A 251,598-nucleotide genomic window follows, 5' to 3' on the forward strand; every position below is an offset into this window, starting at 1 on the left:
TACTCTCATGGAAACAAGATTTGACCTCTCCTAATTTCCTGGTGCCAGAGGAACAGGTAGGGGCCTGTCCCAAGGCTGAGTGGCCTCAAAGATGGGTTCTCAGACAGCTTAGTGCTCCAGTTGTCCTTGAGCCATTGAATCATTTCACCCACTTTTTTTTCTTATTTTGAGACAGAGTCTCGCTCTGTCACCCCAGCTAAAGTGCCATGGCGTCATCATAACTCAACCTCAAACTCCTGGGCTCAGGCGATCCTCCTGCTTCAGCCTCCCAGAGTGCTAGGATTACAGGGGTGAGTCACTGCACCTGGCCTCACCCACCAATTTTATGGGAGAGACCTGGGGGCCTTTTCTCCAGCTAACCAGACAGGCAGTTAGATTCAGCCGTGGAGCCATCTCAGAACAGGCATCCCAGGAACTGGCCACTGGGCAAGGCGTGGGACTTGTTAAGGGTCATAAAATGTCCCTGTGATTGAAGCAGCCTTCCTCCCACACAGAGAAAGCCTACTGCCCTGCGCTCACCTTTGACTATCAGACAGGGCTCTGGGGACACCTGAGGAGCTGCCAGGAGGAGGTGCCTGCGGGTGCCTTGTGGAGGAGGATGTTTTTGGCGTCCCTGTTTCACAAACCTGGCTTGGAGCACCCCAGTGGAGAACTAGGCAGCTCTTGCATGTCCCTGCCTAGAAACTCTGGCTTCTTGCCTGGGGCCCAGAAGCTCGCCCGTCTGGGCATGTCCCGGCTCCCTGCCAGGGCCCGGCTGGCCTTCCAACTCAGGTTCCCCAGAGCGCCTGACCCTGTGAGTCACTGGCCTATTCACAGGGACCCCTCCCAGACCACTTGCATTGTAGCTTGATGGAAGCCAGGTCATTGCAAGTCACTGAACTGGGGACTGAGATGCAAACTCAGAAGGAAGGGGTTGGGCTTGGGCTGCGGGGTTCCTGCCCCCACTCTCTACTTAATCCCAGCAGCTCAGGAAGGCAGTGCCAGCAGACGCTCCTCCCAGGAATGGGCAAAAGTAAGGGGAAACTGTCCTCTGCCACTCCACACCCTCCCCAACATTTGTCTTTGAGGAGTAAACACGTAAAAGTGATCCCAGGGCCTTTGGGGTGGGAGTTAAGGCAAGAGCTGGATTGTCCAGGGTGCAAGTACCCTGTGGTGGAATCACACCCCCTGCCCATTAGTCCCCCATGTTCACTGAGCACCCAGTGCATTGGGGACATAGAGACAGACACACCAGCCCCTGCCCCGTCCTCCAGGAGCTTACAGTCTAGCCAACTGGGCCCTAAGCGGTGGGAAGACAGCACAGCCTTGCTGGGGCCTCACCCTGTTGTCTTAACATTGGATTTTCAATCATGCCCAGAGCTTCCCCCACACCTTGCCACCCAACCAGGGCCAAGGTCATCATGGGCACAGTCTAATTTAGTGATCATTCTCTCCCCCCATCAGTTCTGTCTTCTTACCCCTAGAGCCCTGGTCCCTAGCACTGGTCGGTCTGGGAACTGGGGGGAGCATGCCCATCCTTCTGGCAAATGCACAGCAAACCCCTGTGAAATGATGGGAGTGTGCCGGTGTCACAGGTGCTCCCACTTTCTCTTGGGCACCCCCCCACTGGGATCGGCAGCCCCCTCCCTGAGTCCTCACAGGCCCTCTGGGCTTCTGAGGAGAAGAAAGAAAAGTCCTAAGAACAAGTTCTTTCCAGTTACCAGTCCCGAGCAGTAGCAGGGAGTAGTTAGCAAGAGAAAATGAGGAAAGGTGTTTCCTGTTCCTTAACCTGCTGCCACTCCTGAATCCCTGCTGTTCTGTGGCATGGCCCCTGCTCACCCCACCTTGGCACTGTCTCTGTGCTGGAGTCAGACACTCAAAAGCCACAAAAGTCCTTGAGGCCACAGGGGAGCCTCATTCTTGCTCCACCTCTTCCTCACACTGCAAGACCACCCGGCCTGGTGTTAAGTCAATGCTTACAGAAAAAGATCCTGGCCGGTATGGTGGCTCACAAAATCCTAGCACTCTTGGAGGCTGAGGCGGGCGGATCACTCAAGGTCATGAGTTCAAAACCATCCTGAACAAGAGCGAGACCTTGTCTCTACTATAAATAGAAAGAAATTAATTGGCCAACTAAAAATATATAGAAAAAAAATTAGCTGGGCATGGTGGCACGTGCCTGTAGTCCCAGCTACTTGGGAGGCTGAGGCAGAAGGATTGCTGGAGCCCAGGAGTTTGAGGTTGCTGTGAGCTAGGCTGACGACAGGGCACTCTAGCCCGGGCAACAGAGTGAGACTCTGTCTCAAAACAAACAAACAAAAAAACCCTAGAAACAGAGCCCTTCCCAAGACCACCTGACGAAGCCCTCACACCCAGCAGCACAGCCCCCAGGATGTACTCTGCTCCAGTAATTGGAGACCTTGGGCAGGAGAGCCTGCGCCAGTGGTGGTGTTGGCTCCCAAGCCCGCATGTCCCTTTTCCCGTGCTCTGCAGAGCCTTGGGAGTGAACAAAGCCCCTCCCGCAGTTGCTGCTTTGTGCCCAGCGGTTCCCAAGCCAAGCCGGACAGGAGGTAGGCCCAAGCAGGGCTGGGAAGGCAGTGACCAGTTGGAGCAGATGGCTGCAGCTGGCCCAGGTGAGCTTCTGGTTCAGGCTTTGGTCTGGTGCCAGCGCTGGGGCAGGTGTGTGGGTGCCCAGGCGGCTATGGTTGGCGCAGTTCCATACCATCTCCACCAGCGTGCAGGGGCTGCTTCTCCTCCTGCAGACACTTGCCCCTTCTCCTCTGGCCAGACATCCCCTTTGGGGGTGAGGCGGGGCCGCTTCCCTATTTCCTGGAGCTGAGCCCCTGAAGCCGCCGGTCTGCCACCCTAGTCACAAACATCCGGGAGGCTGTGGGTCCTGGGCTGGTCCCTCGTGGTGGGAATGACAGCCCCCACCAAGAGCTTCAGCCTGCCCAGCGCTCCAGGTCCCTCGCAGTCAGCAGGGTCCGTCGACCGGCCAGGGGGCTACCACGGCCGCCAGAGACCCGGGCCGCAGAGAGGCGCAGGCGGTGAGGACGCGGGTGGGGGCGTGGGCGGCCGGGCGGGCGAGGGCGGGCCCCCGGAGTCCCCTGCGCGCCGGCAGTCGGGGGTGGTGCCCGCCGCTCTCCGTCGCAGGTGCTCCAGCAGGCGCACAGTCACGGCGGGCTCCAGGACGCGGCAGGCGGGCAGCACGCAGGCCAGGCTCGCCACGCAGGCGCTGTAGCCGTCGCGGTAGCTGTCGGAGGGCGCTGCGGGCGAAGAGAGGAGTGAGGCGCGGGGCGGGGTGCGGAGTGCGGGATGCCGGGCGCGGGCAGGGCGGGGCGGGCTCACTTACTGGGCGCTGCCGCGGGGCGGGAAGACGCAGGGAGCTCCTGCAGGAAGCGCACGGTCATTTCCAGGATGTCCGCCTTCTCCAGCTTCGAGTAGCGGGAGTTCTGCGCCCAGCCACGAGGGACAGGGACAGAGGCCGACAAACAAGACAGGTCTCTGGCAGGCTGCCCTAAGCACTGCGCTGGCGGGGAGCTGGGTGCCCCGCGAGCCGTTGCCTGCGGTGGGGCGGATCCTCCACCCCCGCCCCGGGCCCCGCTCCCGCCACAGCGCGCGCCCCACGGCTTCTTCAGAGCACGCTGCCCGCCGCCCCGCCGGCCGCCCGGGACCCTCCACACCCCGCCTGGGTCGCCAAGCTGGGATCCAGCGCCCAGGCACTCACCTCCCTGCCCAGCAGCGGCAGGATGAGCCCCTTGAGCTGGCTGAGGCTCTCGTTGATGCGCGCACGTCGGCGCTTCTCCAGAAGCGGCTTCAGGGTCTGCGGGACGCCGGGTGCACAGGCAGTGTTAGGCCGCGCGGTCCTGGCCTGCCCTGCCCGCCTCATCCCCTAGTCCCCGCTCCTACCTTGCGCAGCTCCGCAGCGTCCCCAGCCCGGCGAGGCAGCCCCATGCTGGGTGGGAGCGCGGCGGCACCTGCGGGCCTGCGCAGTGGGCGTCCGAGGCCGGGAGGAAGGTCGCTGGGCGGCCGGAGCCGGTGTCAGACGAGTGCGCGCCGCGCCCGAAGTCGGGCTTTAAATGAGCGGCGTCACCCGCCCCGCCCGGCGGAGCCGGACGGCCCGCCGGTCCCACCTCCCGCCTTTGTTCCTGCGCAGGGTGTAGCCGGCAGGGGCGACGGCGGCGCCCCAGGGAATCCCGCTGCAGACCTTCGCGTCCCATCTGTGGCGGGGTGGCGGCCCGAGCGCTCCCAGAGCACCTACGGGGGGTGGTGAGGGCGCCACCGGGACCATACCGCTGCCTGACCCCGACGGCGGGAGGAGCGGGCGGGGCCCGGCCTTGCCTGACACAGACTGCGGTCCCTCTTCTCCAACGCCGCCCTTCGTTCAGTCTCCGCGTTCGGGCTCAGCGCCTCCTCGCAGCGCCGCCCTCGGCCCAGGCAGGGGACCCAGCAGGACTGCCAAGGCCTGCGCCCCTGGGAGCTCCCACGAGGCTTAATAGGGGGAGGGACTCGCACCACCCGCTGCTCTGTCGCCTGAGGGGCTGAGCTGGAGCGCGAACCCAGGCCAGGAGAGAGGTCGCGACCTGCTCCACCCTTCACTGCTCGGGAAGTGGCCGAGCCCTGGCTGTAAGGACTCCAGGGAACCCTGCGGCGTCTCGTCAAGTTAGGGATCACCTGGTTGCCCCACGCTCGGTTGTGGATGGGGAAACTGAGCCCCAGAGAAGCTGTGGCAACCCGAGAAAGCCTTCAGAGCTCATTTTCATTTGAGCTGGCTCTGGGCTCCGGGTCCTCTCGCGCAGGACAGTCAGATCACGTGGCGGGCGGGCGGGCGGTCCCGGGTGCGAGCTCCCCAGCGGCCCGCCGGGGCCGCCTCGGTGCCGCCTCCGTGCCGCGTGGCCGTTGCTGCTGCAAACTGGCTGGCGTCCCCCGCCCATCTGCTCCGGGCTCCCCTCCCCTGACCGGCTGGCGGGGCAACGGCCACTCCCGCAGACCACACCGCGATCTGCCGGGCAGACCATGGGACGGGGGACTGGCGGGACCCGCAGAGCCAGGCCAGGAGGAGGCCCGGTGAGGCGGAGCCAAGGCAGGCTCTGTCCAGGGTGCTGGATGGACACCCCCAGCCCCACCACCCGACGCCCAAACCCCACCTTCGTGCCTCCCTGCCCCCACCAGCTCCAAGTCACCCTCCTGCAGTACTCCCCCAGCAAGCCCAGGGAACACCAGCCACCTACCAGCAAGGGAGCCAGAAGCTGCCTGGGCCAGGGGCGCTCGGGCCACCCATACCTGACTGTGCATTTGAAAGACTACCGATCTTATATTGAGCACTTGCTGTGTGCCAAGCTCCAGGCCAAGTGCTTTTTGGCCCTCACCTCCATTAACACTCATAGCAGTCCTAATAAATGAGAATAAATCATTCAACACATTTGGCCCAGCAGAGCTTGGGGGTACCCAAGCCCCTGCCCCACTCCCATGGTTGAATCCAGCGTGCCTATGGACCAGCCTCCTCCATGTTAATTGTTCTTTTTTTTTTTTTTTTTTTGAGACAGAGTCTTGATTTGTTGCCCAGGCTGGAGTGAGTGCCATGGCATCAGCCTAACTCAGCAACTTCAAACTCCTGGGCTCAAGCAATCCTGCTGCCTTAGCCTCCTGAGTAGCTGGGACTACAGGCATGCGCCACCATGCCCGGCTAATTTTTTCTATATATATTAGTTGGCCAATTAATTTCTTTCTATTTATGGTAGAAACGGGGGTCTCCATCTTGCTCAGGCTAGTTTTGAACACCTGACCTCAAGCAATCCTCCAGCCTCAGCCTCCCAGAGTGCTAGCATTACAGGCCTGAGCCATCCTGCCTGGCCTTAATTGTTCTTAAGAGCTCAATAAAAGGACTTTGTGGATCCTCCCCCACCCCTCAGGCCACATAGACTGGCTCACTCAGTTCTGTGCCTGCAAGCTCACCCTGCACCATCTGCATCCTTGGGGAGAGACTCTGACACTAGCTCCTGCAGGGAAGGGGCTGGAGGAGGAGGTTCCTCCTAGAACACCCCCCTCCAGGCCTGTGGACTACCATGGGAAGACTGAATGGCAGAAAAGCAAACTCCCTTTTCCATGCCACTTACCCTCAATTTTAAAAGTCTCTTCCTCTGCTCTCCCATTGCTGTAAAGGGCTTTAACCAAGTAACCCACAGTGGCCCCCAACTGAAGATTCTGGGGTTTTGCTGGTTACTTGGAAAAAGAAATTGTCAAGAATCAGGGGAATTTAGGTAAGATAGCTGGGTGGGTGAGTGTTAGGTGTAGGCTTTTGGGTAGCTGGGGCCACCAAGGGTACAGTGGGGACACACTCCACCCCCAGTCCCAGCCTTGGGAAGTGCATTGGCCCTTGGGTGGGGCAGAAGTGTGGGGTGGGCTGGGGTGAACCCAGCAGAGGGGTGAAAGGAGGCCTCCTGGGGAGGGAACCCCTAAGCTGACATCTGGAAGGTGGGAGACTGGAAGGGGGATTCTGGGCAGAGGGAACCTCAAGGGCAGAGGGGGAAAAAGCACAGGAGGGAAAACAAACAAACAAACACTCCCCATGCCTCAGCTTCCCCAGCTGTAAAACGGGAGTAATAGTTGTATCTCTCTCATAGCATCCTTGTGGGGATTAAATACCCAGGTGAAGCTTGGCACGTGTCTGCTAAGTGGTAGGTTCCATAAACACGTTGCTGCTGGCCTGGCTCTCCAGGGCTGCCAGGAAGGACCCAGTGGGCCTGGTGGACGTGGGTGAGCCCACAGAGGACACAAAGGCCTGGCAGGAAGGACCTGGCCTGAAGCCTGAGTTTGAGTCATGTTCTGAAAGGACATGACTTTCAGAGGCTGGTCAGCAGGGTGGGTGTTCACACCTGGCTTTCATGGAGATGCCCCTGGCGGCAGTGGCAGGGGCTCAGGGGCACCTGCCTTGCCCACTGGGAGAGCAGCTGTGCATCACCTGGCCCTACCCCCCAAAATGACACACCCATGTGATAGATGAGTGTGCTCAGGGCCAATGGAGCCACCTTGGGGATGGGGGACATGAACAGCGGGGAGTTTTTAGTAACGGAGGAGGTACAGGGCAGGGGAGCCCAAGACGATCCATTTTAGCTCCTCCTCCAGGCGGTACCCCTGCCACTTGCCGGCCTCGGGGTGCATCCGCCTCTGAGTAGGCAGGAGGAGGGCAGCTCCAGCGAGCAGCAAGCATTGCTCTGGCCACATGAGGCTACCAGAAACAGACTCCTCCCTCCCCTTATGCAAACCGCGGCGCAGTGGGTCCCACATCCCAGCGGCCGCAGGTCCTGCCGAGAGCAAGGCCGATCTGGCCGGCTTGGAGGTCGTTGGAATCCCACCCGGCCACGCAGGACACGGCGGCTCGGGTTACCCGGCCCCTGCGAGCGCCGGAGGCCCAGGCCAGGCAGGGCGCCATCAGGTGGCAGCCCCGGGAACGGCATCCGAGGCCGCCCCGGAGCCCAGCGCCGGGGCTCCGGGTTCCTGGAACCGGCTCCATTCTACAGCGCTTCCCGCGCGGGCTGTGCGGGGCCCGGGCCAGGACCGCATTCAGCGAAACATTCAGCGCCGGGCGGGCCGGGGGCGGCTCCAGTGGGGCGGGGCCGTGGGAAAGGAAGGACACAGGCTGCTTCAAGGTCGCGCTTTATGCCGATGCGCGCTTTATGCCGATGCGCTTCCGCCGCTACGCAGCCCCCAGCTCTGGGAGTTCTTCTCAGGTCCAGCCCGCCTCGTCGCCTCCGGCTCCCACGACTGGTCTGGGCTGCGCCCGCAGGGTGGTTTGGCCACGTGCGCTCGCCCCGGCGCCCTGGGGCGCTTTCCTGCGGCCTTGCCTGGTCGTGACGACCTCTCTCTGGATGTTGGCTCTGGGCGTCTCCCTACAGGCCCCCTCCTCGCACCCCTGCTGTCTCTCCTACCCGCTTGGCAGCCTCAGACCCTCAAGCCAGTGGTCGACTCCCCCCACCAGGCAGCGGCGCTGGAGTCTGGGTCGGACTCCCTGGCACCCAGGCCCACAGTTCTGAGCGCGCCAGGAGTTCCTGTCCTCTCCTCCTTCCCGCCTTCCCTCCGTCCCTCCCCTAGGCTCAGAGGGCCGTGCTGGGGTCTGCAGGGACCTGCAGGGCTGAGGGCCTGGCACCCTTCGCACTCTCCCCGCCTTGGACCCAGAGCTCCTCAGGGCCTTGATGTTCCTGGAACTCCTCTCTCGCCGCTCGAAACGCAGCCCCGGTCGCCTCTATTAGGCCTTCCCTGACCGCCCTCCATCCCCGATAAATCGTGCCCTAGCACCCCATTTTCCTGTTCTGATGACACCTGTCACCCTCTGGAACGGCGGCAACTGTTTGCTGGCTTGTGTCCCCAGCGCCTGTAACAGCATAGAGGGGACACTCAGGTGAGTGAACTTGTGCCTGGACGGCTCTTGAATTCTAACCCAGTTTTGTCGCACTCTGGAGTCTCAGTTTTTACGTGAGGCAAATTAGGAGAGAAGCTCCTGAGCACACCTGCCCCTGTCGCCCGAGTGTCCCCGCGGCAAGGCGGGGACAGGCGGTGGACTCGCCCGAGGGGGCGGGGCAGGGGCGGGCCCCAGGCTTAAGCCGGTGCCGGTGGGTGCCCGCCCCAGACCGCGGCGGAGCGCAGGGCAGCGCGGAGCAGAGGCTGGGCCGGCAGCTGCTCTGCCTCCCCCGACCGCCGCGCCGCGGGCTTCTCTGGCCCCCGACGACATGCGCGTGGCGTCCCGGGGAACACGCTGAGCGCGGGGTCGCGGCGCCGCGGGCGGCACCATGGCCCTAGAGCAGGCGCTGCAGGCGGCGCGGCAGGGCGAGCTGGACGTGCTGAGGTCCCTTCACGCTGCCGGCCTACTGGGGCCCTCGCTGCGCGACCCACTGGACGCGCTGCCGGTGCACCACGCAGCCCGCGCCGGCAAGCTGCACTGTCTGCGCTTCCTGGTGGAGGAGGCGGCCCTGCCCGCAACGGCCCGCGCGCGCAACGGTGCCACGCCGGCCCACGACGCCGCCGCCACTGGCCACCTCGCCTGCCTGCAGTGGCTGCTCTTGCAGGGCGGCTGCAGAGTGCAGGTGAGTCCGCGATGGCCAGGCGCCCTGAGGCATCCTCCTCGGTGGCCCAGAGGGTGGGTGGGGTTGGGTGTCTCCTGGCCCAGCGGAGCCCTGCACGGAGTTCCTTCCAGACGGCTTTGGGTGGGGTGGGCTCCCTGGATTGAGAGTACCTGGGCAGATGTCTTGGCATGGCCCTTGCTTCTCCCCGGAAAAGCTCCTGGGTGGTGGGGGGCCAGGAGGGAGCTGTGCTCCAGCTCCGCTGGCATTGACTGGGAGAGGCCGAGCTCTGATCCACAGAGTCCTGGAGAGTGGGCAGGGCGGGAAGGGCCTGGGCAGTGGGAATTAGAGGTCCATGTCCTGCAGGATCAGGTCTGGAGGGAGGCTGGGCAAAATCCCACAGCCTACCCAGGCTGAGCTACAAGTGTCCCTAGGCCAGAGTGGGGGAGGGGTGGTGGCCCATGGCAAGTGGGGCTCTCTCCAGGACCTAAGCTGGCCCTGGGACATCAGCACCTTCACAGCTCCCAGCTCTAAGTCCCTCTGAGTCTTCCTGTCCTCGGACCCCACCTGGTCACTCTGAGAGGAGTCCAGGCTGGTGGGAAGGTGCCCAGATGACAATCAGAGAGTTCCAAGCAGGAGGAACAAGAAGTGCAAAGCCCCAAGGCATGCACATTCTTGTGCTGTGGGAGGAACAGCTAGGAGGAAGCATGTTCAGGGTGGCCACCAGGGCCAGGCTCTGGGGTCTCGTAGGCTGAGGTTGGGGATTTGGAAGATATTCGGGTGTGGGGGCAGCCAACAGAGGAGGAACCAGAGCTGATTTTCCGCTTGGAAAGACCACGGGGTTCATTGGAGCTGGAAGGGGAGGAGATAAGAGCAGCTCTAAGCTGGCTTGGGTGCCTGGAAGATGGCCAGCCCCAGCCCCCTCTGCCCTCAGAGGGCAGGCTCCTTCCCACCCTTCCTGGGAGATGGCCCACCTTATCGCTCAGTGGGCTCTGTTATCAGGGGTTCCGGGCCACGTGGCCCATGCCCACTCTTTTGGGAGGTGGCATGCCTCCTTGATCTGGTGTCTAAGCCTGGCCAGAAGCCTCCCACTCCTCCCCGATCCCAGTGTCCAGCCTTGGCCGGAAGCCTCCCACTCCTCCCCGATCCCAGTGTCCAGCCTTGGCCGGAAACCTCCCTTGCCACTGCAGAGGAGCTATAGGAAGCAGGTGGCCTTGGGCTCAGCTTATCAAGTCTCCTGTCCTCCTGCCCCAGCAGGCTTGGGTGCTGGGGGCGGAAGTGGGGGGGGATGACCTGGATCCCTGGGCCTGCCCTGCCCAGAAAGATAAGCAGCTTTAGGGTGCGGTCTGCAGCACGTGAGGCTCCTCAGGGCTACACAGCTGCTGGTGTCTCAGGATCAGGCTGTAGCCTCCCTAGCCTGTGGCCTCCCCTTACTGCCTCTGCCACCTAGAGGCCCAGAGCCATCCGGACCCCCTGGCTTCTCAGACCCACAGTCCCCAAGGCTGGTGGGAAAGGAGGCCTTTCTCAAGAGCTGGGGCTTGGGACACACTTCACCATGGTCCTCCTCTGGTCACCTCTAGCCAGGCCATCCCCTGGGCTCAGGGTGTGGACTGAACCAGTCCCTGGGCCTTCCAGCACACACGAGGCCCTCAGCATCCCTCGGCCTCCTGTGGGCGGTTTACTCTCTGCTCCATCCTCCTTCCTGCCTTAGCCAGCTGCCAGTCTGCCTGCCCCTCCCTCCCCAGCAGCGTCCCTGGGTCCCTCGGTGCCCTCCTGTCCTTGCACTTCTCATGGGAGCTGCGGAGGCTCTCTTCCCACCGGGACTCGCCTTCCTCAAGCCCAGGGTCTCTCGCCAGTTTCTGCTGCCTCAGCCACCCCTGTCCCCACAGTGCTCTCTCTGGGCGAGGAGGGGCAGAGAGGCTTTGCTTCCCAGGTCCCTCATCCTGCAGCCCCAACCCTGCCCCTCGTCCCTGCCCCGCTCCCTGACCACCTCTTCATCGTCCCACATGCTTGGCGAGAGGTTGTTCTGTTCTAGAACCGGCATCTACTCTGCCCATTGCACCAGCCTCTGGGTCCAGACATCTGGCTTCTCGGTGATTCTCCTCCCCACGCAGGTCCCAGGAGCAGCCCCACCAGCCCCTCCCCACAGACACACAGCCTGGTGTGCCCAGATGGCACGTTCAGCAGTTCTGGGCCCAGACCTCTGGCCCCACCTACTCTGGATGCTGGAGAGGTCTTGCCCACACCGCTCCCGGGGGCTGCCATTCGCCCACACCCACCACCACTGGCTGGCCGCCCCGGCCCTGCCCGCCAGTACCCAGAAACTTCCTCCTCCGCAGGGGCAAGAACACAGGCTGTTCCTGCGGACGGGACAGTTTTCTACACTAAGGTTGGGTTGTTGGAGGGGCACCAAGGTGGAGGCCTCTGTTCCCACATGATACCTGGGAAAGGTAGAGAGGGAGGCGGAAAGGGTCCTACACAGGGGCCCCCACAATCCCGATGCTGGCCTGGTGTAGCACCTCCTGGCCCTGCTCAGCCCAGCGACTCTCCCTCGCTCATTCAGGTTCCCTGAGCCCCTGGGCCTGGAGCCAGGCTCCTGCCATGACGACATGGGTGCCTACTGTGCGCTGCGCTTCGAGGCCGTGGCCTGCAGGCCTCTGCAAGCCCAGCACGGTGCTGCTCCTTATGGACTCTTGTTCAAAGCGGGCCAATTAGCTGCCCGAGGACAGACGCAGGATCCAAACTCCAGGATCAGCTTGACTGCAAAACACATTGCTGAGCGAGGCCTGGCCACCCCCTTAGGGGAGGGCAGAGAGGACAGAACTGCCCCGGGGCGAGGTGGGGGCAGGGAGGAGGTGGCCCTGGGAGGGGTCTGAGCCAGAGGCAGGGGCAGGTCCTGCTTGCAGACTTTAACTGGCTCTCCTCCCACAGGACAAAGACAATTCTGGTGCCACAGTCCTGCATCTGGCTGCCCGCTTCGGCCACCCTGAGGTGGTGAACTGGCTGCTGCGTCATGGCGGTGGGGACCCCACCGTGGCCACAGACATGGGTGCCCTACCTGTCCACTATGCTGCCGCCAAAGGAGACTTCCCCTCCCTGAGGCTTCTCGCCGGACACTACCCTGAGTAAGAACACCCCTCCTAAGCGGGCCTGGCGGGGACGGGCCAGGGCTCTGGGGGTGCTTGGGGCCTCTCCCACATGCGGGGGGTGGGGGGAGGCTAGGGGGGCATCCCTCCAGGGACCATCGAGATGGCCAGAGGGCCAGGCCAGGGAGGCAGCTCCTACCCAAGCTGAAACTTCTCCACTCCTGGCAACCCCCTCAGGGCTGGCCAGAGCCACTTGCCCCAGAGCCCTGCACGCAGGCGCTCCCCGAATCCTCTGGGTCGGGGTCACCTGCTCCCCTCTGGGTGCTTGCTCCCCAGCAGCCTGCAGCAGGTGGCTGTCTCTAGCTCTGGCCTGTGCTCATTTGCAAAAATATTCTAAATGGGGTAGGGGTAGGGGCGAGGGGATGGCACCTCCTAGACCCTAGTCAGGAGTGTGAGAGAGCAGCCGCATCAGTCACCGGGCAGGTAAAGAGGGAACCAGGTCTTAGATGCGCCTGGGGGAGGCAGGGTCCCAGAGGAAAGTGGGATGCTAGTGGCCACGGGGGCCTGAGCGGGGTGACCTTTGTCAATCAGAGTGGGAGCCTGGGACATAAATCTCAGGAGGGGAGCAGCCACGAGGGGGTGGGGTCTGGCCTGTCTTCACTGCTGGCCCATTCCTGAGAGCACCTGCAGGGCCACCGGCCACCAGGGAGCAGGCTGGAGGCCAGTCTGCCCACATGGCCATGTGGCAAGGTAGCTGCAGCTGTAGCTTCTTGGGCCCAGGCATGCTGGCGTGGATGTAGGATGCCCCTAAGACCTGCCAGGCCGGGCTCCAGTTGTCTTCTCAGCCCAGGACAGGCAGGCAGAGCCTGGTTCCATCCTTGCTAAGAAGGGGCTCACTGGGGCCAGCAGAAGACCCAGCAGGTCTCCCCCGGGTGCTCTACTCGGCCAGCCCTGCCAGGGCCACTTGGCCACTTTGGTGTGAATTCTCTGCTTCTGGACAAGCTGGAGTTTGGGCTATGTCAAAGCCAGTGGGACTTAGAGTAGGAGGGCCCTAGAGACCTTTGAGTGTAGATAGGTCTTCACCTGGCACCGTCAGCACCTGTGGGAGGCTTTGTCCCTGACCCAAGTGGCCTCTCCAGGTGGGAACCCCATGGCAGTGATGCTGATGCCTCTGCTCCCCACCCCGTCACTTCTAGCAGAGGACACTTAGACGGGACAGAAAGGTCCTGAGAGGGGAGGGTGCCCCAGAAGGCCAGGCTGACGGCAGGCTGATGACGCTGACCCAACAGTGTCAACTAGAAGGCCCTAAGCCAGCCCCCTGTAAGTGCTGAGGGGGACGCCAGCCCCGGACGGAGCCCTCCTCATCCACAAGCTGGGGCCTTAACGAGCTGTGATCCCTCCTTGGGCTGGAATCCCAGGCCCTAGGAAGACTGGCTGTGCCATGGAACCTCCTCATGGGCTCCGGGCCCGGGGACACTGACCCCCTCCCAGACTATGCCAGGTGCAGGGCGTGATTGGGTCCTGGTGCCGACCTGGTGTCCAGATGGCCTGGACTGATGAGCCACCAGCACCCCGGGGGTCACCATGAATCTCAGAGAGGTAGACATAGGCCTTGGGCTCCGTTCCCTGTGGTGGCCTGTGACTTGGCTGATAAGGAAGCGCCTTTGTGTGGCTGCCAGGCCAGGCTCCAGCAGGAGGGGTGGCCCGTACTTGGGGGTGGGGGTGGGGGTGCCCACTCAGCCTCCTTCCTTGGAGGTGGAGACTTCGGCTCCCCAAGGCTTTGGACACTGGGGCTGGGAGCCAGGCAGGCCAGAGCCCTGGGCTGCTCTCGGCCACAGGGCCCACCAGAGGACCCAGGTGGCCCATCTCCTGAGACTCTGGCTATGCTCACAGCCTCCTGGCCTGCTGTGAATCTTGTGAATTATTCACAAGGCTCTGCGCTCTCCCTGGGGGTAGGTGAGCTGCCGGGGAGGAAGGGCTCCCTACCATACCTACAGGTGGGGAAACTCGATCTCACCCAGGGAGGCTGTGGGCGGCCATGGGCCGTGCAAGTGACAAGCTTCAGAGGAGCCAGAAGGCTGGACAGCCTCAGGAGAGGGCCCAGCTGGCACCAGGGCTACACCTTGGGGTGTCAGAAAGGGCTTGAGATTGTAGGAACACCCTGCACCCACCCCTCTTCTCTATCCTGGTTCACTGGGCCAAAACTTCCCAGAAGCAGAGGGCTTGCCACAGTGACCTCAGGGGCTGCTTCCCTAGTGGGGACCCTCTTTCTGAGCCACCCTGGAGAAGGTTGGGAGGCACGGGGGCTGGCAGGGGCTGGGCTGGGCCGACCCAGGTTGGGGTCTGCGGAAGCTGCAGTTGGGAGGGCTGGCCTTCCTGGGCGGAGCTCTGCTGGCTGGTGGAGGGAACCAGGTGTCCAGATGCCCGGCTAGGGCAGACTGAGACGGGCTGAGGAGCAGGTAGCCTTCAAAGCCCCTGGTCACCCTCCATCAGGGTCTTGGTGCCCAGGAGCCACCTCCTGCTCACTCTGCCTCCCACCGTGTCTGCTCTGGCTGCCCTGGGGGCCTGCGAGGCTGGGGGAGCCCAGGCACATCAGGGACCTTGAGGTCTGAGTGTCCAGGCAGGAGAGTCAGAGGTTCCCCTTGGGTTCCTGGCCCCTGCCAGTCTTACCAAGTGGGAAAACCAGTTGGCCCAAAGATTTCTATCAATTCTAGCTCCCTGTAGCTGCCTCCTTCCCTCAGCCCCTGACCAGACTGGGCGGACTTAGATAGGAAAGCGCCTGGACCAGGAGTCAGGATCAACCCAGAACAGCTCCTACTTGCTGAGAGCCCACCAGGGGCCTGGCACCACCGGATTCATCTGAGCTGCACAACCACCTCGGGCAATAGCTCTATAATCAGCCCATTTTACAGACTGAGTCATTCAACCGATGTTTATTGAGCATCTGCTATGTGCCAGGCACTATTCTAAGTGCTGGGGATATATTGGTGAACCGAATGCCCCTGCCTTGCAGAGCTGACAGGTACAGAAATGGCGTTTCAGAGAGGCTGATTGACCAGCTGTGGTCACTACTGGTTTGTGGACTTGGGCAAACTGCACCCTTTCTCTGGGTCTGTCTTATACTCCTGGTCCGGACCTAATCTCTCATGGCCTTTCAGGTTCACCGGAGACCTCTCCTTTTTCCTTCTTTAGCACAAAGCCTCATGGAGCCTGGCTGCTCCTACAGCCCAGCCTAGTCGGAGGGGTTCAGGCAGCCCCCACCTGGGGCAAAAGGGGACTTCTTGGGGAGCCCCAGCAGCTCATCCGTTAGGGAGCCCCAGTGCCCACAGCTCAGCTCTCTCCTTTAGAAGGCTGAGGGTCTGCCTGGGCCTGGGGCTGCCTGCTGGGCACCTGTTGCTGCCATAGGCAGGGGCTCATTCCGTCTCAATTACCACCCCCAGGTCTCCCCTTGGTGTTGGTCAGGTCGCCTGGGCAGCAGGGCCTGGGGGCGGAGCCTGTGCCAGCGCATCCTGCTTGAAAGGCAGCAGGGGTCCTTATCCCCTGACCCAGAAGGCAGCTCTGAGAAAAGAGGGGCCTGGTGGAGGTGGGGGAAGCCCCTCTCAGTGGGAGAGGGGCCACCCCCACCATCTTATGTCTCTACCAGCAGCTCCTGGTCCCGGCTCTCACCTAACTAGGGCTAGTGCACCCTTCCCCCGCTGGTCCCCCTGCCTGAACCCCAGCCTTTACTCATCCAGCTGTGCCCATGGCCTTTGAAAATGCAAGTCAGACCACTTGCCAGTCCAGGAGCACCACCGGCCACTTCCTTACCTAGTCCAGGGCTCTCCCTCCTGGCTCGGTCCCACCCCGCCTCCAGCCGCTCCCCTCCCCCCACTGCTCACTCCACTCCTCTGCACTCCTCCTGCAGGCCAGTGCCCTCTGCCCTTGCACAGGCCGTTCCCGCTGCTGGAACTCTTCCCAGAGAGCCCATGGTGGCCCGTCCCCTCCTTCAGATCTTTGCTCAGATCCCGTCTTCTCAGCAAGGCCAGCCCCAGCCCGTTTCCAGTTTAAGGTGCCCCCACGCCACACTCATCCTCCGCCCGCCCCATCCCCGTTGCCCTTACCATGGCCTGGCATCCTGTGCTCATCCTCTCTGCTTTCTTCTCGCCTGTCTCCCCCACTGGTCAGGCCAGGGGCTTTGTCTTCCCCGCTCAGTACACCCAGGGCCTGACTCCTAGTAAACATCTGTTGAATGAACGAGGAGTCTGGAATCGCCCGGTCTCCTCTGGCTCTGCCTACAGCTCAGTGCATGTGACTTCAGACACACTCCCTTTCTGGGTCCCCTGAGCCCATCTGGCAAATGGACCTAACCTGCCCTTCCAGGCCAAGGCCATGTGTCAGGAGGCATCACCTACTCTTAGCCTGCTGTCCCTTCTCATGCACACATTTATTCATGCCACAAACCTCCCAGCCCGTCAGCACTGGGGACATAGCGTGCCCAACTCAGATACACATTCTTCTATTCATGTGTGTGCAGGTTCGCTGCCTGGCAGCCCAGCAAAGCGAGCTATTTTTTTTTTAATTTAAAAAAATTTTTTGAGACAGAGTCTCACTTTGTCGCCCAGGTTAGAGTACCATGGCATTAGCCTAGCTCACAGCAACCTCGAACTCCTGGGCTCAAGCAATCCTTCTGCCTCAGCCTCGCAAGTAGCTGTGACTACAGGCATGCACCACCATGCCCAGCTATTTTTTCTATATATATATATTTTTTTACTTGGCCAATTAATTTCTTTCTATTTTTGGTAGAGATGGGGTCTCACTCTTGCTCAGGCTGGTTTCAAACTCCTGACCTTGAGCGATCCACCCACCTTGGCCTCCCAGAGTGCTAGGATTACAGGCGTGAGCCACTACGCCTGGCCCAGAGCGAGCTTTGAAAGGGCAGGGGCTCTGCCTGGTGCAGCCTTGCAGCATGTGTCCATTGAAGTAATGACACAAAAGAACAAGGTAATTCAGGCATGACAAGTGCTGTATAGTGAAACAGCACGGTTTGCTAGGAAGAGATGTGGGTGTTCTTTAAGTTGAAGGGTCAGGAAAGGCAGGGCTCTTTGAGGAAGTGAGAACTAAGACCCTAATGAGAACAGGGCCAGCCATGCAGCCCTGCTATGACAGAATTGGTGGCAGGCTGGCAGGTGCAGATGCCTGAGTAGGGTCAAGTGTGGCTTAATCATGGACCAGAAGGAAGGCCTGGAAGGTTGGGAGAGTTGCAGGTGAGGGTAGACTTCTGGAAATATTACAGGTTTGCTGATGGACTGGAGTGTAAGCTGACTGTTCTAGAACCTTCCTTAAATCAGGGCCGCATTTCTTCCCTGGGCCCTAGGGAAAGGCCTGGTTTGGGCCTTGGTTTTAACATAAGCCAGGAGGCATGGTTGAGAACACCAAGAACACCAAGAGCCATAGAGCCGTGGAAGGCTCCAGGCCTTTCTGTCCAGAGCAGTCCTAGCCACAGCTAGATCTGATCTGCGGGGGTATCTGCCCCTTTCTGACCTCCCTTGGGGCAGAAATTACTGGCAGTGGGGAGGGCGGCTGGAAATATGGTCCGTCAACCTGAGTCTGATTCCGTGGGCAGATCACTCCTTGTTCCTTGTGGCAACGTTAACACTAACCTGGCACAAGTCCTGGGCAGAGATTTCCCACAAACCCTTACATACATTTCATGTTTCTTTTGTGTAATTAGAGGTGACTGGATTAATAGTTACAGTTCGTCTGTATCATCTTTTTCCCAAGAGAGAAAACAAATCATGATTTACATGATCATCACCGGGGAGCCTATGCCCCATAATGAGGGTTGGGTCAAGGGTCTTCAAAGGCTCAAGGAGGGTGGTCTATTGTCCTTTACGGAGACGGGGATGGGGGAAGCGAGGGAGGAAAATGAAGAGATCAGCTTTGGCAGGGAATACTCGGGAGGCCTGTTCCATGTGCATATGGAAGAGTGGTCGGACGTGGGGGCTGGACAGAGAGTCCAGGCTCAGGCTGGAGAGATGAGCAGCCCTAGGGAAATAGTTCGCTGTGGACCCCAGGAAGTAGATGACCTCACAGGGACAGAATCCCATAGAAAGGAGAAGGAGGCCTTCTCCTGGGGCACATCGACATTGGGTGGTGGGTGGAGGCCAAGCGCCCAGCAAGGGAAGCTGAGAGGGCCTGGCCACTGCTGGAGGTGGAGGTCACGTGTACGTGTCCAGGACGTCACCGGAGCAGGCATCTAGGAGAAGGGCGTGGGTACCTGCCGGGGGTGGTCAGGTCAGATGAGGATGGAGGAAACTGCTGGGCTTGGAACGAATGTGCAAGTGATGTCCTGGACACAGCGGGGGCAGGAGGGATAGCGGATCAGGATGGGGCAGCAGTTCAGGGAAGCCCAGGCCTCCCGTCCCTGGGAAGACACGTTCACCGGGCCAAAGCTTGCTCTTCCGTTCACTCATGAGAGGCCGCAGAGAGGCCAATGGACAACAGTAATGCCCATTTGCCATATAAGGAAACTGAGGCTCAGGAAGGTAAAGAACTTGCTGGCGCCCGCCCAGTGAGTTACAGAGTGAGGGTGGTGTGTAGAGGCTGGGGCAAGGGCAGGAGGAGCTTGGTCTAGGAACATTTTCCTGTGGCTGTTGCTATGGTCCAGGCTGGAATTTGGTGGGCTAGAGCGAGCAGGGGTCTGGAGGTCAGAGGTCTCGCCTGAGACCCCTCCTCTGTCCTCTAGCAGTGTGCTCACACAGCAGAAATGATCCCTGGCTGGATCCATGCTTGGGGAGCCTGGACATCCCCAGACAGCAGTGGACCTCCCGGTGGCTGGTCCTCCCAGGCCCAAGAAAGTGGGACCTGAAAGTATGAGGGCTCCCACACCCAGGGGCATGCCGGGCACCAGGTCCATGCTCAGGGCTCTGCAAGCATGGCTCAGGTCCTCCCTACCAGCCCAGCATGGTGGTCACTATCCCCACTTCATAGATGGGCTTGGGAATGCACAGAGGCAAGGAGTCAGACTGGTGCACGGGTTGGGGGCGTGGGATTCACCTCATCATCCTCCTTATATCAGAACTGGGGCTGCTCCCTGCCCGTGCTCCAGCTTGCTGGCGGAGCCTGCTCCTGAGTCCCCAACAGTGAGGGCTTCAGGGAAAGGCAGTGGCCCGTGCGTGCAGTGGGAGGGGCGAGGCAGATGGACAGGCAGCCAACGGCAGGAGGGGCGTGGGTACAGCACAGCTGGAGTCAGAAGCAGGTTTTGTGTCAGATAGACCTAGGATCAAACCATGCCTCTCTCGTGGAGTGGTCTCAGCCCTCTCTGCCTCAGTTTCCCCATCTGTATGAGGAGCACAATGCTAACAACTGCCCTGTAGGTCATTACAAGAACTAGATGAGGGAATGTGTATATTATGTGTGTATAATGTGTGTATTATGTATTGTGCAAGCCACAGTGCTTGGGACAGAGTAATCATTCCATAAATGACAGCTGCTATCCACTATTATTAGTTATTATTATTCCTACTTCTATTAATTCATCTCTCCAGTGATGGGAATTTTATCTTGTTCCTTATGTTCATCGACATTTTCGTGATTTTCCCCGGTGAGTGTGAGGGTGCCCATCTTTCTTCTTGTCTCCAGGCCGGACCCCCTCCCACCCTGCCCACCAGCGTATCTGCCCTGTGTCCTGGGGTTGTGAGTGCAGAGGCTGAAATGCTGGTAACAATGGTGACATTTATTGAGTGCCTGCTGGGGCCAGGGGCTCTGGCAGGAGGCTGTGGGCACCACTGTCCCCTGCTGCTCAGACATCCTCAGGCTGGCTGGGCACCCTTGGCTCCTAGATCCCTGCCAAACAGGGGGTGCTGGGAGGGCAGAGCTGACCGCAGGTCTGGCCCCCCAGGTTGGGTACACTGCTTTGGGGCCCTGCAGGGAGAACCTGGTGGGCCCCCTGCAGCCTCCGATCTCCAGGACCCCAGCACTGGCTGTGCCTTGGTTACGGGGTGAATAATTCAGGCCGCTGAGTGTCGGTCATGAAATATTAAACAGCCTGTTCCTGACGCACCAGCATGTGAGTGCGTGTGGGGGCGACGCTGGCACTGGGGTGTGGAGGCCGGTGGCCGCCAGCCAGCATATTTCAAAGGAGAGGTGTGGGGCTGGTCTTCGGCCTCCCTCCTGCTGTGTCAGCGGGGACCCTGCTGCTCTAGACAGGGCAGGGAGAAGAAGGACAGCCAGCATGGCCTGCTCCCCCACACTCTGGAAGGGCCAGGCGGAGCATCAGCCCAGCAGATGGCAGCCCTGTGTCTGGGGCAGGGTTGCAGGGAGGAAGGAGAGATCAGGGGGCTCAAGGATCAGGGAAGTGGACAGAGAACCAGGGTTTTAGGGACAGGGAGACATCAGCTGGGAGGGGCCCAGTGTGTGTGTGTAGGGGGGGAGGGCACATGGGGTGGGGTCTGGGAGGAGGGCTAGATGGGGTTGGGGAGAAAGGCTTCACATCCAGGTCCAGGGTGGTCAAATGGCAGATGGTCGGGGTGGCTTGGTGCACGTGTGGATGGGCAGACAGGTGGCCATTGGTGAGTGAGTGCGTGACGGGGGCTGGAGCATGTGATTGATATGGTGGGTGGATAGGTGGGGGAGGATGTGAAGTCCGGAATTGCATGCTTCAGGGCCACAGAGGGCTGATCAGAGCAGCCCCCCCACACACACACACCTGGAGCTTCTCCTGGGTCTGGGGAAGGTTGTGGCTCCACCTAGTGTCCGGCTGAGGCAACTGCACCCTGAGCTGTCCACACCTGGCCCCACGGTCGCCAGGCCAGCCTCCCTGTTCCCCAGCTGCGTCCCCTCTGGGCTAGAGGAACAAGGAGGAAGGGCAGTGACAGCCAAAAGCTAGGTCCTAGAAGCCCTTGGGGCACACTCCATCTCTTCACTCCCTGCATCCTACTGCCGGCCAGGCCCTGCTTCACACAGACAGCTGTGTCTTCAGCTGCCACTTACCAGCTGTGTGACTTCTGGCAAGACAGGGCTTGAGCCTCCGCTGGCCCTCTGCAAGATGGGAATGACAATAGGACTTAAGAAGAACCTGCTTGCTGGCACCATAGCCCAGAGCTGGCACGCTGGAAGTGCTTGGTGTATGGTGGACAACCGCAGGTTGCCAGATTGATGAGGACACCACCAACAGCAAACCCCAGCATGTCCAGTTAGCTTTGAACTTCAGATAAACACATAGTGTTTTAGTACAAGTATGTGCCATGCAACATTTGGCATATACTAAAACATTTGTTGTTTATCTGAAATGCAGATTTAACTGGACATCCTGTATTTCATCTGGCAACCCTCCCACCCTGCCCTCTGGGAACCCAGTCTTCTGGGGGTGGCAAAGGCTCAAATCATTTATGGTCCATCAAGCATGACCGGCCTCTGTGGAGAGGGCCTGGGCCCACGGAGGCGGGCAGGTGGGGGGGAATTAGTGCAGGCCCCATGGAGGAGGAATCCTACTGGGTCTTAAAGAGGGAGGTGGATGGAAGAGCAGAGGGAGGGAGGGAGGACCCCGCCAGAAGCATAGAGGTGAGACAAGCACGTTTGGGGGCTCCCGGTGACGGCGACTGAGCGTGGCTGAGAAGGCAGGGAGAGGCCAGGTCACCTCGTCCTTGCAGACCTCGGTGAAAAGGCGGACTGTCTCCTGAGGGCAGGGAAGTGCTCGGGCGTGCATCACAGACAGGAGGTTCAGTCCAACCCACTCTTCCAGCTCCAGGGGGCGAGGGGCGTGAGGAGGCTCCAGCGGGGCTTGGGCGCGGAGAGCCCACGGTGGGTGCTGTGCCGCCTCTCCGCAGGGGAGTGAATGCCCAAACCAAGAACGGTGCCACGCCCCTGTACCTGGCGTGCCAAGAGGGGCACCTGGAGGTGACGCAGTACCTGGTGCAGGAGTGCGGCGCGGACCCGCACGCGCGCGCCCACGACGGCATGACCCCGCTGCACGCCGCGGCGCAAATGGGCCACAGCTCGGTCATCGTGTGGCTGGTGAGCTCGGGGCCCGGGCGGGGCGGGGCCCTGCGGGGGCGGGGCTGGCGCGGGACGGGGGTGGGGCCAGGAGGGGCCCGGCGCCCAGCCCCGCCCCTCTTTCCCCGCCCCCTCCCGCCAGGTGAGCTGCACCGACGTGAGCCTGTCGGAGCAGGACAAAGACGGCGCCACGGCTATGCACTTCGCGGCGAGCCGCGGCCACACCAAAGTGCTCAGCTGGCTCCTGCTGCACGGCGGCGAGATCTCCGCAGACCTGTGGGGCGGGACCCCGCTGCACGACGCCGCGGAGAACGGGGAGCTGGAGGTCAGGCAGGGCCGGGAGGGGCGCGCGCGGGCGCCCTCTGTGGCCTCCACGCTCTCGGCACCGCCCTGCCCGCGCGCGTCGCGGTCCTCACTGCGTGCCCCCACAGTGCTGCCAGATCCTGGTAGTCAACGGCGCGGAGCTGGACGTCCGCGACCGCGACGGGTACACGGCCGCCGACCTGTCGGACTTCAACGGCCACAGCCACTGCACCCGCTACCTGCGCACCGTGGAGAACCTGGTACGGCCCGCGCTGCCCCCTCCACGTTCTCTTCTCGCGCCCTCCCCCGGCCGTAGGTGTTGTCACCTCTTTTACCGAGGAGGAGGCTGAGGTTCAGGGACGCGAAGCCCCTTGCCCGGGGTCCTTGCCCACTACCCCACACGACCTCTCTGCCCAGAGCCACTGCCCACTGAGGCCAAAAGTTCAAGAGAAGGAGGAGGGAAGGCCAGGGTCACTCTAAAAGTGAGGGCTGGTGCCACTGGGAGCAGCCAGATACATGTACCCACCCACGTGCATTAGCTCAACAGTCACCTTCTGATGGATGGAGGGTGTCCCATTCCACAGATGGGTAAACTGAGGCTCTGAGACACCAAGGTCACACAGCCAGTAAGTGGTAGAGCCAGGTTCTCCTCAGGATGGCCCGGCCATCTCTCCTGTCCACTGCACTGTATGTTTGCCCACTTCATAGCTACTTCATCACTGGAAACTTGTTTTAAAATTATTTTAAAATCGGCCGGGCGCTGTGGCTCACGCCTGTAATCCTAGCTCTTGGGAGGCCGAGGCGGGCGGATTGCTCAAGGTCAGGAGTTCAAAACCAGCCTGAGCAAGAGCGAGACCCCGTCTCTACTATAAATAGAAAGAAATTAATTGGCCAACTGATATATATATAAAAAATTAGCCGGGCATGGTGGTGCATGCCTGTAGTCCCAGCTACCCGGGAGGCTGAGGCAGAAGGATCACTTGAGCCCAGGAGTTTGAGGTTGCTGTGAGCTAGGCTGACGCCACGGCACTCACTCTAGCCTGGGCAACAAAGCGAGACTCTGTCTCAAAAAAAAAAGTTATTTTAAAATTATTTTATTATGGTTAGATGGGCATGAAGTGGGTGGGGTCAGGTGTGGGCGTCTCCAAGTGCAGGGCTCGGCCCCATCTGGTACAATGCCTGCTTTGGGGCAGTGGGGAGGACAGAGGGTGGGCCTCACTGGTGCCTTCAGAAGCACACTGACCAGCTTCAGGGGACAGCCTGGCCATGAGAGGGACTGCGAAATTAGGCCTGGAGGAGAGAAGGCAGATGGCCCCTCCCCTGAGCACTGCCCTGTCTGCCAGCACATGGGATGCCCCTGGTTCTGGGGACTGCAGAACACAGCAAGGCCCAGGGGGCAGAGACTGCAAGTGGACCCAAGGATGAACTTCCCCCAAGAAAGGCCTCCCAAACAGAGTGGGTGGCCCAGTAGGTAGCAAGCACCCTGTCTCTGGGGTATACAAGCAGAAGTGGACACGGGAAGGGCATTTCTGTATCAAAGGTGGGCTCCTTCCAGCTGAGAGTCTGTGACTCTGCTGTGGGGCTGTGTGTGTGTTTTTGAGCGGGTGTCACCATCACCCAGAACCCTCCTGGAAGCCTCCCTGGCTGCAGCTGATGGCAGTCATACAACAAGCACCAAGCATTGAATTCTGTCTCTGGCAGGTACCCTGCTGAGTGCCTTACAGGTATAATCTCAGTTAATCTTCACAGTAAATTGATAAAAAATAGTTGACATTTACTGGGGACCATGCCTTGGCACTTCACTAATTTTTAAAATATTTTTTGCAACCCAGTGGGGCACGTAGTACTGTTATCCCCATTTGCAGATAAGGAAACTCAGGCACAGAAAGGGGAGGTAACTTGCCCAAGGTCACATAGCTGGTGGGTGGAGAGGGGAACGGTGAAGCCACTGTCCCAGGCTGCAGAGCCTGTGTTCCAACCTCTGTTAACTGCTACCCACGGGGTCAGGGGTGGATGCGCTCAGTGCCCACTACTGTCAGCCAAGAAAAAGCACCTTCAGGCTGTTCCCCAGGCCATCCCCTATGGCTCCGCCTTGACTCATGGGGTAGGTAGCAGGGCCTGCCCCCCTGAACTGGGTGGGGTGTGGGAGACCTGGTCCCCCTACCCAGGCGGGCCCAGCTGCAGCAGTGACAGATCCAAGCCACAGAAGATGCTGGCCCAGAAAAGGCAAACACTCCCGCAGAGCCCCTAATTACAGGGCCAATGAGCGTGGCTGCTGAGCCGTTACCTGGTGCCAGGCCTGCCTCTCTCTCCCAGGGGGCCTGTGACACTTCTTAGGCAGGGAGGGGGCACAGGGCAGGAAGGAGCAGGCCTGGGCAGGAAGCAGTGCAGCAAGCGGGCTTGCCGGCAGCAGGACAGCATGGGCAACGTAAGCAGGGCCCCCACCCCAGCCTGCTGCCATGCGGGCAGGGGACAGGCCTGCGGTCAGAGGCATGAGCAGGGATGGGGCAGGCGGGTGTGGGGATGGCAGGTTTGGCAGCCTGAGCTCAGGCTGCCCATCCCAGCTCCTCTGGGCCACCCAGGCCCCACCCTTTCTCAAAGGGCCCCATCCGGACACAGGCCAGGCCAGAGCCAGGAGCTGTCCCGGGGTGGGCAAGGAGAGACAGGGGTGGGCAGCCAGGTGATGGAGGAAGGGCCTGGGCTGTACCCCTCCCCACAGAGCCGCTGGAGCCCAGGCCCTCTGCCCACTGACAGGAGGGAGAAGGCTGGTCCCCTGGCACTTCTCCCCTGGGGTACAGCCCAGGGCACCTTCCCGCTGTCGGTCCCTCCACCCTCCTGAGCAGGGAGGAGCTGGGGAGGGAGTTTGCCAGGTGGCATGATCCCCTGGTCATGCCACCCTGGAGGTTAGGCTTGAATCTCAGTCTGGGAAGAGTCTGAGAGACCCTCTAGTGACGGTGAGAGGAGGCCAGAGAGGGAAGCAGCTTGACCGAGGTCCCCCAGCGAGGGCATGCCTGAGCGGGACCCTGGCCTAGAGAGCAGCTGGTCTTGGGGTGGGCTCGCCTCACGGCCTCCCTGCCTTCAGAGCGTGGAGCACCGCGTGCTGTCCCGGGACCCATCTGCGGAGCTGGAGGCAAAGCAGCCCGACTCGGGCATGTCCTCGCCCAACACCACCATGTCTGTCCAGCCACCGAACTTTGACCTCAGCTCGCCCACCAGCACCCTCTCCAACTACGACTCCTGCTCATCCAGCCACTCGAGCATCAAGGGCCAGCGCCCTCCACGTGGTGAGTGGGCCGGGCTGGGAAGGGGGAGGAAGGAGAGACTGCACCCCGACCACTGGGCCCCTGAGCCTGGAGGCCACCGTCATCGCCTGCTGTCTTAAACACTGGGAGGAGATACTCCTTGCGGTGAGAGACGGGTGTGTGCCCATCACAAACATACATGCATGTCTACACATACTCCCCTCCCACTAAATCCACATGCACCCTGTGCACAATTCATTGTTCTCAGTTATCCACACTCAAAAGTGCACACATGTACAAGTGTACACACAATATACAGACATGAATGCACATAAACGTGTATACAGAGCCATGCAGATATATGCACACACCTACTTACCTGACACACAGGCACATGCTGTTCCATTTCCATCAACAGAAATGCACGCACACACCATGTCCACAGACCAATGCACACGCGTTCATAAATACAAAGAAGCATGTGCACAAATGTGCACATGCTCAAACTTACACAAAAGCACGGGCGCTCAGGCAGAAGCCAAGTGTGCATGTACACAGTGACCACGCCCTGAGCATGAGTGTCTACCCACCTGCAATGCCTGCTTCATTCCACCAGGTGGTGGCCTGCAGAGCTTTCAGGGGTGCCTTGCAAAAATTGGGTGTGGCCATCCATGCTCCTGCCACCTGCTCTGCCCGATCTACCTTCCCCTCTACCCACTCCCCTCCAGGTGACTCTGCCCTCTGGACACACCTGGAGCCCAAAGCTCCCTGTGCTTCCTCTCTAAACCGGAGTGCCTGCCCTTCCCTCAGAAGTGCATGGCTCGGGAAGGGCAGGCCCATGGGAAATGGCTGGCACAGCCAGAGCCACAGTGGGCTTGCCAAGTAGGGCCCTTGAGCCTGCCTTGTCCCTTGGCAAGTAGCTTCCAGGTGGTGGAGAGTCGGTCCTGGGGGACAGCCTCTCTGCAAACTCCCACACCTGTCCTTCCCTCCCACCTCCCCAGGGCTTCCTGGCACAAGAGCTGCAGACATACAGAGCTACATGGACATGCTGAACCCCGAGCTGGGCCTGCCTCGGGGCAAGATGGGGAAACCTATACCGCCACCACCACCCCCCAGCTTCCCTCCGCCGCCACCACCACCTCCAGGCACCCAACTGCCCCCGCCCCCTCCTGGCTACCCAGCTCCCAAGCCCCCGGTGGGGCTACATGCAGCTGACATCTATATGCAGACCAAGAACAAACTCCGCCATGTGGACACCGAGGCCCCCAAGAAGGAGGTAGTGAGCTCTCAGCCCCTGCCTGCCTACCAGCAGTGGGACTGGGCTGACGGGGACAGGGCAGGGTGGGGTCCTAGGGTCCATGGCATGTTCAAGAGTTGAAGCTCTTGGCCAGTCCCATGGGGGCTTGGGGCTGGGTGCTGGGACTGGGAGGTGGGTAAGACAAAGCCACTGCCCTCAGCAGGGAGCTGGGGGTGAAGGGACATATACCCACACAGCTATGCCCTGCCAGAAGCTGGGTCTGTGCCACTTTTGCAGGATTGTCACCGAGTTGACAGAGGATGCATGTTGATTGCCCCTCCACAGACATGCACACACCCACACAGCCCTGGGCTCAGGTGGAGAGTGGCACCCCAGGGAGGTGTCTTCCAAGTGGGAGGTGTTGGTGGCATGGCTGTGGAAGTGAGGGCCAGGGGGCAGGTAGGGGAAGGGTGAAAGAGCACCAGCAGGACTTGGCACCCGCTGACAATGGGGCTGGGGGAGGTGGCGCTGAGGCTGGCTCCCATTTATGGGTTGAGCCCTGGGGGAAGCAGGCTTTGAGAAGTGGATGAGGCCAGTGTGGGCATGAATGTGAGGCACCTGGGGACATCCAGGGCCTGCAGGCTCCTGGCTGAGGCTCCGGAGCAGGGGAGAGTAGAAGTCTGGTCTGGGCAACCTTGGGAGTCCTGGGGAGAGAGGCCCCTAGCATACTGGCCAAAGGAACAGAGCAAGGCTGTCCTGAGAGGTGAGGGGACAGCCTAAGGCTACAGGTGGCCTGGTGTAGGGGTGGCAGTCCCCTAGGGTCCTAATGGAGCCGGGGACCTTGCCTTTCTCTCTCAACCCCAAGGCAAGACACCCCAGTGCCAAGCTGAGTAACCAGCCGGCACAAGTGACTCAGGTCTTAAGGCCACTGGGCAGGGGAAGCTTTGGGAGGGACACTGAGCCTCCACAGAGACTCCAACTGACACCCCCTTTATGCCATCTCCGACCAAGCTCTCACAGCGGCTTCCCCTTTCATCCCTGGGAGGCGGCCGGGGCTGGAGCAAGCAGGGCTGCAGGGGGCCTGGGATAGCCGACGTTCCCAGGCTAGCCTGTGGGTCCCGCCCAAAGCCGCAGGACAGGTGGCCGGGCCAGCGCCCCCTCTCCACCCTTGAGCCCAAGCGCTAGGACTGCGCGATCCCCGCGCCCCTCCCCAGTGTGTGCGTGCCAATCCGCAGGCGCCCGGCGGATCCACAAAGAGCCTTTTGTGTGCCCGCTGGGCCCCCAGCGCGGGTGCCTGACCGGGCAGAAGCAGGGTCGCCGCGTCCGAGCCTCCGGGGCTGCAGGGGGCGCCGAGGGGGCGGGCTGGCCCAGAAAACAAATCCTGCGGTGTCGCGTTTCCTGCAACGTGAGCCTGCTTAGGCGGGGCGCGGAGGGTCCGAGGCCACCGCGGGGACGCGCGGACTGGAGGCTGGGGCACCGGCCAGCCCCCACCGGTCACTGGCCTTTGGCCCGGCCGCCTCACGTCCCTCTCCCCGCGCCGGGCCCAGCAGGGGGCAGCCTCGACGGGGCGGGACGCTGCGCTGTCACCCGACCCCGACTGGCCGCCCCTGAAACTCGAGGCTTGGGTGCGGGTGTTGGTGTCGCTTTCGCGGATGGCGATGGTTTCCAGATGCGGGAGGGGAAGGGCAGGGGCGCGACCCGGAACCGGGGGGCCAAAGATGAGAGGCTCCACTGCCCATTGTAGGCTCTCGTCTGGTTTCCGGCGGTGCGTACAGGGATGAAGGTCGCGGTGCGCAGCACCTAGTTTAGGGACAGGAGCAGGGGGCGGAGCCACATCTGGCGGGTGGGGCAGGCGCGGCGCAGTGGCCAGGTGTGGCATCCCCGACTGCTGGAAGATTTCGGCCTGGGATTGGCGGGCCCCAGGTGATGTCAGGCCGACTGAGCCCATAGGCCCGCCACGCGCGGGCGGGCGCGGGCCGGGCTGTAACCTGAGAGGAAGGATCAGGTAACGCAGGTGTCGGGTCTGTGCCGCCCCCGCCAGCAGGTGCACAGCGGGGGCCATCCGCACAGTCGCAGGTAGGAGCAGCCCTGGGCCTGGAGGCTAGGGGCTCTGGGCAAGTGGGAGTCTAATTGAGCACGAGCTCTTGAGGGGGCTTCCTCTGGGCCCCCGCGAGACAGGACTCGGCGGAACCTTGGGGACGCGCGGTTGGTCTGGCAGCTGGGAGCCGGGTGCAGCCGAGGCCCTGGCTCTGGCTAAGCTGGGAGGTTCCCCTTCTCCGGCTCCCCCTGGCGTCTGGTCTGGGCCACCCCGCCCCTGGGCCCGCCCCTTCTGGCCTCAGTGGGGGCCCCTGTGCCCCTTGGCCCACGCCCAGAACCCCTCCCTGTAGCCGAGTCTGCCCTTCCACCGAGGCCCCACGACCCTCGTCACGCCTCTGAGAACAGGGGGGACGGCTGTTCGATGCGGCCGGCTGCACCCCTAGACGGCCACTGGCCGCGAACCCTGGGGAGGTGAAGAGTTGGGGGGGAGGTCGTGGGGGCATTAGGGGCGAGTGCCCGAAGCCCAGCGGCCACTGTCTTCCCGCAGCCAAGCTCCTGCGACGGCCACAACGGGCTGCGGAGGCAGGACTCCGGCCGCAAGCCCCGCGCCTTCAGCAAGCAGCCCAGCACGGGGGACTACTACCGCCAGCTGGGCCGCTGCCCCGCGGAGCCGCCGGCCGCTCGCCCGGGCATGGCGCACAGCGAGGAGGTGCGTGCCCGCCAGCCCGCACTCGCCGGCCGCCCGAGACCCGGCCCTGCCGCCCGCTGCTCACTCGCTGGTCCCTCCGCTCCCCCGCAGGCGGCGCTGCTCCCCGGGAACCACGTGCATAACGGCTGCGCCGCGGACCCCAAGGCGTCCAGGGAGCTGCCGCCGCCGCCCCCGCCGCCGCCGCCGCCCCTGCCAGAGGCCCTGAGCTCGCCGCCGCCTGCCCCGCCTCTGCCCTTTGAGGGCGCTGGCTCTGGCTGCGGACAGCGTCGCTCCTCGTCGTCCACCGGCAGTGAGTAGTGCGGCATGCGGGGTGGGGGGCGGCGCTAGGCCTGAAAGAGGAGGGCAATCTAGACACCGCCCCTTCCCCAGCTGTGACTGCCCTGGCCCTTCCTCCTTTCCCATTTGTCCTTCCTGCCAGCCCCTGCCCCACTGAGTACTTGACCCTAAGGGAAGTCTCTGGGTGGCTTCATTCCTGCCAGAGTGGGACTGGGCTGTGTAACCTGCGGCAAGTCCCCAACTGTCTCTGGGCCTGCCTGCCACTGGCTAGGGAAGGCCCCCAGCTCTGCGCTGGTGCTCTGATGAGCTGGAGGGAAGCTCTAGCAATAGAACTAGCTTCAAGGAGGCAGGGCTGCTGGCCAACCTTCTTCCTGCCTCTGGTCTATCCTGAGACCCTCTTCCTTCCCCCAACTCTTTATCTGGTCACTCCAAGCAGTACAGACCTGAGCCCTTTTCAGGCATGTCAGGGACTCCTCCTAGCCAGATCCTGACAGGAGCCTGGCCCTGGGGACCCGTCTTGGTTTCCCCTCCCTCCTCCTGGTGACTTCCCTAAGCATCCTTTTTAAATAGCTAAACTGGTGACCAGGATTCTTGTGCCTTTCTGTAAAATGGGGCAATGTGCCCTCTGCCAGGCCTCCTGGAAGGCCCAGGAGGTGGTGTCTGGGTGCCGGTGCTCCCAGCCCGGTGGTGGTGCCTTCTTCAGCCAGACACTCAGTGCAAAGACCATGCTTAGTGGCACCACCCACAGCCTTATCTCCCTGACTAGGTCCCCTGGGGTCCCTGTGGTAGCATGTCCACTAACAGCTGAGCCTTCAGAAAGCCCCCACCCCATCCCCAGCCCTGAGGTCAGCTTCTTCCCTCTGCAGCCTGCACGGGGCTGAAGCTAGGAACGGAAGAACAGTAGGCTTCCCCAGACACCTGCTCCCAGCAGAGCCTGGGCTGGGTGCCCTATCCCAACCCAGTGCCAAGATGGAGGCCCTTGCAAGGGGGGCGAGGACCAGTGGTATCCCTGCCCATCCCTCAGGGCCACCAGCCAAACGGGGAACTGGACGGATCACCCTTGTGGGGCCCCAGAGCAGCCTGAGCCAGGGCCAGATGGGCAGGAAAGCACCTCCTCTCCTCTCCCCTTCCTGCCCTCCCTGGCTCTCTCTCACTGTCCCCTACTGTCCCAGTCTCATCCCGGCCCCCTCTCCCTCCTAACTTCACTGACTTCTCTCCTCTCGGTCCCTAGAAGTGAGAGTCCTGAGGCACAGGAAGAGTGAGTAGCTGCTGCTCCTGGCTGAGGCTGAGGCGTGGGGTGGGGGAGACGGCAGGAGAAGTGAGGCAGCCGGGCTGGGACTCAGGAAAGGGCAGGGTCAGGGGCTGGCAGGCGAGGAACCTTGATGCCACGGGGGGCCTTGCACCCCACTACCCTCGTATGCCCAACACACCCATATATATGCCCAAGCATCCTGCACCTGGCTCCGGTTTTGACTAAAATCAGTGAGCCGGCCACACCGCTTTTCCCTCCCTGTCATTGCCCTCTGGAGTCCCCAGCCTGGGAATCCAAGAGCTGTTGGCCCATTTTGTTTCTCCCTCCCAGACCTGGCCCTTTTCTCGGGGCTCAGAAGTCATCCCTCCCCAAATCCCCATTCACCTCTGCCAGCCAAGTCAGAAAATGCAAAGTCTGTGCCGGGCATTTGCATATTATCCACCTGTCCTTCCTGGGTGCCCCCCCCATAGCCTAAGTAAGGGCTCTGCTTTCCTGGGTCCCCCCAGAGCTGAGCCGTGCTTTGCCATAAATGTGCTCTGGATTGCAACCTGTGTGTCTGCTCGTGCATCTGTCCGTCACTGTGTGGGGAGGGGCGGCCAGCTGGGCACTGGCACTCCAGGGTCCTGACTCAGTATGGCCATAGAGGCCACAATTGACTCAGTCCAAGGGTCACTGGGCTTTACTGATGCAGGGAGGGGGCCAAAGGGAGACTCCACCCCGGCAGGGCTGAGCCAGGGAACCTGGGACAAAGGTCGGGTGGCTGGCCCCAGGTAGTGTAGTGTTTTGGAGCTGGACAGGCAGTGGCTGGGTGGAGACATATGCTGGAGTCCCCAGGGCCGGCCCAAGAGCCACCATGAACTCCCAGGGACCTCCAGGCAGAGGCCCTACACCCTGTGAGTAGGGCTTGGAGGATGGTGGGGCTGCCATGCTGCGGGGGCCCTGAAAGCTGCCCAGAGGACCAGGATCTGGAGAGCTGCCCTCTGGGCCCAAGGGAAGGACCCAGCCGGTCCTGGCTTGGGGGAGGGCTGCAGAGGGGGTTGTGGGGGGCGGCGGGCACGTGTCCCCCCCACAGGCTAGCGCCTCCTCTCCTGCCTCCGCTTAGGCACCAAGTCTTTCAACATGATGTCACCGACGGGCGACAACTCAGAGCTACTGGCTGAGATTAAGGCGGGCAAGAGCCTGAAGCCGACGCCGCAGAGCAAGGGGCTGACCACAGTGTTCTCAGGCAGCGGGCAGCCGGCCTCCCAGGTAGGCGGGCCCGACAGGAGCCCCCGCCCTGGCTCCCTGCGCCCGAGGCCGTCGGGCGCTCAGCCCCGCCGCTTCTCCCCGCAGCCCGACTCGCCGCTGCCGGTGTCGCCTGAGCCATCACGGGCCCGGAGCCCCACCCCGCCGGCCGCGGGGCTCCAGCCGCTGCTCAATGGCAGCTTGGCGCCGGCGCCGCCGGCCACCCCAGCGCCGGGCGTGCAGCTGGACGTGGAGGCGCTCATCCCCACGCACGACGAGCAGGGCCGGCCCATCCCCGAGTGGAAGCGCCAGGTGATGGTGCGCAAGCTGCAGCTGAAGATGCAGGAGGAGGAGGAGCAGCGGCGGAAGGTGGGTGGGGCGGGGCTTCTCCGCGGGCCGGGGTCTGCGCCTGCAGCCCATCCCCCACACCGCCCCGCCTGCCCCAGCCCTTGCACTCCCGCGGCTCCCACGTCCTTTGGGTAAAGCAGGGTTTCAGGATCCTGTCCTCCTGGGGCCAGCAGCCTGTCCTTTGAAGTGAGGTGGCAATGTTTATCAAACTCCAGTGTGCCTTCAAATCACCCAGGATCTTGTTAAAATGCTTCTTCTGATTCAGGCGGTGTGGGTGGGGCTGTGCTTCTGCATTTCTAACACGCTCCTGGGTGAGGCCAGTGATGGCGCCGGTCTAGGGACCACTGAGTGGCAAAAGGGCTTTGGTCCCCGTTGGTCTGACCTGGGCCCTGTCCCTGCACTGCCCTTTCCCGCTGATCATACTCAGCCTCACACAGCCTCAGTTTCCTCAGCTGTAAGATGAATTGATCATCACTAGCTGGCAGGACGGTTTCTGTTCGTTTGTCAAATGTTCCCGAGTGCCCCATACACTGTAGCCTCTGGGGATTCGCGGTGAATGTATCCGGGCCTGTTCCCAAGGTAGCTGCAGGGTGTGCATATGTGTCCAGCAAATTAGGAGACCAAACACGACAATGTGAGTGAGTGAGCAACTGGGGAGACAAATAATTGAGATATTATGAGCCGGCCGGCTGTGGTGGGGAGTGCAGGGGACTGGGACAGCACAGCCCTAAACTGGCCACCTCATTTGGGCTGGGAACAGGGTTGGGGAAGAGGAAGTGATGTCTAAGGAGAGACTTGGAGGATGACCAACAAGTGGCCAGGAAAAGAGCTGGGTGAAGAGCCAGAGCCAGCAGGCAGGATGGGGTGGTCTGGACACCATAGTGGCTGTGGCTTTGTGACTGTACCGCAGGGTGCTGAGCTGGAGAGGGCAATGGGAGTCAGGTTACCAAGGCCTGGCCAGCTGCCTGGAAGACAGTGGACTTTCTCCTGGAGCAGTGGGGAGGGGGGCGGTTAAGCAGCAGGATGGCTTCATCACGGTTGTGTGTGGGGAATGGGTTGTCCGGGGTCAAGGTGAATCGCAGAGGCCTGTATGGAGGTGAGGGCTGCCCCGGGGTGGAAGAGCTGGGCACTAGAGTGCTGGCCAGAGGTGGAGAAAAGTGAGAAATAAATGAGAATGTAAGTGCCTGGCAAGTCCTGCTCTGTGTGTTGTATTATCTGCCCAGTAGGATGAGGGCAAGGGCTGAGAGTCCCAGGGGAAGGTGACCCTTGAGCCTCCTTAAGAGCCAAGCGGCCTCTCATTCAGCACATAAAACACTGGCGACAGGACAGGGAGGGCTGGGGCCACAGGGGAGCTTCAGAAGGGGTCAGCAGTCTGGGGGCAGAAGCCTCACAATTGCAGGCCTTGGCTGGGGTGGGGAGGGCTACCGTGCCTCTCAGCTTCAATGCCTTTTGCATGTTCCTTGGGTGGTGTAATGAGCGACCAGGCCAGGCGTGGAGACCCCATCTGCCGGCCTGTCCTCCCTGCCTCGGCAGCAACGCCCAGCGACCGGCTATGCCCCTCGCCAGCGACCAGAGTGGACACTGCGCAAAGCCCGGAGCAGCGGCCCGGGCCGAAGCCAAGCCTCGCCCCAGCCTGTCCTTGCAAACGCAGCCCCGCGAAGCCATTACACCACCTGGGACATGCAAAAGGTCCCCCGGCGCCACTGCGGGAGCTGGGCCAGAGGGAGACGCGCCTCCCTCCCCTCTCTTGTCTTCCCCGCCTTAGCTGACGGCCGCCAGCTCGTGCTGCTACCCCCGCGATGGCTGGAGGTACTCCCGCGAGCACGACGCCATCCTCGGGCCCTTCGGCGAGCTCATGACCGAGTCCGACATCCTCCGCATCGAGCAGCAAATTGAGAACCTGCAGGTGTTGCACAAGGCGCAGAAGCTGGAGGCGCGCCTAGAGCAGCTGGAGCTGGAGCTGGAGCAGCTGCTGCCCATCTCGGCCGCCCTGTCGGCGCCGCGCTTCACCGTCGACCCGCGCCGCATGCACGGCCGCGCCGCCAGCCTGCCCGCCTGGTGCAGCAAGATCTCCACGCTGCTCAAAAGCATGGCCACGCTGCTGGCCGCACTGGGCGGCCGGCCCGCCCACCTAGGCGAACTGCTGGCCGCCGACACGGGCCAGCCGCTGGCGCCGCTGCCAGATGCGCCCTTTGGCCCAGGGCCACTGTGTCTGGGCCGCTCGCACTCGCTCAGCTGGTGCCGCGAGGCCGTCGCGCGCGAGATCCTCGAGTGCGGCGTGTCCGTGCGACACCTCCGCGCCACCTACGAGCTGCGCGCCCAGGGCTCAGCGCCAGCGCACGCCCAGCGCCGCAAGCTGTCGCAGCCCGCCTGCGCCCCAGGTCGCGAGCCCATCCTCGAGGAGGACTACGTGGCGGCTGGCACCGGCGAGCCCAAGGCCGCCAGGGAGCCCGCGGGCGCCCTGGGCGCGCCCGAGGCGCGGGCCCGCCAGGCGGCGCTGCCCGAGCCCGAGCAGCTGGCGCACCGGCCGCCGCTCTCCACCGAGCTGAGCGGCGTACAGGACTACCTCGACATGCGCAAGGAGCGCATCGTCTACCTCTTTCTGGAGCACTGGCGCAAGTGGACCTTTCGCGGCCCCGGGCGCTTAGCCCAGGCGCGCCTGCGCAGACTGCTGCCCCGCGTGGTGGCCGCCGGCTCGGGCCCCGAGCCTGAGGCCGCAGACTCCACCCAGCAGCCGGCGGGCGAGAGCACGGCCCAAGGCCCAGATGCGCGGCTGCGGCACCTGCTGAAGCAGCGGCAGGTGGTGGGCAAGCTCCTGGGCCACTGGCGGAGCCTGCTGCGGCAGGTGCCAGCGCGCCACCCGCGGGGCCCAGGCCTGTCGCACGGCCTGTACTGGCCCGAGCACTTCCTGCCGCCCCTGGACGGCGGCGCGCCCCCGCGCTACGACAGCCTCACACTGGACCTCTTCATGCTTGGCTACTTCCAGCTGCTGGAGATGGGCCTGAGCCGGGAGGAGCGCAAGTTCCGCCACCTGCTTTGCTACGAGATGTTCGACCGGCTGGGCAGCCACCCGTGGGAGCTCATCCGCCTCTTCCACCGCGTCGTGCTCGAGGAGGTGGAGGCGGGGCGGCGCAGCTGGGGCGACGGATTCGAGGACCTCAGGCGCCAGTTCTTCGGAGACAGCCCAGAGGCTGAGCCAGCCCGCGAAGAACAGGGCAGGAAGGAAGAGGAGGAGAAAGGAGAGGAGGAGAAAGAAGAGGAGGAAAAAGGAGAGGAGGAGGAGAAAGGAGAGAAGGAGCTGGCCGACGACGTTCAGATGGAGGACCGGCCAGAGGACGAGCCCAAGGCTCCGGCCCCTGCACCGCAGCCTCCGCCCGCCGCACCTCCCCCGACCTCGGACCCTGCAGGTTCCGAAGCCCCTGCTGTTGAAGACCCCTTGGAGCTAGTGTCTGAGATGGGCGAATTCAGCGACGAGGACATCTGCCGCTACATCGATCGCAGCTTCTCCTTCTGGAAGGAGAAGGAGGCAGAGCTGTTTGACATATGAGCAGCGGAATTCGGAATGTACTCTCAACGTCTTAACCTGGGCCTGGATGCCTGCCTGGTGCCTTTTAGAGGCCAGAAGCGCACGGGAAGACCCGGGATGGTGGCCTTGAAAAGCCCAAGATGCCCAGGACCAGGCTGTGTCAGCCTTTGGGGTCCCATCAGAGCAGGTTATGGGGCATTGGCCAGGAGAGGCAGGGCATGGCACAGAGCAAACCAGCTGTCCCCCTCTGGCCTTGCTGGGCTGTGTGTGGAGCCAGGCAGAAGACACCCCTTTGAGTGGCGGACAATGAGTCCACCTTGGAGCAGTATGGTGTGGTCTCACTCGCTCTCTCCTCTCTGTTTTCTACTGGAGTTCACAGCTACCTCCTTGGCTGAGGTCAAGGGAGCCACGTGTGCAGTGCTCTGTGTGATGTGTACAGACCCTTTCTCCCCTGTAATTACTTTCAAGAAATAAATATCTTTGCCGTAAGCTGCCTGCATTGGACACCCTCCCCCTTGTCATTGCAACCCCACAATTGTAGAGCTGGTGACCACTCCATTGGTGAGAGGACAAGCATGGGCCAGAAGGTCTTTCACATACAGGGGAGCCAGAGGCAGCCTGAGACTCCCTGAGCCTACAGAGTGTGTGGGGACCCATGTCTGCCTCTCCCCAGAGGTTACAGACCTGGGGCCACCTGTCCACCCAGCCTTGTGGGGAATCAGGCTCAGGGTCTCTGGGGCTGAACTACTTCATTCTCTGCTCCCGTCCTGCACTGGGCTCTGATCTCTCTGGTGCCTCTTCCGGGACACAGGGGCTGGGTTCTTGGGAGGCAGGAGGACCCCTCTGAGGGGGCTATGACCAGACACTTATTGACTTGTCCCATAGAAGGGCATCAAAAGAGTCTTATCCTGTGACTACACCTGCCTCCCATTGTCCCTGATTCCTCCAGGTCCTCCCGGGTTAGGGGTCTGGCCCCATACCTCCCAGACCCTGCTGACCCTGAAGCTTTGTGCTTGTGTTTCAGGAGGAGGAGGAGGAGGCCCGGCTGGCCAGCATGCCTGCCTGGAGGCGGGACCGTCTGAGGAAGAAGCTGGAAGAGGAGAGGTGAGCTGGGGGTCAGGCAGAGGCTAGCCTGGCAGGGTGTCTTGATCATGCCCTTCAAATGGAGGGACCAACTAACACTGTCTTTTTTTCTTTCCAGGGAGCAGAAGCGGTAAGTTGGGGGCCTGCCACCCCTACCCCCACCCAGTTGCAGGGGCTTATCTCTTCCTCCAGCCCTATCCTGAGCAAATCCTGTCTCTCAGCCCTTGTAGCACAACCTCTCTGCTCCCGATAATGCCACCAGACCCCTGTCCCCCAATAACTTACTCCCTGTTTCCCAAACTCTTGCTCTTACATTGTGATAAACTTGCTTCGAAATTACCCAGTCCCTATCTTCTATTAACCTAGCTTTTCTGCTGCACAGTTAACCCAACCCCAGTATCAATAACCTTGTCTGTTTAGTTTAAAACTTAGTTTCTGTCCCCATTAATCTAGCCCAGTGATGTCCAATAGAAATATAATGCAAGCCGCATGTATAATTTAAAATTTTCTAGTAGACACATTGAAAAAAATAGATATAGGTGAACTTAATTTTAGTAATATTGTATTTAACCCAATATATCAAAAATATTATTTCAACATGAAATTTATAGGCTGGATGAAGTGGCTCATGCCTATAATCCTAGCACAGTTTGGGAGGCTGAAGCAGGGGGTGGCTTGAGGCCAGGAGTTTGAAACCAGCCTGGGTAACATAATGAGACTCCATCTCTACAAAACTTTTTTTTTTTTTTTTTTTTTTTTTTTGAGACAGAGTCTCACTTTGTTGCCCAGGCTAGAGTGAGTGCCGTGGCGTCAGCCTAGCTCACAGCAACCTCAAACTCCTGGGCTCGAGTGATCCTTCTGCCTCAGCCTCCCGAGTAGCTGGGACTACAGGCATGCGCCACCATGCCCGGCTAATTTTTTATATATATATCAGTTGGCCAATTAATTTCTTTCTATTTATAGTAGAGACGGGGTCTCGCTCAGGCTGGTTTTGAACTCCTGACCTTGAGCAATCCGCCCGCCTCGGCCTCCCAAGAGCTAGGATTACAGGCGTGAGCCACAGCGCCCGGCCTCTACAAAACTTTAAACAAACAAACACACACACAAAAAAACCCTAGTGTGAGCCTGTAGTTCCAGCTACTCAGGAGGCCGAGGCAGGAGGATCACTTGAGCCCAGGAGTTTGAGGTTGCAGTGATCTATGCTCGTGCCACTGCACTCTATCTAGCCTGGGAAACAGTGAAACCCTATCTCAAAAGGAAAAAAAAATTATTGAGATGTGTGTATTTTACACCTGCAGTACATCCCAGTTTGTACCAGCCATGTCTCGAATGCTTAACAGCCACATATGCTTGGCTGCTACCCTGTCAACAAAGCAGATCTACCCCTATGTTCTAATTAACCTGCCTCTAATTCCCCAGCAGCCCTGTCCCCTAATTATATGGTCCCACTACTCCCCAACAGTCCAAGCCCAGCCTCAAATAATTCAGACTGACAGCTCCCCAGTAACTTGAGTCCTGGCCCCAACAATCTTGCCCCTGCACTCTGTAACACCCTCCTCACACAGTGACCAGGCACCTCCGTTTCCAGGAACACCTCCAGCCCCCAATAACCCAACCTCAGCTTCCCACTTGCCCAGTTCCGGTGTGTGCCAATAACCCCAGTCCGCCCCCAGGAAAGCCCCTCTGCCCTTGGTAACCCAGCCCCTGCCTTCAACCCACTGCTGGCCACCAGTGATCCGGCAGGCTGCGGTCCTGGTGCCGGGGTCCCCTTTCTGCCAGCCCCAGTGTCTGCCTCCAGGCTTCACTGGGTTCTGCCCCCGCCCGTCTCCAGGCAAGAGGAGGAGCGGCAGAAGCAGGAGGAGTTGCAGCGGGAGAAAGAGCAGTCGGAGAAGCTGCGGACACTGGGCTACGATGAGAGCAAGCTGGCGCCCTGGCAGCGACAGGTCATCTTGAAGAAGGGGGACATCGCTAAGTACTAGACGTCACGGCCTCCTTTCCGCAGCCTCGCGAGTTCGGAGGGGGGGGGACCCACCACACCCCTGTCCCTGCCTGGGCACAAGGGCTGGGAACCGCACTACTGTCCCCTCCCGTGCTGGAACCCCTCCCTGACCCCCAGCACCCTGGCCCCCGCATTCCCAGCCCTCGACGCTGGAGCGCGCCCGCCGCCGCCGCAGTAAAAGTGCCCAAGCTGCTGACGCAAAGAAAAAAAAAAAAAAGCTGCTTATTTGCATGCCGACTTAACACGGATTTGCATGTTGGTTGAATGTCAAAGTGTACAGAGCTCTCCCCAGCCCCGTGGGTGGTACTTTGTTTCCCAGCGAGGCGTGCGCTCAGCTGCAGCCCCTCCCCCGCTCCCCGGAACCCGCGTGGCGGGCGCATCCTGGGCGGAGGCAGGCCCCGAGCTCGGGGACGGGGTTTTCCTCCCTCCCTGACCCAGATCTGCGCTCAGCCCCAGCCCGGGCCGCATTTCTCATCCCCGCCGACGTTTTCCTCTCAGTCATTTGTTTACCAGAAACGATGAAGACGGCCCGTCGGGACGGAGTTGCCGCCCCCGGGGCCCCGCGTCTGTCCCCGCCTCCCTCCAGTTAGGTCTGCGCGCGGTCCCCAGCCGGGCCCCTGGCTCCGGACCCTTCCACGGCCCCGGTGGAGGACGAGGGGCCGAGCCTGCGTCTCCAACTGCTGCCCCCGTCGCGCCCCGCCGCTCGCACCCCCATTAAAGCTCTCTCGGCCGCCGGGCTCACGCTCACTTTCACTCGCCGTCGCGCGACTCCGGGCACCTGGGCCACGGCGACGCGGGAGGGCCTGGGCGCTGCGGCCACGCTGGGGGACGAGACCCTCGAGGCCCCTGGAAAAGCCTGGGCCGGTGACCGCCCCCAGCCCCTCAGAACGACAAGCACAGCTTTTCTTGATGGATTTAATGCGCAGGGCTCAGCCACGCTCCGGCCGAGCGGCGGCGGAGCAACCTCTTCGCCGCGGCGCACGGTCCGCCGGAACCGGAGTTCTGGGGTGAGCGCGGCGCGGCCGCTGGCGCTGCTACGCAGGGCCGGGCCCGGGGCTTAATAAGTGACATAAAATGTCTACACGCGTAAGTAACCGTACTTAGGGCTTCTGCAAGGGCCACCAGAGCGCGGAGGTGGCGCGTGGCCTCCCGCCTCACGGGCAGCGCTGCAGGCGGCTGCGCAGGTCCTCGGCGCAGCCGTCCAGTCCCATGCGCTCCAGGGCCGCGTAGACGGCGCCCAGGCCGGCGGGCTGCTGCTGGCGCCAGCGCTTGAGCATCTCGTACTGCTGGTCGCGGAAGCGGCCGACCTCCACCTCCACGGCCTCGATCTCCGCCTCGCGCAGCCCCAGCGTGCGCACGAACTCCTTCCAGCGCCGCGCGGGGACCGCGTCCATCACGTCGTAGAGCTGCGGGCCCGGCTGGAGCGCGGCGGCCGCCGAGCCTGCAGGGGGCGCTGGCGCCGGAGGAGGGCCTGGGGGCGGGGCCAGAGAGAGCCAATGGGGAGCGCGGCCCGCGGCCAGGAGGCGGGGCCAGGGGCGCGCAGGGCCCCCTGGCAGGAGGCCTGCTGGGCTGGGCAGGGAGGCTGGGCAGCTAGGGAGCAGAAAGCGGGCAAGGGGGGAAAGCACAACTTCCCACCTCAGACCTAGGAGAATGCGGTCAAAGCCTCAGGCCACTGAGGTCACTTACCAAGAGCTCTGCTGGGCAGCTGGCCCCAGGGCCATGGCACCTGTGGACAGGGCGCCTCCTGGGTCTGGAGGGAGCCAGGGGCCCGGCTCTTCTCTACCAACTGGACAGTGCAGACCTCGCCGTTGTCGGGGAGCACCAGAAGGGTGTGGGCACTGTCTGAGGGGGAGAGGTGGGTGGCCTGGAAGCCAAGAGAGGGTCAGGTCAACCCTGCCTGCATAATAAGGCCCCTTTGCTGCAGTCCCTGACTAGGAATGGACAGTCCCTGGCTCAGTTGGCAGATGCCCCCCAACGCCACCTCCCCCATCGTCCCTGCTCTCTCACTGTGACCCAGCAGAAGAGCTCTTGCCTCTGCCTAGAAAAGCCTGCCCCTCCTGCCCTCCTCTTGTCCCCCCAATCCCACAGGGGCACCCATCCCATTGAACTGTTAGCCCCTGTGTACTCATCTGAACCCCAGCCGCCTGAGAGCCCCTTGAGGGCAGGCACTGTGCTGGTCTCAGCCACCGATACCTCAGCATTGTCTATTATGTCTAACCCGTGCTGGCCACCGTGCCAAGCCCTGGGGATCACAAGTTATAAAGCCCAACCTCCCGGCTCCAGAGGCAGCCCAGACACTGGTCACCCTCTTCCCAGCACATTTTGAGATTCTTACCGGTGGGGTCAGAGCCTCTGTCCCAGCTTCATCTGCTGTCAAAGACAAAGAGGGTCTGGTCAGCAACCAAGCAAGCTGCCTGGATCTGGGTGCTGGTCCAGCTCCTCTGGGGTTCCTCTGTACCCCGTACTCCTTGCCTCAGTTTCACCTTTCCTATAAGGGTTTAGTGTGCTCTGAGCTACTCATCCTGACCCCAGGCCCCTGGCACAGTGTGTGTGTATATGTATGTATGTAGATGTGTGTATGTGTGTGTGTGTGTACTTACCAGGAACCATGGGGTTGTGAGACTGGCAATGATGGTATGTGTAGGTCAGGGTGGCCCCAATCAGAAGTGGGACCACCAGGCCAGCCAGGAGCACCTGGACCCAGAACACTGAAAGAGCAGTAGTGGGTATCAGGTGGTTGCCACCACTCACCTCCCCTTGGGCCATCCCAGCTCTCCCACCTGCATTCCCAGCACACAACCTACTCTGCTTCCAGCCACACACAGCAGCACAGGGCTCAGGACAACTCCCGAGGGTGCTCCTGCAAGGGAGGGGAGATGGGCTGAAGCAGTACAAAGGAAAGGAGGGTGGGGCTACCCAGGACTGCCTGACACCTCCATCCTTGGAAGCCCTTCCCTCCCCATACCTCTCTCCTCACTCTACCCAGGAATGTTCCTGAAGTACTACTGAAATGTCAATGTGTACCCCAAAACAATAACCACCACCATTATGCGCTGACCTTCTTCTACACTAGATTAAGAATCACTAGAGGCTGGGTGCAGTGGCTCACGCCTGTAATCCTAGCACTCTGGAAGGCCAAGACGGGTGGATTGCTCAAGGTCAGGAGTTTGAAACCAGCCTGAGCAAGAGTGCGACCCCATCTCCACTAAAAATAGAAATAAATTAATTGGTCAACTAAAAATATATAGAAAAAATTAGCCGGGCATGGTGGCGCATGCCTGTAGTCCCAGCTACTCAGGAGGCTGAGGCAGAAGGATTGCTCGAGCCCAGGAGTTTGAGGTTGCTGCGAGCTAGGCTGATGCCACGGCACTCTAGCCCAGGCAACAGAGTGAGACTCTGTCTCAACAACAACAACAACAAAAAGAATCACTAGAATGTTGACTCCAAAAGGATAGGGATTTTTGCCTACTTGGTTCCCTGTTGTATCCACACTTCCTAGGAACAGTGTGTGGAAGACGGCAGAGCTCAAAAAAGGCTTGAACGGATAAACGAATAAAGTGCCTTCCCCCGTATCCTTGCCCTGAGAAGCCCTAATAGCATCCCCATGTTTAGAGGGGGAAACCACATGGCAGAGAGGTTCCCGCTCTGAACTTGCCCAGTGCAATCCAATTCCTGATGGTAATTCTGGCAGAAAGTGAAGATATGCCCCCTTATTTCTCTGGCATAAGGTGAACCTAGATTTCTTTTGACTGTCCAAAGTTTGCCTGAAACAGGGCCCAACAGGGCCAAGCTCCCTCCTCCCTGTCCCCTCCTTCTATCCCTGAACCAGCAGTACCTGTCCCTGAGGCCCCCACCCTGCTCCCAGCCTCCCTTCCCTCTGGCCCAGGACAGCCAGGAAGTTACGTGGGGCAGGGCACGCAGCCATCACCATGCTCATAGAAGCCAGGCAAGCAGGTCCCACAGTCAGCGTCTCTGCTAGAACCTGCAGTCCAAGAGAGGGGTCAGCACGGAGCAGGGCAGGCAGAGGGGTTTGGGAGGAGATAGCCCAGGATGGGGGTACTCACAGGACAGCAGTGTGTGGCGGTGCAGGGTCCCACAGTCTAGGCACTGGCGGCAGTGGAAGGGTGAACTGCTGCTACATTGACTGACCTTGCACTCGACAAACCAGCCTGGCTGACAGCCACAGTGGGTGTCCGTCACTGCTGAGCAGTTCTCCAGGGCCACCTGGGAGGCTGGCGGGCGAGGGAGATGGGGGTGCAGAGGTGGTCAGGGCCAGAGACCCCACAGAGGCAGGGACAAACCCCCAGAGAATGGAGACAGGGATAGGCCAGAGTGACAGGCAAGGAAACCCCCAAAGAGACACTGAGACCACCACCAGGAAGGAAGAGGACCAGGGTGTCCTGCAGCAGGATCTGGGTCCAGTGTTCAGTGGAGGGTGGGCACAGGGTCCTCATACCTGAAGTTTGGGCCCAAGCCAGCAACTTCCTTCAGAAAGACCTTGGTCAGGGCTTGTCCTTAGGAGCCCCCCCCCCAAGCACTGGGCAGCCCCTCACCCTGCTCATCACAGGCCTGGCAGCGGGTACAGTAAGTCATATAGTGGTTGTCTCTGGCCAAGAAGGTGCCCTGGGGGCACGGATGGCAGGTGGAGGTGCCACAGGGCTTTGTGCAGGGGGCCTTCAGGTAGTGCCCTGTGGAACCCAATAGGGGTCAGATGGTCAAAGGGGGCTGTCCAGCACCACCCAACCTGCTCCCCAACCTCTCCCTCCCTATCTCTGGCTCCTGCTTCACTCCCAGCCCAGCCCAGCCTGCCTACCACCTCTCCCCAGTGCTGCCTATTCCACCTGCCCCCATGCCCCTCCCGGCCCTGCACCCACTTACCTGCTGGACAGCCCCTGCAACAAAACGCACCAGTCCTCTTCTGGAAATCACTGGCACAATCACACCTGGGGCTCGGAGTGCTGCCCTGGGCCTGGGCACCCAGCAGCACCAGGAAGAGCACCTGGGGGAAGGTGCTGCTTGGTGGCTGCCCTTTGGGGACCTCTCCCTGCCTGGGCTCCTCCATTTCAGAGGCCCCAGCATTTGCCAGCATGAGTGGGGGGTAAGACTGACTTCCTTCCCCCTGTGCACAGACCAGGGGGAGCAGGGGAGGAGGCTCCTGCCAACTTCCACCAGCAGGAATCCCGCAGCACCCCTCCCCCACGCGTGCTTTCTGCGAGGCGGGGACAGAGCCTTCCCGCCAGGCCCCCAGACCCCTTTGGCCCCTGGGAGGGGTTTCCTCTCAGCGGAAGGGCCCCACCCAGGCGGAGCCTCTAACTAGGTCGGAAGGGGCCGCCTGCTCAGCCCCCAGCGGGGCCAGGCAAGGAGCCTCGCCCAGAGCCCTTCCTTGCCTATGCCCTCAGAGCCGGCAGAGGGCTCGAAGCTATCCCCCGCCTCCCGCGTCCCCACTCACCACAGCTGCCACAGCCTGCCTACCACAGCCCCCCGGCCGCGGCTCCATGGCCTTTTGGGGCACTGGGCCCTGGGACAGGCGTGGGGGGCGACCGTGCCCCAGGGCCTTCCCAGCTCCACGCGCTCTGCCCAGCCCCAGCCACAAGGCCGGCCCCGCCCCATCGAGGAAAGCCCGCCTGGGAGACAGGGCGGAGCTCCATGGACGCTGCCCCAGCCCACAGAGTCCCCCAGCCTGCATGCCCGCCCTGTGCACCTTAGCTCATCTGGCGCTGGTGGCCAGGCCCCAGGGGCGACGGGAAGTGCCAGGCGGGAACTGCCCCACTACCTGCTGCCACTGAGAAAGGTGCACAGGAGAGCTGCATCCCTGTCCCCAGGCCTGAGTCTAGCCCCACCCCTGAGAACCAGGTGGGGCAAGCGACTTCCCCTCTCTGGGCCTCAGCACCCCCAGCCATGGTGGGGCAAGGGGGTGTTGTTGGACCTAAATTACCTGAAGGGAACCAGATGGGAGACCCACCGTCCCCAGGGTAGGACTGAGCCCTGGGTTTGAGGGAGCACCCCACGAAAAGATCTAGTGGCAGAGCTCATAGCTGAGGCAGGGAGAGGGTCCTGGGGTGTTGGTCTGGTCACATCCCTACCCCTGCCAATTCACAGCTGCCTCCTAAGTGTGTTCCATTGGCACCCCACTGCAGATGGAGGGGCACAGGGGCACAGGAAAGCACCCAACCTGAGCTCTAGCTGAGCCCCAGTGCACCTGAGCCAGGAAGGGGGTAGCCTCCAAAAGCAAAGGACTCTTTCCAGTGGAGTATGTACAAGTCTTTATAAAAGAATCAAAAGCTCAATAAATATGCAAATTACACAGAGCCCAGCCCAAACCTGGGGTGGCCAGTGGGACTTATGGAGGGTGGGGAGAGGGCAGGAGCATGGCCCACCGAAGGCCAGATGAGGGTACGGTGGAAAGGGCAGCCTGGGAGCCCAGCCCAGAGGAGCTGGTGACTTCAGGGAGCAGGGCACAAGGGACTGCCTGGGCAGGTGTGTGGGGGCTCCTATAGCCTGGGCTGGGGGCTCTAGCAGGCCCTCCTTCACTCCATCCAGTCTGGCAAAGTGCAAATCGGTCCCAGGTGGTGCAGAGGTCCTGCTCAGGCTCCGGCTCGTGCACACAGGAGGCGGCAGCTGAAGCAGGCGCTGGCACCCCCAGGAGGCATACTGTCTGCTGTTCTTGGGTCAATGGCACTCTTGGGGGCCTCCCTCTGCTCAGACCTCTCTGCAGGGTGGGGAGAGACAGTCCTTTGGCTGACGGGCTCACAGGGTGGCTCTGGCACCCTCTCCTCTACTGTGACCCTCAGGCCCCTTCGCTGCTGCCGGCCGTAGATGCCAGCACCCAGACACTGGGGCAGGGTTTGGCTCCCCCTGTGATCACCACCCCCAAATACCCACCCTCCTAGTCATAACTGAGCCCCCAGTGCCAGCACACTGAGCCACCTGCCCTCTATCCCAGGCCAGGCCACTCACGAGGCAGTGAGCGTGGAGTTAAGCAGCAGGGTGGTCCTGATTCGGTAGAGCTGGGCCAGTGTCAGCTTCCTGTGCTGAGCAGAGACCCCTGTGGGGGGCTCCGGCTGGACACTGGGACAGCTCCCTGAGGGCAGCTCTCTGCACCTCCTGGCGGGACCCGCAGGCTCCTCGGCCAAGCAGCTGGCCCTGTTCTCAGGCTCTACTGGCTTGGGGCCGCTGCCAGGGCTAGATGCCCCCCTGCAATCCCAGCTGGGCCCAGCTTCCCGAGAGCAGCCCTGAGTCCTAGTGCCTGGGGCTAGAGCGGCCAGGCAGAGCTCTGACAGGCTGCGGCTGGGGGCTGGGGGTGCCGCATGGGTTCCAGCCCCTGACAGCAGCTGGAGGAGGCTGGCCTCAGATTTGGACTTGAGCAGGTGGGGCAGGCAGGGCAGTAACTGGACAGGGGTGCGGCGGCGGAGGCGGGGCGATGGCGGTGGGGAAGGGGCTCGTGGTAACTCGGGGAGCCGGGGCACTGGCTCCGCCACAGGGGCTGGGGCTGCAAAGTCTTGCAGGGAGGTCGGGGAGAGGGTGCCATAGGCAGAGTCCATGGAGCAGGAGCAGCCATCCACCAGGCCCAGAGGCAGCAGCTCTCCCGTGGGCGTGACGGATGAGGCAGTGGTGCTGAGAGAGGTCTCATCTGACTGGGAGCTGAAGGGGCCGCCATCAAACTCGGGAGAAGACAACACCTCCACAGGCTCCACCACTACCATGGCCAGGGTCTCCGTGGAGCCTTCCGAGGCACTGTGGGTCCGGGAAGAGAGTCAGCCCGGCTAAAGGAAACCAGACGGCCTGGGGCAGCCCATGCTGGGCAATGCACAGAGGTCTGCAGCCTCTGCCTCCAGGAGCTCGAGGCCTAGAGATGGCAGCCTGGGGCACATGTGCCAGACCTTCTGACCCCTGTGGCCACAACAGGCATCAGTAACAGATCACAGCACTCTTCCCTGATGAGACTGCATGCACTCTAACAATCCTCAGCTTGGTGCTCCAGACAGCTACCACTAACAGATCAGAACTGGCAAGCAATTCAAAAGCTCTTTGCCCTGCCCACCTGGACTCTGGTGGAAGAGAGAGACCCCCGATACACACACACATCTGGGTTTACAAGATGAGACCATTCAGAGGAAGGGGAGGTGGCTGGGCCTTGCGGTAAGGAGTCCTGGGCTGGAATGCTTGCCCCGCTGTGGCCTGCTGGGTGGTCTTAAGCAAACATACCAGAGCTGGGAGTCGGGACTGTTGCTGCTTCTGCGCAGGATGGTGGGGGAGCTGGCACCCGAAGTGCTACTCTCCTCGCCTTCCTCCTCCTCCTCCTCTTCTTCCTCCTGTTCATCCTCCTCCTCTACCAGGCTCTGCAGGTGCTGCTGGCTGCTTGGGTGTTCCTGCGCGCGCAGCTGCTGGAGCTGGTTCTGCACGCAGGGGTCGGGGGTGCATGGGGGCAGAATGAGCTGTGATCAGTGGCCCCCGCGGTCCACGCTCCTCTCACCCTCCACGCTCCTCTGCTCTCACCTGAGCATTGTAAATGGCATCTACCCAGCCACGGCACAAGGCCTGGCCGCTGGCCTGGAACGTGTAGGCCGCCACAGCACTGTGAAACTCATTCAGGTAGATGAGGAGGAAGGAGCCTGGGTAGGGAAGGCCCAAGGCAGTGTCAGCCACGAGGACAGTCCCTGTCCATCACAGCCCCCGCCCAGGAGCAGGGGCCAGGGCTCCTCACCAGGGTCCCGCAGCTCCCGGCACACGATCTTGTCTACCAGCAGTGGTGGCCTGATGACTTTGGTCCTCTCGGCCTTCTTCACTGCCTTGGTCACCAAGAGCAGGTCCGTGAAGAGGAAGCAGTACACGTCCATCTGGGGTGGAGCAGGAGAGCTGTCAGGCCCCACAGCCCCCCAGGAGCACTCACTCCCCTGTCCCCTAGTGAACCTTCAAGTAAAATTAAAATGAAGGGGAAGATGGTTCTTTTTCATGGAGATATATATATATATATGTATGATTTATTTCAGTAGAAGTTTAGATTAAAAAGAAAAGGGAGGCTGTTTTAAAATCACAGTTTGCAGGTTCTTGGCTCCCCAGTGCTTGCAGGGTTAACAGCACAGCAGCCAGGCATGGGGGCTCCTGGCCCACTTATGGAATGAGCCCCTCCCTCCCACCCGGAACCCCTCAGTGGGCAGGACGGCCCCTCCCAGGGCTATGACTCTGCTGCTGCAGGTTGTAAAGAGTCAAGTGCAGGCAAGTAATCATCCCTCACTACGGCCACAAAGTCACTGGCTCTGAGTCACCACCCAGCTGGCTGAGAACCACTGACGGGGTTCCAAGTTCCAAGAGGCAAGAGGGGGCGAGGGCTCAGCCCTGGGGCCAGGGCAGCCCTGGCGCCACCTTGCTGTCCTTCCCCTCCTTCATCCTCAGGCTCCCCTCCAGCAGCAGCTGTCGGGTCTCCTCCAGGGGGGCGCCGGAGATGGGCACTGTCAGGTCCAGGTGCAGAAATTCCTTCAGGAGCTGGGGGTGGAGGGGAGAGGGTGGAGGCACAGGGGAGGTCAGGGCCTGACTCCCCATCTCGGCTGGCAGTCCTTGAGTGAGACTCCCTGTCTGCCCTTCCCCACAGGCACACGCGCCCACCTTGTCCACCTCGTCGTTGCTGCCCTCCACCACCTCGTAGGCGTCGATGCGGCTTGCCACGGCGGCCAGGCGCTGCCGCTCCTGTCGCTGCCGCATGCATGTGTTCACGTGGTGGATGAAGCGCTCCACCGAGTCGATCTAGGTAGGGGCAGGCGAAGGGGGCTTCAGACCCGGGTCGCGGAGGAACAGAGGGCTGCGGAGGGCCACGCCCACCATGCCGGTTACCATGGTAACGACGGCCTCCTTGGTGCGTGGTTCATCCGTCTTCCTCAGCACCGACTTGAGCAGCAGCGGGTACTTGGTGAGCCGCTGATGGGGCTTGGCCAGCATGTCGCTCAGTTTCAGCCGCTGGCACTGCGGCTGCTTCTCGGCCCACTGTGGAGAGGAGGTGGGGCGGGGCTCGGGACATGCCACGCCCCCGACCACGCCCTCGCGGCCACGCCCACCGCGGCCCATGCCCCCGAGGTGCAGGTGGTCCCGCGCCCCTGCCCACAGGCCGGCCGCCCTCACCGTGACATAGGCCCGGAAGAGGTCGTTGTCGCGCAGCAGCCCGCGCATGTACTCCATGCAGCCCTCCTCCTCCATGCAGTATCGGACGTAGGGCTTGAACAGCGAACCGAACTGGCCCGGGGCAGAGCACGGGTCACCGCGCCTGGCGAACCGGCCCCCGCCAGGCGCTTCCCAAGCGCCTCCTTACAGCGCTCAGGCGACCACGGGGGGCGGGGGGGCAGCTCACTATCCCTGTTTCCAGATGAGGCACCTGAGCCTCAGCGAAAGTGACCACCCGGACCACCCGCCGCCAGGTAGCATGAGCAGATGGCCAGGTTCAAACTCGGGCAACCGCCTCGCAACTGCTCGCCTTTGGCCGCTAGGGGACATGCAGTTTCACTGGCCAGGGACAGGCTGGGGAGGATGGGCAGATGGGGTCGGGCCGCTGAGCCTTCTCGCGCCCCAGCCCTGCCTCGGTGTCCCTGCCTGAGCCCGGCCCCGCCCGTACCGTCTTGAAGCCTTTCAGGAAGTCGCCGGGCTGCAGGAGCGCCCGCGTGCGCCTCGCCTTCTCCAACACCGGCGCCATCACGCTGCCCCACAGCCCGCGGTGCAGCCGCACGATCTCCGGGATGTTGCTGAACAGGCGCTCGGCCTCCACCTGCTCGGGCGGGAGGTGAGCTCGGCCTGGCCCCGCCCCCAAACAACTAGCCCCGCCCCACGCAAGGCCCCGCCCCAGGCCCCGAGGCCCCAGCCCCGCCTCCGTCGCCCTGGGCCCAGGCGCACCTCGCACAGCAGCCCCGACTCCTGCAGGTTCAGAAGGCAGCACAGGAACAGCTGTGGGGGCAGGGGAAAGCTGCAGGTGAGGGTCGTCCCAGCCCAGAAGCCCCACCCAGACTCGGGCTCCCCTTCACCCCTTCCTTCTCCTGGGAGGCCCTGAAACTCCAGGGACAAAGAAGGGTACCCTTTGGCCTTCACACCTGGGAGCTCCAGAGCCCCAGGAGAGGCCCAGCCCCAGAGCCCACCTGAGGTTCACCCTGCCTGGCCCCACCCAGACGGAAGCTCTGGGGAGACTGGCCTTGCAGCCACACCTGGAGTTCTCTCCTCTACCTCTGCCCTGGCTCAGCCTCTGCGGTTCCCTCGGAGGGGGCTTCCTCCTTCAGGGAAGCCTTCCTTGAACCTCCAAGCCCAGGACAGGGCCCCCACCCCCACCCCAGTGGAAATCCCTACAGTGCCTGCCCACTCTGCCCTGTCTAGGGTGTGGGCTGCTGGGCACCTGGCACATGGCAGGTGTTCAGAAATAGCCGTTAAGTGAATGAGTGAAAGAATGAGGCCTCGCTGTGCTAATTCAGCTGAACTTGGCAAAGCCTGAAGCCCCCTCCCAGGTGCCTGTGGGAACCACCTCCTCCCCAGGGCGCAGCCCTTGTCTGACTTTCTGGCCCCCTTCCTTGCCAGGCACCTGCCCCTTCTGCATAGGCCCAGACTCAGCCGAGGGGCCGCCCAGAGAGAGGCCACTCACATTGGTGATCACCCGCAGTTTCCTGATGTATGAGGCCTCCGTGTGCAGCAGCTCCCACACCGCCTCCTGCTGGTGGCACTGCCGCCGGGTCAGCTTCTAGAGGGAGGACAGGGATGGTCATCCAGGAGCACCGGGCATCTCCGGATGGCCAGGGGACGGTGAGCAACCCAGGCTGCAACTTCCTTGTTTTCCCAATGGGGACACAGAGGTCCTAAGAGGAGCAGGGTCACCCTCACCATCACATGAATTATTACAGTCAAGATACCCATGTTCTGAGCCCTCCTCTGCCACTAAAACAGCCAAGCAGCTCATCATTTCCATCTAGACTCAGTTTCCCCAAAGTGGGCTAATGAAAACAGTAGCCTCTTGGGGCTGTCCCACTGGGGCCTCTCAAGGGCTGTCCCCCTTTTGCGTCAAGGGAGGGGAAGGGCTGTGGGCAGCACTCACCTCGTGCCCATTGATGAGCTCCCGCCAGCTGTCCTCCAGCCTCAGGCAGGCGCTGTCCTCGTCCTCATCCTCATCGTCCTCCTCCTCCTCCCAGGAGTCGTGGTCAAAGCGCAGCCTCCGGGGCAGCCTGGGCAGCCCGAAGAGGCCGTAGGTGTGCAGCTTGCTCTCCAGCTGCTCCATCTTGTCTACCTCCTGGAAGGAGACTCGTGGTCAGGGGTCGGGGTTAGGGGTCAGGGCCAGCCAGCTGCCCTGCCCTGGGGTGGGGCCCACGGGCCACATACCCGGCTGAAGGTGCTGGTGCTGGGGCCCGAGCTGAAGAAGCCACTGAAGCGACTGGCCGCCCGGTTCTTCCAGCTGTCGCCACCCCCACTGCTGGCGCCGCCACTGCTGTTGCTGCTGGGCAGAGAGCAGCTGGAGAGCATCGGGGGCTCCTGCCCCGGGACGCTGGCCTCCCCCAGGAATTCCGACATGTTCTTGCGGCGGCGGCCGGGGGCCTGGCCAAGGAGGGGTGGTCAAGGCCAGCCCCCCCATCCCGGCCCAAGGCCCCACCCCCACGTGTGTTTCTAGGACCTCGGGCCTAGCCTGGGTCTTTGCATCCCTGCCCTGCGCTGCCACCTCCCCAAGACCGAAACATGCTTCGGGGGTAGGAGGTCCAGACGGATATACCTGGACTGTCATCCCCCAGTCACAGCATGACCCAGGTGAGAGAAACACAGTTACACACGCTCGGATGCACTCACAAACCCAGCCCAAAGGGGCCCCACGACACACACACACACACACACACACACAGTCTCACTCCCGCCACAAATGCCCTCACACACTCACACACACGCGCACACAGACTCTGACTCCCTGGTCGTTAGAAGACTCCGTGACAAGACCCATCACCTTGGAGTATGGTGTGATCCAGGGAGACAGGGTCCCCTATTGTCACAGCCAGCCCCATTTTCCCAAAGGGGCAATTAAAGCCCCACAGAGGCAGTGAGGGATCCAGGGGGACATTCTCCCTGAGGGGGGCCCCTCCCCACCGACAGCCCTGGCACAGCCCCTCCTCCTCACCAAGATGTCCAGGTTCTCCCAGCGGCTCTGGGGGTCCACACGCTCCAGAACGGGGGGCCCGGGCCCAGCCGGCCGCAGGATGGGCAGACTCAGGGACTTGGAGTCCTTCACTCCCTGCTCCACCTTGCCCTCGTCCCCTGGCTTGGCTGGGGCGGCATGTGGGGGCAAAAAGAGGTCCTCAGTGCCAGGTCTGGTGGAGGAGGGGGCCCCAGTCCTCTCTCCCTTAAGGATCCAAACCAAGGCTGGGCCACCCTCCCCTCGCAGCCCTACCCTGCCAGCACCTGGCACCAGCAGCCAGCAGGGACACCTGTATGGTAATGAGTCTGCTCAGGGCCACGGCCAATGGGAACCTGAGCTCTGGGAGGCCCTGCCAGGCCCCAGCCACCTGCCTAGCCAGTCGGCCTGTGGAGCCTGCTGCTCACCTTTGACCCGCAGGTAGTGTCCTCCGAACCTGTAGGCCTCAAAGGTGAGGGACAGGGGCGTGTTGGACTGGTCCAGGTAGATATCCACTTTGCCCAGCGCGATGCCCTTCCTTTCAAATACCGGCAGCAGCACCTCCCTGCCCCCAGGACAGGAGGGCTGTGAGTTAGAGGGGCAGTCACATGAGCCCCCACGCCGCCCACAGCCCCAGCTCCCCACCTTCCCAATGGAAAAGGGAGGCCCGCACAGGATCACACACCGAGGCACAGACACCTGGCCACAGAGATTCTCACGGGGGCTTGTCTGCACACCTGGCAGACCCGCCACAACCTGCCCACGCCCAGGCCCAGGCCCTGCACACTTGAGTAGAAAGCAGAGGGGCACAGACCCGGTCACGTGCCCTCGTGCTGGTGTGCACAGGCATGTGTACGGGTCTGCCCACAGGTGGGACTCGCTCACTCACAGACCACCACACAGACATACACGGTCACACCTGCAGAGACCCGGAGCCTCGGACATGGGAGGCCACACCTGCCCCCAGCCCCACCAAGCCCTACCCCAGCGATTTCTTCTTCATGGCGGGTACAATCTCCGTCTCGATGTCCACGTTCAGGTCAAATTTCAGGGTGAAGCACTCCTTGCTTGGGTCCTGAGAGGACACAGGCTCTTAGCCTCGCCACTGCCACTCCTCACTGCCCCCACCCTACAGTCCAGGATGGGAACCCCAGCAGGGAAGTGAATGCCAGCGATCTCCCAGCCCTCCTCCATCCTGGGAGGCCCCCCAGCACCCCTCCCACCTAAGGAGCTCCTGGAGCATCCCCCACCTGGGCAAAGGTGGGCAGCGCCAGGCTGCGGCGCAGGGTGGCAAGGGAGGGACCTGACTGCAGAGCCCACCCCTCTTCCTGGAGTTCAGAGCAGGGAGGCCCAGGCTCAGGGGAAGCAAAGGGCCTGGGCCGGGGGCTATCTGGGAGGCCCTATCCACCGGCCTGGCCCGGGGCTCCTCACATCTGTGTATCTCCTCCTTGCTTTCTTCTTGGAGAGTCTCAGCCCTGAGCTCTTCCGGTCCCTGAAGGCAAAGATTGGAGTGTGGGTGGGCCCTCACCAGCATGGGATGCCAGTGGGGACCTCTGCTGCCCCCCCCCGCCTCACCCCAGGGGACAGGTAACTCAGGTGCATGTGCCGGGCCCACGCGGGGTTGTGTGCCCTCTGGTGGCCAATACAGGAGTCACACCCAATGGCACAGGCTGGCCCGGGAATCAGGGCAGCCACAGGAGTGGGGAGGGGTCTGCCCGTCAGCCCTTCTTGGGTAAAGCGCCTAAGCATCGGGTCTCTCACAATCTCCAATCTGGGACTCAACCTTGGGACCGCTCCAGGGTATCTGCTCAGCCCGCCTACCCCTCACCTACCCTTTGCTATCCGCAGAGCTTTCCTCCTCCTCCTCCAAGTCCACTGCAGGGCTGGTGCGCGGAGGACATGACCGGGTGGACACGTTCCGGGCCAGGACAGAGCCTTTGGAGGAAGTGGGTGAGGGTTGTGCCTGCTCCCTCCCTGGCCCCTCCACAGGGTAGGGGTAACACAGTCTGTTACCCTGGAACCCCCCACAGGGTCGCTAAGGCCCTTCAGTTGTGTGAGGACATTGTTATCTATCGCCCCTGCAGACCCCAAAGGGCACAAGGGCCCTGGAAAGACACCCCAGGGGATGCCCTACCCTCAATACAAACCCACCTGTGGCCTCAGTTTACCCTTCCTTAAGATAAAGATGACGAAGTCTGGCCTCCAGGATTGTTGTGGGAAAGGGACCAAAGCCCATGGGCTCCCCTTTCTCTTTCAGGTCTCCCCTCCCCCACTGCCACGACCACACCTGGAGTCCCAGGGGGCCCTGGCAGAAGGGGAGAGTCCTTTTGTCCCTTTGATCAGCTGGGAAGGAGGTCAGGGGCCTGGGTTAGGGTTGGGCCTGTGAGCTGGGCAGTGGGCCTTGACCCCAGCCCTTCTCAGCAGGAGGGTTTCTTGTTTCCTGCTACAAGTTCATTCTGACCACACACTGCCTCTGCTAGGACAACAGCTTGGCTTGGGGGACTTGCCCAGAAGTCCCCTGTCCTGGGGCCACACAGAACTGGAAGGGGCAGGGACAGCTGCAGAAGGTGAGAACCAGGGAGAACACAGCGCCAGGCAGAGACAGGCCTGTCTCGAGAGGACCTCAGTCCCCTGATTTTCTCTCTTGCTAAAAAACTTGTAGAACAAAAGGAGCTGTGACATATTTGGGCTTCATTATTTATAGTGGACTCTTGTCCTTCTCACAGTTCCAACAGTTACCAAAACACTGTCCCCTCAGACACGGGGCTTGGCTGCTGCAGGGAATCTGGGGGCTGGGCTGGGGCCCCCCTCCTGCGCTCACCTTGTGGGGGCAGGTCAAAGCGGACATGGCCGTCATAATGCATGGTGCTGTGGAACTTGCTGTCACAGGCCTCGCAGAGGTTGAGGGGCCCCCGGCGGTGCAGCTGCTGGCAGTCGGCGTGGTGGCATACCTGGGAGGAAGGACGGGCGGTGGGTCGGGCTGGGCCTCACGGGGCCAGGGGCAGGTGCACCCGGTATCAGACCTCTGCAGTGCACAGGTGGGGGCCCCAGCTGCTCTCATGGGCCAACCAGCCAACCAGCCGTTCTGCACAGGTGCCTCGTGCTCGCTGGTGCACCTGGCAAACGCTGCCCAAGCCCCGTTCCCAGGGATGCAGAGAAAAGCACGGCCCCGCCCTTGAGAAGACACCAAGGGAATAACTACAAGGCTGGTGCCGCCCCAAATAATGAAGCTCGGCTGCTCTCAGGGCTGGAGCCAGGAGGCCCTGAGCTCCAGCAAGCCCCTCCACACCTCCCGGCCCAGGCCCTCTGCCTCACCCCATGGCCTGCCCAGGCCCTGGACAGCTGGCCCCACCTGGGTTCCTAAAGACACCGCGTGAAGGAGTTATGGAGGAGTCAGACAAAGGTGTTGTTGGTGTTGTCAGTGCCCGTGGGCCACTGCTTGGTGACTTGAGCCTGGATTTACTATACCAGCCGTCTACTCTCCCCCTGTCCTCACAGGTGAGTGTTCCATATCTTCTCTGCCCTCCAACGGCCACCCCAACTCACTCCCCGCTGACTACGTTGCTTCTTGCTTTTCCAGGGGAACAGAAGGCATCAGGAGGTCCTTGAGCTCCCACCACCTGCCCAGGACGTGGAATGAATCTCCTTGCTCCGATCCGGGGCCAGTCCTTCCTCCCAGACCTGCCCCGCAGACCGGGGTGCAGGGACGAAGCTTGGTATTCTCAGCATTCTCCCTGCACCACCAAGCCTCCCTCCCTCCGCGGGGTCATCCCCACACGTGCTCATTTCTCCATCCTGTAAAAACAGCGTCTTGGCCCCAGTTCAGGCTCCAGCAACTGCTGCATTTCTCCTTCCCTTTGCAGCCAACCTCTGTGAAGCAGGTATCCTTCCTCACGGCTTCCTAGTGCTCTCCGCCCAGCCTATTTTATTTTTCCCAATTTTTGTTTTAAAAAATACTCCAAACCTACAGGAAGTTATAAGAATAGCAAAATTGGCCAGGGACAGTGGCTCACACCTGCAATCCTACCACTTTTGGAGGCCAGGGTGGGAGGATCAATTGAGGCCAGGAATTCGAGATCAGCCCAGGCAATATAGCAAGACCCCATCTCTACAAAAAATTTAAAATTAGCTGGACATGGTGGTACGTGCCTATAGTCCCAGCTACTCGGGAAGCTGAGGCAGGAGGATTGCTTGAGCCTAGGAGTTTGAGGTTGCAGTGAGCTAAGAGGAAGCCACTGCACTCTAGCCCAGGAGACAGCAAGACTCTGTCTTACAAAAAAAAAAAAAAAAAAAGTCACGATGACATCCACACACCCTTCTGGACCCGAGATCCCAGTTGTTAATATTTAACGCAGTTGCTTTCTCTCTCATTCTCTTTTCTCTGGTGGAGAAATCATGCCATCACCAAAGAACAAGGATGTTTTCCAACAAAACCTCATACAACCATCGCACTTGGGAAACTGAACTTGGACATATGGTCCACCTACAGTCTATGTTCACATTCTCCCAACTTAATGTCCCCTATACATATGTTTCCCCATATAGGATCCAATCAATGTTCACACGTGATTTGTTTCTGTTTATGCCTTTAAAAGTGAATTCCCCCCTTTTATTTTTGGTCTTCTACGACACTGACACTTTTGACGCATCCAAGCCAGTTGTCTGTCACAAAGCCACTCAGCATGGACGTGTCTGGTGGTCCTCAGAGAGTTTCAGACGGAGCATTTGGGCAGGGACACCACAGAGCTGACCAAGATGTGTCAGTGCACCCAAGATGCAGGATCATGTGGGGATCTCGCTGTAACTTGCAAAAATTCCTCTTTCTCCTTGTAATTATTAAGGAATCTGTGCGGTGACACTTCGAGATGTCTTGTTCTCTAGTAATCCTACACTCTAGCGCTTTAGCAAATCGTGATGATTTCTGCCTAAATCAAAGACTCATCCGACGACTGCAAGGGGGACTCCTGTGTTCCCTCTCAGCCCCTCAGCATCGCCCCACACTCACTCATCTGCGGTCACCAGAGCCCTCCACGTGGCCAAGTCCGCTGGCCGTTCCCACAGGACTCCGCATTTGACACCAGCAGCCTCTGTGAAACAGCCTCCTCTGTGGTCCCAGGACCCCAAGCCCTCCTGACCCTCTGGCCTCTGTGTCCCCTCCGCTGCTCCTTGTTCATCTCCCCGTCCCTGCACCTTTTCTCATTTTTTCTACATCTACTCTCCAAGGCTCATCTCGTCCCATGACCTGAAACACGGTCTCCATGCAGAGGGCTCCCAAAGTTAAATCTCCAGTCGGGACCTCTCCCAGGACCCCAGACCAAACTTCTCCACTCTCTGCTTGGATTCTTTTTTTTTTTTTTTTTTTTGAGACAGGGGTCTTGCTATGTTGCCCAGGCTAGCCTCGAACTCCTGGCCTCAAGTAATCCTCCTGCCTCAGACTCCCTAGCAGCTAGGACTACAGGCAATTACCACCATACCTGGCTTTCTCTGCTTGGATTCTAACAAGCATCTGAACTCCGGAGCAGAATTCTCCCTGCGGCTCCCTGCACCTCAACTCAATTAACAGCAGTTCCTTCTAGTGCTAGGTGTCAGGGGTTGAACTGTGTCCCCTCACACGGTACATTAGGTTCGAACCCCAGTACCTCAGAATGTGACCTCATTTGGAAACAGGGTGACTGCAGATGTAACTGGTTAAGATTTGGTCACAGTGGAGCATGCAATCACAGGCTATGGAGTAATCATATGACAAGTGTCCTTATTTTTTTATTATTATTTTTTGAGACAGAGTCTCACTTTGTTGCCCAGGCTAGAGTGAGTGCCGTAGCGTCAGCCTAGCTCACAGCAACCTCAATCTCCTGGACTCAAGCAATCCTCCTGCCTCAGCCTCCCGAGTAGCTGGGACTACAGGCATGTGCCACCATGTCCGGCTAATTTTTTTCTATATCTATTAGTTGGCCAATTAATTTATTTCTATTTATAGTAGAGACGGGGTCTCGCTCTTGCTCAGGCTGGTTTCAAACTCCTGACCTCGAGCAATCCTCCCGCCTTGACCTCCCAGAGTGCTAGAATTATAGGCGTGAACCACTGCACCCGGCCGACAAGTGTCCTTATAAGAGGAGGAGAAGGAGCACAGAGACAGGACACACAGGGAGAAGGCCACGTAACAACGAAGGCAGAAATCAGAGTGAGGCACCTACAAGCCAAGGAACATCAGGGGCCAGCAGAAGTTGGAAGGGACAAGGACAGACCCTCCCTGAGAGCCTTCGGAGGAAGCAAGGCCCTGCGGACACCCAATTCCAGACTTCTGGGCTCAGGAACTGGGAGAGAATGGATTTCTCTTATTCTAAAGCCAGTTGGTGTTAATATGTTATAACAACTCCCGGAAACCAACACATTAGACTAGAAACTTGGGGGCCACCGTAACTCTTTCTGTTACACCCCCACCCAGTCAGTCCAGAGATTGCACTGGCTCCACCTTCAGCATCTGTAGCCCTGGCTCAGCCTCCGCCATCCGGACACCACTGCCCTCGACAGCCACGCCACCCTGAACGTGCCAGATCCCATCTGGTCTCGGAAGCTAAGCAGGGTCGGGTCGGGTTAGTACTTGGATGGGAAGACATCACTGCCCTGGCCACCTCTCAGCTGGGTGACGGTGGCCTCAAAACTGGCCTCACCCTCCCCATCTGTTCTCCATGGGCAGCCAGAGTGGACCCTGTTCAAACAGGAGTCACACCATATCTGCCCAAGACTCTCCATGGCTCCCATGTCACTCTGAGTGAAAGCCCAAAGGGTTCCGATTAGGGTTATAGCTAGGGTCACCACACTTGGTCACCTCCCACGCTGCTCACTCTGCCCCACCCTGGCCATTCTTGGACATGTCCCTTCAGGGGAGCTCCCCCTCGACCTGCCCCTGGCTTCAGATAGGAAAATGCCCGGCTCCCCGCCTGCCCTCCCCTCCTGCAGACCTTGACTCCAAGTCACCTTCTCGTCATTCCAGGTCTCTCCCTTTCTCTCCCTAGCACTTCCCGCCATCCGATGGGCCTCGTGTTCCATGTTGTTGCCCCCATGTGCCCCCTCTCCCACCTTCCTGCCTGCCAGGCAGTAGAGAACCTGGTCAGCCCCACAAGGTCAGCGCCCCATCTCCAGGCCCAGCTGCTCAATAGATACTGGATTAATTTATTAATGAAAGCAGTGGACAAGCACTGAAGAGTATTTGGCTGGCAAAAGAGCAATCAGAGATTTCTAAGCTGACAGTCAGAGTGAAGATGGCGTGGAAGAGAAGGTGATCGGAGGCAGGAGGGCAGAGGAGGCTGGGAGAAGTCTGAGCTCCATTCGTAATGTGGCAGCCCGTGGCCCGTGGCTGCACTGAGGGCGTTACATGCGTCTCTATCCTCTCCTCTCATCCCATAAGGTAGAGGCTATCATTGTCCCTATTTTACACAAGAGGAAAGTGAGGCTCAGATTAAGTAACTTGTCTAAGGTCACACAGCCAGCAGAGTCAGGCCTTGAAGCCAGTGTGTGTGGCTCAAGATCGCAGATTTTAAACCGCATTCACACCCTCTCTTGGGTGTCTCCGAAGGGAGAGATGGGTGGGGAGGCTGGCCTCGAGCCAGCTGGGGATATGGAGCCGGCAGGAAATCAGCCAGGGGCTGACGCTTGCTGTGTCAGCTCCTATGAGCCTCCACTCCTCCATGGGGCAGGGAAGGGAACAGGGCACAGCAGTGGCATCCGTGGTGGCACACTCGGTAGGCCCGCTGGCTAAGGGGGGCTGACTTGTGAGGAGCCGGGCCGAGGGCAGGCAGCTGTGGACATCAGGACCCAGATGGCCGAGGGCAGCCCGAGTGCCAGGCGCCCCCACCTCCACTCCCTGGGGAGTGGTCATCAGTACTGCTGTCTGGGGCTGAGGCAGGGGAAGGGCGCCCTCAACCACTGCCGCTGTTTCTGGTTTCCGTCTGCACCTCATCTGCTACAGTACGGAGACCACAGTGCTATCCTCAGTCCCCCTGAGCCCCTCCCTAGTGTCCCCAGGGAACTGCTGAGAAGGGCCTGGCTTTGCAGATTCTGGGATTCTAAGATTCAAGTGTCTCCTTTTAAGAATGAATATAAGGAGAGTCCATGCCCACTCAGGCCCTCTTCCCCGGAGCCCCCAGTCTGCCGTCTGGACAGCACCCTCACACCCTGCATCCAGCCACCTAGGCCCGCGCTCCTCCTCCAACCCCTTCCTGGGCACTTGAGATCTCCCTGACAGCTTCTCTGAGCCGGTGCCACATAGGGCTCATGGTGGGTAGGCGGTCCTGAGGAGGATCTATGGGACCCTTCCAGTCCAAGTCCATGAGTCTGTGCCACAATCTTGTTTTTAGTTTTTTATTTTTTTGAGACAGAGTCTCGCTCTGTTGCCAGGGCTAGAGTGCCGTGGTGTCAGCCTAGCTCACAGCAACCTCAAACTCCTGAGCTCAAGCGATCCTCCTGCCTCAGCCTCCCGAGTAGCTGGGACTACAGGCATGCACCACCATGCCAGGCTAATTTTTTCTATATACTTTTAGTTGTGCGGCTAATTTGTTTCTATTTTTAGTAGAGACCCGGTCTCACTCTTGCTCAGGCTGGTCTCGAACTCCTGACCTCGAGTGATCCTCCAGCCTCAGCCTCCCAGAGTGCTAGGGTTACAGGCGTGAGCCACCGCGCCCGGCCCACACAATCTTCTTTTTAAACCAACCTAATACACAGACAGTAGAGTGTACACGCAGATCCACCGGTCATGGCAGACTCAGCAGTCAACACGCGTATGGAGCACCTGTCAGGTGCCCCACCCTGCGGTGGCCCCGGCTCCCCGAAAGACCCTGGAGCTCAATTTCCCAGCACCGTGAGGGGCTTTGGTGCGCACCACACCACGGCTGCTGTTGCTGCTGCTACTGAGCCTACCTGCTGCCACCCTCTCAGCAGCTCCCAGGGTCAGGGCCACCAGGGCACCCGGGTCAGGTCTAGGATCGGCACCGGCTGCTGCCAGACTTAACTGAGCAGGCCGGGTTGAGGATGCAGTTCCTGAAACTCTCAGGGAGAAGCATAAGCCTGAGAGAGAGGCTGGGGGACGGGGCAGAGCCCCCTCGTGCAGGTTCTATTCCCCCATCCCCCTCACACCTCTCACCCCTAAACCACAGGCTCTCCCAGGGATCTCCCCAACACTAGAGCAGGGTGGCCCCTTCTCAGCCCCATGTGCCCCCTCTCCCACCTTCCTGCCTGCCAGCCACGTCGCCCTTCTGAGGGCAGCAGCTGCCAGTGGGGGAGGGGCAGCATGGTCCAGGGGGAAAGTTCCCAGGACTCAATCCGAGGGAGGGCAGAGCCCCCCTGATGGGGACAGCCAGGTCACACTGCACCTTCAAAAACAGCAGCTTTACAGATAACAGACGCGGGAGGCCCTTTGGGGGACACAATAAAGGCCACCCTCACGTGGATGGGGGTACCGAAGCCAGTCGTGTTCACACAGGGCTGAGGCGAGACGCAGGAGAAACAGAGGCCAGTGTGGTAGGAGTGTGGGCAGGGCCCTGGGCTGAGGAAGGAAAGGGGGAGGGGTGTTCCAGCGCAGAGTTGGAACCCACAGGTGCGTCCGGAGGCAGCCCCAGACACAAAAGGCCAGGGGTTGGCGGGGACATCTGGCCCGCTGGGTCACCAGGGTTGGGGGGCACACCTCGGGGTCCCAGGTCCCCGTCCTCCAGTGTGCAGCCCAGGTAGGGGGCTCGGCCACCCTGGGCCCCATCCCCCCGCCCCCGCCGCCCCGGGGGACTGCGCCCAGGGACCGAGGGGCCCACAGTTACGCGCACCCCGCCCCAGCCTCCCCGCGCAGGGCCCGGCCCGCGCCCCCACCCCGTACCTGGCCTTCCCCGTCGCGGGCGCGACCCCCTGCCCAGGAAGGCTCGGGGTCCCGGGAGGGCAGCCCCAGGCCCGGCCTGGAGGCCGCTCGGCGCCCGGAGACGCCGGGGCCCGTCCCCATGGCGGCCGGAGGAAGCGGCGGTCTGCGCCGCCCGCCGGACAAAGCGCGGAGCCCCGCTTCCTGCCATTGTGCGGCCGCGCCCGCCCCCGGCCGAGCGCGCGGGGACCCCGGAGGGCCGGGCCGGGGACAGCCCCCCCGCAGGCACGCGGCCGCCCCGCCCGCCCGCCCGGGGGCGCCCACCCCGCCCTGCCCCCACGCAAACGCCCCGGGACCCTCCTCCCTCCCGGGGACCCCGCCTCGAAGCCTCAGACCCTTCTCTCTCCCCCGAGCCGGGAGGCGGGACGGGGACACCCCTCTCCGCCCGGACCCCCGCCGCCGCACCCCAGCCCCGCGCCCCGCAAAACAGCCCGCAGACCCCGCTCCACTGCCCAGGCAGTGGGGCAGCCGGAGCCAGGGCGCCCGGCGGGCCGCGGGGGGTGCAGGGGCGGCAGGAGGCTGATCGGGCCGGAGAGGGGCCGTCTCTCGGCAGCCCCCGGGCGGGGTGAGGCGGGGGGGCAGGAAAAGCCGGCCCCCACTCGGCTTCCCGCGTCCCTGCGGCTGCCGGCGGGGTCGCCACCGCCAGGGGGCGCCGGGCACAGCCCGCGAGGCCGTCACGCTGACGCTCGGTCCCGGGAGGGGAGGGCAGGCACTGCTCTCTCCACCCATCGTGTGGGGCGTGAAGTGACATAAGAGACATAAAAGTCCACAGGCAGGACTGAAACCCAGACCTGCGACTCCAGGGATCTGGAGTGGCTTCCTTTGGACACTCCTGGGTGCCCACGGGGGTGGGGGGCCATACTGTCTGCCATCAGCCCACGCACCCCTGGACGGCTCCTCCTGTGTCTGGCTCCAGGCCACAGACGGTGCAGAGTGGGGCAGGGGCGAGGGTCTGTGAGATGGCGTCGAGGGGCAGCAGTCTATCAGGGGCTGGGAGGCTTCAGGGGCTGCCTCTGCTCCCAAAGCCCAAGTCATCCACGGTCCACACCACAGGCAGACTTTTGAAAAGTAAACCTTCCCATCTTGATTAGAATAAAGTCCCACCACAGCCTGGCTCCCACGTCACCTCCTAGCTGGTCCTGCACGGTGGTCCCCCTGCTGGCCTTCCTCCTGTCCCTGCAACCCACCAAGCTCAGGGCCTCCGCCTCTGGGCTCTCTCTGTCCGGAATTCCGTGCACCCTGGATCTCCAAAGAGCTGGCGCGGGCCTCAACTTAAATGTCACCTCCCTATGGTGGCCTTTACCCTCCTCTCAAAAGAAATGGCCACTCACACTCCCACTCTCAATCCCTCTAGGTTAAATTACTTCCTCCTAAGCATTTATCACTACCTGCAATTATTTCTTTGTTCACTTGTTTAGTATCGTTCTTCCCTACTAGGATGTCCTCTCTGGAGGCCAGGGCCCTTGGCTGTCCTCAGCACTTAGAATGGTGCCGGCACACAGTAGGTGTGCTCACTGTAGACTACATCAATGAATGGCTGCCCGAGGGCAGAGGAAGGGTCTTCAGGCTCCCGGAGAACTTGGGGGCAGGGAATCTCCGAGGCAGGAAGGGAGACCCCAGTGGAGTCCTTCCTTGCCCTCAGTGGTCAACAGAGCCCTCTGCGCTGCTGGACCAAAGGTTCTCTTCCTCCTCCTGGCACCCATGACCTTGGGCCTGCTGGTCCCAGGCAGGTGAGTTTCCACCTCAAATCCTGGTTGTCTGGCCTGGGACCCCTGCCCCTGCTGCTGCTCCACAGACACAAGCTACTTCCACTAAGCACTCCCAAGTGCCACACCTGTCCCAGGGGTTTTGGGCAGCAAATCCCATTTGCTCTCCTCAAAGACTCTAAGAAGAAGATACTGCTACTGTACCCATTTAACAGAGGAAGGAACTAAGGCCTGCAGAGGTTAAGTGACTTGCCCCAGAGTCACCCGCTGGTAAGTGGGGAAATGGAGGCCTGTGCTTTGGACCACTACTCCTGTGCCTCAGGCACAAGGCGGGGGCTGGGACATGGAGACCAACTAAGTGTTTGGCAGCAGGCCCTTGAGGACCACCTTGGGCACAGGGTAGATTCTGAAGCCAGCTTGGAGGGACCCCACTGACATGGGGTAACCAGGTAGCATCAAGTAGAGACCACTGGGGCTGGGCCAGGGCATCCCTGAGTTTTGCTGCTGCTTGGGGGCCAGGGCCCTGCTGCCCCAGGCAAGAGTACAGAGTGGGGAGAGGAGCCCCCAGCCCCTGCACCAGGGTAGGAGGGAGCCTGAGCCAGCTTCTGGATTCCCACCCCATCTCTACAGCAGGGAGCTGAACTAGCTCAGGAGCAGGCCCAAGAGGTCCTGGGCCCTGACTCCCTGGGGAGGAGACCCCTCCCCGGCCCAGCCCCAGCTCCAGGCTTGTGAGTCAGGGCTGGCTTGTTGAAACTGATACCCAGAAACCAGATGCAGAGGCTGATGAATAATGGAGTCTCCAAGGCAGGGACCCCCCCACTCTCCTTCAGCACCACTTCCCCAGCCCCAGAAAAGCAGAAGCCATCCCAGGGATCCCATGGGCATCCCTGTCTCACAATGGCTTGGGACCCCAGCCTGGTCTGGATGGGAGAGGGACTTCCCTGTCAAGGAGAAGACACAAGTCTGGGGCCAGCTCCATGCTCTGCCCACAGTAGACTAGCCTGGAACCAAGAGTTGGGGCTCTTTGGCTGAAGGTCCCGTGCCAGGTGTTCTCCAGCGAGGCTAAGCTGCCCTGGGAGCCTGCTGGCCCCAAGGCACCACCTGCCACCTTGGAAACCCAGGGGTGGAGGCTGCATGCGTGGGCAGGCGGGCTGGGGCAGGGCGGCTCTGCCAGGCTCTCTCTTCACTCCACCCGGCCTGCCTGGCTCCTCCCTTCCCCTAGGCCTGGGCCTCACCCCTCTTCCACTGGTCTCGTCCAAGGCCCACCTGAAGTCAGAGTCTGTCCTAAGGCCCTGCTCTGTGCTGGGCAGATGGAAGGGGCACAGAAAATCTCTTCCCAGGCTAGGCACGCCCCCCGTCCCCTGCCCTCCACCCCCTGCACATGTCCTGGAAGCCAGCAAGGCCCCTTTATTCCTTGGGAGTGGTCCAGGCTGGGATGCCCGAGGCTGGGACCCAGTGCTAGAGAGAGAGAGGGCCCATCATGACGAACTTTCCCTCCTGCCCATTCCCTGCACAAATGCACCAGACCCTGGAACCCCAGATCCCAGCACTGCGGCATCAGAGCAACTGGACCCTGAGCATGCTCTTCCCCGGTGCCACATAGAAGGCTCCTTGGGAGGGAATGGGGAGAAAGGGCACATGCTTGGGCTTCAGAAGACCTGGTTCTGGAGCCCACCTACCCCTGCCCTTCACCCCACTGGGCCTAGATCTCACCACGTATGCAAAGACGGCCCTGGCCAGTTCTCTAGAACCACCAAGGGATGACTGCTAGGTTTGGACCTTGGCGAAGAATCAGGCGATAGTAAAATACCCCCTGGGCTCCCCTAAACCTCAGCAAGGTTACTAAGGAATTTGAGCTCCATTTCCCCACCTTCCATCAAGGCAGGCCAGAGCCCCTCCCGGGTTGACCGGTCCTCCCCCACCCCGACCCCCAAGCGGCTGTCTGGGCGCAGCTTCTGGCGCCCCCTGCCGGCCTCGAGAGGACCTTTCTGCCTGGGACCGACTCGCGGCTGGGCAGGGGCGGCCGAGCCTTGCAAGCACCGGCGCGCCCAGGCCCCTCCAGGATCCCCCGGCCCCGCCAACAGCCTCACACCGGGGCCCCGGGCCCATAGACTCCTCGCGGCCATATCTCCGGGCCGACCCCACCCTAGAGTCACTCTGGCGGGCGCTAGAACTCATTCCATCCTCAAGTAAATGGAGAGGCCCCTGGAGACCCACCCTCAGGCCTGACACTGCGTGGGACCCTCGACTTCGGGTTCTGCACGTTAATTCAGGGGGCCCTGGTGCGCAGACCCACCCCCGTCCGGAACCAGCACCGCCTCCCCGTGAGACTCACCCAGGGACAGAGGTCTCCTCCCCTGTGGCCGGGACTCGGGCCAAGACTGCCAAGCCCCCGGGGACGCGCGGGGCGAGGGGGACCGAAGCTGCGGGCCGGGCCCAGCCTACCCGGCGCCGACCGGAGGCGCGGCACGTAGGGGAATTACGGTAGCGCGCGGGCGCTAACACCTGGGCGGGCCGGGACGTACGTACGGTCGGCGCCGCCCGGCCGGGACCGGGGAGAGGTGGGGTCCCAGGGAGGGCCCGGTGCGGCCCCCGCGGCCAGGCGGTGGCGGGAGGCCGGGCCGTGGCTCGCGGGTAACTTAAGACCCGGGCTCGGAGGAGTGGGTAGGGGGCGTTCCTGTTCCCAAGGGCCGGCCTTTTACAGATCTCAGAAAAGTTCAAAGTCCCTGGTCACTAACAGGAGCTTGAAGACAGGGGCTCGCCCTGGAGTGAGGGGGCGAGGCCCGCGACAGAAAGCTGCCCTGGACCCCCAGAGGAGCCCCGAGGGACCAGGCGAAAGGACTCGCAGGCTGAGCCCGCCGCAGGAACCGCCCCAAGCCAGGACGGGCTCGGCTCCATTATACAAAGCTGGATTCCGAACTGGGCTTCAGTGGTGCCCCAGAAGCAGCCCGCCTTCCTCTGAGGACCCCTCTTGTTTTCTGGCCCAGGTGCCATGGCTGGAAAAGGGGGCCATCCCGCCCTTTGGTGGTTTAGAGTTTCAAACAACTGCGCTCAGGACTGGGGAGGGGAGAGTCCCCGCCGCCCCCGCAAAAGGCGGGTAACACTGTCCCAAGCACACCTCCCCTTGTCCTCTGCTACCCAATATCAAGAACCCTGATGGGCTGGGTTCAGGTCTGCCAGAGTTTTCCTGCACTTTCAAGCTTTCTGCACGACCTTCCCTGTGGCCCCTCACCAGGCCAGGGCCTCCAGACTGCCAGCATGGTCCTAGCTCGAGCTGACTTCTGGGGCTGGGCCCATGCAGCCCAGCTCCTCTTCTCTGTCCCTCCTGGCTGGGCCAGGCCCCAGGGCTTCACCTGCTGCCCCAAAAATTTCTTTTTTTTTCTTTTCTTTTTTTTTTTTTGAGACAGAGTCTCGCTTTGTTGCCCAGGCTAGAGTGAGTGCGGTGGCGTCAGCCTAGCTCACAGCAACCTCAAACTCCTGGGCTCAAGTGATCCTTCTGCCTCAGCCTCCCGGGTAGCTGGGACTACAGGCATGCACCACCATGCCCGGCTAATTTTTTTTTATGTATATATCAGTTGGCCAATTAATTTCTTTCTATTTATAGTAGAGACGGGGTCTCGCTCTTGCTCAGGCTGGTTTTGAACTCCTGACCTTGAGCAATCCGCCCACCTCGGCCTCCCAAGAGCTAGGATTACAGGCGTGAGCCACAGCGCCCGGCCCCAAAATTTCTTAACCAAAGCCCAGGAGTTCCACTTGCATGGCTTCTCTGGCCCTTCCCCTTTCTTCAGCTACAGACAGGGACTAGTCACCTCCAAAGATCCCCCCACCTGACCATTCCGAAGAACCCTCTGGTCTCCTAACTTCTTAACCCCAGGAGAATAGGTGACTCCCTCTCCCATTGTTCACTGCATCCTGCCCATTCTTTCCCCACTGGTATCTCAGATCCAGCCCTTCCTCTGCCCGAGTCCCCTGGTCTTCATCTGGCAACCCCCCCTGCACCACCACACACACCCCCTGACTCATCCCTGCCACCGCACAGGCCATTGTTAAGCTGGAAGGGAACTCTGAGATCATCAAATCCAACCTCCACTCCACACACCACAATCCCCTGTACACATCCCTTTCCACCTCTGCTTGCATACATTTAGGAATGGGGTGCTCACTACCCCTTGTTGGGGGAATAGTGCCAGCTGTTGGAAACTCTGTCCTGTGCTGAACCAAACTCACCTCCCTGTCCAGGCCCGTGGGAGCGTGCAGAAAAAACTCACCTCTTGCCTCCCTTTCCTCCTGAGAGCTCCCGAGGCTCTGAGGACAGGCAGACCTGGTTTGAGTCCCAGTCTTGCCTTGGCAAACCATTTCACCTCCCTGCCCCTCAGGGTCCTGTCTACGAAATGGAGGTGGGTAGTCCCCACTGTGGGGGCGGGTGGCAGTGAGGACTAGATGAGGTTCCTGTTGAGGGCATGGCACACAGCAGGTGCTGGATAAATGGTGGCTGCTGGACTGATTGCTCTTGTTTGAGGATTACACCCCATGGCTCCCATCTCCAGAATAAATACCCCTCAAATGTGGTGGCCCAGTGCTACAAGTGTCCTCCTCCATGTCCCCTTGTGACTTGGGATCCCCTGAGTTGACTTTAAGCAGACTGTCCAGCACAAGGGAGCCCGGCAAGGAGCTAGGGAGTCCAGACACCTGTGGCCACCTTTCAGGAGGGCAGGGAAACCCTGCCTCAGTCTCACCCCAGCCTTCCTCCATCTCCCACGCGCTCTGAGCTCCACCTGCCCCGGGAACACAGCAGGCATGCAATAAACATTTGTCTTGATGGGGCCAGGTTTGGTGTCTCATGCCTGTAATCCCAGTGATTTGGGAGGCCAAGGCGGGAGGACTGCTTGAGGCCAGGAGTTCAAGACCAACGGGGGCAATATACCAAGAGCCGTCTCTACTAAACATTTTTAAAAAATTAGCCAGGCGTGGTGATGCATGCCTGTAGTCCCAGCTACTCAGGAAGCTGAGGTGGAGGAATAGCTTCAGCCCAGGAGTTTGAGGCTGCAGTGAACTGTGATCATGTCACTGCCCCTGAGCCTGGGTGACAGAGAGAGATCCTGTCTCTAATTAAAAGAAAAAAATTTGTCTAGCTGGGCAGGGTTGGGTGGGTAGAGTCTGGGATGGAGCCTGGGGAAGTCTCAGATGTCAGAGAGGAACAGAGGGCACATCCAAAGTCTAGGGGTGACTGTACTCTCCCCTACAAAGTAGATGGATGTCATGACCAAGCTAGCATCCCCTTGGGCACCTATGTGATGCCGGGCTCCGTGCTCAGCACTTTATACATGAGGGCCTCTTTTAATCCTCACTGAAACTCTAGAAGCCTTATTTTCCAGATGAGGAAGCTGAGGCTCAGAGAGGTATAGTGACTTGCCCAGGGTCACCCAGCTGGAAAAGAGTAGGCTGATCCTGGAGCTCACAGGTATGGGCCACTGTACATATCTTCACCCTGGGGAGGGGCAGGGACACCATCTCTCCCTGTGGCACAGTCCAGACTCCTCACTTGGGCATGCCTCTCCTGGTCCAGCCTGCCTCCTTCTCCCCTGGCCTCACCTGCCCCCTACAGCCCCCAACCTCCCTGCCTGCTCACTCAGCTTTCCTCCTCCTCCATACCACCTTACTCCTCAGGACTCCAGCTGCCTCCTCCAGGAAGACCAGCCTGGTTATCCCCTCCCCGCAGTGGGAACTCCAGGAGCAGGAGGTAGGGGCAGGGCGGCTGATTCATCTCAGATGCCCCAGTGCCCAGGAGAGCCTCAAACAAAATACCAAGGGTGGGCCCGGAAGCCGAAGGGTCCACCCCTGTTTTTAGACGGCCCTTCCCCAGGGCAGCCTGGGGCGCCAGCTTGGCCAACCAAAGTCGTCACCTCCCTTCCCTCCTCCTCCCAGCGGAGCTAGGACGTCAGCTCCAGGAGGGCACCCCCTCATTCCCTGGGGACCTCCTGAGCCTACAGCTGGGCCTGCACCGGCAGACACTCAAAGCTGATTGGTGAATGAATGAAGTCATCTCCTTCAAAGCACTAGCCACCTCCTGAAGAGCAAGAAGGGGGCTCTTGCCGGGAGAGGCCTGGCTCCAGGCCAAGCTCCGGCAGTCACGCTGTGTGACGTGGGCAAGTTCCCTCACCTCTCTGAGCCTCAGTTTCCTTACACGTCAGGTGGCAGCAGGAAGAAGGCTTTTCTCCCGAGATTCTCGTGAGGGCTCACTGAGACAAGCAGGTGGCCAGCACAGAAACATGTTTGGTCCATGGTGGTTACTATTATCATCAACAACAGTGATATCCTCTGGTCCTCTTTCTCACCAAACCTGAGTGTCCCTCACCTCCTCTCAGCCCCTGCCTCTGCATTTCTGGCTGTGGCAGTTTCCCTTCCTGCACTGCCCTTGCTCTGCCTGTCCTTGTTCTCATGGCCATTAGAGGCCACCTCCTCCAGGGTGTCCTCCCTGACTGGCCCTCCTGCCTCTGATCCTTCGGTCATCTCTGTCCCTGCAGTGAGTCTGTGCAGTTTATCCCCAACTGGGTCCCAGTGGTGACAGGGCCCAGACTCTTCCCCTGCAGGCGGGTGCAGGCTGCTGATGCCAGTGTCAGCTGTGGTGAGCTCCAGGCAGGCCAGAGCTGGGCTGGAGCTGGGTCTGGATGTGGCAGGAGGCCCACGGCCACTCTGAGACCAGTTCTCATCTCAGGGCCTCAACTCTGCAGCCTGCAGCAGCTTGGGGTCCTGTCCTGGAAGCAGCTGCCCAGAGCAGAGGCTGTGGTCTTCCTTGCCAACTCTTTAGGTCAGGCAGAGGCCTCGGGGCTTTGCAGACCCCCGGCTGGATGTACACTAGCGGGGACTGAGGCCAGGTTGTTGCCAGAGCCCCCATCTGGGACAGAGGCAACCGGCCAACACCAGAGCCCGATGCCAGGCACCATCCGTGCCAGCAGATTGTATCTGACATCACAGCCGCCCCCTTGCCCGGTGACCACGGCAACTGGAGGCCTCCCCCTCCCCTCCTCGCCCCCAGAACAGTTCTCCATGTTCCTTCCCACCATGGTCCTCCTGTCAGAATGAGCGTGTGTGTCTGGGTGGAGGTGGGGTAGGGGAGCTAGGGGGTGGGAGGGTGGCATTTTAAATCTCCTGTAGCTGGCAGGTTGCGCCACACAGTGGTTAGGAACAGGGATCTTGGCATTACACAGACCTGGGTACTGGGTTCGAATCCCAGCTCTCCCACTTCCTAGCAATCTGTCCTTGGGTGATCTGCTTCACCTCTCTGAGCCTCAGTTTCTCTACCTGTAAGTGGAGATAAGGACCCATCTCAGAAGGCTGGGGCAGGAGCCACTGAGTCCTCAGTGCCTGGGTCTGACGCTGTAAGTGGTGCCAGTCAGTACTACTGTCACCTACATGCGTGCTGGGAAGGGCCAAACCTGGGTTCAAACCGTGGCTCATTTCTCATGAGTTGTGGGGCCTTGGTTAAGTCACACAACCTCTCTGAACCTCGGTATCTTCATCTGGAAAACTAGGTGTTGGTGCTTTTCCTTGCATAGCTGCTGCAGGCAGTGCTTAAAGGCACAGAGAGTTTGTGGCACCGAGCCCGGCACACCACGGGCAGAAGCGCCCAGGCAGTATTTGTCCCACTGGCCCCTTCTTCCCTTTGTCATCCCCAGCGCCAAAGTCATGCTCACCAAGTCCCAAAGTGTCCCAGACTCATTCCCAGGCCTGAAGAGCAGTGGGGTACCACAGGCAGGGTGCCAGCTGGGCACTGGACCAGAACCTTGGGGGACCACTTCCCCCTGCTCAGCTTCAGCTTCCTCATCTGTGACATGGGACAGCTGCAAGGACCACAGTGCAGCAAAGGGCTTTGGAGCACCCCTGCCCACTCCCCCGTCCTGTCCTTGCAGAAGTCCCCCCCTCTGCTATTCCTGAGCCAGGGGCAGCCCCTCTGCCTCCTAAACCTGTGGCCCTGCAGCCCAGACAGCTGCACTCTTGCCAGGGCTCTTTGGATATCCGGTGCTTGGATAGAGAGGGCGGTTAGAGCCCCGTCCCCTCTGCCCCCAAACGTCCCCAGGCTGTCCAGCCTCCCTACCTTGGCCGCCCGCCCCTTGTCCATGCAGGCCGGGTTCTGACAGCGCAGTCCCCTCTCCTCAGCTGGGCTCTGGTCCGGGCTCTGGTCGTCTGCAGAGGAGGAGCAAAGGGTATCAGTGGGGGTGGGGGCGGGGGACACTCAGGCTCCCCTGGGCCCCTGTGGCCTCCTGACCAGAGGAGGGTGGGGCAGTCTCCTCAGTCCTCCCTTCAAAGGAAGTCAGTGTCCCTTTCTCTTTTAAATGCCAACTTATCTGCACGGGAATCTGTTTGCAGAGCCCTTTTCTTGCTGCAGTTCCCTAGGGAAATTATCCAGATTCCACGGGGAGAAAACGTCTTTGGAAATAAGCTGCTCCCTCCCTCTGTCCCACTAGTTGGGGGTGGCGGCTGTTCAGTGACCCTGCGGGGACCCAGGCTTTCTGGGGGATCCCTGCAGGGTGGCTGGGGGGAGGGGGACTCCAGGGATCCAAGATACCCTCCCAACCCTGCCCTCCACATCACTCCCTTTAGGGGCAGACAACCCCCAAAGGCCTGGGGTGCCCCCCCTTTCCGCTGCTGCCCTGAATTTGGCCCCCTCCGAGCTGCCTCTTCCTGGGGGCCAGGGCAAAGCAGCGGAGGGGGCAGGGATGCGGGGCTGAGAGGCACGGTGCAGGGGGCGGCGGGCAGGGGGGCGCGAGGGGGCGGGAGGTGGGGGAGCTGGGTGCTGCCGAAGCGGCCCCACAGGGGGGCGGCGTTTGAGCCCCCGCGGCCCTCAGCCCAGGCCGGCGTCCGCCTCCACCCCGCAGGCCCTGCCCGAGTAGGGGGCGGCCAGCCCCCCACGCTCCCCGGCCCGCCCCGGGGCCCTGCCCGCCCGGCCACCGCGTGGAGGGCCAAGGCACCTCCGCCGCACTTACCCATGGAGCCGGCGCCCGGCTGGGGCGCGCGGAGGCCGCAGCGCCGGACCCTCGCGGCGGGAGGCGGCGGGCGGGGCAGGTGGCGGGGGGCGGAGCCGGCGGGGGCCCCGCCTGCGGGGGGCGGGGAGCCGCGGGGACCGGGCTGGGCGAAATGACTAGGTGACCCAGGCACTGTCCCTCCGCCCCAGCTCCCCCGGCCTGGCCAGCCCCCGCAGAGGCTGGGCACCTCGCTCGAAGGTGTTTGATGTGGTCAAGGGACACTGTCTCCATCTCCTCCGGGGGTGTGGGGGGGCATCCACACTGCGATTCCTCCCGGTGTGGAAGGTGCCATCTCGGTGGGCAGGGGGCCACAGGAAGGCAGGCCAGGGCCGCCCCAGCCACGCAGAGCCCCCGCCCCAGTTCGGAGGTTACAGAGTTTAAATGACAGCACGAGGGCTGCCCGGCCTGCGAAGGGGAGCGAAGGGGAGCGGGGCCTGGTTGCTACTGTTGTTTTATTATTCCCATCTCTGTTGGTTCTGCAGTTCAAAAACTTTACTGAAGTAGAAATATGGACAGAAAAGTGCACCTGCCGTGAGTGCACGGCTCCCTATGTTTTCACAAAACTTATTTTCACAAACTGACCAGTATCCAGAGGAGAAGCAGGGCATCCCCAGCCCCCGAGCTGGCTCCGCCATGCCGGCCACTCTCCCCCGCATGGCAGCCCGCAGCCCATCTGTTAGTTTTGCCTGGTCTTGTCCTTCATATGAAGTGAATCAGGAGACACTTGGACAGGATTTTAATGATCACAGACCCCTTTGCACTACAGAAATAGAACCTCTCGAAGAGGTGGCTGAGACCCTCCAAGGGACTCGGTGCTCCTGAGCCTGTCCTGGGTATAGAAGATTCAGTTTCCAGTGGGGCCAGGGGCCACCTCCCAGAGTCTGAGGGGTGGGCTCCCTGACCCTTCTCCTGGAGGCCTTGCAGCTGAAGTAGGGTGCCTGCCCTCCTGAATGGGTCCCTTACATGGGCTGAGCCCTGGGACCCACAGGTGACCAGAGCCTGGTCCCTGCCCCAGGGACTCTTGGCAGAGTAGACAGACTGTGGTGAGTCCCAGTTCTCTGGGCTCTGTGGTTCATTCAGCAAACACACACCGGGGGTCCCCTGAAGTCCCCCATGTGCCAAGCCTTAAGCTGGGTGCTGGGGACCCATTGAAGAGCCCCGTGGGGGCCGGACGTCTCCAGTGCACTGAGGAGCGGCTGCGTTCGGGAGCATGTGCACCGAGGGCTGCCACGGGCACCCTGCGGCTTCCAGCAACGCCCCAGTGTCCCTCAGTCTCCTCTTTGTGCAGACATTTTCCAGTGTGAAGCAGGGCTCCTGAGAAGGGGGGACCCGCACCTGCTAGGGGTCACTCAGGACTCTCAGGCCTGGTCCAGCCTCCGCCGGCACAGTGCTGGTTTCCCTCTTGGAGCCTGTGCGTCCTCAGCTGTCCAGCAAGCCAGCAACGCCTGTTCTACCTCTAGGCTGCAGGCAGGGCCAGCCAAGGTGGCAGATAGCCCTGCAAGGACGGTGACAAGGTCCTGGGGTTAGTAGTCCCAGTGGCCTGAAGCCCCAGCCCTGCCTGCCTGCAGGGAGCTGACTCGAGGGTGGGGTGGGCTCAGAGCTCTTGTCCGCCACAACTCTCGCAGCCCCTCCTCTGCCATCGGGGTTTCCATGGGGAACTGGATCCCTCATCCAGCTCTGGGGGAGTTCCCCACACACCCCACCTGGGCCTTCTGGAACTGAGCAGGACAACCTCTACCATTGTCTCCAGAAAGATTCCAGGTCCCTGAGTTCCCAAAACTCTAGATCTGGGGTCAGTTTCTCATGCCCTTTGTTCCAAGACCTCTGGGTTCCGGCTCCATATTCTGAAGGCTCTGGGCCACTTCCTCTGCCACTGGGGTCTGGAACTGCCTTCCCAACTGTCTAGATCCTGCCGTGATTGCACCAGGCCACAGCCACTGTAGGGCCTGCCTGCCCCGTGGCTGTCACGGGGTTGTTGACACTTGGTCTCTGGGGTTCTTTGTGCTGGTACTTCCAGGTGCTGGTGTCTACCTGTCTGAACTCTGGCCTCTAACCCCTCAGTTTTAGCACACTCTTGGGGCTTCTAGACCCTGTGGACTGCTTGGTCCTCCTGCCCTGGGAGGTAGCTCTCTGTGTGCTCTGCTCTCAAGCTGCAACTTCCTGGGTCACATGGGGGAACTTCTCTCTCCCTGGGATTGCAACTCAGAAAAATCAGTGAGGACCCTGCTAGCTCTCAGGGCCCAGATAGGGGCCTCTGGAGGCTGGGGGTGGGGATCAGGCATGGGGACAGGTGGAGCCCTCCACAGGCCTGCCATGGGCTCCCCTGCAGGCAATCTGCCCCCATGTAAGCCCTTGAGGAAAGGGCGGGCCTGGTAAGGGGGACATACTGTACCAGGCGCCGTCATGCAGTGTCGGTTGGGCCAGAAGTGGCCACCTAGCCTAGCTCAGCCTCGCAGATGTGCTCTCTTGAGTGGACGAATTGAGACAGGCAACTTCCCTCAGGCCACGGAGCCCTGAGGTCACAGAGAGCCTGTCTGAATGGGGAACGGAGCCCCAAGACTATCTGGGAGCAGGGACAAGGGGACCTGCGGTGGAGGCCACCCCAGAGCAGAGAGGCCAGGGGGAAGGCAACTTTGTCTCAGCAGGCAGCTCCCATGGGCAACCAGCCTCTTTGTCCTACCCCCACGTGGGTCAACCTGAGCAGGTGTATGCTCCTCAGCCAGGCCCCAGGCAGACCTGGAACCCTGAACTTGAGCAGGGTCTGAAACAGGCCCCTGCCCCCCAGCTCCGCTGACTCCCACAGCCCCAGGGAGAGCAGGGCCCCCCTGCCAGGCAGAGGAGCCCTGGCGCTGTTCTCCCCACCCACAGGGGGCCGCTTTGGCTCCCCCCACACACGCGATCTCCACCAGAACTGGCCGTTGGGACGCCCGGGGCAGAAGCCGGCCGGCAGACATGTTTTGTTTGGCTGAGCACAGTGTTTCAGAAGAATTTAAATTGGTTGCCAACTTTGAAAAGTCGAGAGATTTCACATAAAAATCCAGATTTCTGGCTTCTCTTGACAAACCAGAGGAGCCTGGCAGCTCCAGACGCGTATTCCTGATGGCTCCGGTTCCCGAGCTGTGTCTGCCTGGGATCAGAACGAGCCCTTCCAGCCCCCACCGTCCCCACCACTCCCTGTCGCCTCTCCCAGCCCCCCTCACTCATGCTCACTGCCTCCCCGGTAGCTGAGCTTCCGACCCCGCCCAGCCTTCCTGGGTCTGCCCTCGGCCTCCTGCTGTCCTCCCCATCGCTATCTGCTGACTTCCTTCCCGGCCAAGGTTTAATGCTGCTGCCTTCTGGAAAGCCTCCCCGGCACAGCACATCCCAATTGCAGATGCGCCTCTCCCTGCCTCACTCCCACTGCCCTGGGACGGGCCTTTGAACCGACCTATCGTTTTTGACCTGCCTTCCCACCAGATCTCTTCAGGAACAATCGACAATAGCCACGGCTGTCACTTGCTGAACACCTGCTGCTGGGGACTCTTTGCTTTCCACAGATGGTCTCATTTTACCATCTACCTGTACAGGGGGCGGGGATGATCACTGTCCCCATTTTATGGATGAGGAAACTGAGGCTCGGAGAGTGGAGCGACTCTCCCAAGGTCATGCAGCTAGTGCGTGATGAGGCTGAGACTGGAGCCCAGGTCTGTGAGATTCCGAGCCTGTGCTCCTAACACAGGCACAGCGCTCCCATGCTGCCTGGTACCATGGGGTGTTCGGCAAATGCGGACTTGTGCCCCCATCATGACATAAGTGCTCCTTTCCCAGTTGGCCCCAGGCTGACACGAGTGCACAGGAAACCACCCTTGTTCTCACATTCTCCGGGTGAGACCCTCACTCCGATGAGCCCCTCTGGCCCAGGCAGGCAGTCCCTCCCTGCCCAGACCTCCCAACCCGGCCTGGCTGTGCAGAGGCTGCCCCTCCCAGGAAGCAGCTGTGGCCTTGGATGCCCCCTCCCACGCGAGCCCAGCCCTCCTGGGAGCCTGTCCGTGCTTGGGCAGCTGCCACGGGCTATGCAGGGGCTGCACCCCCCTCACCAGGGCAGCCTGGGAAGGGCAAGACTTGGCCCAAACCCAGCCAAAAGCCAGAGGGGCTTATCGTAGGCACATGGCTACTGGTCCCAGAATATCTGCCACTCCTGACGCAGGACACTGGTCAGAGTGTCTGAGGCCTAGCACAGAAACATAGCCCCAGTCCCCTGCCCCAAGCACCGTGGGGCATCTTGGGGTGGGACAGCTAAGCGAGACCCAGCCAGAGGCGGGAGTCGGGCCACCGCCCGGAAGCTGCTCCTGCCTACAGCCCGGGGCCAGGGCGCTAAGGGGACTGGAGAGCTCCACGGCCGCCCACACCCCTCGGGTTCAGTAGGGAGAGGTGGGAGGACACAGTCAGAATTCCTTCCTGGGGCCGGAGGGACCATCCACACAGTTCTGCACACAGGCCTGGGGCCGGCTGCTTCCTCTGGCTGAGGCTGCCATGGGCGCCTGGCACCTGCCTGCCGTGGGCTTCCTCCCCGAGTCCATCGGGAGCCGAGGTCGGCTGAGGGAGGAGCAGGAGCCGCTGCAGAAATGATCTGAGATGCCGATTCCCGACAGTCATGCTCCACTTCACGGGGCTGGGCTGGCGCTGGGGCCTGACTCCCACCCTGCGTGGGCCCGCTAGCCCTCTGCCGCTAGCCCCGCACAGCTCTGCGCCCTTCTCACCCACGAGACCTGCTAATGGCCGTGGCTCAGCCGCTGTGCGGCCTCTCTGCCAACTCCAGGAGGGCTGGGGTGGCACAGGCGGGTGAGCAGGGCCTTTGACCTGGGGCTCAGGCTGAGGGTATTCGGGCATATCTGGATGCCACCAGGCAGGACCTCCCCAGCCAGAAGAAAGGGGATTATTCCAAGAATGGCCCTGCCTGAGACGTGGGCCTGGCATTTCCAGAAGCCAGCGCTTAAAGGAGCCCCCTCTAAATGTTAGCTGTGCACCAGTATGATCCGAGGGGCCCCAGAGCTGTGGAACCCCAGAGGCAGGAGGGCTGGAGACCTTCATAGATGTGACCCCAGAGCTGTGTTGAGTGGTGTGGCCATCTCCAGCACAGTGGCCGGCAGGATGGCTGAGCTCTAGAGCGCCTGGGAGGGTTAGCACCCCGCAAACCACAAGCAGCCACACTGCACCTGACTGGGAACACAGTCGGACTGGGGGCAAGGAGTGGGACACAGCCTCACTCTGGGCCTCCCTGGTCTGGGACTGCCTGGACCACCGCAGACCTTAGGCAAGTCCCACCCTGCTGGGTTCTCGGCCACCTTGCTGGCCTCGGGTGGACAGGAAGCTGCCAGGCAAAGAGGTACAGCAGGCAGGGCTCCCACAGCTCGCCCCCACCCCACCTGCTGAGAGCAGAGGGCAGCTTTGCCCCTGCCTGGCCCGTGGCCACCCCCCTGCACTCCTACCACCCCCACCCTACACAGCTCCAGGAGCTGGGACAGCCGGGCCGTCGCCTCAGTCCTGCCCTCCTTGCCTGCTAAACATACCCCTGAAGGTGCAGGAGCTCCTGGGGACCAGGGGGGCACTGCACCTGCCCCTCCCCTCTGAGCAGCCACGTCTCCCAGGGGCTCGTCACGGGCAGGGACGCCTGGCCTATGCGCCCACCAGGCTCCATTCTCCCTTCTGGAGCAGCGTTTTCTGTCTCCCTTTTCCAGAAGCGTCCCACATGGTCTGGGGGCTCCCTCCTGCCTCCCCTGGGGAACCCCACTCTGGCTCAAGGATGAGCTCAGGGAAGGGCCTGTGCCAGGCTGGGCATGTGCCACCATCCCAGGGCGGACCAGGCTCACGGCCTCACAGCGACCAGACCTGGGTGTCTGTGACCAGACCAAAGCGCCCTGACAGAACCAGGTCACAGCCAGGACCCGGTGCAGGCCAGCTGAGCAGGGACAACAGAATGGCAATGCGACAGCCAGCACCACCACACCCTTCCTCTGCCGCACGCTGCTGCAAGCACTCTGTGGGTCATCTCTTTTTTTTTTTTTTTGAGACAGAGTCTCACTCTTGTTGCCCGGGCTAGAGTTCCATGGCGTCAGCCTAGCTCACAGCAACCTCAAACTCCTGGGCTCCAGCGATTCTTCTGCCTCAGCCTCCCGAGTAGCTGGGACTACATTGCGCCACCATGCCCAGCTAATTTTTTCTATATATTTTTAGTTAGCCAATTAATTTATTTCTATTTTTAGTAGAGACGGGGTCTCACTCTTACTCAGGCTGGTCTCGAACTCCTGACCTCGAGCGATCCGCCCACCTCGGCCTCCCAGAGTGCTAGGATTACAGGGGTGAGTCACAGCTCCCGGCCCGTGGGTCATCTCTGTTGGTGCTCTCAGTCCCCTACGACGCTGGCGGCATCCTTATTCCCATTTATACGACTTTCCCGACATCTCACCCCTGGGAAACAGCCAGGGTGGCAGCCAAACACAGGCTGTGGGGCTCGGCATCCCCCATGATCCTGTCCTGCCTCTTAAGGGCTTAATCTCTCCATGCCTCTGTTTCCTCATCTGTAAAATGGGGCTAATAGAAGAACTGACTCACACCCCAGGGCCTGGAAGATGAACATTCCAGAAAAGCTCATCCCACCACACGGCCCTAAGAGAACTCTGTGGCCTGGCCTTGCGGGCGGAGGGAGGCAGAGGCCAGGCCTGAAGCCCTCACTGTATAGCTGGGCCAGCCCTCAAGGGTGAGGGACCCTTCCGGTCGGGGCCTCACGCCCCGGGCCCCTTTCCTGCACCAGCAGCGGCTCTCAGGAGGGCCCCTGCCCCGCACCACCGCGGAGCAATGGCTGTCAGCAGCGTGTGCATGGCGAGCAGGCGCCGGCCAGCAGGAGGAGGCCAGGTAGACCAGGCGCCAGAGCCTACCGAAGTCCTCCCGGGAGGTGGGTCTGCACCTACCCCCAAGGTCCTCGATGATGTCCAGGGTGGAGCTCCAGGAGAAACGCTCCACTGTGCCCAGCTCCACCTCGGCCAGGTCGCCGGGCAAGGCCTCCAGCTCGTAGGCGCCCCGCTTCCTCCAGTACAGAAACATGCTGAGGCCGGGGAGGCTGCCCCACCCGGCCTGCGCCCTCCGAGGCCGGGCGGCCTGGGGACTGGCCTGGACGCGCTGGGTGCAGGGGCGTGGGGGCCACAGGGACTATGGGGGCTGGCTTCGGCCAGCAAGAGCGGCCCTCCCCGGGGAGGGAAGCATTCTGGGAGCGGCCGGGGGCCTCGGAGCTGACCAATGGCCAGGGCCCCAGCCCCACACAAAGCGCCTTTCTTCCCCTCCTACAGACATTTTATAAATTTCGCCTTCCCGGCCCCCTCGGAGCCCCCGCCGAGGAGATGGGCTGGCCGTCTGGGGACCGCAGAGGCCCGGAAAAGAGTGCGATTGTTTCGTGGTCTCTTTGCTAAGATAAGTTTTCAGAGAAGAAAAATGTGCTGCCCCAGGAGCAATTCCAGCATCCCACCCCTGACCCCTGACCCTGGCCCCCAGCCCCAGCTGGACCCTGCAGAATTTCTCAGCGAGGAACGGGAGCACCTGTGGGGTCGCCATGGTGCCCCAAGAGCTGTGTCCCGCTTCCACCTGGGCCCCTCCCCAGGAAGTTCAAGGCACATCGCCCAGCTCCGATGAGCCCAGGCACCCCCAGAGGCCCCCCGGGGGTGGGCGGGCCAGAGCTGCTGGCCAGGCCTGATCCTCAGGCTGCCTGTGAGGTCCGGGCTCTGCCTCTGCGCTCTGACCGAGGGTCTCTCCCCTCCCCGGGCCAGCCGCACTTTACCCGGCTGCCTCCCCATCAGACTATGTCCCCCACACCGATGGTGGTGCCACAAATGGAGCCCTGGGCCGGCTGCGCCTGGACAAAAAGGCCACAGCACATCAGGGAGCCTTGCTGCCCCTGCAGGGGGGCTGGGTGGGAGGGGGGGTGGAGTGTGGGTGCAGAGCCACCCTCGAGAACCATGAGACGCATGAAAATCCAGCTACATAGGTGGCAAAGTGAAAAGTCACTAGTCTACTTATTCCAGAGCCTTATAAAAATTGCAAATTTTTCAAGCTAGAAAATAACAACTAAGGCCGGGCGCGGTGGCTCACGCCTATAATCCTAGCTCTCTGGGAGGCCGAGGCAGGCGGATTGCTCAAGGTCAGGAGTTCCAAACCAGCCTGAGCAAGAGCGAGACCCCATCTCTACTATAAACAGAAAGAAATTAATTGGCCAACTAATATATATAGAAAAAATTAGCCAGGCATGGTGGCGAATGCCTGTAGTCCCAGCTACTCAGGAGGCTGAGGCAGGAGGATCGCTTGAGCCCAGGAGTGTGAGGTTGCTGTGAGCTAGGCTGATGCCACGGCACTCACTCTAGCCTGGGCAACACAGTGAGACTCTGTCTCGGAAACCTAGACCTGGAGGGGCCAAGGGCACCTTGTGCTGGCCTCCTCGCCGGGCCCTGCCCTGCTGCCAAGCTGCTTCTGTCTGACCCTGCCAAGGCCCCCCCAGCCACCAGGCCTGAAGGCAGAGCCGGCCCGCCCACCAGACCAGATGCCTGGCAACAGGGAGACCCAAGGCCTGGGCAAAGGGAGCTGGCAGCATAAGGCTCTGCTTTCCTGGGGGTGGTGGAGGGGTCACCCCAGGGCTGTGGGGGGTTTGGGGGGTGCTGGAGGTGGCCATCCAGGCAGCCTGCACACCCCCAGCTGAGGGCTAAGGTCCCAAGAGCTGCTTGAGTAATTCGAACCATATGCCTGTCTGTCCCCCGCCCCACCCACCCCGGCGGCACAGGGCCAGGGAGGACAAACGCAGGCCCTCCGTCCTTCATCACCGGCACCCACATGGCCTGGGCCCCAGCCACAGGAGGTTGGGGGTGCCCCTGGCTTGTGTTCACCTGGCCAGAGGCCAGCATGGGGGTGTCAGCTTGGGAGTGAGATGATCCATGGCCACCTGTGGTCTCAGCAGAGACCCACCCCAGCAGAGGCCAGGGCCGCAGGGCCGGGGGTGGTCGGTGGTCCTGGAGCTGAGACCCCTCTGCATCTGAGCCTGGCGAGAGTCGCACCTGCTTCTGTCTTCAGGACAGCCAACCCCAGCACAGCCGCCTGGGCGGGGCAAATATTTCTTCCTGCCCTCAGCTTCGGGGCTGAACACAAGGAACCCCACCCCCCACCCCTCAGGTACCCACGTGAGGAGGCCCCACTCGTAAGGGTCCATCTGGGACCCTCCTGAGGGGACACCTGGCACCCAGGACCCCGGGCAGCCACACACAGGAGGCCACGCTCTGCCCCTCTGTCCCGACTCCCCGTGGGCACAGAGCCTGACCACTCGGAGCCTCGCCCCTCTTCCCCACCCCATGTCCTCTTTGTCCCCACATGTGCCTCCCGCCTCCCTGCCTTTGCGTCAGCTGGTCTCCAAAATCACATCAAACTCACTCAAAAATTATATTAAAGCAAAATCACATCAAAATTTAAGCATAAAAACATATCTAATTATAAATGATAAAAATATAATTATTAACCCCATCAAACTTTATTTTATATACAAAAAAGAAAAAGACCAAAGACATTTAACTTTTAAAAAATATAATAGCTCAGACGAAAGACATAGAAGACCACATAGTCTATCCTATGTTGTCTTCTCTCCCAAAAACTATGTGCTATCACGAAGTCAGAAATTCAAATAAAAACAAGCGAACAGAACTTCTTATATTTATCGCCTTATCCCAGACTTGGTCCTCGGGAGCCCCACAGCCCCCGGACAGGGAGCCTCAGCCCAGGCGGGGTGTCCCCAGAGGTTTGCCTCTCGTCCCCACCTCCGGTTCCTTCTAGCTCCAGTGGCATCCCCTGGCCTGGGGCCGGGGCAGGACAGGCAGAGGGACAGGGCCAACTCGCCCAGTGCCTGGCAGTGGCCTTGGACGTCCTGTGCAAACCACAGCTGCTTCCTTGAGGGCGGAAGTGCCACGTGAGGGCCCGAACAGGGGCCACCCCCGCAAGGTTGTGCTGAGTAAGGGGCCAAAAGAGGAAGAGGAGCAGGTGGCAGGAGCAGACCCCCACCCCTCTGTGGCTGCCTCCCAGGAAGCCACAGCCAACAGAGAGACGTTGGCCTCAGGGTGTTTTTCCGCCTCAGCTCATAGTCCGGGGAACTCCCTTAGGCCCCTTGGCGTCCTTTCTCCCCTCAGCCACCTGGGTGACCCCTTTCCACTGTGCTGGCTCCTGACTCCCTGAGGGCAGCTCCCCATGGGGCAGGATAGGTTCAGAGTTCTGCCTCACCAGCTACGTGGCCTTGGGCATGATAGTACTTGAAGCCTCAGGTTCCACATCTGTAAAATGGGTCCAGGAGAGAGTCCCTCACCCCAGGGTGTCATCTCCGAGAGACCTGCCACACAGGGTTTCACAGGGAGCCTGGCAGAGCACAAGCACTCGCCCCAGAGGATGAAAACCTGGGGGGCCCCTGCCTCTGCCAAGTGGCCCCACCAGCCCCAAAAAGGACCCTTGTGTTCCCCTGAGGGCTCAGGGGCAGGTGACCACATCTCTTCCTCTCCCTCCTGCTGCCTGAGGAAGCCTGTCTGGACCCCAGGGCAGGCGGCGAGAGCCCGCTGTGTGGGGGTCGGGGGCACAACGGGTGCAGCTGCCCGCGCTGTGGCTCGGTGTGCCAGGCCAGCTGCAGAGCCTGGTAGGAATTAGAGCTGCCAGAGCCTGGTCATACAGTCTGGTGAGAGTGGGCGCCAGCCCTCTGGCTCTCCTGCCTCTGTCCCTTTGGCCAGGCCCCCCCAACTCCCAGCCAGACCTCCAGCTCCAGGTAAAGACAAGAATCCACCTCTGCCCTCCGGAGGTGCAGACCAAGGACCCTCCAGGACCAATGGGACTTGTGACGCCTTGGAGGGGATTGGGGTGGGCTGGGGGCCATCCCCTGGCCAGCAGGCAATGTGCCCGGGGCTGGCACCTGCAGGAGGGGTGAACAGCAGGGCCTGGCGTGGGCAGCACAGACCCTTCCTTCCCCTCCAAATAAAACAATTCCGAAGGCAGACGCGTTGGCCTGAAGCCCCAGCCGTCTGCGGGTCCATCCCTTTGGAAGATGCTGGTGGAAACCTGGACCACAAGCCCCTGGCCTGGAGCCAGCCTGTCCCTCAAGCCCTGGCCAGGCCCCAGCCCCCGCAACGCCCTCCTCACAGCCCGCCAGGCCCCATCCCAGCCCTTGTTGCTGCTGAGGGTTGAACACAAGGACAGGGAGAGCACATACCACAGAGGACAGTCACTGATGCCTCCAGCCTCAGCTTCCTCCTCTATAAAATGGGGACAATCCCGAGAAGTCCCTGACTAGGGCTATGACATGAGGCTGCCTGTGTTAAGGAACCCAGCCTGGAGCTTGGCGGGCCCGAGATAGGACATCTGAGGGGGGCTGGAGTGATCCCACAGCTGGCAGGCATGCGGCTCCCCAGGCAGGAGGGGTCTGAGAGGGGCACCCCGTGCTCCTGCACCGCCCGGGCAGCTCCTTCTCCAACCTTCAGAGGCCCCTGGGGCTGGGACTGAGCTGGAGTCCAGAGACAGCAGGGCCGGGACAGCATTCACAGAGCCTGGGGCCAAGGCGGGCAGCCTGGGCAGTGGGCTTCTCCTCCAGCCCCGGAGCAGGCACCGCAGGGTGCCCAGCCACAGCTCCCGGCTGCCCCCCGCACCGCAGGGTGTGCATGTGTGTGACCGTCACCACGCCTGGGGAGAGGCAGGGGTAAGACAGCTCTGCTGGCAGGGAGCCCGGTGCCAGGCGTGGAAGAGGCCAGGGCCGGGGAGCCTTCGCTGCTGTCTTCCGTGTGCTCGTGCACGAGCCCCTGCCCGTGTGTCCCTCAGACAGAGACTGCTGTCCGGCGGGGCGCCTGTCTCAGCCGTCCCTCCCAGCTCCCCGCCCTGCATGCAGCGGGAACACCGACATTTGCCAGTCCCCTGTGTGCCAGGCCCTGGACCTCCAAGGGGGCATCTCCTTTAATCTGCCTAAGGACGCTAGAATTGTCGCATATCACTGCTACCCTCATTGTACAGAGGGGGGACCTGGGGCTCAGAGGGGCCTGGAGACCCACAAGGGCAGCCAGGAGGTAGGGGCTGGATTCACGTGAGGCAGCCGCCTGCAGGGCCTCCCTACCACCCTCCACGCCACTGGCGCCTCCTTCCCCGGCCGAGACAGCCAAGTTCACGTGCCTGCAGGGGTCCTTCCCAGGCCTGGTCAACGGCCCTTCCTGCTTACTGCGGCCACGCGAGCTCAGGTGGACTTCTCCCTTCCCCGGACGCACCCCTGCCTTCGACTCTGGGAGCCCTTCAGCCATGGACAAGCCTCCCTGACCTTTGAGGCCACTGGCCAGGGGCTCCTCTGAGGGTATGTGGGGGCAGGACAGCCAGACAACAGGCCTCTCAGGCCCAGGAAGCTCCCCAGAGGCTGTGGGCGGGAGGTTCAGTCACTGTCCAGCAACTGGCTGGGCCACCGTCACCTACTCATCCGCCCACCGCAGCCTGGGGACAAGTGCAGCCTGGGGCAGGCTGGCTGTGAACCAGCTGCCCACGCCATTCTAAGCTCTGCCTCCAGAATGTCTCTGGCCTGGGCTCAGGCCACCACCGCCCTCCCTGCCTGGGCCTGGGGCCTCACGCTTGCCGCCGCTGCCACCGCCAAGTCAGCCTCCAGAGCCAGCCAGGCTCCCCGGGTTCAAATCCCAGCTCCAGCTCCTACTGGCTGTGTCACCTCTGGCAAGCTGCGTAGCTTCTCTGGGCCTCGATTTCCTCATCTGCACAGTGGGGGTCTCACAGCACTACCTCACAGGGTGGCCATGGGGATTGAATGAGTTAATCCAGGAGACTGCCCTTCACGCTCAGGGCCCCAACAATCCCAGCAAGAACAGAATGCCAGTCTGAAAGTGTCACTGCCTTGACGAAAAACCTGCTCCCTGCCAGCAGCAAGACAAGGCCACACTCCCTGGCATGGCCGCTCAGACCCTGGGCACCAACCCCCACCCGCTGCTTCCTGGCAGACTTGAAGCTCCTCCCACCAGCCGCTGGGCAGCCCTTTGGTCCCCCTGTCTCAGGTGACCACCCTGTGCAGCCCTCCACGGCTCCACCTCGACTGGGAACCTTCAGGGCCGGGCCCAGCCTGGCTCCGAGCAGGTGCCGGGGGAATGCTTGTTGATTTGAACTTGAATAAATTCACAGTCAATTGTCTTTTGCAGGGGCTGACGTCCAAATACCTCAAGGCGTGGTCCAGCTGGGCTCTGCCTCGGCCTGTGGGTAAAAGTAGCAGAGCTCCCTGGCCTCTGGGGAGGACCCAGAGGGCAGCCCACAGGCCTGGGCGTCCGCCTGGGGTCAGGGCTGGCCACTCCTTGGGGCTGAGACCCGGCTGCTATCTGCCCTGGGGCTGAGACCCGGCTGCTATCTGCCCTGGGGTGCTGGGGGTTCTCAGCTTGGGGTGAGGGAAGAGGAGGACTTGGAGGCCTGTTTCCCCAGGGCAGTCTGTGGCCAAGGCAGGACAGGTCAGCCACATTCCAGTCCCGCCCAGCCACTGGCCACCGCAGACTTTTAAACCTGCCTGGACAGCCTGAGGGGCCAGGCCCTCTCCAGGGCCAAGTCTGTCCAAGGAACAAAGGCTCCCGGGCCGCACTTCCAACCACGGAAAAGACAGGCCAGACTTCCAGGACAGCTAGGATTTCAAAATATCTGCCCCATTGTTGGAACACCAGTCCTGTTGGTCGGAAACTAGCGTTATTTCCCTGGACATGCCCAGCACAGACCCAGGCTGCCTTGGACAGGACTTGTCTTCCTGTGGGCCCAAGCCCGGGATGCAGGCCGAGCCCACAGCTGCTGGGTCTCAGCCTGTCTTGGCATTGGGGTGGATGCTGTTTCCTGAGAGTTTCCCATAGGGGCCTGCAGAAGTCCTGCCTGGATCCTGTTCATTTACCTCTCAAGAAATGTAGGCAGGACGCTGTGGCTCATGCTTGTAATCCTAGCACTTTGGGAGGCCAAGGTGGGAGGATTGCTCAAGGTCAGGAGTTCGAAACCAGCCTGAGTAAGAGCAAGACCCCGTCTCTACTAAAAATAGAAAGAAAATTAATTGGCCAACTACAAATATATAGAAAAAATTAGCCGGGCATGGTGGCGCATGCCTGTAGTCCCAGCTACTCAGGAGGCTGAGGCAGGAGGATCGCCTGAGCCCAGGAGTTTGAGGTTGCTGTGAGCTAGACTGATGCCACGGTACTCTAGCCCGGGCAACAGGAGTGAGACTCTGTCTCAAAAAAATAAAAGAAAGAATTGTGGGCCGGGTGTGGTGGCTCACACTTGTAATTCTAGCAGTCTGGGAGACCAAGGCTGGAGGATCGCTCAAGGTCAGGAGTTCGAGACCAGCCTGAGCAAGAGTGAGACCCTGTCTCTACTAAAAATAGAAAAAAGTTAATTGGCCAACTAAAAATATATAGAAAAAATCAGCCAGGCATGGTGGCGCATGCCTGTAGTCCCAGCTACTCAGGAGGCTGAGGCAGAAGGATTGCTGGAGCCCAGGAGTTTGAGGTTGCTGTGAGCTAGGCTGATGCCACGGCACTCTAGCTGGGGTAGCAGAGTGAGACTGTCTCAAAAAAAAAAAAAAAAAAAAAGAAAGAAAGAAATGTAAAGCAGTTTACAGGGACAGAGTGACTCAGTGTGTGTGTGTGCGCATTTATGCACTATTATGGATACGTACTCCCTCCCTGAGGGAGGTGACTTTGAGCAGAGCCTAGAATGACATGAGGGAAACAACCACACAGGTATCTGAGGAAGAACAGCTCAGGCTGCAAAAACAGCAAGTGCAAAGGCCCTGAGGCAGGGACGTGGCTTTCGTTTGCGCTAAGGTGACCAATTGCTCCGCTTTGCCCTAGACTTTCAGTTTCAAAACCTGGATCAGTTCGTCGCCCTAGTCAGAGAAACTCAAGGAGGCCGGTGTGGCCACACAGGTAAGCAAAGGGGAAAGAAGTCTGAGCGGGGACAGTCAGGGCCTGGCAGACTTTGGCTTTTATGCTGAGTGAGACAAGAGCCACCAGAGGTCTTTAACAGCAAAGGGATGTGATCTGACTTAGATTTTCAAAGGCTGCTATCATAGAAGTAATTATCAGTTAAATGGTAGGACCTAGGCAGCGGGAGGTGCAAGGGACTTTGTGACCCTGCCGTGGCTCTGAGCTGTTGGCCACGGAAAGCCTGTGTCCTGCCTCGCATGAATCTAACAAACTTTGGTTTTTTGTGCCTTAAAAATCACATGGAAGTTTTAGGTTTAACAACAGCCAAAGATAATGTGCTAAATGCTTTGAACATTTAGACCTGTGGTCCCCAACCCCCAGCCTTGGCCCAGGACTGGTCCCTGGCCTGTTAGGAAATGGGCCAAGCCTCTCAGCTGAGCTCCGCAACCCCCTCCCCCACACCCCCACACTGCCCCAGTCCATGGAAAAATTGTCTTCCATGAAACCGGTCCCTGGTGCCAAAAAAGGTAAGGGACCGCTGATTTAGAATACTCAGTGGGGATTCTGCTTCCTATGATGGTAGATTAGGTAAATTGGACCAACCTTCCCATTTGGGACAACCAAAGAAGCTAGATTGAAAAGTTTATTAAATCTTTAAAATATCAAACCAGCCTTAGGGAGGTAAACCCAGATGTTTTTCCCTTCGAGGTATTTACATAGTCTGAAGAAGGAGTTGGGAAACTGAACGTTACTTTTAATGGGCTCTAGAGGAATGAAGCTCAAATTCTAGGGAAACTCAAGCCCTGAATTTGGATTAAGGTCATCCCAGACTGGTAGTGTCTCCACGCCTATGGTAGGAGCACATGAAATTCCTGCCATCCTAGGCCTCAAATTTTTCCTGCAAATAATTTAAAAAACATAATATCTAATACACAATCAAAAATAACTAGGCACACATGTAAGACCCCATATTGAAAGCCAACACAAACAGGCCTACCAAAACTTGAGAAACCAAAATTATCAGACACAGACTAAAACATTCCCTTATCTGGTCTCCACAATAACCCTGGGTGGCAGACACTATTATTATCTCTGCTTTAAAGATAATGAAATTGAAGCTCAGGAAGCTAGAGTGATTTGCCTAAGGTTACACAGCTAATAAGTAGGGGTGCTGTGATTCAGCACAAGCCTGTTGCCTCTGTAATCTATGCTGTTAAAAATGTGCTATATAAGAGGATCCTTAGAAGTGGGGAAACTACCAGAAACATAGAGACTACCAGACTACCAGACATAGAGACTACCAGAAACATAGAAACTACCAGAAACATAAAGAGAATTATGCATGGTGCCCTCTCTGCCACCCACCCTTGGAAGTTCTAGAGGCATGATATCAGACTCTACTGCAGCTGCCCTTGCACCCCTGCCAAGAGCCACAGCATTTCAGTAATGGGAGTGGATGAAGAAGAGAAATGCCTGGGGACCCTGCAAGGGGACACCTGTCTAGCCACCCACCCTCACATGTCAGGGACATACTCATGAAAGATGGTGACCTAACTTAAAGAGCACATGGAGGGCCAAAATACTCCACTGGTGGGAGAATAAGTGGCTGTCTGGATGACAATTTGGAAATAGCTATTAAAATGCAAATTGTTCCCATCCTTCCACCCAGCAATTCCCCTTTCCTAGGAATTTACTATATGGATGCTATTTCACAAGTGCACAGAAATATAGGTACGAGGTTGTTCACTACAGCATCACTTGTGAGAATGAAATCTGGAAACAACCCAAATCTTTACTCATAGAGGGCCAGTTTAAAAATTAAGACATATCATAGATATCATGAAGCCATTAATAAGAGTGAGGCATATTTTTATGTATTGGCAGGGTTTTTTTTTTTTGTATTGGCATTTTTTTTTTTTTTTTTTTGAGATAGAGTCTTGCTTTGTTGCCTAGGCTAGAGTGAGTGCCGTGGCGTCAGCCTAGCTCACAGCAACCTCAAACTCCTGGGCTCAAGCGATCCTTCTGTCTCAGCCTCCCAAGTAGCTGGGACTACAGGCATGTGCCACAATGCCCGGCTAATTTTTTCTATATATATTAGTTGGCCAATTAGTTTCTTTCTATTTATAGTAGAGACGAGGTCTCGCTCTTGCTCAGGCTGGTTTCGAACTCCCGACCTCGAGCAATCCGCCCGCCTCAGCCTCCCAGAGAGCTAGGATTACAGGCGTGAGCCACCGCGCCCGGCTGTATTGGCATTTTTTAAATGTCCAAAATATAAAATTAACTAGAAAAAAAAAAAGCAATTGTAAAACTGTACATTTTCTACCATTTCATTTCAAAAATTCTTGGCTAGGTGGAGTGGTTCCTGTCTATAATCCCAGCATTTTGGGAGGCTGAGGCTGAGGGTGGTGGGATGGAGGAGGAGCATTGCTTGAGGCCAGGAGTTCCAGACCAGCTTGGGCAACATAGTGAGGCCCCATCTCTACAAAAAAAAAAAAAAAAATTTAAATTAGGCCAGGCATGGTGGCTCATACCTATAATCCTGGCACTTTGGGAGGCTGAGGCAGGAGGATTACTTGAAGACAGGAGTTCAAGACCAGCCTGAGCAAGAGCAAGACCTTGGCTCTACGAAAACCAGAAAAAATTTAGCCGGGTGTGGTGGGGTGCGCCTATAAGTCCCAGCTACTCAGGAGGCTGAGGCAGGAGGATCACTTCAGCCCAGGAGTTTGAGGTTGTAGTGAGCTATGATAATGCTCTAGCTGGGGTGACAGAGCAAGACTCTGTCTCAAAGAGAAAAAGCCACGTGTGATGGCTCATGCCTATAGTCCCAGCTACTCTGGAGGCTTAGGTGGTAGGGTTGCTTGAGCTCAGGAGTTCAAGGCTGCAATGAGCTGTGATTACACTACCATACTCCAGCCTGGGTGACAAAGCGAGACTCTGTCTCTAAAATTAATTAATTAATTAATTAAATAAATAAAAATGTACATAATCACATATATGTCAGTATGTGTATGAGTGTGTATTATTTTATTTATTTATTTTTTGCCCCAAATGTGTTCACAGGAGAGTGTATATATTTTATAGAAAAATCTGAAATGCAACAAACTGGAAACAATAGAAAATCAGAGAACTTAAATTATCACTACTTATAAAACCATTTGAAAATTTTATAGTGAAGGTGTATTATTTTTCTGAGCAGAACAAAAGGTACACAGTGTGAATTTATATTTATATGCTAATTTAAAGGGCTTAAAGACCTAACCAAGCACATGCTGAAGTAGATAGACTTGGGGGCCACTCCCTGCTGTTCACTCCAGACGCCTGTGACCCCACATTTCACCCATACCTGGACACAACCTCCCTTCAGTAATAAGCAGGGATGGACCTTGAATAAGGAGGACATCAGTCACTGGGGGCTCGTGTCCTAACATGGTCCGTTGCCGACATGGACGGCGCAACTGCAACTGCATTTCGGGTTTCTGACTGCTAGCAACAGAGCCCAGCCCGGAGAGGTGAGCTCTGCTCTCGGGATGGGCCACAGGAAGGACAGGCCAGCAGCACAGACTCCTCCCTGGGACAGGGCAGCCCTGGGCGAGGGGCCTGGGAGCGCGCAGAGGAATTCTCCTGACGCGCTGTCTGCTTCTGAAGTCTGTGCTGGGCCAGACCTGGGGTGGGGGCCGGGTAAAGGCTGGCTCTGATTTGAGCACAGCAGACGGGTCAGTGGCCGACGCGCCCAGGCCAAACCCCTTGTTCCGGGAACGGGGCATTTCCCAGGCCAGGGCTCCTGCCCAGGGTGCAGTGGAATGCTACTAGATTCCGTGAACACTATTCCTGAACCCCCACTCCCAAAATGCACCATGGTATATATTGAAAGTGAATTTTAAAATATTGATGGAGTAGGAGGAATTTCACGGCCCTTCCTGAGAGCTGCAAAAACCAGGCAGAGAACCATTCTAGACCATGCTAGCAACGGGGACAAGACCTGAATGCACAAGGTAGGACAGTTTGAAGGGTCTTGGGGCACGTGTCTTACCCCACCTTCCCTTTCACAGAAGAGGAGATGGGCACCCTTCCGTTCCCTCGAGCCACTGCAGCTGCCCTGTGCTGCAGCAGCCCAGTTCTGCCACCAAGCCACCCTCCAGCATGGCATCCTGCTCTTCCTCAGTCAGGAGTTGTATGGCTGTGAGGGAAAGGCCCCTCCTCTGCCTTCTCCGAAGACAGGACATTACCACCGCCCTCAAATCAGAGCTGACAGCTAAAACTTGCTGAGCTGGGAGGCCTTCACTCACTGATTAACTGATTAGTGGGAACGAAATGTACCCAGCCTGCAGGGCAGTTCTCAAAAGGTCTGGAGTAATTCCGCCAGTGTGGAGTCTCGGTGGCCCCTCCAAGACCTGTGACCCTCCTTTCAAGACAAAAGAAGAAAACATACTCACCGGTCCCCAAATGGAGGCTGAGCCAGCTTCGAGGTGGAGACCCGTATTTTGTCAGGACTGAATTCATGCTTGACCTCTGGGCTGGTGGCACCCTGCCTGGCCCGACAGGCCCATGCCAACACCACGGGCCTCTGATCGGACACACAGGTCTCCGTCCCTCCCTGCCCAGACGCAGTCCCAAGACTGAAGGGCTTCTCCCAGGCTCAGCCCAGACCTTAGTTTCTCTAGCTGAATCCGTCTGCACGGAAAACCACGGAGCCTTCAGCCCCTGCCAATTTGCTTCCCCTCCGACACAGGTCCCCTGGGCGCTGTATATTTTAACGTATGGACTTTGTAGCTGCCGCTCACACTGCGTGTTCTTGTTGGTGGTTTTTTCCCCCTTGGATTTTCCATTCCCAAGTACCCATTTGCTCCTTGGAACAGGCTCCGCACGCTGCTGGCTGCCTCCAAGATGCCTTCCCTCCTTTCTCAGGGAGCGACGCCACGGACACCCTGGTCTCTGCGATCCCAACAGCCAGCAGCCCCTCTGCCGGACTCCTTGGCCAGGAGGAAGGCCTGAGAGTTCAGTGGCTTCCTCCTGCCAGGCAGAGACAAGCTGGTCACAGCCTAGAGACCCAGCGAGTCCCAAAGCCTTAGAAAAACCCAAGCCAGTCTGCCTGGACCCTGCAGCGGCCTCAGGGCCAGTTACCATGGCAACGCTTGGCTTCCCAGCCCAGCACTTGTCTGCCCAGCTCAGCTCTATTTGCTGATTCCCAGGACTTCGCTTACTCAGCTCCTGGCACTGCCAGATCAGACCTGCCGCCCCTCCACCAGCTGTGCCTTTCAGATCCCACCCCCAGCCCACTCTTTCCTGGCAAAGCCTCGGGAATACTTAACTCAGCGAGGTCTTTTAAGAGGCCCTGCACATCACGTCGGCTTTCCCCCCACTGCACAGATGGCCCCCATATTTATTTTAGCCACTGTTCGGGCTGGGCTTGTCGGCCAAGTCTCGTTCTTTCTGCCAGGCCCAACCCAGCGGGAAGCAGGTCGACCAAGGGGCTGAGCCCTCACTGCTGAGGGGAAGTTACCCGCACGGATCCCGGAGGGGCTTTTGCTTTTTTAGAATGTGAACTCTTCTGGGAGCAAAACCCGTTTCCATCAAATGCTCTCTCAAAGACAGTCCAGAGAGGTTACAGCACCTCTCTTAACTTACAAATGGGCGAGACAGGAAAATTAAACTCTCACTGCACCCAACGCCAACATGAAAATGAAACGCAGGCATCTGCTGGAGCCTCCTAAGTGCTCCCGCTCCAGCACCCAGATTTTGCTGCCCTCCTTTCAATTGTTTTTCCTTTCCAATGTTTTTTTGCCATAATTTCTCCTAAGCATTTAAGTAATCTCCTAGAATAAAATGGTCTAGATAATGAAATTACACAAATTCATATTCTCAAAAATATTTAATGATACAGTAGTCCATATGTTAAAAGAAGGGGATAGAAATCATGCAGTAAAACACCAATTTTATAAAACACACACGTACAAAACACCAGGCAAGGTAGCCTTACTATACACACTGTTGTCCGTGCGGTGGTGGACTGCAGGAAGATTTTCTACACATGGGAGCTGTTATTAAAATTTTTATAGCAACGATTCGGGTTTTATGAAAATTCCCAAGAACGGGTTACCGATGCTGGCCATGCAACCTGCTTCCCCAGGGCCCGCTGACCACAGGTCTGGGCAGCAAGCGCAATTTTAGGGTGAACCTGCCTGGAGGCAGGAGGAGCAGCTGTGGATTCCAACGTTTCGTTTCTGCATCACTCCAGCACGACTGTGAGGAATACAATTTTGGTGCCTGCCTTCCAAGAGTTTCCAGCCGAATCAGAGGCCACGTACTAAGACTCACTGACCATTTTCTACTTGCGGAAGACTGCTAAGCCTCTCATGGCCATGACCTCACTTACTCCTTACCTACGAACGCTGAGGGAAGAACAATTACCCCTTCCGCAAAGAAGGAAACAGGCTCGGGTTAACTATCTCCCTCAAAGTTAACACTGCTAGGCAAGCGGCAGGGCCAAGATTCGAACTCAGAGCTCTAACATCAAAGCCTGCTATCTTAACCACTATACTGCCACCCAAATATTAACAAAAGCCCCCCTCACCCCCCACCAAAATACACAACCCTAAAAAAACTATCAATTACACAATTTTAAAAAATCATCTGGTCCAAAAAAGGAACCCCTTACCCATGTTTGGTCCTCACACCTGGCAGGAAGGAACCCAGGTGTCGGCTAACTGTCCAGCAAAGGGGTCAGGGGAGGGCACGGGCTCCCCTGGCTCAGCCCAGGGCCTCGCCTTCTCCTGCAAGCCCCGTCCAGCCAGGCACTGAAAAAGCATAGTCTGAGGCACTTGAAGAGCCTGTTCAAATATCCTCTCCTTTCTTGAATCTTCAATTTCCAAGAGATGGTTACAGAGGATACAGGGATTCCAGCTTCTGAGAAGGTCCAACAGTAGGACAGACAGGGAAAAAAAAACTAGTTTATGAAATAAAACAAATCCTAGAATGTGAGAATCTAATTTTTGTAGCTGTTTTTCCTCTGAATGGATCTCTTTAAAAGAACTGATTTTAAAGAACCACAAAAATTGACAACTAAGGATTCTCATTTCCTAAGTTGTATATTTCTGTAATTTTCTTATAAACATGTACTACTTTAGAAATCACACACAGAAAATGCTTATGAGTTTTTGTAAAGAATAACTCCAATGGAGGCTGGGCACAGTGGCTCACGCCTGTAATCCCAGCACTTTGGGCGGCTGAAGCAGAAGGATCACTTGAGACCAGGAGCTCAAGACCACCCTGTGAAACATAGTGAGACCCTGTCTCTACAAAATTTTTAAAAATTAGCTGGGTATGGTGGTGTGTGCACCTGCAGTCCCAGCTACCAGGGAGGATGAGGCGGGAGGATCACTTGGGCCCAGGAGTTTGAGGCTGCAGTGAGCGATGATCTCGGCACTGCATTCCAGTCTGGGCAACAGAGTGAGACCGTCTCTAAAACGAAATAAATAAATACATAATTCCAATGGAGAACTCCTTACTACCTATTCTGAACCATAACAGACTGCAGAAAGGACAAAAAAATACAATCTCATCCTTTCTTTGAATACCCTTAAAGCCACTGGCATTGATAATCGAATGGATGGACATTTAAGGTGGATGGCACAGTAGCAGGTCCGACCAGGCACACCCTGGGGCTGACCAGAGCCAAGTCTCCAGGATCTCGGAATCTCCCGGCAAAAGCCCTGTACAGCTTCCTAGCGTCCCGGGCCAACTCTAGCCCCAGTACAGCCACCTAACAGATGGCTGACAGCTCCCTCTAGGGGCAACATTTTCTCCTTCACTGAAGAGGGCTGAAGAGAGACATGACATCCTTAAAGGCCAGCATTTAAAGGTTAAAGGCAAACCTGGATTTAATGAAAATGCAAATTGTAGGGCACCACTATAATCTCATTCTCCCAGAGACTTGCTGCTAATAACCTACACCCACTGCCCCCAGCCCACTTGTAGCCCCTGTGGCTGTCATTGGGGGCCACACAGACACCCTTGGGTATTGCCATAAAGACACAGGGATAGGGGAAAGAGGCAAAAACCTGACGGGGGTAGAGTCTTATAATTCTTTGCAAGGCCAAAATAGTAAAACATGATACAAACAAGCTAAATTTAGATATAAATAAAAGGTAACTAGGAAGTTAGAATCAATGGGCTTCTAGGGTATCAAAACTAACCATGGTGACAAGGGGTTCCTGTGCTTAAGTCCTTTGCTGAGGGGCCACCACAACATACTCAGGACAATAACAACAGTTCAAAAAATCACAAAAGTGAAGATCCACACATCCCAGTAACAGCCTTTCAATGTGATCATGCTGGGAAGCTGGAATTCCGCGGTATGGCGGTCACACCAGTCTGAAATGCTGCCTCAACACTCACTGGCTCGCACACAGAAATGACATGACCCGGCCCCATCATCCTTGTTTACAAAAACCACGTCCAACATTATAGGATAAAGAACCTTGAGCACCAAGGGGAGCATGAAGAACGAACGGCAGCATCTCAGCCTGCTGGCCCCGAGCTCTCAACGGCTCGGAGCCGCCTCTGTTCAAGTTCAGGTCCAGCTGCCCACAGGCAACACTCGGGCTTTGCCTGGGAGCTGGCCCGACAGTCCTTCTCCCAAATAGCTCTGCCCCACGGTTGTATCTCTGGCATCAGATGAGAAGTCGATTAGGGCAAATCAACTTTTAAAAAGCCCCCTGAAGAGGCTTTCCAGATTTGAAAGCAATTTTCTCAGCACAAAACCACAGGATTAAAAACAAACAAACAAAAAAACGAAGGGCTCTTAAGTACAAACTTTTATCTATTAAACCTTGATTGAATGTGATGGACCAAACACAATGGCATCAAGTGAACAGAAGAACGAACGACCGCCAGGGTTGTGACCACCCACGTGGGCCCCTCAGTGTGCACGGGGCGCAGGTGGGGGCGAGGCCAGCCTCCACGTCCGCCATGCTCGAGACCTTGCTGGTCAGGCCAGCCTTCCTCCTTCCTTCATGGTACACTTCTGTGGCCCCAGTGTCCCTATTTTTATCCTGATTCCGATAACCAGGTCCTTGAAGAATTGAGGAATCAACTGTTTTCTGTTTTTAATGGCATACAAACTTCCTCTGCTGCATTAAATCCCTTTCGAAAACAGCAAGCGTGAGCGACCGTGCAGGAGACTAGGGAAAATTCTAGCTCGTGTAGCTTTAAAAGAGAAACTTAAAACTATCACACAAGTTACACTGAACACTCTGGCTACATAAGAGCTCCATTCACGGCCACAAAACCCCTTCAAGTCCCTCGTTGTCAGGCTTGAGACAAAGCCTCCTGGTAGAAAAGTGTCTTCTCTCAATAAAAACATCAGCATCAGGTCATCTTCGATAGAGCCTAGGTTTCGGGCGTGGTTTCCCTCTGTATCTGTTCTCAGCCTCTCTTGCTCCAACTTTCTCTGATGCTCCAGGAAGTTTAAAATTGTAATCTGTTGTGACATAAGGTATTGTCCCTTGGAGCCCACGCTGAAATGGAAACACAAGAGAATGCATGGAAACGTTCTACATCGAGCCTGGAAGAGTTTATGGTGTTTTATTTCTCACCCGGAAGACAGTGTGGAGGTGAGAGCCAGAGGACCCCTTGCTCTCACAGGCATTTGATCCCTTCCCTGGAAGGCCCCCCCATAGAGCAACTGGCCCCGTAACAACTGTGCCTGTGCCTTTCTGTCTGGCTCAATCCCACGCACTCATCAGACAGCACGAGAGCAAGTGGGTGTGGTGTGTGCTTCTGTCTCAGTAAGTGCAACAAGCAGGTGAGAATGGCAGGAACACCCACTGCCCCCAGCCCACTTGCAGCCCCTGTGGCTGTCACTGGGGGCCGCAAAGACACCCTCAGCCAGCAAGCCCCAGCGATGGGTGCGTCTGAAGACTGTCCTCAGGAGGGGTCATCCTGGGGAGGCACCTCTACTCTCTCCAACGCAACCTCCTCCCATGGCAATGGCTCTGCCACAGGGCTCTGGACCCCACGTGACAGCAGTGCACAATCTTGGGCCCTAGAGGCCACTCTTATGCTGTCTTGCCTCGCTGAGGATCTACGGTGAAGCATGGATTTCCCGGACAGACAGCCTTATTCCTGTGACTCTCAGCCAACTTCAGCTCCTCACTTCCTGTGGACCCGGCAGGGCTCCCTCCAGGACTGTGCCCTGGGTCAGGCTCACCTGGTTCTTGAAGACACAGTGCGGAACGGAAACAGCTCCAACAAGCAGACAGTTCACAGTTCTTAGCTCTTCTGGGGGCACAGGGGTGAGGATGTGGTACAGCCGCTTCTCCATGTCAATGCCTCTACAGATGCCTACAAGACAACACAAAGATCACCTTTTCCAGAAGACAGTAAACCTCCCCACCATAGAAACAGCAGAATGGCTTTGAAAATAAGTTTCAACTTCAACTGTTTTGCTTAGAAAATATAAGAAAACCAAGAGATGGAATACTTGAGAATTCAAAGACGTTTTTGCAACCTTCCCTTTGTTCAGCTGTGGGGAACAAAAGTGGGTTACATGCAAAAGGTCTAGGTAGATTTAATTAAGGGGAGCACAGGTCAAAGAGAAAAGCCAACATGGAGAAGCACAATGATGATGATGTCACCTTTCCCCACCACCACTCCTTCTTTACAGTCTGTCTGAAGTGAGTTTCTGTGGAAATGCTTTTGAGAAGTACAGTGCTGCACAAATCTGAAACGTGCATTTAATTAAGAATTGTGTTAATTTGGGGTTACTTAGTTCCAACACCTTTTCAAAACTATATACTGCCATTTACTGACCTTGGGGAGCCAGGGTTGGTGAAGGAGGCAGGGACCTAATCCTTCTAGGCACCTGGAGCCCTGGTCCAGATCCCAGATCTGAGTGATGGGAAGTGCCACCCCATGGCACAAACTGTGTCTGCATTCTGGTCACCCCTAAACGGGGGTGGAAGTGGAGGATCCAATCCAGCAGCTTCCCCAATGGCCGAGTGCGGAAATGCCGATGGCCAACTAGCATGGTGACAAGAGGTGGACAACCTGACATAATTTGAAAACAGAAGCCACCAGTACTGTTCATGGGCTGAAAGTGGCAAATGAAGGTGAGGAGACGCCAGGGAGGAGCTGGGGTTCTCTGCACAGACGCGGGAAAGGAGGGGGTGGTGGGGAGGGAGGAGAGAGCCTCCGCTTTGGAAGTGTGTTTTAGATGCCAGGGAGACCCCCGAGTGGAGAGGTCCACCAGCAACCTGGATTTGGAAGGCAGATGCACGGCTGTGCTGGAAGGATACTATGGAAGAGCCAGCGTAAAGACAAAGATGGAAAGCCCAGCAGTGCGCGTGACAGCCTCGGGGAACGGTGTCAAGGGAGAAGAGGAGCAGGATGGGCCCTCAGGAATCCTGCGTTTAGAGGAGCTGGCAAGAGAGGCAGAGAAAAGGCTGCTTCCTTCCTGGCCTCCAACCCTTGAGGCACGCTGTGTAGAAGAGAGAGGAGCTCCCTGACCTCCCCAGCTAAGAGACAGCTACAAGGTCAAGACCAGTCATCCACAGCTAAAGAGGGGGATCCATTTCAGTAGGTTCACGGGCATGTTTTCCTCTCAGACTCACCAAACCCCAAACAGTCACAGATTGGAGTCTGGGCAAGCAGGATCGGCCCATTCGTGTACCCTCTGACGTCATCCAGGATCTTGCAAAGTCCAACCCAGCTGGCATTGACAGCGTACAGGATGTGGGTAGGGGCGACGTCAGAGTGGGTAATCCTGAGTGCCACTGCATTGAAGGGGACCTGGAAGATAAATCACCATCTCCCTCTATTAACTTCTACTTTGAAAGACTACTTTTAAGTTTTACAAGTTGATTAGCCAGCTATCTAAAGCTAGGGTTTCCAAACCATCTACCAAAGGCATCTATAAAGAATAAAAACCCTGGGGGGAGGGGGGAAAGGGCATTTATTGAAACCTTAAAATCTGTACCCCCATAATATGCCGAAAACAAAAAAAAAAAGAAAAAAACACTAACCAGTGTTTGGTTATGGCTGCACTGCTTTAATACACAGACCCTAAGAAATATATACAAATTTCTTTTTTCTTGTTTTTTTTTGAGACAAGGTCTTGCTCTGTCATCCAGGCTGGAGTACGCTGGCACCATCACAGTTCACTGTAGCCTTGAACTCCTAGGTTCAAGCCAAACTCCTGCCTCAGCCTCCTGAGTAGCTAAGACTATAGATCTGTACCACGACACCTGACTAATTTTTTAAATTTTTTGTAGAGATGAGGTCTCGCTATGTTGCCCAGGCTGGTCTTGAACTCCTGGCTTCAAGCCATCCTTCTGCCTCAGCCTCCCACGGTGTTGGGATTATAGGCATGAGCCACTGCATCCAGCCCACAAATTTCTTGTATACGGGCAACATGTGCTAGAATTCTAAACCAAATACCTGCCACTTTCTCGTCTAAAGAGATGCGTATGTACTCAGGGGCAATACAGGGAGACCTCGTCTCTTTAAAAAAAAAAAAAAGGAAAATGATTAGAGATGTCCTAAATGAGTTAAAGCAGAGGGAGAGAGAGAGCTGGGCACAGTGGTGCACGCCTTTAGTCCAGCAACGCTGGAAAATCACTAGAGGCCAGGCGTTGAAGGCTGTAGAGTGCTAAGATTGCTCCTGCAATAGCAACTGCACTCCAGCCATCACTAAAAAATAATTTTTTAAAAAAACTTACCATTTTAACCTTTTTTCTTGAGACAGAGTCTCACTTTGTTGCCCAAACTAGAGTAAATGCCGTGGCATTAGCCTAGCTCACAGCAACCTCAAACTCCTGGGCCCAAGTGATCCTTCTGCCTTGGCCTCCCGAGTATGTAGGACTACAGGCATGTGCCACCATGCCCGGCTAAATTTTTTCTAGGCCACTTAATTTTTTTCTATTTTAGTAGAGACAGGGTCTTGCTCTTGCTCAGGCTGGTTTCGAACTCCTGATCTTGAGCAATCCTCCCCCTTCGGCCTCCCAGAGTGCTAGGATAACAGGCGCGAGCAACTGCGCCCGGCCAAAAATAAATTTTTTTAAAAAAATTAAATAAAATTGGCTGGGTGCAGTGGCTCATGCCTGTAATCCTAGTACTCTAGGAGGCCGAGGCGGGAGGATTACTCAAGGTCAGGAGTTCAAGACAAGCCTGAGTAACAGCAAGACCCTGTCTCTACTAAAAATAGAAAGAAATTAGCCAGACACTAAAAATATATAGAAAAAATTAGCCAGGCATGGTGGCGCATGCCTGTAGTCCCAGCTACTCAGGAGGTTGAGGCAGGAGGATTGCTTGAGCCCAGGAGTTTGAGGTTGCTGTGAGCTAGGCTGACGCCACAGCACTCTACCCTGGGTGACAGAGTGAGACTCTGTCTCCAAAAAAAAATTTTTTTTTAATTAAGTAGAGGGAGATTTCCAGCTGAGTCTCTGTGAAACCCCACACTCACTGAGAGTTTTCTGATATAAGAAAAGTAAAAACCAATTCACTAAGAAAAGGCCTCTATTCATTTCTTAGTGTAATATAGTGAATTAAGGAAAATAGATGAACATTCCTGGAACACAACATAAATTACTACATTATAACTTTTCGGGTAATTCCAAATTTTCAAAGTAGAAAAGTATTTTGTGATACACATGAATTTAGATGTTAAAAATAAATATGAGGGGCTGGGCACCTCAGCACTCTAGCCTGGGTGACAGAGCAAGACTCTGTCTCAAAATAAATAAATAAATAAAGTGAAATAAAATATATAAATATGGGCCGGGCGAGGTGGCTCACGCCTGTAATCCTAGCTCTCTGGGAGGCCGAGGCCGGCGGATCCTTTGAGCTTAGGAGTTTGAAACCAACCTGAGCGAGAGCAAGACCCCGTCTCTACTATAAATAGAAAGAAATTAACTGGCCAACTAATATATATGGAAAAAATTAGCCAGGCATGGTGGCGCATGCCTGTATTCGTGCTACTCGGGAGGCTGAGGCAGAAGGATTGCTTGAGCCCAGGAGTTTGAGGTTGCTGTGAGCTAGGCTGATGCCACAGCACTCACTCTAGCCTGGGCAACAAAGCGAGACTCTGTCTCAAAATAAATAAGTAAATAAATACATACATACATAAATATGAAACAACACAGGGCAGATTAAATTACTCGCAGATAAATTTCACGTTCTTACAGAGCATCATCTCCCAGCAAATAAGTGGCTCCGTAAACCAAACCCCCAATTAAACAAACCGCCTCAGACTCTGCAGTGGGGATGACTCGGAGCAGGGGGCCCCTGTCGCCATGGGGTCTGGGAGGCCACGCCCAGCCGTCCAGTGCACCTCTTCTGCCACTGCAACCTGAGGCAAGCTCCTCCCCCTGACTGTCCCCAGTTTTCAAAGCTGTAAATGAGAAATGTCACAGCATCTCCCTCACAGATCACTCAGCCCTTCCAGGTAAGGTGCTGGGCAGAGTGCCAGGCCACGGAGAGCACTCACAGCTGGGCGGGTTGTACAGAATCAGGCTGCCTAGACTCCAGCTCCAGCCCAGCTTTTACAGTGCCATTCTGGGCAAGCTGACTGAGTCTCTGCCTTGTTGTTGTTGTTTTTTTTTTTTGAGACAGGGTCTCACTTTGTTGCCCAGGCTAGAGTGAGTGCCGTGGCGTCAGCCTAGCTCACAGCAACCTCAATCTCCTGGGCTCAAGCAATCCTCCTGCCTTGGCTTCCCGAGTAGCTGGGACTACAGGCATGCGCCACCATGCCCAGCTAATTTTTTCTATATATATTAGTTGGCCAATTAATTTCTTTCTATTTATAGTAGAGACAGGGTCTCGCTCTCGCTCAGGCTGGTTTCAAACTCCTGACCTTGAGCAATCCATCCGCCTCGGCCTCCCAGAGTGCTAGGATTACAGGCATGAGCCACCACGCCCGGCCTGCCTTGGTTTTATTAATATGAGATCATCTATAAAATGGGGATAACAACAGGACCACTGTGAGTAAAGATGTGTTAACACAGACTTAGAACAGAGTACCCCACAGAATAAATATTTAAGAAATGCTACCTGTCACTGTTTTTATAGTGAATCCTAAAGAATTCTTAGCAGCCGGGATTCTAAGTTGCAAATGATCTGCGTGTTGGAATCTAGTGTTTATATATATATATATATACACACACACACACACACACACACACACACACACATACACACACAGAGTCTTGCTCTGTTGCCCAGGATAGAGTGCAGTGGCATCATTATAGCTCACTGCAACCTCAAACTCCTGGGCTCAAGCGATCCTCCTACCTCAGCCTCCCAAGTAGCTGGGACTATAGGCATGCACCACCACAACCAGCTAATTTTTCTACATTTTGTAGAGTCGGGGTCTTGCTCTTGCCCAGGTTGGTCTTGAACTCCTGAGCTCAAACACTCCTCCTGCCTTGGCTTCCCAGAGTGCTAAGATTACAGGCATGAGCCACTGCACCTGGCCTAGGATCTACTTTTGACAACAGCAACACTAAACACTGTAATAGTGCTCTCTGGAGGCCAGGTGCCACTGTGAACACTCCCCGAATCCATACAATCATTCTATGAGGGTGGTATTATTCCCATTTTTTTTTCCTTTTTTTCTTTCTTTTTTGCCAGGTATTTTGGGATGGAAATTATACTGTTCTAAAGATGAGAAACCGGCTGGGCGCAGTGGCTCACGCCTGTAATCCTAGCACTCTGGGAGGCCCAGGCGGGCGGATTGCTCGAGGTCAGGAGTTCAAAACTAGCCTGAGCAAGAGCGAGACCCCGTCTCTACTATAAAATTAGAAATAAATTAATTGGCCAACTAATATATATATATATAGAAAAAATTAGCCGGGCATGGTGGTGCATGCCTGTAGTCCCAGCTACTCGGGAGGCTGAGGCAGTAGGATTGCTTGAGCCCAGGAGTTTGAGGTTGCTGTGAGCTAGGCTGACGCCACGGCACTCACTCTAGCCTGGGCAACAAAGCGAGACTCTGTCTCAAAAAAAAAAAAAAAAAAAGATGAAAAACGGAGTCACATACAGCCAGTAAAAAGAAGTGCTGGAGTAGCTACTGAGAGTAGGTGGAACATTTGTACCAAGCGCAAAGCTACGCTCCGGGGCAGGGACACTGGAGCGGGACCACCTGGGTCTGAGTCCCAGCTTGGCCACTTGTAAGAGATCCCTTAGCCTCTTTGCACCTTAGTTTCTCTGCAAAATGGGGATAATTACACAACCTTCCTAACAGGATTGTTCTGAGGATCAAATGAAAGACGAGTTATGAAGTGGTTAGAAGAGTGCCCAACACACAGAAAGCCACAGAAGTTTGTGTTAAGTAAACAAAATGAAGAAAATTTCTCCCACAAGTTCAGATTACCTGATAGGGTGTCATACCATGTAAAGGACTGAGTGGCTTTGGCACCGGGGGCTGCAGCTGGCCAAGGTAACCTAGCACGGCCAGATCTCGAAGAATTTTGTTATGTAATTCCCTGCAAAGTAAATCACAACAAGGTAAGTAGCGATTTGACCTGCCATGACCACCTCCCACTCAGAAAATGGAGATCATATCCACACCGAGCACCAGGCTTGGCTTTGAGACACCCCTACCCTAGCATCTGTGGGCCCTGCCTTGGCAGACCCTCAGTCAAGAAAACAGGAAGCGTAAATACTCTCCTTTAAGTCACAGCTCTTTTTTTTTTTCCTGAGAAACATAACATTTTAATAGATGAAATAAATACTCTAGTACATGCAAGGTAAAAACTTAACATTGAGGGAAGAAAAAAAAATCGCTCTATAGTGTAAATTAAAAAATAAAACACACGCTCACAGTAGCTTCCCCCCAATTGCAAATCACATGGCAACGTCATACTCTTTCCACACCAAGGATACTCCTAATTCAACACAGTTCTTTAAAAAAAATAACAACATACAGAAAAGGTAGCTACATCCATGTCTAAGGAGTGAAAACTGAGGTAACCTTTCTTTTCATTAAAAGAAGACAGAAACAAAACCAAAGAAATAAATGAACCTATAACTTCCTGCATAATTGATAATAACATTTCATTGCGAAATTCGGGAGGATGGGCTGGGGCAGGGGTGGGAGTCACACCGCAGCCAGCAGATCGCACACCTTCCACCTCCCAGTCCCAGCTGGCTGCGGGGCTGGCGGCCTAAGTCAGAGCTCTTGACAACCAGAGCTGGAGAACACTACTGGATGTTTCCACTGGGAAAATAACAGTTCAAAACACAATTGACTCTCCTTTGAAAATGTATAGACGTAACAGATCTGAAAAATTTTAGAGGACTTAGTCCTTTTCAGGAATTGACAACAGAATGCTTTGTTCCACTGAAGTAGAGCCAAAATATGGTTTCTTTACCTATTTCTTTGAGTTAATCTGAATGCAAACTCCGAATGAACGCGCATTAGTTTATGTCCAGTAAATACAACCGGACTCTCTTTTTCTTCATCAGCAAATTCCAAATTCTCTGCAAATTCTGCAAGTTTGAAGCCTTGATTTCTGATCTTGGACTTGCTTTTTGTGTACAAGCCATCCTTGTCATCCACATAGCTCGGGGTGAGGGTTGGCAGGTATTTACTGTGGGCGGAGCTGAACTGAACAACGTGGCTGGGAGACAGCAATCGGATCAGATCAATGAGAAGCAAAAGCCCTTCATCTGTGAGGAAGGAGACGACATTAGCAATAAAGAACAATGATACAGGCCCAGTGTAGTGGCTCACTCCTATAATCCTAGCATTCTGGGAGGCCGAGGCTGGCGGATTACTCGAGGTCAGGAGTTTGAAACCAGCCTGAGCAAGAGCGAGACCCTGTCTCTACTATAAATAGAAAGAAATTAATTGGCCAACTAATATATATAGAAAAAATCAGCCGGTGGTAACTCACACCTGTAATCCAAGCACTCTGGGAGGCCGAGGCGGGCGGATTGCTCGAGGTCAGGAGTTCGAGACCAGCCTGAGCAAGAGCGAGACCCCGTCTCTACTATAAACAGAAAGAAATTAACTGGCCAACGAATATATATAGAAACAATTAGCCGGGCATGGTGGTGCATGCCTGTAGTCCCAGCTACTCAGAAGGCTGAGGCAGAAGGATTGCTTGAGCCCAGGAGTTTGAGGTTGCTGTGATCTAGGCTGACGCCACGGCACTTTAGCCTGGGCAACAAAGCAAGACTCTGTCTCAAAAAAAAAAAAGTCGATGATACATTCTTATAAGAAATAAGGACAGCTATTCTAAGACAAAGAATCAACCGATAAGATTTCTCTTAAAAACTGGTCTTCAAGGCTGGGCGCAGTGGCTCACACCTGTAATCCTAGCTCTCTGGGAGGCTGAGACGGGCAGATTGCTCAAGGTAAGGAGTTCCAGACCAGCCTGAGCAAGAACGAGACTCCGTCTCTACTATAAATAGAAAGAAATTAATTGGCTAACTAATATAAATACAAAAACTTAGCCGGGCATGGTGGCGCATGCCTGTAGTCCCACCTACTCGGGAGGCTGAGGCTGGAGGATCGCTTGAGCCCAGGAGTTTGAGGTTGCTGTGAGCTAGGCTGACGCCACGGCACTCACTCTAGCCTGGGCAAAGCGAGACTTTGTCTAAAAAAAAAAAAAAAAAAACTGGGCTTCAACAGGAATGCCTAGGAGCCATTGGTGTGCTCATGCTGCCCATCCTTCCCCTGCAGAGGTGTAAGTGCAGGCTTACCTAACACCCAGCCCATTGTGTTGACGACGAGAGGAGACTCTCTCTTGTAAGAGCTGAACACATATTTTATTATCTCAATGTAATTTTCACAGTCATTTTTACAAGAAGTTCTCCCATAATATACCATCTTCTGCGGTGTCCTCTGGTGGGTGAAAGGTGGTCCTAAGAAGATAAAGACAAGAGCCGTCAATTTCTGACTGCTGATGGTAGTGAGGTTTTGTTTCAGCCATCATCACCGACAAAGGTCCATAGGCGATCTGAGACTATCCCACCACTAGGAACAGCTGTACTTGCAGTTTTGGAAACCTAAGCTGTCAACTTAACACGGTCACATGCTCACTCTGACACAGAGAGCTAATCCCAATTATGTCCTGATGGGCATTAATTCAGCAAACACTTACTAAGCACCCACAACTTGTTGAGTTTGTATCAGATACTTGGGATACGGTGTATTTGTGAACAAGACAAACACTCCCACCCTTTAAGACCTCGCATCCCAATGAAAAGACCATTCGTAGCCCACAGCATCACTTATTGGAATTCGTAGCCCACAGCATCACTTATTGGAATATAGCATTGACTCTATTATAGGTTCTTCATGTATTATTTCATATAGTCTCTAATTTTCATTAAAAAAAAAACAAAAAAAACTATGAGGTAAGTAGCAGTATCCCTACTTTTACAGATGAGGAAATTGAGAAAGAGATTAACTTGAACACAGTCAGAAAGTAAATGTCAAGCCTAGCCTGAGCACAGGCGGCCTGGCTCCAGAGTGTGTGCTCCCAATCAGCACACGGGTCTGCCCAACCCAAGCCACTTCCTGTCTCCTCTGGCTGGGGACAGGGAGTCGAGCAGCTCCACAGGACCAGGTCCAGCGCCATCAGCAGGCCAGTGATCAGGACTACATGGCAAGAAGGTCACCAGAGTGTGGGCCCTGGTCAGTGTGGTTGGTGCCAGGCCACCTGGGACAGAGATTCAATCAGCAGAGTGGCCACTGTGACTAGAGCTGGGAGTTCAGCCGGCGAGGCTCTCTTCACAGTTGGGCCAATTAAGGCCATCTGGGATCCAGGGGTGCCAGCAGCATAGGGACTGGCCTGGCCCATGTAGTTAGGACAGAGCAAATATGCAAACATATTGCCAATTATCACAGCCAAGCTTCTTTTTTTTTGTTTTTTTGAGACAGAGTCTCACTCTGTTGCCTGGGCTAGAGTGCCGTGGCGTCAGCCTGGCTCACAGCAACCTAAAACTCCTCAAGCAATCCTTCTGCCTCAGCCTTCCAAGGAGCTGGGACTAGAGGCACGTGCCACCATGCTTGGCTAATTTTTTCTTTATAGTTTTAGTTGGCCAGTTAATTTCTTCCTATTTTTAGTAGAGACGGGGTCTCGCTCTTGCTCAGGCTGGTTTCAAACTCCTGACCTTGAGTGATCCTCCCGCCTCGGTCCCCCAGAGTGCTAGATTACAGGCATGAGCCATACCTGGCCATAGCCAGGCTTCTTGCCACCAGAGAAGGAACTTTCAAATACAGAAGAGGGTGAGGCTAACCAGAATGAACCTGTGGGGTTAGGCTGGAATCAGAATGATAGTCATAAAGTCATTGCTTTTATAATGATAAATACATAGAAAAGATATGTGCACATACACATATGCACACGTACCTATGGTGCTTATGGTTTAAACACACACATATATTCTAGCTGTGTCCACTGAGAGAACCTATAAACAGTGACACACCACAGGCAATGAGCAAATCCAGTACCAAGACCCTGGTTTTCAACTATCACTCTCCACTAAAAAGAACTAGGGTTTTTTTTGAGAAATAATTCATCAAGGTTATGGAAAGGAAAGTAAAAGATTATCCTGGAACATCTTGTTTTGCTTGATAGTGCTCAAAAAAGGATGGGGCTACGGGTTAGCAAGAGTCAGCAGGGCTGTGGGGCCTAGGCAGGCGCAGCCAGGGCTGAGGAGGTGGTAGGGCTCAGGGGCAGGTAGGACTGGGAGCCAGCAGACTGAGAGGCTGGTTATATACAGAGATGCTGGGCAAATAAATTAGTGTATTAAGAGCAACGACATGGCTGGGCATGGTGGCTCATTACTGTACTCCCAGCACTTTCGGAGTTAAAAGCAGGAGGATCACCTGAGGCCAGGAATTCAAGACCATTCTGAGCAACATAGCTAGACACCATCTCTAAAAAAAAGAAAAAGTTAGCCAGACATAGTGACGTAGTGATGCATGCCTGGAGTCTTAGCTACTCAGGAGGCTGAGGCAGGAGGATCACTTCAGCCCAGAAGATTGAGGTTGAAGGGTGCTATAATGACACCAACTACACTCTAATCCAGGCAACAGAGCAAGACTCTGTCTCCCCCCCCAACACACACACACAAAGAAACATTAAAAAAAAAAGTATGGTACTGGCTGAAGAACAGACATGAGAATAACCTTTCACATATATGGTCAAAATGATTTTCCAGAAGGGAACAAACACCATTCAATGGGAACAAGGACAGTCTCCAACAAATGATGCGAGGAAAACTGGATAGCCACATGTAAAAGAATGAAGGTGGACCCGTTCCTTATAACATACATAAAAGTTAATTCAAAATGGATCAAAGAGCTGGGCACGGTGGGTCACGCCTATAATCCTAGCACTCTGGGAAGTCAAGGCGGGAGGATTGCTCGAGGTCAGGAGTTCGAAACCAGCCTGAGCAGGAGCGAGACCCCATCTCTACTATAAATAGAAATAAATTAATTGGCCAACTAATATATATAGAAAAAAAAATTAGCCAGGCATGGTGGCGCATTTCTGTAGTCCAAGCTACTTGGGAGGCTGAGGCAGGAGGATTGCTTGAGCCCAGGAGTTAGAGGTTGCTGTGAGCTAGGCTGATGCCACGGCACTCACTCTAGCCTGGGCAATAAAGCAAGACTCTGTCTCAAAAAAAAAAAAAAAAAAAAAGAAAACTTCCATGCATCAAAGAATACTATTAAGAAAGCAAAAAGAGGCCAGGCACAGTGGCTCACGCCTGTGATCCCAGCACTCTAGGAGGTGGAGGCAGGCGGATTGCTCAAGATCAGGATTTCGAAACTAGCCTGAGCAAGAGCGAGACCTCATCTCTACCATAAACATAAAGAAATTAATTGGTCAACTAAAAATATATAGAAAAAATTAGCTGGGGATAATGGCACATGCTTGTAGTCCCAGCTACCTGGGAGGCTGAGGCAGGAGGATTGCCGGGGTCCAAGAGTTTGAGGTTGCTGTGAGCTAGGCTGATGCCACAGCACTCTCGCCCAGGCAACAGAGTAAGGTTCTGCCTCAAAAAAATAAATAAATAACAGCATCAGTCACGATACACAGAAACTAGAACCCTCATGTGTTGCTGCCAGGAATATAAAACAGGGCAACTACCGTGAAAAACAGTTTGGCAGTTTCTCAAAACATTAAAGGTAGAACTACCATCTGATCAAGCAATTCCACACTCCTTGGTATATACCTGAAAGAACCGAAAGCAAGGTCTGGAGGAGCTATTTGTATATCCATGTTGATGGTACCATTATTCACAGTAGCCAAAACCAGAAACAACCCAAGTGTCCATCAACAGTTGAATGGATAAACAAAATGTAATACATGCATACAATGGAATATTTAGCCAAAAAAATTTTGACATATGCTACAACATGAATGGACCTTGAAAACATTATGCTGAGTGAAATAAGCCAGACAAAGTATTGTATAATTCCACTTATATGAGAATAGGCAAGTTCATAGGGACAGAAAGTAAAATAGAGGTCACTAGTGGGTAGGGGAAGGGGACAGAGGGAAGTTATTGTTTAATGAGTATATTTCATCTTGGGATGATAAAAAAGTTTTTTTTTGTTTTCTTTTTTTTACAGTCTTTTTTTTTTTTTTCTTTTTTGAGACAGAGTCTCGCTTTGTTGCCTAGGCTAGAGTGAGTGCCGTGGCGTCAGCCTGGCTCACAGCAACCTCAAACTCCTGGGCTCAAGCCATCCTTCTGCCTCAGCCTCCTGAGTAGCTGGGACTACAGGCATGAGCCACCACGGCCGGCTAATTTTTTCTATATATATTAGTTGGCCAATTAGTTTCTTTCTATTTATAGTAGAGACGGGGTCTCGCTCTTGCTCAGGCTGGTTTCAAACTCCCGACATCGAGCAATCTGCCCGCCTCGGCCTCCCAGAGAGCTAGGATTACAGGCGTGAGCCACCGCGCCCGGCCATAAAAAAGTTTTTGATATAGTGTTGAGGGTTATAAAACACTATGAATATATTTAATGCCACTGAATTATACACATATGAATGATTAAACTGATAAATATCACATTATGTACATTTTATCATTAAGAAAAAACAATGTAGAATTCTGGGTTAGACTCTCAATCAGAAAAAGGACACTAGGACAACTGGTGAATTTTGAGTAAAATCTGTTCTGTAGATTGGGCTGGGCCTGGTGCCTCATGCCTGTAATTCTAGCACTCTGGGAGGCTGACACAGGAGGACTTCTTGAGGCCAGGAATTTGAGAACAGCCTGAGCAACATAATGAGACCCTGTCTCTAAAAAAATAGAAAAATTAGCTGAGTATGGTGCCATATACCTGTAATACTAGCTACTCAAGAGGCTGAGGCAATGGGACTGCTTGAGCCCAGGAGTTTGAGGTTGCTGTGAGCTATGATGACACCACTGCACTCTAGCCCTGGGTGACAGAGAGAGACCCTGTCTCAAAAATAAATAAAAATAAATAAATCTGTAAATTGGTTACATAGGATTGATTCAGTCTTAATTTCTTGGTTTAGATACTTGTACATAAGATGTTAATATCAGGGGAGGGGGTGTTTCTAACTTACATAAAACAAAAAGAACAGCAATCCCATTTCCCAGAGTACCATATTTTTTTGGAGGCTACAGTAGTAGTTACGGAAAGAACATGAGTTTGGTAGAAGCATGTTCACTTTTAATATTTTATATTCTTTTGAGTTTTTTGTAAGCAGCATTACTTGCGAATTTCATAAAAACTAGACATTTGAGAAATATATAATACATACCCAGAATTGGTTCTGTAATATTAAGTAAAGAAATGCAACCAGGAGGAGTAAATTCTGTCTGTCCCAGATCACATTCCAAATAGTCAACACAGGAAACACTGCAAATTTTTAAGAAAGAAAAAAGAAAATCTTAACTAGCTTTACTCTGTAGAAAGCATAAATCAGACGGTGAAGATTTCATGCGATACACAGGCATAATGCACTGAATGCAGTTTAGGTAGAAGGCTCCAAAGGTGACAACTGTCATTAAAAAAAGAGAGAGAACATGTCCAAGTGTGGTCATCTTCCATTCGCTACACGGATACAATCTGGTCTTTCCTAATACTTTTATTTTAAAACACAACAGAACTTATCCCTATTCTGAATCTCTAGATTTAGAAACATCATCTGGACAAATACAGATTCTGAAACCAAGTGTCTCTTCTTGCAAGCCTGCCCACAGGCGAGGCAGTCACTCTGCCCTCGGGCTTTGTCACCAGGTCCCAAAGCAGGCCAGTGAAGAACAGCAGTTTTATACACAGCTAAGCAGGTTACACATAGAGCTGTGTATAATTTCCACCTATAGCCCAGACGCATTCCCACCAAGTTTCTTAAATCAAAAATCTCACTTTGTGCCCAAAAAATCTAGCAATATGTCAAAACCATAATAAAAGTACTCTTACCTATTTAACAACTGGTTGATCAGGTATCTATTAAATGTTGACTTTCCAACATCCTGAGATCCACAAACTAGAATGATAGGGCAGCCATCTACTTCTTCTGGATGTGAAACAAACAATGATCCCAAAAATTAGCCATCTTCTGTAGGATTCTAATTATGAGTAGTAATCCTCTGAGATTTTGGTGCAAAAACATTCAAATTTATCAATATATCTTACTTACCACAAGAAACATTGACTAACTCTTCCAGTGTTGAAAGGGCGCTCTTAGATAAAAAAAGGCCTTTTTTTTTTCTCTCTTTTTTGATGCCAACAGACCTCAAGGTTAAATATTCAGGAGTAAGCTGGAAAGTTGGATTCTGAAATTAACAATTTAAATTTTAAGAAAAGGTGAAAAAAATGCATGTTTTCTTCTTCAATTCTAAATTAACTAAGTCTCATAGAGTTGTGAGGTACAAAAGATAAATTTGATATTTTCCTTTCTCTCACTCCCCAAAAACCCAACCTATCGGCAAGTCTTGCCAACACTATTCCTGAAGTTGTCCTTGTCTTTGTTTTCTTTTCTTTTCTTTTTGAGACAGAGTCTCCCTTTGTTGCCCAGGCTAGAGTGAGTGCCAGGGCGTCAGCCCAGCTCACAGCAACCTCAAACTCCTGGGCTCAAGCAATACTTCTGCCTCAGCCTCCTGAGTAGCTGGGACTACAAGCATGCACCACCATGGCTGGCTAATTTTTTCTATATATATTAGTTGGCCAATTAATTTCTTTCTGTTTTTAGTAGAGACAGGGTCTCGCTCTTCCTCAGGCTGGTTTCGAACTCCTGACATCGAGCAATCCGCCCGCCTTGGCCTCCCAGAGTGCTAGGATTACAGGCGTGAGCCACCGCGCCTGGCCCTTGTCTCTGTTTTCATAGCTTATGCTTACTCCCAAGCTGCTGTCACCTCTGTAGGAAACACCACAGAGAAAGAAAATGCATGGTAATGCAGAATTGCCATAAGAAAAATTCAAGAGAAGGCCCAAGCCATAGAACAGGTTGGTGATCTAAAATAAAGTCAAGACAATCTCCAAAAATACGAAGCAAAAGACAAAGAACATACACAAACAGAGCTGAAAGGATGTAGAAGACAGGTCTGTGAAGTGGAAGGGCAGATGTATCAGTAAACCATAGAGTAGGCAACGCACAGAATGGAAGAGCAGCCCCAGGAGAAGCAGGTGAGGCTCAGACGGAACCAACCAACCATGCAGAAGAGGATGAAGGAGGGCCCGCCACGCACACATTCTCATGCAATTCAGCATCGCTGGGAATAAAGGCACATGAAAGGAATGAGAGGCAGCCTGGCGTGAGACCTCCTTCCTATCAGCAACTCTGGATTCTAGAGTAGCTCACAACTCTATGAGAGGAGCAAGGCCTTCAAAGTTTTGAGAAAAAATTCTTTTAAACCTAGAGTTCTACACTCTGCTCAACTATCAATTACTGAGGCCAAAATAAGAACATTTTATAAAACGAAAAAATCAAAAGCTTACCATCTGCTTTACATAAAAAAATAACTCTAGAATGTACTGACACATCAGGGGCTGGGGTGGAAAGGGAAGTTATCCAAGAAAGAACATAAGGAATATAAACAACAGTAAGTGGTTTAGGAAGTCCTAGAAAAACAAAGCTGAAGATGAATGAAAAATGAATGTGTCTGATCCATGGCATTAGGAACACTCACTTTCAAGTAGCAAAGGCGTGGTAACATGCAATTCTACTTCCTCCTCGGTGGCCCTGCTTAAAATGTAATCACAATAGTCCACTCATCTTCCCGCTCTCACTTCATACTTCTCCTCTCACTTCAAACCGCCAGCTCCACCCACCACCCCGAGCAGTAAGGGCTCCGACTCCATCTCTCAGTGCAGCAGGAAACAGAACTGCCTGCCTCTGGCCCTCTCCTCTGACCTGCCAGTGCTCCCAGCCTACACAGCACAGCACAGACCCACCCCTCATGGTACAGTCACTGACACAGCTCGGCCATCCTCTCCCCTCTCCTCTCGGGGCACCACCAGTTCTCCCTGTCCTCTGCAGCACTCCCACCTGCTGTGTTCAAGAATGTTGTTTTGCAGCAGGGCACAGTGGCTCACGCCTGTAATCCTAGCACTCTGAGGCTGGCGGATCATTTGAGCTCAGGAATTCGAGACCAGACTGAGCAAGAGCGAGACCCCATCTCTACTAAAAATAGAAAGAAATTAACTGGACAACTAAAATTATATAGAAAAAATTAGCCTGGCATGGTGGCTCATGCCTGTAGTCCCAGCTACTCGGAAGGCTGAGGCAGAAGGATTGCTTGAGCCCAGGAGTTTGAGGTTGCTGTGAGCTAGATTGATGCCACAGCACTCTAGCCCAGGCAACACAGTGAGAAAAAAAAAAAAAAAAGAAAAAAAAATTAAAAAATTAGCTAGGCATGCTGGTGCATACCTGTAGTGCCAGCTACTTGGGAGGCTGCAACAGGAGGAACACTTAAGCCCAGGAGTTCAAGGCTGCGGTGAGCTACTATGGCTGTACTCCAGCCTAGGCGACAGAACAAGACCCTGTTTCTAAAAATAAATAAATAAAATAAACAAACAAACAAATAAAGCCTTTCTGACCCCAGGGACACCACACACCTGGTTCTTCTCTAACACCAATGAGGCTCCTCTGCTGCTCCTCAGGCTCCTCTGCTGCTCCCTCTTCTTTGCCTAGACCTCCTCTTGGAGTGCCCCAGTGCTCAGACCTTGAACCCTGTTGTTTCTATTATCAACTCCCTTAGCATTATTATCCCATCTTGTGGCCTTGGGTGTCTACTAAATGTTCCCTTACTGACATCTCTAACCTCTCAGAACTCCAGACTCACATATTAAACTGTCCACTTGACAGCTCCAACTGGATGTCTAACAGGCACCTCAAAGTTGACATAGTTAAACCTGCTCAGTCTGCAGTGCCATCTCAGGTAATGGCAATTCCATGCACCTAAGTGGTTAGGCCAGAAATCCTGGTGTTATTCCTTGATTCTTCCTCACACCTCATGCATCCAGTATGTCCATGAATCCTATAGGTTAGACTCAACCTTCTGGCTCATGGGAGGTAATGACAGTAATAGAACTGACTTTAGAAAGTGAATGATATGGCCAGAAAAAATTTAGAGGTGAGGAAATAAAAAGATGCAAGAAAGTGTAAGCATATTTAAACTAATAATTCATGTAGAGAAAATTTAGACTGTCTCATGTTATTAAATTGAGATTATAAAGATAACCATTAAAAACCCAAAAGGCAATTAACCAACTACCATATGAAATGATGCCTTTTACTGAAGAATGAAACTGAAGAAGGGGAGGAGAGATATTTTTCACGACAACCCTTTTTTCCCTTTTTACTGTACACATGCATTACACTCCGTAGGAGCTACAGTACTAACAGGACACACTGATCTTCCAAGACAGTGTCCTACAGAATCACTTGATATGACTGTTTTCATGCAAGTAATTAGCAAAACTCTGAATGAAATCTGGTTCAGAGGAGAAGGGAAAAAAGGAAAAAAACAAAATGAATGAAAACTGGTCCTACCTCTTGTGTAAAAATGTAGGATAAACCTGGATAGCTGGTTAAGAACTTTACAGTGGAGGTTTTCAGATGTTCTAGCAACACAATAGAACACAGAGGAGAAAAATTCTGCATTGACCAACATCTGTCATCTGAAAAGAGAAAAATAAACCACCTTAGAAGTAGTAATGCCACTAAATTCTATGCCCTTTAGGACTGTCATCTCCTTGGCCAAACTGTAAACTTTTGAGAGTAGGAATTATGTTTAAGAGCCTTTTTCAGGGGGCCATATTGCATAATAGGAACACAACTGGCTGTGTTTGCCACATACTTAGTGGCCTTGGACAATTATGTCTGTAAAATGGTGAAAATAATAGTATTTTCATTCTCAAGACCTTTCTGAGGGTTTAAATAAAGTGCTTACTGCAACGTCTAGACCATAACAAGCATCTAAATATTTTTAGCCTTACTGTAGTCATAGTCAGCCCTCAATAAATTACTCAGTTCTTTTCATTACCCAGGTTAAGATGAGATTTGAGCAAAGCCCGGGCTTCCCTTTTGATCTCCTTCTTGCTTTTCTCAGGCATCGAGTAACGAACTGCACTGATAGTCAGGTGGGTATGGGTATAGGTAGAGAAGACATCTTGGGCAGGCTGGCCTTGGCTGATGTTAAAACCAAACACCTGCACCTGGCCATAGAGGCAAGTCACACGGCAGATCCCGCTGAAAGTAAAACCCTAGCAGGAAAAGAAAAAAAAAGGCAGAAATAACATTATAGATCCTGTTACTAATGACTGAAAAATTTTAAAATCTTAACTTGCTATTCACATATCAAAAGGCAGCTGATTTCTAAGTAACAGACTACATTGTAATACATGACCATCACGTACTTTATATTTTTAACGGAACATCATGCCCCATGGCAGCTACAGAGAGCCCAGTAAATACTAACACATGAAGAACAAGCAGGTCCCATGAACTCAGCACTGCTGTCTCCTCATGGTTCAATCATCCCATCCTTACAAAGGCCCACTGCTTGCCAAACCTCTCCCCTTCCTGGGTTTTCACTTCCTGAGTTTTCACTTCGCTCCAGCATTAGAAGAGGAATTTCCCCGACCAGCGCCTATGTGAGGAATAAGGGTCCTGAATTAGGCTGCCTGAGTTCGACTTCTAGCTCTGTCTCTACTGTGTAACTTCTGGCAAGTTATGTAACCTGTCTCCTCCTCTGTAAACATGTAAGAGAGCTGGGAGTACTATAAGGTTTCATACACCCAGAACACTTAGAACCCTTAGAGCCTGCCATTTCTAAGCTCCTAACAATTGCAACCTATCATCATTTTTAGTACTAAAGACCCTTTCAGTTCTGAAGGCCTAAGGACCCAGTGGCAGGGGACCTTGCTGCTCAGGGAGAACCTGGTTACCACCGCAACGACGGACAGACTTGAATCTGACTTGCAGCCAGAGAACAGGTTCAGAGAGACCACGGTCCTCTCCTAGACCGTACCTCCCTGGGGGCTGCGTCTCCATCCCGCACTATCCCCCAGGGGCTCCCGCTGGCGCGACTCACCTGCTGGGCTGGCAGCAGAAGCAACGCGCGGCCCGGGCCCACCGGCCGCACGGGCGGGATGGGGAGAAGCTCAGGGCAAGGCCGGGAGGGGGCCGCGACCGGGGTCGGGGTCGCGCTGGGGGCCGGGTTAGGGTCCGCGGTCTTGGGCCTGCGGGTCTCATCGGTGCGCGACACCTGGCAGGCGACCTCCCTCCAGTCCGCGCCAGCCGCCTGGGCCTGCAACAGCCGCCGCCGCAGGCGCCGCCGGCCGCCCCAGCGCAGGTTCCTGAGCCGGCGGCGGGGCCTGCGGCTGAGGACGAGCTGGGGCCGGGCCTTGCGGGCCCGTAGCCACGTGGAACGGCCGGGCCCCCGCTTGTGCGGGACCGAGTCCGCCATGCTGGTCCTGCGCCGGCGGTCGCACGAGAATCTCGCGAGATCCCCTCGTCGGTCCCGCAGTCCGCCGAGCCGCTGAAAGGAGAGGTCTTGGGGGCCGCTGGCGCCCTCTGCCGGCGGCTTCCGGCAGCGCGCTGGGAGGCCCCAGCCGGCCCCGGGGTGCGCTCTGCTCTCTCAAACTAGGGGCCCCATTTACATTATGCAAAAGCTCCCTCGGGCTGGCTTCGGAGAGAAAGCCCGACACCCTGGGTCCAGCCCCTGGACCGCCTCTCCGGAAATCCACCTGGGATTTTTTTCCCCTGCAATAAAAGCTCCAGGGTTGGCATTTTAAGCAAAACCGGTCTATTTGCATACCTTCGGTTTGCATGGATTTGTCTTTGGGCTGATGGGAGCAACCCTGGGTAACAAACTGAAACTATGATGATTCGCTCAGATTTCAGTTCCAGAAAACTGAGGACATGGGGGTAGGGATGGGGTGGCAACTCAAAGCCATGTCACATTCAGTAAACTGAGGCCCAGGTAAAACGTTCTAAAACCCACAGCTCCCTGATAGTAACTGCCTACACTGACTTCCTCAAGGGCCAAGGGAAGTCGTGTCCCAGCCTCCTCCTCCCCTCAAAATGCCAGGGCTTCCCTTCTGAGCCAGGTGAAGCCGCAGGCACCAGAGCAAGGATGGAACCCACAACCGTCCAGAGGAAGGGTCACTGGGTGCCACCTGGTTTGCATCCGTGCCTTTGCCCTGCCCAGTTCCTGAGTGGGAACACAGGCCCGGAAGCAAACAGCCCTTCCAGGGACACAAAGTTGCGAAGCGTCTGGGCAGCTGCCTTCTATTCTATTTAAGCAACCGCCAACTTAGAGCGCTCCGCTCGGCCATGCTGGACGCCGGGCCATGTGTGTGGCCAGCATGTTGCTCCAGACCGCTCACCTCGTTGGCCTGCAACTTTGCATTTCCTGCTGTTGGGCTTACAGCTGCCACAGCACTGAGTCCTCTCCCGACTTCAGCCTCCCTGGGGATTACCTCCTTGCAGGCCTGTTCTCTCTCCATGCTGAATGCCTGCAGGTGCGACGCAGACCAGAGGTGACCCTGTGTGACAGGTGAGTGTGGGGTCAGCAGAACCATCACTTAGCGGGACCTGTGGCCCCATAGCCCCTCTGCCAGCCCTCCTCAGCAGGACCTTGCCATCTGTGCCCCTGTCCTTGCCACCTCAACTGCCCCTGGTCAATCCAGGTCCGGCCTTCAAGTGCCTGCTAGACCTTCCCAGATGTTTCTGCCAGTTTCCACTTTGCAGTACGTTATTCTGTCCTTGCTGTTAGAATGTGTTGTATTGTAACTCCATTTAAGTCAACTCCTGGCTTTGTACCATAACTGGATGGCAAGGATTAATCAAGGATGTTCATTCCATCTCCCATCTCCTCCTACTCCTACCCAAGTTCAAAGCTCCTTAGTCTCCCAGATGGCAAGTGGGAAGGGGAGACACATGACACAAACCAGTAGATGCTTCAGAAGTTTAGCAAAGATAAATACTTTTCTGCCTTCATGCAGTCAATGATCTAGGTAGAGTGAACTACTGCGTTTCTTTTCTTAATTTAATTTTTTGGGGGACGCAGGGCCTTGCTCTGTCTCCCAGGATGGAGTGCAGTGATGCAATCATAGCTCACTGCAGCCTAGAACTCCTGGACTCAAGTGATCCTCCCAAATAGCTAAGACTACAGGCACATGCTACCACACTGGACTAATTTTTTTTCCTAGAGATGGGGGTCTCACTGTGTTGCCCAGGCTGGTTTCAAACTCCTGGGCTCGAGTTATCCTCCCACCTTGGCCTTCCAAAGTGCTGGGGTTATAGGAGTGAGCCACTCCACTTGGTCTCCTTTCTTTTAAAGAAGATAGTTGATTGCAGACTGTGCAAATCTGGAGGCTCAAGAATGCTGTCAGGGCTTAGCTGCAGGTTGACCTACACATGAAGCGTACCCAACAGTTGGTCCAAGAGGAAGATTCTGGAAATCCTGGCATATGAGGACCTGCCCAAAGAGCTGCAGATAGGAACCTGGGAAAAGAAAACTTGGGCTGAAAAGAGAAGTTGGGTAGGGCAGGAAGGGAGGAAGACAGGAAAACTGGCTTTAGATAACTGGAGGACTGTCTCCCACAGGCAACAGTAAGTCTCCTCTGAGAGACTTAGGGGACAGAAGTGACAGAAGTGATGAAGAGCCTTTGAACAAGTAGAGAGGCTGAAAAATGGAACAGGCCAGCATGCTCTTTTTTTTTTTTTTTTTTTTAAGTATAAATCTTTTTTTATTTTTGAGGAAGGGTCTCACTATATTGCCCAGGCTGCTCTCAAAGTCCTGGGCTCAGATGATCCTCTGCCTTAGCCTTCTGTAGCTAGGACTACAGGTGCCTACCATGGTACCTGGCTTAGCATGTTCTTTAAGCAGGGCAGGATCATGTCACCAGCATGTCCCTGTTGTGTTCCAGACAGAAGTTCCCAAAGAAGGGGCAACAAGGTACACAGGCCCTCAACACATTCCTAGGTGTCCTGCTGAGAAGCACGAGTTAAACAAGGTTAAGCAGATGTAGTGGTTAAATTCTCTTTTAAATTTTTTCGAGACAAGGTCCCTGTAAAACGAGGGAAATCTGCCTCCAGATCACCCTCGGCCTTAAGCCTATAACATCAACTCTTGTCAGAATGTCCAGCCTGCTGGCCTGTCCTGTAAATTTTGGACGTGCCATCCCCCATAATTATGGGAGCCAATTCCTTAAAATAAACCTCTCTGACTCTATATACATCCCATTGATTCTGTTTCTCTGTGGAACCCTGACTAATATAGCAGGTTTCTCTGTTTCAGAACTGTGTGAGCCTTTTTTTTTTTTTTTTTTTTGACACAGAGTCTCACTCTGTTGCCCGGACTAGAGTGCCGTGGCATCAGCCTAGCTCACAGCAACCTTGAACTCCTGGGATCCAGCAACCCTCCTGCCTCAGCCTGCCGAGTAGCTGGGACTACAGGCATGCAGCACCATGCCTGGCTAATTTTTTCTACATATTTTCAGTTGGCCAATTAATTTCTTTCTATTTTTAGTAGAGACGGGGTCTCGCTCTTGCTCAGGCTGGTCTGGAACTCCTGACCTTGAGCGATCCGCCCGCCTCGGCCTCACAGTGTGCTAGGGTTACAGGCATGAGCCACCGCGCCCAGCCTGTGGGAGCCTTTTGATGTTCTGGTGCTTATCTGAGGGTAGGGGGGCATGTGGCATTTCTCCAGCTTGTTCCCACCTCCCAAGGCCTGTTAACACCTACTGGAGCTATGTGTGTGCTTCAGGGCCCATGCTGAGGTCATGGTTGTAGGGGACTGGACAGATGACCTCAGAGGTTCCTTTCTACCCCCAAAGCCTGGGGGTCTAGGAGGCCAGGGGTATACATGGGTCCTCGTGCTTCTCAGCTCTCTGCTTTCCCACAGGCCCGGCAGCTTCAACGGCCACGGCTACCACCACTTCCAGGCCATGCGCTTCGCCGTTGAGGAGATAAACAACTCCACGGCCCTGCTGCCCAACGTCACCCTAGGGTACGAGCTGTACGACGTGTGCTCGGAGTCTGCCAATGTGTATGCCACGCTGAGAGTGCTCTCCATGCCAGGGACACACCACATAGAGATCCAGGGAAACCTTCTCGACTATTTCCCCAAGGTTGTGGCGGTGATTGGGCCCGATGACTCCAACCGTGCTGCCACCACTGCCACCCTGCTGAGCCCTTACCTTGTGCCCCTGGTAAGCTGGAGCCTCAGAGGTTTGCCCGTGTCCCTCCTGGCAAGTCCAGCATGGGCTGGGGCGGCCGGGCAAGAGCTGCTGTCCCCTCAAAGCTGGTCTTGCCCTGGACTTCTTGGGCGGTCACAGCCCTTCAGTCGTGTTGCAGAGGCCCCTGACCAGCATGGTCCCTGCCCAGCCTTCCTTCCTCTCCAAGGGTTGCTTCCACATCTCCCTGCCTCCGCCTTGTGGGAAAGCCATTCTCCTCAACTCCTGCCGTGCAGCTGCACACCGCTGCCCTCCCTCCCCTCTCCAGCCCGAGGTTCCTTCTCCTTTGTTAAGAACAAAACACATTTCACCTCCTGCCCATGTGTCCCACCTGCCTTCCTTCCTTTCTTCTCTTTGCTCAGAGGTGGGGGTGTCCCTTTATCTTGTCCCTATGCATATTCTTGTCCTATCTCTTGGGCCTGCCCCTCCTGGCCTGTAACAGCCCTGCACACCCTCCAGGCCCCTTTCCATCCCTTGCCTCTCCCCTTCCCATCTGCTCCCAGCCTCTGCCCTCACTACTTTTGTTCTCACCCCTTCTAGATCTCCAAATCCAAGGAGTGCTTTTTAGCCCTTCTTTATCTTACATGACTTCTTTTTTTTTATTATTTCAGCATATTATGGGGGAACAAATGTTTAGGTTACGTATATTGTCCTTGCTCCCCCACCCCCGCCATCTCCCCCCCTTAGAGTTTTAAGCACCTCGCACTCATTATGTATGTATATACCCATCCCCTCCTCACCCTCCCACCTGCCCAACGCCTGATACATTTTTTTTTTTTTTTTGAGACAGGGTCTCACTTTGTTGCCCAGGCTAGAGTGAGTGCCGTGATGTCATCCTACCTCACAGCAACCTTAAACTCCTGGGCTCAAGCAATCCTGCTGCCTCAGCCTCCCGAGTAGCTGGGACTACAGGCATGTGCCACCATGCCCGACTAATTTTTTCTATATATATTAGTTGGCCAATTAATTTCTTTCTATTTATAGTAGAGACGGGGTCTCGCTCTTGCTCAGGCTGGTTTCAAACTCCTGACCTCCGAGCAATCCGCCCACCTCAGCCTCCCAGAGTGTTAGGATTACAGGCGTGAGCCACCGCGCCCAGCCTTGGCCTGAAAAATGTTATTCCTATATGTGCACTTAGCTGTTGATCAGTGAAACCAATTTCACTGGTTGCTGGTGAGTACATGTGGTGCTTATTTTTCCATTCTTGGGATACTTCACTTAGTAGAATGCATTCCAGCTCTATCCAGGAAAATACAAGAGGTGCTATATCACTGTTGTTTCTTATAGCTGAATAGTACTCCATGGTATACATATACCACATTTTATTAATCCACCCATGTATTGATGAGCACTTGGGTTGTTTCCACGCCTTTGCAATTGTGAATTGCGCTGCTATAAACATTCAAGAGCTGATGAGAAGAACGTGTATTCAGTGGTTTGGGGGCAGAACTTACATGATGTGTTGGTGACCTGTCATACCACCAGTCCTGGTATGACACTCTTTCCTTGTTGCCTGTGCCCCCCACGTCTTCCACTTTCAGTGTGGAGAGTCCTCCTGCCCCACTGTCCCTGAGAAGCTGCCTTCCTCTCCTCCCCAATCCTGGGCAGGCCCTGATGAGATGCAGCACTTCATGGACCCAGCAGGCCCCAAGTTGACCTTACCCCACACACGACAGATTCTTCTCTTCCTGCATCCCCCCAGCCTGCTGGGCACCTGAAGCCAGGCCAGAACCCCAGCAGTCCTGCCTGTTCCCACCTGTAGTCCTTTATTGTGGCCTCTCCTTCTTCCTTCTCAATGTCAAGTCCATCCCCAACCTCTTCTCCACTGCTGCAGCTTGAATTCAGGCCAGTGTCATCTCCCAGCCAGATTATTCCATCAGCCTCCCATGAGTTCTCCCTGACTCGTTTTGAACCTTTCCTAACAAGTTCTCCACTGAAGTCAGAGATACACTCCTAAAACCCAAGTCTGAACATATCACCTATCTGTGGACACCCTTAGGGGCTCCCTATGAGCTACAGGACAAAGACTAAGCCCCTTAGCTTGAGAGTTTAAGCCTCCTGCCCTGCCCCCCACCCCGTGCTCCCCTTCTCCCAAAGCGCCTCCCGCTCAGCAGAAGTCCCTGAAGGTCCACAAACACTCCATACCATTTCACTGCATGCTTGCAGCTTTGTTCCCTTTGCTTACAATGTGTGCCCCTCCCTTGTCCACTGGGGACAAGTGGGAGTTCCGACTCCTCCCCCAGGAACCCTCTGTGGGGCCTTGTGGTCCTTTGTATGGAATTTGTCAGTCTGCATGTCGAGTGCTGCTCTCCTGGTCTCTGTCCTCCCTGTGTCCCCACACAGCACAGGGCCAGGCACTGGGGGCTTTCAGTTGAGGTTGATGCCGCTGAACTTGCTGAATGGGACCCTCCCCCACCCCCACAGATCAGCTACTCGGCCAGCAGCATGACACTTGGCATGAAGCGGCAATATCCCTCTTTTCTGCGCACCATCCCCAGTGATGAGCACCAGGTGGAGACCATGGTGCAGCTGCTGCAGTGGTTCGGGTGGGTCTGGATCTCACTGGTCGGCAGCGAAGGTGACTACGGGGAGATGGGGGTACAGGCGCTGGAGGACCAGGCCACCAAGGAACACATCTGCATTGCTTTCAAGGCCATCGTGCCCTTCTCTGCCCGGGTGGGTGATGAGAAGATGCAGGGCATGATGCGCCGCCTGGCCCAGGCCAAGACCACTGTCGTGATTGTTTTCTCCAACCGGCAGTCAGCCAGGGTGTTCTTCGAGTCCGTGGTGCTGGCCAACCTGACTGGCAAGGTGTGGATCGCCTCAGAAGCCTGGGCCATCTCCAGACACATCACTAAGGTGCCTGGGATCCAGGGCATTGGGACAGTGCTGGGTGTGGCCATCCAGCAGAGGTTTGTCCCTGGCCTGAAGGAGTATGAAGAGGCCTATGCCTGGGCAGACAAGGGGGCCCCTAGGCCGTGCACCAATGGCTCCTGGTGCAGCAGCAATCAGCTCTGCAGAGACTGCCAAGCTTTCGTGCCACACTCAATGCCTAGGCTTGGAGCCTTCTCCATGAGTTCTGCCTACAACACGTATCGGGCAGTGTACACTGTGGCCCATGGCCTCCACCAGCTCCTGGGCTGCACCTCTGGAGCCTGTTCCAGGGGCCCAGTCCACCCCTGGCAGGTAAGAGAACATAGCCCTGGGAACCCTGTCGGGGAGAACAGCCAAGCCTTAGACAAGCAGAGCGGGCACTCTCTGGCCTAAGTTCCAGGGTCTCGTCTCCTAGACAAATGCTTCTCTTCTCGTCTCTGAACCCTGCCTTCTCTGAACCACCCACCATGCCTTGGAAGTGTCAAGGGACAAGATCTAGGGCTAAAAATGTCTGTAAGGGGTCCTTTGTCAGAGGCCTCCTCTCAGGAGGCTGGTGGGGAGGGTCAAGAGGCTTCCAAGGAGGGGAGGGGGCTCTGAGGAAGGGACCAGACCTTCTGGGTGGGCTGAAACCAGGATAGAAGCCTAAGAAGGCCTCAGACATTTGCTTCCTGGGCCATCTGGGTCTGTGTTGTCTACCATGGCTTCATGATATGTTTGTTTCAGCTTCTGGAGCAGATCCCTAAGGTGAATTTCCTTCTACACGAGGACACTGTGACACTTAATGACAATGGGGGCCCATTTAGTGGCTATACCATAATTGCCTGGGACTGGAGTGGGCCCAACTGGACCTTCACAGTCATCGGCTCCTCCACATGGTCTCCAGTTCAGCTGGACATAAATGAGACCAAAATCCAGTGGCACGGAAAGGACAACCAGGTAATAGCGATGTGGCCACTCACCAAGTGACTGCCTCATGTGCTGCCTGGAGCCTGGGAGTGATGCTGGCACAGCATGCACAGAGCAGGAGGGGGATGCCAGGTGTCAGGCCGACATCGCTCTATCCAGCCCTGCCAAGGAGGTAGGGAAGGTTCTCCATGGGCTAGCACACAGACGCCCAGTGGGGCATTCGTTTACATGGCCGGGGCTCTGCCCTGGGAGTGAGCCCTGAAGGCAGATGCACAGAGATTCTATGTTCTGTTCCACATGTGAGCTGCCCTTTGAGGTGGGCCCCTCCATGTGGTTGCAGAACACCTGTGGCTTCTTACAGGTGCCTAAGTCTGTGTGCTCCAGCGACTGTCTTGAAGGGCACCAGCAAGTGGTTGTGGGTTTCCACCACTGTTGCTTTGAGTGTGTTCCCTGCGAGGCTGGGACCTTCCTCAACAAGAGTGGTGAGTGAACAAGTGAGTGGGTGGGCTACCTAGCACTCCTGGGGACTACAGAGTGGATGGAAGGACCTCCCTTGTCCCCCACGTGCACACACCCAGCCCTAGAACCTGGGCCCTAGACACTGGGATGCCAATTAGGTACAGGTTGGAGGACACCTGCCATCAGACTGAGTTCTTTTTTTTTTGAGACAGAGTTTCACTTTGTTGCCCAGGCTAGAGTGAGTGCTGTGGTGTCAGCCTAGCTCACAGCAACCTCAAACTCCTGGGCTCAGGCAATCCTGCTGCCTCAGCTTCCTGAGTAGCTGGGACTACAGGCATTTGCCACCATGCCTGGCTAGTTTTTTGTATATATATTCGTTGGCCAGTTAATTTCTTTCTATTTATAGTAGAGATGGGGTCTCGCTTTTGCTCAGGCTGGTTTCGAACTCCTGACCTCGAGCAATCCACCCGCCTTGGCCTCCCAGAGTGCTAGAATTACAGGCGTGAGCCACCACGCCCGGCCCAGACTGAGTTCTGATCAAGAAGAAACAACATACCTGATAACTTCTAGAATGTTGCCTGGAAATAGAAAAAATATTAAAAATTAAAAAAAAAAAAAAGAAAGAAACAACAGGCCAGGTGTGTTGTGATCCTAGCACTCTGGGAGGCTGAGGCAGGTAGATCATTTGAGCTCAGGAGTTCAAGACCAGCCTGAGCAAGAGCGAGACCCCATCTCTACTAAAAATAGAAAGAAATTTGGCTGGTCCTATGGTAGTGGGTTATCAGAATTTATTAACATTAGTGTCACTAAAGTTGGTATTCAACCCCCACTGCTAAATTTGACTGACTAAAAAGAAAAAAAGAAAGAAAGAAATTAATTGGCCAACTAAAAATATATAGAAAAAAATTAGCCAGGCATGGTGGCGCATGCCTGTAGTCCCAGCTACTTGGGAGGCTGAGACAGAAGGACCGCTTGAGCCCAGGAGATTGAGGTTGCTGTGAGCTAGGCTGACGCCACGGCACTCACTCTAGCCTGGGCAACAAGTGAGACTCTGTCTCAAAAAAAATAAATAAATAATAAATAAATAAATAAATAAAAGAAGAAACAACAAACCAACTGAAAGCCTTAGACTGAGGTGAGTCCATTATTAGAGAGCTCCCATCACAACTTCTACAGGTGCAATCTTATCCTGAATTCAACCTCGTTCTCCAAGTGAATGTAGCTACTTTTCCCTTTGTACCCTCTTGTCCTATTTGTGTCCCTTCTAGTGTCCAGGCCAAAGACAGCTAGCTCCTTGAACATCTTGGCCTGGATGCCGATACTAGCATGTTTACAGCAAAAAACAAAACAAAACACAACAACCGAAAAAACCAGGATGCCCCATCCAGGGTGCAAAGTCAAGATCTGAGAGCAAATTAGGTAGCTAAGGGCTCAGCCTAGAGCTGGACTCCTGGGGCCACCTTCTTTCCTTTTACTATCCCTGCAGGGATGGGAATGCATTTCTTATGTCTTCATTGAGTGAGTCAGGACTCAAGAAGCCACAGAGCAGCAGCTCAGGAAGGAGGATTTGGTTAGTGGAAGTGCTGGAGAGAAAGATGAAAATCCCCTTCCTTTAGGGCTGGCTCCCATCAGATCATAGCTAATGGTATGGTGTGTGGGTAGAGTTACCAGGGCAAGGCCCTTGCTAGGGACCTATTGGTTTGGCAACCCCTGCAGGGATCATGAGCCATATAGAACACGTATGTCTTCAGAGTCTGTAATTAACACAGACATTTTGAGGAAACACTTGGCCTCAGGCCTTACTGCTGGCTACCTGCCCTCCTGCCCCTGCTATAGCCAGCAGAGCCTAGCTGCCATGGTACAGCTTTCTCAGCATCTTGCAGGCCTGCACAAACTCCCTCTCATCAACTCTCAGGAACCTTCTCTGCCTTCCCTTTCAGACCCACACAGATGTCAGCCTTGTGGGAAAGAAGAGTGGGCACCTGGGGGAAGCCAGACCTGCTTCCCACGCACTGTGGTGTGTTTGACTTGGCATGAGCACATCTCTTGGGTGTTGCTGGCAGCTAATTCACTGCTGCTGCTGCTGCTGGTTGGGACTGCTGGCCTGTTTGCCTGGCACCTAGACACCCCTGTGGTGAGGTCAGCTGGGGGCCAGCTGTGCTTCCTCATGCTGGGCTCCCTGGCAGCAGGTAGCTGCAGCATCTATGGCTTTTTTGGGGAGCCCACACTGCCAGCGTGCTTGCTGCGCCAGGCCCTCTTTGCCCTTGGTTTTGCCGTCTTCCTGTCCTGCCTGACAGTTCGCTCCTTCCAACTGGTCATCATCTTCAAGTTTTCAACCAAGTTACCCACATTCTACCGTGCCTGGGTCCAAAACCATGGTGCTGGCCTGTTTGTGCTGATCAGCTCAATGACCCAGCTGCTTATCTGTCTAACCTGGCTTGCGGTGTGGACACCACTGCCCACCAGAGAATACCGGCGCTTCCCCCAGCTGGTGATGCTTGAGTGCACAGAGGTCCACTCACTGGGCTTCGTGCTGGCCTTTGTCTACAATGGCCTCCTCTCGGTCAGCGCCTTTGCCTGCAGCTACCTGGGCAAGGACCTGCCAGAGAACTATAACGAGGCCAAATGTGTCACCTTCAGCCTGCTCCTCAACTTCGTGTCCTGGATCGCCTACTTCACCCTGGCCAGCGTCTACCAGGACAAGTACCTGCCCGCGGTCAATGTGCTGGCCACGCTGAGCAGCCTGAGCAGCGGCTTCAGTGGCTATTTCCTCCCCAAGTGCTATGTGATCCTTTGCCGCCCAGATCTTAACAACACAGAGCACTTCCAGGCCTCCATCCAGGACTACACGAGGCGCCGCGGCTCCACCTGACCAGTGGGGGCCAAGCGGGGCGGGCAGGACTGTGAGCCTTCCCTGGCCTGAGGGTCGAAGGTCGAGCAGGAGCTGGGGCGTCCGGGAGGCCTTTGGGCTCCTCGGTCTTGGGTTGGGATGCGTAAGCGCCCAGGAGAGCCCAGCTCAGGCTCCGGGCTGCCAATAAAGAGGCGAAATGCGTGTCTGCGTCTTGGCTGGGCTTCAGGTCTGGGGTGGGGGTGGTGTCGCCTCTTGAAGAGTGAGCGGGGAGCCCAGCAAAAGCGGGCGCCCAGCTTGGGGTTGCTGGGCAACGCCAGAAGGCGGCTCCACTACCGAAAGCATTGCGCCTGGACCCGCCCTTCCCTGCATCCCATTGGCCGTTCTCGGAAGCGTCCCGCCCCATCGGATGGGAGCTACTGGTAGAAGCCCTACGACACCAAAGCGCCCGCCTAGCCGGCGCGCCCTGACGTCACGTCCGGCGCGGCGAAGGCGGCGTCTCCGCAGGGTAGGCCGGGCACACACTGCCGGGCAGTTGGTCCGTGGGGTGTGGAGGCGACGGAGCGCGGGGCCGGTGGGGCCGGTGAAGGGAGGACCAGCCCGGGTGAGGAGGGCGCGGGGCGAGGGAGGGAGGGGCTGCGAGCCGTCGTGGCCGCTGGTGGGAGCGTGCCGCGGCCGCCTTCCGCCCGGCGGCGGCTCGGGACCTGTGGGCGCGGCGTGGGCTCCGCTTACCTGTCCGCGTCTGCCGCCCCTCCCACACCTCGGTCCAGAGCCTTCCGTTCGCGCACATCCCCTGCCTTCTTTCCCCAAACTTTGATTCCTCCTACTAGCCCCTCTTCATGACCCTGTCTCCCGCCATGCCCCGTCCCCCAGCTAGTCCGCCTGCGCCTCCACCCCTCTCTGGCCAATCCAATATGGCCCCCGCCCCCTCCCCGGAGGCTGTCAATCTGTTCCTCTTCTCCGCGTGCACCCGCTAACCTTGACCTAAGCCCTCGTTCTGATAAATGTGACTATTAGAATAGAGTCCAACTTCCCCTTTCTTTTCAAATCCAGGGGCTTTCTGTTGCATACGCTTGGTTGGGCTGGCCACAGTGTCACTCCTGCCTTCCTGCTCTTCTGATCATGGACGGCTCGTTTGTCCAGCACAGTGTGAGGGTTCTGCAGGAGCTCAACAAGCAGCGGGAGAAGGGCCAGTACTGCGACGCTACCCTGGACGTGGGGGGCCTGGTATTCAAGGCACACTGGAGTGTCCTTGCCTGCTGCAGCCACTTCTTCCAGAGCCTCTACGGGGATGGTTCAGGGGGTAGTGTTGTACTCCCTGCCGGCTTCGCTGAGATATTTGGCCTCTTGTTGGACTTTTTCTACACTGGTCACCTCGCTCTCACCTCGGGGAACCGGGATCAGGTACTCCTGGCAGCCAGGGAGTTACGAGTGCCTGAGGCTGTGGAGCTGTGCCAGAGCTTCAAGCCCAAAACCTCAGTGGGACAGGAATCAGGTGGCCAGAGTGTGCTGGGGAAACCTGCCTCTCAGGATGTGAACAGCCACCTCAAGGAGCCAGAAGGCTTGGAGGAAGAGGAAGTTTCCAGGACTCTGGGTCTAGTCTCCAGGGATCAGGAGCCCAGAGGCAGTCACAGCCCCCAGAGGCCCCAGCTTCGTCCCCCTGCTCAGAGTGAGAGCCCATCCTTCCTCCGTGGGAAACTCAAGCAGGCTCTGAAGCCTTGTTCCCCAGAGGACAAGGAGCCTGAGGACTGCAAAGTGCCCCCAAGGCCCTTGGATGCTGAAGGGGCGCAGCTGCAGGGCGGGAGTAATGAGGTACTGTGCTGTGCCCAGGGTGCTGGAACTGGGGAAATAAGAGTAGGGGAAAAAGATCAACACTTTCTTGGGATAATCTGGACCCCAAAGAAGAATTTTGCTATGTGGGTTTGGAACAGGCCTTCTCCAAACCAAGAAAGCTGGTGACCTGAGGCTGACCTTTCTACTGGTTGCAGCTGTCCATATGGGTGCCAGTTTCCTGGGAGTGGAGAAGGCAGCATCAGGACTACAGGTGTCTCCCCAGGACAGTGAAATGCAGCCAGGCTTCCAGTTCCCCATAAACAGAGCCACTTGTCTCCAAATGCAAGGTGCAGATGCTATCTGCCCTGGGCCCCTGAAGAGAACAGTTCCTGATGAAGGGACCTGTTTGGGTTAGGGGTTGGGATAGAACTGGAGCTGAGTCCCCGAAACCCCGGCTGATTAATTTGGTGACTCCCACCCCCTCCTGCTGCCTCTTCTGCCCTAGTGGGAAGTGGTGGTTCAAGTGGAGGACGACGGGGATGGCGATTACGTTTCTGAGCCTGAGGCTGTGCTGACCAGGAGGAAGTCAAACGTAATCAGAAAGCCCTGTGCTGCTGAGCCAGCCCTGAGCACAGGTTCCCTAGCAGCTGAGCCCGCTGAGAACAGAAAAGGTACAGCGGTGCCGGTTGAATGCCCCACATGTCATAAAAAGTTCCTCAGCAAATATTATCTTAAAGTTCACAACAGGTAAACGTTCTGTTTTTCTATTTTCTTTTTCTGTCTGCCATTTCCACATTGGGGGAGGGATCCTCACCTGGTGCCTGGCATTGGCACAGCTCTGGTCATCAGGGAGTGAGAACCTAGCTTTGGGTGGGATTCTTCCTCCCCCTCCTGCTGTGAGTCATCTGGCTGGAGATGGGTGTGTGGACACCTCGTCAATAGGTTCCACCCACTGGACCTTGCCCTCTGGCTGGCTCCTGTCAACAGGAGGAGAGAAGCCCCTGTGCAGACGCTGAGGCCTAACCTTAGGTGTTAGTAATTAAAATTAAATAAAAGATTCAGTTCCATAGACACACTAGCCAAACCTCAGGTGCTCAGGAGCCACATAGCTCCTGGCTACTGAATTGGATAGTGTAGCATAGAACACTCCTATCATCACGGAGAGTTCTCTTTTGGAAGTGCTGCTCTGGAATCCTTGCAAGGTCTGTGGGGATGGCAGGTAGGCCACATGCCTTCCAATCCTATCACTCTCCATCGAAGACATCACTGATCCCATCACAGTGCACTTTCTTGCCAAGCCAGGTTAGGCCACAAATCTTTTCTAACTGTGACACTTGAGTAAGCCACCAGGGATCACCTGGAATCAGAGCTGGGGGTGAAACCAGGTTGCTATACCTGCACACTTTGCTCTGTGGCAGCTGCTGCCAGTGGAATCTTTGGGTAATCTCAGTGTATGGGGAACCCTGGGGCAGTCCCTGTTCTGCCTGGACACTCTGACAGGGTAAGACTTAGGTGGTCACGCTGTCTGTATCCTGACCTTGGGCTTCAGGTTGCTGGACTGGTCCTGAGAACTGGGAGGGGAGTGATGACTTCATGAGGTCATTTTGATGAGGATGAGGACAGTTGGTGCAGTGATTAGAGGAAGAAAGAAGTGCTTGGCCTCTGGCTGGACCTAAGAGCTCTCACAATGCTACACACAGGCTCTGAGGTCAGTTCATTTAGTTCATTTGTTCAACAAACTGAGGCAGCTGGTAAGACTCTTGTGGGCACTCAGGATGTATCAGTAAACAAAACAATTGTCCCTTGTGGAGCTTATGCAGCGCTATGCATATGACAGACAAGAAGTAAATTTGTGTGTGATAGAAGGTGAGAAGTGCTGTGGGAAAAGAACAAGTAGAAGAGGCCTAGGTGTGGTGGGGGTCAGGTTGCAATGTTAAATAACAATGGTCTGGGGAGACTTACTGAGATGAGATGGTGAGATTTGAGCAAAGACTCAAAGGAGGTGAGGAAGTTGACCAAATGGGTGACTGGGGCTAAGGGCTGTGGTGTAGCAATGAGCCTGGTGGGTTGACAGACAGCAAGGAGCTGCGTGCCTGACCTGGTGGGGCCTGATGGGACACCTTGGGAATGGAAAGTCATGTCTCGGGCCTTTTTTCTGAATTGGGAAGCGTCGGAGGGCTGTGAGCCAAGAGGCACTGACCCCTGACTTCCGTTTAAAGGATCTCTGGCTGTTGCTGGCAGGTGAAGCCAGTCAGGGAGGCAGGCAAGGAGCAGGCAGCCCAGGTGATGTTGCCACACTAAGTGGTAGCAGTGGAGTAAGGTGTGGTGGTCAGCTCTGGTCACAATTTTGAAGCTCTGAGTTGTTTCTCGAGGTGGTCAGGCCCCAGGGATTGTTTTTGCCTTCAGTGAGAAGGCTGGCCAGGCCTCCCCTTCAGCCCCTTTGCCAGTCAGCTTTGTGGCAGCCTCTTGGGAGGCTGGCTCTGGATGTCCCCTCTAACTGTGTGGGGTGGCCATGGCACTCTCCCTTGCAGAGAGTCTGCTGGAGGTGGTTTCTGGGCTTGTCCTTGCACGTTCAGCAGCCAAGGTCTGACTGTGCCCATGTGGTGAGCCACGAGCCGGCCTCAGGACACCTCTTCCCCTCACCGTGCAACACAGCACCGTCAGCCTCGGGGGCCAGAGGGGGCCCAAGGTTGAGGGAGACTCCGGAAATCCTCTCGGCCCCCACACCCCATGTGGCTTCTCCTGGCAGGAAACACACTGGGGAGAAACCCTTTGAGTGTCCCAAATGTGGGAAGTGTTACTTTCGGAAGGAGAACCTCCTGGAGCATGAAGCCCGGAATTGCATGAACCGCTCGGAACAGGTACTTGGGAGTTGGCCCAGGTACTTGTGGGCAGGGACACGCTGGCCTCTGTCTTGGTGCCATCTGGGAAGGGCCCCGGAGACTGTCTCAGAGGGGAACTGTACGCTTAAGAGAGCTTCAGAGTCCTTGGATATCATCGAGTCCACACCTTGGTACAGGAGGGGACACAGGTCCCAAGGGTGGAAGGGATAAGTGCAGGAGGGACTCTGTGGGAGGCACTTTGGATTTGCCTTCCCAGACCCCTGGCCCAGCTCTACCATGGGCTTTGGAGAAGGGGAACCTCAGTGGGGGGTGGCTGCTGGGAAAGGCCTCCTGGCCGCTGCCCCCACCCACTGCTGGCCCATGCATGGGGCCCAGCTAAACCCTGCCCTTCTCTTCCTAGTGGCCTGTCGCTGGCAGCTGGGGCCAAGGACTGTGCATGAGGCCACTCGGCCCCTGCCTCCAGCCTGTCTGGGCCTGAGAAGAGCCTGGTGTGTGGTGGGTTTGCAGCGCTCAGTGACAGTCAGGGCAGGCAGGTTACGTGTTACCCTCTCCCACCTGAGCGTCCCCCTAGGCAGACTCTTCCCTGCAGCGAGTGGAGTTCCTGCCGCAGCAGGCAGAGGCCCTGACGCCGGCCCTGCTTGCCCCCCACACTGCCAGGTCTTCACGTGCTCCGTGTGCCAGGAGACGTTCCGCCGGAGGATGGAGCTGCGGGTGCATATGGTGTCCCACACGGGGGAGATGCCCTACAAGGTCAGGCTTGGCTTGTCCTCGGGGAAGGGGGCTGAGGGAGGGTAGGCCCAGGATACCTCCTGCTGAGCCCTTTACCTGGGGTGGTGTCAGACACCTCCTCCTTGATAGCCTTTAAGGTACTTCCCTGCCTGTCCATTGCCCTGTGTCTGTGGCTCGGGCCACTGGCTACAGCTTCGCCTCCAGGGTCCTTACTGGGCACCAGTTTCTTTCCGTGGAGGGCAGGCTTAGTACCCCTCTGGCCATGGCACTGGGGGCCCCCTTGGTGCCGTCCTTCATTCCAGATCAGGGAGCCTCTTTGGACCTCACCTGGGCCCTGCCCTCACCCTCCCACCTGACAGCACGGGGATGGGTGGCCAGGGCTCCGTTGGTGCAGGCTGCCCTGGAGGTGACTGTGGGCCTATTTTTCAGTGTTCCTCCTGCTCCCAGCAGTTCATGCAGAAGAAGGACTTGCAGAGCCACATGATCAAGCTACATGGAGCCCCCAAGCCCCATGCAGTAAGTGCCAGGCAGGGCTGGGCCAGGCACACTTGGATGCTGGCATGAGCAAGAGTGGGCAGGAGGCTGTGTGCTTTCTGCTATTCCAGGGTACTGGGGGCCTGCGGGGCTCCCAGGCAGCCCCGCCCTCACCCTGGCCCTGGCTCCTCTGCCTGACCTGTCTGCCTTGCAGTGCCCGACCTGTGCCAAGTGCTTTCTGTCCCGCACGGAGTTGCAGCTGCACGAGGCGTTCAAGCACCGTGGGGAGAAGCTATTTGTGTGCGAGGAGTGTGGGCACCGGGCCTCGAGCCGCAATGGCCTGCAGATGCACATCAAAGCCAAGCACAGGTGTGGGTCAGCCATCCTCCCCCAGCCCAGACCAGCAGTGGGGCCGGGAAGGTAGAGTTTGCTGACAGTTAAACAGATGAGTGTGCCCTCCACCCTGAATCTAGTGCCTGCAGCCTTTCTGGGGTGGGGATACCTTAGGGTTGAGCAAGAGTTGGCCAGGCAGAGCGGCTGGCCCTGCCTCGGACATACGGAGTCTTGTTCTGTACCTCCTGGGGGGCATGTTCTTACTTTCCTGTGCCTCCCATTCCATAGAGCTCCCTTCTGCCCCGGGGGGAGGTGGTGCCCCTTGCCTGGTACTGCCCAGGCCCTCCTTGCCAGTCACGCTCCCAGCTGTAGCAGAGTGAAGGGGGCAAGTTCCCTTGTTGATGGCCTCTGTCCGTGTCCCTGCCCAAACAGGAATGAGAGGCCACATGTCTGTGAGTTCTGCAGCCACGCCTTCACCCAGAAGGCCAATCTCAACATGCACCTGCGCACGCACACAGGCGAGAAGCCATTCCAATGCCACCTCTGTGGCAAGACCTTCCGCACCCAAGGTGAGGCATGCCTCTCCCCTCCCTGTCCCAAGACTGAAGCCAGCAGCTGAGCCTCCACCTCCACCTTCTCCCCTCAGCCAGCCTGGACAAGCACAATCGCACCCACACGGGTGAGAGGCCCTTCAGCTGCGAGTTCTGCGACCAGCGCTTCACAGAGAAGGGGCCCCTCCTGAGGCACGTGGCCAGCCGTCACCAGGAGGGCAGGCCCCACTTCTGCCAGATCTGTGGCAAGACCTTCAAAGGTACCCGGACAAGTCCTGGGGGAAGCCGAGGGCTGGGCCATCTCTGTTTCTCACTGACCTGAGTGGAGGGTCTTTGGGACGGAGGTGGGCGCAACAGTGGCTTTCAAATGCTTGTTCTTAGCAGCAGAACCTTCTTGCTAGTCAATCTCTTTCCTCTCCTATGCCCTGAAGAGATGAGAGTGGAGCTGCTTTGCCAGGATTGGGGGGGGGGGGCGTCCAGTGCAGCAGCAATGCTGGGATGTCCCTGGCAGGGCCTGGGCAGCAGTTATAACTGGCCCCAAGGACAGTGGAAAGAAAGAAACGCCTGCTGACTGCTTGGCCACCTCCTTGATGCCTGTCTTAGCCTCGTGCCGCATTTCTGTGTGGGCTCTGGACTCATCTCAGGGCGATCCCTGTAGTGCTCCCACCTCCCCTAACGCCCTAACGCTGGTGGTGCTTCGTTCCTGCAGCCGTGGAGCAGTTGCGCGTGCATGTCCGACGGCACAAGGGCGTGAGGAAGTTCGAATGCACAGAGTGCGGCTATAAGTTCACTCGGCAGGTAGGCCTGGCCGGGGCTCCCTTTCCTCCCCCAGGCTCTCTCCCGTCCTAAGCTCCCCCTTCCCCCAGGCCCACTTGCGGAGACACATGGAGATCCACGATCGGGTGGAGAACTACAACCCACGGCAGCGCAAGCTCCGAAACCTGGTCATTGAAGATGAGAAGATGGTGGTGGTGGCTCTTCAGCCACCTGCAGAGCTGGAAGTGGGCTCGGCTGAGGTCATTGTGGAGTCCCTGGCCCAGGGTGGCCTGGCCTCCCAGCTCCCCAGCCAGAGACTGTGTGCAGAGGACAGCTTCACTAGCTCGGGTGTCCTGGAGCCCTCCCTCATAATCACGGCTGCCGTCCCTGAGGACTGTGACACATAGCCCACCCTGCCCAACTGAGCCCACTTGGCCCCCAATAAACCATGTGGCTTTGGACTCACTTATTTCAGCCTGTCCAGCTGTCCATTTCCCAGTACCCTAGAGCCACAGAGCTACACTCCAGAGGAGTGCTGCTTTCCCACTGTGCCCCAGAATGGTGTGGGGCCTGCCCACTCGTCAGGAGACCTCAGGTGAGCGTGACTTGAGTGGGGCAGGTTTGGGGGCCAAGCCTGTAGCCCTGGCCTCTCTTGACATCTATGGTCTGTTCCTCATTCTTCCGGCTTTTAGAACTGGGAGCACTGGCCAGTAGAGCAGTGGTGTTCCTCTCAGAGCTCAGGGGGATGCCAGCTAGTGGGCACAATATTCATCATTCAGCCTCTGGGGTCAAAGTGGGGTCAAAATGATGGCCTTACTGGCCAGAGTCAGGACTCAGGCCCAGTTAGTAAGGGAGCATGCCTGGGTGCCTGAGGAGGGATCGTGGCTAATCTCTGGGTCTGGGCATGCCCACAGAGGGCACCCTTCCCTTGGGAGGACCTAGCCTAGTCTGTGTGTCAAGGTGACCTAGGGTGCAGGTGAGGCCATGCCTTGGTGGTTGCCTGGTTCCACAGCCATGAGGTGCTGTGTGTCATGGAGGAAAAGCACGTGGGTGCCTGACTAAAGCAGATAGCCTGTGTTTAAATTTCTTCCTAACTCCTTTATTTGTAGTTCTGTGACTGAGCAAGGTACTAGCTGCTTCATCTTTTTTTTTTTTTTTTTTTAAGACAGAGTCTCACTGTGTTGCCCAGGCTGGAGTGCCATGGCATCAGCCTAGCTCATAGCAACCTCAACTCCTGGGCTCAAGCAATCCTTTTGCCTCAGCCTCCTGTGTAGCTGGGACTACAGGCATGTGCCACCATGCCCGGCTAAGTTTTTCTATTTTATTTATTTATTTTTGCTCTGGGTTTGTCAAAACCGGCTAATTTTTTCTATATATTTTTAGTTGGCCAATTGATTTCTTTTTATTTTTACTGGAGACGGGGTCTTGCTCTTGCTCAGGCTGGTTTTGAATTCCTGACCTTGAGCGATCCACCGGCCTCAGCCTCCCAGAGTGCTAGGATTACAGGCGTGAGCCACCACACCCGGCCATTTCTTTCATCTTTTAATGGAATTAGTACATGCTTTATAGGCAAGGATTATGTTACCTGTGACTGGATAATAAAGCACCCCGAAATTTATCTGGGAGCTGGGGAATCTCCATCTCAAGATGGCTCACTCATGTGCTTGGCAAGTTGGTGCCAGCTATGGGCTGGGACCCTGGGTACCTCTTCTTGGGCTTCTGCACAGGCACAGCATGGTGGCTGGGTTCCAAGAGCAAATGTACCCAAAGCAGGTCAAAGCTGCAAGGCGTTTTTGTTTGTTTGAGACAGAGTCTCACCCAGGCTAGAGTGCCATGGCATCATAGCTCACAGCAACCTCAAACTCCTGGGTTCAAAGGCTTCTCCTGCCTCAGCCTCCTGAGTAGCTGGGACTACAGGCATGCGCCACTGTGCCCAGCTAGTTTTTCTATTTTTAGTAGAGACGGGCTTTTGCTCATGCTGGTCTCAAACTCCTGAGCTCAAGTGATCCTCCCACCTTGGCCTTCCAGAGTGTTAGGATTATAGCCCTTAAGTCATGTGGTATCACCTCCACTGTACCCTATTGGTTGAGGTAGTCACCAAAAGCCACTCCCCTGATCCAAAGGGACATAGACCTCCCCCTCACCACTTAATGAGAGGGTTCTGAAAGAATCTATGGACACAGGCTGGGCGCGGCGGCTCACGCCTGTAATCCTAGCACTCTGGGAGGATGAGGCAGGCGGATTGCTCGAGGTCAGGAGTTCGAAACCAGTCTGAGCAAGAGCAAGACCCTGTCTCTACTATAAATAGAAAAATTAACTGACCAACTAAAAATATATAGAAAAAATCAGCCGGGCATGGTGGTGCATGCCTGTAGTCCCAGCTACTCAGGAGGCTGAGGCGGAAGGATTGCTTGAGCCCAGGAGTTTGAGGTTGCTGTGAGCTAGGCCGATGCCACGGCACTCACTCTAGCCTGGGCAACAAAGCGAGACTCTGTCTCAAAAAAAAAAAAAAAAAAAAAATCTATGGACACATTTAAAAATTGCCCCACCCACAAAGTTCTGCCTCATTGGTGAGGATGGTTGTGACCCCAGTAACACGGGGCCAGGCACTGGTACATGGCATCCCGGGAGGACTCCTGGGACAGCATCCCCTGTGCTGAATTCCTGGGAGAGCTGTGGGCTAGGGAAAAGGTTCTCCTGTTTTAGACCCAGAAGCTATCTACCCATAGTTCTCCTTTTATTCCTTGACCATTGGGAGCTAAGAGGTAAAGACAAGACTAAAGTGTAGGAACTGACACCACAGGTTTCTGACTACCTCCCTACACAGGTTATGAGCTGCTTCCGGATCTGTTTTGGGAAAAGTATTACAAAAGCAAACACCATCTCTTCATTTATAAAGTCGTAAGAAGATAAAAAAATATAGTTTAAAAGTCAAACTCTAGCCTCAAAATGTTGCTCCCCTTCCCAGCCCAGAGGCTGGCCTCACTTCAGGTTCAGACAGGCTTGCAGATGAGAACGCCGTCCCAAGCTTGATGGCTAGTGTGGAGTCGCAGCCTGGCTTGGGGTCTTCCTTCACTGAAGGGCTCTACCTCCCAGGTCCAAGTCATGTCCCGCCACAGGTGGGAGCTTCTGCACTATATCCTTGGGAGGAAGGACTGCAGGAGCCGGGCACTGGGAGGAGCGCCAACAGGGCTGAAGCCAGGAACAGCAAGTGAGGGGATGTCATCCCGTACCTCCGTGCTTTCCAGGCCTCTCCATGGGAAAGGAAGGGGCCTGGAGGCCTTTTGTAAATGGCAGACTCCTCAGACCTTCAGCATGCAAGTGTTCTCACCAAACTGTCCCCCTTCTGCTAAAGTACAGGGACTCTCCATGCTGCTCCCCACTCCCCCGACATCTGCCCTCAGCTCAAAGAATTCCCAGAGAACACAGCAGCAGGAGGACAAAGGCAGTGACACCAAATGTATAGGAAATATCTTTATTTGAAAAAGTATTAAAGGCATCCTAAGTCATTAAGCAGGATTCCAGACAGATAAGCCCACAAAGTAGACAAAAATAAATACACACACCTGCCCTCCCCTCTGGGGCGGGACCAGATGCTAGACAGTGCGGGGAGGGTGTCCTTTATCACAGGAGTCTCTGAAGTCATATAAATACAGAATACATTACAGTAGGTCAGTATTAAATAGTGAAATCTTCATAATTTACTTTGTAGATAGATGAAAGTTCTGTACGTGTAACACAGGGACAGTCCCGTCCCCAGGCGGCCCAGCATCTGTCCTGAAGTCAGTGTAAGGACACCCACAGGTGGTAGGGACATTACAGCTCAGAACCCATGCAAAGGGGAGCGAGGGCAGAGAGGGCCTGATCCTGGGTCCCCAGCTGGAGGGACCCACTGGGCTAGGGGCTTGTGCCTGCTCTTCTACATCCTTCATCTCTTCAGCCTGAAGAGATGGGGCCCTGCTGGAGACCGGGGCAGTGTGGGGAGCAGACGCAGGATGGGGGCACAGAGCCAAGCCCATCTCTCCTGCACTGGCCCACACCAAAGCCCTCACTGAGCACTGCAGGCCATGGCAGAGCAGCAAAAGCAACAGGAACCTGGAGCTCTTCCACAGGATCAAGGCCTCCCAGCCTAGCCTCCCCTGGGACACTGTGACGGTGGTCATCACAGATTGGACAGGGCATGTTTTCTCTGGCACCCAATGCAGTACCCTGCCACCCTCTGCTGCTAACAGGAGATAAGCCACCCTAGAGAGCAAGAAGCACCTCTCCTAGGGCTCAGCAGCCCCCTAGGAAGCTAAGTGAGGCTGTGGGAGGGGATTCTAGGACTGGCAGGGGACTGCGCTTGGACTAGGAGGCCCCAAAGGGGCAGAGGACAGAGCAGGCAAGCTGGGCCCTGCTCACTGGCACCCAGGAAAAGGCACCAGGCATAAAGCAAGCAGAGGCCAGAGGGGCCCCTGGCCCCAAGTAGCCTGCTGCAAGTTTCCACGTGACCTGCAGAAACCACAGCTGGGCCTGAGCAGGCTGGGACAGTGCTGTCCCACTGCCCTCTCTGCCAGTGCCAGGTGCACAGCAGGTGCTTGGTCATGACCAATGTGTGATGACCTAACAACAGAGGAAGGGCTGCTATGGGCTGTGACCACAGCAGCTGGAGGCTTTGGGACAGGACGAGATTCACAGTGCGCTGCAGTGTACTGGGGCTTTTCAGGAGCACGCAGAGGCAAGGCAGGGCCACCTGCAGCCCTGCCCGGTGTCCTGGGAGACATTAAGGCAACCACCCATGCCATCTGACTGGTAAAAGGGTTTTAAGTGCAACTTGTTAAGTGATGGTGCTAAAACTGTTTTTCCTGGTGAGAGCACATCTCCCCAAGTTAGTTTACTAATAAAAGGCAACTTAATAAATGTCTGTTTTCATTTTCTCTAATGAGGAAATGCAGCCTAAAGCATCCTCTTCTCTAGAAAGGGAAGGAAGGACAAATTCATGCAGTATACTGTGGGTGCCCAAACCACCCAATCCATGGAAACCTCCTGCTTCCACCAAAAACCACACTGTGGGACTTCCCCGAGAGTACGTCCTATAGTGGTTTTGGCAATGGCACTTTGTGGACTTGGAAATCAAACAAAGCTGACCCTGTTTCTAGCTCCCTTTTTCTTCTTTTAATGGTCAAACTGCAAGCATTTCAAACCTTGGAACCAACCACCCAGGGCCAGCCCAGGGCTCCTTTGGAAACAACAGGACTCTACTTTCCAGCTGGGCGCCTGCAGCTGTTTGCTGGGCTGAGCATCAATGATGACCCCAGGGGGCCTCCCAGGGAGGAGCTACGGCTCTGCAGCACAGGTTTCCACCCTCTCCTTCATCGGCCTGGGATGCAGGCCCAGCAAAGTCTCCAGCCAGGTAAGGACCCACTAGCGGGGCAGACGCAGCATCTGCCATGGCATGTCCTCTGGCAGCACCTTCTGCACCCCTTGAAGCTCAAATTCCTGCTAGGTTCCCCTGCCTGTGTTCGACCTTTGGGAGGCCCACCATGTGAGCTGTCTCGGGGGAAGCCCCTGGCAGAAGCCAGGAGCTAGGCAGAAAGACCCCCACCCTGTGTAGGGAGCTGGCTCACTGGGATGCCTGGCATTGGACTTGGGTCGTCTGCCGACCAGCGATGCTCCAGGCCGTTCTCAGCGCCTCATGGAAGGCCCCGTCCCCTTCACTTGTCACCCCCACGTTGTCTTCCTCTCCCAATGTGGGAGCAAGTAGGCGCAGGTGGCAGCAGCAGGAGGGGTGTGTGGTGCATGAGTCAGCTGGGGGGCTGCAGGCTGGGGGTGACCTCTGGCAGCAAGGTGGCTCCTCAGCAGAGGGGGGCATTCACAACCTGTTCTGGCTCCAGCAGCTGTGACTCAGGTTCCAAAAGCACAGGAACCATCCAGGCGATGGATCCTAAGGCTCCTTCAGCTACCCCAGAGCCTGTGCTCGGCACGAGGGAGGGGTCACTGTCCCTGTGGAGGTGATGGTTACCTGCACCGAGGCCCTCACTGGGCCAGGCCGGGGCTAGTGCAGCTCCTCTGGGTTCTGCGGTGGCCGGTGTCGGCCTGCGTCTATGTCATTGCCACTGTCCAGCTCGAAGCCGCGCCCGCCTGAGAAGGTCTGGGGCATGAACTGGCGGAAGATGCTGACGCTGCCATGCCAGAAGGTGGGCTCTGGGAGCCGCCCCACCACACTCCACGCCCGAGTCTCTGGGTCATACGCCTCCACCACGTCCGAGAGTTCAAATGTATTGTCGTATCCCCCAGAGACGTATAGCTTCCCTCCCAGGACGGCCAGGCTGCCCCCCACGTGCACCTGTGGGCCAAGGGGACGACGGGTGAGGAGAGGTCAGCAGCCCAGCCCGGGGGCCATGGGAGACCAGGCATGCCTAGTCAGCGCCCCAGAGGGCAGCCCCGACACTCCCTGGAGACAGCAGACACGCCAATGCCCTCCCGACACCTCAACTGAGAGAGCAGGGGACTTCCCCAGGAGTCGCTTGCCAGGTCTGGGTCTGGCAGGTGACCCTATCCTATGGGGGTCAGGCGGCCACTGCACCACTGGGTCCCTCCACATGCAGGCCGTGCCCAGCACTTCCTTACGTTACCCTGGGAACCTCTGCAACGGCCCTCTGGGGTGGGCACTACTGTCCTCTCCACCTAGGGAACACTAAGGCTCCCGTGGCTGACAGTGGCGGAGCTGGGACTCGATCCAAAGTCTGGGCTCCCAACCACAGGCCGGTGACTCCATCTTTTCCAGATTTGCTATAATGAGTGCGGTGGGGAAATACAAAGTTTTATCTCCTTAAACGTAAGGATGCTCAGCTGTGCTGTACGCTGTGTCACAGATATCATGAGAGTAGGGTTGGGAATGTTAAAAACAGCAAACAAGGCAGGTGCGGATGTGTATGTGGGGCTAACAAGATTGCCCGTGTGGCCAAATGCCACTGACTCTCTCCACGCCATCACACTGCCAGGCCCAGCGCCTCTCTTCTCAACAAGCAGAGAGGGGGAGACCCTGTTCAAAGCATACCATGGGTGCTCAATAAATGTAATCCCAAGGTCAGTCCCCAAAGACTCCTGCCTGATCTCATCCCCTGTTGCCGCCACACTGGCCGTCCCAAAGAACACACCAGAGCCCCTGCCCCAGGGCCTTTGTACTTGCTGTCACGCTGTGGGACACGTTCCAGGTGACTGGCCGGCTCCTGCCCCTCCTGCTGCTGCCTGGCTCATAATAGGTGCTCAATAAATACAGCTCCCTAAACTGTGTGATCCTGGACCCTGCTTAGCGTCTGTGTGTCTCAGCGAGCCTCAAGTGCAAAAGGAGGGTAACCCCAGCCTTCTACCGACTGGGGTGACACTGGAGAGAGCTCCCCACGGACCTCACCCGCCACAGCTGTGGGTCCCAAACACTCACAATGACACTTGGGTTGCAAAAACAGGGCCAGCCTGTGCTTCCGACGCTCGAGTGTCTGCAAATTTACCTGATTCATAGACGGGATCTTGTCCCACTCGTTCTTCACCGGGTTATACACGTCCACCTCGGCGGAGTCATCCCTGCGGAGGGGAGGACAGCTGGTCAGAGGAAGTCCCCTGGGGTGTGCGGCTGGAGGTGACACCCTCAAGGCCCGCCTCCCTTGACCTGGGTTTGCCGATCCTGTGGCAGCTCCCTTACTCTCAGGGGCCTGTTCCAGGCTCCAAGGCCAGAACCCAGCCTCACTCCCCAGACCCAGGGGTCACGCTCCCGGGTGCCTGAAGCCTGTCAGCGCCTGCCACCCCCTAGCACCTGCCCCACTGTGGCCACGGTGGCTCCCTTCGGATCTCGCCAGGACTATGTTCTGTCCCACCTCTGGTTTCCAAGCACCACACTACCCCCAGCCTCCTGATCCTCCTCCCGATTTTGACCTGAGCCACCTTTTTGGGGCATGTGCCCCAGATCACTTCTTGCCACTGTCCCCCAATTGTCAGCCCCAATTGTCCCCCACTGTCAGCCCCCAATTGTCCCATTCACTGCAGTGTCCCTGGAGCCTGGCAGGCTGAGTCCAGTTACAGGAACAAAGACCCAACGACGCCCTTCACTTTGGGATCAAGATCCTTCAACCTTGACTGGATGTGGTGGCTCACGCCTGTAATCCTAGCACTCTGGGAGGCCAAGGCGGGCGGATTACTCGAGGTCAGGAGTTCGAAACCAGCCTGAGCAAGAGCGAGACCCCGTCTCTACTATAAATATAAATTAATTGGCCAACTAATATATGTAGAAAAAATTAGCCGGGCATGGTGGCGCATGCCTGTAGTCCCAGCTACTCGGGAGGCTGAGGCAGGAGGATTGCTTGAACCCAGGAGTTTGAGGTTGCTGTGAGTTACACTGATGCCACGGCACTCACTCTAGCCTGGACAACAAAGTGAGACTCTGTCTCAAAAAAAAGATCCTTCAACCTCGTTCGCCACCCTCCACACCCCCACAGGGAAAGGCTCAAAGACAGCCTTGAAAAGCAAAGATACTAGAAGAAAAAAAGTAACATGCAATGATGATCACAGGTCAGGGGGCAGCAAAAGGGCCAGACGGTGAGGATTTCAGGCTCCATGGGCCAGACGAGTACCGCAGCGCAAGGTCAGCCACCAGGAGGCTGGCACATTCCAGCAAAACTCCATTCATGGGCACAGAACCCTGAATCTCACATAACCTCATGTTACTCGTCTTGATCATCCCTCCTCCCCAATTATTTCAAAGTGTAAAACCTGTTTTACGGCAGTTTGTGGCCAGCTCATTAACTACTGGAGGGGCTGCCCCTCCCCGAGTTCCCAGCAGACACACATGCTGCAGGCAGAGCGGCTAGGGTGGGCAGCCCGCCCCACTCCTCCCCTGCGCCCCATTCCTCCCCTGCAGGCTCTGGGCCCCATTCCTCCCCTGCAGGCTCTGGGCCCCATTCCTCCCCTGCAGGCTCTGGGCCCCATTCCTCCCCTGCAGGCTTTGCGCCCCGGCCAGGGGGCCGCCTGTGTGGAACTGCAGGGAAGGAGGCCCTGGACAGCAGTCCCTCCACTGTCCTCCAGAGGACAGCTCATCAGGGAGCCACTCAAAATAGGTGGCATTCCAGGCAGGGGGCCGTGTGGCTCCTGAGAGCTGAAGTGCACACTCAGGGCAGCGCCCGGGCTCTGACCCCGCTCCCAGGACATTCTCCTTCCCCTCAGGTCACACTGGTGGGACAAACATTTCCAGAGCACTCCCTCCTTCCACCCATGTGTGAAGGCTAACAGGGACAAGGGGGCCCCCAAATGCGTCCAAGCTGGTGACTGCCCTTGGACACAGGCTGCTGGGATGGGGGGCGTTCTCAAAGGCACTTGGCCTGGAACTACAGCCTGCTGTGGCTGCAGCCAAGGTTCTGGCACTCTGATAGGTTCTATTTATAGCCATCTCCACCCCCTCTTTGAAGACACCTCCACGACTTAAGGAAGAGCTGGGTGAAGGGTCAGGTCAGGATGTCTTCTAACGGGACCAGAGCTGGCTGAGATTCCAGGGCTTTCTCAGAGCAGTTGATTCCTGGCATATGATGCTATATGCACCCCCCCAAACAGCCACTTGGGTGACAAGCAACTTGGGGGGAAGCCTCTTGTCTGGGGGTGGGGCAGACAGAGCACACATCCTCCAAGGCTCCAGGGCAAAGCCCCAGACCAGTCCGGGTGCAAAGGCAATTTATGTAACCAAAGCGCTTGTACCCTGGGGGGAAAAAAAAGTCTAGTCCAGAAGGGTACAGAGGGGACCGTCAATCATCCACTCCTTCCCCTTCCTTCCCAGTCCTGTAGCTTCAAGGAAGGTTCTAGGCAAGGGAGGGAGCAGCAGTCGTGAACAGGCGCACGACAGTATGCAGCAGGCAGGGGCTCCTGGCCCCTCCTGGATGCTCACTGCCCAGTCAGGAGGGACATCCGGCTGTGACAGGCCACAAGACCAACAGATGCAGTGACCCACTGTCTGCCTGTCTCTGCTCTGTGCTGACAGGATACAGCTAAGCCCTTTTCCTGAAAGAACCTAACTCCATCACTCTTGGGATGGTTCAATTCAGAAAACCTGGAACTGCTCTGAGAAAAGGGGTGGAACAAGCACCCAGGGGTCAGAAAGTCCCAGCCCTGGATCCCAGCTCGGCCTCAGTTCCCTCATCTGTGAAGTGGGGAGAACAGCGCTGACATCCTTAGTACAGGGGCTGGTGAGAAACGACAAACACACGGCAGACCAGGCACCGGGGACTCACCTGACGAAGTACATGAGTCCATTCAGAGTCACGGTCTTGGGGGCGAAGGACCAAGGCGGGAGCTGGCCACAGTCCACCAGTGACCACAGGTCGGTGTTGGGGTCGTAGCACTGCATCACCATGGTCTCCTTGCCGGCCAGGGAGCCGATGGCATAGAGCCGGCCACGGCAGGCGGTGGTGGAGCAGTTGTCCATGGGGTAGGCCATGGGCTGCAGGGCCTCCCAGGAGTCGGTGGTGTGGTCATAGCGCTCCGTGCTGTCGGCGGCCACCACGTACAGCAGTCCGTCCAGCACAGAGGAGCTGTGGTACTCGCGGGCCTTCAGCATGGGCGCCACCTCCGTCCACTCGTTCACACTCGAGTTGTACCTCCACACACAGTCGTAGAGCCGGGAGCCATCGGACCCGCCTGCCGGGATGCACAACGGGCAGCCGGTCAGCCCACTCAGGTGAGTCACCTGCCGTGCCTTCCTGAGCTCCTGCGAGGGCCTCTCCCTAAACTCACATCCTCTCTCCCAAAGCCCAGGCCAGAAGCTCCATGCTGTGGCTGAGGCAATGCACACGCTGACCACGGCCGGCAAGGTGACTGTGGCCACCTCTGCTGGCCTAGCAAACGCCCCGGGTGCAGCCTCCATCTGGACCCTCCCAGAGACAGACACCTCAAGTGGACCAGAGCACTGGGCCTCAGGGGCAGCTCTCCTGGAGAGCCACAGACAGGTGGGTGGGGTGCACACTCATGTCACCAAATCCTAGGCTTCCTGGGCACCCTCTAACCAAGGTCATGCCAGGAAGAGATGAGGGGAATCCACTTCCGTAAGCAAGAGACCTAACGCAATGCTACAGGGCACTTCTGGGCTTCTAGCTCTCGACTCTGGTCCAGGTTACCAGGTATGTTTTGCTTGGAAAACTTCATCAAGCTGTACGAGTGTGATATATATACTTGTATTTTTATTTCAATAAAAAGCAAAAAAAAAAAAAAAAAAAACTGGCTGTAACCATAAATCATACCATAGCTATTAAGGATAGCAGAATCCCCGTGGTGTGAGGGACCCCAAGAATTCTAGGGCTGCGCCCCTTGGTCTCCGAGGCTGGCGCCACAGGACAGAGCAGACGTGACATTCTATAACAAAGCTCTTATAAAGTAACTCTGCCAGCCTCCCTTCCAAAACAGAGCTGTGTGGAAGGCAGCTGAAGCTGGCTTTCTCGCCCCCATGAAATTCCCTACGGGCAGCTGGATGGAATGACCCAGCCACCTGCCTAAACCCAAAGGATTAACTGCTCAGCTATGACATTTATGGAAGGGTGTGCAGGAAGTGGGGCGAGTCTGGCCAGTTCTGGGAAGGAGTTCGTTGCTCAAAGTCACTGGCCAGACTTAGGGTGTGGCAGGGGGAACGAGGATGACAGTCTACAACCAACAAGGGGGCAACCTCGAGGTACCAGACTCGGACCAGGCCAAGGAAGCTGTGGCCAGAGGGCCAAGGATTTCCCTGGGCTGGGACATGTCCCCCTTGTCAGATCAGAGCCCCACTGGAACGCTGGAGCATGTGGCAGAGTGGGCTTTGTCCCAAATGTGCCCAGTGGGGCACAGTGGCTGTGATAACCCATCCCTAGCTCCTTGCCTGATAACAGAGCCTCCAAAGCCTGCCTGGCCGGTTCTTTCCTTATATAGCAGTCACACAGACCGCCCCTCCTTGCCCCTGGGAAGGAGGTAGCCTCATGTTTGAACGGGGTTTCATCTTTAATAAAAAATGCAGGAGAAGCCGGAGAATCAGGCAGGCTGGGACCCGCCCACCATGACTTGGCAGTGTTTTGGGGTTTGGGCCAAGTAACTGGAAGAAAATCTCTGAACATGTGACCATGTTTACAGTTGCTGGCTAGCTCTGCTTAAAGGCCATGTGACCACAGCACAGAGCCTAGGTGCAAGTCCAAGGGAACCTTGTAAGCTGTGACAAAGAGTGAGTCAGGAGCCACGGGGCCCAGCAGGGAGGGAGAAATTCCCTATGGCGAAGGGATGCCTCACCGGGCGTCAGCCTCCCACCCAGTCCTGGATTCCTTAAGGAGAAAAAGAAAGCGCCCATTGTGCGGGCTGAATGTCCCAGTGCCTTTCAACCATATGGGGGGAGGCACCTGGGGGCAAGGAGTTGGCTCAGCCTGGCAGGCCCGGACTCACGGGGCAGAGACCCACAAGCAGCTACCTGTCCCCGCTCACACAAGGGGTCTTTCTTCAAGGTTGAAAGTATCATCCCAGGAAGCATAGTTACCCATTTCCCAGCCTGGACTCAGGAGCGGCCCTTGGATTCCAGGTCCTGTTTCTCTCGCAGGCAGGTGGGCTCCCCCAGGGGCGGAGCAGGCCAACCCCTGAGAGCCCTGGCAGGGGGTCCCCCTGGCCGGCCCCCAGCCCACTCACCTGTCACGTAGATGTCATTGCCCAGCGCCACGATGCTGTAGCCCCCGCCTAGGTGGTCAGGGAACTCGGCCAGGTAGCGCCACTGGCCCGTCTGCGGGTTGTAGCAGTCGACGGTGACCAGCTCGTCGCAGTCCTGGTCGCAGCCGCCCACGAGCACGAGGATCTCGGCGAGGCCCGTGGAGGGGCGCGGGCGCATGCGGGGACAGGGCCCGCGGTCGTGCCGGTCGTAGCGCGCCGCCTGGAAGTCGCGCGCCTCGCGCAGCAGGCGCAGGCAGGGCGGGCAGCGCGCCACCAGCGGCTCGGCCTCGACGTGCGCCAGCAGGTAGAAGCGGCGCACGAAGGGCAGGCGCACGGCCTCGAGCAGCTGCGGCCAGTGCGCGGCGCGGCGCGGCGGGTCGGCCCGGACCCAGCGCAGCGCCAGCTGGTAGGCGGCCTCCTCCTTGGGCACGCACAGCCCGTCGTCGCGCAGGTAGCGCAGCAGGCGCGCCAGCGGCAGCCGCTCCAGCTGCTCGGCGCCCAGCTCGCCCACGTGGCGCAGTATGAAGCGCTGCGCCGCGCTCGCCAGCCCCGCGCAGCTGAAGGCCTCGGCGAAGTCCTGCATGTCCAGGCAGTTGGCCAGGTCGAGCTGCTGCTGCAGGAAGGCGCCGCACGCCTCCTTCACGGCCGGGAACTGCAGCAGGTCGGCGGCGCGCAGCAGCGGCTCGGCGTTGTCGCCGCTCACCGCCACGCGGCCCGTGTAGCTGAAGTCGAGCAGCAGCTGCAGCATGTCGGGCGGCACTCCGTGCAGGCGCACGCGCTCGGCGCGGCTCTCGCGCAGCTGGCCCGCGAACATGGCGCGGAAGTAGGGGCTGGCGGCCGCCAGCACGGCGCGGTGCGCGGGGAAGTCGCGCCCGCCCGCCGCCTCCAGGGTCACGTCCAGGAACTTGCGCTCGGCGCGGAGCTGGCTCAGGCCACGCAACAGGCTCAGGGCGTGCGCAGGGTCCGAGAAAGGCAGGACGGCCAGGGGCGCCGGCCGCTCCATGGCGCCTGGGCTGCGGGACTCCGGGACGCCGCGGCCGTGGCCTGCGGAGAGACGCGGCGCGCCCGGCATCGTCGCTATAAATACGGCTGGGCGCCGCGGCCTCCGGGGGGCGGGCCCGGGCGGGGCGGGGCGCCGCCCACTTAACCCCTCCGCGCCCGGCGCCGCCGCCCTCTGGCCGCGGGTCGCAGCGCGCGGGCCGGCCTCCCCCGCGTGGGCCGCCCGCCCCGGGCTCTCCCGGCTGAGTCACCGCCGCCCCCGCCTCGCTCCCTCCCTCCGCCCTCCCCGGGCCTCCTGCCGCCTCCCGCTGACGCCTGAGCGCGGACGGCGGGTGACAAGTGCCAGTTCCGAGGCAGGCGCCGCCGCGCGCGGGCCCGGGGGCCTCCAGGGCCTGCCCGCGACCCCCCCCGGGGCTGGCTGCCGAACAAAACCCGGGCGAGGCGCGCCCTAAACCGAAGCCAGCCCTTTCGCGCCTGGCTTCCCACTGCAGGAGCCCCTGAGCCCCAGGGCAGCTTGGTAGGAGGGCTTTGTTTTTGAGTTCCACTCCTTTCTAGGGTTGCTAGATAACCCCATCACGGGACGGATTCAGGCGGTAAGAGCTTTACAACTCAAAGACCAAAGCAAGAACGAGCACAAGGTTTTTCGGTGACGGTTTTTTCCCTGGCGCATTCATAAGTGACACCGGGCCCGATTCCAGGATCGGCTCCGCGGGTCCTGCAGGAGTTCCAAACTCCGCAACACAGTCATTAACTTTTGTCTGCTTGGGAGGCAGAGTTTTCGTTTCCGAGTCGGAGACGCCCCTTCAGGCCCCAGAGCTGCACGCCCAAGGGTGCAGGCCAGCTGGGGGGCGCCGGGCCTTCCTGGAGCGGGTTTTCCTGTCCCATGAGAGGGGTACTAGGGTGCGGAAAGTGTCAGCTCAAGGTCAGACGGAGAACTGCCCAAAACACTAGGGAGATAAGGCCATTCAGCAAACTGACAGTCCCTTGTGCCATATTGGAAGAAGGAAGGAATTTCCCTCAATTTGGTTCCAACAGATAACAGTACCACTTTCAACGTAACTGCAGAAAATAAAAAAAAGAGACCCCTCACTTGGAAGCCATTTTTTCTTTAGTTTAAGGTACGCTTTGCTCAGTTTTTCGGAAGACCCCAATGTCACCTTCAGTCCTGTTTTGCAGAGGACCAGGCCCACCCGCAGCAGCCTGGGGTGGGGGGGTGTGGGGGGGTGAGGCCTTTATAAAGGTATTCCTTATGAAGGCCCCCGCCCACGTGGGTCCCAGGGCAGGCCGGGCACCCCGGGACTTGGCTGTCACTTCCTCGGTTCTAGCTAGATCCGCACAGCCTTTGGAGAAGACATTTTGTTTTTATTCCCTCGCCGAAATGAGAACTGTAGGCTTTCTCTTCTTACTTGAGAATCCAACGTCGTCTAGCCCTGAGAATGCATCTGGTCTAAATTTCAGGGTCAGCAAGGGAAGCGCAGGCCCAAGTAAGAAAACATTCAGGTACCCAGGCGGGCAGCCCGTTGCCCATAGAAGGACTGTTCGCACAGCTATTAACAGCAGCGGCAGCATTCCTTGGCCCAGGAGCCCGGCCAATAGCTTACTTGCACACAGGCTTTGTGACAAGAAAGTCTGAGGAGCCAGGAAGTGGGATGTTTGTAGGGAAAAAAAAAACAAAAAAAAAAACTATAATCCCTAGGGGTCAGCTCATCCACCTTGTGAAAATCCAGAGCTTAAATCTGTAATGTTTCCATAGTTGAGAACTGAGTAGGTTTTTTGTATTCCTAACAGGAGGTTATTTAAGCATCATGTTTCAGCCTTACTATGTAGCCTTAAAGAATGATGATGTACATATTTATTGAACTGGAAAGATGTTCACACTATAGTGTTAAGTGAAAAATCAATCCCAGTACCCAATTTGTTATATGTGTTCATATGCCTAGAAAAAAATTGTGAAGTTAACATTTTTTCTAGGTGGTCAGGTTCATTTTGTTTTTGCTTGCATGCATTTTCTTTCTGTACTAAACATACAAAACCTCTGTATTAAAATAAGTTCATCCCCCCTCCTCACTACTGCACTTGACTAGTCTTAAAAAAAAAAAAGTTCAAAATAATCCTAACACTCTGGGAGGCTGAGGAGGGCAGATTGCTCGAGGTCAGGAGTTTGAAACCAGCCTGAGCAAGAGTGAGGACCCCATCTCTACTATAAATAGAAGTTAATTGGCCAACTAATATATGTAGAAAAAATTAGCCAGGCATGGTGACGCATGCCTGTAGTCCCAGCTACTCCGGAGGCTGAGGCAACAGGATTGCTTGAGCCCAGGAGTTTGAGGTTGCTGATGCCAGGACACTCACTCTAGTCTGGGCAACAAAGTGAGACTCTGTCTCAAAAAAAACAAAACAAAAACTAAAGAACAAAACAAAAACAACAACAACAAATAAAATTAAATTAAAATTTCAGTTCTTGAGTAAAGTATTATTGATATTCTGGACCTAACAGGCAAGCATTTGAGACCATGTGTATATAGAGTTAAGTCAATAAAGGAATGTAGTTAGAAAAGAAGGGAACGGATTTAGACCCATCAGCTGTGTCTGGAATTTAAAATAACCTACTAACCCAGGCATGCTATTTAATGCCTCTTTTTGCTTGTCAGTCTCATGAGTTCAAAATTAGAATGTGAGAAATTCATTGATCTCAGTATGACAATGCCATCTATATAATCAGCTAACTGTATGAATTAAGGTGATTTAAACTCTTCCAAGATCATGCAACACAATGGTGTGGTGGAAACATTGTTTGGTGAGGATGTTAACTCTGCCAAATGAGTAGTAGTTTATGGGGAAATGTTTGTATTTATAAACTTCAGTCATGAAGGTTTTAGAAGTTTATTCTAAAATAATGAAAATACTCTTTGTCTAAGTAACTTGTTTAAGATAATGTGATTTAACGTGTGTAATGTGATTTAACAAATAATGGTTTGTTATTTACTTTACTGTTTTAGAGACAGGATCTCACTGTGTTGCCTAGGCTGCAGTGCACTGGCATCATGAGAGCTCACTGTAGCCTCAAACTCCTGGGCTTAAGCAATGCTCCCACCTCAGCTATTTGAGTAGCTAGGACTACAGGCATGTGCCATCATTCTTGGTCAATTTTTCTATTTTTTATAGAGAGGACAGGGGTCTTGCTATGTTGCCCAAGCTGGTCTCGAACGCCTGGCCTCAAGCAATCTTCCCACTTCAGCCTCCCAAAATGCTGGGATTACAGACATGAAGCCACCATACTCAGCCTATAATGGTACTATTTAATTCTACAAATTTAAACTACTTAATTTTGATATTTAAATTCTAATTTTGGGCAGACAGAGCAAAAGGTGATTGAGATCACTTTAAAAGCTGCTAAGCTATTAGCCTCTTTTTTTTTCTTTGAGAATATTTAGGAACTCATACCTTAGTATTTATAGAATATTTAGGAACTCATACCTTACTATTAGCCTTGTTTTTTTCTCTGAGAATATTTAGGAACTCATACCTTAGTATTTATAGAGTCGGAAATGACCGTGCCTTTAAAAAAAATTTTTTTTTTGAAGCTGGTCAAGTAAAGCAGTGGGAGTGGAGAAAGAACAAAGGAATCTATAACTGGTTGTGATCAATTAGTTGTAAACACCATGATTGTGCCTTTTTCCCTATTACACACCTGATTTTTTTTCTTATTTTTTCTTTTTAGAGGCAGGGTCTCCTTGTTTCCCAGGTTGGTGGGTAGTGGCCTGTTCATGGCTCACTGTAGCCTTGAACTGCTGGGCTCAGTAGCTGGGACTGTAGGCTTGAGCCACCATGCTCGGCTACCATCCTGATTTTTTCTGATTCTGGGCCTCCTAATGCACTGGGCTTGTCATACACTTACTATATATAAACCTTTTTCTTTAAGGAGTGTTACAGTATTCTCTATTTATTAAATTCATTTACATATGTAAAAGAGATATTGTAAGTGGGGCCAGGTGTGGTGGCTCACACCTGTAATCCTAGCCTCTAGGAGGCCAAGGCAGGAGGATCATTTGAGGTCAGGAGTTCCAGACCAGCCCGAGCAAGAGCCAGACCTCCTCTCTACTAAAAACAGAAAAAATTTGCTGGGCATGGTGGGAGGCTGAGACAGGAGGATCACTTGAGCCCTGAGGTTGCTCTGAGCTAGGCTGACTTCATGGCACTCTAGCTATGGCAACAGAGTGAGACTCTGTCTCAAAAAAAAAAAAAAAAAAAAATATTGTGAGTAAAAACATTTTTTTTTTTTTTTTTTTCTGGCTAGCCAGGGTCCAAGCCCCAGAGCACCAACGCAGTGGCCACTCTCACAGGCAAGGACCAAGTAAAAACATTTTAAACAGTTTGGCATAGTGTTAGCTACTACCTTTACATTCTATTTGTATGAACCATAATATAAGAAACCCATTTGATTCTTCTATGCATAAACCATATCCCTCACTATGTGAAAAGCTGACAATATACGGTCTAGAGATTAATGTTTTCAAATTATTAATTCATATGTATTCATACAGTAGTCAAGGTACCAAAAGTTGAAAACAATACAATTTTGAGGAATTTTCACTGTTTTCCATCTCCTGGAAATGGAACTGAGCAAGGCAGAAGAAAACAGAGGGTGAGAATTCATGAGACTATACTATTTTTTTTTTTTTTTTGAGACAGAGTCTCGCTTTCTTGCCTAGGCTAGAGTGAGTGCCGTGGCGTCAGCCTAGCTCACAGCAACCTCAATCTCCTGGGCTCAAGCGATCCTCCTGCCTCAGCCTCCAAGAGTAGCTGGGACTACAGGCACGAGCCACCATGCCCGGCTAATTTTTTATATATATATATATTAGTTGGCCAATTAATTTCTATTTTTTTATAGTAGAGACGGGGTCTCGCTCAGGCTGGTTTCGAACTCCTGACCTTGAGCAATCCGCCCGCCTCGGCCTCCCAGAGTGCTAGGATTACAAGCGTGAGCCACCACGCCCGGCCTATACTATTAAGCTGAACAAAAAAGCTGAAACATTAGAAAATTATTCTGGGAAAAATAAATCTTTGGTTATGTTCACACCCACACTCTAGCACAAAGAGTTAAAATGGGAAGCAGAAAGCTCTTCCCGAATGAACGTTCCCCTAAATGAACGCAGTGTAGCCAGTGAGATTTAGGAAGGTGAAGCTATATTTGGTAACGCAATTAAAATAACTACATTCTCAAGTTACTTACTGGGAAACCATGGTATTCTTAGTATTTTTAACTTGTCACAACCTGTGCTAATGTTGGCTCTTTTCCATCTCTCCTAAGCAACTGTAATCATCTGAGAATTAACATTCAGTAGCAGGTATAATTTTTTTTTTTTTTAACCAGAAAATAAAGAATCATAGACTAGACACTAGATACATCTGGTTACTGTGGCTAATGCTTTTGAATTAATCAAGGAATTCTCGATTCACCCCTTGTGGCCCAAGGAGTAGTACAGTACACCTGAGAAATAAACTAGAGATAATGAACAAACCTTAGCCTACCATATAGAGAAAATGAACTTTATTACCCCACAGCTATATTTTATGGTATTGAGTTTAGGTCAACCACTGGTGTTAAAGTCTTTTTTTTTTTGGTTCAGTCTCCATAGAGACTGCCAAAAATTGCCAATAAGACTTTAAGTATTGTTGTCAATTAGCAATACTTGTGCGCCTCAGATAGTCCTCATTGGCCATGATACTGGGACTGTGCATGGCTATAGTCCTTTTTTTGAGATTAGGGAAGGGATGGTAAACATTAATGTCTAAATTCCTAAGGGAAATTGAAGGAGACACAAAAAAAGTCCTTTCTCCATGAAGTTTTCTCTTTCACTGGAGTGGCAGAAAGGTACTGATTACACCTGTGTACAAAGAGTTACTGTTTACTGAGGACATATCCCAGAAATATCTATTGAATACCCACTCTGAGGAAGTTATCACTTGGTTTGAAAACCTGTCACATGACACAACTAAAGTTTGGGATTTTCCTTCCTTAGTGCGACTTAGTGGTCCAATATTAAGTCCTTGAATTTTAGGCTTAGTTTTCCACTGAGTCCATTATTATTCTGAGCAAATCCTTTAATTCATTTGAAGTTTGAGAATCAGTTTCTTCATCTGTGTGTGTGGGAAAGGATTTAATGTTTATTATGTGAAAAATTTACCATAGGGAATAATGACCAGATGTAAAAAAATTCACTGTTCTTTCATTTGTGTTTCCCCTCTAGTAGTAATTCTTTTTGGTATTTACATGCTTAAACTACCAATAGGATAATAACCTTTTTTTTTTTATTAAAAAAATTTTTTTTTAATTTTATTTTCTTTTTTACTTCTTTTCAACATCGTACTGAATGGGGAGATAATAACCTTCTTAGCTCTTTTTATTCGGGCAGAATAAGTTGCACCTGGTGAATCTGACCCTGGGTAGCACTGGATAACCTCAGGATATTTGCTCTGGCCACAGTGATCAGGGAACATTCCAAATCCGTGGCTAAATCATTTGAATTTGACAATTCTGTAAGAAATTGTTAATAAAGTACTGACAGGCCAAGTCCAAAGTGTCTCTGTTTTTCTCTTAAGAATTTATCTGCTTTACCTCATAAAGCACCTCAATTTATCACCTCTGGGGAGCCCTCCAATGGGCTCTGATATTGCAGAAATAATAAAAGAACAATAACGGTAAACTACCATTTATTAAGCCAGGCACTAACTAAAAACTTTATAGTTTAGGCAACTGACGCTCAGAGAAACATTTCTAAGATAAACTCCGTTAACCACTCTAAATGTTTTCATCAGAATTATCTTAACAACTGAAATAGTAATAGCCAACTAATGTAGCATTCTGTCAAATAACCTCATCGTTCCAGTATGTCCAAGAGTCTGTTTTCTGATTTAAATAAAAAATTTGTCACTCCCCTTTAACAATTTGTCTTGGAAGCTATCAAATGTTACTGAATCATCTGCATTTTTGTATATTCATTTTTTCTTTTCAAATGGTTATCAAACGTGTTAAAGAACACCAGGGCAGTCAACTAAGTATTCAGAGTCAACCTTCAACATATAAAGTTGCAAAATACTTGGGGGTCTGGCATTTTAACACTGCCAGTGGTCAATTAAGTATCAATAAACAAGGTGACTGTAAATGTCAATACCAAATATCGCATACCATGTTTTCACCTCACCCTCCACCGTTGTAATCCTATGAAGAATATTTTCAGGATGTTGAGTGAGAAAACAGAGGTGGGGGGGGGTCCCAAGGTCAAGCGAAGGCGAAAACAAAAAACGAATTTAAGGCAAACATCGTTAAGACATTGACAACACTGGTATCGAGTTTTGTCTGTTTTTAATACACTAACCCGGCACCCAAAAGCGAAAACCGCAAATACCACGAAGAAAGAGCCTCGTCCAACCCCAGGCCTGTGGGGACCGGCCAGCGGTCCGCGGACACCCCGAGCTGGCAGCAGCCGGCCAGGACACCCGCAGCAGCGGAAACAAACTCGCTCCGCCCGGCCCAGGCGACGTCAGCGCCCCACCCCCGCCCCCCACTCCCGCCCGACCGCGGGGACCCCTGCCCCACAAAGGGGCGCAAACCCCAGGCGCCAGAGGAGAAAGACGAGGCGCCAGCCACCGCCACCGCCCCTCGCGACCCAGGCCGTCAGCACCGCCCCCGCCGTCCCGGCCAACCCCGCCTGCGGAGACCGAGGCGCGACCGCCCGCGCCGCCCCTCCCCCCAGCGGCCAGGCCGGCGCGAGCCCCCACCCCACCCCCGCTCCGGCGGCCCAGAGCCCCGAGGATACCGCCTCCGCACACCGACCGCCGCGGCGCGGAGCCCCATGGGAGCTGGAGTCCTCATGGCGGCCTTTGTGCGCCACTCTGGCGGGACCGCGACTACGGCCCCCACAATGCCCCTCGCCAGGCTCGCGCCACGCCCCCGCGCCCCCGCCTTCCAGTCGCCACCGGACTACATTTCCCGACAGCCCCCGCGGCTCTCCCGCCCTCCCTCCCGAGACACGAGCCGAACTGGGCGTCAGGTCGGGGAGCCGGTCGGGTTCCCGCTCGCCGCCGCCGCCGCCCCCCGCAGCGACTCTCCCGCCTCTCCTGCCGCGCCGGCCGCGGGAGCTGCGTCGCCCACTCTGCTCGGCTGTGGAGCCGCCAGGCCGGGAGCACAGAGCCCGGGACGCGACACGCCGAGCCCCCCATCACCTTCGGCCGGGGCGACCCCTCCCGGGTCCGCCCTCGCCCTGCGCAGCCGCCGGAGCCCCCAGCCCCGAGCGGCGCCGCGGCCCCGCGGCCGCATCCCGGCCCCTGCACTCCCGCAGCCGCCGCCCCCCGCCCGGAACATGGACTCCGACTCCTGCGCCGCCGCCTTCCACCCGGAGGTGAGTGAAAGCTGTGCCCGGATCGCCCCCGACCACCTCCGCCGTGATCCTGCGCTCCCCGGGAAGCCGGACCCCCAGTCTCCCTGAGCGCCGCCTTCCCGCTCCCCCGGCTTTCCCTCAGCGCCCCCCGGGAGCCCCACCCCCGCCCCCTGCTCGGGCCCGCGCCCGGTTCTCTCCGCTGGCTCTAGCCTCGGTGTCCCTTCCCCGGACGTCCGCGTCCTCCCCGCGCCCTTTCCCCAGGGCCGCTGTGCCCACCCCTCTCCCCCGGGACGCTCCCTCCGGCCTCCGGTAGCCCCCGGACCTGTCGGCGCCCCCAGCCCCTCCCCGCGGGCCTGCTTACTCCGTCCTCGCCCGGGGGACGCCGTCCAAGCCGCCGCCCGCCCGTGCTCCCGCTTCTCTCGCAGGAGTCCCCCTCCCCCTCCCGGGGGCTCGCGGCCCCCTCCGGACGGGGCTCGGCTCGGCGCAGCCCCCGCTGCTCCCCTAATCCCCCGGGCCCGGCGGCCCGCGCCCCGCCCCCTGACTCCGCGCGAGGCCCGATCGGCCCCCGCCGCCCCCGGTGCTCGGGGGCCCGCGTCCTTAGGAGTCCCCAGCCCTTCCAGAGACCTGGGCCTGGTCGCCCCCCCAGCCATCCCCAGGCGAGCTCGCCTCCCCCTGCGGGGCCCCCGCCCCCCAGCCCCCGCCCGCGGGCTCTGTTCGCTCCGCCCCGACTACTCACTCCCCCTCCTTCCGGGGATCGGCCCTCGGTACTCCGGGCCGTCCCCCCGCCGCGGCCCCGCGCGGTCCCCTCCCCCCGCCGAGGCTCGCCGGGTTTCGGGTGCGGGTCCGGCGACCGCGGGCGGGTGGGGGAGGGGAGGCGGCGCCGGGCGCTCGCGCGTCTCGTTGCGGCCCTGGGGGCTTCGCGGAGCCGCCCCGGGACCCCCAGATTCTGCCCGGCGCCCCCCCGCATCCCTGCGGGATGGGCCCGGCACCTTCCGGGGCCGAGTGTCTGCGGGGGGCGGTTTCCGCAGGAGCGCGGGGAGGGGGCCGCGCCGCCATCTGCCTTCCTGACGGCGGCCGGGCGGGCGGGCGCGGTGGGGGCGGTGCGGGCCCCCGCAGACCCCCGCGCGGTGTCCCCGCCCGCTGGGCGGGAGGGCGCCGCCGCCTTCCGCTGTGCGTCCCGGCTCCCAACCCACTTCTGCACGTTCCCCGCCGAAATAAAAGTTCTCCCCGGAGTTTGAGCACCGGGGCTTCGGCCCTCCCGCCCCGGCCGGCCAGCGTTTCCCGGGCTGGGGGCCGGGCCTCGCACGTGCGGGAAACGCCGGGCACCGCGCTGCGTTGCCTCCGGTCCCTGACGGGGCAGCCTTCGGCGTCCGAGGGGGTCGAGAGTATGTGGTTTGCCAGAGCCAAGTTGAGAAAATTCTTTTAAAAAGTGGACTCGGGAATAAAACCTGTGCGCGACTTGCCTGTGCCTCGCGGCTCTCCCGGGCCTCTGAGGGACGGGTGGGCCCGGGTCCCCTGCTCCCCCATTTCCCACTGGCTTGCACCTAGCAGGGCCTTGGGTCCCAGGCTCTGGAAATACTGAGCACCTAGATAAGGATGGGGAGCGTGGGGGTGATAAAGTGCTTAAAGGAAATCTCCGTAAACATGCTGGTCGAGTAAACAGTAATAAAGCACAGCTGTTTTGCCTGGAAGCAAATAAGGGCTCTTTCTCCCATTGTGGGCGCCTAGGAGAAAATCCCTTCTTGTTTTGGGTGTTACTAGATTGAGTGAGGGAGGGACTCACAAGCAGAAATCTCTAGTATTGCATCTTAAATGTGCAGCTAAGCCTGGCAGGAATTCTTCTGGTTTATTCTCTGAGTTAGGAGAGTATGGGTGCGACTGTTGGAGGGGTGGGGGCCTCAGGTTGCCTTGGCTGGGCGAGGTCAAGTGTAATTCAGCTCCCCAGTCCTTCCCAGGTCAGAAGGTGGCAGTCTTCTGAGAGAGCTGACAGATAAGGGGTAGTTGATTTTTGAAATCGTTGAAAGTGCTTTACTTACTGCCACAGCGGCTGTTTGTATTCAAAATGGAAAAATCTAGCAAAAAAGCTAGTTATTAAGAGCTCCTGGATAGGCCTGCAGAGACTAACAGATAAGGTCAGAAAATGCCACATGAGCGCTAAGAAATAGACTTTTGTACGATCTTTTATCTCCCAGCCAGTTTCCCAACATTCTTGGCATAAAAATCTTAATACTCCTCTTTCAACTTTCTGAAAATGGTGTTATTTCTTGACCCGAACTTACCTTATCTTGTTTCTAGACTGTCTGTAAATCTAACAGTGTATTTTTTGAGTGGTTGACGATAAAAGCTCCAGCCTGCTTTGTTTCTGGGATTCCACCCAGAAGTGTCTCCTTCGAACATACTCTCTTTTCTCCCCTGGTAACAGGAGTACTCCCCCAGTTACAAGAGACGCAGGACTGTGGAGGACTTCAACAAATTCTGCACCTTTGTCTTGGCCTACGCTGGATACATCCCTTATCCGAAGGAGGTAAACTTCTGAGTTCTGGAGACCTTTCTTGCCGAGCAGTCATGCCGGGCGCCCTCACTGCATGCCCTGGGTGCCTGGAGGGACAGGGGGCCAGTGGATCTGGAAGATGTTGCTTGGGATGACCTGAGGCAGTGGTTCCGCAGAACTGTTTCTTGGGAACAGGTCAGCCAGGGAATTGGTTCCTAAAGCTGCAATAGAAAATGGAGGCTTGTCTAGAAATGGCTTGATAAACTTTCAAAGTTTATTTGTAAATGTTGTCTTTGATATCTGCTTACTCTTATTAATGGCCAGTAATTGCTGAGTGTTTGCTGTGGCCAGACACTGTTCTTGGCCCTTATATTGGTATGAGGTAGGGGCTATTTTTTATCCCCAGCTTAAAGATGGGGACACTGAGGTGCAGGGAGGGAACTGCCTTGTTCTAGGTCAGCAGCTAATTAGTGGTGGAGCTTAGGGTTCAAGGAGATGTGTGGATGGGGGTGGACACCCTTTCTCTCTGGTAGCCTCCTGGTTGCTGTGAAGACAACACACTGGAGCCTTCAGGGACTCGTGGTTAGGAGCCACGCAGGAGAAGATCTCCTTTTCCCTGCTGAGAGGGCAGACTGGCCAGAGCTGGTGTGGGGCCCCAGCGTCAGAGAACTTGTTCATATTGGTTAAACTAAAAATAAAAGAATCCAGGATTTCTAGGTTTCCAAATCCCAGCACTGGTTTATTATTTCCACTTGCCACATGGTGGATAGTTCTTGCCTTGTACCAAGCCGAGTTCCACTATTTGAAGATAATGTGCTCGAATGATCTGAAGGAGCCATAGAGTTCAGCTCACTGCTTTGGGGCAGTAATTACCTACTTTGATTTTGTAATATTTTGGGATGTCTCTAGTTTTTTAAAAGTGTCAAGAAATTCTCAAAGGTAATTTAAATTCAATTAATTAAAAAAATGTATCTCTTGGGAAAAGCAAGGGGAAGGAGAGGTTTTATAGTCAGGGAGAGGTAAGAGGACGGGAGAGGGCGTCTGTAGCGTCTTTTCCACAGATGCCTGTTGAATGTCGGCTGATTTCTTGGCTGAGAGTTTAGCAAGGGAAGGTGTTTTTGCCTCTGGTGGCGTCATATTAAACTAGTAATGTCGCTGCTGTTTCTCTGAGAACTGAGCAGCCCAGGGCTGTGCGCACCCATCGCTGGAGGCTTGCCCTGGCTAGGGGAGGGCTGGGGTTGCTCTGCCCGGGGCTAGGCTCAGTAATCAGAACCCGCCACCTTTGCCTCCATCCTTGTAGGAACTCCCTTTGAGGAGCAGCCCCAGCCCTGCCAACAGCACTGCTGGCACCATTGACAGTGATGGCTGGGATGCTGGTTTCACCGACATCGCGTCCTCGGTGCCCTTGCCAGTCTCTGACCGTTGCTTTAGCCACCTGCAGCCCACTCTCCTGCAACGAGCCAAGCCCAGCAACTTCCTGCTGGACAGAAAGAAGACAGACAAGCTGAAGAAGAAGAAGAAGAGGAAGCGAAGGGACAGCGACGTGCCCGAGAAGGATGGGTACAGGGGTGGCTTGCTGAAGCTGGACGCTGCTGATCCGTACGGGGAGACCCCCACAAGTCCCACCTTGCAGGATATTCCCCAGGCCCCCAGTGACCCCTGCTCAGGCTGGGACTCTGACACACCCTCGAGTGGATCTTGTGCCACGGTGTCACCTGATCAGGTCAAAGAAATAAAAACTGAAGGCAAACGGACTATCGTCCGGCAGGGAAAGCAGGTGGTGTTCCGAGATGAGGACAGCACCGGCAATGATGAGGACATAATGGTGGACTCAGGTAAGTGTCCCTGAAGGGTGGACCCACTTGTTGGCTGGTGGTTAGAAGAGGTTATTTTAAGTGGTCATCTCTGGGGCAGAGGGTTGGGTCCTTTTCATGGATTATGACAGCAGAGTGCCCCACCATCTCCAGGGAGGAGGAAAATGCAGGAAGGTGGATACCTAGGGGCTCAGGAAGGGGTTGACGCTGCTAGAGAGAGCTGGGACCTCGAGACAGACCTCACAATATAAAGATCATGGGGCTCATAAGTAAGCATCTCCTGGGTAATAGCTGGTCGCCCCACACTTCAATGCCTTTTGTGCATTTTCTGCGTTTTTTTTTTTTTTTTTTTTTGAGACAGCGTCTCGCTTTGTTGCCCAGGCTAGAGTGAGTGCCGTGGCGTCAGCCTAGCTCACAGCAACCTCAAACTCCTGGGCTCAAGCGATCCTCCTGCCTCAGCCTCCCAAGTAGCTGGGACTACAGGCATGTGCCACCATGCCCGGCTAATTTTTTCTATATATATTAGTTGGCCAATTAGTTTCTTTCTATTTATAGTAGAGACGGGGTCTCGCTCTTGCTCAGGCTGGTTTCGAACTCCTGACCTCGAGCAATCCGCCCGCCTCGGCCTCCCAGAGAGCTAGGATTACAGGCGTGAGCCACCGCGCCCGGCCCATTTTCTGCGTTTTTCAGAGAGAAGTGTCATCATTAAGCGACGTTGAAAGCATTTTTGTTAGTGGAGTAACAGGTCTCGTCAACACTCAGCTGCTCTCCTTGCTGGATGTGCAGCTTCCTGGTGGAGAGGGGCTGAAAGTTACTTTCCATCCTCATGTGTTTCTTTCCTTCCAGATGATGATTCCTGGGACCTTGTCACCTGCTTCTGCATGAAGCCATTTGCAGGCCGCCCTATGATCGAGTGTAACGAGTGTCACACCTGGATTCACCTGTCCTGTGCCAAAATCCGGAAATCCAATGTTCCGGAAGTGTTTGTCTGCCAAAAGTGCCGGGACTCCAAGTTTGACATCCGCCGCTCCAACCGCTCCCGTATGGGCTCCCGGAAGCTGTTTCTGGACTGACTACGGGCGGGCGAGGAGGCTGCCTCCAGGAATCCGAAGGGACGGCGGGCTTTCTGGGCCCTCTCTTAGTTGAGCACAGAACTCTCCGCTCTGGTGCGGGCAGATCCCTGCCATTCAGGTGCCTAAGCAAAAGGACAGGCTGTCCAAGGTAGAAACTGTACATAGTGACCGAATAAAATCTTCGTTGGCCAAAGCTGCTGCCAGAGCTGTGTTCTCTGCAGTGGAGGTGGACTAAACACCCAAGTGCAGTGGGTTTGGTTCAGCTGAAAATAAGGGTACATGGTAGTCGTGAGTTTTTGCTATCATTGTTAACAAGTTCCCGCTGACTGGAACAAGTGCTAGCTGTTATTCCTGCTTCCACTGTGTTGGGGAGAGGAGTTGTTCGGTTTCCCCGGCCTGTTAACGAACAGCCATACGTGTAAGCTTTTTCTTGTGTGTTAAGTCTTTTACCAAAAGTGTCTGTACAGCACCCATCAGAGCTGCCCCTTAGTGGCCTGCCCTCTGCCTCGGCTGCTGCTGGTCCTCCGCAGGAGCCCTCTGGCCTCACTCTGAGAGGAGCCATGCGGTGGCAGGCTAGCTCGTGGTTCTTAGGTTTCCTTCTGTTTGTTAAAAGGGACAATGTGGCCGCTTCTCTGTGGAAAGGGGGGTTGGTTGGTTGAGGTGGCCTGTGTTCATAACTCAGTTTCCTGTTTTGCACGATGTAAAAAATCTGTTTTTTTGCACGATACAGCCAAAAGTACTGGCCGATTCCTTGCTGAGTGCCCTTTCTCCAGGTGGTGTGTGAGGTGTTGGGGTGAGGCCTAGGCTAGTGGGTTGCAGGTGTGGGGGCATTTAGGTTCATTCCTCATCTCTTCCCCTCACCTTACTCTGGTAGCAACATAAAGGACAGGCAATCACTGGAACCCAAATGGGGTTCCTCTGAATTATGGGTAAAGGAGAATTGGGAGGGAGGCCTCTCCTATGCGTGGGTCTTAATATGCCCTTTACACAGGCTGGCCTGCTGGTTCCACAGGGCAAGGTTAGGACTTGAGTCCTCTTTTTGGTTTACGTTGGTGAGTTAGTGATAGGGTAACAGAGGCCTTCAGGAATGTTCCATTGAACTGTGCAGAGCTCCTCAGATCTCCACTAGCATCCTGAACTGGGGAGGCCCCTGTGAGGGCCAGCTCTGGAGAAGCCAGGGAGTTTGCACCGGAAGCCCCTGCAGAACTCTGTTCAAGGGCAGTGTACCCGGGACACTGGTGGTTCTGGCGCTGGGAGGGGAGGAGGGCTTCAGCTTTCTCCAAAATTGATATTGCTCTTTAGCAGTTCAAGTTCTTGTTCTCAAATATGTTTTGTAAATTGATGGGTATGTTTTCATAAGCATTGTTTCTCCTAAGGCATGGAAAGGGAAGAATGCCCCAAGTTAGTCATGTTTATTTGCAGCAGGATGGGCCTGTGGGATCCCTGCCAGGGGCTTCCCCTTCATGTGGCACCTTTGTGCAGGGCCACCAGGCACACTTTCCCACGTTCTCACTGAAGCAACAAGGGGTTTGGACCATAATTTGGCTATTCAGATCTCATGTTTTTGTCCTAGAATCTTTCACACTTGTCCAGTCAACTGTCTTATTTTTTAAAAAATACTCTGTTGCTTGTATTAACATACAGGTAGAGAGAAAGTTTCTGAAACCCAGTTTATTGTGAAGCTCACCAAGGGAGATGTTCTGTAGAGAAAATAGTAAGCTGGTTTAGAAACAACCTTCTCTCCAGACAGTTATCTGGCTCTGACTAGGGCAGACATCCAGGACAAGGCGGAGAGGAATTTGCCAAAGATCTGCCCCATGACAATGCCTGTCCAGTGTCCTCACCATGACAGTAACCAAAGTTCCAAAGTGTTTTTCTTCTTTTTTAAAAAACTCCATAAGATTTTTAAAGTGCATGTGAAGAATATGACTGATTTTAGAGTGGAACTGCCAATCTGCCAATTGTTACATGATTGTTACATGTGTGGGAAGGTTTGATGCCTCTGGAATGCATTTGATACTCATCTCCATTTCTGTTTCCTTGATTGCATTTTTGTTCTTTTAACAGATCTATCCCTGTGGGTGGTGTCTTAAAAAGTCAGACACCTTTGTTTTTGTTTTAGATTGAGCTGGGCAGCTGCAATCAGCTTCTATATGCAAATTAGGCATGATCCATCCAGGGGCTCCTGGTTGGTGGCTAATGAAGGGAGGGAAAGATGTTACCCCTAAAGTAGGCCCCTTCCACGGGCTTTGGCCAGGCCAGACACTTAACATCGTTTACATGGTTCTGTGTAATTTTAAAGTTTATGTGTATAAAGCGAAGCTGTTTCTGTGAAACTGTATATTTTGTAAATAAATATATTGCTACTTTGAGGTTCATGTCTAGTTTCAGGTGCTTGTGTTCTGTGCTGAAGGACAATTGTGTTTCTCCTCCTCCCATCACCTCCCCAAACTGTGATCACCTGAGGACTCTGGGAAGTTCAAGTCTGAGTTTGTGTTTAGCAAACTCAAAAATGCCCAGGGTTCTTAAAATACTTTTCTAGTGATTCTTCAGGAACAAACTATAGTGTGAGTAGACATGAATAGCTTTCAGTTTCTCTGTCAAATTCTGGATTAGTTTCTTAAACCCTGGTGAGTGATGCACCTGCTTTGTGAGGCTGCAGCCCCAGAGGCGCTGCGAGCCCAGGATGGGACTGTCACCGATGTTCACTCTTGGGGTTCCTAGTGCCTGATCTTCTGGCCTCTGAGACCAACAGTGGCCAACTAGACCCTTCTGCGACATCAGAGCCCAAACCTGCTTATTAACACCTCTCGAGGCCTTCATATTGACTAAAGTGGGGGTTGGGTCTTCCTGATTGCCAGGGATCCCAGGCTGTTAGTGGTGTGTCTTGCTTGGGGGACTGGGGGGGGGGAGCGGCTGTAGCGAACCACGGTGAGACTTGCACCGGCCCAAGCTTGGGGGTTGGGCTTCGGGCTTGAGTTGTGGCCAGGAGCACCCCTTGACGTGGCGCCCAGGGCCCACCCGACCCTGGGGCGACACGAGTCGCGGGGACCTCCGGGTGAGCGCGCCCTGGAGCCAGACCAGGCCCGCCTCCCGCTCCCGGCGCCCCGCCCCGCCCGGTCCTGCTCCCGCCCCGCGCGCCCTGCGGGCTCCGCCGCCGCCATCTTTGTTAGGGGCAGCGGCCCTGGCCTGGAGATGCCGAAGTCGTGCGCGGCCCGGCAGTGCTGCAACCGCTACAACAGCCGCAGGAAGCAGCTCACCTTCCACCGGTGAGAGCCGGGGCGCCGGGGGCGCGGGAGGCCCGGACCTGGGGCCCCCGGAGGAGCTCGGAGGCCTCGGCGCGTCGAGCGGGGACGCTGGGGAGGCCCGAGGACGTGCGGCCGCCGGCCCGGGGGACGGGCCGGGGTCCCGGGCCCAGGAGGCCAGCGCCGCCTCGGCCTGGCCGCGGGGACAGCGGCGGAGCAGCCGGCCCGCGGCCGCACGGCCTTCTGGAATGACTTTGGGGTTTGGGCGTGTATGGCCCGGCTGGCGTCACGGCCGCGTTCCCAGCCGCGGCCGGGAACGTATCGGGTGCTCGGCCGGAGGAATGCGCCGTGGGGCGGTGGTCGGCCTTGCGGCGTGCGGGCGCCCTGCTAAGCCCCCGCCGTGCGTCTTGTCGTGAAGGGAGGACCTGGGCGGCTGCAGTGGAGGAACGAGAACCCTCCAGGGGTGTCAGGGCGGTGGGGAAGGGACTTGGCGGGGGGCGTGGGAGATGATGGAGACTTAGGAGTCTGCCCTCGCCCTCCCAGGACCGCCGTTCCCCAGCGCGCCCAGTCTGCCGCCCTGCCCAGGAGAGCGTGTCCTCGCCCTCCGGGGCACTGGGAATGTCGCACACTTTCTCCAAGGTTTCTCTGCCCCCTTTAGAGCACAGCTCCTCAGTGTGTCTTGAGCCCATTGTTCGCATTCCCTCTTCCCCCTCCCCATTACACTCTGTTTTGTAATAAATGCTTTGATTGAAGTATAACATGCAGAAAAATGAACAGATCTTAAACACCCAGCCCAACGGGTTGACACCAAGTAAACACCATTGAATTAGAATGTTACAGCTCCCGGAGACCCTGCACCTAGACCATCTTCTCCCACCTGCCCACAGGGAGCTGTGGTCTGCTTTCTATCAGAGTGGCCTGCAGTTCATTCCATTTGACCACTGCGTAGTACTCCATTAAATGCAGATACCGGAATTTATCTGTTTTACAATTGAAGGGCATTTGGGTGGCCCCATGTTTTGGCTGTGACAAACACACTGTTCTGGACAGCCTTGCTGGGACTTGTCTTCTGGTGCATGCATCTGCTTGTTTCCACTGGGTATATACCTGGGGATGGAGTTGCCTCTTGTTCTCTCCTGAAGCCATTCCCACCGCTCCCACAAAAGAGCAATGTCCAGTCACCAGTGAGCCTTATGATACCAGATCCAGGGTTCAGCCTCTGTAGCATTTGACACAACTGATCATTGACGCCTGGATTGCTTTTCCCATTTGGCCTGTAGGACACTTCTCTGCCCTCTTCCTTTGTCATAGGTGTTGGAGCACTTGGGAGGTGGGCCACGGCCCAGTGATGGTCCTCATACAAGCTTGCTGCCCAGGACACCGATCTCATCCAGGTTTATGGGTTAAGCAGAGTTCCCCCCACACTGACATCTCCAGACACGTGTGTCCACCTGCCACTCCAGCACATGGACAATCTAAAAAGCACCTCAAATTTAACACCTAACATACAAAGCAAACTTGTGATCCCCCAACATGCTCCTTCTATAGCCACTGCCACCTGAAACACAAACCACCTTCCTTCTGTATTCTACGGTCCGCAGGCAAACCTTGCTGCCTGGTTTTCAGAATGCATCCAGCTCGGCCCTCTCATGGTTTACCAGCCATCTCATCTCCCCTTTCTAGGCGGTAGGGTCCTTGAGGCGGGGACTTTCTTACTCACTCTCACATCCCAGCACCAAGAACAGGGCCCTGCACGTGGCAGGCTCCTGAAGCAATGAATGAAGACTCCTGGCAAATGGAGCTTCAAAAACAGCTAATTTGGGCACATGGGCTATGTTCGTGGTCTCAGGTTTCCTATTAAGGATGCTGTGAACAGCCATGATAGAAGCTTCCAGAAATTTGATGTGATTTAATGAAGTACTGAATTTCCAAAGCTGCCCAGTGAAATACTCTGTGGCGGTGTGGACATTCTACAAGACTCTGAAGTGCTGAATTCATCTCTGCTAGATCTCTCACATCTCCTGCCTCGGCCCATAGGTTCCCATTCAGCCGCCCGGAGCTGCTGAAGGAATGGGTGCTGAACATCGGCCGGGGCAACTTCAAGCCCAAGCAGCACACGGTCATCTGCTCTGAACACTTCAAGCCCGAGTGCTTCAGTGCTTTTGGGAACCGCAAGAACCTGAAGCACAACGCCGTGCCCACGGTGTTTGCCTTTCAGGACCCCACGCAGGTAGGAACACGGGGCTGCCTTTTGTTGTTGCAGATCCGATCTGCACAATCCACCCAGCAGTTGGGGGGTGGGGGTGGCATTTGCAGGCCAAGTGGAGGCCAAGAACTACAGTGAAAGCAGCACTGTCAAGCCTCTGGGGTCCAGAACCCTGTGTCCTTGCTGGCCATGACCTTCGCTTTAAAAGAAGTCATACTTTAAAGCCGCTTTAAGTCATGCTCCACACCAGGATGCTGCTGAAGAAGGCGGGTGGCGCACGCTCTAGGAGCTCGGTCCTTGCTGTTTTGCCGACTGGGTCTCCCATGGGCTCGGGACCAGCAGGCTCGGTATTGCATTCGGAGGCCGTCAGGGCTTGGCGGTGGTGCCACTGCCGTTTAGGTCCTGCCGCGTGCTGCTGGGCCTGTGCTGACGGGTGAAGGCAGGTAGCTGGGTCGGGGGAACGGAAGGATGTTGCCAGGGCAGTGGAGGAGGGAGAGCTGGGGACAGTGGGCAGAGGCTTGCGGTGGAAGAGATTTGGGCCCGTTCAGGAACAGTACTGATCCAGGCTGGAGGGTCACCCGATGCTGGTTCCGGTCAGGACCCCCTTCTGGGTTTACAGGTGGCAGACAGCAGAGCGGGGAGCAGGCGCTCTCCCGTGTCTTCTCCTGGAGGCACGAATCCCACCAGGAGGGCTCCGCTCTCACGACCCAGTTACCTCCAAAAGGCCCCACCTCCTAACACCATCACGTTGGGGGCCATGAGTGTCAACATGGGGGTTTTGGGGGGACATAAACATTCAGTCCATGGCAGCGGGACGAATGTGGCTTTGGAAGGCTCCCTCTGGCCGCAGGTAGAGAGTGCCTCGGTTGGAAGCTGTGTCCTAGCCGAGTGCAGTCTGGGCCTCGGCTGAAGGTGGGGTGCAGGGAGGAGGCAGGTGGACGCGGGGATGGATTTGCAGACCTGGCAGGCTAGGGTGGTCAGGGAGGCGGAGCTTGCTGAGCCCCTGGGGAGTTTGGTCCCATGCGCGTGGATTTGACGCACCCATGGGATACTGAGGTCGACACATCTGCGTGGGGGCGGTGTGCGGGTTTGGCTTAGGAGACAGCTCACAAACAGCTGGACATTGACGCCACGAGGGAGGACTGTTGAATCCGAGTGTGGGCACACAGGATGCACCCACTGCAACAGGAAGGCAAAGCAGGGGTGGGACGAGCACGAGGCCACAGGCACCTGTGCTGGCTGAGTTTATTCAGGGAAGGGAGCCCGGAGTGGAAGAGTGGAAGCCGGGAGTCAGACTGCAGGGCTGGCGTGGTGGATGTGTGTTGGCAAACATGCCCCAGGTGGCCACATGCCGCTGTCCCTGCTCTCAAGTTCTCCAGGAAGGCCCTCCCCACGCCCCGCTGGCCCTCCCGCCCCTTGGTCTTCCAGCACCTGCTCCGCTTGGCTTTTCCTTCAGGTTTCGGTCTCCTCCCTTGAATGTAAGCTCCACGAGGGCCGGGACTTCGTTTCCCTGCTGTATGTCCAACAAGCAGCGCGTCGCCTGGCACAAAGTGGGTGCATGTTTGTTAATAAATGGGGTACAGTTTAGTCACTTTCACATATTTGTGTAAAATGTTTGTCCCTGAAGTAAGGTCATGGTTTAACAACTGGGGTGAGGACATCTGCAGTCCCAGTCCTTGGTGATTCTGCTGCCAGGCTGGTGGGAGACGCTGACTGTGGCCCCCTTGGGCTCAGGCAGGCTCTGCTCTAAGGTCACCACACCTGGCAGGCCTGGGGACTACGGGGTCTGCATTGGTGGTGCCAAGGGTGAGATGAGTGCTCTGCCACTCCTGGGACAAACAGTTATTGAGGCAGGATGCCAGGCCCTTGGGTGACAGGCATGAATCTGGTCTCTGGCTTAACAGGGACCTGCTCAGGGGCCACTGACCATGATTTGGGGACATCTTTGGAGAAGGAAAACACCAAGTAGGTGGTGAGAGCCGGGCCAGGCCTCTGGTCAGTTTAATTGAACAAATGCTCCTTAGACATGGCAGGCACCGGGCCAAGCATGGGGACTATGAGGGGACCGAGGCCTGCGCCTGGTTGTGAGGGATTTTGGGGTCCGCAGGTCTTCTCGTCCTCCCAAGCAAGCAGCCATGCAGCCCGTCTGATCCGCTCGTGTGTGTCTCTTGCAGCTGGTGAGGGAGAACACAGACCCTGCCGGCGAGAGAGGAAATGCCAGCTCGCAGAAAGAAAAGGTATATCAGGTACCCAGGCCGTTCATGGGAACATTGAAATCATGCTGTGGGATGAGACAGAGCAGGTAGTGTCTGCCCAGAAAGGCTGCCTGCGAGGCTCTGCCGTTTTCCTAGCGAGGGGAAGCCCAAGCTCTTAGGCTTCCTGCTTTCTTTGCAATATTGGAGAATTCCCTTTTGGTAGTGAGGCTCACGCCTGGTCCCTTGAGGTTCCCGTTCCAGTGTGTGTAGGAGGGAGAAGATGGCTGTTTATGCTGCTGCATACCCTGGAGCTGGTCCCTGGCTGTAGCTGCTTCCCCAGATGGCGTGAGGGGATTACTCAGGATGGACAGGGAACAGCTGGGGTGGATCCCGTGTCTCTGGCCACCACCTGCCTGATTGCACCCTACTGTCCCCAGGTCCTCCCTGAGGCAGGGGCTGAGGAGCACAGCCCCGGGAGAAACATGGACACCGCACTCGAAGAGCTTCAGCTGCCCCCGAATGCTGAAGGCCCCACCAAACAGGTAAGACGCTGGGTTGAGTACGAAGGCAGCATGTGGTTGGTCAGTCTCAGCCTGAGAGGATTGCTTCAAACATAGTGGAAACTGGTTCCCAAAATACCTGCCACGTGAGAACCACCACAAACAGGGTATGTAGTCTTTTTTTTTCGAGACAGAGTCTCGCTTTGTTGCCCAGGCTAGAGTGAGTGCCGTGGCATCAGCCTAGCTCACAGCAACCTCAAACTCCTGGGCTCAAGCAATCCTGCTGCCTCAGCCTCCCGAGTAGCTGGGACTACAGGCATGCGCCACCATGCCCGGCTAATTTTTTCTATATATATTAGTTGGCCAATTAATTTCTTTCTATTTATAGTAGAGATGGGGGTCTTGCCCTTGCTCAGGCTGGTTTTGAACTCCTGACCTCCAGCAATCTGCCTGCCTCAGCCTCCCAGAGTGCTAGGGTTACAGGCGTGAGCCACCGCGCCCGGCCTGTAGTCTTGATTTCTGCAGTAAAATTGACCGCCGTGATTTGGGCGTACTTGGATTTCAGGAGAACATCAGGAAGTGAGTCCTGCCACGCAGGGCTGGTGCTGGGCCTCCTACCGCCCCATAGTGGCTTTGCCCATAGTGCCTTTGGGCAGCTGTCAGCTCTCACTCCCCTCTGTCCTCAGGTGTTGCCACACAGAGGGGAAGCAGCAGAGGCCCCTGGTCGGCCGGGCAGCCTCACAGCGCTGAGAAGGCCAGTCCCCACGCAGCCATCTGACCACAGCTACGCCCTTTTGGACTTAGACGCCCTGAAAAAAAAACTCTTCCTCACTCTGAAGGAAAACGACAAGCTCCGGAAGCGCTTGAAGGCCCAGAGGATGGTGATGCGAAGGATGTCCAGCCGCCTCCGGGCCCACAGAGACGGGCAGCGGGGACCCCAGGCCAGGCCTCGGCCAGAGCAGCGGCGCTGAGCCCGACAGGTTCTGGGACATGGGGGCAGCAGTGGCTGGCACCAGGGCCAGGCACTGGATCCGGGGCTCTGGCCCTGGGTATTTCTGTATGCTGCCAACGTAGAGAACGCTGGCCATGAGCTTGCTGGACAAGGGATTAGACAGTAGCCAAGCTAGCTGGTGAGGAGCCCGAACAGTCTGCTGTGACGTTTAGAGGCCTTAGGCTGGGAGCGTGCATCCCTGGGCGCGACAAGCTCAGTGGTCCTGCAGTAACAGAAGTCCATCTGAGGCCGGTTTCTGGACTGCTGTCCTTTCGGCACACGCTGAGCCAGCGCTGCACTTCCCTGAGGGAGCGGCTGACCCCACGGTAGGGCGAGTGGGTCCCTCCATCAGCCTGGACAGCTGGCTCAAGATGGCCGAGACTGGTCTCTGTTCTCAGGAGCAGCTCCTCTCCTGGCCTGGTTTGAGTGAGCAACAAACATAATAAAGTGTCTTTCTATACTGTGGTGTTTCCTCCTCCATTCAGAGTTTTCTGTTTCCTTACTCCAAAGACTGACTTCCTATTTCCTGTTACGGAGTGGGCAGGGTGGGACTGCCCGCCCCCCCCCCCCAAATTGTGCTTTTGGTTAAGAAAGAGAAACTAAACATCCTAATTGATTTCTTCACTTTGGGTGCTATTTCTTAGCAAATGTTTAATGCAGAAAATGGAACCACAGCTTCAAGTTAAGCCTCATGGTCAAACAGTGAAGAACAAAGGACGGGGCCCTGTGTCCCAGCTACTTGGGGGGCTGTGGCAGAACACACAGATAAACTGAAAAATACTATCCTCAGCTTTCAGGAAAGGTTTATTGTGGTAGGAGAGTGCCTTCCGTACAACTTCGAACAAAACAGAGATTGGTGCCCAAAAGAACCGCCTGCCACAGAGGGCGCCCGGGCCACATCAAGTCAGCTCATGCAACACGGTCCGTCTTGTGGCTGTCAGTGGGGCAGAGAAACTTTTTAAAGATGGAGATAAATTATTACAGAATTGGACCACCTGAACTGCTGTTAGAAACTGGAAGGAGGAGGTTCTTGGCTATTATTCTGATACCAGTGCCAGGGAGTGAAGCCTGGTGTTAGCAACAGCTCAGGGCTGCTGGAGGCCAGAGCAGCTGTCGCGGCCGCCGGCCTTGTAGTACCTGCTCGGAGCTGTCAGCAAGAGGGAGTGACCACTGCCGCTTCCAGGACCCAGGCAGCAGGCCTCAGCTCTTCAGGTAACTGCTTAAGGTAGGGGCCTGCTGACACCACGACGTTCTGCATCCAGAGTGCGCAGGTGCAGAGAGGCTCCTGGAGCACAGACATCCTGAAAGGGCGTCTGTGTGTGCAGGGACAGGCCCTGCCAGGAGTGGGGAGCAGCGGTGACACCTGTTGGATGCCACAGGCCAGTGCTGCTGTCCATACCTTGGTTTGGTGTGCCAGACCTGCAGTCTCATCGCTCCCCTCACCCAATGCTTGGCCTGTCCCTGCGAACCTCTCCTGGTCCCAGCACTGTGTTCTGGAGGCGGGTGGGCATAGGCGGACCAGGCTGCGCCTCGTGGGGCGGGGACAGAGGGACGCAGATCAGGTCACATGTGCGGGCAGCAGGGCGTTTTCCCACAGGGATACAGGAAGCAACCCATGACAGGGATGGGCCCAGGGACCAGGAGTTACACCATGCTGTCCCTAACCAGGGGCTGGTGGAATGATCTGAAAAGCTCTGGGAGCGGGAAAAAAGAGACTAATTTTCCAAACCCGTTTGTTCTCAGATAAAAAGCAGTTTTATAAACCCACAATCCTTTCCAGATTCACTTAGTAATATTTCAGCAGAAAAAGGTGGTTTCTGGGAAGTCGACCAAACAGATGCTCCCTTGATCTGGAGGCCTCGGCATGTGGGAACGCCCGCCTGCCTCTCCATTTGTTTCCCGAGTTCAGTGTGATGTTAGGAGTTCACAGTCCTAGATGTGGGCGGTGGCTGCAGCCAGCACACATGCTGAAGACCCTGGGGGACCTGGGAGAGTAGGGGGCCAGGGCCCGTCCCTCCAGGAACATGATCCTTGGGAACACAGCCGTGGGCCATGCTGGGGTCTGGTCCAGGGTGGGGCTGCCTCGGTCCTACCCACAGCACCCACAAAAGCTGAGGTGTCTGCATGTTCTTTCACATAATTGATACGGTATCGCCTTTTATAGGAATAATAGAAAATAAAAACATCTGATGTCTGGGTTTTCTCCCTGCTTCCAAATTTGTAGACTCCCAGGACAAGATTTTTTGCAGCCTTTCAAATATCTGGTTCTCAAGCAGTTTATCCATCCGTGTCGATCCTGTGAGCTGTAAAAGACAAGACAGACACAGGCTATCAGAAGGTGACCGTTTCCACGCTCCTTTCTATTAATACTTAGGGGTGCAGCGTCATCCGGATGGACCAGCAGCTGTCTGGGCCCGTGACTGGGCAGAGCACACACTGGCCAGAATCAACTGCTTCTGGAACATGGAGGTTTGCTTTCCTGCCCAGCGAGCAAAGCTGCAGTGGACAAGCAAACAGCTCACTCTGATTCCACTGTGAAGGCTAAAGTCCCCTCCTCAGAGCACAAATCAGGGGCTCTGAGCAAGTCATGAAGCCCAATCAGTTGGCCTCCCAAATCCCAGTGGACAATCGAGGGACGGTGGTCATCAGCCCACATGCTGAGCAACTACTCTGATGTCTCTGCCCGCGGCAGGTGACTGCAAAGGGACAGCTACTCACACTGCTTTGGTATCCGAAGGGCCTCACTGTCCAGCACCATCACCTGATGCAGGACACCTCGGAACTGATAAAGCACTTTCAGGTTCTTCTCTTCACCCACACACGGGTCATAAAACCCGGGCAGCCCAGCCTGCAACCAACAGATTGTTACTCTAAAGACAGTTCGAGACCCAGCATGAACTCCTCCCTACTACCTCCTCGGGTGCAGCATGGAAGATGCAAATTTTGAAGCTTGAAGAAAAAGAAATGAGATTCTCAAAATGTTGCCCGTGTCGTCCTAGATGTGCCTCTCAATAGAGGCCCCATCCTCACGGTAAACAGACACCTATCTTCACAGACGCCCTGCCGAGACAGAGACGCTGGACGACGTCTTCAGGGAGCCAGGAGTGCTTCGCCTCAGCGAACCTGCGTGCTAGTTCGGGATGGTCCACACTCCACACTCCAGGCTCCAGAGGCGAGACTTACACATTACAAGTGACCTCGCACTGTTTCTGGAATAAGGCAAAAGCAAATAGAATGCCGATGCCACGAAGGCAGGTGCGTGTTCTGTTTGTGCTGTGCCCGGCATACAGCAGGGGCTCAGTAAGTGCTTGTTGTGTGGATGGATGGATGAACAGAGTAAACACTCCATGTGGACACTGCGTGTTGGCAACATGAAAGATTCCACGGTAAGGGGCCATGACCGTCCCTGTCGGCCTGAACCTACACCCCCAGCTCCCTCTGTCTGTCTGGATCTTGTGAGCACGTGGCCCGTGGCGGCTGGCATGTGGTACCTTGGAGGCCTCTGTGAGGATGAGCTTCGAGTCCTTCACCAGGCACTGCAGGGGCACAGTCACGTCGATCACTTTCACCTTCTCGCTTTTCCTGCTCCTGTCGTTGACAAACTTCCCATACCAGGCGTTTAAGATGATGAGCCCTGAGGACACACTCGGTCAGCCAGAGGCAGGCACGCGCCCTGAGCGGCTGCAGGCTCCCAGCACCCACCCTGGCCCACGAGAGGACAAGCCTCCTCACCCATTCTGGACTCCTCTGCCTCGATTATCCTTCGGACAGATTCCTGCATCAACCGGACCTGCCAAAGAACGAGGGTGACCACTGTGAGGGCCCCAGGGGGTTGTTCTACCTCTTTGTTAAGAGGGCCACAAACATGTAGCCCATGTCTACGCCAACACACCTGCTCAGGGTTAGGGGACAGAGCAGGACACCCCAAGAACATGGCTCCCCAACTGGCTCGCTTTGAAACCCTTAGTCCCAGAGTAGACAGCTAGGGGTCAGCAGGTAAAGATGCACCTGAAATGCCACAAGCCCCACCTGTGACCCCAGTGGGAGCAAGATCCTCTTAGTCCCCCTTCTAGGGGTCATGAATGGGTGGGCAGGCTCCACTGACCCACTATAGTCATACTGAGTACGTTGTCAGCATTTAAAAATAGGTTTCACATGAGAAGCTGGACTCCGGCTCCCCTTGAGAAAGGACTTATATTCTCCCATGGCACCGTTCTGCCAGGCAGAGCTGTACTGTCCCCTCAGATGGCCACATACTTGCTGGGCTGCGCACACAGCCCATGGCCTGCTTCAGGCCATCTGCCTGGGTGCTGTATGCGCATTTCGGCCCTTGTGACCACAGAGACCCTGACAGGGTGGCTGCCATCTACTCAGGACATCTCTGTTCCCTCATGGCCTGTAAAAGGCAGAAACAGAGGACGATACCCACTACTTTTTAAAAACCCTTGTTAAGCCTACTGAGGCTGTGTGTAATCTTTAGGACAGGGACTGAAGTTCCCAGCCTTGCGTCCTTCGGCCCTTGTGACCACAGAGACCCTGACAGGGTGGCTGCCATCTACTCAGGACATCTCTGTTCCCTCATGGCCTGTAAAAGGCAGAAACAGAGGACGATACCCACTACTTTTTAAAAACCCTTGTTAAGCCTACTGAGGCTAACTGTGTGTAATCTTTAGGACAGGGACTGAAGTTCCCAGCCTTGCGTCCTGGAAACAATATGAAGACTAAAATGGTGAATGAAGCCGTTGGGGAAGAAAAGCCCAAAAACTCAGGTCCGAGACCAGCACGCAGGGTGTGCAGCGTTTCGCACACAGCCCCAGCGTGCACTGAGTGGGCTAGAGCAGGCGGGAGCATCTGCTGCACCCTGTGTCCCGCACAAGCAGCGGGAAGACTCCCAGAGGTCAAGAGAGGCAGAGGCCTGGCGGGGCAGCGCCGACAGAGTACTCACAGCGGCTTCTGCCTCCTGCTTCTTCTGCAGAATGTCGGAGGCGGCACTTTCCCTTTGCTTCTCCAACTCCCTTACGCGAGAAGAACACAATCCACACGTTAGCATGGTGTTGCCCAGCAGTGCGCCAACAGGGCCCCTTGTTTGGACCTGAGCCCAGCAAACAGTCTGTGATCTCACTGGATTTCTAGTTCTAGAAGTTTAAAAAATACTTCCAAGACAGTCTCAGGCAAGTCTGCTAGTCACAGGCCTGCAGCTCTCATTTTGTCCCTGGATGGCTCTGCCTCCCGGAGCCTGCAGGTCATCCACTGGAAAGAAGACCCAACCTGAAAGAATCTCAGGAGATTCCAGTAACCTTCTGGGATTATTAAACAATACTTTCGGTGATAGGAAAAACGAATACGACTTTAGACACATAGATACACTTCCCTACTGCAAAGTACAGGGCCCTGGGTCAGCACACACCTCTCCCATCAGAAGATTGGACCCAGCACCGTCTCTGTTCCAAGCCTCAAGCCTCTGGGGAAATTAGGATTATAGTAATTATAGTAATTCATAGGCTAGAGGAGTCCAGAGGAGGATATCTTCCTCCTTTCTCTGAGATTCTCTAAGTATAATGCTTTATTAAATTAGATCATTAAAAAGTAACAAACCTAAACCACCCCTCAGTTTTCTGTAGAGTTGCTCTGAGAGTTTAGATTTAATGTTATACCCCAGTGGGTTATAGAAAACTGCAAAATAAACTGCATTTCTGTGACTTCCAAGACTATAGTTAATGCATGTCCCTTATATAAGAACCCAGAAACCATTCCTTTGAAACTCAGGGCCAGGAAAGAAAGGATTAGAATGAGAAAAAAGGAAAACTTTTTACTTCTTGTGGTCATGGTTTAGTCTTAACAATTTTATAAGCCAACTCTAGTCCTTTCTGAAAGTAGGAATGACAGATGAAGGGATAACATCGGTCCTACTACTGATGAGGAAAACACAGTTAACATTCACCGAGTACTCTGCATGGCCCAGATACTGTGCTAAGCACTTTACATGTATCAGTTAATTTAATTTTCCTAACAACCCTACTGGGTAGATTCTATTATTATTTGCATTTTAAAGATGAGGAAACTGAAGCACAGGGTTTACTGACATTCCCATGACACGCCATAAACTCACTTCTCTTTCTGAGCCCTGAGGTAGGGTTTGATGATCAGACGGTGCATAGCAAAGTAGACCACGAGAGGCCCAACGGTGGCGTAGAACACAGCGCTGGGCAGAAGCTGATCCGTCAGATGGACGGGGAAGAAGTACGTCTGACTGGCCCTGTTTAACCTGGGCGGGGGAAACACAGAACACCCAGGATGAGTTGGGTTTCCCAGGAAAGGGTAACGGGGGTGTCAGTCCCAGGAAAATCTCTCTCAGATCTGCAGAACACAAGTGAAGAGGAGCCCAGAAGTCTGCTTGTCTCATAATCCACTCCCCTTTGTTGGTTCCCTAAAGTTTGGCTGCTGGATTTGACATATGTGACAGAAGAATGGTCCCACTGCCTGGTGACCTTAAGGTCAGAGGTCAATACAACAAACTAATGCTTTGCCAGAGTAAATGACCCCTATTGTGTCAGAGGCCCTAGAAGATGGGAATGGACACTCTTCCAGGTGTCCTGGAGAGAATCGATCTTTAACTGATGTGTTTGAAATAAGTTTGTTAGCAAGTTACGGAGGTTCTGCTTCCAGTAATGGCTGCGTAGCTCCTATTGGACCAGTCTGTAAACTCTGGATCACATACAGGCCGCAGTGGCTTCAGTGTATGGAAGAGATGCTGCAAGGCAGCAAACACTGAAGGAGGCTGAAACTTAGACGGATGGAACGAGACTGGCAAGTGTCCTGGATTTTTTTTTTTTAAACAGCTTTTAGCCTGAGAGTAAGTCTCAGTCAGCACCATCTGGGCTGGCTAAAACTTGGAAGGACTCTTGCAGTCATATTAGATTGAAGAACCAGAGCTCAGAGTTTGGGATAACCATAGCAGCCAGAAAGGAGAACAGTCCCCACAAAGAAAGCCAGAGATGGGGAGCACCAAACTGTGTATATGAATGTGGCACAGATCTCCAGCCGACCCCTGATCTGTCAAGGGGCCCAGCTAAAGCTAAAATCTACTGAGGTTTTGTGCTGTAGCTACCACAGGTGAGTCTGAGTTTGCAGTTTGAGTTCAGCCCAGCTGACTGCCTTCTAAAATGAAAAATCAATACCTTTTGTAGAAACAAAAGAATATAGAGTTTCTACCATACATTCTAAAATATATCATTCATAATACTCAGTATATAATACAAACTACTTTCTATACACACACACACACATATATGGGTGTATATGGGCTGCCCCGGTGGGTCATGCCTGTAATCCTAGCACTCTGGCAGGACGAGGCAGGCGGATTGCTCAAGGTCAGGAGTTTGAAACCAGCCTGAGCAAGAGCAAGACCCTGTCTCTATTATAAATTGAAACAAATTAATTGGCCAACTAATATATATATATATATATATATATATATATATATATAAATTAGCCGGGCATGGTGGTGCATGCCTGTAATCCCAGCTACTCGGGAGGCTGAGGCAGCAGGATTGCTTGAACCCAGGAGTTTGAGGTTGCTGTGAGCTAGACTGATGCCATGGCACTCACTCTAGACTGGGCAACAAAGCGAGACTCTGTCTCAAACAAACAAACAAAAAAAAACCCCAAAACAAACAAAAAAAACCCCGTATATGAAAATATGCTTATAAAGAATGAAAAAGATGCCAGGCCAGTTGCAGTGGCTCATGCTTATAATTCCAGCACTTTAGGAGGCCTAGGCAGGAGGACTGCATGAGGCCAGGAGTTCAAGACCAGCCTGGGCAACATAGCTAGACTCTGTCTCTATAAAACATAAAAAAATTAGCTGGATGTGGTGGTGCATGCCCCCTGTAGTCCTAGCTAGTCAGGAGGCTGAGGTGGGAGGACTGCTTGAGCCCAAGAACTCAGAGTTAAAGTAAGCTATGATTGGGCCTCTGTACTCCAGCTTGTGTGAAAGAGTGAGACCCTGTCTCTTAAAAAAAGCAACCCCCCGGCTGGGCGCAGTGGCTCACGCCTGTAATCCTAGCTCTCTGGGAGGCCGAGGTGGGCGGATCGTTTGAGCTCAGGAGTTCGAAACCAACTTGAGCAAGAGCGAGACCCGTCTCTACTATAAATAGAAAGAAATTAATTGGCAAACTAATATATATAGAAAAAATTAGCTGGGCATGGTGGCGCATGCCTGTGGTCCCAGCTACTCGGGAGGCTGAGGCAGAAGGATTGCTTGAGTCCAGGAGTTTGAGGTTGCTGTGAGCTAAGCTGACGCCACGGCACTCACTCTAGCCTGGGCAACAAAGTGAGACTCTGTCTCCAAAAAAACAAAAAAACAAACAAACAAACAAAAAAACAACCCCCCCAAAACAACCCATATATATGTAACATACATATATATATATATATAATGTATGTAGATAAAACATAATAAACTAACAAAAATAAAAGCAGAATAAAGGCAAAACAAAGACATTTTCTGGTTAAAGATTACCAAGAGGGCATCACTGGCAGACTTACAGCTATAAGAAAGCTGAAGAAAGTTCCTTGGGCCAGCCAGGTGCAGTGGCTCATGCCTATAACCCTAGCACTCTGGGAGGCCGAGGTGGGAGGATCGCTCAAGCTCAGGAGTTCAAAACCAGCCTGAGCAAGAGTGAGACCCTGTCTCTACTAAAAATAGAAAGAAATTAATTGGCCAACTAAAAATATATGGAAAAAATTAGCCGGGCATGGTGGCACTTGCCTGTAGTCCCAGCTACTCAGGAGGCTGAGGCAGGAGGATCGCTTAAGCCCAGGAGTTTGAGGTTGCTGTGAGCTAGGCTGATGCCACGGCACTTTAGCCCGGGAAACAGAGTGAGACTCTGTCTCAAAAAAAAAAAAAAAAAAAAAATCAGCTGGGCACAGTGGTGCGCATGCCTGCAGTCCCAGCTCCTTGAGAAGCAGAGGCAGGAGGATCCCTTGAGCCCTGGAGTTGGAGCCTGCAGGGAGCTATGATCAGGCCACTGCACTCCAGCTGAGGTGACAGGGTTAGATCCTGTCTCTTAAAAAGGAAAAAAGAAAAAAAAAAGAAACCCTCTGATCTGACATGTGAGGGAGGGCGCCCCACTGATGATGAGAAAGGCGGTTTCTGGAGAGGGCTGGGGAAGAGAGCCTGACTGAAGTGGGTTGAGAGAGAAGTGAAATGATCGCGAGTGAATACAGACAAGTCTTTTGAAGAACTAAGGAGAGAGGAGGGCAGTGACCCAACATGGAGCGGGGGGAGCAAGGGTGTGTGCTGACGGAAACCCTCTGGGGAGAGGCATGAACTGATGCTGTGTCTTAAGTGGGTGTGGGCTGCCCCGGCCACCATCCAGTGACATCAGGGAGGGCCCGTGCACGGCTAAGGGACAGAGCTTCAGACTTCACTGACTCAATATTGGATCTCTACTCCTTGACATTTGCTTATGCACCAAAGATAGAAGCAACTGTATCTCTGAGAACAAACTTACAAGGCAAAGGCTATTTCACCCTTAACTGAGTTCAGCCCAGCTGGGTGAAGCTGCCAGACATTCCCTGGCTGGAAAGATCCGAGCTCAACTTACTTGACTTTGAGGGAAACACCCTGTGGGACTCCAACGCTGACAGCTGCACCCAGGACGCTGTGCCTGGAGATCTTCCTCTCGGCTCCGTACTCCACTATGGTTCCAAAGAAGCCTGCCCTGCAGGGAGCAGACTGCAGTTACCACCTTTGTCCTCCTCATTCCCCACCCCACGGGCAGCTGTCACTTGAGAAGAGACTGGGTCCCCATCCTACTCCCACCACCCACAGGGAGCGGATTCATGTCCAGTGCCCTCGGTCATTAATAGAACAAAGCTGGGACACCCATGGTCCAGGTCTTCCATTCGAATCTCGAGTTCTCAAGGGCTGGGACTGCAGAGTGTTAAATCCCCACAGCGTCCCCATAGGAAGCCACATAGAAACGCCACACACACACAAAGACATTCACACGAGCGGGCGCCTTATGCCAACTGGGTCCGCCCCGGGAATCACCCACGCAGACCAGCATGCCTGCGTGTTAGCCAGGCTAGCACTTACTTGAGGGATCCTTTCACGCGAGTCTGGTCGTCATCCTGGAACTTGTGCTGGTAGCTGATCAGTGCGAAGGAGTGAGGGATCCCCAGCTGAGGAGACAGGGTACACGTATGTGCAACTCTGTGGGCAGGCTGGGGGGCCAGCCACCCGCCCACCAGCTCTGGGCATCTACTCTGCAGGCCTTTAAGGAAGCAGCCATGATCTGGCAGCTGCACAAAGTATGTGAAAATTTCCTAGTAGCCAGTATTTAGAAACTGGGAGACTGCACATAAAAACCCAGTTTTTTAGGCTGGGTGCTGTGGTTCATGCCTGTAATCCTAGCACTGTGGGAGGCCAAGGCAAGAGGATTGCTCATGGTCAGGAGTTCGAAACCAGCTCGAGCAAGAGCGAGACTCCATCTCTACTAAAATTAGAAAGAAATTAATTGGCCAACTAAAAATATATAGAAAAAATTAGCCGGGCATGTGGTGCATGCCTGTAGTCCCAGCTACTTGGGAGACTGAGGCAGGAGGATCACTTGAGCCCAGGAGTTTGAGGTTGCTGTGAGCTAGGCTGACGCCACAGCACTCTAGCCCAGGCAACAGAGTAGACTCTGTCTCAAAAAACAAACAAAACCAAACCCAGTTTTTTAGTTTCTCATGAAAAATAAAAACTCTGGCAACATTGCTCCTATGCCCCTAGTGGTAGCAGTTGGTAAGAGTGGCCTTTGAGGAGTGGCCTCTCATTCATTAGCTCTTGCCTGGCCTCCTTCACTCACTGCCCGGCCAGGGTGGCATCTGAGTGCACGATTTTGCTTTAGGGCTTCATTTGCCAACCAGCGCTCCCACCTGAATTCTGTGGGCTTCTCCCCCCAGATGTTACAATGTCATTTTGCTTTAGGATAATCTGAACACAGCTACCCTGGGTGCCTGAGAACATTATTTCAACACTCTGTGAAGCTTCCAACGCATCACTCCTGAGGGTGAGTGTGGACGACCAGAGCCTGTCCCTCGGGGTTCCATGGGTACTTATAACTGAGCGGGGTACCTGACTGAGTGCCTGGAGCTCTGTCCTCAGGAGATGGCAGCTCCTTGGCTCACCTGCAGGGCCACAGTGAAGTGGCTGGTTTTAGTGTCCCGGACGATGCTAGTGTTCATGGCCGACTGGATACCCCATCGCCACTGCAGGTAGCCCACGGTGTTCTTGTCCAGGTTCCGAGCTAGGACAGTGGTAAGGCCAGGTCGGATTCCACGGGATGAAAACTGCAGAGCACAGTTTGTCGTCACAAAGCTGGGGGGGCACACAGAGAGAGAAAGGGTCTTGGATGGCACCTGCTCTTAGTTGTTCTTTGTCACCTTCTGCCAGGCTAGGATCTTGCTCATGAATTCCTGGGCCAGCTGCCAGCAAGGAAAGGCTGGAGACCAGACCTCCACCCATACGAGGAAGAGGGAGGGCAACCGGCAGATCCTTCTAGCAATCCTCCCTGGAGACCCGCCCCAATCCACTCCAACTTTAACTACAACCAAAGGGGCACCTGGACGCCTGCAGTCCTCAGCCAGTAGAAGCAATCCTGCAGCAAGTCAGAATCACCTGGGGAGGTTTTCAAATGAGGTAGCCCGGGGCAGTGGTTCCTAGACTTTGCTGCACAGTGGAATCACCTGGCTGGTCTAAGAATAACACTGGCGCTGGCTCCTCCCCCAGGCATTCTGCTATCTTTGGTATAGGCTGAAAAGTCTCCCAGAAGATTCAAACGTGCAGCAGAGTTTGAGAACTACTTATCAAGAGCACTCCCTAGACCAATTAAATCAGAATTCCTGAGCGGGGGCCCAGGCATCAGTGTATTTTTAGAAAACCGCCCATGTGGTTCTGCTGTACATCCACAGTGTGTACTACTGACTGAAGTTACCGGCAAAGTGAGCACAGGAAACCGGTTCTGGGAAGGGCCTCTGCAGTTTGTTTCCAAGGGAGTCCTGCACCATCTTCTGGTTAAAGAGGGGTATTTCATTTCACTAACAAAGGAACTCACAGGACTTCATGCAAGGTGAATAAACAGCTGCTTTCTCTAGTAAACAGACCAGCACTCACAGAATTGCCTGAGATTAGTTTCTTTCTCTCCTTTCTAAGCTCTGGAGATGATGCTTTTGTCGTTAAAATAACAATAAATATAACTCTTATCCTGATCACTCCTTTACTCATTCCAGTAACTTCCCAAGGCCAAACGAATGAACTAACTCTCCACTCTCCACAGGGCCCCGACCCAACATTTTCTCTCATTTATTCCACACTCAAGTCACACTGGGAAATGGCTACATTGTTCTGCTCTAGCCACACTGGGGGTGAGGGGCAAGTGGGGAGGAGAGAGGGAAGAAGCCACCCCTAGAATTCTGAGAGAAAGTTACAGAGTGTAATTTGAAAGAATCAAAGTAAAATGAGGTCCTTGTGTTATCAGGGAGACCGAGCATTTTGTCCAGCACTGTCCTAGAGAGAGAAACAGAGACCCTGGCGGAGAAATGAGCTGGGCAGGGGGATCAGTGGCACATCATAGGGCTGCCTGCCTTTGTCAATCTGATTCCACAAACAAGCAACCGTTTTTTTAAAAAAGAGATGGGGTCTTACTATGTCACCCAGGCTGGTCTCAAACTCCCGGGCTCAAGCGATCCTGCCGCTGTGGCCTCCCTAGTTGCTGGGATTACAGGTGTGAGCCACCACACCCAGCTCCCATGAGCAACCTTTCAAGTGCAGCCTGGACTCACAAATATAGACGGTCCCCACTTAATGATGGTTCCACTTCTGATTTTTCGACATCATGAAAGGTTTATCAGAGCATGAAATACATTTTCAACTCAAAATATTTTTGACTTACGATGGCTTATCAGGACACAGCCCCACTGTAAACGGAGGAAGGTCTGTAACGCAAGCCAAGGATCAGGGAGTCCTGAACAGCAGGCGCGTGTAGCTGGTCTGGGCACTGCACATTGATGAACTGACACTCTCGTTTACAAATCAATCAGTGTCTTTGCCTGTAAATCTGCACTCTCAGGTCTAATAAACTCTGGGGACTACAACAAAATTCAATTTGCAAACCTGTGAAAAGTGGATGACCAGCCAGCTCCAGAACCTAGTCCCAGTGAACAGACACTTGAGCTCTACCAGAAAATGGCCAGAAAGTTTTCCTCAACTAAGTGTCTCCAGAACTTGTCTGACCTTAGGAATCACCTGGGCTGCTTGAAAAAAACAGATTCCCAGGCTCCTCCCTAGGAGGACTTGATTCAGCTTCTTTTCTTTTTTTTTTTTGAGACAGAGTCTCACTCTGTTTCCCAGGCTAGAGTGCCGTGGCGTCAGCCTAGCTCACAGCAACCTCCAACTCCTGGGCTCAAGCAATCCTCCTGCCTCAGCCTCCCGAGTAGCTGGGACTACAGGCATGTGCCACCATGCCCGGCTAATTTTTCTATATATATTAGTTGGCCAATTAATTTCTTTCTATTTATAGTAGAGATAGGGTCTCGCTCTTGCTCAGGCTGATTTTGAACTCCTGATCTCGAGCAATCTGCCCGCCTCGGCCTCCCAGAGTGGTAGGATTACAGGCATGAGCCACCGTGCCCAGCCTTGATTCAGCTTCTAGCCAGCAACTGAGGTGACAATTCTAAGTAGACAAGGTCAGGACAACGCTGACATGTGTACACACACAATACACTGTATCTCCTGAGAGTATGGTTAGAAGTCGAATTCCTGTCCTCTTCTTAGACATTTGACAGCGGTACCCAGGTGATCCCCGAAGGTGGCACGACCCAAGCCCCTTTCCATCTTCGCGCTCTGCCTGGAGCGTGGCTTTGGCTGAGGCCTCCATCCACCCCTCAGGCCGCATCCTCTTGGTCCCGCTCACTCGTCCCTCACTCTCCCTGGGTCAGACTGACCTGTGAACCTGCCTGTACGCCCTACCCCATGCCCTGTGCACTGAATGACCAGACTGGCAGGCAGGGACCGGGTCGTACCCTGCAGATCCTGGCAAGCATGCAGATACACGTCCCATCGGAAGTATAATAACTTTCTTATCACACATGTACCCCATTCTAGGACTCCTTCAGCTATATCTTCCTCCCAGAGGACAGAGATGTTCTTTACTTTCCACCCAATTCTATTATCTGGCTCACACGGACAACCCTGCCCACACCATATGGGAAATAAGGACTCTGCTGTCATTCTAGAAGGGACAGGAATGTATAGTTCTAGGAATGTGACATCACAGCAGCAGAAGAGATGACAGGAAGCAGAGGCTGTGCATGTCTGGCATATGTCAATCGACCTGATAACTAGGCAGTCTGACATCCTCTGGGACAAAGAAATGATCACAAGTCCTTACCACTAACTTACTTCCCCATGAAGGCACTTTGCAGACATCACCTTGTGGCACAGGTGGGGAAGTGCACACCACGGAGGGGGAAGCCTAGCTGGGGCGGGGACCAGGATCAGGCTCCCTGCAATCCAGGGCTCTCCCCACCCGCACACATGCTGCCTGGGCTTCACGCCAGCACTGCAAGTGCCTGACATGCTCAGTAACCTTGCAGGACAGACAAGACAGCACCGGTGACTGTGATAAAAAGAATACATATTTCTAGTCTCCTAAACCAACAAAGAACACCGAAGAAGATCTATGTCTTATATTTACCATCTTGGTGTGAGATTGCGGAACAGCTTGAGGCCAAATAAAGGCCCCTGTAGGTCTCCAGCTCCAAATTCCAACTGTTTGAAAACGAAAAAGAAAGTATTAGTGGTGTTTTTATCTCGTTGCAGTACCCCAGGCTCAGGTATGCATCTCTAGTTATGATTTCTTCATTTAATTCAATACTTTTTGCCAGGGCTTTAAAAGAAAGGGGTGGAAGATTCTTAATATTTCATCTTAACTTTTGCCAAACGGAGATCTCTGTCAGACTCAAAGAAGCCCAGGTTTCAACGGCACATGTTTCAGAAAGGGGTCCCTCCAAAGAAAAAACTGTCAGCCTCTGATCCTCAACTTCCTGACCCAGGCTCCCCACCCATCCCTGCAGCAGAGCCCCATCTGCAGAGCTCTGCTGCGGTCAGGTGGCCCGATCCCCACCACGCAGGCAACGATTTCATATTTCCATTCTGCTCCGGAGGTATCACCAGTGACTGGAGATGGTTCTGGGGGGTCTGATGTTAAAGCCCACCAGCATTTCCACACTTGAATGGCCTGGGAAGTTGCAGCCGATTCTCGCTGCCTCATTTACCAGTCTGGGTGACTTTCAAGGCAACTCTTCAATGTTAATTTGATGCAGCTCAATTTGCTGAGCAGAAGTGGCTGCTAAATGACCACCAGTCATTTAGGCCTTCTGCATTGTGCAGGAAGAGCATTAACTCACAGGGTTTTGCTCAGAAAAGGGAACAAAGATGCTGAGTTTCTAGAGGTTGGATTTCTGGAAGTTGGAATCTCAAAGGAAATCTTGTTTTTTACACTAATTTTAAGTTGTTAGAATACTGACAGGACTCCTTAGAAATAAGACATATTTTTCTTTTGTGGCCAGTCAACTTATGGAAGTTTGACACTTGGTACCCTGTTACACAAGAATGAGGCCAACTCTGGGTCTGTTTGAGGGTTATTTTTTAGAGTGTAAATGTTCAGAAATAAGGCTCTGCATGGACAGCACAACCCAGCCCATCGCCGCTCTTACCTCTCCCCATCCCTTTGCGGATGTGACTCGTCTGAGCGCAAAGTTAATGGAGCCCCCTCCATTCCCGTTCTGGGTCGAGAGGCTTCCAGAGAGGATGGCCGTGTCTGTAGCTGTCAAGGGTGCCTAGGAAAGGATACTTGCTGGTAATAAAGGAATCAAAGCAATAGGAAGTGCCGGTGAAAGCAGCCTAAGGAATTCATCGTAAGTACAAGGCCAAAGGTACAGACGACTGCAGTCCTGAAGTCCACAGGGATGTGTAATTGTCTCAACTGCTTTACTCTTCTCTCACTCTGTTATTTGGACTGCATGTAGCCATGAAGGTAAATATATTTTTCAAAAGCTTTAATGACCAAATTTCACAACACCAAGGGGAAACATAGGGCTAAATGCTAAATGCTGGGTTCTTAGTGTACCAATGAAATTGGCTCGCACAGCACCTTCTCTAAGTGCCTTCCCACTGTGTGATGTCTGGGCCTCTCCAGTCCACGCCTACCACCAGGGTTCTGGAAGGGACTGAAGACCTTCCCATGGCTGTATTAACTGACTCTGGTAGCTCCAAGAAGGGGCAAGTTTCCCTGAGTTAAGACTCCATGTTGTTGGCAGATGTATCTGAGAATAAATGAATGAGCTGAGGAGGCAGAGACCTACTAGAACCCTCACGGAGAACGGCCTGACTTTGCCACATCGGCCGAGTGGGCAGAAAGGTGATGTTTTCTTCATCCCAAATCTCAGGGTGCAGAGCTGCACCTAATAAAGTCTACCTTGAAATTAAAACCAGCTGTTAGCATTACCCAGGGAGGTCTACCTTCTCTCCTAATATCACCATGACCTGTGCTTTGACTTCCTCACACCATGAACTAACTGGAAAGACCTGAGACCTTGGAAGCGAAGCACCCTCAGCCCCACACTCACGCTGGCTAATCTGCCAGCAAAGCAGTAATGCACAAGGCTGTAACTGGAGCTCTTTTTTTTTTTTTAAGCTGCTAATTGCATCCTTTCATAAATAAAGATGAGAAAAACCCTAAGCAGACTCTCATTCCAGCTGCTTGCTGTGTTGCGCCTCATTAACTCAAGCCCTTGCTGTACTCGGAGAGGTGTCTGTGTGCTTTACCTCAATGGACTGGGATATGTGCATTTTATTAATTTCAATCTGTGGAAAGCCACTTCCGGATACATCTTCATACTCCTCATCATAGCGATCAAAAAGGTCAGTGGCATCTACTCCAACGCTGATCGTTCCCTGGGGCAGAAAAGCAGCAGTCAGCATGAAGGGTGGTGATTGGGGAATGAGAGACAATGCTACATTTCAACAGTGAGCTCAAGTTATCTGATTCCACGGTACACTGGGTTTAGGTAGGACACTCCACCATGACGCCCACAAAGCATGAATGTCACAGTTCAACCCAAAAACTGCAGAGCACCAGACTTCCAGAGCTACAAAGCATCATTTGACTAGGAGAACCAGTCTGCCAAACACAAAAGTGTTGGCATTAATAAAAGATCTATACATTTGATTTTCAGAGACTAAACAGGACCCACGAATGCATAAAGCAACCTAGAAACCAGCTACATAGATTAAACATTTTTCTCTAAATACTCTTACATCAAAACTACCTTAAAACTCTTTTTTTTTTTTTGAGACAGAGCTTCAGCTGCCCCCGAATGCTGAAGGCCCCACCAAACAGGTAAGACGCAGGGTTGAGTATGAAGGCAGCATGTGGTTGGTCAGTCTCAGCCTGAGGAGACTGCTTTAAACACAGTGGAAACTGGTGCCCAAAATACCTGCCACGTGAGAACTGCCACGAGCAGGGTGTGTAGTCTTTTTTTTTTTTTTTGAGACAGAGTCTCGCTTTGTTGCCCAGGCTAGAGTGAGTGCCGTGGCATCAGCCTAGCTCACAGCAACCTCCAACTCCTGGGCTCAAGTGTTAATTTCACTAACTCTTCCTTTCCAAGATTTGTAATGCAAACTTTAATGTGAGCTGTCCTGTGCTGGTTGTGCTGTTAGCACAACTTCACAACTGCTAACGGTGCTAGCTCTCTATCAGTTCATCAGTTGCTTCAGACAGAAAACCCACTAATCCTAATAATCACTTGATGTCTGTTGGAGTGAAACACCTGACATTACAAATGCTACTATAAGCTCAGCTGAAAAGTTCCATCCTGAATGTAAATGTATTTTTTTGTGTGAGTGTGTGTGGTAATACTCAAATACCAATTTTGGGGGAGTATAGTGTCATGGTAAAATATATTCTTATTGAATCAAGAAACCAATGGAGCAGAAGGATTCTTAGAATTAGTTGTAGTACACACCTAATGCCTAATTGGGTCAAACAAAGCTGTGATATTCTACCCATGGAAAATGGAGCTGCAGTTGTCAAAATTTACAAATATTTTTGAATAGTCACGGAGTAAAAGAACCAATACATTTTTGTGATGACACTGATTCTGAATACAAATATCTGCAGCACAACAGTAAATTAACAACTGTGTATTCATAATATTTAAGCCTTTGTAGAAATCCCTTTTTAAAAAAGCACAAAAATCCCCACAGCTTTGAAAATATTTAAGAAATTGCAATCACTGAAAATAAAGCTTGTAACCAAGAATACTATGAAATTGGTCTATTTAGGAGGAAAAAAACTGAACAAATTAAATAAGAGCTCAGTTTATAATTTTAAAATTCCATAGTGGCATTTTGAATATCTTATCTCTGGTAAGAATCTTGGGTGGAGCTGTCATGTTTAATTGGATAAATTTATATTCTGTCCTGGAATGGAACCGAAAAGGTATACAGTTTTATAACATCTTATTTATTTATTTATTTATTTATTTATTTATTTATTTTTGAGACAGAGTCTCGCTGTTGCCCTGGCTAGAGTGAAGTGGTGTCATCATAACTCACTGAAACTTCAAACTCCTAGGCTCACACGACCCTTTTGCCTCAGCTTCCTAAATAGCCGGGACTATGGGCATGCATCACTGTGCCCGGCTCATTTTTCTTTTCTTCTTTTTTAGTACAGATGGGGTTTTATTGTGAACTCCTGAGCTCAATTCCAGTGATCTTCCTGCCTCTGCCTCTCAGAATGCTAAGATTACAGGTGTGAGCAACCATGCCCGGCCTATAGCATCTAAATTTGATGAAATATTCAAAAGATCATGAATAAAGACAATGTATAAAAAAATTAGTCAGAGAAAACTATCCTGAATGGAGTTGAAAAAGACAATACCTGTGCAAATGCTTGGGCCAAGATATTTATATGTTCTAAAATGGAGAAATTTAGAATTGAGAGAGTATTTTCTGAATTAAGAATAATATGATATACAAAGAGTCAATTAAATGTGTTAAAAATTTCAAATTTACTGAATATAAATGCAACTTTCATCAAGATGGTAGGCAAATTTATGAAAGGAAAAAAAGATACTGGAAATATATTTTTCAGAAAAATAGCACTGACACCATGTGGCAGTTAGAATCCAAAGAAGGCCTCCCTAAGAATCATGCCTGTGAGTACTCACACCCTCAGAGAGTCCTCGCCCCAGTTCTGAACTAGTTCCGAGACTTGCTTTTGTCCAACAGAATGTACTGAGGTGATGGTGCCGACTTCAAGACCAAGTCAAGAGAAGCTCTGCAGCTTCCTCTAGGTTTCTGGAATATACTGTTGGGGGATGCTACCTAATACATGTTAAGTTCAACTACCCAGAGACTGCTGTGTTGTGAGGAAACCTCGGTTAGCCAGGGGAGAGGCCATGTGGAGAGACAGAGAGCTGCCAGGCCATTTCTGACTGTCCCCGCCCCGCAGCTGGGGTGTGTGAGAGATGTCCACACCTAGTCCAGCCGGCCTGCAGATGTCAGTCAATCCAGACGGCCGGAAGAAAATCAGTTGCTGCTGCAAGCTACTAAGTTTTAGAGTGGTTTGTTACATGGTGACATCATCAGAACACTGATATCAGGAGACACAGGGCTGGTGAACTGGTTAAAGTGTACGAATGTATGCCAAAAATAATGATTCTGTTTATGCTACTCTTAATGTTCATATAATCAGCAACATTTTAAAAATTTGTTTTAATGTCTGTAGGTACATGTTTTCTTAAGAAAATATTTTACTTTTAAAGTCTTTGAGTACACTATTTTATAGTTTCTCTGATATAAAACCAGTGTGTTATTTTCTTTTTTTGAGACAGTCTCACTCTGTTGCCTGGGCTAGAGTGCCGTGGCGTCAGCCTAGCTCACAGCAACCTCAAACTCCTGGGCTCAAGTGATCCTCCTGCCTCAGCCTCCTGAGCAGCAGGGACTACAGGCATGCACCACCATGCCTAGCTAATGTTTTTCTATATATTTTTAGTTGGCCAATTAATTTCTTTCTATTTTTAGTAGAGATGGGGTCTCGCTCTTGCTCAGGCTGACTTTGAACTCCTGACCTTGAGCGATCCTCCCGCCTCAGCCTCCCAGAGTGCTAGGATTACAAGCATGAGCCACCACGCCTGGCCTAAAACCAGTGTTTGTTAATAAATATTTCAAAAAATATTTGAAATTCAGTTTTGAAATATCCTTTCTCTCTAAAATGTCCTAGTTTGAATGATGAGTGGTGTGGTCACCCTGCCTACAGGGAATCAAAGTCACCAGATGCTTTGAGCTGAACGACCTGGTATGACCTGAGTCTCACAGCCTCGCTCTGGCAGCTGTGCAGGGTCAAGGGTAGAAAGAGGGAGGGCAGTTAGGAAAGGCTGTGACACAGCCCACAAAGAAATGACCACGGTAAGCTCAAGGTGGTAGCACTGGCAGAAATAACAGATTTATATATATGTATCTCCTAATTGGCCACCTCATTCAACTCATTAGACCAGTTTTCAGCTGGCTCTTTAGAGAAAGGCAATCACATCATTGCATTGTTTCAATCTTTATCTCTCTTTGATTTTTTTGTCTATGGGCTAAAATTTCCAGAATAATGTTATGGTTTATTTCCTTTCCCAAAGACAACTTTTTTTTTTTTTTTGAGACAGAGTCTCACTTTGTTGCCCAGGCTAGAGTGAGTGCCGTGGCGTCCTAGCTCACAGCAACCTCAAACTCCTGGGCTCGAGTGATCCTTCTGCCTCAGCCTCCCGGGTAGCTGGGACTACAGGCATGCGCCACCATGCCCAGCTAATTTTTTTTTTTTTATATATATATCAGTTGGCCAATTAATTGCTTTCTATTTATAGTAGAGACGGGGTCTCGCTCTTGCTCAGGCTGGTTTTGAACTCCTGACCTTGAGCAATCCGCCCGCCTCGGCCTCCCAAGAGCTAGGATTACAGGCGTGAGCCACAGCGCCCGGCCAAAGACAACTTTTTAAATGATGAATATCTGTGTTAACTCTGTACTGACAATCAACTCATTCCTCAGAGGATAGACTAGACTTTAGAAGTTTAAAAATATTGTCATCACGTTTTCAACCATTCTTCTGTTTCTTTAAACAAGGCCAAAATAATTGAAAACTCCCAACGAGCCACTGACTTTTGAGACTCAACAGCCCTTGGGGCTGATCCAAGTCTACAGAAAGTGACTAAGGCAAAACAGTCACAGTGAGCCAAGGAGAGCGCTGGGCTCAAGAGCCAACCAACCCACCACTTGATGGAATTAACAGTCCTGGAAAATGACTGATAAGTCATTCTGAGTTGACAAGGACACTTATTTCAGAGAGTGGTTCAGATGCCCACCTTCTCTTCTTCCATTTCGAGGAAGTAACCTTTTGAAAATGGACCAGTCACAGCACCAGAATAGGTCTCTTCTCTGTGCCAAACAGGGGTTTGGATACAACTTACATCATTTTCACTTATATAATATAATATGTTTTTAGATAAGAAGTCACAGGTTTGAGAGGAATGAAAGCAAGGTTTGAATTTTAACAGAAGATCAAACATGTAAAGCGGAAGACAGAGATGGAACAGTGGATAAACCAAATAGGTTACATGTTTTTCAACAACTACTAATTGAATAGGTTAGGTCTTACAGGTTCATGTCTTATTATTGTTATTAAACCACATTTTTCAAATAAAAATGGTTTACAAAGGAATATACTTCTCTTCCTTCCCTCCCTTTTTAGAGGAAAATACTTCTTTTTCGAGTAACTTCTGCTACCAAGTCCAAATCACAAACTTTTAATTTTTATTATTTACTTTGAGACAGAGACCCTATTGTGTGGGCTAGAGCGCAGTGTGTCAACATAGCTCAGTTCAACCTCAAAAGTTGAAGCAATCCTCCTGCCTCAGCCTCCAGAGTAGCATGCAACCACACCTGGCTAATTCATTTTTTTTTTTTTTTTTTGTGTGTGGAGATGGAGTCTCATTACGTTGCCCAGGCTCGTCTCAACCTTCTGGTCTTAAGTGATCCAATTCTCCCACCTCAGCCTCCCAAAGTGCTAGGATTACAAGCGTGAGCCACTGTGCTTGGCCCACAAACTTTTTAAAGCATTTTGTTTATTTTTCTGCAACTAGCACCTTTCACTTTACTTTCTAGGGCAAGGAGGTCAAACTTGCTTTGTAAAGGGCAGATATTTTAGGCTTTACGGACTGTTGAAACTACTCAACTTTGTTGCTGTTGTGCAAAACCAGCCACACATAATGTGTAAACAAATGAGCATCACTGTGCTCCAATAAAACTTTTTTTTTTTAGAGATGGGGACTTGCTTTGTTGCCCAGGCTGGAATGCAGAGGTGGGATCACAGCTCACTGTAACCTCAAACTTCTGGGCTTAAGGGATCCTCCTGCCTCAGCCTCTGGAGTAGTTAGGATCACAGGCACATGCTACCAATTTTTTTTAATGTAGAAACCGGATCTCACTATGTCACTCAAGCTGGTCTCCAACTCTTGGCCTCAAGTGATCCTCTTGCCTTGGCCTCCCAAAGTGCTGGGATTACAAGCTTGAGCCATTGTGCCTGGCCTTATATCTTAATAAATATCACATGCCACAAAATACTAGTCTTCTTTTGATTTTTATAAAACCATTAAAAATGTAAAAGACATTCTTAGCTCATGGGCTATATAAATACAGGCAGTAGGCCGTTTGCCAACCTCTATTATAGAGTACCTAATTCAGCTATCAGTATATAAAAATAACAATAATGACAAGTAGTCCTTTACAGACAGGGAGGATACTATCGAGAAATCATCAGGGCTACAGATTCTCAACTGGACCTTTGGGATTTTTTTTAGGTGAAAGGCTCAATCTATAACATGGAACATTTTTTTTTCCTGTACTAGTGCTAACTGGACTCGATAGGGACCCTGTGCCATAGTTTCCTATATATTCAACCAATCAGGTCAGATTAATGAGTGTAATACAAATTGTCAAAAGAATATGATTTACTTAGTTTCTCAAGTTTTTAACTACCTAATAAAAGTCACAAACCACTAAGATTCAAAGGTATAAACAGCTAAACACAAGAGGAAGTAGCTGAAGATATCACCTTTTAAGCAACCATTCCAACCCATAAACTCTAAACTCACGGGATCACCATTTTCCTGGAGAACTAAATGCTCTATTCATAAGTCAACCCTTTTTTCTTTAACCATTAAAGAAAATTAAGCACCTTAAAACGTGGTGGCTCACGCCTGTAATCCTAGCACTCTGGGAGGCCGAGGTGGGCGGATTGCTGGAGGTCAGGAGTTCGAGACCAGCCTGAGCAAGAGCGAGACCCCGTCTCTACTATAAATAGAAAGAAATTCATTGGCCAACTAATATATATAGAAAAAATTAGCCGGACATGGTGGCGCATGCCTGTAGTCCCAGCTACTTGGGAGGCTGAGGCAGCAGGATCGCTTGAGCCCAGGAGTTTGAGGTTGCTGTGAGCTAGTCTGACGCCAAGGCACTCACTCTAGCCTGGGCAACGAAGTGAGACTCTGTCTCAAAAAAAAAAAAAAAAAAAAAAAAAAAAAAAAAAAAAAACAGGCCGGGCGCGGTGGCTCACGCCTGTAATCCTAGCTCTCTGGGAGGCCGAGGTGGGCAGATTGCTCGAGGTCGGGAGTTCGAAACCAGCCTGAGCAAAAGCGAGACCCCGTCTCTACTATAAATAGAAAGAAACTAATTGGCCAACTAATATATATAGAAAAAATTAGCCGGGCATGGTGGCTCATGCCTGTAGTCCCAGCTATTTGGGAGGCTGAGACAGAAGGACCGCTTGAGCCCAGGAGTTTGAGGTTGCTGTGAGCTAGGCTGACGCCACGGCACTCACTCTAGCCTAGGCAACAAAGCAAGACTCTGTCTCAAAAAAAAAAAACAACAAACAACAACAACAACAAAAAAAACACAATAATAAGAATAAAAAAACATTTTATTCTCTCATCTGCAGGCAATGCAGTGTTCCCGCATTTAGTCTCTTATCTAAATTCCCTAGGAAGCTTGTTAAAATACAGATTCCCAGGTAGCAACCTGACAGACTCCTATGGAGTTGCCCAGGGCAGGGACTGAGAATCTGCATTTTTAATAAGCAAACATATTGTTATATAGCTGAGTTAACCAATTGTTTTTGTGAAGTACAAACTAGCTGATAGTCTTTTTTTAGTTGAAATTTAAATTTGCTGTGATACAGATTCACACTTAGTTATAAGAAATAGTAAGAGAGATCCCTTTACCCAATTTCCCCCGATAGTAACATCTGATAAAACTACAGTCCATGCGTATCCAGGAGATATTGCAGATTTGGTTCCAGACCACTACAGTAAGTAAATTATCACAATAAAGCAAGTCATGTGAATTTTTTGGTTTCCGAATGCATATAAAAGTTATAATTATACTATACTGTAGTCTATTATGTATGCAATAGCAATATGCCTAAAAAATAGTATGTATCTTAATTAAAAGTAAAATGTATTGCTTAAAAAATGCTATCATCTGAGCTTTCAGGGAGTTGTAATCTCTTTGCTGGTGGAAGGTCTTACCTCCAAGTTGGTGTGGCTGTGGCAATTTCTTAAAATAAATCAGTGAAATTTGCTGCACTGATTTACTCTTCCTTTCATTGAGATTTCTTTATAGTATGCTATACTGTCTGAGAGCATTTTACCCACAGAACTTCTTTCAAAATTGAAATTAATCCTCTTAAACCCTCCTACTTCATCAATTAAGTTTATGTAGTATTCTAAACCCTTTGTTGTCATTTCAATAATGTTCACAGTATCTTCACCAAGAGTAGATTCCATCTTAAGAAACAACTTTCTTTGCACATGCATAAGAAGCAATTCCCCATCTGTTCAAGTTTTATCATGAGATTGCAGTAATTCAGTCACATCTTCAGGTTCTACTTCTAGTTCTGTAATAGTTCTTTTGCTATTTCAACCACATCTGCAGTTACTTCCTCCACTGAGATCTTGAACTCCTCAAGTCATCCATGAAGGTGGAATCAACCTCCTGTTAATGCTGATTATTTTGACTTTCTCCCATGAATCATGAATGTTCTTAATGGTATCTAGAATGGTGAACCCTTTCCAGGAGGTTTTCAATTGACTTTGCCCAGATCCATCAGAGGAATCACTGTCTGTGGCAGCTATCACCTTACAAGATGTATTCCTTAAATAATAGGACTTGAAAGCCAAGATTACTTCTTGATCCATGGGCTGCAGAATGAACGTTAAGTTAGCAGGCAAGAAAACAACAACATTCACCTCCTTGTACATTTCTACCGAAGCTCTTGGGTGGACCCACAGATGTACTGTCAACGATCAGTAACATTTTGAAAAATAAAAATCTTTTTGCAGAGCAGTAGGTCTCAACAGTGGCCTTAAATTATTCAATAAATCATGATATAAACAGATGTGCTGTCATCCAGGCCTTGTTGTTCCATTTATAGAACAGAGGCAGAATTGATTTAGCATAATTCTTAAGGGTCCTGGGATTTTCAGAATGGTAAATAAGCACTGGCTTCAATTTAAAGTCACCAGTTGCAGAGTCCCTAATAAGAGGGTCAGCCTGTTCTTTGAAGTTTTGAAGCCAGGCATTGACTTCTCTCTAGTGATAAAAGTCCTAGATGGCATCTTTTTCCAATGGAAGACAGTTTTGTCTCTACTGAAAATCTGCCATTTAGCATAAGCACCTTCATTAATGATCTCAGCTAGACCTTCTGGAAAACTAGCTGCAGCTTCTACATCAGCACTTGCTGCTACATCTTGTGCTTTTATGCTATGGAGACAGCTTCTTTCCTTAAACTTCACGAACCAGCCTCTGCTAGCTTCAGATTTTTCCTCTGTAGCTTCCTTACCTCTTTCGGCCTCCACAGAATTGAAGAGAGTCAGGGTCTTGCTCTGGATTAGGCTTTGGCTTAAGGGAATGTTGTGGCTGATTTGATCTTCTATCCAGATCACTCCAACTTACCCTGTAGCACTAATAAGACTGTTTTGCTTTCTTGTAATTTCTGTGACCAGAGTAGCACTTTTAATTTCCTTCAAGAGCTTCTCCTTTGCACTTACAACCTGGCTAACTGTTTGCTGCAAGAGGTCTAGCTTTCAGCCTGTCTTGGCTTTCGACATGCCTTCCTCACTAGGCCTAATCATTTCTAGCTTTTGATTTAAAGTGAGACACGTGGGACTCTTCTTTCACGTGAACACTTTGAAGCAGTGGCTTCAAAGGTTATTTTTTTTTTTTTTTTTTTTTTTTTTTATTGGAGACAGAGTCTCGCTTTGTTGCCCAGGCTAGAGTGAGTGCCGTGGCGTCAGCCTAGCTCACAGCAACCTCAAACTCCTGGGCTTGAGTGATCCTTCTGCCTCAGCCTCCCAAGTAGCTGGGACTACAGGCATGCGCCACCATGCCCGGCTAATTTTTTATATATATATCAGTTGGCCAATTAATTTCTTTCTATTTATAGTAGAGACGGGGTCTCGATCTTGCTCAGGCTGGTTTTGAACTCCTGACCTTGAGCAATCCGCCCGCCTCGGCCTCCCAAGAGCTAGGATTACAGGCGTGAGCCACAGCGCCCGGCCTTCAAAGATTATTAATTGGCCAATTCTAACATTGCTGTGTCTCAGGTAACTGGATGGCTGAGGAGAGGGAGAGAGATGGGAGAGGTGCTGGCTGGTGGAGAAAGCAGAACACACAACATTTATTCTACAGGCACGGTTCATGGCACCTCAAAACAGTTACAACAGTAACATCAATAACACTGATCACAGATCACAGTAACAGATATAAAAATAATGAAAAAGTCTGAAATGTTGTGAGAGCTATCAAATGTGATAGAGAGACATGAGTGAGCACAGGCTGTTGGAAAACGGTGCTGATAGACTTGTTCAACGCAGGGTTGCCACAGACCTTCAATTTGTTAAAAATAAAATGAGGTATACTCATTTTATTATGAGTATTATAAGCCACTGCTTCAAAGTGTTCAATATCACAGTCAGGATACTGATGCAAATCAATGATCTTATGCAGATTTCCTACTTTATTTTCCCATTTGTGCGTATGGATTCTATACAACTGTATCACATATATGGGTGCGTGTATCCACCATTCCAGTCAAGACAGAGAATATTTCTACCATCACAGGGATCCCTCGTGCCCTTTGTAGCCACGCTCTCCCTCCCTCTTCCCCATTTCCCAGCCTCTGACCTTCACTGATCTGTCTTCCATTTCTGACAGTCTTTTCAGGAGAAGCTGGAGTTGCCAGAGCTGTGCCTATTTTATTCTCTCTTCTCTTTAATGATTATAGATAAATAACACAGTCTGTTCCAATATAATGATCTTTAATAAAGAAATTTAGATTTTTGGTTAAACCAACAGGATAGAACATGTCTATCTCAGGGTCCTGAAACCCTGCTCCCTCCCAAAATGACACTAAAGGAATAATAAAGGTACAGGCTCCCAAGGACAAAAAGAACATGAGAGGTAAAGGTGGCAGATAACAGGTATGAACCAATGTTTAGAAACAGGAAGAAGACAGAGTGATGGTAGTGATTCGGCAGACAATGCTGCAACCCAAGTGTCTCAGGAACTGGGGAGACCAAGACTCACTGTAATGGCAGTGGGAACTGGATCACTACCTGTTCTCCCAAGGAGCCAAGTGACAGAGGCTTGTTCTTTGGAGAAATCAAATGAGGATCTTCCAGGCAGAGCTAGGAAGTGTGAGGTATGTACCAGAAACAGGGACGGAATGAAACTCTATAAACTGAAGAGTTACTTCCCAAACTTGATCCCCCAGTCAGCTACAAGACTGCTGGCAGCCAGGCAGGAGACTGAAAAACCACACGCTAGTAAGAAAAGGCCTTTAGATGCTAACCTCCATAAAAACAGCCCAGAGTTAAGCCCCATAGGTTGACAAGTCCTGCCAAGTACAGGGAGTGTTCACTGGGCTTTACTGTCTCACTCTTTGGTTTTTACTTTTCTTTAGAGTTGGGGTCTCGCTGTGTTGTCCAGGCTGGATTCAAACTCCTGGGCTCAACCAACCCTCCTACCTCAGCCTCCTGAGCACACTGGCTCACTCTTTATAAACAGATAGCCAAGGATTACCAGACATCTGAGGAAAACCACCAACATGAAAGTCTGAAACCATGTAAAGACAAAAAAGAACCAGGAAGAAGCAGAGAATACAAATACCAAAGAAAACGGCAGGAAATGTGTAAGTAACATCTGTAGAAAAATAAGAGCTGCTGAATAAAAAATAACATTTATGAATGCTTACTATGTGCCAGGCATTCTTTTAAGTATTTGACATGTATTATTATTTCTTTGAATCCTTTCAGCAACAATATGATGTTGGCATGACGATTTCCATCTCACAGACGAGAAGCAGAGGGGAAGTAGCCTGCCCCAGGCCACACGGTTGACAAGTGGCAGAGCCAGGATTTGTGCCAGGCCACCCACCTCTACAGGACAAGTACCAAAGCCCTGCTCTGCACCTTCCCATGAATTGGAGCAGCGGTCCCACGGACCAATACCAGTGCACGGCCTGTTAGGATAGGAACTGGGCCGCACAGCAGGAGGTGAGGAGGTGAACAGCTGGTAAGCAGTAGAAGCTTCATCTGTACTTACAGCCGCTCCCCATCCGCTCCCCATCGCTGGCATCACCGCATAAGCTCCACCTCCTGTCAGATCCCCAGCAGCACTGGATTCTCATGTGAGCGTGAACCCTACTGTAAACTGTGCATCTGAGGGGTCTAGGTTGTGGCTCCTTGTGAGAATCCAATGCCTGATGATCTGAGGTGGAGCTGAGTTGGTGACACTAGTGCTGGGGAGCGGCTGCAAATACAGATCATCATAAGCAGAGAGGTCTGACTGCACAGTAAATGTGATGTGCTTGAATCATTCCAAAACCATCCCCCTGACCCCTGCCCCAGTCTGTGGAAAAACTGTCTTCCATGAAACCAGTCCCTGGTGCCAAAAAGGTTGGGGACTGCTGAATTAGAGAACAATAAAGCTCTTAGAAATGAAAAGTACAATAGCAATCGATTTTTAAATCAACATAAAGGTTGGCAAGTAACCTAGAAAAAAATCTCAAAAAAAGTAGAACTAAATGAAAAATATGCAAAATGGAGAGAAAAATATAAGAAAATAGATGATTAGTCCCAAAGGTCCAACATTTCAATAAAACTAACCTAGAAAGAGAGAAAAGGAAGAATAGAAAGGAAACTATATGAGAAAACTTCTCAGGGCTGAAGAACTCAAATTCCAGGTGGAAAGGCCCACTAAATGCAACAAATAAGAAAATTCACACAAAGTGTGCCCTTGTGGCACTTTAGATGTCTAGAGAAAAAGATGCCAAAAGTTTCCAAAGAGGAAAGAAAAGATTACATACATGGACAAGGATTCAGGACAGTATCCTCAACAGCAGCCCCGGAAGCTAGAAGACAATGGAACAAGGTCTTCCAGATCCAGAGGAAGAAGGATTTTCAAACTGAAATTTTATAGTCAGTCAAATTACATAAAGCCATCATTTTCTTTTTAGGTCTGAAACAGACAAAAATCAGCAATTCCCAATATTAAAGATACATTTTACAAAACGTATAAAGTTGGCTGGGTGCGGTGGCTCACTCCTGTAATCCTAGTACTCTGGGAGTCTGAGGCGGGAGGACAGCTCAAGGTCAGGAGTTTGAAACCAGCCTGAGCAAGAGTGAGACCCCTGTCTCTACCAAGGAATAGAAAGAAATTAATTGGCCAAGTAAAAATATACAGAAAAAATTAGCCAGGCATGGTGGCGCATGTCTGTAGTCCCAGCTACTAGGGAGGCTCAGGCAGAAAGATTACTTGAGCCCAGGAGTTTGAGGTTGCTGTGAGCTAGGCTGACGCCATGGCATTCTAGCCCAGGCAACAGAGTGAGATTCTGTCTCAAAAAAAAAAAAAAAGTATAAAGTTAAAGATACATTTTGTAAAAAGTCTATGTCTATACATACACACAATAAAAAAATATAAGGACACATGGTTTATAACTCTAAAAATCCTAAGCCCCCAACTGACTGAACAAACCCCCTCTTGGCCAAGGGGACCCCAGAAAAATCTTAAAACTGAGTTCCTGGCCATGAAAGAAAGGGAAGTCAGACACTTCTAATTATATCCTCTCCTTTTAGGAGTTTAGACAAAACAACTGACCAGCATTAATGTTAAAACAGAGATTATATGACTGACAAAACAGACACGTTGTGACAATAAGATAGTAAGTTATTAACAGGACCTAAGGCTACCCACGGCAAAGGTTAAGTCACAGCTGCAGGCCATCAATTTGCTTAGTAGATCACTCTGAATATATTGTGGCTTGCTGTTGGATTAGTAGACTCTCTTATGTCAACTTAAGCATTCCTTTCTATGGACTCCAAGTCTTTAGACAAAGCTTTATTTCTTTAACCAATTACAAATCAAAGACTCTTTGAACTCATCTATAACCTGTAAGCTCCATTTCCTCACATCTTGCTTTTTCAGGCCATACCAACGTATACTTCCTGTGTATGGATTTATGACTTTATAATACCATCAATTTCTACCTCCCTAAAATGTATAAAACCGAACTGTAATCTGGTCTCTTCAGGCACATTTTCCGAGGACTTCTTGAGACCATGTTTTCCTGACGACTTGTCACTCATATTTGGCTCAGAATAAATTTTAAATTATTTACGGAGTTTAGTTTACAAAGATACAATCAAGACATCTAAATCAGCCAGGCATGGTGGCTCATGCCTGTAATCCTAGCACTCTGGGAGGCCGAGGTGGGAGGATCGCTCAAGGTCAGGAGTTTGAGACTAGCCTGAGCAAAAGCGAGACCCCATCTCTACTAAAAACAGAAAGAAATTAATTGGCCAACTAAAACTATATAGAAAAAATTAGCCGGGCATGGTGGCACATGCCTGTAGTCTCAGCTACTCGGGAGGCGGAGGCAGGAGGATTGCCTGAGCCCAGGAGTTTGAGGTTGCTGTGAGCTAACACCACAGCACTCTAGCCAGGGCAACAGAGTGAGACTTTGTCTCAAAAAAAAAAAAAAAATTTAAATTTTAATTGACAAAGACTGTATATATTCAAAGTGTACAAAGCGGTGATTTGATATATGTGTACACTGTGTAATGATCATCACAATCAAATCAACACATCCATCACTATCCATGCTGAATTATTTACCTGGCCATAAGGATAACATGAGACATTTCTGCCAATTGCAATCTCAACAGTAACTCTTTTTTTTTTATTTTATTTTTCTCCATACCAGTCATCCAATCAATGGTAACTCTTTACTAAGTGAAAATTCCACCAAAATGGGACAAGAGGCAATGTGAAATTTGCCTATTTTATAACTGATGAACGTAGGATGTCTCTTGTGATGACTGTTTCTTCAGCAACACTTTCTCTGAAATGAAAGTGAGAACCTGTATTCTCCAATTTTATGGAGGACCAAATTCAAACTTAGCAGGGTTTCTAAGAATAATTCTGGGCCAACCACTACTCGCCACTCCCACCCCACTGCGCACTGCCCCCTGTGTAAACAGTAGTCTTTAATGCTGAGAGCTTCTTTGTAAGTGATTACGCTGATGGAGGGTGGAACACCCCTCCAATTAATACTTAAAGACAAACAGCTTTTTATCTTTGATCCTCTCTGTGCCTTCTGCATACATAGCCAAGACCATGTCTCTCCTCCAAAGGCCCAGTTTTGCATCACAGCACTTTCTCAGACTTGATTAACCAGGCTTTTGTCCCTTCTCCTTATATGACAGCTTCCCAATTTCTCCAATTTCAACAGCAGCCCATTTCTGCATACGGTAAATTGCCTCTTCCTGCCATTGAGCACAACAAACATATGGGTGCAAACAGCTTTTCTTCTGCTCTACTATGCTGTCAGCCAAGCTGAGTCAGTTTTATGACATCAGAATCATTTCCACATAACACACCGTTACACAAATTAAAACCACAGGCTCATTCTGATGGCTGTAATCACTAGCCATGGCAACCAAAAATTTTAAAAAGTCCTTTAAAAATAATTGAGTAATGTACTCATATATCTTTATAAAAACATTTTGGGATTTAGAAATATTTCTATGGTTATATCCCTTCCCTGATACATCATTTAAAATTTTTTTCTGATACAGCTGAATTGTGTTTCTCAGCTATTACATGAACCATACTGATAACGGAGCCTTTCTAAATTAGAAAAGAGGTCTTGCCAAGAAGTTTATATTACCTCTGTAATAGCAAAAGAATGGAATGGTCCAGGAAATAATGTAATAATCTCCATGAAACTATTCTGTAACACGATCAAAAAAAAAAAAAAAATAAAGCAACATATGCCCTCATAGACAGTCAAGCTCCCTCCAAACAATCTTAACTTAATCCTCTGCTCCATCTACATGGGATCTAAACAAGTTCAAGAAGAAGGCAGCAACGAGTCTGATGTAGTCTTTTCTATTAAAAAAGGTGCTCAAGTGGCTGCCATCCACAGAGAGATAACATTTATGGGTATTAACAAAAGAAAGGATTAAAATAATCAATATGAAGTAAAGATAGCAGAGAACAACTCCATTATGTGATCTCAGTCCCTAAAGGCAAGAAATGTAGAATGGATTATGCAAATAAAACAGAGATACAAAGATGGCAGGAGGATGGCCAGGGTGGTCCAATTCCAGTTTCACACAGGTCCTGCCTGCCCAGCCACAGGTCCCTCTCCAATTCTGATTCAATGTGGAGGGACCAGGAGACATGGGGACCCCAATCACCTGAGCTTGGTGTTTTCCAGCAGGAAATACAGGCAGAGGAATTTGTTTCCACGAGGCAAAAGAAAGGCAGAAAACAGAGGCAATTAGAACCAAGGAACTTGGTTCCAGGCAGTGGGCCTCTTGGCAAACCTCCCATTTTACACAGGGAGAAACTGGGCTAAGGCTGGAGAAGGGACTTCACTGAGGGCACAGACTGGATGGTGGAATCTCAATCTGGATCCAGGGTTCCTGACTCCAAGTCCAGGGCTTTACCATACTGTTTCCATACAGGGCATGGTATCCTAGCACTCCTAGGATCACCTTGAGGTCAGGAGTTTGAGACCAGCCTGAGCAAGAGTGAGACCTTGCCTCTACTAAAACCAAAAAATTAGCCACGTGTGGTGGTGGCACCTGTAGTCTCAGCTACTTGGGAGGTTGAGGCAGGAGGATCACTAGAGCCCAGGAGTCCGAAGTTGCTGTGAGCTAGGCTGATGCCACTGCCTTCTAGGCTGGGCAACAGAGCAAGACACTATCTCAAAAAATAAATAAATAAAATAAAATAATAATAATATCTATTTCATGGGTTTTCAATTTTTTAATGATTTGGCATGGTGATCAGGACAGATGTCCTCATTTTACAAATGAGAAAATGAGACAGTCTGCTCTGTGTCTTGCTTCCTTGTGCCAGTCGTTCTTTCTAACGGATGCTTCTGCCCACTGCCTTTTTGCCTGGTAGATACATCCTACTGGAGAATCCCTATGTAACACACTTCTATTGATAAAAACGGAGAGAAATATCCAGTTTCAAGTTTTAGGAGGCAGCATCCCCGATGGTATCCAGCCCGCAAACCCCCTTACAGACTTGTCCTTTAAGTGAGTCCCACTGATAGGCTGGTCTCTATGCTTGTCATAAGTGTCCTCCTCCCTGTGTGAGTGTGTGTTTTTTTTTTAAAGAACAACTCAAGACATGTCACTCGCTATGGTCTTAAAAAAGATCACCTCTTCCTTCTTAGGATAAGGATGTTCCAGACCTTTCTGCTCATCTTGAAAAATGATCAAACAAAAAACCCCTTGGAAATGGAATGAAAGATCCAGCTCGAATCCTCTCCTCAAAATGCCGCATGGCCAACATCTGGTTATTACTTGATATTTCTGGCTAGAAAATGTTTTATTTATTCAGAAGCAGTTTATGGAAGTAGCAAACTACTGGAAATTTTAAAATAACTTGCTTATATGAAACGGCCACAGCTGTGCTCCCACATTCCACAGACACACGGCCCACAAATGTGATACATTCGCACAGAAGCCCAGTGAGCAGCCACCGCACACACCCAGATGGCTGATGTGATCAGAGGACACAGGCTCAGGATGACCGCGAGGTTCTCTTTCCCTTTCACTGCTCTGAATGCAGCAAAACTCCAGCCAGAACAGCAAAAGACGCCAAGGGAACAGCCTGCTCCTGCCAGGCCCTGCCCCACTCCCCATCCTCCTCTCCACGTGCCAACACTGACCTTCCAAACCAGACCTCCCAGTGCACTGCCCTGGGCACCCGGCCGCGAGATCTGGGTAGGAATCAAGGCGTCTCAGAGATTTTCAACCCTCCCAATTATCTCAAATTCTCTGACTTGGTTCATCCCATGTTTCGACTTTCTACCTCCATCTGACCAAAGGATAACTCCGCACTGCTGAAGTCAACACCTTTTGAAGGAGAGAGTGGGCAGATGGGAGCAGAGGTGTTGGGATTTTCAAACCTAATTTGAAAAGTCAGATTCATATAGATGGGCCTGTTTTGAATACATGGTCCTTAAATGCTGTAAGGGTCTTTAAAAAAATCTGCTTTCTAGAATATATTTGGTCAGAGGTTTATCTTACCATGTTTCCCAGTTTAAGCTAGCATCTGTCCTTTTTCTTTAGAAGATTTAAAGAAAAAAATAAAGAAAAATAATGATGCTTATTACTTTATAGGGCTGCCCCTCTCCTAACAATGCCACTGAGTTGACACAGATCATGGTGGAAGAGTGGGGGTGGAGGGTGTCAGCTCCTTATTGTGACAGACACAGGCTGTCTGCCCAGCCATCCTGGCCACACTGATAGAACCTGGCCGCTGAGCCTTCTTACTAACCACGGTTGAACAGTACATTGGGCCACATTCAGGCACCCAGTACAATTGGCATCTCAGATTGACCAGATACCCTATTTGCCCCAGGGCTGGAACACGTGCTCAAAACAATCTCCCCAGAAAACTGAAGGAAAAAGATATCATACACGAGACTGAAAAGTAACTCTGGCTCAGTGGTGTCACTGGGTTAAATGACTCAAACCCCAGATCCAACTCTCACGGCTATTGAAAGAGCTTGGTGGCTGGTGTTCATGGCATAGTTCCATGGGGTGGTAAGAGCAAGGGGCTCTGTGTGACAATCCTGAAATGCCCCAAACATTGTGTTATTTGGCTCTCTGTATTCCAACTGGTAGGCTGGGAATTCTGTGGCCTAAATGCTTAAGCAGTTGTTACCTGGTTATCTTTTCCCTGACACTGTCCTCTAACTCATTTTCAGTGTCAAGGATGTGGGCATAGTTGGAGGAAAAGGTCTTAGAGAACTAGTCCGTGTTTCTGCCTGGGGAATCCCCTTGGCTTCTGGGCAAACCAGGGGATTGGTTTTGTCTTCTCTCAATATGGTTCTAAACACTGTCTCCTGGTCAGCAGCAGCAGCCTTGCTGACAGCTACCAGGGCCCAGCTTTCCAGAAAGATACTATTGGAGGTAATACAGTGTAAGCAAAATTGTGTCCCAACCAGCTTTGTATGCTATTACTTTAACCCACCAGCACCTAATTATTCTAGACTGGGCTTCTGGTGATGAAGGCTTTCAACATGTCTTCATTAAACCTGGCCCCTGGCTTACCTTGGGATTGGTTCTCTGCTGCAGTCTCCGCTCTTCCCTCTCTCTCTGCAGCCGCTCAAACTCCTCTCGAATTTCAGCGGGGGTTCTCCTCCTTTCCACAACCTACCGGCAGAATCAGAAGGCAAGTGAGGACCCAGGAAGTGAGGGAAACATATACTTTTAAGAAATCAATTCTGATGTGCATATGCTGCCTGCAGTTCTGCTGTGCCCTCTCCCAGGACCCTAAGAGCCATCAGGGGAACTGCAATGAGTTTTTCCATCAGAGGGCTCCAGCCCCGAGTGAGGGGAGGGCTCTGCCACCCACCTGGTCATTCCCAAGGAGGAGCTTTCCCCTGGCTCTCCAGAGTGACTTAAACATTCTATTCTTTACTTTAGTAACTTATCTCTAAGGCTGCAGGAATCATACCAAAAAAACCTTCACTTTAAATCTCATAGTTAAGATTTCCTAATGAGTCACAGATAACAAACATTAAATACCAAAATGAAGGCACACCAGCTCTCCCTAGTGTGCTGGGGGAAGCACTAGGGATTGCTTCTGGGACCAAAGGATCTCAGCCGTCAAGTCTGGGGATTTTAGAACCACGGGACTGTCCCTCCTTCAATAGGATATGAGCCTTAGAAGGTAGGATGCCAGTTACACACTAGAATAACAATACTCAGGCACTAAACAGTGGACCTCATTAAACTCAGGGATGCACAATGATGTCAAATCTGAGAAAATAAGGCATTCCAATTTAGCCTTTCTTAGCTCAGCAAGAAAGGAAGACAATCTGGTTGAGATTTCAAAGAGGTGGAAAGAAACATGAGAAAGGAAAGGCTGCCTGGCTTCACATCTGTGAAAGAAGAAACTGCACTGCACAATTTCTAAGGGTCCTGTTGATGGCCACAAAATGTTATGCACCTGTGAGAAACAGAGCATGGAAGCGGGCCAGAAAAAACAATCACTATTTTTCTGTCTATCATAACCAAAGTCATCAGATGGAATGGAGGGTGGGGGGATGGGGGAGGTATATTCCCTGTGTCAGTGTGAGAAATACACATAAGCCTTGAGATGCTGCTCAGAGATTATCTGAAAAGGGGGAATGTAAGAAAAAGCTACCTTGAAAATTTCAAGTTTTAAAAATTATTTTAAGGCCGGGCGTGGTGGCTCACGCCTGTAACCCTAGCACTCTGGGAGGCTGAGGCAGGTGGATCGTTTGAGCCCAAGAGTTCGAGACCAGCCTGAGCAAGAGCCAGATCCTGTCTCTACTAAAAATAGAAAGAAATTAATTGGCCAACTAAAAATATATAGAAAAAAATTAGCCAGGCATGGTGGCACATGCCTGTAGTCCCAGCTACTCAGGAGGCTGAGGCAGAAGGATTGCTTGAGCCCGGGAGTTTGAGGTTGCTGTGAGCTAGGCTGACACCATGGCACTCTAGCCCAGGAAACAGAGTAAGACTTTGTCTCAAAAAGAAAAAAAAATTATTTTTAAAAATACAGCAAAAAAATCAACAGCACAGAGGGATGTGAAGTAAAAAGTACAAGATTCCTCCTTTACCCACATTCCCTTTTGTCACAGGTTAACATTTTTTGTCTTTTCCTAAAAATCTTCTATGCATGTGTATGTATATATGTATTTTTAAACAAAAATGAGATCATATTATAGCCTTTGTGCAACTTGATTTTATTTTTCAACAATAGCCTACCCAAAAAAACCAGTAGCCTATTCAAAAAAATCTGAGAAATTTGTTCACTACTTTAGGGAGGCAAACAGAAAAAAAATAAAGTTAACATTTTATCCTCTAATAAACCAATATACATCAATAATTACTAAAAGCGGGGAAATGGTTCTTTTTAAGGAAGCTTTTAAATAAGGGGATTGTTAAAATCATCCAAGAACAAACTGAAAGTCCCAAATGGCACGGACAGTGATTACTTTGTGACCTCACAAGAACATAACACGTTCTTCCATTTAACAGATAAAGCAAGTTCACTCTGCCAAGGCTCAGAAACATCAATGGCGTGTATACTGTGTACCTTTTCATGGTACTCTCACTTCCTAAGACTACTCTTTTTGGCCTGGACAAAAACAAGGTCCAGTTTTTCAAAATTTTCATCATCTTCTCAATCTATTATTAGCCTCTTCCTTCATCAAATGAAAACAAAAATAAAAGAGCTTCAGGAAAATGTAATCAACTATTCTATTTTACTTTGAAATCCAGAAAAAATGATTTAAAATACTTTAAAAATTGCGAAATCACAACTTATCTGGCCCCTGCTAATGGTGACCTAAGCAACCCATCATCAAGGACAAGGCCTAGGTGTGAGACTGTGAGTCCTCAACATGGCCCACAGTAATAACCTGGATGAAAGATTTCATAATCCAGTATTCTTTCTAATAGGATGCTAGTTTTAAAAATGTAGATTAAAGTCTGAATAGCTATAACTTTAACCAGTGACATAAACAGACCATGAATATGCCCATATACTACTACTTTTTTCAGAAACAGATTTGTAAGATCCTGGGAATTAAAATCCTAGACTTAAACACTGTAGGAAATAAAAAAAAAAACCTGCAAAGTGTCAGGCTCCAAAGAGACGACAGCAGAAAAAAATTTGTTCTCTTTCTTCTTTTTGAGACAGATTCTCACTCTCTTGCCTGGACTATAGTGCCGTGGGGTCAGCCTAGCTCATAGCAACATCAAACTCCTGGGCTCAAGCAATCCTCCTGCCTCAGCCTCCCAGGTAGCTTGGGACTACAGGCATGCACCACCATGCTCGGCTAATTTTTTTCTATTTTCAGTTGTTTGGCTAATTTCTTTCTATTTTTAGTAGAGACAGGGTCTGGCTCTTGCTCAGGCTGGTCTTGAACTCCAAGCAATCCTCCTGCCTTGGCCTCCCAGAGTGCTAGGATTACAGGTGTGAGCCACTGCGCCTGGCCTAAAACATTTGTTTTCAGGAATTCTAGCTGGTTAACCTTTGCAGACTGAACAATAGCTGCAAAATTACTTCCTCTTTGCTACACTCTATGATAGCTATAGAGGCAAATTATCCAAAGGAGCCAGATCATTCCATTTCTAGACATATTTTACACAAGTTTTGCAAACAGTTGGTGCATAATCAGAGCTGCAAAGTCAATTTGCTGGCTCCTCTAGAGCAGTAAAGATGCTCAGCTGGGCAGGGCATTCTCATTCTCAGCTTCCATAGGCCTCTGCCAGCCTTGATTATTTATATCTTTCTTTAAACAGAGTACCTGACACTGGGGAGTGGAACAGGATTAAACCAGTATGAGCTGCTCTTTTCCATCTCAGCAACCCTCAGATAGAAGCATCTGGGAACACAGCATCCCAAGCTGCATTATAGTTGGTAAATACCAGACGTTTCCAATGTTTTCCATGAACAGAGTGTATCACGTGCAGCTTGTGAATCTATACAACTGTATTGTTCACCTGGACCATCTGCCAACTAGGTCTATCCCTGTGCCAGCCAGAAAACTGACTTTATCAAAGAGAGGATAAAGGAGATCTCCAAAAGCTGGGTGGCATAATGGAAATAGGACAGACACTTAGGCTCTCTGCCTTTGACATGACCACTAACCTGGGAGACCTTGGGCAAGTCACTTCACCTCTCTAAGCTTCAGTTTTCCTGCTATAAAATGAGGAGGGTTAAACTACACCATTTCCAAGGCATTGTCCAGTTTGGATATCCTATGATTCTAGCTAGTCAACTTTTTATTTTGGAATAATTTTAGAAAATTATTTAGAACTTTAGAAAAGCTGCAAAGATAGTACAGAAAGTTCTAGTATGCCCTACACCCAGCTTCAGCTAATGTGAACATCTTCCATGACAATGAAACATCGGTCAAATCCAAGAAACAAATCCAAGTATATTAGTACACTTCTATTAATTAAACCTAGACTTTTCAGATTTCACTAGTTTTTCCACTAACATTTTTTTTCTGTTCCATGTCCAATCCAAGATACCACACTGCCTTTAGTCATGTCTCTTTAGTCTCTTCTGCTCTGTGACAGCTCTAAGTCTTTCCTAATTTTTCATAATCTTGGCCATATTATTGTAATAGAGATCGACTTTCTCAAGTACTCTAAGGCTAATGTCAAAGAGAGAGGGAAAAATGAAATATGGATGATATAAAGGATTACAGACAAAAACTAAACTGCAGAGGATCCAGGCTAAGGCACGCAATTCTAAATGTACACTAACATCCGAAAGTGGTATCTGTAGGAGATCTGAGTTATGTGGTTTCCATCCCACTTGCCAGACTCAGTACTGTCAAAGCACTGACAGTACAAAGCTGGATTTTCGCATTCCCAGGCAAAGATCAATTTCATTTGCTAACCAACTTCAAGAACTAAAATGGCTGGTTTTATAAGTTGGGAATTATCTCATTCCTATAGAATCATACCAGAGATAACAAGGGCTCTTTTTTTCTTTTCTTTGAGACAGAGTCTCGCTTTGTTGCCCAGGCTAGAGTGAGTGCCGTGGCGTCAGCCTAGCTCACAGCAACCTCAAACTCCTGGGCCCAAGCAATCCTCCTGCCTCAGCCTCCCAAGTAGCTGGGACTACAGGCATGCACCACCATGTCCGGCTAATTTTTTCTATATATATTAGTTGGCCAATTAATTTCTTTGTATTTATAGTAGAGACAGGGTCTTGCTCTTGCTCAGGCTGGTTTCAAACTCCTGACCTGGAGCAATCTGCCTGCCTCGGCTTCCCAGAGTGCTAGGATTACAGGTGTGAGCCACCAGCGCCCGCTAACAAAGGCTCTTAAAGGCTTAAAAAAAAAAAAAAAAAAGGCCGGGCGCTGTGGCTCACGCCTGTAATCCTAGCTCTTGGGAGGCCGAGGCGGGCGGATTGCTCAAGGTCAGGAGTTCAAAACCAGCCTGAGCAAGAGCGAGACCCCGTCTCTACTATAAAATAGAAATAAATTAATTGGCCAACTGATATATATATAAAAAAAATTAGCCGGGCATGGTGGCGCATGCCTGTAGTCCCAGCTACTCGGGAGGCTGAGGCAGAAGGATCACTCGAGCCCAGGAGTTTGAGGTTGCTGTGAGCGAGGCTGACGCCACGGCACTCACTCTAGCCTGGGCAACAAAGCGAGACTCTGTCTCAAAAAAAAAAAAAAAAAAAAAAAAAAAGACTGAAAGCTTACCTAATGACTGAAAACAGGGCCAATATTTGAGCACTCTAAAGAAGCTTTGATTTCATCTCCAGTGTCCACCTATAAGATGGGGGTGATAGTACTGCTGGGGTGGGGAGTGATTTCTATGTCTGCAGGGGACTTTGCGATCTCTGGATTAAAGGCATCTCAGATACTCAGGGTATTAACAGTGCCCTTCACTCTTCACTGACTACCCATATGTTTAGCCTAATAAATATGTACTAAATGGATACCCTTCAGCAATTGAAAAGTTTAATAGTCTAAAAATACTAGCAACAGCAGGAAGAGAACACAGCTTCCTCTCTGCAGTGAAAGCTCTTTCTTCGGTGGGAGAATCCTCACCTGAAACAATCCAGCCAGCTGTATATTCTTTGAAGGAATGTCGATGCCGGCTCCATAAAATGCGCTTGAGTTCAGTGAGACTTTTCTGTACAGTATGAATGAATGATGCGCTCAACTTTCCTATTGTATGTTAAGCAGTAATACATCTCTGAGTAAGTATCTGGGGAGGTACCATCATTTAGTCCTCCTTGAAGGCATTTTTATCTTGCAATGAAAGCTCGGTATCAACATGAAAAAAAAATGCAATTCTGATCCATGAGAACCTATTTTCCTTAAAGTAGTTTACTAAAAAATATGAATATCGGCCGGGCATGGTGGCTCACGCCTGTAATCCTAGCACTCTGGGAGGCCGAGGCAGGCAGATTGCTCGAGGTCAGGAGTTCGAAACCAGCCTGAGCAAGAGCGAGACCCCGTCTCTACTAAAAATAGAAAGAAATTAATTGACCAACTAAAAATACATATACAAAAAATTAGCCGGGCATGGTGGCACATGCCTGTAGTCCCAGCTACTCGGGAGGCTAAGGCAGTAGAATCACTTGAGCCCAGGAGTTGGAGGTTGCTGTGAGCTAGGCTGATGCCACAGCACTCACTCTAGCCTGGGCAACAAAGTGAGACTCTGTCTCAAAATAAAAATAAATAAATAAACAAAAAATATGAATATAAAGTTTATCCATTCATCACCTACAACTTTCTATATATATATATATATGTATATATATATATATTTTCCTTCTATTTCCTGGTGATGAGATAGCTATATATTTTTATTTATTTATGTAGCTTAAACTCAGTGGTATGAAAAGATGCCTACATGTTTTTTATAATCACTATTATGTGTGTGGTTTGGCTTTGTTTCTAATGGGCAGGGAATCTGGTTTGGTGATAGGAAGACCCCATGGCCCCATTAGAGTTGGGATGCTGCTGCTGGGAACTAACAACCCAGACTGCAGTGGGAATATGTAATGGGGTCCTACAGCATTTTAGCTACCCCAACAGCTGCCTTAAAAGTTGTAACCAACCCACATCTTTAAGAAGCAAGGGAGCTTTAAAGTGGTATATAAAGTATGTGGAGAAATTAAATTACTACAACAGGATCTATTTTCCTTTCTGGATGAGAAAATGCTAAGCTTTTAGATTCAGCATTTAGCTATAATGAACTAATAACACTGTTCAGTGATAGGAGGCCCTGCTACTTCCACCAAGCCGGAGGCCACAGACCCACTGCCTGCTGGAGCCAAGAGGGTGTGTGGATGAGTGAAGGGCCAGATGTGACACAACAGGGCATGGTGGGGACTGGGAAGACCTGGCCAGGCCTGGCCAGCCCAGCCCAGTCTAAAGGGCAGGGGCTCCTCAGATCCAGTGTTGCCAGATCCTCCCATGTTTCAACTGGATTTTCACACAAAACCTCCCAAATTTTAAATGTCAGCAACTACAATCCATTGTGTGGGGCACTCAAAACATGGCTATGGGCAGAACGTGGTCGGTCCACAAGCCACCAACATAAAGCAGTGGAAAGGAAGAATCGGGCCCTATTTTGCTTCTCTTCCACTCCTTATCTGAAGGCCTTCAGAAAGTTTTCATGGTAAATTGGAAGAGTCAGGCACACATGCTTGAGATGAAACACCACAAGAACTTCAAGGGAAATCTTAAATGATGAAAATAGTAACTTAATGAGAGTCAATTCAATGTTATTAACAGACGACCAAAACTTCTTGGGCATCAGAACCAAGTTTCTTCAATTCCTATATATTCCTGCAGCAATTCAGCATTTTAGAACTAATTTTCATACTCATTTTTCAGATAACATGGAGGCACCAGCAGCCCAGTGACTTGCCCAAGGCTCTGCTGCTAGTCAGTGGCAGAGTGAAAGAAAACAAACTGAATTTTAGTGATTGTTCGTACACAGCAGCACTGTCCAAGGCAAACTATTTCATAGATACTTGCTATATATTTTGTTTCCCTCATTATATTTGACAACGTTCTAACATTATAGTACCTTAGAACCAGAAAGGTCATTATAGACAACGTAATCTAGCAGCTCTCAACTTATCTCTGCTTCTGTTTTGTTCACACGCCTGACACATTCCCAGAAGCACAGACATGCATAACACATTCCCAGCAGCACACGTACGGCAGCATTTCCTGGACACAGCTACTCATAATCACGGTGGAGGGAGAGGCACAGCACTGTGGAGGGTGGAAGGGAAGTGTGTGTGTAGGCAGAATTGGCCCCTTGAAGGAATCTCCCATCAACACCCTGCCCCGCCTACTCCCACCCCATTCTGAGTACTGGTTAAAAATTACCAGCATAATCCTTCCCTCTTCCTTTTCACTTGACAGATTAGGAAACTAAGGACAAGTCAGACAACTGACTTGCCCAAGCACACAGAGTTCAAAGTGGCAAAGCCAAGTCTAGAACTCTACCTCTAAAAGTATAATACAAGGCAAGGAAGGGGACTCCCAATATCTTCAAATATTCTCAAAGACATTATCACAGATTGCAGGGTGTTGGGGGTTGTTTAATGACTTTTCTGGGATACCAGAAGCACAGTTTCTCTTACCTCCCATCCTTCCATTTCCAGTCCTCTCTTCCCATATATATCATAGATGGCCCTGGTTTGGGGGTCACTAAGCACTGCAAATTAAAAACCAAACATGTTTACAAAGTACAAAACCCACCTTTCAGTCCTTTCTGAAAACACTGACAACAGCATCATCAGGTAAGTCTTGTCTCTTGTTCTCCCTGTCCAATCACAACCTTCTTAGAGACCCTCTTCATTTCTTGTGTGTCTTTACTGCTAATTCTTTTTCTTTCTTTCTTTTTTTATTTTAGCGTATTATGGGGGTACAAGTGTTAAGGTTACTTACATTGTCCATGCCCCCTCTCCCCCCTTGAATATGCTAATTGTTTTTCTGATCCAGCCTAGGATGTGTTTAAAGGTGACTATGAAGAAAAGTCGGATTGTCTCCATGTCTAAGCTACTCTTAACCATAAGGTACAGGTATAAGGTGTACAAGGTACACCATGCAGGAAGCTGCACTAGCTCTTGTATCACTGAAGGACAGTTGAATTTATAAATAAAAGAATTTAAGTTCCTGCCACAGTGTATAAAAGCACACTGGCTTGAAACTGTTGATTCCAGTTTCTAAAGAAGCTTAATCTAAAACTAGGGACAGGAACTGATACTAGAAAAACATGATTTATTATTCACTCTACAGAGTTTTATTAATTCAAAAGACAATCTATATATTTTTTGTAAACTTTTCCTCTTTATTTGTAAATCATTTTTTCCCCTTGCTTTCTTTCCTTTTAGAGATGGGTCAGGCTAGATTCAAACTCCTGGCCTCAAGTGATCCTTCTGCCTCAGTCTCCCAAGTAGCTGGGATTATAGGCATAGGCCACCATGTCCGGCTGTTTGTAAATCATTTTAAAAGACAAACACCTCTCACAATGGTGTTAACTGAAAGTACATCACAAAAAGATTTCTCAGTAAGGGTGAGAGCTATTTAAAGGACACCCAAACTGCACTTGAACATCAGCAGTGAGGCCAAGGGTCGTTATCTTCCTCCTCTACCCTACCAACTTCTGTTAAGACCTTTGCATTTCTTCTCCCCTGAGAGTTCCCATACATTTTTAGGCCTAATTAAAAAATGATGTAAATGATTCTATCCATATTCAAATCTAATGGGGAAGAAAGAAATGCTGACCATTGGAAAAATGTGGGAGCCAGACTTCTGGAGTTAATCTTTAGGATTTAATAAAGGATTATTTATTCACTATTTTACTGTGGTCTTCTTTTAGGCTAAACTCAATGAGGCTGAGTCTGCTGTTGTAGCATTTTCACAAGAATTGGTAGGGTTTTTCAGTTAACTCCCCAAATCTCCAAAACAATACAAGCCAGCTACGTGGATAATTTAGACAATAGGAAAATTAATGCAGCTGTTTAGTCAACAGAATACAATAAAAGGAACAGGTTTTTGGTGATGTGCACCACATAACTGGTTTGAACAGAGTTAAATTTGGTAATACAACACCAACTGAACACATTTATCAGGCACTAGAGCCTGATTTTTACTGGTCATTAAAATCTAACTTTTCGATAAAACCATAAAGTGAAATACACTATAAGCTATTATGTCTACAGTGAGACATCTCTATGACTTTGCAAAGAAACACATTATTATCTAATTTTTGGTTTGTCTAAGAGCAAATCAAATGGTTCTGGAATAAATAGCTTATTTTACTTTATATATCCTAAGAATGATTTATTTTTAATTTGTATTTTTGAATTGCAGGAAATTTACCATTTTAACCATTTTAAAGTGTATAATTCAAAAGCATTTAAATACATTTACAATGTTGTATAACCATCATCACTATCTATTTCCAGAACTTTTCATCATCTCAAACAGAAATTCAGCATTCATTAGCGACTTTAGTATTTTATAAACAAATATACCACAAAATTTTCTTATATAAGTATAAAAATGTAAATTGCTTGGTTCTGTTTCCTACTAGCCTTCTTAACATTTTCTTTCTTTTGTAAGAACCTTTGTTTGACTGAATGCTACAGAACCAATAAAATCACTTTCAGATGGAAAAAAATGTCCTTGTATCTTCTCACAAAAAAGAGAACAAAGAAAGCTTGCCTGTAACGATCAGCCTTTTACTTCTAAGAGCTCCCTTTAGAAGAAGAAAACTGGTAAACGGTATAAAGCTTGAGTATTCCCCAGCAGCTGAGACTCTGGTCTATCACTTCGCCTGGACTCTTGTTTTCTACTTACTAGACACATATTGATTTCCAAAGCAAAATACTACTCTTTCAAAGGACCCTGTCAGTAAAAAGTAGTAAACTAACCACCTCTTTATACACCTCTAAGGACTCTCTTTCTCTATCCTCTACAAATCAAGTCTCTTAAAAATCGAATATCTGCTACCAGGATGTTTCCACTGAGCCAAGCCCCACACTGACCTTCATAAGCCTGGTGGACAAGGTTAAACAGTCGTTCCGCTTGTGATTTGAGCTCTGGGTCTCTGTGCTTGTCCGGATGGTAAAGCATACACAGCCTCCGGTAGGCAGCTTTTAGCTCTTCACAAGAGGCCTAAAGAAAGAAAAATTCAATTAGAGAATAATCAATGCTACTTAAACATTATCATTATCAGAATCAGCCTTGAAATGGGACCCCATCAGCCACATTCCAACATGCGTGTATTCTCCATACAGGATATAATGAAGTTATGCCTTATTACCTCAATAAGGTCTCGTTTTTTTTTTGCAGTGTTAAAGTGATCAATTATGTACATCAATAGTGACTGTGTTCTGCTGGGAAATGCTATCAGATGGAGTGAAAGCTTGTGTCTCTAGACTGGCTCAGTGTGTTCTGAGCTGAAACGAAAATGTCACCGAGACCCGCTAACTCTTTAACCTAAGTTATTTGAAGTAAATCATGCCAAGGCACTCTCAACAGAGAATACGTTCAGGAAGAGAAAAGCTACACATACCATTAGACAGAAATGACATCCATTTAATGACTTAAATAAATATGAATCCTTGAAAATCCAAGACCAATAAAATTGTTAAAGCCAACATATTCATAGAGGCTCCAATTCAACCTCTAATTCAAAAAGGCAGCACATAAAGTGGCAAAAATGCTTCATTAACCTATAGTAACCGACCCTCTCCCCAACCCCAAAAGCCCCTTCCCAACACACAAACTCTCCAATTCTCCTAAGCAGCCAAATTGAAGGGGAAAAAACGCACCGTACTACCAGCACAGATGACACAAAGAGCAGAATGAGCTCCAGGTGTGTTTCAACCACACAGAAAGGAGGGAGGAGGAGCAATGGCAAAATCCTACATTCTCCTTGGCCTGCCTTACAGCCACCAAGAAGTTCTTAGAAACAGAATCGCTCAGAGGCCCTAGGAACACTGTGTGGTCTACTTGGCTGGCCCCTCAGGTCTGGTTTTGGGAAGTATCATGTTTGAGTTTAGAGACCATTTTGGTCTATCAGAGGTGATGTTGAATGGATAGCTCTATCCAAATGGTATGTTAAGTAAAAAACACTTTATTTTGGGAGGCAACCCCGCCATTTTGACAACTGAGGTACATTTCTGGGTCACTGACAACATGCCAGAGGAGTAGAATGGGTCCAGGTCCCCAGAGAGGATGCTAAGGATTGATGGTGCTCTAGGATCAGCTCCTGGAACACGGATCCTCAAGGAAAGAAGTCACAGAGACACAAATAGCCCAGGGACCAAGATCACCAAGGAAAGCATTCCTCTATATTTCTCTATCATCTCCACAATTTTTGAGTATGTTTCAATTCCAGGACTAATGGGTTTTTTTTTTCACCAAGAAAAAAGGTAAAACTTTACTTTAGTAATCCTTTTTGGCATGAAATTTAAACATTTTCTACAGGATTAAGTTATTGAGATGCTAGAAAACCAGGAAATCTGTGCAAGTTTCCCAGAAGCTCTAGTAAGACAGTAAATGTGACTGGAAGGACAGGCAGACGAGAATGGCCTGTGGTCACACTGGGGGCGGGGGTGTCCACCCTCAGGTCCTGCTCCCCACCTCTCCCCATGCCAGCCCCAGCCTCCTCTGGGAGCAGGAGCTTGTGTGGATGACCTCCAAGAGCCTCCCAGCTCTAAGTGACATGACGCTGTTATTCAGAAAAGAAACGGCACACCCGAGCCCCTCAGCCATCCTCGAAACCAGGCCGCAGAGAGCTTCCTGCACGTTTGGACAGAGGCACCTCTGCTTCAACTGCTTTTTAAATCAGGAGCTCCTTGAAGGTTTCCATTACCTATTCCATCAGGAAAGGCTCATGGATCTTGCTGACTGCACGTCCCCTTTGCCTCCAAGAATTAGGTAGACTTCTGCCCCACTCGACTGCTAATCTCTCGCTTCCACCTTCTCTTTGGTGAGGCTTTTGGGAAATGCACTATTGAACAATCGCCTGCCTTCCTCCCTTCTAAGCGTGTGGGTACCCATGTGGTTCACTCTGTGGTCATACACCAACCTTCCAGTTTGGTGGTCAAGAATGCAGGTTTTGGAGTCAAATGGCCTGTGTTTGCATACTGGCTCTGCACTTCCCAGGTTGTGGCTCTGGGCAAGTGAGCTTTCTCATCTGTAAAAGGGGAGAACAACACCTCCCAGGGATGGCATGAGAGTGAATGAGACAGTGACTATAAAGGGCTTCACACAGTGCCCAACACGCAGCAAAAATGTACAAATCATAGCTCTTTTACAACCTTTATTTCCTCATTTGAAAACTGTGGACAATAAAGCCTCCCTCTGAGGTACTGTGAGGCATAATTGAGATACTGTAAGTAGGAATGCTTAGCAATGCCTTGCACACAGTAGGAACGTAACCACTGTAGCTATTATTACCATCACAATTCAATTTCAATGTCCCTTTGGCAGTATGAATACTAAAACTAGAACAATTCAGAGAGAGAGCACCTCCTGGTACAAGGATAACAGGAACATTCATTCATGAAGTTGGCCTGTTTGTGAAAATTCAATGATCTGTGTGCTTCTGAGATGACCATTTTTCAGTAAAAATACAAAACTCCCTAGAAGAGATGGGCCTCAATATTTCCATCTCAGCATTCTCTCTTTTTTCTTATTTGTGCTGGAGTTTTTTCCCTGCCAACTTTAATTACGCAATGCATTTCTTCCTGCACTTACCAATATACCACCTGTACCAAACTCCAGTGTTTTAAACATAAATAACGGGAAAATAAAATATATCTTCTCCAGGCCGGGTGTGGTGGCTCATGCCTATAAATCTTAGCACTCTGGGAGGCTGAGGTGGGAGGATCGCTCAAGCTCAGGAGTTTGAAACCAGCCTGAGCAAGAGTGAGACCCTGTCTCTACTAAAAATACAAAGAAATTAATTGGCCAATTAAAAATATATATAAAAAATTAGCCAGGCATGGTGGTGCATGCCTGTAGTCCCAGCTACTTGGGAGGCTGAGGCAGTAGGACTGCTTGAGCCCAGGAGTTTGAGGTTGCTGTGAGCTAGGCTGACGCCACAGCACTCTAGCCCGGGCAACAGAGTGAGACTCTGTCTCAAAACAAAAAAACAGAAAAAAAAAAAAATATCTTCTCCAGGTAAGTTTACTTAAGTGACAATGTAAAAGAGTCTTGTTCTTTCTTAAACAGCCAATACTAATAATTATTTTCTTTCTGCAAATTTTAATTATTCTTTCCTATATCACATAAAAGTTACGAGCATAGGATTAGACAGATTTGACTGTCTCTAGGTTAGAATGCTATTTCCTGGTTATTAAAGTTAAACTAGATGACAAGAGAGTAGAATATGTAGTCTGCAAGACTTTCTTTAATCATATTAATAAATGGCTTAATATGTTATTGATTAAGTAATGGAAATGAGAAGTTTCATTTTTAATGAATGTTATATTCAATAAGTTAAATTGGGCCTTTCATCATAACTGAAGAGCTAAGGTTACTGGTTCGATATTTCATAAATGATAATCTTTTTCACTATCATAAAAATACTGATATAATTTCAAAATGTAATGAGATATTAAGAATGATACCTAAAGTTGCATACTTATTTCTAAAATTCTACAATAAACCTAAGGGACATATCTTGCTTTTTCTATAAAGTTTCATCATCTCAATCATCTAGTTATATTTTCATAGGATAGACTATATATTAGGCCACAAATTAAGTCTCAATAGATATTAAAAGACTGTTATCATACAAAATGTCTTCTACTACCATAACAGGATGAAGTTAAAAATCAGTAATAGAAGGAAAACTGCAAAATTCACAAATTTGTGGAAATTAAACAATACACTCACTCTTCTGTTTTTTTTTTTTTTGTTTTTTTTTTTGAGACAGAGTCTCACTCTATTGTCCAGGCTAAGTGCCATGGTGCAAGCCTAGCTCACAGCAACCTCAAACTCCTAGGCTCAAGTGATCCTCCTGCCTCAGCCTCCCAAGTAGCTGAGACTACAGGCATGTGCCACTATGCCCGGGTAATTTTATATATATATATTTTTTCAGTTGTCCAGCTAATTGCTTTCTATTTTTTTAGTAGAGACGGGGTCTCACTCTTGCTCAGGCTGATCTCGAACTCCTGAGCTTGAGCAATCCGCCCTGCCTTGCCCTCCCAGAGTGCTAGGATTACAGGCATAAGCCACCACGCCCAGCCAACAATACACTCTTAAACAACCAATGGATCAAAGAAGAAATCATAAGCAAGACAGGAACATACTTAGACACAAATGAAAATACAACATACCAAAACTTATGGAATGAAGCATGAAATTTATATCTGTAAATGTCTACATGAAAACATAAGAAAGATCTAAAATCAATAACTGGCTGGGCACAGTGGTTCACACCTGTAATCCCAGTGCTTTGAGAGGCCAAGGCAGGAGAACTAGTTGAGGCCAGGAGTTGGAGACCAGCCTGGGCAACACAGCAGTACTCCATCTCTACAAAAAATTTAAAAATTAGTGGGGTGTGGTGGTACACACCTGTAGTCCTATCTACTCAGGAGGCTAAGGCAGAAAGATCATTAGAGACCAGGAGTTCAAGGCTGCAAGTAAGCTATGATCGTGCCATTGCACTCCAGTCTGGGTGACAGACTGGACTGAGAGCCTATCTCTTAAATATATATATATATATATATATATATATATATATTTAAGGTTTTTTATTTGAGACAGAGTCTCACTCCGTTGCCCAGGGTAGAGTGCCGTGGTGTCAACCTAGCTCACAGCAACCTCAAACTCCTGGGCTCAAGCAATCCTCCTGCCTCTGCCTCCTGGGTAGCTAGGACTACAAGCATGCGCCATGGTGCCTGGCTAATTTTTTTTTTCTTTCTATTTTTAGTTGTTTGGCTAATTTCTTTCTATTTATAGTAGAGATGGAGTCTGGATCTTGCTCAGGCTGGTCTCAAAATCCCGAGCTCAAGCAATCCTCCCGCTTCGGCCTCTCACAGTGCTAGGATTACAGGCGTGAGCCACTGAGCCTGACCTTAAATAAATAAAAAAAAAAAAAAAAAAAAAAAAAAAAAAAACTAGAAAAAGAACAAACTACCTCCCAAGACTGAATCATGAAGAAACAGAAAATCTGAATAGGCCTATAACAAGTAAGGAGATTGAATCAGTAATCAAAAACCTCCCGACAAAGAAAAACCCTTGACTTCATGGCTTCACTGGTGATTCCTACCAAATATTTAAAAAACACTGATTCTTCTCAAATTTTTCCAAAAAATTGAAGAGGAGGGAACACTTCCAAACTCATTCTATGAGGCCAGTATTACCTTGACACCATTGCCAAAGACACCACAAGAAAATCATGGACTAACAAACTATGAACAATGATGCAAAAATCCTCAAGAAAACATCAGCAAACAAACTCAGCAGAAAATTACAAGGAATATTCACCATGGCCAAGTGGGATTTATTCCTGGAATGTGAGGGTAGTTCAACATATGAAAATAAATCAACATAATATACCATATTAACATAATGAAGAGGGGGAGAACCCACATGATCATCTCAATTGATACAGAAAAAACCATCTGGCAGAACCTAATATCCTTTTTTTTTTTGAGACAGAGTCTCACTTTGTTGCCCAGGCTAGAGTGAGTGCCGTGGCATTAGCCTGGCTCACAGCAACCTCAATCTCCCGGGCTCAGCGATCCTACTGCCTCAGCCTCCCGAGTAGCTGGGACTACAGGCATGCGCCACCATGCCCGGCTAATTTTTTTTTGTATATATATTTTTAGTTGGTCAATTAATTTATTTCTATTTTTGGTAGAGACAGGGTCTCGCTCAGGCTGGTTTCGAACTCCTGACCTTGAGCAATCCGCCCGCCTCGGTCTCCCAAAGTGCTAGGATTACAGGCGTGAGCCACCACGCCCGGCTCTAATATCCTTTTATAATAAAAACACTCAACAAACTAGGAATCAAAGGAAAATACTTCAATTTAATATGAAAAACTCACAGTGAATATCATATTCAGTGGTGAAAGACTGAAAAACTTTTCCTCGAATATCAAGAACAAGGTATGGATGTCTGTTTTTGCGACGTCTATTCAACTTTCAGTAGGAAGTTCTAGCAGAACAATTAGGCAAGAAAAATAAAAGCATTAAAATTGGAAAGGATGAAATAAAAATATCTCTGTTCTCAGATGATACGATCTTATATATCCCTAGAGAATCCACAAAAAAAACCTGTTGGAACGAAAAAACAAATTCAGCAAAGTAGCAGGATACAAAGTCAACACACAAAAACAAGTTGCATTTCTATATGCTAACAATGAACAACCTGAAAAGGAAGTTAAGAAAATAGTCCCATTTACAATAGCATGGAAAAAAGAATAAAATACTTATGAATTAACTTAACCAAGGAGGTAAAAGACTTGTACAATGAAAACTACAAAACACTGTTGAAAGAAATTAAAGACATAAATAAATGAAAAAAATCCTATGTTCAAGGACTGGAAGATCTAATATTAAATTGTCAACACTACGTAAAACAATCTACAGATTCAATACAATCCCTATCAAAATCTAAATGATGTTTTTTGTAGGAATGGAAAAGCTGATCCTCAAACTCATATGAAATTTCAAGAGGGACCATGAAAAGCCAAAATAATCTTGAAAAAGAACTAAGTTGGAGAACTCACACTATCTTACTGCAAAACTTACTATAAAGCTATGGTAATCAAAAGTGTGATATTGACATAAAGATAGACATATAAACCAATGAAATACAGACCCCAGAAATAAATCCTTGCATATATAGTCAGATGATTTTTGACAAGAATGACAGAACCATTCAATTGTGAAAGGGCAGTCTTTTCAACAAACGCTTTCTGGAGAACTGGATGTCCACATGTAAAAGGATGAAGTTACCTAAGAATATACATAAAAATTAACTCAAAATGGATCAGAGACCTAAACGTAAGAGTAAAACTATAAAATTCTTAGAAAAAAACATATGAGAAAAGCTTTATGACATTGGATTTGGCCATGATTCTTGGATATGGCAACTAAGGCACAAGGAACAAAAGAGAAAAAAACATTGATGCTGATATAAATCACTTTCTAATTAAAAAAAGAAATAAAAATTAAAAAAAAGAGAAAAAACAAATTAGACTTCATGAAAATTAAAAACTTTTGTGCATCACAGGACGGTATCAACAAAGTAAAAAGGCAACCCACGAAATGGGAGAAAATATATTGCAAATATATCTGATACGAGATTAATATCTAGAACAGAGAGCTCCTAAAACTCAACAGAAAAGCAAACCTAATTCAAAAACAGGCAAAGGCTTTTAATAGACATTTTTCCAGAAAAGACATACAGATGGCCAGTAAGCACACGAAAATATGTTCAGTATCACTAATCATTAGGGAAATATAAATCAAAACCATGAGATGTCACCTCACGCTCATGAGGATGGCAAACAACAACAACAAAACAAAACAGAAAATAACAAGTGTTGGCCAGGATGCAGGGAAATTGGAACCCAGAATTCTACACTCAGCCAACTATTTATTAAATATAAAGTTAGAATATAAGAACACTTTGAGATACACAAAGTTTAAGACATTTTTCCTCCCAACCAACCTTTATAAGGGAAACTACTGGAGGCTGAACTCCACCAAAATAAGGAAGAAAACCAAGAAAGAAAAAGGTATAGGATACAGAAAAGAGGAGACCAACCCTGGAAAATAGTCCCAGGAAGATGGTGATGGGAAAACCTACAGTGACATTTGTTTAGCAGGCCTAGCAACCAATTTGGCATAGAGACTTCTGGAAGAAATGCCCCAGGAAAAAAATGGAACTGATGGATTACTCGATATATTTGTGTTCAGAGGAATATTAGAAGTCTGTTGAGAAGTTGGAGAAGAACTAGTGATAGACACATAGAAATATAAAAAATGAAGCTATGTGGTAGCTCTGTATGTGTAAACAGGCTTTCTCATCTGGTGGGCTTCTCAGCAAAATGCTTGGGAGGAGACCCAGAAGTCTCATTTGGTGGTCTTCTCTCTTTGAAAGGTTAGTTTCTTCAGGGAAGAGCCCAGAGAACAAATGGAAAAAGCTGGAAGTCACACCTACAGGGTGTAAAATTCTACTTCTTCACATTTTTGTTCAGGGCGTGCCCCTCCTGCGTCTACTGTCTAGGCTCTGAGGACCCTCTGGTTTAATTTCTTCAGAGAATAAACCTCCTGTCTCCTGGCTGGCCAGCCTGCAGCACTCTCATGAGCAGCACTCTTACGAGCACTGAGAACTACCATTCATTAAAAAACCCAAAACTGGTCAGGCACGGTGGCTCACGTCTCTAATCCTAGCACTCTGGGAGGCTGAGGCGGGCAGATCGTTTGAGCTCAGGAGTTCGAGACCAGCCTGAGCCAGAGTGAGACCCTATCTCTACTAAAAATAGAAAGGAAATTACTGGACAAGTAAAAATAAATAGAAATAAATAACATAAATAAATAAATATATATATATATAAAATTAGCCAGGCATGGTGGCGCATGCCTGTAGTCTCAGCTACTTGTGAGGCTGAGGCAGGAGGATCACTTGAGCCTAGGAGTCTGAGGTTGCTGATTTCAACTATGCTGACGCCATGGAACTCTAGCCCAGGCAACAGAGTGAGACTATGTCTCAAAAAACTCCAAAACTTTATCAACATGGTGGGGGGGGGTGGAGACAGAAAAGGGGGGGAAGGAGGGAGGGAGGGAGGGAGAGGGGAGACCCTCATTTATTTACTAGCGAGGGCGCCCATTTGTCCATATACTTATTTGCATTTTAGATTTCTTTTATTAAATAATCTATTCATTTCCTTTATATTGTTTTCCTATTAGTGTATTCATCTTTTTGATTTCTAAGAACTCCTTACATTAAAAATGTGAACCTCCTAACAAATAAATATCTTGCAAATTTCTTTTTTAGTCTTTCACAATACTTTCTAGGTTTTAGTTTTTTTCTTTTAAAAAACACGATTCCCATCTTTACAGAGTCAAATTTATCAACTATCTCTTTTCTGATTTCTGCTGTGATGTCAGACTTAGAAAAGTCTCCTGACTCTAATTTCATTATACTTCCTTCCCCTAAACTATTAAGAATCGAAGAAGTTCAACTATTTAAATTCTAGTGATAGGCCGGGCGCTGTGGCTCACGCCTGTAATCCTAGCTCTTGGGAGGCCGAGGCGGGCGAATTGCTCAAGGTCAGGAGTTCAAAACCAGCCTGAGCAAGAGCGAGACCCCGTCTCTACTATAAACAGAAAGAAATTAATTGGCCAACTGATATATATATATAAAAAAAAAAAAATTAGCCGGGCATAGTGGCACATGCCTGTAGTCCCAGCTACTCGGGAGGCTGAGGCAGAAGGATCACTCGAGCCCAGGAGTTTGAGGTTGCTGTGAGCTAGGCTGACGCCACGGCACTCACTCTAGCCTGGACAACAAAGTGAGACTCTGTCTCAAAAAAAAAAAAAAAAATAAATAAATTCTAGTGATGGAGACCATCTTTGGAATCAACCTGATGGCACATATTCTAAGAGTATACTGCCACTCTGTTTTGATTTTCTATCTTCATTTAACAAAGTAAGCTAACATGTGTGAGGTTTATCAGTATGTCTACACTGTGACCGCACTGGTCAGGATGGGCTAGATCAGGGTTCTTAAAGTATGGTCTGGAGCACCCCAGGAATACCTGAGACCCTTTCAGGGGCTCCACAAGGTCAAAACTATTTTTACAATAATACTAAACTGCTATTTTCCTTTTTCACTCTCATTCACTCATAAGTGTACAGTGGGATCTTCTTGAGGCTACATGATGTGATATCGTTGTTCCAATGGTCAATAGAATATGTGTATGTGTGTCTCATGTTTTCTAGAAATTTCTAAGGTACAAGTTTATGGTATAAATATAAGAGTTTTCAGAGATTAATCCAATTAACTCTTCAGTTCTGTTACAGTGTTCTTATTACCTTTGGTTATACCTGATATGACATCTGTGTATCTGTAACCTCACTACTGTCCAACATAGTTATTTTGAAATCCTTACGTTTTCCTTGTGCCTAAACTAAAATACAAGTACTTGTCTTGTGTTATAACAATATTTTATCAATTACTCGGTTTTAATTTCTATTATAATTAAATCTCGATAGTTACAATCCACATAAACAAAAGCTCTTTGGGATCCTCAATAATTTAAGAATGTAAGGGGGTCCTGACACCAAAAAGCTTCAGAACTGCTGGGCTAGATGATACTGTGGTAACAAACAACCCAAAGATGCCAAAAGTTTATTTCTCCCTCACTTTACATGTCCATCTCAGGTCAGCTAGTACTCTGCTCGGCAATGTCCTCAGGTCCCCGCTGACAGAGCAGTCACCCTTTGGAACCGCTACCAATCACCAAAGCAGAGGGAAGAATATGGGACTCTCTCGCTCACACTGGCATTTAGATGCTTGGGCCTGGAAGTGACACACATCACTCCCACTCACACTAGTGGTTAGAACTAGTCACACGGCCTCACCCAACCACTAGGGGACCAGGAAGTACAGTAAGTGCCACCTGTGCCAGGCAAGTGAAGAGCCTCTGGTTTGGTGTACAGCACTTACACCTACCGAGATGATGATACTTTGAAGGCTGAAAAGAACACACAAGTAATAACTTAATAATACCTCATACTTATATTCACTTTGAGAATACTAAAGCCATGAGGCTTTTTGTTACCGAAGCCTATATTTTCAAACTCAAACTGCCAAGCTATTATCTACATTACTGAATTTCAGCAACTAAGTCTCCACAGACTATATTCTGTTGGATTTGGGGAAGTTTGCCTGATTACCACAATTGAAGATCCATTATTGTCCATATGTTCCACAATAATCTGATTGAAATAAATGGCACCAACTAATAAAAATCTGTAATTTTGTATGATAGTTGGTGCTCATACACTTTAAAGGAAAAAGACCTCAGAGCTAATGAACACCAAGTTCATTGCACGGGTACTTTGTGCTGAGTAAGAGCTGTTTCATGGAGAAAAGGGGTGTCACATATTATTTGTTGTCATTTAGTAGATATTGATTATACTAAGAGGCTAAGCTATTCACTTATCAAGCATTAAAAAGCAACCACTTAACTGGACCTGGTAAAAAATTTCTACTTCATTTTGTAAAGATTTCAACTATGCAGCCTGAAGCTTTACGTGATAAAATCTCTTTCACAGTCTCATCATATTTTGATGCCATTTTTACTGCTCAAAATGGCCTTTTTCCCTTTTCATTTACATGTGGAACAGCTTTGGAAGGCCTGGAAATAAGCTCCTGTCCATAGAGTTCATCCTCAAACAGTAACAGACCCCAGCGATGTAGATGGAATCACCCTACAACATCAAGCATGGTGTAGACTATACTAACTCATTCTGACTGATCTTTGCAAGGAACATTTCAAGTAAAATAGGATTTAAAGTGAGATTAACCTATATTTACTGTAAAAATTCAGCTCTATTTAACTGACACACACACACACACAACGGTATAAAAGTGTATCTGACCCATCTGAAACTTATTTTCTTTTACAAACATCATTAATGGTATTAGTGCAAAAGATGGTTAACAAGCAACCTTTTCCCACTGTAACCAAGAAACACAAGAGGAAGACAATCAATTTCTGCCAGATGAAAAGGACAAGCCCAACAAGGGAAAAGCCACTGTTGCACATTCTAGCACGATCGATACCCATAGTCTTGGACTGAGTCTCCACAGGCTTCCCTCACTCTGGGGCCTGAGCACAAAGGCCTGTGTTTTAATTTGCTCTTCCTTTTGTGCCCGACTTCAGACAATTTTCACAAGTGAAAATTTAACTGCTAAGTAATAAATTCCTTCCAATAATAAATTCCTCTAGAATAACTGATTTGCCAAACCTGCAATGGGTTCCTCAAGAATACAAGTAGTTCATAAAGTAAAATGTACCTGGACAAGGTGAGTATGGCATTAGCAAATACTTAGCACTTCAATTGGTAAGTTCACTGAATGTCCACTGGCTTTAGGAACCACTGGAGATACAAAAGAAATACAACATGGTCCCTGCCCTCAAAAAGATTACAAATAGATGTGCAGTTTCCCCCCTTCTAGAAACCCCATATACAAATGGATTTAACTAAACAATATAAAACAGAAATGCTAATATTAATGGTGCAGCAATAAGTTCAGGGCAGTAAGAATGTGAAGAAAACTTCACAGCGTCAGTGAGACCTAAATGGGAACACATAAGGTGGATTGTGATTTGCTTTGGGTGTCCAAGAAAGGCTGAGGCAATTCAGGAGAAAATACCCCAAGGAAGGAGGCTGGTATTGGGGACAGAAAGACAGAACACTGACCAAACTGGCAAGAGTAAAGGCATGTAAGTGGCAGGGAATAGGCAAGAAGCTGATTTGGACATCTGCCCAGCTGCTCATTAATTCAGCAAACATTGTCAAGTACCTGGTATGTGCCTGGCACTGTGTGGGGGATATAACAGTGAACCTCACATTCCCTGAGCACCTGGGGCTTCCTTTGCGGTGGGAGAAGGTAGAACATCGCCACTGAGTAGACAGAAAATATACAAAACATCTTATTTATAGGGGGGTTTAAAAATAGAGACAGAGTTTCACCCTTACCCAAGAAACAAGAGGAGGCCATACAATGTTTCTTGGTAGAGAAATAATGTACCGAGTACTGTTTGTTAATATTAATTTGGTACAGCTTGACTAAAACAGACAAAAGCCCAAACCAGAGAGACTTGAAGGAAACGGCAGTAGAAATTCAGGGATTATAGGAGTGGCCAGCAGTGTAGAAGTTGAAACAGAAATGAAGGGATCAGAATCTGAAGTACTGAGAGGCTTCACAGATCTACGGGACAATTAAACTACGATTTAGCTCAGTACAGAAAGTTAAATAGAGATGAAGCATTAAAGAGCATTCCAGGGTTTTTGGCTCGACTGTATGCATAGGGGGAAATTGGGAGGTAGTCAGGGGAGGAGGAAATGAATTTAAGCACCTAGGCATAGTGTCTGGAAGGCAGACAGAGATGCAGGGCTGATGCAAGAGCCAAGGAAGTGAGGACTGAACCTTGGGAAACGACTCTCTAAGGACAGAAACGAGCAACAGGCAAGGTGAAAAATGAAGACTGAGAGCATCATAGAAGCAAAGAAGACTTCAAGTAGTCAATGGTCTCACAAACACATCTGCAGCAGCTAACAAAATAATTCTACTGACATTTCCTTATTTAATACTCACAAAATGTCTTGAGAGTGGTATGAGAATCCCTATTTCACAGATAAAAATCCAGGCTGGGTGCAGTGGCTCACGCCTGTAACTCTAGCACTCTGGGAGGTTGAGGTGGGAGGATCGCTTGAGCCCAGGAGTTTGGGACCAGTCTGAGCAAGAGCGAGACCCCATCTCTACAAAAAATAGAAAAATTAGCTGGGCACGGTGGCACATGCCTGTAGTCCCAGCTGCTTGGGGGGTTGAGGCAGGAGGATCGATGGAGCCCAGGAGTTTGAGGCTGCAGTGAGCTATGATGATGCCACTGCACTTTACCTGGGTGACAGAATGAGACCCTGTCTGGGGAAGAAAAAAAAAAGAAAAAGTCAAACTCAGACCTGACTCCAGAGGCTGAGCTCTTTAAAGCCACTGTTTTCACAAAGCTTCACCATGGTCTCTGGCCATTTCAAATCACCAGCAACAAATGCTCATTGGTGCTTTCACATGCAAGGTGCAGGCTAAGTGGTTTCAGCTGTCCTTCTCCCCAAATACTAAAAACAAGGAGGAGGCACATCACCTTTAAGGTTTACTGGACAGAGGGGGAATCATATCCTCCAACATATATCTCTGCAGAAATAACAGAAATGGGCTAAAAGAGCAGAAATTCTGATTCCTGATCAGGCCTTTCCAAGGGCTTAGGAAATATTTTCCTATCAGTGTACAACTTTGTTTTCATTATTTTTCCTGGTCACATCCATGCATTTATTTGGTGCTCATGAGGCACAACAGTACACAAAAAGGCCAGAGTCTCTAGAAACAAGCTCCAGAGTTCCTTTTGAACTTTTGTCAGAATTGTTGGCTCAGATCCTATCTTCACATCAAGAACTTGGTTTATTTTTCCCTAAAACCTGACCATATATTTTCTCTTGTTCATGTCCATCTGTTATATCCAGCTCATGCATGCAGACTTCTCCTGTTTGATCCCTTCTGGCTTGGCATTTTACTACTGAAGCATCTTCTGGCCTCTGCAAACTAAGGGTGGAATATTGTACACTCATAACATGCAGAACGTGCACAAGTGGTTCTGACAGTCTGTGAGCCAAACAGGAATCAAGCCATCAGGCTCTGTCTTGGAGGAGGCTTCACTCCAGGGTACAGGCTTCTTCCAGGCAGTGGGATCTGTGTAACGTGTGCACCACATCAGTGGTGATAATGCAGCAATATTCCCAATGGTCTTCTGTTTAAAACATGTGTGCCCCCTTTAAAAGATGTAGGCTATTTTATTTTGTTTATTTAGGTTAGTTTTCTTATACCCTTTCTTGAACAAGGCAGGGTATAAATAAATTAAAATGAAAGTTTAATAAAAGCAAACACTAAAATCCTACAGCCAAGCAAAACCTGATGTTCTCATGTCCTGGATTTTCTTTTCCATTGTTTTATTAATAAACTCACAGCAAATACAAAAGCTTTCAATTAAATTCTTTTTAAGAAAGAAAAAAAGAGGTATTTTGGTAGATAATGTAAAATTAGAGCATTAAAATTTCAAGAAGCAATTGTTTGAAATGCCCAAAGCAGAAAGATAATAACTGGCTTACAGTTCATTAAAGAAACACATCTTAAAATCTAACCTCACGTTGTTTGCTAACTACATTATAAGATGACACTGGAACTGGCTGGGCCAGTTCTCCCTCCCCACCTACAGGCAGCCTCCCGACAACCTACTGCCCACTCCCAATTGCTGGCCCCTACAGAGTTGAGAGCCCACAACTGTATCTGAGGGTCCTGCTCTGCCTTTACCCCAGACACCCCTTTTTTGGATTGCCAGAACTTGCATCCTACTCCCATGCTTAGCCCCAACATCAAGGAAAGCTCCCAAAACCCAAGTCAACTCTGCAGGAAGCACTGTTCTCATAGATAACTGTCCTTTGAAGAAAATAAACTCAGCATTTTGAACAGGAATCCATAACCTAATGTTTAGCATAAATTCTGATACTACGTTTTTTAGTAAGACAATACATGAATAGCAAATTTAGCCAGGATGAAGCACACCAAGGCTTTCTATGTACATGTATGTCATTTTTACATAAGCAAAACTTCATACCTATCAAAATCCAAGAAATAACAGTAAGTATTAACTGAATACTTATACTAGGCACTTTATCTATATCCTCACCACATAGCCACATGTCATCCTGGCCTGTGGCAAGCAAATGCTTAGGACATTATTATCTGTTACCTAAATTTCCCCAGTAAAGAAAACAAGGAGCAGATAGCCTGGAGGCATTAAACTCCCACAGGAGTGAAAAACGGAATTTGAATACAGGACTCTCTGGATGCGAAGCCCTACAAAGAGGCCTCCCTCAACCCTCTCATTTACTATGAAGTGCTGTTGCCTCCATTCTGCAGGCAAGCAAGAAAAGACTCTGACAGGTTAAATGACTTGTTCAAGATCACTCAAGTGAGAGTCAGCATGGGCTGAAATTCCTGTTCCTCATCTTCTTGGTTTAGGAGACACCCTAAGGAATGTGGTCATCTGCTTAAGTCCTGTTTTAGACAACCAAGGCTGAACCCTATGTGCCCAACGCACACACTTAACTGGGGTTATTGTTATGAATATCAAACTTTGAATAAAGCATAGAAGATGGGAAACTCATTGAAGGAAATGACTCTCAGACCAATCTTTATTTCCCTCATTAAAACCAAATTAAGGCCAGGCGAGGTGGCTCACCCCTGTAATCCTATCACTCTGGGAGGCCGAGGATCGCTCAACGTCAGGAGTTCGAAACCAGCCCGAGCAAGAGTGAGACACCCCTCCCCCGTCTCTACTAAAAAATATAAAGAAATTAATTGGCCAAGTAAATATATATATATATATATATATATATATAAAAATTAGCTGGGCATGGTGGCACATGCCTGTAGTCCCAGCTATTCGGGAGGCTGAGGCAGGAGGATCGCTTGAGCCCAGGAGTTTGAGGTTGCTATGAGGTAGGCTGACGCCATGGCACTCTAGCCCGGGCAACAGAGTGAGACTCTATCTCAGGAAAACAAAAAAACAAAAAACCAAATTAACTGCCCATGAGGGTTGATAAGCAAACAATGAACCAATAGACATATGTCTCACTGCTTCAGAGCTCTGAGTGTGCACCTGGCTCAGCTGAACCTTTTACAACTCAATTTTGGCAGATAGCAGAGTTGTCCTGGTTGGGGGTATGGGGCAGTCTGGTGCCTCTTCTTTTGTGGGTGATTTTGACCCACGGTCAATCCTGAGAGTGACTAGTGGACCTTCCTCTACTGCTCTAGCCCTTTCTTTCCATCTGCAGTGCAAACTCAAATGTTAAGTCTCATTCCGTGGCTGTAACCTGTAGCCCGAGCAACCCAGACAACTGGGTTCATTCCATGGAAGGAACTGAAATGCAGGGTCTTGGGGAAAACATTTTACTAGTAGTTGATACTCCTGTACTTGTAGTTTTATGGCTGCTCTTGAAAGATGAAGACTCTAGATCCCTGACCTCCGCACATGGACTACTGTATTTATTAACATGGACAAAACTTTTATTTATTAACAACTTCATTTTTTACTTTAACATTTTATAAACACTGCTGAGTAACATGCTGTAGAAAATGAACTTCTTTCAAAGGCATCAGGGCATTGATAAACTAGGAATCAGAGTCAATTATCTAGGAATAAATTAGGTTTAAAAGTGTCAATTAAGGCCGGGCGTGGTGGCTCACACCTGTAACCCTAGCACTCTGGGAGGCCAAGGCGGGAGGATCGCTCAAGCTCAGGAGTTCGAAACCAGCCTGATCAATAGTGAGACCTTGTCTATTAAAAATAGAAAGAAATTAATTGGCCAACTAACGATATATAGAAAAAATTAGCCGGGCATGGTGGCACATGCCTGTAGCCCCAGCTACTCGGGAGGCTGAGGCAGAAGGATTGCTTGAGCTCAGGAGTCTGAGGTTGCTATGAGCTAGGCTGACGCCACAGCACTCTAGCCTGGGCAACAGAGTGAGACTCTGTCTCAAAAAAAAGTGTCAATTAAAATTTCTATAAAAAGTATGAGAATTGGGAAAATTTAACTCTGATGTACTGTTAAGGAATCTTTTTTCCAAATAAATTTTAGAAAATCATCCTGGAAATCTCAGATGAGTTAGATTTTAGGCACCACATAATGCACCTAACAACACTAAACCAGAAAGCCAACCTGGTTTCCACCTGGTGTGGCCGGTTAATGATAAATTACTCCCTCCCCTTAGTGTGAGGCAGGTAAGGCAGATGATGGCTCCACTCTGTAAATAAGAAATCTATAACACTAGAGGAAGGGAATCATTAAAGATCACAAGAGTTTTGTTTACAGCAGAATTTGGTGGTCCTGTCTAGCTGCCTGCTTCACTTTCTAGAATACAAATTTAAGGGGACATTTTAAAGTTTTCAACCTGAGAGATTCTTAAGTTGATTTCTGACATTTCTACGTCACTCCAATTGGATAACCCTATTATGTTTATAATTTTGAAGTAGAATTCCTTGGTTTTGTCTTCAGTTGCTTCCATTTCAGATTTCTTTTCTTTTTCTTTTTTGAGACAGGGTAGCTGTGTTGCCCAGGCTGGAGCTCAGTGGCCTGATCACAACTCACTGTAACCTCAAATTCCTGGGCTTAAGCCATCCAGCCACCTCAGCCTTCCAAGTAGCTAGGACTATAGGTGTACACCACCATGCCCAGCTAATTTTTTAAATTTTTTGTAAAGATGGGGTCTCACTACATTGCCCAGACCAGTTTCAAGGGATCTTCCCATCTCAGCCTCCCAAAGCACTGGTATTACAGGTGTGAGGCCCCATGCTCACCCTCCGTTTGAGATGTCTAAGGAAAAGTCTCTGAACTCTACTGAACATTGAGAGTTCTGAAGATACTCTTTTGAAGGTACTTTCAGGTACCAACGGGAAGAGGACCTTGCCTCTCGCAGTTATAATTAAATGGAAGCTAGCTCTAGAACTGACAGCAAACACATAAACAGGTATTATGTATTCTTCTAACCACACACGCAAGAATTATGATTACTTCTACTTTTTCCTACAACTAAATCATGTTATTTCAACTTCAAATTTGATTTCACACACAAAAAAGTTCTAGTAAATATCAAGTCCAGACATCACCTTCAGAGCTTCTAGTGGAATCCTGGGACAGAAAATGGGCATACCACACCTGATGATGACACTGAGCAGAGTTTGTTGACAAAGGCAACACAAAGTGACTTAAGCGAGAGGGTATGTTTCATAAAGATTTAACCTATAGCCCATAAATATGGGAAGTGCCTTGGCTTACTGGGAGAAGTAAAAATTTTTTATAAGAAATATTTCTTCGGCTTCCATCCCCGAGTCCAATAGCAACGACAGGCCCTAAAATTCAAGCAGTTTCAAGGTATACTTTTGACAAATGTTTACCTAGGACTTCAGCTACGCCTATCCTTCTAGATCTTTTTGGTCTGCTGCTGCCTAAACTTCAGTAAGCCTGATAAATGGCTGCTCAATTCCTGATAACCCAGACTAACTGTAAATGAGTGGTAAGAAAGGCTGGTTTCAGAAAGACTGGCTTCATTTACTGTTTGGCTTCCAAGAATTGGAAAAAACTTAAAGAACTACTAGCCAGGCTGTGTTTGGTAGCTCATGGCTGTAATCCCAGCACTTTGGAAGGCCGAGGCAAGAGGACTGCTTGAGAACAGGAGACCGGCCCGGGCAACAGAGTAAGACCTTGCTTGTCTTTACAAAAAATTTAAAAACCAAATTAGACGGGTGTGGTGGCACTTGCCTATAGTCCCAGCTATTCAGGAGGCTGGGGTGGGAGGATCACTTGAGCTCAGGAAGTTTGAGGCTACAGTGAGCTATGATTGAGTGGCGCTCCAGCCTGGGCGACAGAGAAGCTGTCTCTTAAAACAAAAACAAACCCCAAAACAACTAACCAGACATCTTCATTCAAAGGGAAAGAGACTGACTGAAGGTTAAAGAAGTGATTTGCCCAAAGCCTTACGGTTGATTAGTTACAAACTGAGAACAAGATCCTCCAGGTGCCCTACAGCAGCCTAACAAGATCTCCTTTTCCCCCAAATATTTCACTGGACGTTTTCATGATATAACGACTCATACATTTGAGAAATTTTTATGTGGGGTGCACAAAGATACAGTACCAGAACCAGCAGCTTTGCAGCCTGAGGACTAGTAAGGTAAGGTGGGAGAATAGTATAGAGCTCAAGAGCTTGGGCTCCTGAGTCAGACTGCTCAGGCTTTTGCATTCTAGTGGTGTGACTTTAGATAAGCTCATCTCTCCACAGTTTCTTCAACTATAAATCGAGGACTATCAAACCTACCTTAAGGGCTGTTGTGAGAATTAAGCAACAACATAAAGTGTTCACTCAGTACGGTGGCCCTACACAAAGTAAGCACTCAAAAAGAATGTTATTAATAGTTACTGTTAACACCATACAGACCAATATTTACTGACAACATACACTGGACCAGCTTCGCTTAGGCTAGAAAAACTTGGATAGCTTCGATCACCACTGGAAAACCTGAGAGATGGAATTAGAGATTCTCCGGCTGGGCTGAAAAGTCTGGACCCAGCAGGCTAGAGATAAACGACCCACTTTATGACCTGACCTTGGAAGCCTTCCTGACCTTCACACCGATCTCAACTCCCAACTAGTCATCAAGACAGGAAATGTACTGGGGCCCCGCTATGTGCCAGACTACGTGAGACGCTTGCGCATTATCTTTATTTGGTGAGGAAACAAGATACGAGCACTTGGTATGAATGCTGAAGCCACTGTTAGGGCACCATTTCTTTCTTGGCCTAGGACTTCTTCCCAGTCTGTGGCCTCGAGTCGAGGCTGTACGTCTTGAAGGCTCTACCTTTACGTTTCTGGACAGCAGCTAAGGAGAATGCAGGCAGGCAGGAGACGCGTGCCTCAGGGGCTAGACTCATTTCAAAGGTAGGACGTCCCCACGAAAGGTTCGGGGACTGGACAGAGTCTTGGGGAAGTTCCCTGGTGGCCGTGACCTTGGTGGTCAAGACTCAGTTTGCCATCGTGCTGTCCGCAAGCGGTGACACAGGCCCTCAGCCAGGGCGGGTATGTGAGCCGAGCGCGGTACCGGGTTCCGGGGGACTGGGGATCCCTCTCGGGTAGTCTCCTGGGGGCCCCTGTTTCCTCCTGTGGGTGTGGGGACCTCTGGCACTGCCTGGACAGAGCGCACGCGGCGCACCGGCCGCCGAGAGCAGGAGCAGAGGCCAACCCCAGCACCCAGGGCGAGAGGGTCCGGACGGTGGGGACGGCTCCGTCGGCCAGCAGGCGTGCACGTCGGCGGGGTCACGCGGCCTCTCCAGCCGGCTCGGGCCGCCTGTGGCGGGGTCGGGGCCGTCACCCCCAGCCCGGCCCTCCCCAACGACCTGGCGTGGCCTCAGCCCCGACAGCGTCCCGCCGCAGGCCTCACCTCCCTGCGCACGTTCAGCAACGAGTAATAGTCTTCATTGTCCAGCTCCTCCTCGCTCAAGGCCGTCGCCATCTTCGCAACCTTTCACCCCGCCAAACCGGCAAGGCCGTGCCCAAGAGGGCCCGGCGATCCACAGCCGGGCGGCGCGGGCCGGCCCGGCTGCGCCACAGCGGCCCCTGGCGGCCCGGAGCCGCCCGTGCCAGGCAGGCGCGCGCCCGCGCGGTGCGCCCCCGCGCGGCTGAGGCCGGTACACTGCATCCGGGTGGCCACGCTGTGCCCTCCACGTGCTGCCCACGGGCCCGCGCGCGGCGAGGCTGCGCACCCGGGCCTGAGCCCCAACCCTAGGCCCTTTCCTGAGCTAGGAAGGGAAACTTTAAAGTCGGATCTGGGGAAGAAGCGCGCGGTGCCCCCGGGGCAGGACGCATCCAGATCCCAGACGGGCTGTCTCCACCCGCCCACCAGAGCCCTGCCGGCTCTGTGGCCCCACTTGCTGACTTCTGTTTGCACAGATAACCTGCAAAATGAGATTTGTCCCTCTCCCCATTATCTTTTCCGTCGGCCATCCTGAATCCTCACCGCCCAGAGAAGGGGCCTTCCTCATCTTAGTTATTTAGTGTTGCCCTAAATTTAGGGGCGCCTGTCCATCTTTTCTGCTGCTTAAATGACGAGGCCGTACTCCCTCCTTTGGTTCCTAATATAATTGTCTCTGACAGGCGTGTGCACCTACGGCCCCTACCCCTGAGCCGCTCTTCTGTAAATTTCTTTCTTGTAATTTAACGGTGGAGTCTAATTGATTTCAACCTGGTGCCTGCTGTTTGGTGCATTATTAAAGATGTCTTGGTTAAAATTACCTAAATAATTTAAATGACTTTGAAATGGTGCCATTGTCAAGAGAAGGTGGGCAGCAGCCCATACTGTTGCCACCTGTTTGGTTCTTGCTGCCCAGTCCCAATTCTCAGGAACCTTTGTTGTTCCTTTACTAGCCAGCAGTCCAGAACCATCCCTGTTGCCCTTCGTAAGCAGGTCTCCTGGGAAGCTGCAAACACCTGTCAGTGGGTGTGAGAAGTTGATTTCATTCTCTTTGTAATTTTTAGCCAGATGTGCACCATCTGGGCCCATGTATCGTTTCTTCCAAGTTGCCCTGTCCTCTTAGGATCCTTTGGCATGAGATGCTTAGGTGTGCTGAGACGGATTGTTCAGGAGTGTTTCGTCAATCTGGAACTGCCAGCCAGGTTGTAAATTAAGGGCTATTTCTTTAGGTGTGTGAGGCTTCCCCTCAACAGCTTCCATGGTCCATCAGCTCTTAAGGAATTTTTATGGGCTTTTCTTTCTCCTCCTTTGCAGAGCTGTGATTAGAGCTAAACTGCATGCTGACATTGGCTGGTCTTTAAGAATTTCCTTCAGAGGGGCTTGGGGGAAGAAACTACAATGTTGAGACATTTCTTTTTTCCTTAGGTTTATAGACATTAACTGGGCCATAATGCTCACTTGGGTAGAGAAGTTCTTGCCATCCCTCCTCTGCTTTGGAAAACACAGCCTCTACGAATTATATAAATGGAACATAACATATGTTTCGATACGCCCAGGTCTGTGTTTCTGTGGTTGAGAATGACCTGGTTTTTATCACCACTCAAACAAGATAAATAGTGACTCAGGGAATGCTCTATGTCTGTCCTCTCTTGGGTCCACGGGATTTTGTTAGGGCTACTTAGCAAGTGGCTGTGATGAATGGAAAGCTGACTTGGACACACCACAGACCTGAGGAATAGGTTTGCTTCAGAGGCCGGCTCGCTCACGTCTTCCCTCCAAAAACCCTAATCTGCAAAATAATGGAAAGTGGGATCAGTGCAAATTTATAGGTTAAAAACACACATCCCACAACTCAGAGCAACTGACAAAACTCAGCCACTTTAACTCACGCCTTGCGCTTTTGTTTTCTTTTTATTGGGTAAAACCACAAAGCAATTTGTAACTTAGCTATAAAGCAAAACCTAATATACCTATGTAATATATAACTATATGTACATGTGTGTACATATTTTATGTATGCATATGTTATATATAATACATACATATATGCAACTGTTATTGAATTCTTTCATCTTTAAATTGTAAATATAAGGACATTTATTCATATTCAGAATGACCCCAAGACATTTTGGCTTCCAGCACAGGAAAGTTTTTTTGTTTAATGGCTTAACTCAGTGCTGGGCCCTGCCTTCTAGCATATACTGGAGGTGGGATTGTCAGATTAAATACAGGATTCCCAGGTACAATTGAATGTTAGGTAAATAATTTTCTAGCATAATTATACTAATATTCGATGGGAGCAGATACATATACTGAATAACTATTTGTTGTTTATGTGAAATTCAATGTACCTGGGCATCCTGTATTTTTATTTGCAGCCCCAACCAGAGGCCCTTCGGTCCTCCCGCCTTTTCCCGGGTGACAGTCCTGAGAGGAGGGGTGGGCAGCCTTCTCCCACCCCTTTGACAGCTGAGCTGAATCCACACCCCTTCTCTATAATTCAGGAGGAAAAATTACCTATAATCTTTTTATTACGCCGTTGTCACTGAGTCCAGACTGGGATTTAGTGCTTGCTTGCCATTCATAGTCTGTCCCTCCTTTCCCTCGTGAGCACTGATAACCCTGTTAAAGGAGATCGGGAACAATCTTTAGCTAAAGGAAAGAAGGGAGAATTTGAAGGCATTCAAGGATTAAATTTTCTTGATATTATCTGCTCCCTGAGCATTCAGTGCCTAGTCACTTTAGCCAAGGTGATCATTGCAGACGGGTCGAGGTACCCAGAGGAAGAGCCACACCTGTCTCTGCTGAGACAGCGGCCCAGAGAGGCTGAGGGGTCGCCCCTGGTTGAGGGTCTCAGCCCACTCGGCATGTTACCTGCAGTGACATCTTCCATTGTGCCTGTGGGACTGTTTTTCCCTGCTGTTTTGGACTTTAGGTCCTTGATCCTCCCTATGAATCCAACCCGATCCATCAGCACCCCTGGAGGGACGCAGCTGGATCCGGTTCCCATCTGCTTTCTCAGCCATTCAGCGGTATCACAGCCCTTTGTCCTTTGGCTCTGTCCAAATTCGGTCTGTCCCCGTGGACTACACTTCCACACTCCTCCCAGGCTGTCAGGAGTGGCTGGAGAAAGTCTAGGAGAGCACAAAGTTCACGCCCTCTGCCTTCGACTGGACCACAGTGTTGCTTGGCCGTTTTACTTCCGTCTCTTATTAACGCCCTGTGCATTCCCCCCGCAGTGTGTCCTCCGCTCATCTTGAGGTTTGGAGACAGAGTCCAGGACTGGGCACTGGGGTCTCAGCAGTTCCCACGAGGGAAACGAGTTCAGTGCTGCTGGGATTAACACGCCAATGGGCGGGTGGGGGCGGGGCGCAGACAACAAGCCGGTTAGTTACTACATGGGGACATGTGTGTCAGTGCTGTGATAAAACACATCTCAGCGAGGCGAGTGCATGTCGGTAGGTCAGGCAAGGTCTACCCCAGGAGGTCCCTGTGAGCTGAATGAGGAGAAGGACCCAGCTTTGCGAGACCTGGGAGGTGAAGCTTCCGGGGCAACGGCCCTGGGGTGGAAACTGAGAGCCCGAGAGCAGAGGCTGAGGAAGCAGGCGAGGCAGTAGGACACGGTGCGAGAGGACCCAAACCAGGGCTGGGCCACTGAGGGCCTTAAAGGGGGTGTCAGGAATTTAAATTTTCTCCTGGCCACAATGGGGAGCATTGAAGGATTTTAAGCAGGGAAGTGACATGGTCTGATATTTCCCCCCTAAAAGATCACCCCAGGGAGATCGGGTTAAGGGAGCAAGAAGGGAAGCATTCCGCCACTGCTACTCCACTAGGTCTTTGCTGTGTTTCCGGGAAGAGACGCTGGTGGCTTTGGACTTGGACTAAGCCGGGAGCAATGGGATGGTCAGACATAGACTACACATGGGACTAGATTCAACAGGAATTTGCGATAGATTAGGTCCTGGAGGATGAAAGAAAGAGAAGAATCAGTGGCTACTCCCATAGTTTGGCTTGAGCTGCTAGGTAATAAGGCCATTTACGAGCTGAGGAAGACTAGGGAAGAGGCAGGCTCAGGAGGGGAGTAAGCAAGAGCTCTGTTCTGGAGTAGAGCGAGGTCTCTGTTAGGCTCCCAAGTGGAAGCACCTACTGCTTCTGCTTCCTCTACTGCTCACGCTTGAATTCTTTGCCATCCAGAGCCCATGCCCACCGTTTCATGAAGGTCACTATCTCAAAGTTGCGTGTGACTTCTTGAGTTCCAAATCCAGGGGCATTTGTTTACTTGCCGTCTGCCTGGACTAAGCAATATTTAACGAAATCACCCACCTTCTCTTTCGTTGTAACTTCTCCATCCTGGACTACTGAGCTTTCTCTCTCTCTCTCCCGTGTTTCTCTGGACCTGTCCCTCTTTCCTTTTCCTCCTGCCTGGCATTTAGGACCCTTGGTGATCTGGGTTCACATGTCTTTCAGCCTTATGCCCTCTGACTTTCCTTCACGGATCTTTGGTTCTAGCCAGAAGAAAGATCCTGCTAACTCCTGGACCACTCCTGGCAGGTCCTTGTCTGTCGTCCTTGGCTGCATCTCACTGACCTTCAGCCTAAACAACGCCCTGTGGCATTTCCTTGAGTGGGGCCTGGGCTTGGAGAACTCTCTCAGCTTCTGCTTATCTAAAAATGCCTTTCTCTTGCTTTCATTAATAAAGGATATTTTCTCCGGGTAGAGAAATTTGCTTCGGTGGTTAGTTTGTTTTCCAGCACTTTGGCGAAATCGTTTCACTTCCTTTAGCCTCCTGTCATGACTGCTGTGAAGTGATTCTTTCTTTTCTCTTTGGGATTCCAATAAAGCATGTGAGGCCTTCTCAGCAGATCAAGTGTACTTTTTATCCTCTCTTGTGTCTTCCTTCTTTTTATCTCTACGGCTTCTTTGTGGAGAGTTCCCTCTGACCAAGCTTCCCCTTCCGTAATTCTGTAGTTCTCCTGCAGAAACCTTTTCCCTGCTTTATTGGTATAGGTAAAGCGGGCCAACCTAAATAGCAAACAGAGACTCTCTAAAACACTGGTCCCCAACCTTTTTGGCACCAGGGACGGGTCTCACGGAAGACAATTTTTGCTCGGATGGGGTGGGGGTGGAGGGATGGGCGTGATGGGAGTGGCTGTAAATACAGGTGAAGCTCCGTTCACTTGCCCGCTGCTCACCTCCTGCTGTGTGGCCCTGTTCCTAACAGGCCACAGGCCAGTACCGGTCCTTGGCCCATGGAGGGCTGGGGACACCGCAGTTCTAAAAGAAAAATATATTTTCGGGGTATTTATTTGGGAAGAGGGCATGCAGTGGGAATGCACATGCCATAGTAAACTGTGTGTGTATTTCAGGAAGTAAAGGATGACAAAGGCTTTTAAAGGAAAAAAATGAGGATTACGTGATTGATTTGAAATAATTATCCTTGGCTACAAGGATCAATAACAAGCATGACACCAGTTCAAGGTTGGACAGGCAGTTGCTGGGGAGATGTCCTCGAAGAAGTATTTTTTTGTGTAAGGTTGTGATGGCCTTTGTACAAGGTTGTGGTTTTGCAGTCTTTTGTGATAGTTTTTGCTGCCAGGCGCAAAGCATGAGAACCCTTTCTTCATATCCTTCCTTGGCTCTTATTTGTCAGGGTTTTTTTTTTTTTTAAAACATTAGTGACTTTATTTTGATTATGACAACTACTACAGGTGCGATAAAATGCATATCTTTAAACGATTTTATGGGTTCTGATACATGTATACGCACAGGAATCCATTATGATCATTAAAATAATGAGTATTTCCATCACACCTAAACATTTCCTCATACTGCTTTAGAGTCTATATCTCTTCTTCACTCCCATCTCCGGGCAACAACTGACCCACTATTATTATAAATTAGTTTGCATTTTCTAGAATTTTATATATGGAATCATACAGCCTGCTCCAATCATGCATCTTCCCTACACTGTCGCTGTAGGGCAACACTTTTCCTTTCTCTGGTATTGGCACCCTGTTTCTTGAATGCCATGTTTCTTTCTTTATTGTTTGTTTTATTTCATTGTTTTGATAGAGAAAATTGTCCCAAAGTTTTTTGAGAACTTGGATGTCCTTATGCTACCTTTATATTTGATAGATAGATAGATTAATAGGTAGATAGTTTGGCTGGATATAAAAGTCTAGATTAAAAAAAAAACTTCCTCGGATTTTTGAAAAGATGTTATTATATTATTTTCAACTTCCCAGTATTGTTAGTGGTAAGACTGATTCTGTTCTAGGCTTTATAACTCTCTTATTTTTTTCCTTTGGAGATATTGTTTTTATTCCTGGTATTCTGAAATTCCATGTGGTATACCTTGTATGGGTTTTCTAAAATTTATTGTACTGTGCACTTAGAGGGTTCTTTTAACTAGAAAAGTGTGTCTGTCACTTTTAGGAAAATGATCATATAGTTTGTTCTAAGCCTGCATCTTCCCTGTTTGTATCTGATTGTTTGATAACTTAATTCCACTGGTGTTCTTTGTCCTTTCTTAGTCAAACTCTGTTTATTGTGATGTGAGACCTCCTGGACTGATTCTCTAATGTTGTTCTCTTTTTTATTTCCCTTCTTGTGACTTTTTAGTCTTTTGTTGGAGATCTCAACTATATTGCCCAATCCTTTCATTGACTTTTAAAAATTTCTGCAATTATATTATATTTTTTAATTTTCCAGAGCTCTTTCTTATTCTCTGATTGTTCTTTTTTTTTTCTTTTAAAAGAGTTTCATGGATGCAAGATGTTTTCTCATATCTCCAAGGATGTATTTAAGTTTTATTCCACTCCCTAATTGTTTCTATCACTAAAAATAACCTGGTTTTTTTTTTTTCCTGTTTGTTTTGGTCTGTGTATTTGTGGGGGACCTCCCTCAGTGCTCTGGAGATCCTTGGCTGTCTATTTGTGGGAGCTCCATGTCATGTTCAAAGCTATTTCTGGTGAGCCTCTCAGAGAGTCATCAGGTAGGGTCCCCCAGATGTAAGATCTGTAGATTTTTTACTCTTGGGTGGATCAGTTTACCCAGAGAGGAGTCCTCTTTTCTCCTGCCTGAGACAGGTAAAATCCCCGCAGGGAATGGGGCTGGGAATAGCGTCTCAGTGCCCAGGTGTTCACATAGTTCCCATATTTGGTACAACATCTGGTGTCTAGCTATGCTCTGATGTCTAGACTCCGAAGTCTTTCGTTGAGCCCCACCAGTTAATAACCTTCCTGTAGGAGTGGGGGTGATGTAGTTGCTTGGCCGGGTAGACTGGGGAAGGAGATTTGGGGCTTTTAATTGTTCTTCATATAGACTATCAACAGCCCCGCCCAGCCTGCCATTCCTGAACCACTGCTGGGTCCTGCAGCATAAACCAGCCACTTTCCAGGTGCCATGGGTCCTTCCATTTTACATTTTCCAAAATTTGGTTGGTACTTTTTCTCTAAAGTCATCTCCTCTTCCATTTATTTTGTCCATATGCATTTATACTTGATTCATTTTAAAATTATCGTTCTATTCCTGAGGGAGCAAATATAAGCTGCATGTGTTTAATCAGGTATAATGAAATTCCCTTTGTACAGCATAATGTTATGCCACTTATCCATTTGTGCCACTTATATTCCACTTATAAATTTCCATCATTTAGAAATTTATTTCTGGTGGCTGAGTGTGGTGGCACACGCCTGTAGTGCCAGCTACTGGTGGCGGTGAGGCATGAGGATTGCTTATGCCTGGGAGTTCAAGCCTCCAGTGAGTTGTGATGATGCCGCTGCACTCTAGCCTAGGCAACAGTGCAAGACCCTGTCCAAAAAAACAAAGAAAGAAATAAATTGATTTTTTTCTGTTAGACTGTAAGTTCCTTAAGACAAGTGCTTTCAATATTTCGTGTCTATATTTCCAATAGCATTGTGTGCCTGGCATACAGTAAGTGCTGCAGGCATGCCCATGGAGGCATGTATTTAATGTATAGTAGTCCCCTCCCTCACCCACGATTTCGCTTTCTGAGATAGTAGTTACCCTCTGTTAACTGTGGTTTGAAAATATTAATAGAAATATGAATTCTATTAATATAGAAACAGAACATTCTAGAAATAGAAAATTCCAGAAATAAACAATTCATAAATTGCACACCATTCTGAGTAGCGTGATGTAATCTCATGCTGTTCAGCTTTGTCCCACCTGGGACATGAGTTGTCCTTTTTACCGGTGTGTCCACTCTCTGGAAGCTGCCCAGCCGCTAGTTGCTTAGTAGCCATCTTGGTTAGGAGATCGACTGTCACGTGATCAGTGCTTGTGCTCAAATTCCCCTTACTTTATTTAATAAGCACAAGGGTAGTGATGCTGACATATTGTTATAATTGTTCTATTTTATTATTACCTATTGCTGTTAATCTCTTACTGTGCTTAACTTACGAATGAAACTCTATCATACATATGAATGGATAGGAGAAAACAGAACCTATGGAGTTCCGTACTATCTGAGGTTTCAGGCATCCACCGGGGATTTTGGAATGTATCCCTTGCAGATAAGGCAGATAAGGGGGGACTACTGCATGCTAAACTGAGAGGAGAGAAAGAGCTGGAAACAAAAGTTGATGGAAGTGGAGATGCCAGAAGATGTTTTCATCCACTGCTAGGCAGCGGGACAGAGTTCAGGTTTGAGTACCAAGGACCTCAGGATCAGAACCATTGTCAAGGAAAGCCTAAGTCTGTCCTCCTGAGTCGGGGTAGCCCAGCCCTCTCTCCAGTGTCCCTGAGCTCTGCAAGCACATGGCTCTGCCATTTGGTAAGCCTCCCGTCTCGGTCTGCTTGGGCTGCCATAACAAAATACTGTAGACTGGGTGGCTTAAATAGACATTTGTTTCTCACCATTCTGGAGACTGGAGAGTCCAATATCAAGGCCTGGGCAGATCTGGCATCTGGTGAGGACCCTCTTCCCGGTTCACTTCCATCTGATCGCTGTGCCCTCATATGGCAGAAGGGCTGAGGGACCTCTCTGGAGTCTCTTTTTACAAGGCACCAGTCCCATTCATGGGGCTGCACCCTCACGACCTCGTCACCTCCCAAAGTCCCCACCTCTAACACTTGGGGGTTACGACTGGAGCATATACATTTTGGGAGGCACAAGCATTCAGACCATGGCACTGCTCATCCATGGCCGGTGAGAATCTGGAGAAGAGACCATGAAAGTGGCTTTGTCACAGAGGGTGCGTGAGTGGGGACCTGCTTTGACGGCAGAGTCAGGTCAGGTTTGAGGAAATGGTTCCTTTTACATGAAATGCCAACTTAAAACTTCTGGGATTCTTGTTGGTTGGCTGGTTTGTGTTTTGCTGCTTTGTTTTTACATGAGTTTTTTTCTTTTTTTTGCATAAAGGGGGTTAACTTGGGAATTTAAAGGCAAATTTAAATGGACTTGGGACAGTCAAAGGGGGAAAGGAATGTTCCTTAAAAAATTTTTTTATTGAAGTTAAAATATATATATATATATATATATATATACAATTTACCATCTTTCCCGTGTTTAAGTGTGCAGATCAATGGTAATAAATACATTTATATTGTTACATGAGTATTTTATCTTCCAAAAATATTAGGAGCCCTGGGGGCAGGGGATGGGAAAATGGAGGAGTTATTGTTTAATGGGTAAAACAGATTTTCAGATTTGCAAGATGAATAGAGGTCTGGAGATTGGTTGCACAACAATGTGAATGTATTACTACTTAACATTACTTAACTATATGCTTGAACATGGTTAATATGGTAAATTTTATGTTATGTGTATTTTATCACAATTAAAAAATTTAAAAACTAAGCCAGGCATGGTGGCACACATCTGTGATCCCAGCACTTTGGGAGGACAAGGCAGAAGGACCACTTGAGCCTAGGAGTTTGAGGTTACAGCAGTGAGCTGTGATCATGACACTGCACTCTAGCCTGGGTGACAGAGCAAGCCTCTGTCTCTAAAAGAAAATTAAATTAAAATTAACATTAAGAAATATATGTATTGGGAGACTTGAACTCTTGACTTTGGGTGGTTTTTGAAGCTAGAGACTTTGTTCCTATCCTTACCGTCATCTAGAAAGCCGAGCTATAAGCAGGAATGCTATTGGTCAGCCAGGGATGGAAAGTTCCAGAAGGCAGCCAAGTCACCACCACTTAGTGCCACACAAGGCTTGGAGCTTTTTGTTTCTGAGTGAATTTTCAACTTTAGGGAAGCACAGCTTCAGTCGTATGCAGAGGCTGGCGAGGGCCTTAGTTCTCCAGTGTTAAGGCTAAGAAACTTCTAGTGAGGCCGGAGCAGGGTTTCCTACCTCGGCACTACTTACATTTGGGGTTTGGATGAGTCCTTGGTGTGGGAGCCGACTTACGTACCGGAGGGGAGCTAGCAGCATCCTGGCCTCTACCCGCTAGATTCCAGTGACACCACTCCCCAGTTGTGACAACCACAAATGTTTACAGACATTACGAAAAAAATCACCGGGAGGTGAGGGGCAAAATCACCCCTGATTGAGAACCACTAGAGACGAAGCTGTCCACGAACCACAAGGATCTCAGTGCCCACTTTTCTATTCCAACACCGGCTTTTCCTACTGCGTCCACTCTGAGCACAGTTTTCTAGCTTCTAGAATACAATGAATTGGAAAAGAAAAATATTTAGGCTGCTGTTTAAGGAATGTTTACTACGTGCCAGGCACTGTGCTGCCTGATGAATGGTCTCATTTAATCTTTTCAACAGTTCTCTGATGTAATTATGAACAGTCTCACTTTGCAGTTAAGAAAACCGGAATTTAGAGAAGTACTTGTCCCAGCTCGTGGAGCTGGGAAGTGGAGAAACCAGGATTCACACTCAGTTTTTTTTTTTTTTTTGAGACAGAGTCTCGCTTTCTTGCCTAGGCTAGAGTGAGTGCCATGGCGTCAGCCTAGCTCACAGCAACCTCAAACTCCTGGGCTCAAGCAATCCTCCTGCCTCAGCCTCCCGAGTAGCTGGGACTACAGGCACGAGCCACCATGCCTGGCTGATTTTTATATTATATATATTAGTTGGCCAATTAATTTCTTTCTATTTTTATGGTAGAGACAGGGTCTCGCTCAGGCTGGTTTTGAACTCCTGACCTTGAGCAATCCGCCCGCCTCGGCCTCCCAGAGTGCTAGGATTACAGGCGTGAGCCACCGCGCCTGGCCTCACACTCAGTTTTGATTCTTAATTACTGCTTTCATGTTCATTTGGTTTATTTATTTATTTATTTATTTCCACTTTTAGATTAATGTATGGGATGTTGTTCCGGGGAATTTTTTGCCTTGTGTGTGATGACAACAGCTTGATTTTATCATTTCCTGGCACAGGTGGTGTGTGGATGTCACCTAGGACCCGCCAAGGCAGAGGATGTTATATTGTCTGCTCGACATCTCCGACTCCAAGATAAAGTCTCTATGAGTTAGGAGGCAAGTACGTTACTGCATCCACCGGAGAAAAGCCGGTGAAGGGGCCATAACATTGGGTCCCTTCCCAGTGTACTGAGGCTCGAATGTCCCTTAACCAGCAGAGGGCAGACTTGTGGTCCCAATGAACAGACGTGTGCAAGGAGAACTGCACTTGAAGGTTTAGAATAGAGAGGGGGCAGGTTTGGGGGGAGGGGGAATGGCACCTGCAGCACCTGCTTGCCCAGAGGTGGGGCTGTTTTTATATTTTGTGGACAGTAT

At 52.6% G+C, this 251,598-nt stretch overlaps 11 protein-coding genes and 1 pseudogene across 22 annotated transcripts; 5 read left to right on the forward strand and 7 right to left on the reverse strand.

Annotated features, from left to right (window-relative positions):
* Positions 1-2,253: 2,253 nt before the first annotated feature.
* HES2 (hes family bHLH transcription factor 2) lies at positions 2,254-4,024 on the reverse strand. The gene is made up of 4 exons (XM_012791398.2): positions 3,889-4,024; positions 3,707-3,802; positions 3,332-3,431; positions 2,254-3,245 (listed from the first exon to the last, which is right to left on the reverse strand). The coding sequence occupies exons 1-4, from the start codon at positions 3,931-3,933 to the stop codon at positions 2,983-2,985; spliced, it is 504 nt and encodes a 167-aa protein (XP_012646852.1). The 5' UTR covers positions 3,934-4,024; the 3' UTR covers positions 2,254-2,982.
* A 4,579-nt stretch (positions 4,025-8,603) lies between these two features.
* ESPN (espin) lies at positions 8,604-40,066 on the forward strand. 5 transcript variants are annotated; one of them, XM_012791538.2, is made up of 15 exons: positions 8,604-9,059; positions 11,967-12,160; positions 21,928-22,114; positions 22,236-22,418; positions 22,525-22,656; positions 25,479-25,680; positions 26,640-26,914; positions 29,460-29,621; positions 29,712-29,910; positions 31,129-31,155; positions 32,252-32,397; positions 32,482-32,742; positions 37,272-37,351; positions 37,449-37,460; positions 39,162-40,066. In XM_012791538.2, exons 1-15 carry the CDS (start codon positions 8,766-8,768, stop codon positions 39,307-39,309), a joined length of 2,502 nt encoding a protein of 833 aa, XP_012646992.1. In that variant the 5' UTR covers positions 8,604-8,765; the 3' UTR covers positions 39,310-40,066. The 5 variants fall into 5 exon arrangements, with proteins under 5 accessions (XP_012646992.1, XP_012646993.1, XP_012646991.1 ...); XM_075993466.1 differs by having other exon boundaries at positions 8,610-9,059; positions 37,275-37,351; XM_012791539.2 differs by lacking the exon at positions 31,129-31,155.
* Positions 40,067-40,230: 164 nt separating this feature from the next.
* TNFRSF25 (TNF receptor superfamily member 25) lies at positions 40,231-44,954 on the reverse strand. Of its 2 annotated transcripts, XM_012791541.3 has the most exons (10): positions 44,779-44,954; positions 44,208-44,328; positions 43,883-44,017; positions 43,394-43,561; positions 43,233-43,311; positions 42,134-42,189; positions 41,930-42,037; positions 41,665-41,699; positions 41,016-41,193; positions 40,231-40,800 (listed from the first exon to the last, which is right to left on the reverse strand). In XM_012791541.3, the coding sequence occupies exons 1-10, from the start codon at positions 44,824-44,826 to the stop codon at positions 40,484-40,486; spliced, it is 1,245 nt and encodes a 414-aa protein (XP_012646995.2). In that variant the 5' UTR covers positions 44,827-44,954; the 3' UTR covers positions 40,231-40,483. The 2 variants fall into 2 exon arrangements, with proteins under 2 accessions (XP_012646995.2, XP_075849583.1); XM_075993468.1 differs by lacking the exons at positions 41,930-42,037; positions 42,134-42,189; positions 43,233-43,311.
* A 621-nt stretch (positions 44,955-45,575) lies between these two features.
* Positions 45,576-96,695, reverse strand: PLEKHG5 (pleckstrin homology and RhoGEF domain containing G5). Of its 5 annotated transcripts, none has more exons than XM_012791530.3 (22): positions 92,461-96,695; positions 72,140-72,228; positions 55,262-55,391; positions 54,273-54,375; positions 53,872-53,932; positions 53,424-53,515; positions 52,869-53,005; positions 52,447-52,592; positions 51,666-51,878; positions 51,385-51,576; positions 50,938-51,033; positions 50,205-50,255; positions 49,930-50,079; positions 49,443-49,553; positions 49,158-49,307; positions 48,933-49,070; positions 48,693-48,812; positions 48,034-48,166; positions 47,826-47,941; positions 47,535-47,725; positions 46,287-47,063; positions 45,576-46,038 (listed from the first exon to the last, which is right to left on the reverse strand). In XM_012791530.3, exons 1-22 carry the CDS (start codon positions 93,149-93,151, stop codon positions 46,029-46,031), a joined length of 3,897 nt encoding a protein of 1,298 aa, XP_012646984.2. In that variant the 5' UTR covers positions 93,152-96,695; the 3' UTR covers positions 45,576-46,028. The 5 variants fall into 5 exon arrangements, with proteins under 5 accessions (XP_012646984.2, XP_012646988.2, XP_012646986.2 ...); XM_012791534.2 differs by lacking the exon at positions 92,461-96,695 and adding an exon at positions 73,029-73,095; XM_012791532.2 differs by lacking the exons at positions 72,140-72,228; positions 92,461-96,695 and adding an exon at positions 62,303-62,432.
* Positions 96,696-96,822: 127 nt separating this feature from the next.
* NOL9 (nucleolar protein 9) lies at positions 96,823-117,980 on the reverse strand. Its single transcript, XM_012791526.3, has 12 exons — positions 117,559-117,980; positions 116,509-116,728; positions 116,016-116,143; positions 112,662-112,797; positions 112,442-112,538; positions 111,780-111,877; positions 106,730-106,891; positions 105,394-105,691; positions 104,394-104,505; positions 99,637-99,814; positions 98,235-98,368; positions 96,823-97,542 (listed from the first exon to the last, which is right to left on the reverse strand). The coding sequence occupies exons 1-12, from the start codon at positions 117,931-117,933 to the stop codon at positions 97,399-97,401; spliced, it is 2,082 nt and encodes a 693-aa protein (XP_012646980.3). The 5' UTR covers positions 117,934-117,980; the 3' UTR covers positions 96,823-97,398.
* An 854-nt stretch (positions 117,981-118,834) lies between these two features.
* On the forward strand, positions 118,835-128,999 carry TAS1R1 (taste 1 receptor member 1). The gene is made up of 6 exons (XM_012791523.3): positions 118,835-119,025; positions 121,378-121,684; positions 124,133-124,894; positions 125,306-125,518; positions 125,850-125,970; positions 127,888-128,999. The coding sequence occupies exons 1-6, from the start codon at positions 118,835-118,837 to the stop codon at positions 128,817-128,819; spliced, it is 2,526 nt and encodes an 841-aa protein (XP_012646977.2). The 3' UTR covers positions 128,820-128,999.
* Positions 129,000-129,257: 258 nt separating this feature from the next.
* Positions 129,258-136,723, forward strand: ZBTB48 (zinc finger and BTB domain containing 48). Of its 2 annotated transcripts, none has more exons than XM_012791524.2 (11): positions 129,258-129,399; positions 129,849-130,607; positions 131,074-131,315; positions 133,318-133,429; positions 134,069-134,161; positions 134,570-134,656; positions 134,829-134,983; positions 135,380-135,516; positions 135,594-135,758; positions 136,208-136,296; positions 136,365-136,723. In XM_012791524.2, exons 2-11 carry the CDS (start codon positions 129,918-129,920, stop codon positions 136,659-136,661), a joined length of 2,067 nt encoding a protein of 688 aa, XP_012646978.1. In that variant the 5' UTR covers positions 129,258-129,399; positions 129,849-129,917; the 3' UTR covers positions 136,662-136,723. The 2 variants fall into 2 exon arrangements, with proteins under 2 accessions (XP_012646978.1, XP_012646979.1); XM_012791525.3 differs by having other exon boundaries at positions 129,267-129,303.
* A 2,992-nt stretch (positions 136,724-139,715) lies between these two features.
* Positions 139,716-149,982, reverse strand: KLHL21 (kelch like family member 21). The gene is made up of 4 exons (XM_012791522.2): positions 148,909-149,982; positions 146,505-146,910; positions 143,745-143,817; positions 139,716-142,579 (listed from the first exon to the last, which is right to left on the reverse strand). Exons 1-4 carry the CDS (start codon positions 149,927-149,929, stop codon positions 142,289-142,291), a joined length of 1,791 nt encoding a protein of 596 aa, XP_012646976.2. The 5' UTR covers positions 149,930-149,982; the 3' UTR covers positions 139,716-142,288.
* A 5,573-nt stretch (positions 149,983-155,555) lies between these two features.
* Positions 155,556-155,671, reverse strand: LOC142869676 (uncharacterized; annotated as a pseudogene).
* Positions 155,672-157,947: 2,276 nt separating this feature from the next.
* Positions 157,948-166,062, forward strand: PHF13 (PHD finger protein 13). Its single transcript, XM_012791521.3, has 4 exons — positions 157,948-158,327; positions 160,729-160,830; positions 162,098-162,632; positions 163,458-166,062. The coding sequence occupies exons 1-4, from the start codon at positions 158,289-158,291 to the stop codon at positions 163,682-163,684; spliced, it is 903 nt and encodes a 300-aa protein (XP_012646975.1). The 5' UTR covers positions 157,948-158,288; the 3' UTR covers positions 163,685-166,062.
* Positions 166,063-166,820: 758 nt separating this feature from the next.
* THAP3 (THAP domain containing 3) lies at positions 166,821-173,281 on the forward strand. 2 transcript variants are annotated; one of them, XM_075993469.1, is made up of 5 exons: positions 166,821-166,953; positions 168,967-169,159; positions 171,310-171,381; positions 171,768-171,872; positions 172,517-173,281. In XM_075993469.1, the coding sequence occupies exons 1-5, from the start codon at positions 166,880-166,882 to the stop codon at positions 172,799-172,801; spliced, it is 729 nt and encodes a 242-aa protein (XP_075849584.1). In that variant the 5' UTR covers positions 166,821-166,879; the 3' UTR covers positions 172,802-173,281. The 2 variants fall into 2 exon arrangements, with proteins under 2 accessions (XP_075849584.1, XP_012646974.1); XM_012791520.3 differs by having other exon boundaries at positions 171,310-171,372.
* Positions 173,282-173,607: 326 nt separating this feature from the next.
* Positions 173,608-239,980, reverse strand: DNAJC11 (DnaJ heat shock protein family (Hsp40) member C11). The gene is made up of 16 exons (XM_012791517.2): positions 239,857-239,980; positions 219,089-219,218; positions 216,677-216,750; positions 208,612-208,713; positions 189,698-189,826; positions 188,587-188,709; positions 187,566-187,639; positions 184,000-184,189; positions 182,924-183,009; positions 182,430-182,546; positions 178,931-179,086; positions 177,767-177,836; positions 176,554-176,611; positions 176,313-176,455; positions 175,540-175,669; positions 173,608-175,124 (listed from the first exon to the last, which is right to left on the reverse strand). The coding sequence occupies exons 1-16, from the start codon at positions 239,926-239,928 to the stop codon at positions 175,099-175,101; spliced, it is 1,680 nt and encodes a 559-aa protein (XP_012646971.1). The 5' UTR covers positions 239,929-239,980; the 3' UTR covers positions 173,608-175,098.
* Between the last annotated feature and the right edge of the window lie 11,618 nt (positions 239,981-251,598).

Source organism: Microcebus murinus, chromosome 2 (assembly GCF_040939455.1).
Source record: "Microcebus murinus isolate Inina chromosome 2, M.murinus_Inina_mat1.0, whole genome shotgun sequence".
NCBI classification, from domain to species: Eukaryota; Metazoa; Chordata; class Mammalia; order Primates; family Cheirogaleidae; genus Microcebus; species Microcebus murinus.

What these genes read in the sequence shown, in the direction of transcription:
- PLEKHG5 (XM_012791530.3), bottom strand. Translation starts at nt 93,151, where the DNA reads ATGGTAACTGGCCCTGAGGCCGCTGCAGGGTCCAGGCAGACTGGCTTG. An exon ending in TCTTCCGGGCCTATGTCACG is followed by an intron (nt 49,308 to 49,442) that starts GTGAGGGCGGCC and finishes TCCTCTCCACAG; the next exon opens with TGGGCCGAGAAGCAGCCGCA. An exon ending in AGTCCCGACTCCCAGCTCTG is followed by an intron (nt 47,064 to 47,534) that starts GTATGTTTGCTT and finishes CCGGACCCACAG; the next exon opens with TGCCTCGGAAGGCTCCACGG.
- NOL9 (XM_012791526.3), bottom strand. Translation starts at nt 117,933, where the DNA reads ATGGCGGACTCGGTCCCGCACAAGCGGGGGCCCGGCCGTTCCACGTGG. An exon ending in AGATTAACTCAAAGAAATAG is followed by an intron (nt 104,506 to 105,393) that starts GTAAAGAAACCA and finishes TTTACTTTGCAG; the next exon opens with GGAATTACATAACAAAATTC. An exon ending in ATGGTATGACACCCTATCAG is followed by an intron (nt 99,815 to 104,393) that starts GTAATCTGAACT and finishes TTTATCTTCCAG; the next exon opens with GTCCCCTTCAATGCAGTGGC.
- DNAJC11 (XM_012791517.2), bottom strand. Translation starts at nt 239,928, where the DNA reads ATGGCGACGGCCTTGAGCGAGGAGGAGCTGGACAATGAAGACTATTAC. An exon ending in ACATATCCCAGTCCATTGAG is followed by an intron (nt 188,710 to 189,697) that starts GTAAAGCACACA and finishes ATCCTTTCCTAG; the next exon opens with GCACCCTTGACAGCTACAGA. An exon ending in CGCGTGAAAGGATCCCTCAA is followed by an intron (nt 182,547 to 182,923) that starts GTAAGTGCTAGC and finishes TGCTCCCTGCAG; the next exon opens with GGCAGGCTTCTTTGGAACCA.
- PHF13 (XM_012791521.3), top strand. Translation starts at nt 158,289, where the DNA reads ATGGACTCCGACTCCTGCGCCGCCGCCTTCCACCCGGAG. An exon ending in CCGCCGCCTTCCACCCGGAG is followed by an intron (nt 158,328 to 160,728) that starts GTGAGTGAAAGC and finishes CCCTGGTAACAG; the next exon opens with GAGTACTCCCCCAGTTACAA. An exon ending in GGACATAATGGTGGACTCAG is followed by an intron (nt 162,633 to 163,457) that starts GTAAGTGTCCCT and finishes CTTTCCTTCCAG; the next exon opens with ATGATGATTCCTGGGACCTT.
- THAP3 (XM_075993469.1), top strand. Translation starts at nt 166,880, where the DNA reads ATGCCGAAGTCGTGCGCGGCCCGGCAGTGCTGCAACCGCTACAACAGC. An exon ending in CCTTTCAGGACCCCACGCAG is followed by an intron (nt 169,160 to 171,309) that starts GTAGGAACACGG and finishes TGTCTCTTGCAG; the next exon opens with CTGGTGAGGGAGAACACAGA. An exon ending in AGAAAGAAAAGGTATATCAG is followed by an intron (nt 171,382 to 171,767) that starts GTACCCAGGCCG and finishes TACTGTCCCCAG; the next exon opens with GTCCTCCCTGAGGCAGGGGC.
- TNFRSF25 (XM_012791541.3), bottom strand. Translation starts at nt 44,826, where the DNA reads ATGGAGCCGCGGCCGGGGGGCTGTGGTAGGCAGGCTGTGGCAGCTGTG. An exon ending in GGCAGGCTGTGGCAGCTGTG is followed by an intron (nt 44,329 to 44,778) that starts GTGAGTGGGGAC and finishes ACCTTCCCCCAG; the next exon opens with GTGCTCTTCCTGGTGCTGCT. An exon ending in TTGCAGGGGCTGTCCAGCAG is followed by an intron (nt 44,018 to 44,207) that starts GTAAGTGGGTGC and finishes TGGGTTCCACAG; the next exon opens with GGCACTACCTGAAGGCCCCC.
- ZBTB48 (XM_012791524.2), top strand. Translation starts at nt 129,918, where the DNA reads ATGGACGGCTCGTTTGTCCAGCACAGTGTGAGGGTTCTGCAGGAGCTC. An exon ending in TGCAGGGCGGGAGTAATGAG is followed by an intron (nt 130,608 to 131,073) that starts GTACTGTGCTGT and finishes CTTCTGCCCTAG; the next exon opens with TGGGAAGTGGTGGTTCAAGT. An exon ending in CGGGGGAGATGCCCTACAAG is followed by an intron (nt 134,162 to 134,569) that starts GTCAGGCTTGGC and finishes CCTATTTTTCAG; the next exon opens with TGTTCCTCCTGCTCCCAGCA.
- KLHL21 (XM_012791522.2), bottom strand. Translation starts at nt 149,929, where the DNA reads ATGGAGCGGCCGGCGCCCCTGGCCGTCCTGCCTTTCTCGGACCCTGCG. An exon ending in GGACTCATGTACTTCGTCAG is followed by an intron (nt 143,818 to 146,504) that starts GTGAGTCCCCGG and finishes TCCCCTCCGCAG; the next exon opens with GGATGACTCCGCCGAGGTGG. An exon ending in AGATCCCGTCTATGAATCAG is followed by an intron (nt 142,580 to 143,744) that starts GTAAATTTGCAG and finishes CTTGGCCCACAG; the next exon opens with GTGCACGTGGGGGGCAGCCT.
- HES2 (XM_012791398.2), bottom strand. Translation starts at nt 3,933, where the DNA reads ATGGGGCTGCCTCGCCGGGCTGGGGACGCTGCGGAGCTGCGCAAG. An exon ending in ACGCTGCGGAGCTGCGCAAG is followed by an intron (nt 3,803 to 3,888) that starts GTAGGAGCGGGG and finishes GGCGTCCCGCAG; the next exon opens with ACCCTGAAGCCGCTTCTGGA. An exon ending in TGCCGCTGCTGGGCAGGGAG is followed by an intron (nt 3,432 to 3,706) that starts GTGAGTGCCTGG and finishes GGCTGGGCGCAG; the next exon opens with AACTCCCGCTACTCGAAGCT.
- ESPN (XM_012791537.2), top strand. Translation starts at nt 8,766, where the DNA reads ATGGCCCTAGAGCAGGCGCTGCAGGCGGCGCGGCAGGGCGAGCTGGAC. An exon ending in CTCGCCGGACACTACCCTGA is followed by an intron (nt 12,161 to 21,927) that starts GTAAGAACACCC and finishes GCCTCTCCGCAG; the next exon opens with GGGAGTGAATGCCCAAACCA. An exon ending in AGGAGGAGCAGCGGCGGAAG is followed by an intron (nt 32,743 to 37,271) that starts GTGGGTGGGGCG and finishes CTTGTGTTTCAG; the next exon opens with GAGGAGGAGGAGGAGGCCCG.
- TAS1R1 (XM_012791523.3), top strand. Translation starts at nt 118,835, where the DNA reads ATGTTGCTCCAGACCGCTCACCTCGTTGGCCTGCAACTTTGCATTTCC. An exon ending in GCCCAGTCCACCCCTGGCAG is followed by an intron (nt 124,895 to 125,305) that starts GTAAGAGAACAT and finishes TGTTTGTTTCAG; the next exon opens with CTTCTGGAGCAGATCCCTAA. An exon ending in GACCTTCCTCAACAAGAGTG is followed by an intron (nt 125,971 to 127,887) that starts GTGAGTGAACAA and finishes CTTCCCTTTCAG; the next exon opens with ACCCACACAGATGTCAGCCT.